Source organism: Artibeus jamaicensis, unplaced genomic scaffold, assembly GCF_021234435.1.
Source record: "Artibeus jamaicensis isolate MK-2021 breed Jamaican fruit bat unplaced genomic scaffold, CSHL_Jam_final contig_1998, whole genome shotgun sequence".
Lineage (NCBI taxonomy): Eukaryota > Metazoa > Chordata > Mammalia > Chiroptera > Phyllostomidae > Artibeus > Artibeus jamaicensis.
The window spans coordinates 6,763,430-7,051,787 of record NW_026521407.1 but is presented as its reverse complement, the minus strand read 5'-3'; the positions used below and the strand labels follow the sequence as shown (position 1 = coordinate 7,051,787).

At 41.6% G+C, this 288,358-nt stretch overlaps 4 protein-coding genes and 1 pseudogene across 12 annotated transcripts; 3 read left to right on the top strand and 2 right to left on the bottom strand.

Moving 5' to 3' along the window:
• The first annotated feature begins 15,483 nt into the window (after positions 1–15,483).
• On the top strand, positions 15,484–15,560 carry LOC119037462 (uncharacterized; annotated as a pseudogene).
• A 49,939-nt stretch (positions 15,561–65,499) lies between these two features.
• Positions 65,500–220,180, bottom strand: STXBP4 (syntaxin binding protein 4). Of its 5 annotated transcripts, none has more exons than XM_037129656.2 (17): positions 219,966–220,060; positions 209,506–209,625; positions 206,622–206,754; positions 196,877–196,983; positions 196,471–196,690; positions 195,176–195,254; positions 188,809–188,903; positions 179,597–179,693; positions 177,120–177,211; positions 172,682–172,771; positions 169,255–169,320; positions 141,971–142,147; positions 137,363–137,479; positions 136,838–136,887; positions 134,262–134,395; positions 97,457–97,514; positions 65,500–65,633 (listed from the first exon to the last, which is right to left on the bottom strand). In XM_037129656.2, exons 2-17 carry the CDS (start codon positions 209,574–209,576, stop codon positions 65,612–65,614), a joined length of 1,608 nt encoding a protein of 535 aa, XP_036985551.2. In that variant the 5' UTR covers positions 209,577–209,625; positions 219,966–220,060; the 3' UTR covers positions 65,500–65,611. The 5 variants fall into 5 exon arrangements, with proteins under 5 accessions (XP_036985551.2, XP_036985552.2, XP_053529437.1 ...); XM_037129657.2 differs by lacking the exon at positions 65,500–65,633 and adding an exon at positions 69,464–69,580; XM_053673462.1 differs by lacking the exons at positions 65,500–65,633; positions 219,966–220,060 and adding exons at positions 74,549–80,310; positions 220,093–220,180.
• LOC119037447 (Y-box-binding protein 3-like) lies at positions 216,873–217,665 on the top strand. Its single transcript, XM_053656481.1, is given in 3 exon segments — positions 216,873–216,980; positions 217,076–217,438; positions 217,441–217,665. Coding segments are annotated over 3 exon segments (696 nt in total).
• On the top strand, positions 220,083–227,362 carry LOC119037453 (cytochrome c oxidase assembly protein COX11, mitochondrial). 2 transcript variants are annotated; one of them, XM_037129658.2, is made up of 4 exons: positions 220,088–220,491; positions 223,515–223,670; positions 225,879–226,004; positions 226,382–227,362. In XM_037129658.2, exons 1-4 carry the CDS (start codon positions 220,129–220,131, stop codon positions 226,562–226,564), a joined length of 828 nt encoding a protein of 275 aa, XP_036985553.1. In that variant the 5' UTR covers positions 220,088–220,128; the 3' UTR covers positions 226,565–227,362. The 2 variants fall into 2 exon arrangements, with proteins under 2 accessions (XP_053529477.1, XP_036985553.1); XM_053673502.1 differs by lacking the exons at positions 225,879–226,004; positions 226,382–227,362 and adding an exon at positions 224,748–225,349 and having other exon boundaries at positions 220,083–220,491.
• A 75-nt stretch (positions 227,363–227,437) lies between these two features.
• Positions 227,438–276,263, bottom strand: TOM1L1 (target of myb1 like 1 membrane trafficking protein). Of its 4 annotated transcripts, none has more exons than XM_053673488.1 (16): positions 276,058–276,259; positions 273,296–273,380; positions 270,677–270,755; positions 262,815–262,964; positions 262,090–262,215; positions 260,473–260,577; positions 259,226–259,342; positions 246,469–246,602; positions 241,461–241,518; positions 240,952–241,069; positions 239,575–239,671; positions 234,751–234,802; positions 232,283–232,388; positions 231,757–231,838; positions 228,657–228,721; positions 227,438–228,054 (listed from the first exon to the last, which is right to left on the bottom strand). In XM_053673488.1, the coding sequence occupies exons 1-15, from the start codon at positions 276,113–276,115 to the stop codon at positions 228,658–228,660; spliced, it is 1,431 nt and encodes a 476-aa protein (XP_053529463.1). In that variant the 5' UTR covers positions 276,116–276,259; the 3' UTR covers positions 227,438–228,054; position 228,657. The 4 variants fall into 4 exon arrangements, 3 of the variants coding, with proteins under 3 accessions (XP_053529463.1, XP_053529470.1, XP_053529472.1); XM_053673495.1 differs by lacking the exon at positions 276,058–276,259 and adding an exon at positions 275,442–275,551; XM_053673497.1 differs by lacking the exons at positions 270,677–270,755; positions 276,058–276,259 and having other exon boundaries at positions 273,296–273,381.
• Positions 276,264–288,358: the final 12,095 nt, after the last annotated feature.

Genomic DNA, 288,358 nt, shown 5'->3' with positions numbered 1-288,358 from the left:
GTGAGGGACCCTCACCCCTTGGCTTTGATATAACCTGAGTCCTCATTCTGTCTGCAAGAAACCTCCTAATCTCTTGGCTGCCTTACTTGCCCTGCCTGACTTAAGCCTGAAACAATGCTGGTGGTGGGTGCTCCCTGTGCTGGAAAGGGCAGGTTCCCTAGGGCCATCAGGCCTAAGGAAGAATGCATAAAACCCTGTGAAACCTGCTTTGTTTAGCATGCTCTCAATTAAATGATGAGGGTCCAAGCAGGAAGTGAGTTTGTTCCCCAAAGTTTTATAGCCCTTTAGCTATCTGACCCTGACTCAAAATAGGCCCTCAGAATTCTCTGTATGTTATCTGTTGTTTGGTCCTTACTGCCTGACAGTGATTGATAAGTTTTACCTGTATTCCTGTGCTAAACAAATCAATAAAAGCCCATTGAGGAAAAGGCTCTTGGCCCTTCTCCTTTGAGAGATGGGCCACCTTTCCTCCCCAAGCAGATCATGTCTTGGTAGACTTATTCTTATCCATGGCGGCGGGAGGGTGGGGGCCCTGTGGGCAGAGCTCCCCCTACATTCCCATCTCCAGATCATCACCGCCAAAATCATTGTTCAGAAGTACTCATTTGGTTTTATTTTTTCTAGCTTACGAGCCTTCAGTGTCTCCACACCATCTGTAGAATACAACCCATGCTCTTATGCAGGAGATGACCCAGCCCAGCTGAGCACCTACCTCCAGGCGCATTTCCAGCTCAGTGCAGCCCCCTCCATCCCTGCCTTTTGCCCTCCACCTGTACCCCACCCCCAACAGCAGGAGGCAGCATGCTGTGTTCAGGTGGCAGCTCTGGAACAACGCCCCCTAGAGCTCGCATCTTTGCTCCACCATCTATTAGCCTGTTGACTTTGGGCAAGTCATTGAGCTTCTTGGCGAATCAGCTTCCTCAACTGTAAGATGAGAATAGCGACTATATGGACCTCATGGGTGAGGATTAAGTGCATTAATGTACATAAAGAACTTACACTAGTGCCTGGCACAAAGCAGGGACTCAATAAATATGAGTTTTCATACTATCACGTTTCACACTCGCTTCCTTTCCTCATCTGACAAATGCCCGTCACAACCTTCGGGACTTGGGTCCGTGGCCACTCCTCGGTGAAGCACTCCTCCAAAAGCCAGCCCTCCTTTGTGCTCCTGGAACTTGCTCATACACGCTTTGCTCTGTCCCCACTGCTGCTCTGGATATTCCTCTCCATGCCTGCCATGCTACTCATTGCACAGAAGACACCCAGTAACTATTCAAAGGTGTGACGTACTGGATTTCATGGGGGCAACATCAACATTTAGAACCACCTGCCTGGGTCATCCACAGGTACTGATCTGTTCGCTGAGCATCATTTTCTCTCACTCTCACATTTCAACAGGTCCTACTTGCCTGCCTTTGGAAGGGTGAACAATGTCCTTTACAGAGTTCAGCGGCTTGCTTCTTCCTCCTCCGCCCGTCAGCTTTCATCCGAATCTGAACGTTAATCGTGTTTGGTATCAATGCTTCCCAGATTCTTCATTACCTCTCCAGCTTGGGTTTCTGTTTACCTGCCGAGACTAAACCTTGGTCATGCAGCTCGCCTTCCTTGTTAGTTTTCGCACATGCAGAATCAGAAAGGTTTCCTGTCCAGTCAGACCTGTCACCTTGTCTCCAGTTGCTATACAGTCAGTGCTTAAGTAATTACAAGTCTCCAATAACCAGTAATCTGGGTATCTCATATCCTTGCTTCACAAGCCTGGGTTTTTGTTTTTGTTTTTTTTTTTTTATTGCTAAGAAAATGAATGGCAGGTAGACTATGGGATTTCCTTATTTATTTATTTATTTATTTTAAATCTTGAAATAGGGGGCCATTTCCGTCCATAAAGACAGAAGCCACATTCAGCTTTTTTTTTTTTTTAATCAGTAGTTGTCAAAGTTTAGCAAAGTTTAGAGGAGTTCATTTAGATGCAGATTCCTGCGTCTGTTGCTAAAAATTTCCACGCAGTAGCCTGGGGTGGGTCTATGTTTCTGCTTTCTTAACAAATGTGCAGTTTCCTGGGGCCACCCTCACAAATGACCCCGAATGCAGTGTCTGACAACCGAAACCCTTCTCTCACAGCTCTGGAGGCCAGAGGTCTGAAATCAAGGTGTCAGCAGGGCCACCTGCTCCCAAAGGTTTAGAGGACGATCTTTCCTCGCCTCTCCCAGCTCCTGGTGGCAGCAGGCAACCCTTGGCTTGTGGCTGCATCACTCCAAGTTCTGCTTCCACCTTCCTGTGGCCTTTGCCTCTGTGCCTGTGGATTTCAAATATCCCTCTTCTTCCTCTTATGAGGACACAAGTCATTGGATTTATAACCCCTCTGGAGATCCTTCATGTCACCTGTAAACATCCTACGTCCAAATGAGGTCACATTCACCAGTAGTAAGGGTTAAGATTTGGACATATCTTTTGGGGGGTACAAAATTGAACTCGTGTGTGAGGTTATTCTGATTTATGGGATTCTGAGGCCATCTGTAAAAAAAAAAAAAAATGTGCTGCCCTAGATTCGAGTTCAGTTTTAGAACTTATCTTGATACTAGATTTGTGATAGCTCGATGGTTCTGCTCTAGGATACTAGTAAGTTAAAAATAAGAAAAAGGAGAATGAGCTCCACCCCGGCAGTACACCTCTTCCTTCTCACATCCCCGTGGGGGAGGGAGGGGGAGGGAGGCGGAAGGGCTGGTTTTATTCTTCTGCTCTTATTGTGCAATCCCCCCAAACCCGCTCCACCGCCTCCTGAATGCCTAATCTTTTCCTTTCCAGCCACCAAAATAAGACTCTGACTGTAAAAATCTAAGTAAGTTCTAGGCTCAGACCTTGCCTCTTCATCAAATGCATGGAGCCGGCTGCTTGAAACCTACACATTAAATGCGTGAATGAATAAACACACAAAAGAATGGAAGTATTTCCTCTTCTTTCCACTCGTGCAGAATTTTGTTGAATGTTGAATGTTGGAGAATAAAAAAATCGACCCCTCCTCCCTCTGATCCCTTCCAGGTTTTCTCCGCCCTGTCTTATCAGTGTAATTTTACCATCGAGATAAGACAACTCCTAAACTTTCTCTTCCCCTGTGTGAGTCACCTTCCCCATCCTGATTCAAACCAAGCAAATCTCTGAAACCAGGGATCTGCAATAATACCTGCTTTTTCTGCAAAAATATGGGTGTCTTAATCTCATGGCTTTGATCTGCCTCGTCTCCTTTACCTCCCGGTCACTTCCTGAACACCTAATCCTCTAACTATAGGCTAAAAATCTTTTAGACGTTGCCCTCTCCTTAGACATTTTTATCTTTTTTTCAGTTCTCAAGCCCTCCTTCTTCCAAGCAGCTCAGGTCCTAGAACCTCTCCAGAACCGGGCCAGCGTCGCAAAGCTCTGCCTCCCCCTCTAACTCCATTCTCAGATCTTATCCCAAGAGCAAAATCTGGCCACAAGTGCTGCGTCTTCACGGGTGTCCACCTCGCCCACCCTCACACCCCGCCATCCACTCTCCCCTCCGAGAACTCGCTCCACACGAAGCCGTGGACCAGTCGCACACCTGCAGGGTGGTTGGGGCCGAAGAGATGGGCTCCGAAAAGATCCGCGCTGCCCACAAACTTCCTATGGGTTAGGAAGCCAGCTTAGTAGTGGTTACTCTGGGGAGCAGGGGCTTTCCAAAAAAAGAAAGTCGTGATTTGTAGTATTGACTGATTTCCCCAGGGTAAACACTCCTATCTTGGCCAATTTCAAGCTACGGCTGTGATGTCACAAGGCAGAGTCCAGAGAAGCTGCGCTGTAGCGGAGCACGTGGGGTTTCCACGAGACAGACACGAGAAACGTAAATACTGTCAAGAGCAAACATACTAGTAAAACGCAGTCAAATATTTACCTTTCTCTGTGGGCCTAACGGCCTTCCCAGCACCTCACTCACGTACAAGTTTGAAAGCCCCACCAGCTGCCGTCCCCTGAGAATACAGGACTAAAATGATGTCACGCGTTCCACGACACTTTGGATTTCCACCACCCTTGGGCCTTCCCAATCTAGTCCGTATCTATTTAGCTTCTCCGCAAATACCCAGGGAGCGGTGTTCTCCGCACGTTTTCTTTTCCGCCACTTCGGTTGAGGTATAATTGACATACAATAAACAACCTACACGTGTAAATAGACAATCTGCTAAGTGCTCACATCTGGATACACGCACAAAACCATCACCGCAAACAAGGTAAGGCGCGCAGCCGCTGCCCCTCTAATTTCCTCAGGCCCCTTGGGGCCCCTCCCACTGCCCCTTCGGGTCTCAGGGCCACCCGGTCTGCTATCTGTTACTCTACTTTTGCTTTTTCTAGTTCTTACCTTTGCTTTTAATATACCTTATTTACTTGGAAGTTTATATAGACTTATTCTTAACAGTGGCTGTGTTTAACAACCAGTTCATAAACTCCTGCAAATTTGACCAGGCTCCCTGGCAAGCCGCCAGGGCTCCGCTTCCGCATGGCCTGGGGGTGGAGAAGTGAATGGAGCTGAGATGTGTGGGGCGCGGGAGATTCTGGGCTTGGAGCCTTGTTTTACCTCTTGACCTGGATGCTGGTTAAATAGAAATCTCCATATTGTTAAAATTTATTGAGCTGAACATTTAAAATATGCAGGCTTTTCTGAATATACGTTTTACTTCAAAAAATTTTACCTTTGAAAGGCACTAGGATTAAGAAGGGAGGAGGTGTTGGATGGCTTTTCTTGGTTATTTAAAGTCCTCGTCTGGCTTTCGGTGGCATATCAGTTGAAATCGAAGCTCCTGACCATAGTGTTGCCGCCCTGAGTCGGAGATGCAAGGTGGCTGCTCCCTCCGCTGCCATTGTGCTTGTATCCCAAGAGCAAGGTCAGAAAAAGGTGCGGTGATCTTTTCCTTGAAGGGCATGACCCAGAAGTGCCACTCATCATTTCAGCTCACATCCCCGCACAGCAGTGACTTCATTTCTATAAAGTTTATTTCTCTCTCACATCCCAGGCTGAGGGTAAGCAGTCCAAGGGCATCCACGGTGACAGGAAGTACATTTTGTGTCATCTCACCCTCCCCCAGAGTTTGCCATCTTCTCCTCGGAGGAAGATCACTCACCACTGTGTAGGTCCACATGCCTGCCAATGGAACTATGGGGAAGGAGAAGGCAAGGACAACCCTTTTCTTCTTAAGGGCACAGCCTAGAAACTGTTCACGTCACTTCTGCTCATATCCTATTGGGCAGATTTGGTCACATGGCCAAAACTAGCTGCAAGAGAAGCTGGGAAATAGGCCCAGCTAAATCTGAGCACTTCCATTTGGAGAGGAAAAAAATAAGTGTTTTCTGATAGAAAATAACCCTCTTTGTCATAAGAAGCCAGTGTAGGGACTTGTGCAAGAGAACGAGACACTTTGGCTAATTTTTCAGAAGTTATTACAGATGCTGAAGGAAACGGCTCTGGAGGGCATGTGTAAGATTGGAAACAGAGAGACAAGATGAGAGATGAAGGTAGCTTGGTCTAGAGTGGTAGCAGCCGAGGTGGTGAAAGTGGTCTGATTCAAGATATATTTAGAAATCTACTTTCAAAAACTCCCAGAAGGATTTCCTGAGGGTTTGGATGTAAAGTCCAAAGAAAGAGGAGATGAGGAGCTTTGGATGAATACCTCCGTCAAACCATTCAGGATTTAGGTCAAACACTGAACTTGTCTTTGACCCACTGTGTTGTGGCAGTCATGCGGCACATCATCCTGGTGTTTCTTTCTAAAAACGTATGTATCTGAAATGATCTTGTTGAGTTTTTCATCTGCTAAGTTATTTTCTGCCTCCTCACTCTAAAATACATGCTCCATGAGGTGGAAACTTTGTCCATCCTCTTCATTACTCCACTGTTGGCATCTAGAACAATGTCTGGCACACAGGAACATTCACTAGCGCTGTAAGTGGAACCTAACCAATCAAACAAACAAGCAAGCAAAATATAACCAGAGACATGGAAATAAAGAACAAACTGACAGTGACCAGAGGGGAGAGGGTGGATAGCGGGGGGAAGACGAGGGAGGATCGTCAAGGAATATGTATAAAGGACCCATGGAAAAGCCAAAGGCGGGTAGAATTGAGGGTGGGAGGTGGGGAGTGGGAGCATGATGGGGAGAAAATTGGGACAACTGTCGCTGAACAACAATAAAAAATAAATCGTGTTTTACAAAAAAATAAAGTAAAATATAAAATAAGTTAAAAAATGATTGAATAAAAAAGTGGTAGTCAACATTTATTTAATATTTGTTGAATAGATGAATAAGTTAGGATAGACAGTTGGTGTTTCTTAAGATGATAATAGAATAAAAAGAAAACTCAAATGATATAAGAAGAAAACTGAATGAGGAAAGTCAGAAATCTATACATTGAAGGGTTTACAGTTAAAATGATTAAATATCGGCTGGTGCTGTCATATAATCTTTGTGAAGCTGTTATTCTAAGGGGCCCTAGCAGAGAGAGTCGAGTTTTAAAGGAAGAGACAATCAGGCTGATATCAAACTTCCCATCAGCCTGTAAGACAATGACTAGACAACCACAGCTACCACTGAAAGCAATTGGAGAGACTTCAGGGAAACAGGGTGTTCTGGAAACAACTCAGTTGCCATTCCAGTATGAAGAACTGTAGGAATATGAGACTGTTATTGGCATGTCCCTTCTGGAATAAAAACATAGCATCAGGGCCACTGAGCATAATTAGAATAAAACAGTTATGAAAGTTGTCATGTTGAAGGCCTATAAGGCTTATTATGGGTGAGCACTGAAATATAGTAAACACAATTAAAATACAATTTTGTGGTTATAAAACAATGTAAATATTACCACTCTTGAAAGAAAAGCTACACAACGTAAAATAATAATAGAATATTCATCCGGCAGCTTTAACAGATAGGAAAGTAACAGTGATTTCAACAAGACAGAAATTTCTCTCTCTCTCTCCCAGTAGTCAGTTGCCTCCAATCCAAGGCTGGCCCGGGTGCATGGCATCAGGAACCTGGGGCTTTACTTTCCTTCCTCCCCAGCCCCTACAGGGTGGCCCTCGCTGGCCTGGCGGTGGCTCACCACCTGTCCACTGAGCCCACCATGCAGCAGCCGGAGAGATCAGAAGGGAGAAGAGGAGCAGGTGTTGCATCTGTCTCATCCAATTAGTCGACTGCCTAGTTGCATTGCAATGGAAGCTGGGAGATGCCTCTAGATGAGTGGTACCTGTTTACCTAAAACTTAGTTTATTAGGGAACAGGGAAAAGAGGTGTGAGGGGATGGGAGAAAGCATGCTTCAGGGGTTGTCCTGAGGATGAAACCAAATGTCAGGACACGTGCTTAATACTTATACTCGCCACACAGTAAGTATTGAGTAATTCTCAGATATTCTTTTCTAACGAAAAAAAACCCTTATTTTTCTAATAAATAGGATATATGTTGGTTATAAAATATTCAAATACTTTCTACAAAAGACCACAAAAATTTCAGGCCAGTCTGAACCCTACCTTCAGAGTTAACCACCGCTAATATTATGTGCGTATCTGATAATTTACCAGGTGTACGACTCCTAGTATGTAGTTAGTGTTGAAAATGTTTCAACACAGAAAAGAATGTGAACTCTTTATTCACGGGGTGGCTAAATTGTTGATACGTATATGTTATTTCAACCATATTATGTTTTACATTTTTATGTTATTTGGTGCAAAAAGATTTGTGGTGGTTATATTTCATGGTAGTTATACTTCTGCTTGATTTTGAATGTCTGATGTTAACATCCTCCCTCCCTCCCTCCCTTCCTTCCTGTCTCCACTTTCCTGGACACTCAAATTGATGCAAGAATGCACCCCAAGCAAGTTCAGGACTTAAATGGGTTAACATGTTTTAAAGGGCTCAATTTTCTTCTTCCCTCCCCTCATAATAACTAAGGTACAGTTTCCAGCCACCTGCTTTGGACCCACTCATCTCAGGCCCTGTGAGAAAATGAGATCTTGTAAATACTCCATACCCTATTGGAATCCACCTTCCCCGTAATGACGAAGACGGTGCCCAACTGTAGCAGGACCTCAGCTTAGGAGGGTTTGAGTCGGCACAGATTGCAAGTGAAGCTACCGATTCACGGCTACCGTGAGGTTCAGAGGGAGCGGAAGGAAGTATCACGCGGGCCTGCTTCTGTGCACATCGTGCGTTCCGTCTGCAGAGAGGCCGCCGCTGAGGGGCTGGCACCTGTTTACCAACGAGCAAATTCAAGAGAACCATGAAGAAAAAGTAAATTCTTGCTTATAGGCCCCTATTTTTTTTTCCTTAAGAAAAATAATAACGGTGGTGCCAGGAACCACTCCAGGGTGCCTATCCTGGGCTGAGCACTGTACAGACGTCCTCTTTGCTCTGATCCTCATAGCAACCCCGCCCGGGAGGAGCGTGGCTGGGGCCACAGCGCAGGGAAAGCAGGCAAAGCGCGCTGAGGCTCAGAAGGCGAGGTGATGGTCCAAGTCCCACAGGTCGACCGGATGTGGCAAGAAGGGAGCTGGGGGGTCGAGTCAGCTCTGTTAGACTCCAAAATGCCTGCTTATTACGCCCCTGCTCCAAGAGCTGGAAACTTCTGGAGCAAACAGGAAATTCTTTGTTCTTCTATGTTTTGCGTAACGTTTCTCTCTCCTTGAATGCTCTTCACTGGAGTGCAGTGAGAACAAACGCCACGGGCAGCCATGGCGACGCGGGTCTGAATGTGTGGGGAGGCTGGCCCCTTGCTTCATTTGTAGTTCAGCAAACAATTTCCTTACACAAACCCTCCGGGAGAGCCGATGGTATTAAGTCTGTTGTTTTTTAGGGCTGTAATACGAGACTCTGCCTGGGTGATTTCACAAAGAAGGTTGATACCAAATACTGCTGTCCATCCATGGCAGACGCCACAGCAGGTTTTGTGGTTGCTCAGCGTACTTTAGCTCCAAAGAACAACATTACACCTGATGCCAGAAGTGATAACTGCATTTAGAGTGGTGAGATAGGTAAAGTTTTACGAGTTATTTAGGTATCTTTTTTCTTTCAACCAACTAAAACTCCAAACACGTGGGTTTGGAGAAGAGTTGTCTCTCTTGACTGCAGGTGTGTTTCTATCCGAGGAAGCTGTACTTGTGACATGAGCTGTTTCAGTATCACTGGGCCTGGGGACGGCGGATGGGAAGGAGGGAGCGGCTGGGAGCAAACGCACAGCTCAGAATCGGTGGTGCGTCACACCCGCGGACCTTTCCACAGATTCAGGCCCTTCCACGGACTCGCTGACTGAGCCCTTTGAGACGCGCAGCCCCGGGCATATGCATTTTCACAAATCTCACAGGGGACTTTGCCGCACATCCCTGGTTCAGAACCACTGGGCGGGAGCGCCCTTTCCCGGGACGGCGCACTGGGCAGCAATAACAAAATCGTTTCCTTCAGATATTGGCTTCTCCCCCTCCTCTTCCTCACTCCAGGAAAAATTAAAATAAAATAATTGTACAACGAAATCAACACCGCTAGATGGTCAAAGGTGGCTGACCCGCATCATGTTATTCTCAGAAAAATGCACCCTCTCTGTCTGTGTGAGTACCTGATATGGGCGGGGTGTAATAGCCACTTGCATGGGGGTGGGGGGCGGTAGCGGGGGAGTGTTTTGGAGAGGAATAGCAGATTTTACTCGCAAAGCCCAACAAAGAAACCAAAGTACTTTCTTTTCATCCCCTTATATGATGAGCAAAAGGAAACAGGAGGAATTTTGGAATCCATGTGCTGGGTTTTACATTTGGAAAAACTGAGGCCAAAGGGGAAAGCGACTTCCTCTGTCTCCCAGCTTTTCCCTGTGGGGCAAACGAGGCCGTTCAATGGCCGGCCTAGGAATGCAAACCATGCTCTGTTCTGGTTTGAAACCGTGCCTTCCAGAAATTAGGAGGAACTCAGAAATGTCCAGCAATGAGGCTCCATACCTCAATAAAGAGCTAATGGGCTAGCCAAGAAGTGTTAAGAAAGAAAAAAGGGGAGAGAGGGAGATTAGCCTGGAATATGTTCTTTAGAAAAGTTGCCCATCTTCATAAAGGGCAACGTGACCAAAGCTACCTTTGCGTTTGCTTTCCCGTCATCAGTGCAAATTGCTATTTGAGGACGGATATTTAAGAGCAGACTTATCTGCAGCTTCTTTGCATGTTGTTTGGCTGGATGTGTATTCGGAGGGATGATCATCCAATCTCACTTTCTGCCCCTTCCTCAGCCTCTAACACACACACCCCTAAACAAAAACCTTGGAGAGAACTAGAATAAGAGTAAAGATCTCATTTTAAATAATACCTATTGTATAGCATTAATGTCTTGTTGGATGTTATGGACTGAATTGTATGCCCCTACCCCCAACTTATATTATAAAGTCCTGGCCCACAGTATCTCAGAATTTGACTGTATTTGCAAATAGGGTCTTAAAAAGTTATTTTAGGTAAAACAAGGTCATTAGGGAGGTCCCTACCCCATTATGAAAGGGGTCCTTAAGGAAGAGGAAATTAAGACCGACACGCAGAGAGAAGACCATGTGAAAACTTAGAGGGAAGATGGACACCTACAAGCCAAGGAGAGAGGTCTTAGAAGAAACAAACCTTGCTCACACCTTGACCTCACACTTCCAGCCCCCAGAGCTGTGGGAAAACAACAAGCCACCCAGTGTTACCACCCAGTGGTGCTTTATTGTGGCAATCCTGGAAAACAAACACACGGGATCACTGTATTGGGACGTTTGCTTCTGTGGGCAAATAACAGAAAACCAAAACCCAGTTCCAGTGACTGAAGTAAAAGGTACGATGCGTTTAGCGCAAGCAACAGAAATGTCAAGCAGTAGTGCAGGCTGCAAGTCCAGTTTGATCAGGGTGTGACCTCCTTCGCCCCTTCTTGTTTATCAGGTGTGTGGTTGGCTTGGCTCCCCTCAGGGTGGAAAGGCGGTATCAATGGTTACGCAGGCTTCTTCATCCCATCCAAGGAGAAAGAATGGCATCAGGTAACCATTGAAACAAGCCCAGGCTTCCTCTCACTGAACCACTCACTGTTACACTAATAAAAATAATGACAAATGTTCATTGAGCACTAAATATGTACCAGATACTCTTCCAGGTGCTTTTGCTGAATTAGCTCTTTTAATCCTCATAAAAAGACAATGAAACTACTCTGATTTGTTAGTTCAATTAAGGACAACCCCTGAAATCGAGGGGTAGTAAACCCCATCCCCATTGTAAAACATAAAGTCATTTATTATACAGTGTGACAATAGATGTTAGAAAAACAACCACAGCATGAAGTACAGTCATGTCAATACAAAATTATAATTGCACCATGCTGCAGGTTTCCTTAATGAACTAGCTTAATCCAGGCAAAAAGCTACATGCATTCTGCTTTTGCTGTGCACATAAATTACTTAAATTACCATTTTCCTAAATGTCCTTTTGAATGTCACATTATTGTTTTCTCCTTGCAGGTACAGATGCCAGCAGAAACTGAACTGGGAAACTTGTAAGTTATTGGAAATCTGTTCCCAAACACGTGACGACCTTCCTCTTGCAAGTTATAGTGGCCTCTTGGGTCAAACTCTGGGCCTCTGATTCTGCTGCTGTCCTGGCAACTTTAGAGAAGTGTGGGAATGTCTGGGCTTGTTCTGGCTCGTGTGGGGTTACTTCCTCTGTTGCAGTTGATTCACAAAGAGAAAGGGGCAATCGGAGACAGGCATTTGGCACCACTTTGGATCATCTCGCTCCTGTTCCCTGCCTCCCTCCCCACACCACCGTCCACACAAGTACATGCCAGGTGGTTCCCTGTAAGCGTTAAACACATTGATCTGATAGTTTCCATTTCTTGAACTTGAATTCAATTAGAATTTTATCATGAATCACACAAAATGAAAATGCTGCATTTGAATTTATGGCATTTCTAGTATCAAGTATTAATCTTACAGGGCTTCACTGATTTGAAATAAATAATGGACTACTTACTACCTAAATGCTAATTTTTTAAATGCCTCCTTGGTACAAATTAGAACAAATTTTTTGGAGACCAATTTACAATGTTTTATCATAAGTTACAAAACATCCGTGTCTTTTACATAGCAATCCCACTCTTGGGATTCATTTAAAAGTGGAAGGGAGAAAAGCATTATGCACAACTATGTTCACTAAAGACTGTCTTAGAAGAGCACAAATGGAAACAATATACATTCCAACTGTATGTACTGCTAAAACAATTATAGTAAAGAACTCCTTGAGGGAAATATTATGTAACTGTTAGCAGTTCCCTTTGTTTGGAACACTTTTCCTCCCCCTCGGCCTTACTTTTCTGCCAGCTAACTCCCACTTAGCCTTCAAGACTCAGGGTACCCACCCCTGCCTGCTCCTGGCTGTCCCACCTCCACCGTGCTTATGTAACACTCAGGCGCACCTCTATTAAAGGGTTTGTAGCCCATTGCATGGTAACCCATTGATTTTGCTCATCAGTCTCCCCCATTGGACTGCAACTCACTGCGGCACGGCCTGTCCCGTGTGCAACAAGTTAAAAAGCAGAAGGGGAGGAGCAAGAAATAAAAATGTTCCTGATCTATAAAACTCAGGCTTCGGTACCTTCGGAGCTGCCTTCAGCTCCCCCCACCGCACCCCGCCCCATCAACACCACCAGCATCTCTGGAATCTCTTGTGGAAGGTGAGAAATCTACTTAAAATCCTATTAGGGGGAGTGTCTCGATGGGGGGAATGGGTGGAAGGAGATTAGAAATGGAGCCTATGCAATATCCCTGTAAAGCTCCAGGAACCATTAACATTCTTTTTCATTTCCTTTAACAAGTTTCCATGAATGTCTGAGTTACACCACATACAAACGGGACTGCAAACGATTGGTGTGGTTCAGTTTGCACTGAAACGGGACGCGCGCTGCCTTCTTCCAGGCGGCACTGCTTCAAACAGCAGGAAGGTGGACTCAGTCCGGTGCCAGAGCTGGGGACTTGAGCTGCTTTCCTGGCCCATTCATTTCCAGCCACACTCCTGGAGGATCACCGGCACAGCGCTCCCTTTTGCCCGCCCGACTTTGGAGCGGAGCGGTCCGTAGGGAGGAGAACCGACAAATCCTCACGGGCACCAGGCGCTTGCGGACCGGGCCCGCCCTTACCCGCGCCCGGCCCCATCACGTTGGCTGCAGAGCGCATCCCGACTGCGCCCAGGAGAGGAGGCGCCGGGGTAGCTAAGGGGAGCAGGTCACGTGAGAGGAGGAGTCTGACCTACTTTGGAAGGCGCATGCGTACTTCCCATCAGTGAGCCAGCGGAGAGGCTCACGTGGAATCGCACGTGCTGGCTCCTAGGGCTGGGCTCTGGCGGGGCGTGCGCTAGTCCAGGCCAGACGGAAAGGTGAGTTTAGTGCTGCAGCCTGGGCCTGCGGGCCCAGCGAGTTAGGGGGTCGGAGGGCGCAGCTGCCTCCCTTACCCTGACCAATACCTCGCTTTACGGATCCCGAAATCCTCGTGCCAATAACCCTCAGCTTTGAGAGCTGCTTTGGCGCTCCACAGGGCTTCCCATGAATTCACCGAAGTTAACAGTCATGAATTCAAAAATTAAAACAAAGTTACTCTACATATGCCCTTTGAATCAGCAATTCCACGATTCGGAATTTATTCCACAGATGGGCCCCTGCTTATGTGAAATGTCTTAGAAGGGCACTCGTTACATCACTGACTTGCCAACGATGGGAAACTCTCTAAACGTCCAGCAAACATTAAGTCCGGTCAAGTCCAGAGAAATATAAATTATGATTGCGCAATGTTTGGAATAGTTTGCAGTTAAATGGGCAGACAGCTCCATAGACCTCGATATGAAGAGACCGCTAAGATTCACTGTGACATAAATAAATGGATAAGTAAATAAATAAAATGGAGCAGGATAGTGTGTGTTTGGGCGGTGCGAATACTTATGTGATAGATATGTTTGTAACTATACATAAAAATGTAAATATATCATTGTGAACGTATCTATACAAAGTATACATGTGTCTTTGCAAATGTATCTAGACAAAATATAAACATATATATTTGTGAATGTATAGAATAGCTCTAGAAAAATGCAACAAGAGCATACCAGAAGCTGTACTGGATGCTTGAGAGGGCAGAGGAAGGAAAAAGTCTGGCTCTTACACGCTTTTGTAACTTAAATTTTGGATGCTATATGATTAATGTATTTACAAAAATAAAAAGTTAAAAACGAAGAGTTATTTAGCATTTACTCTGTGCTGAGCACCAGGTTTTATGAAAATCATTTCCCTCTAAAAACTTTGTCATGTATGACATCCACCACATTTCTTATTCTGTTCAGCTTGTATTGTAAAACTGCAAGTTTTCTGATGAACTCTGTTAAGAAAAGTTTTTAGATAACAACAAGTCCTCTACATCTTTAAGATCCTGTCAAAATTCTATCTTGCAAAAGGAAGGACGCTCAGTAACCCATTTGCATCATAAAGTGTACAAAGAAAGTTTGCATCTGCAGTTAAGCTTCACTCTCCCGATTACTCTGAATTTGTAATGCAGCTCTAACTGTCATTCAGGATGCCAGGTATATTTGGTTGCAGTTAACAGAAACTCCAACTCTAAGTGGCTTGGATGGAAGGTTCATTTAGCTGACCCAGGATGGGACCGACTTCAGGGATAGTTTGTTGCAGCATTTAAACAACGTCACCAGGACCTGGTGGCTTTTCATCCCTCTGCCATGCTTCCCACTGTATCGGTATCATCTAAAGCTGTAGGCAGGTCTCACTTCATGAAAATGCTTCTTTCCCAGAAGCAGCAAGCAAACATCTTCCCCAAACTCACTGGTCTGATTTGGGGCAACTGCCCACAGCACAGCAGGAGATGGGATCATGCCAGTTCATTTGGGGAGTCCGTTAACCCATGTGCTTTGAAGGGAGCCAGAGAAAACAAACAAATGGGTATGAACGCTGAGACAATCGTGCCCCTCACATCCCTTCTATTTGCTAATATTACTACTATTGCTATTATTTTCCCCCTTTCCAGGTGTGGATGAGGTGATAGATCTCAGCTTGCCCCAAAGTATGCTGTCTGGGTGTCTGCATTTTTCCCTGTACTGTGTGCTCTCTCAGTGAGGGAGTAAGAACATGACCGTATCAGGGGAAAAAATCGACCTCCACTACTAGAAAAACAGCTTGGGTTATGGTGAGAGATCAAGGGGGGCAAAACCTCCCTTGGCATGAACCATGCAAAGGAAATATACAAATACCATATTTATGTGCTGTTTCTTCACCCATCCGTAGTATAAGTATTAGACTCCTACTGTACGTAGAAGCGTGAAGGCTTTTAGAGAAAAATGGAAGACATTCATGACCAAGACCCTGAATTTAAAGGAAATGTAGTCAAATTAGACCACATTTCCAAGACAGACCCTTGGAAGACATTAAAATAATGCTATGAGCTTTGCTCAGTGGCAGTATCTTAGCCAATGAGGTTTATCTGAGGCATGATTATTGCTAATTGAAAATAATGCTATGAGACAGGATGCAATTTAGAGCCTGGGTTATGGGGGTGGGGGGCAACTCACCCCTGGAGACCCAGCTCAAGTGTCATGCCCTGCATGAAGGCCACGCCCCTTGATGTCCCACCTTCTACTCACTGCCAGCTGTGACAGAGAGCCACCCCTCTCTGTGTCTCTGCAGCCCTCAACAAACTTATGCTTGCTCACTGCTCTCATTTGTTCATGAGCTTGCCTCCTTCTTGTCCCCAGGTAGGCTGGGATTTCCTGGAAAGCAAAACTTTCATTGATTTTTTAAAATTTTCTTCATAGACACAACAACTAACACATCCCTGTCTTAATGCATGTTTGTTCAATTATCAGGTGAATAAACAGCTTATATATCCATGTAAATTCTCACACCAAGTTAATAATTTAAAGTGTAGAGTATGATTTGAGCTGAAGGAAAAAGTGATGGGTAAGAATGACTTACAGCTCTAGCTGGTGTGGCTCAGTAGATTGAGTGCTGGCCTGCAAACCAAAGGGTTGCCAGTTTGATTCCCAGTCAGGGTACATGCTTGGGTTGCCGGCCAGGTCCTCAGTAGGGGGCATGTAAGAGGCAACCACACATTGATGTTTCTTTCCCTCTCTTTCTCCCTCCTTCCCCATCTCTTTAAAGATAAAAGAAATAAATAAAAATTTTAAAAGACTTTCAAATAAAACAAATAAAAAGATAAAAACAGACAAATAAATATGGGCAGAAGTCAAAACCCAAATCTATTGTTGACAACTATTAAGACTTCCTTGATGTTTCTGAGTCATAGAGTCTCAAATGGACATTTTTAGGTTTCTAGTTTGGGCCTGTCCAGCCCACATGACAATGACATTGACAGCTTCCTGAACTATTTCCCTTGCAAGACTCCAAGAGGGAGTGCCTGTTGGGAACCGCCCTGCCTACTTTCAGGAGCTGTAACCCCCCATGGCTAAGGCTGAGTAAGTGCCTTCAGACCATAAGCCACTAAGAGAAAGCTTATCTCCCTGGCAGAGGCGCAACTTCTGCTCCTTTTACTTCATCCATAACTGGCCCCCAATGCTCAATTGGTTAGCCAATGACGAGTAAGATTCCCCAAGGGGAGAACTAAGACAGGCATAATCACAGGGAGGCCCCAGGGAAGGACTTGGGGGCTATAGCAAAAGGGGGTGATGGACCCTCACCGCTCAGCTTTGACATAGCCTGAGTCCTCATTCTGTCTGCAAGGAGTCTCCTAATCTCTTGTCTGTCATACTGCCCCTGCCTGACTTCAGCCTGAAACAATGCTGGTGGTGGGTGCCGCCCTGTGCTGGAAAGGGCAGGTTCCCTAGGGCCATCAGGCCTAAGGAAGAATGCATAAAACCCTGTGAAACCTGCTTTGTTTAGAATGCTCTCAATTAAATGATGAGGGTCCAAGCAGGAAGTGAGTTTGTCCCCAAAGTTTTATAGCCCTTTAGCTATCTGACCCTGACTCCAAATAGGCCCTCAGAATTTTTCATATGTTATCTATTGTTTGATCCTTACTGCCTGACAGTGATTGATGAGCTTTACCTGTATTCCTGTGCAAAACAAATCAATAAAAGCCCATTGAGGAAAAGGCTCTTGGTTCTTCTCCTTTGAGAGATGGGCCACCTTTCCTCTCCAAGCAGATCACGTCTCAGTAGACTTATTCTTATCCATGGCGACCAGGGGGGCCCTGTGGGCAGAGCCCCCCACAAGTGCCTCCTTAAATTTTGCACCCTACCAGCTTCATCTGCCTCCCTTTAGTCCTGCTTATGCCCTTGAGTGTACACCTTGATCTTGAATTGATAGTTGTTGAGTTTGACAGTGTGCTAGAGCTTTCCCCTTATAGTATGAACACACTGACACTGGGCGTGCTCCATGTGCATGTGTACCATGATGACACCGTACGCCACGAACATGATGCGTGAATGGATTTGCAATCATTCTCGACTCCACCCTCTCCTTTCCATATAGCCAAATGGTGGTGAGACATCGTTCATCCTGCATCCCGGGGAAGGATGGTAGGAGGAGGTCCAGGGCAGCACAGGAAGACCATGGCAGGTGCTGTGAGGTGACCATAATTGGGTGGCTGACCTGTGAGCCCATGTGAAAGACTCTTGGGTACTTGCTAATATAACTAGAAATGATGAGCAGGTGGGAGGGAGCCAGTGCAATTCAAATAATTACTGTGCATCTATAACCACAGGCGATAGAAACCTGGGGAACCTGGTTTTTTACATTTCCAACATCACCTTTTCGTTTTCTTCAACACAACTCCTCCTCACCCCTGCCAATAGGTCTGGTCTCTATTCTTCAGAATACTAGACCCATTTCTACCTCCGCTCCTTTGCTCATAGCGTACCCAACCACCTACACAGCCCTTCCCTTCTCCCATAGCTGTCTGACTCTGAGCAATCCTCCAAGGCCCTCTCCTCTTTGTTATCTTTTCCAACCCATCTCCATGGGCCCCTCTGCTGTGACAATCTGCCATGCTGCATCCATGTTGGCTCTTAACTACACACTGTCTCACATCAGTTTAGTGTTTTCCGAGTGTCTATCTCCTCTGCCTAACTTAACTAGATTCCCTTTGAGTTCAGGGTCTTGGTCATGGATGTCCTCCATTTTTCCCTAAGAGCCATTGTTCTTCCACATAGAATGCATAGGGAACAATAAGTTTTAGAGATGGGTCAGGGCTAGAGCACAGTGCCACACTCAGGTGGGCAGAGGGAAGGCTCAAGAAGGCAGGGCGATGCCAAAGGTCCTAAGTGTGGGCTCCGGTGTCAGGAAGCCATTGGCTCTGATGAACAGCAGTATAATTTCTCTGTGCCTCAATCCATCCTTTGCCAACCTGAGAGGATAATATTCCTCACTTCGTAGGATTCTTTTGAGGATGAACAACCAAATGCATGTAAGAGTTGTTAGCATGATGCTTGGCACATAATAAGCTCTCAGATGTTAGCTATTATTATTTCATAATTTTTGTGTGCAGTTCCTAAAACATTTTCCTAAATCAGTGGCAATTTCTCAGAAATATTTGGTGGATCATTCCCTTTGAGGCCTATGAAAATAGCTATAGTCTTTGTTCAGGCTGCTATATAACAAAATACTGGCTAGCTTATAATCAATGGAAATTTATTGGTCATAGTTATGGACACTGGGAAGTCCAAGATCAAGGTGACAACAAGGTAGCCTTTTGGTGAGGGTGCCCGTCCAACATACTAACAGCCCAGCGTATCCTCAGCATGGTGGAAGGGGGCTAGGGTGCTTTGTGGAGTCTTTTTTGTAAGAACAGTAATCCCATCCATGAGAATTCCACCCTCATCACCTCAGCACCTCCCAAAGGTGCTTCTCCTAATAGCATCATCTTGGAAGGTAGAATTTCAACATCTGAATTTTAGGGGGACACAAACATTATGACTAGAGCAGGCAAGGTGTGCAGACATCAAAACACTTAGGGATACACAGGGATGACTGATTTCACACACACACACACACACACACACACACACACACACACACACACACTCCTCTTCCATTTCCAAGTGTCCCTCAGAGAAAATTCTGCACACAATACATCATAGCAAGCACTCCCGCCCATGTTCCTCCAGGGACGATCCCAGGGCTGAGGTGGGAGAGGCGTTCTAATCGCTGATTCCCTTGAGAAGCCTGTGGTTGCTGAGGATGAGAGAAGCCTGTCATAAAATGCCACGCATGAACTGATAAAGTGACCATTATTCCTGTGGACAATGGACTACAAGCAACAATGTCCTAGTTCATTTACTCATGAACTTGAAGTTATACCTCCCTGCTTTTGGTAGGCTGCATCCATCCTTTACCAAGTGAAAGTGGGTATGTATGTGAAATTGATGTCCCACTTCATAAACCCGGTTTATAAAATCAGTTCATTTTTCTGTTAATAAAATCGACAGGACTGTAAGACTAGACTCATGCTGAGAGACTGTTCCTCCTTGCCCTAAGATCACCTTCACTGTGATCCAGGTTGTTGGGAGAAACAGGGGAAGTGCTTAGACAAGTATCCAGCTCTATTCTAATAGAATAGCAAGCCCTCAATAAATGCTACTTGTTATTATTTTTTCTACCATCGATGTCATTACTGGTATTCCAGTTTTCCCACTGCAGTCTGAATTTGGTGAGGCAGCTTAAGCAAAAGGATGTCATATGTACAGTAGTTGTTAAAAGCTGTTCACAAGCCTTCCAGCTCCCTTACCTTCCTGGCACCAGGTAGAATTGCAATGCATGCCATGTCTAGACTGGAGAGTTTGATTGTTGGTGCGGGACCCACCAGGGCTCTATTCTCACTCTGCCAAGGAGACCACCTGTGCTTCAGGTAATGGCTGCTCCTTCTGTCTCGGTCCCCAACTGAGAACAATGACAAGATGAAGCAGAGTTCCTGCCAACCTACCATGGATATAGAGTATGAGCAAGAAATAAATCTTTACTTTCTCCAGCCACAGGGATTTGGTGGGTTTGTTACTGTGACCCACCCTAGCCTATTCTGACTGACACAGACCAGCAACTTGATTATCTAAAAACAAGCTTTTGTGTCATGAGGGTGTTGCCAAAGATAACCCAGAAAGGCTCTTTAGCAGTCAGTGGCTGTTTCTGCCATAACATTTCCAAGAGAAAACACAGGGAAAGGGAAAAATAAGGGTCTCCTTCCAAGCATTCTGCTCATCTCTGAGCTCCCAATGTTATGGTCCCTGCTAATAGCCATTGGTGTTAAGATGGCCAGGCTGGAACACACGCTTTATCCTCAATTTGACAATCAGAGTCACCAGCGACACAGCCTCTGCTTCACTGTGACATGTGGGTATCCTGTTCTGTCTAGTGGTTTCAGTCAGTACCATCACAGCCATCAGAAATTTTCAAACAATATTGAACATCAAAGGGGAAAGAAAAAGGGAGTTTCCAGCCATTTAAAAACTTGGCTCCTTATGCAAATTTGCTCAACCCCACCCAACCACCTGGAAGCTCCCTATATCAGGGGAATGGGTAGCTTTGTCAAGCTACCAAAACGTGCCTCCCGGTTCCCACACATCAGGTGCCTGGCCCTTTCTGCTGTATTTCCACAGCCCTGGGCAGCAACCTCGGTTGACCACTTTCCAATTTTCTGCGTTCAGGCCTGATCCTGGAAGGACTGTGAGTTTTTGTTTGTTTGTTTGTTTTTAATAGCTGAGATTTAAATGCTCCTCTTTTCCCTACCTTTAAAACATATTGTCCTCTACCCACTTCAACTTCCTGCTGCTGGCTTTCCAGCTGTTTTCCGAATACCACTAGGTTGACTCTCCCAACTTTCCACCCATGGCTCATTCTGTACTCTTTGTGTGGATGGGGTACAGTGATGAGTAAGATGCTATCCGTGCCCTCCAGTATCCTGCAGCATGGTAGCAAGACAGGTACACTAACAACTAATTTAGATGTCAAGCAGGGCAGAACTAAATGCTTTATCGGAGGAGGCAGGGGAAGCAGCTCAGACTGACTGAGACTCATTAAAGGTGAGAAAGAAATGACAGCTTTGATCTAGCCACAGCGAGAAGTGCTGAGAAGGCAGGGATGAATGAAGAGCAGTGCCTGCCTCGAAGCAGCCCTGCAACGGGTAACACCTGGGATGTTGGCATGTGGTCCAGCTGTATACATGGGCCACCATCCTTGGGCAAAACTCAGGATCTTCTTGATGGTAATGACCCTGTGCTGCCCTCATCTCCCCTCAAGGCTGGGCAGTCAGTGACGGCCACGTTACGGGACCAGAAACTCAGATGAGGACGACCCCTTTGTGACCATCGATTCTACCTTCAAACTTTGTCCTGTAGGGCAAGTAGAGGTTCCAAGGGGCTCTCGCAGGGGCAGCTGGAGGTGAGGAAATGGGGCAAAGGGAAATTGAATAAGATTAAGCCCTATCCTTTGTAATTTCAATCAGGACAGCTCTGTTTTTATTTATTTTATTTGTTTTCATTTTCATGTAAGACTGCACTACAACAAAGGGCTATGAGGCTGGAAGAGATTTGGAAGGCACTGATCGAATTTCACAGAGAAGAAATCTGGAAGACAAATGGCTCTTCAAGAGGTCAGAGTCGGAGAAAGGCAAGAGGAGACCTGGGTTTTCAACCCCTGGGCTGCTGCGCTTCCCAGGACACCACTCTGCCTCGCTGTGAAGCCGGCTCAGGCACGTCCGCAGGGGGAGGAGTCCTTAAGTTTCCCCCTGCAGTGATTGCTTGGATGGTGGCCATGTGGTGCATTACGCTGGAGGGGGAATGGGGGAACTTGGAGGAGCTGTTGCATATGGCCAATGCTTAGCACCTCTCCCTGCCTGCAGGTCAACGCGGTGTTAGGTGAGCTTGTAGAAAGACAAGCTCGAAAGAACCCAGAACCTTTTCCCTGATTCTGAGGAACAGGGCTCAGTCAGGAGCTCCGGGGAGCAAGAAGACGGCAGGAACTAAGCCTGTTTGGAAAGAGATCACTTAGAAAGTGTCCCAGAAGACACCGAAGTGAACTGCTTGTCCCTGGGCACCAGGAAATCGGCAGCTTTTAGGATGATGCATCCTTCATTCGTCTGTTGAGTGCCTATGGGGGAAATCAGGGTGAACCAGCCATTGTCCATGCCGTAAGTAAGCCAAGAGTCCAGTGGAGGAATTAAGGCACATACGTTTGTGAGTGCAATGGAAGAGGAAGAGATAACAGAATGGCTGCCAAGTGAGTGTGACCCGTGTGTGAAGGGGAGATCACTGACACTGGTACGGGCTGCTTTGAACTGGCGCTGGCAGCAAGATAAGCCATCAAGAGACAGGAAGTGCGCTCTACGGAGGGGACATTATAGGGGCAAGGTAGTGAGGCAGGTCCTCATCGGGTCTGAACGGGCAGTGGGAGTTCTTTATTGTGCTGTGTGTGCACACACTGAAAGTGTGTTTGGAGCTTCATCGCTTTCCAGAGTCCAAGGGGTGTCTTCAGGTGGCCTGTTCCCTGGAACAGTAAGTGGCCGTAACTGGCATGGGAGATCCAGTGAGAGGAAGCCAGAGTCAGACAGAGACAGAGGTTCCAAATGATCCAATGGTGAACCTCTTCTTCTGTTCCTTCCCCGAGAGAGAGGCCGAGAGGCTGCGTGGGGCCCAGTGGTGAGTCTGGGAGTCGGGGTGCAGATGGCACTCACTAAGAACTCTGTCCCCCTCCTGACTGCAGCAGACAGCTTGGCATCCAGCCTGAAATCACCAGGAATTACCAGCCTTCCCGAGCCAGTTTGAAAACAGTGTTTATTATTCCTTTGGCACCTCCCCAAACCCGCCACCTGACATAACTCAGAGAGAGGGATGAAGCGTGGGGAACAGAGGGCACTTCCTGTCCTATGAAGGGGGGGTGGGCCGGTGCCAAAGGGGGGGAGTGGGAAGGACACGTCAGGGCAGAGACCTCCAGTAACGTGGCTGAATCCTGATGCATTTCCATTCTTAGAAAACTAAGTTGTTATCAAAGAAAACTTGGGGTCAGGGAAATGCTTTCCAAGGTATTGACTGCCCTTGACAAAACAAACACACAAAGTCCCTTCATGTCCCACTATGAGTGTGTCACCATGTGGACAAGGGTCACCAGTCAGAGAACCTTGAGCTAGGGAACCAGCTAAGTAGACTTCCTTTTGAGCCAATTTTGATCATTTATATTTTCCTTTAAAAAATCTTCAAATTAGCATGACATTATACATGATATTTTCTTAAGAGTTGAAAAACAAAAATCCCCTCTCTATGCTTTGGAAAGTTCCAATGTACATTCTTCAATAAACCTGCCATAGAATAATATTTATTTCATTAATAAAACATCCTACTATTTGCAAAGTACAAAAAGGTGTGAATCAATAAAGTGTGAATCAGTTTTTTAAACATATATATGTAGAGAATAAAAGAGTGTAAGAAGAAGAATGAAGATACATACTGCTTTGTGCTTATCTGTCTTCTGCTTTGACCACCTCAAGTTTACCTTTGTAATTAGTTAAGTTTGTTTCATGGGGGTTTTTTAAAAAATAAAGAATTACGGCAACTCCTCGCCTCCTTCTTCACTGGGAATAAAGGGGGAACATTCATTCATAGGCTGTGGTTTCAAGCCCCTCACCTTCATTTCTTGAGATACACAAGCATGTGCAATGCACGGAAGCGGGTCCTACCTTAAGATGCGGCCTGACTCCCACACAATGGACAGAGAGAGGCAACAGCCCCTCTAGTTCTGGGCATCATGAGTTCAGCAATATGACTCCAGTCAAACATAGCCTGGCCCCTGGTTGGGCCATCTGCACTACACTTCCCGCAAGCTAAGGGCCTGCATTTTGTTTGTGTGTGCCAGCATCAGTCAGTACTTGAAACATTCTGTCCTGAGGCTTTCTATGGTCAGAGAAGGAGCTGGTATGGGTCCCGGAGACCAGGCTCAGAGGGGCTGGGGTGTGAACCTGAAGAGTTGAAGCAGGGGAAATGAGATCATAGTGGCAGAGAGAAGCCCGTGGTCAAAACCAAAGGACAAATGTTCGGCGAGAACACAGGAACAAGGCAAGAGCTCCAGAGAGGAGGTAACACACTGGATTGAGCCAGGAATTAGCTGTGTCCTTGGGCAAGAGGATGCTAGACGTGGGCCATGTAAGTTGGCAGGGACTTTGTTTTTCAGGATATTGACGGTGCAGTTTGAGAATGATTTGGAGGGTTTAAAAGAACTTAGCTGGTGAGATGAGTGATTGATTTGTTGAAGTCAAGTGTATGCCTTGATATGTATCTCTATTAAATTTGGTCTTGCTATATGCAGTCCATTGTCACAGCTCAATGAGACATTTAGGGGACATGATTCTGTCACTATGTATTAGTTCTTAGTGTTAGCTCTGTCTGTGATGCACAGATTTGATCAGAGTGTATTCCAGGTTTTCATACCAAATCCACCACCAAATACCTGGTACATTCTCCACTGCTGACCATTCAGTCACATGCCAAGTCACCCACCATTTGCCTTCTTGTCTGTGAGGATAATCTGAGAGATCCCACAAAACCCTTCATCACAGAGCATTCCCCAAGGTCCGTCAGTTCAACGGCCCTAACCAAAACAGACATGAGACACACTTGATAAGATTTGTCTCAGTGAGCAGGTTATGTCTCATTTCAGTGTTTCTGCTCTCAGCTAAGAAATCCCCAAAGCTCTCATCTTCTCCTGACACCAGAAGTGGAAATAGTGAATTAGGACATGACAGAGCTAGACTCATCTCCACAGAGGTGAGGCCGAAACCTCCACACTGAAGTGCTTTTTTGGTTGTGTGGACTAGAGTCACTTTGCCTCCAGACTCCAGCTGTCTGGAGGTCTAGACAGGCACCCACAAAGTTACCTGATCTTGGTACCAGATCTGGTCTGGGGCCTGGTGATTAGATTTTTTTTTTTGGGGGGGGGCCCTAGAAATTCTTTGATCAGAATTGAAGAGATCCAGGAAAACCATCCTACAACAAACATCCATTCATTCAACAAATTCATTTATTTATTTGGAAAAAAATGCTTCTTTGCATCTACTTTCTGACTGATGCTGTTCTGGATGCTAGGTTATCACAGCAAACAACATAAAGTCTGTTCTCAGAGAGCTCACATCAGTGGGAAGAGGTAAATAATAACCAAGCAAATAAAAAATAAAATTTCAGATATTTGTAAGTGCCACTAAAGAAAAAATGCAGGATTGGGGTAAAGAGTCATTAGTACATGGCTGATGGATAAATATTTCAACATATTCATTTGTAAAGTGGATTTCCTTTCTTGTGCCCAATGCGTGTGCCCTCCCTCCTGGGCTTTAGTTTTCCATTGCAGAGGGCAAGAGAGCTGCATTGGAACCCATGCTGGTTTGGAGAGTGAGGAATTTGTGTGAACGGAGAAAGACAGTAGAGTGGGGTAGGTTGTTTGTAGCCTGTCCTCATGCATTGAAATCTCTGGTAGACTCAGTGGAATGGTATGAAATAAAATGTATAACTAAGAACATTACATAACTGTGGTTCGGCAAGCAAATACAAAACCTCATTTCAAATGACATCTTAGACAAATGATCTGATGTGGCCCTTCCCTCCTTGTCGCCTCCTCACCAAGCTAAAGAGTAGGAAGACAGTGAATGTGCAGGTCTGTGCTCTTTTGACTTCCCAATCCTGTCTCTCTGTGCGGGCCGCCAAGCTCACCCAACCTTGGATGCATCAGTGGAGAAGTGGAAGAGGAATTAGATGCCTGTGAATTCACGCCAGCACACTGGCACCATTTCCTTCTACAGCAGATGGAGTGTTTATTGCTAATATGACAATTAAAAAACAATAGAAGAAATAACAGGTGCACCTGACTTTTCAATTTTGCTACCTTCAAACCTGCACCAGCCTCAAAGAAGTGTGGTCTAGCTCAACATAAAAATAGGGGCCTCGAATTTTAAGCACATTCCCTGTGCCCAGCACTATCCTATGTTTTATGGACCCATCTCTTCTACTTCTTGCAACAAAACAATTACTCATTTATTAATGAAGGTGCATAATGGTTTACCCAATAGAATTTAATTTTTTAGAAATGAAAGAAGTAATGGGTGACCAAATGGAATTTAATTTTTTCTCATGCTACAAGGCTAAGGTGATTCCAGGTTGGTAAATGGATCCACACAGTCACCCAGGGACCCAGGGTGTTGGAAGCTCGGTCACGCCCAGCCAGTGGGAAAGTAAAGAGCATCAAAGACTGCACGTTGGGAGTTTTTATGGGTTGGGCCTGGAAGAGCTGCACACCACTTCTGCTTACAGTCCATTGGCTAGACATTGGTCCTATGGCCACTCCCAAAACTTGGGGAGAGGTTGGAAAATGTATTCTCACTGTGCACCCATAAAGAAAGGAGAGCAAAACTTGCTATTATTATCATGATTTTACGTATGAAGAAGCCTCAGAGAATTTAAGTATCTTGTTCAAGAAAGGAAGTATGTAAGTGAGTAAGTCAGTGAATAAGTAGGTGGGTGAGCTATGGTCCCGGTTAATCTGACTCTACAGGTGTCTGAACCAATGCACTGTGTGGCCCCTTGAAGGATGTGTGGACTGCGGCAAACGTTCCAGATTTACAGTCTCCCTCCCTGGGTGGCACCGAGAACACAATGCCAAATTTTCTTTCTGTGATCCCCATTTTCTTACACTTCCTTGGCTAACCAATCCTGTTCTGTCGCCATAGTCTCCCTTTAGGTGGGTTAGCATCTATTAGGCTGGGGTCAGCTGGCCTTTTCTTTAGCCTGGGAAAATTTTTCGTATCGTATTTCTGCATTGCTTTTGCTGACAAACTCAGAATTCCTGAGTTTCTTCCACTTAGGCAATTCTGCCTGTAGTCAACGGTCACTGCAGAGAGTCAGGATACTTTCTAGGGATTGGTTTTTATGCCGGTGCCTTCAAGACAGTCAAGCCAGCACCCTTCTTTGTTGTCATTACCGGGACGTCCTAATGTCCAATCTGAAGCTGTTACTCCTCTGAGGTCTCTGGATTCCATGGTTCTGTCTGTCTGTCTTTAGTCGATTTTACTGACTTCACAAGCTCACTCTCACCATAGGAGTAAGCAAGTCAATCCGGCCCAGATTATAACTGTCTAATGTAATGTAATAAAGGTTTGTGGTTGTTCGGGCCCTGCCCTGCCCATACTGCAACATCTTTCTCAGTGTCTTCCATTTCTGCACACACACTCCCCCCACCTACAGGCCATCATGTGTAAGAGGTAATTTTGAGACAGACGGAACAGATGGGCCTGACCTTGACCCCAGTTCAGAGGTGTTTGTTATCCGGTCTCAGTTGGTGACACGGTGCTGCGATACGGGCTGGAGGGTCAGTGACTGAAAATGTGCTCTTTCATCAGCCCGAGATCAGACGTTCCAGCCTCCCCATCCCAGAGAAAATGTCTTTTCCAGTGAGAACAGAGTGAGCAACTATGCACAAGGTAACACTATAGCTCGGACTATATTTTGACCAGAAAGCTCCTTAAGAAAAACGGGAATGCTGGTTGTTCCTGCAATGCGGGATGTTTGGGAACGAAAAAGCACTACCCTAAAGGGAAAAGGTGAAGCAATTAATTGGATACCTTTTCCTTTTCAGCTGGAGACCCATTAGAGCTCACCCCAATTCTGTTCAAGTATTCCTGTTTCCAAAGTTCCCCAAATAGTACATACATTGTGTAGGATGGGAGGTAGAAAACTGGTTTTATCACACTTTTCTAACACTGCTCCTGAGTTCCTTACTATTTAGCCATGAGGGAAAGTGTGTAAATGTGTGAAATGCATCCTTTATTACTTTAACCATGAACTTCAAGCACCCATTGCCTGTAAAATTTTTCATCGTAGAAACTGTTCAGCTCTGAAGGTTGAATACTCGTTCATACCCTGCCACAATCAATGGAACGCTGGCTCACGAGGGCTGACGGCACTCTGTTTTCATACTGACCCTCAACCATTCTTGGGAAAACGCTAAGTGATGGAGTGCAGGGTGGGTTTCTGGGACATGGTCATTGATGCATTCGAGAAAGGTAAGCAGGAGAAGGTATGGGGGCAGCAGAAAGCACCTGAGTAACAGGAAATGCATTCCAAGGTAAAGAGAAAAGAGGGTTCTGAGAGGTTGGGTAATTGATGATGGCAATGAGTATGTGTTTTTTATTTGTATTGATGCTAGAGAGAAGGGAAGGGAGGGAGGAAGAGAGAGAGAGAGAGACATCAATGTGAGAGAGAAACATTGATTAGTTGCCTCTTGCATGTTCCCCGACTGGGGACCAAAGATGCAACCCAGGCCTGTGCTCTGAGTGGGAATCAAACCTGTGACCTCTAGGTCTGGAGGACAATGCCCAACCAACTGAGCCACATGAGCCAGGGCAGGGATCAATGCTTTGAGCACTAGCCTAGAAAGTGCCAGTCAGATGATTCTTTGAACCTGAGGAGATGCCCTGATGTTTATTGGAAAAGGAAGACAATGACAACACGAGATGTGCTCCACAGAGTCAGGGAGCATCACTGTCTTGTTCTTCACTGTGCCCCCAGTTCTAACCCCAGAGTCTGGCATGTGGTAGATATTAATTCAACATTTGTTGAATGCATGTTGAATGAATGGATGAAAATGACAAGAGCCAGGTTACTTGTTGGGTTTGCTTGCAAAGAAGTTATCATAATGCTGGGAAGAACCTTCCCCTCTTCCACAGTCATCGGGAGATCCAGCTAGCACAGTATGGTAGCCCTGAAGTTAAGAATGAAGCAGAGGTAGGAAAGAAGAAGATCTAAAGGTCAAGGCCACCATGTGGCAAACTGAGGTCACAGCACGAGAGGCTGGCAAGCCCAAAGCAAGAAGCAGATAAATGCACCCCCAGGAGACAAGAGAATTTAGGGGCCAGTGAGTCTACTGTGGATGTGAATTCAATCCGAACCACTAGGTCATTGCCCGTACCCTCAGCAGTGGCTTGACCGCTCTCAGTTCACTACCTCTGGTTCCCTCCCGGCCCCTTTCATGCTGGTGTGATTTGGGAGGAAGGAGGAAAAATTTATACCTTTAAAAACCTTCCTTCCTAAAACTTAAGTCTAGTTCTGCCTTGTGGAACAAGAACCCAGAATAAGTTTAATTATTTTTCCACGTGTTAGTCCTTCAAACAGCACATGTATGGTACAAGAGAATTCCATTTTCCTTTTATCTTGGAAAGGTCCAGAGATCATTTCCCCTACTTATATTGTAAGTAGTTGGAGAATTTTGTTCAAGTTTGTACTACTTACATTGTAGTAGTTGGAGAATTTTGTTCAAGTTATGCCTTATGGTCTCAGCTCACCTTCTTGGCGCTCAAAGGACAATTTAATTAAGACACCTCAAGTTGATTAATGAATAGAAACAGGACCTTGTACTTCCCAGTTCACTTTTTTGACAAGTCCAAAGTTATTGCAGGTTGGAGGCATATTAATTTCTTTTACCCTCACTCGAGGACAGTTCTTCATTGCTTTTAGAGAGAGGGAAGGAGAGAAAGACAGAGAGAAAGACAGAGACATAAAAATCCATGTGGGAGAGGAACATGGACTGGTTGCCTCCAGTACGCACCTCAACTGGGATGGAACCCAAACCTGAAACCTGAGCATGCGCCCTGACCGACGGTGGAACCCAAGACCCTTCCTGCGGAAGCTCCCACCAGCTGAGCCACACAGGCCGGGGTGGAGGCGTATTAGTTTGGCTTTGCTCACTGCAAAGTTCAAGTGTGTTCACTGTCCATTACCTAGGGCCCATGGGGACAGAACTGTCTTTGTCATTCATTTTACATTATCAAATTTATCAGATTAAAACTACATGTAAACAAATAATTTTCTGAATGCTTAACGCTGGTTCCGATTCCACCAGTAATTCCATTTGCCTTTACTTGTTCCCCCTGTTTCCAGAGGTACTTCTGATGGAGGACAGCGAAGGTCTGGAAGAAATCTCTCCTGGGTGACTTGCATCAACTCACTCTCTTTGAAGTGCAACTTTTCGGTAATTCACAAACACGTATACGTCTCTCTGCTGCAGGGTCTCCTTCCCCAGCCTCAGGCCTGGAAACAGTAAACCACTGGCTTCCTTTCTGTTGGCTGAGAGTTGGGGAGGAGATCAGTGGACACGTGGTCACTTTTGTGAGGTTACTGAAGGTTTGAAACACATGTATGGAAGTCTGGTTCCTTCCTTCATACCATGACCCAGTCTCCACCAACTCTACAGCATTAATGGCCTCTGACAGCACTCATTAAAGGGAGACACAAAGAACTTAGAAGAGAGACAAGTTATATTTTTCTTTCCTTTTTTACAAAAATATTCCAGATAGACTCTTTAGACTTAGGGCAGAGGAATTTTGTCTTGAAATCTAGGGCCTTTTATTTCGCAGGGAAAGCAAGGTAGAGGTTTTATTTATGTAGTTTTTATTCTTTATTTTTTATTCTTTATCTTTGGAAGAAGATAAAGAATAAATAATAAAGAATATGAAGAAATTGGATGTTTTATTATTAAACATTCTTGTTTTTCTGCAAGGTTGCTACTTCACTGTTTTAAAATAGCACCAGCAAACTCAATATATTGCAAAATGAAGATAGTATTGTTTGTCATTTGACACTGTAACAACTAACAAAAACTATTCTCCACTACCAGTTATTTCCAATGGAAAGTCTCTGTATTTTGACCCAAATCCAGAGACTGATGTAAGCAAGTTACACTATTACATAAGGCCTAAAATAACAATGCTATCCTTGAGCTACATAATTTTTACAACTAGATTTTACCACAGATAATTTCAGAAATTCAGAATATTATAACTGTCGTTAAGCCTAAAAATCATAGGCAAATGGGTTCTCCAGTTTGTCTTACCCATTTCAATTTTGCTCTGGGCGTTGGTGGTAAACTCCTTACATTTTTAGGTAGTCAGATATAAAAAACCTTCCTTTTAATGAGCTCTTCTGTGGTTTTTAGACTTTAAGTCGCATTGATCCTTAATTAGTTTACTATCTGCCGATGCTTTCTTCCTGTTTTTAAATTTAAAAAAATATTTAAACCACATGAAAGCTATCTTCTGGAAAATATAAAGTCAGAATCTAACTGGGATTTTAAAATGAATTTAATTACCCTAGTTAAGTTCTCTATGTCCGTGGGCTTGGAGTCCAGAGGAGGAAATGCATAGAAGGGGGTGTGGTCATCTGCCCAGGGTCACACAACTGGTAAGTAGCAAAGGGCAGATTTGCGCTTGCGCGTGGGAAGCACGTGCTCCCGAGAACCGGGGTCTGGAAGACAGGCGCTCCCCCAGTAACGCGTCAGCTTGGCGGGATCTCAGCGACACGCTAAATTGGTGGGGAAGCTTTTTAAACTGATTCTGAATTTCATCTGAAAGAATAAACACAAAGACACAGTGAATAAACATGTAGATAAAAGCACTAAGCTGTTTGCGATCTGTCAGATGTCAAAACAAATTACTCAACTCCCTTAATTTCCAGGTAAGCTGCAAACAGCAGAAGGGGAATCAGTGAACCGGAATTGAGAGCTTTGGAAGAGTGAATAAATTCAATGCCTGGTGAAGGAAAATTTGCAAACAAACATAATGAAGGGCAAATAGTCTTAAATTAAAAAGAGAACTATCTAATCACACAGACACTATCACTGATATGAAACCGTGTGAAGGGCACCTCACGTGGCGTGGCTGAAATGATGGACCCTCAAGGCTGGTGAACGTGGGGTGCCCCTGGGCCCTCGGCCCCTCAGAGGGGAGTCCCACAGGACATGGGAGAAATGTTGTGGGGGACGTTTCACAAGACTCCCGAAACCTTTGAAGTTGGCCCTTCTTTGAATAGCTGAAGAGATATTGGACTCCCCACATATGTTTACACATGATGAATTTTCACACATTCCTGAAAATGGTGGTAATCAGAAAACAGGGGGGCTTTCAGTGAACGATGGTTTATGCCTAATCTATGATAGAGAGTGTGCAGCCATTTCAGTTTTACAAATCTTGTTTTCAAATAACACTCGATGACTGGAGAACTGGTAATGATATAAGACTAAGTGGAAAAGAGCAGGATACACATTTATGCACAAGGTGTGATACCATTTTTACAGCACACGCACGTGTTCATGGGTTTGCGTGTGTGCATCTGCACAGAAAAATACATGCAATGCCTCCATGTCTTAAGTTGGGGACATCTGCCTATTTGGGATTAATCTCTTCTTTACCTTTCTAGTTTTATAATTTTCTAATCTTTAAGTGGGGGAACCAGCCTCCCTATTAAAAATTAATGCTTTGCTTCTTTACCTTCCTAATTTTATGATTTTTGTAATTTGATGAAAACATTATAAATTGACACATCAAGCAAAACCGTAATCTTATATTTGACATTTGTTATTTCTCTTTGAACCCTGTTGCAGGAAGTAATACGGGCCTTTCGGATGGCAACTTGCCAACACCACTGATCAGGATTTAATGACATTCCTCCTTCTGAGGCCTAATGCAAACCCAATTTAAAGCAAACAAAACATATGAGTCCATAAAGGAGAATGAGCACTTCTTCTCTGTTGTGCAGGCTTTGAATATGAATCTCTTTATGAAATGACAAATAGAGCAAAAAATGAGCTTAATAAGCTAGACTTCTCCTCTGCTCAGGCTTTTCTCATTAAGGTTTAATAACATAAAGTGCCCTTAGAAAAGTTAGATTTATACAGTGTGTCAGCGACTGGTTTTTTCTTTCGCTCACTAAATGTGGAGAACAAGTGAACATTCCAGATGCAGGGGTCAGGGTGTGGGGGGCAATTTGTGGTTCATCAAGGGTCTTGCTCCTTTTCACCTCACTTCGTCCCCTCCCACTAAATGCGCGCACACACACACACACACACACACACACACACACTCCCCTTGTTTTCTGGACCTGCCCACCACCGTAGGTGCTGCACCTCAACATTCAAGTACCCCTCTTGATGGTGCTTCGAATCCCACAGAATGAAAAGCCCATGACTGACCCCAAGGTGGGAACCCTCCCAGTGGTGGGGCAGGGGGAATGAGTGGTAGGGAGGGTCACGCCCCGTGACATAATAGTGCTCATTTTGACATGTTCTCAGCGAGCCCAAGCTGTTTTTCAGCCCAGGATGTGCTCTGCAGGGCAACGCTAATGCAATGTGCTCCCCCTGTCTTGTCCATTTGGGCTGTTGTAACAAAAAAAACTGTAACTACTAGGTAACTTACAGACAACAAGCACTTATATGTCACAGTTCTGGAGACTGGAAGGTCCAAGATCATGGAGGTGGCAGGTCCAGTGTCTGGCAACGACCTGCTTCCTCACAATGGCTGTCTTTTGACTATAACTCCAGGGCATCGAAGGGGCTAGGGAGCTCTCGTGGTTTCTGTTACAAGGGCACCAATCCCTTCCTGAGGGCCCTCCCTCATGACCTGAGCACCTGCCTAAGGCCCCACCTCTTAAAACTCCAATGCTGGGAGGTTAGGATTTCAGCATGCACATTTCTTGGGGAACACTCGGATTGTCCAGAGCATCAGCAGTTGTGGAAGAGCAGAGCAGTGACTGGGCCCCTGGCTTCTCAGCCTTCACTCAGAACAAATGGACCGCTGTTTAGAAGCAATTGCCCCACAAGGGAGGTGCGTACCTGCCTCGTCCATTTCCTTGCGTTTTCACCCTGTCAGGTGAGTGTGGTCATCCCAGCTGGGCAGACGAGGAAGGTGCGGATCGCAGAGGCTTACACCATTTGCCCAAGCAGTTTGTGCAAGTCTTTTACTGCCCAGCTCAGGCCTGTCCTCTGTGCTGGTCCTCCCTCAGCAGCCATCCCCGCCCCTGGCTAGCTGAGCAGCTCCCAGCACAGCCACAGCTCTTCCCTGCCCAGACCGTTAGAGAGGACTTTGTTCCTGGGCATTTGCTCTCTGCTGGATCGTGGGGACTCCTCACAGTCGCTACTGGTCTGTCAGGAGTTAAAAATAAACAGGATAATGTCCCCTCAAACCTTCATCCTTCTCGCCCTTCTGGATAGCTCTCTAACCCTCCCCTTTATTAACACTTGACATCACTAGTTTAGAATAACTTAACTGCATTTACACAGATATACTACCTCTCCTGGGTTTATTCTACTTTTCAAGGTTCATGCCATTAATTGCGGGGGAATAAGCTTTAATCACTACTCAGAAATGTGTGGGATCATAAAATACCATAGACACAGTAGTATTCCCCCTTTTCTCTCCCCTCCTATTCTCTCAGCCTGCCATCCCTCCCTCCCTCCCTCCCTCCCTCCCTCCCTCCCTCCCTCCCTCCCTCCCTCCCTCCCTCCCTCCCTCCCTCCCTTCCTTTGTTGCTGGAAACCACCCTGCCTGGTTTCAGAAGCCGTAACCCCCCACCCACCCTCAGCTAAGGCTGAGTGAGTGACCTTCTGACCATAAGCCACTAAGGAGACAAAGCTTATCTTCCTGGCAGGAGCGCCCCTTCTGCTCCTTTTACTTCATCCATAACTGGCCCCCAATGCTTGGTTGGTTAGCCAATGACGAGTAAGATTTCCCAAGTGAGGAACGACCTAAGACAGGCATGATCACAGGGAGGCCCCAGGGAAGGACTTGGGGGCTATAGCAAAAGGGGGTAATGGACCCTCGCCGCTTGGCTTTGACACAGCCTGAGTCCTCATTCTGTCTGCAAGGAGTCTTCTAATCTCTTGTCTGCCTTACTGCCCCTGCCTGACTTCAGCCTGAAACAATGCTGGTGGTGGGTGCTGCCCTGTGCTGGAAAGGGCAGGTTCCCTAGGGCCATCAGGCCTAAGGAAGAATGCATAAAATCCTATGAAACCTGCTTTGTTTCAAATGCTCTCAATTAAATGATGAGGGTCCAAGCAGGAAGTGAGTTTGTCCCCAAAGTTTTATAGCCCTTTAGCTATTTGACCCTGACTCAAAATAGGCCCTCAGAATTCTCTGTATGTTATCTGTTGTTTGGTCCTTACTGCCTGACAGTGATTGATAAGTTTTACCTGTATTCCTGTGCAAAACAAGTCAATAAAAGCCCATTGAGGAAAAGGCTCCTGGCCCTTTTCCTTTGAGAGATGGGCCACCTTTCTTCCCCAAGCAGGTCATGTCTTGGTAGACTTATTCTCATCTGTGGCAGCTGGGAGGGGGCCCTGCAGGCAGAGCCCCCTCCTCCCTCCTTCCCTTCCCTTCCCTTCCCTTCCCTTTCCTTCCTTCCTTCCTTCCTTCCTTCCTTCCTTCCTTCCTTCCTTCCTTCCTTCCTTCCTTCCTTCCTTCCTTCCTTCCTTCCTTCCTCTATCCTTTCCTCTCTTCCTTCCACCAACAGGGTGACTGTTCAGCCTCCCCCCACAGAATAGTGCTCATTTTCACCTGTGGTACCTGTGTAACCATGAATAACACTCACATTCACTACTAGAAGTGTCCTAGTTTGAAGGATAAATCAGATGACCTCTCAGTGCATTCAGTAAGCATGTGCTGAGCATCTCCCATACACCCACAGTAGGCAGGACACTGTGCTGGGTGGCACAGCAGCAAAGGGACAGATCCTGGCCTGCAGACAAGTCAACCAACACTGAGTGTTTCACTCCCTGCTGCTCTGCTACATGCTACAATGGATTAGGACACACAAGAATTGGCATGGACTTCTGGAGGCAGACTACACTGGTTTCTCAGCCCAGCACGGTTTGGAACTTTGGCCAAGTTGGCCTCAAAGACTCTCAATTTCTTTATCACTTCCTATTAAAACAGCCTCCTCATGGGGTTGGTGAGAGGAGTGAAACAGATAATGTTCATAAAGCATCTAGAGCAGAGCCTGGCACTTTGAGACTTAAAAATGCTGGATATTATCAATATTTTATTATCATTATCATTACTATTTTATTGTTTTCTTAATTATAAAAGAACTGCATGTATTGTAAGCAAATCCAATGATGCAGAAATATAGAATGAAAGTCAAAGTCAGCCCTCACCCTGCTGGCTAATCCCACTGCAGGGGTGGTCAGCGTTCCCAGGGTGTGGGCACTCATAAATGTATGTGGATGTACATGTGTGCACCTGTGTGCACTGGAGAGTGTGTGTGGTGTAAGCGCGACAGGGGGGCAAAGCGGGTATTTCCTATTATTCTGGATTTGCAGCTAAGGCACCAAATCTGAATATAATAGATGATAAGCAGCTACCCTTATTCTAAAGAGACGCATGATACAAACTCACACAGGATTTACTAAAACAAAGCAAAATGAGACCAGTCACATCACCACTAACAGCTGATGTAATGCAGCTAGAAATTAACATGAAATACAGTTTTTGGAGGAGGAATTTGCAGCAGTGGAGAGAGCTATCTGGCTTTTCTCCTCCTCTATTTCAGACCCTGTAAAGGGAGGGGGGTCCCTACATGAATGGCTCAAGCCCATGAGAAAGAAAACAGAGGTTCTTCCCCCAGCTGAACAGCTGCTGGGATGAACATTGATTGGCAAGGGTGCTGACATCGAGTGGGGCCGGAGGGTTCTAAAGAGAACCCGAGGGGTGTCTGCAGGAGTGGGGATGTGTGTGCAGTCAGTGATGGGTGACCGCCTTCCTCCAGGACAAGCCTGAAGACAAGGGACTGTCTGGGATGGCAGTGCCCCATGAGGGTCTGAAGTTTGGCAAGTCATACATGGTGGGAGAGACTGTGTGAGCTAAGCACACAGAGTATCACTGACCTTGACTCCTGCTGAGGAGAGCCTGCCCCAAAGGGTGGTCTGTTAGGGTGCAGGGACCCCAGAAGTAATGCACTGCAGGGTGAACTACTTTGGGAAGTTTCAGGAGGCCAAATGAGTCCCTTCTGTCATTTTGAAGCTTCTACTAAGAATTCCCAAAGGACTCACATGACAATGTGTGCCTCCAGGACAGAGCTAGAATTTGGATGCCCCCCGAGACGGAGGTCATTAACAGGGCGCCCACATTTCACAGCAGTGGTCAGATTTGGTTCTTCTTTCTTTAAAACTTCCTTTTCCATCACTTAACCCTGTCGGTCAAAGGTGGAAGAAGAGGAAGAAAGTGTGAAAGAATCGGTATTTTCCCCTACCCCGCTGTTGATTCCATATTACACAGGCCTGTGCTGGGAAGGAGAGAGAAGTTTTAAGTTTGGAGGTAGAACTGAAGTTCTGACCTGGACTGGCTGTGTTTTTCTTATCTGCAAGTGGTCAGAAAAGGGGCTGTGGGGTCTGTCTCTAGAGTGTCATACGCCTGGGAAGGGGGAACATGGAAATAATCACACAGCTACTTTCTGTTGGTTACTGAGTTCAACTCATTTAAGGGGCCACGTACACACAGACACATACAAATAGTATGTATGACATCACAGTTTAAAATTTTTATAACTAGCTTTTCTCACTAATCAATATGTAGTCTATGAAAGTAAGTATAGAACTGCCTTGTACATTTAAATAGATTATTATAGGCTATTTACTGTATGCACAACCATTTAATTAACCTTTCCTTTACAGAAGGGATATTGGACAGCTTCTAATTTTATACGGTTAGAAATAATGCTTCAGTACATTTCTTTTTACCCAAGTGCCAATATTTCTTTTTTTGCCAATATTTCTGTACAAGTGAGTTGTATAAGTGACATGCATGTTTTACAGTTGGATAAATATCGACAAGTTGCCCTCCATAAAATTTGCATTGAGTTATCCTCCCACTAATGGTATACATTAGCTCCTACCTCTTCACACCTTGTCAAGAGTGTATATAAGTTCACACCTGTCAAGAATGTATATAAGTTTTTAAAATTTGAAATATTAAAAACTCTCTTATTGTTATTTTGTTTTTCAGGTTTTTTAATGCAGTATGGTTGAGCTCCTTCAAATAGGTTTTTAAAGTTTCCTTTTAATGTAAAATTGTTTATTCAGTTTGGTCACTTTTCTATTGGACAATTTGTCTTTTAATCTTTTTATTGATCTGTGCTAGAGTTCTTTCTTGGTCCCCCTGTTTCCATCTCTCTCCGCCTCCATCTCTCTGTCTCTTTCTATCGCTGTCATCTGTCTCTCTATATATACACTCATATGTATATATGTATATAAATTAAATGAATATATACATATCATCTCTATATATATAAAGATGTCTTTTACTTTGTGTCTCATGCAGGAAGAATTTCTCTACTCCAATATTATGGTTACTTGAATCTTTAGATCTTTAATTCATCTGAAATCTATTTTATATGAGGTGAAATGCCTTTTTATATATAGTATATAATAAATTTATAGTATAACCAACATTTCTTTAATTTTTTTGTTATATGGATCTATTTTTCTATTCTTATCTCAGCATCATACAGGTTTATTACTAAAACTGTACAGTATAAAGACAAATTTCTATAATTTTAAACATTTCCTTGGCTATTACCTCGCATCTACTTTTCCAAACAAAGTTTAAGATTTATCCAGTCAAATCCAAGCCTGTCATACCAATACTTTTGTAGGATTTTACTTCTGGTGGTGGTAGACTAACTTATTTGAAATGAATCCCCCATTAAGAACTACTAGAAGGCTGGACAACATTATTTTGTCTCTTTGAAGGGATTGAAGAACTACTAAAATAGAGATAAACATATATGTAGATGTAGGTATAGATATACATATACATGTATTTATATTTGTGTGTGTGTATAACATTTTTGAAGGAATTGGACAGCTACCAATGTGGCAAGCACTTGAAGGGGAAGAACTCATAGCAAATGAAGTCTTTGGAGTTGAGATCGATCGATTGGTGTCAGTTGGTGGCTGAGAGGCTGGAACGAATGAGAGATTTCTTTTGATTCGTATGGAGGAGTCTCTGCCAGAAATTGAGTGCAGGGCCTGCCAAGACGGACTAGCCCAAGGATTCCATCGAAATCTTCGAAGAGCTACCCTTTAGAAGTGGAAGTATCCAGAAATAAACGAACTCCAGCCCTCACAAAGACTGATGCTCAGCAAAACACAAGCAAAATAAAATCTTTTCTGATGAACATCTTTCATAGCCTTGAATGATCTCTGCAATTCTTCATACACAATATTTAGAATGCAATAAAAAAACAATGAGTCAGGCAAAGAGATATAGATTAACATAAAATATCAAATTAAAAAAAGAGAAAGTAGAAATAGACCCACAGATGATCAAGATGGTGCAGTTACTGGGTACAAATTTTGAGTTAACCATGATTTATATGTGCAAGAAATCAGATGACTAAATGGAGCATTTTGGCAGAAAACTAGAGCTTATAAAACAAAGCAAATAAAAACTGTGGAGATGAACAATGTGGTAACTGAAATTAAGAGCTGAATGGTTTAGCACCCCATTAGCCAGAGCTGGAGAGAGAATTAGTGAACTGGAGGTAGGTCAGAAGGAAATATCCAGATAACACAAAAACAGGAGGATAGAGGAACATGGTGAAAAGGTCCAGCATACATGTGGTTGGAGTCCTAGAAATAAAGGAAAGAAAAAATGGGGCCGAAGCATATTTGAAGACATACTGAGTGAGATTTTCCAAAAAATGACTGAGAAATCAAATCACATTTTCAAGAAGTACTGTCACATCATAATAAGTAACAAACAAAATCACATCTATGTAGAACATAGTAAAAAACTGATTATAAACCAAAGACAAAGAAAAGTATTAAAATCACGTGACTGACTAGAATTCCTTTCCCATATTGTGCCTAAAATATATCTGTCTATCATGTTCACTGGTTCTAGTTTTAACCATGAGAATTTTCAGAGAATTTGGAATTGCAGAATTTGCCAGATAATTCTTCCTCTATTTCTTTGTGGAGGATAATTCTCAACAGCTTCTGGAGTTTGAGAAACAGTTTGCAAACTAAGATGCCACTACCATCTATCTTTTCTACAAACAATGAGCATTTATTATGTACCTGTTACTTTCCTAAGTGACGTGGATGCAACAATAACCACAACATACTCACTCTCTGTAAGGAGAGCACCGTGTGGGGGGCGGGGAACACAACAGGCAGTGATCGCAATGCTGTGTGATCATTTTAATTAGAGGTGTACGCAAGCATAGATGTTATGAGAGTACAGAGCAGGAGCGTCTAATGCGACATGGAGAATGAGGACACGGTTCCTTAAGGAACTAATAGCCGAGATGAGGTAGGAGTTAGCTATATATTTTCCTTTTTGAATAGAAAAGGAGAACAGGTGTTCTAGAGGTGGAGAACCATATATGTGCAAAAGCATAAAGAAGTGAAAGAGCATGCCATCTGGTCTTTCTGCCTTATTCTCAACTACAGCAGATGAGCTCCTTCCTGCAGCCAGGAAGTACAACATCCAGCAGCTCCAGAATCGCATTGTTCAGCTTAGCACACTCAGTGGAAAAAGAAGGCTTTCCCCTCTATTCCATTTATCACTTTCCAGAGATGGGTGTTGATAGACCTTGCTTGGCTCTTACACCCACTCATTGGGCCACTGAGTTTAGTGAAGGAACGCAGTTCCAGGATTGGGCATCCTTGAAGCATGTACCCAGCCTTTGGAGGAGGAGAGGATGTGATTAGAGAAGAATCATTACTGTCCATCTCCAAAGAAATCTCAGGGAGTAAGGGGGTAGTAGGACCCCAAGGGATAAGATGTTGGTCAGATATAAGCAATGCCTATTCTATTCTCTCAGCCTAAATGGCAGGCGACAGCTGCAATCCAAGCCTTGAGAGTTTGTCTGTGTTGCTATGAAAAGAGCATGGAGTTTGGAGTTTGAATGCTTGGCCAGTTTCATCACCTACTGCTTTTGTTACCTTGAGCAAGTCATTCTTTAAACTTCAGCTTCTATGTTGATTAGAAAATGTGCAGTGTTAGACTTGCTAGATTCTTGAAAAATGTAAATGTTATCATTCATATATAAGCACCCACCACAAGCCACTAAATAGGTAAATTCAATACTTATTTAGATTTCCTTGGATTCTCAGACAGCTAAGATTAGGCCTGCGGGTAAGAATTGTACATATATATATGTTTGAATCAGGTATTCCTGAGATCGAAGGACCACAGGAGCAGACTGTGGAAAAGGCTGAGTTGGTGAAAGAGAAGCAAAAATTTGGGTCATGGTGAAGAGGAATTGAGGCACAGGCATAATTTGAATTGGCTTTTGAGTGGGCTCTGTCACCATTCATGTGTGTGTGGGGGTGTGTTTGCGCCCACATCTATGTGTCTTGATTATATTAATCAAGTTAAAGATAAATTACTGACACTATTACAGATGATACTGAAGAATGAAGGACAAGATGAAAAGAAGCATCTTGATTTGACCATGTAAACGTAACCCTGCCCTTTGTGGGACTTGTTTACCATTTATGCTAGCTGCTGTGCCACACAATGAGACCTCTAAACATTATGAACTGTGCTCCAGATAACATTTTTTGCAAGTTGCATTTGATGACAACAGTCCACTTTGTTCACACATGCTCAGCCTTGCAGCTTGTCTCTCTGCTCAGAGTTCTGAACGAGACAGGCAAACTGCGGAGGAAACAAATACAGAGAGAGCAGGTCTCCTCGTGAGGCTTCGCTCGGTCTTCCCTGTCTTTTCTGTGAACAGTTCCTTCTCTATGACCTTAGCAGCTGCAACTTGACTGGACTTTTTCCCTGGAATACAGTCAAATGTCCTAGGCGTGCTGAGAAAGGAATTGGAAGTTGATGGGAATGAGAAATGCCGTAATTACAAAGCATCTTAATATTGAAAAAGTAATTGAATCTTTAAATTTATTTTCATTAATAACACGAGACACTGGCATCCTGGAACGTAGCCCTCTTCCTCCTCTCCTCTCTCCCTCCCCCGCCTCTTTTACACTTTTATCTTCCTTTCCCTTTCTTAATTTTGATCTTCATTGTTTGAACAAAACATAGTCAGTGATAATAAATAATTAAAAAAATAACATGTATTTAAGTAAAAATATTACAGTCATTATGTAAAGATTAAAAAAAAAAACTTGGCTGACTTTAGATTTTGCTCTTGTAATGACTGCTTCACATGCCAGTGTGACTGTGGAGGGAAGCTGACTTCTGCAGCAGCAGCCTGCATGCTGCCATGGAAACATCTGGGCTGCAACGTTCACAGGGAAGCTTGTCATAAAAATTAACTTTGGCATGGGGAAATGACAGGGGACGGAACAATTCTGACGATGGGGGGTACTTCCATTAAGCAAAGTGTGTGTACACCTGTCTCCAGAGAGAAAAAAAAAATATGGCTGACTCTCCTCCTTGTTACCATTCTTAATTGGCTAGCAGTGGCCTTCGCACTGGGTTAGAGAGAGTGGTCTCTGTTACTTTGCTTCTCCCATTGTCTTGGTTTTTTTCCCCTATGGTTTTGCTTTTGTTTTTTAACATATGCATTGTATTTGGTAATTGTTGAAAATATATACTGAAACCGCTCCTAGAAAATGGATTTTCTCCAGCATGTTAATTTAGCTGTACATTCAATCAAATTTTAAATCAAACTATATTTCTCCTTCAGGGTAAATTCCTCCAAAAATCATCTCCAGATTTTGGCAGGAGTAAGCTGACTGCAAGACAGAGAGAATAATAAGCCTTGGAGGAGGCAGGGGGAGGGAAGAGCTGTAAATCAAGTGCCTGTCCACCTGGGTTTGAATCCCAGTTTTGTGCTTCATAAATTTGGGGACATGGGCAACTAAGAAAGTACAGAAACTCTGTACTTTTTTTCCCCTATAGTATAGGGAAGATAAACATAAAAATACAAGAAAGTGCTTTGTGAGTTATAATGTGTCACACAAATGGAGGGTGTTATTAAGGAATTTAAGTCTGTTTAAAAATTTTCACTTCCCCTTTACACAGAAAGGTCCTTATTTAGAGACTTTATAAAATAGGTTCATTACTAGGTACAGGGGAAAAAAAGAAATATGTCTGCCCCAGTGTAAAGCATGGTTAGGTCACACTATGAATTAAAATACTAATTCACATTCCTTCATTCATTCTTGTAGATATCTGAAATTTCTTGAGATGCTAGTAAGTAAAAGGCAACTGTGCTAGGCAGTGGAAAGAGATACTGACATAAGCTCTGCTTTTTCTGGAGTTTTCCTTTCACTGGGAAACAAAGGCAAAAAAATCTACACAAATGAAAACTAAATTACCAACTGTGATTAAATGGTACAAAGAAACAAAGAAGGGAATTGGAAATGCTTCACAACAGGAGGAATACAGAGATATGGTCAAAGAAAGACTATCAGAGGAGGTAAAACTCTAAAAGATGGAAGCGAGGAAAGTATTCAGGAGAAGCAGCATGTGCAACGGCCCTGGGGCAGAGGAGGCTTACTGGGCGAGAGAACTAAAATTAGGCCAGTGTGTCTGTGGCATATGGGTCAAGGGAAGAGGGGCCCAAGTTGAAAGTGGAGAAACAGCTGAAGGCTAAGTCATGCTGGGCCTTGGTAATTGTATTTCGTGTAAAGTTGAAAACCACCAAAAAACCTTTAACCAATGGAGGAAATAGCTTCTTGGGCTATTCTACTGTGAGTCTTTAAGAGTTGCTATTCTGAGTACCTTAGCATACTTGAACATAGAAGTACAAAACAAATCCTGGTTACCACCTCTAAGGGAAATCTGAAGATTAGGCTGAGTTCATTTTCCTATCACCATAGAAGTTTGAACGGGAAACAAGAGATGGTTTTATTAGTGGAAGGTCACACCCCCTTCCATTTCTAGTGAATAGGAAGCTTATGATGCTGATGGTCTTTTGGGATTGAGCAATAGGGAAGAGCAGATCAAGCCTTTTCATCAGGAAAGCATGCATATACTGAAGAGAAATTCTTTGAACTCAAGTGCATCTAGGAAGAAAATATACTGTGAGAAGACTTTGTGAGCTTTCTATAGTTTTTCCTCCTAAGACATTTAAGAATTCAGAGCAGTGTTTTCAGCAAGAACATGAATAAAAGTTTCTGTTCTGGTGTGCTTTCTGTTTTAAAATTTTTCTTCTGGGCAGAATCCTGTCACTGAGCAAGAAATGCTAATTGGACATTTGATTCATCTGGACAGCTGTGAATGGAATTTTTGCTAACCAGCAGCAGATGCAGACCTCAAACAGCATGGCAAATGGCCATTGGCATGGATGTGATGTTAGCTGCATGTGCCCATGCTCCGATCCTTGAAAAGTTTTATTACATATTTCTATAAATTAATCTTAGTGATTGTATATGGCCAACCCAATCCACTGGCATGGACGGAGAGAATCTGTCATAGCATTTATAATACTCCAAAGAGTGAATCGGTGGAATTAGCTGGGAAATACTTGCTTTCCAGTTGAAAACACAGAACAGATGCTGGCATTATTAACAGAACATTGCCTACTTGCAGTTCATGTCCTGGATGAAGCTGTATGCCACTTGGTCTCCAAGCAATGGTCTTTAGTTTATTTAGGAATAAATGCCTTTTGAAATGAACTTCCCTGAAGCAGGAATTTGGTACATTCAGAAGATGATACTGATCTTTCTTATTTCCTTTTAAGTTTGATAAATTGGGGAACTGATTTTTTACCAGATGCTGGTTCATTTAAAGTGTAGTTATATTTAACTAGGATTGAAACTTGAAAATCACTCATGGAATTCATAACGAACAAACAAATTCAGGGTTTTTTTTTATCTCCAGAGACTTTTATTTAAAAATTCTTCTTTGATGACTTGGATGTATACCGCTCATGGAGAATCCCTCATCAAAACAAGACTTTAAAGAAATTGCTTGAGCTCCCCTGTCCTTAGCATGTGAACAGTCACAACAGCCATGCGTGATGCAGTTCCCACACCAAAGAAAGGCTGAGAGGACATTGGAGGGTTTGGCACTTCCACATCCACTGTCCCGGGAGCCTCCCCGCAATGACCCTCCCTGTCGCAGTAAGAAATCAGGTCAGATTTTCCACTGTGGGTTCCCTGGTGGAAGTGATGGCCTTGGTTCCCACTGTGTGAAAGAGTGCCCCATTCTCCCTCCCATGCTATGTAAAGTAGGACATTTTCCATTGGTCATACTTATTCTGAGAGGAACCACATTTTCCTGTGAGTGCTTCAGTCTCTGGAGTGTTTTCTTCTGTGCAGCGCTTCGGAAGACCTGCAGGGCAGTTCACTGTCTGATATGCACATTAGAATTACCTCGGGGGTTGGGTTTTTGTTTTTTTATTTATTTTACTTTTAAAATCATGTCTATCCACCCTGCCATCCAGTATGTTCTGATTCCAATGGTCGGACTTGAGGTGTCTCACTGTTTTAGTGTCGTAACAGTGTTCCAGGTGATTTTAACATGCAGCTAGATTTAAGAACCTCTGGTCTACAGCATTCTGGTTTACCATTCACAGGACTAAGGATCTGGGTTATTATATTAAGAATAATCAATGAAGGGAACTGTTGGCTGGATTTATCATAAACACACTGGAATATGCATATTCTTCATCATAACGTTATAATGACTTAGCTATTGTCATCTGCAGATCCAAGTGACTTGTCCGACATCTGTGGGTTTACACCTTAAACCTCAAACAGGGCTATTCTAGCACATTCATCCTTTGTTGACTGGCTGACTGATTGATTCATTTATGTATCAACCAACTACTGGGTAGCTCCCCTTTACCAGGAATGGAGACTGGAGACAGGTGCTAGTGACATTATACATATCTTAAAGGATCTCAGTTCAGCTGGAAGGGACGGACGTGCAAACACATAGTCATCATATAATGTCATAACAATTCTCTGTAGAAGCAATGAACCCAAGAGGAAATCACAGAAGGATGCCTGGTCAGTTCTCTGTGGTGAATAAGGGGACACATAAAAGTAAAACAGACAAGATGACTGGGTGAACGGGAGCTCAAAAGAACGTATGTTATAGGGTTGGACAGAAAACTCTAGGCAAAGGAAAGATGTTTTACAAAGCCATGAGAACTCTAAACAGCAGTGTATGTATTGTAAGCTGAATATAATTTGGTGAGGGTAGCTGGAGTAGGGGGTGTGTGGTGGTGGGTGGTGCATGGTGGGCACAGAGGGCCTTGTCTGCCATCCTTAGGAGTATGCATTTTGATCTACCATCAATAGAGCACCGTGGAAGGGGAGAAAGAAGCAGACAGATCAAGTGCCATCTTACAAAGTGCAGGTCACTGTGACTGACCTTCCATCCAGAGACAATCACATCATCCCTGAGCCAACCCACACGTAGGGGATTCAGGCAAGAGATAAGCTCCTTAAGAACATACAAACCATCCATTCATCTTCAGTCACTGAGCAAACATTTATCGGATACCTACTATGTGCCGGACACTAAGGGTACAGCAGGATTTCCCAATGTTGGCACTGTTGCTATACAGACTACATTGCAGGGAGCTGTCCTGTGCACTGTAGGACACTTAACAGTACCCTTAGCCTCTACCCCCTAGATAACACTCTCTCCTTCCTCCACTCTCATGCCAAGTTGTGACAATCAAAAATCACCACTGGGATAGAGGCATGAATAAGGCATATCCCCTACCCTTAAGGAGATTACAGTTGAATCCAGCAAAGAGATGCACATATAAAAAGCATAGGTTAGGGTAAAATTACATAAAATATATAAACGACTATGAGGGCTTATAAGGGATTGGCAAAAATAGGTTTATAGTTGTGACTACACAAAACACAGTTTCTTGTATTATTGCTTTTTGATTATTGTATTATTTTTCATACAACTGTAAACCTACTTTCTCCAACTCCTTTAAAGAAGGGAAATAATGTTTCCATTATGGTAAACAGGGAATCTTTATGCAGATGAGAGGCCTCTCTAGACAATGGTCAGAGGGGGACATGTTGCCTTCACCCCCTCAGTCACAAATGGGGAAAAATGCTAAATGGCAAAATCAAACAAGTGTACTAACTAATCTCTACCATCAATAAATATGGGTGCAATTATTCTCACCATCAATTTCCCAACAGATTTAAAGCATCCTAGAGAGACATAACTATGTCTTACATTTTTCCCTATAACTTTGTATGGGAAGGAATAACTTCTCATACTTTCTTTCCATTATTACTTTACTCGAAATATCTTCTTCTTTGATGCCATGTTTGTCTGGTCTAAGTCATCTTGTGCCTCTTTTCTAGGCAGGCCGTACTGAAGTATAGTGCCTCCCGAGCCCACTGGAGCAGTTAGTGAGTGTGTATCAATGGACTGATTATGAAGATGAGCTGTCGTGGCCTATTACGTATGTTGAAAGGCAGCATGGGAAAACGGCCTGAGCTCGGGAGGCAGAACACCATGGACAGCGCAAAATGTGAACCACCACTTCTTGTAATTCCAGGGCATCATCAGATGATCAAGCATGAAAGAGAGGGTAACAGAGTCAGAGAGTCAGAAACTGAGATAGAACCAGAAAAAAGATGAGCGGGAAGACCAAGACAGATAACTACAATAAGTCTTCCAGTGGCCCCAGACCCATGCATGGGGAATAGGTATTACTCAGGTAAAAGTTGCCAAGGGACTACTATCTTGTATTTTGAAAAAGTGAAAAAGATCATTCACTGTCCTAACTCACTGAAATAATTTCTTCTGGGAAATAGAGATTATGTATTATAAGTATATTATGTATATAAACACACACAGGTACAACTGGACCCCCTTTTCATTGTGAAGTGCCCTTTCTGCAGCAGCCTGGGCATCTCAGAGCCAGGTGGAAATACAGAATCTTGGCTCCCACTCCATACTTACAAATTTGATTCTGTGGCTCACATGCGCATTATAGTTTGACAGGCACTGCCCTTGGGTATTCAGAGATCATTACAGGGAAAATCAGAAGACTTGGATTCTAATATTCCCCTCATCACTCTCAGCCATGGGAAGACTCTACACGTGGCTTGTTCCCTTAGAGGTTCAGCATCCCTGACCCTCTAAGCATTCAGAGTGGGTATGATGTATCTACACTCATTGTTTTTAGGACTTAATGGGCAGGATCAATGACAGTTGAATACAAAAGTACTTGGAAAACTGGAAAGGGCCCCGCAGAAATGGAAGATCTTCAGTCACTTATACAGGAGGCTGGAGAGGAGATGGATCTGGCCATTGCTTGTGAGTTTTTTTTACTGCTCTATTCATTCTTCCTTGCTCTGAGTAAACTTCATTGTGTGTGAACAAGTCAGCAGAGGATGCATTTATTTTTGAACACGTTAATTTTTTTTTTATCGGCTCTATTTATTTTCCAAGGGCATCACTGTATTACATTAATGCTTCCAGTTATTAACAATACCAGCTGGCACTGCAGGATCACTTTAGAGTCACAGGGCAAAAGCTCAGGGGAACAGCATGGAAACCACCATCCGAACCCCAAAGCTGGATCTCTCCAACCCAGAGAGGTGCGTTTTTGTCTCCACTGTTCCCTCCTCTGTTTCCAAAGCTTTTAATTCATGATATAACGTGGCATTGTGCACTTCATTTTGTTCTTCTCCAGTGGATTTTGAGGTCTTAGGGGGCTGAGACTTTTCATAGTTTCTTTATTATCTCTGTCTCCTCAGTGCTTAGCACATAGTAGGAATGCAAGAGATACCTGTGTAATGGAGGAAAATATAGAATCTACCATCTCATCCCTATTCATTTATTTTCAGCATCAATGGAACTTTCAGGTTAGCAATCTGATAGGACACACTGGACCCGGCGTTCCCTTACTCTCCCATAGCGCCCACCCTTCAAAATGTTCCTTACACAAGTATGTGAGTGTCTTTTTAGTGAATGTCTTTTCTGATGGCTTGTGAGCTCTCTGACAGCACGGATTGTCTCTCTTACTCCTCCCGACAGGTTCAGAGCTCAGCACAATGTCTGTCACATAGTAGGTGTTTAGTAAATATCTGCAGAATCAAAGTGAGTGATTTCACACAGATTCCAAGTTTTGAGTGTTCTGACTGCTATACTATGATTTACAAGAAATATATACTTGGTCATTCAGGTGATTATACATATATAATTCATTCAGGTGATTATATATATATATAAAGACATATATATATATGTCTTTACCCATAGTTCCCGCTTCATATAGCCCCTAAAACCCTCGGAATTTCCTACCTAGTGAGAGCCATAAAGGTGTCTGTTATGTTAATGAAGTGACTTTTGGAAAGTACCTAATGTTGGGGGGCCGGTTGCTGCTGGGGCCAACCATGTGGTGAGAGGATTGTAACTTTCAGTCCCAGCTTCCAGGGAGGGGACAGGGGCTGGAAGTTGAATCAATCACCAGTGGCCAAGGAGTTTATCAATCATGCCTGTGTGAGGAAGCCGCCATACAAACCCAAAAGGATAGAGTTTGGACAAGTGCTGGGTTGGTGAGCACGTGGAGCTGTGGGCAGAGTGGCATGCGGTGAGAGGCAAGGAAGCCCTGCACCCACATACTTTGCCCAACCCATCTCTTCCCGTGGCTGTCCTAAGTTATTTCCTGTTATAACAGACTGGTGATCTACTAAGCGAAATGTTTCCCTGAGTCCTGTGAGCCATCCTAGCAAATTAATCAAACCTGAGAAGAGGGTCGTGGGAGCCTACCGTTTACAGCCAGTTAGTGAGAAGTACAAAGAACGACCAGGACTCGACTCAGGACTGGTGTCTGGAGTCCAGCGAAGGGGCCATCAGGACCGCCAATCTACAGCTGGTCAGTCAGAAGCACAGCTAACACCCCGGCCTTGTGGCTGGTGTGTGAAGTGGGGTGGGGGTGGGGCGGTGCCCAAAAGAGTCTTGAAGGACGGAGCCTTCAGTCTGCAGATCTGCTGCTGTCTCTGAGCGTCAGGATTGAGCTGAAGTAAAGGACACACAGCTGGTGTCCAGAGAATGACTTGGTGCTTTGTGGGAACACCCTCCCCCCCCACACGCACTTGGCAGTTGAGTCTGGAACCCTAATTAATTTACCCATCTTTGCTATTTCTTTCCACAACCAATTTATTTCAACAGGAAACCTTCCCCAGTTGGAAGTTTGGCCAATTTCCTCCCAGTTTAGGAAGTTTCCTATCAGTTCTTTTCCCCTAGTGGCCTACTGCCTGGAGCAAAGGAAAGAAACCCTTATTACTGCCTACTTTCAAAAATATGTGATAACTTACTATCTCTGGTGACAGAAATGATGCCCATTCTCCCCTCTCCCCCTCCCTACTGAATAAGAAGCATAATAGGTAGGCACAAAGTAGATGGGGGGTTAAGAAGAGTATTAGAAATGGAGAAGCCAAAGAACTTACACGTACAACCCACGGACATGAACTAAGCAGGGGGGCACTGCTGGAGGGAAGGGGGTACCAGGCAAAGCGGTCACAGGGGAAGAATGGGACAACTGTAACAGCATAATCAATAACATATACTTAATAAAAAAATGGTGCCCAGAAGGGCCAGTGGCATGACTGAGGTCACAGAGCTACTAAGAGGCAGAATGTCGGCTCAGAACAAACTGAATTTACAGTCATTCTCTCCACAGATTAACATTGCCTGTCCAGTGAGAGGAAGCCTTATGTTTTCTCTCTGCGTCTGTTCTTTAAAGGAGGCGCTCTGTCTGAATGGGAGCCGCAGTGTTTGAAATGAGTGATATTCCCAACTTCTTTCCTTGGAGACATTCATTTTCAACAAAAATCACTTCACAACCCAACCTTCCCTCTTCCGCACGAAGGCAACTCCTTCCAACTGGGGCGTGTAACTTAACCGTGGCCTCATTCCATCTTCCTCAGATCTAGGGCACTGATGGTCAGCCTTTTTCTCACAGGTGCCTGCTGGCTGACCCATTCACCTGGTGGCAGGAGCTCGGGTAAGGCTCAGAGGAAGCTCTGAGGAAAATGTACTTGGGTTTTCAAGAAACGCATCTTCCTCTCTCTCAGATAAACTACCTCTCATTGGCTTCTACTCACCCAGGACCTAGTCGACTCACGTATTTCATAAAGTCTGAAGAGGAAAATGGTCATCAGCATACTTATTGTCTGACTGTCTGTTCACGGATAAGCATTGTTTAAAATATGATTTTTTATTATTTACCTTTTATTTACTCTCTTAAGTTTTTAATTGCATTTTTGAAGCATCCCTCCAGCATTCATTCACCAGATATGTGTACATTCGATGCCCACCTTGCATCAGGCACTTTGGTGGCGCTGGGAAGGCCAAGGGGAGAAACCGCAGGCCTTGGCTTCGAGTCTAATTCATTCCTACAAAACGTGCCCACGTCTGCCTGATGGCGTCGAGGAAGGCTCTCCAGAGAAGGGGGCTGTGATGGAGACCGGATAGAGAAGAATGAGCAAGTCCAGAAGCAGTCAGGAAAAGTGAGAACAAACATAAGAACAACCGATTCTACAGTCCAGTAAGTTCTGCCCATGCACTATTATTTAGTGCCTTTAAGAAAAAAAAAAGGAATTTTTTAAAGGACAGAAAAGGTATGTCTGGAAACATTCAAGGTCATAGTTTTGCTCTGAGCAGATTCGGGTAGGTTTTTTTTTTTCCTGATGAAGTCATTTTGTAGAAAAGAACTCTGCACTTCAATTGCCAGCAAAAAGGCATCAGGCTGCGCAAAGACAGAAGCCTTTCGTGGGGTCCTCTAAAGTCAGGAGTGGTTGCGGTGCTTTTGACTGAGACAAATGGGACAGTCTGGTCTCTGAGAATGGAGTGGCCACCGTGCTGTAGGTCCTTTCTGCTAATGGCAGTGTCCTCTCCAACCAAGCCACATGGAGCGGTAGAGAGGTGTGTGTGTGTGTTTCTAGACTCCATTCATTTTTTTTTTTTCTCTTGGGATTTGGGTCAAAGTTACACTGGCACTCTGGTCAAACCAGACAGATAGCTTATTTTGAATGTGGCTTCCCCATATGATTCATTCGTTGCCTCATCTAACACAGTATCTATTCTAAACTCTTTTTAGAAGAGGAAAATGTGACCCAGAGGAGTCGAGAAATTTATCCAAAGTCACACAGCTGATTAGTGCCCAGACTCTATTAAACCAGTGAGTTTTTCATTAATAATTATTTACTGAAGGCTCATGGTATGCTAAGGACCTCGTTAGGCTATGGCTTATTTTTGGTGGGAGACAGTGTCCGGTTGTGACTTTAACGGCCACGGCTGTGGGGTCTTGGGCTAGTTGCATGACCTCTCTCAGCCTCAGTTTTCCCATCTGTAAAGTGGAGGGGAGGCTAGTCCCTGTCATAGGGGCATCTCTAACATGAAATGAGTTAAGGCCTACTTATCGCTAGTTCACTATGATGGTTGAGTCCTGCTGGCCTTTCCTGTCTGAGCAAACATGTCTGTCTGCCCTACAGGTGGTCTTGAAAGGTTTATACCCTCCGAGGGCTTTCGTTCTAAGTCCCTTTATCCCTGACAGCTCCGCAGAGCTGGAGCTTTTCCCCTCATGGCCACCCCCTTCTCCAGATCCTCCACCCTCCAGGCCTTGGCAGCTTCCTGTGGAGGGAATCTGTTCGTGTTCTCCTCACAGCTGCATAACCCCGGGAGGGAGCTTTGTCAATGGTAGGCCCTCATTTCCTGAATTCATGCAGAGAGGAACAGGGGCCAGCTCCCGGATAGCAAACCATCCATCTCTGAGCCCAGCCAGGTTTGGGTTGGCTTGCAAGATCTGGGACTTGTCATAGCATGTCTGGCATTCTAAAAATGGGTTCCATACAACCCTGGAGTCAAAGAAAAAAAAGCCACACAGCGCATCAGCCCTTTGGCAAGAACCAAGGGAGGAGTTTAGTTCGGCACATACTTGGCTGTGCAAGTTCCTAACAACAACAAGAATTTTCTTGGTTCCTTCTGAAGCTTGATCACCTCTAATATAGTAAGTCATCTTCTGGGCAAGGGTTTTGCACATGCATGAACATGCTGCTTCTCTGGTTTCCTTTTGCAAATCATACCCTATGAGTACGGGTGCAAGCTACTCTTGTGCACAACCAGCTGGAAGGAAAACAGGCCATTTGGTGTGCGTGAATGATGGCACCCCCTGCCCGGAAGGGAGGCAGCCACTTCAGCAGAGGTCCGGAACAGACGTGCAAAATACTGTCTGTGTAAGGTGGCTCCAGCCACCAGTGAGTTCCTTAGCTTCACGGCCTTCGAGACTGGTTTGAATGGCTACCTTTGTGGTTTCTTTGTCATTTGAGCAATGGGCTCCTTTTATTTTGGATCTCTTACAGAAATTCCAAAGGATCTTATTTTCTGGTTTTTTGGGTTGTTGTTTTTGTCACCGATTAAATGAGAATGTAGCTTTGAAGAGAAGGAAGAGAATGAACACAGAGAAAGACGTTTGTGGTGGGGACTTACATGAGAGAGCAGTAATTCCCTCTTACCATGCTTTCAGTTGTCATGGTCTCAGTTAACTGCAGGCAACCATGGTCCAAAAATGCTGAACAAAGAATTCCAGAGATAAATAACAAACCATTCATAAGTTTTAAATTGTATGCTGCTCTGTGTTGTGTGATGAAATCTTGAGTGATGAGGCATCATAGGATGTTTCACCTCTAAGTATGATTTTTGTTGTGGATTTTTAAAATAGGTGCCCTTTGTAAGGTTAAGAAAGTTCCTTCCTATTTTGAGTTTGCTATGAGATTTTGAAATCATAAAATGGAGATGATTTCCATTAAATGCTTTTTTCTGCATAGATAAAAATATGACAATTAGCCTTTATTTTGTTAATGTGGTGAGTTAACTGTTCAATTTTTTGAATATTAAGATAATTTTGTTTCTTGGGATAAGCTTCCCTTGGTCATAATGTATTAATCTTTTTAAACATTGCTAAATTTGGTTTGTTAATATATTGTGTATTATTTTTGCACCTTCATGACTAAGATCTCCTGCGATTTTTTTTTTTTCATTTCTTGCAGTGTTCTTGTCAGACTTTGGCGTAAAGGTTTTGCTGGCCTCACGGTAAGTTTGGGAGTGTTCCACTTTACGCTGGTCTCTGAAACAGTATGTGTGTAACTGGCTATGAGTTCTGCGTGTGTTTGGAAGAACATTGGTGAAGCTATTTGGTCTTGAGTTTTCTTTGGGAAAGTTTACAAATATAGATTTAATTTCTTTGATGCTGTAGGAGGATTCAAATGTTCCATTTTTCTTGTACTAGTTTTAACAAATTGTATTTTTAATGTCAATGTTTGTATCTTATCAAAATTTTAATTTTAATAACCTAAAATTGGTATATCTTTTTTTGCTCTTTTAATAGTTGTAAGGTCTTTAATGATTTTCCTTTTCTTACCTAACTTTGATTCTTTCTTTTTTTGACTTTTTTCTCGATTAGTCTGGGTAGACAGTTATCAATCTCATTACTCTTTCCAAAGAATCAACTTTAGTTTTTGTTGACTCTATTGTTAAGTTTGTTCTCTGTACCCTTAATTTGCCTTTTACTATATTCTTTTTCATTCTATTTTCTTTGATTACAATTTCTAATTTCTATTTCTAATTTCTTGAGATGATTTCTTAGCTCATCATTTTAAGTCCTTTTTTTACAATGCACACATTTAAAAGTAGAGATTTTCTATAACATTTGTCCCATAAATATTTTTATATCAAGTATTTTTATATCAAATTTTCTTGATCTTTCAGTTTAAAATATTTTCTATTTTTAAATTTAAAACTTTTTCTTTCAAGTGTTATTTAGAAGGATATTTCTTTTTAAAATTAATTTTATTTATTTATCTTTAGAAAGGAAGGGAAGGAGAGAAGGAGAGAAATATCAATGTATGGTTGCTTCCGGTGCATCCCCTGCTGGGAACTGGCCTGCAACCCAGGCATGTGCCCTGACGGGTAATCAAGATATTTCTTAATTTTCAAACACATTGATTCTTAGTTTAATTGCCTTGACATTAATTTAGCTACATTCACTTTTTTCAGTTATTCTTTGCATGGTACATCTTTTTTCATTCTTTTACTTATAACATATTTTTACAACATATTATGCTATAAAATTTACAACAAAATGATTCCTATGAACAGTTAACAGGCTTTGTTATAAAGCCAATCTTTGCTCTTAGTTGGAACATTTAGTTCATTAACATTTATCACTGATGTATTTGGTTTGAATCTATCACTTTACTGTTATGTTTCTATTTATTGCAATTAATGTATATTCCTATTTTTCTTGTTTCTTATCCTCTTTTATAGTGATTGAATTTTTCCATTATTTTATCTTCTCTCTTCTGTTGGCTTTTACTTTTACTAGTGTTTTGGTGACATCTTAGACAGTTTGGGATGCTGTAACAAAATATTGTAAACGGGGTGGTTTAGGAACAATAGAAATTTACCTTGTGCAGTTCCAGAGGTTGGAAGTCCAAGGTCATGGTGCAGCACAGGTGGACTCCGGGGAGAGCCCTCTCCTGAGCACAGATGGGAGACATCTTCCTGCACCCTTACCCAGTGGGAAGACAGAGACAAGACAGGCTCTCTCATGACTCTCACAAGGGCGCTAATCTTAACCATGAGGGCTGTGCCCTCATGACCTCATCTAACCTTAGTGACCTCCCTAAGGCCCTAATTCTTACTGTCATTGCATCAGAGAAAGAGGATTTTAACATAAGAATTTTAGAGGCCACAAACATTCAGTCTATGAGAAGGTATTACCCTAGAGTTTACGGCATGCGTCCATTACCTGTCCGTGGCTAGTGTTCTTCAGTGCCTTTTACCCTCTTTCTAAACAGTGCACAGACCTCACAATATTTAAACTCTACCCTTCCTTTAACTCATACACTATTATTGCTGCATATTAGTAAGTTCACAGATACTTTGAACCCTATGAGACATAACTATAATTGTTTTATACAGTCAATATCCATTGAGCTCTAAGCATATATTTACTCTTTGATTGATATTTCCTTCCTTTACCTCTCAGCTTCCATCTGGGATAATTTCCTTTGTCCTAAAAACTTTAATATGGATATGCTGAGGTTTGCCAATTTTTGTTTGTCTGAATATATTTTTCTGAAAGATATGTTGCTGGGTATAGAATTCTAAGATGGAAGAGCCCCCTCTCATCAAGTACTCTGTAGAAATCATTCTATTATCTCCTGTCTTTCATTATTTCTGTTGAGATAGTTATCAGTCCCTTTTTTCTGTTTTAAATGGTTTCCTTTTGTTTTTGGTTATGAGTTTTATGGTGATATGTTTAAATATGAATTTCTTTGTACTTATTTTGCCTAAGAATTCTTGCATTTATGACACTGTATTTCATGAGTTTTGGAAAGAATTCAGCCAATGTATCTTTGAATATTTCTTCTTCTCCATTCTTTCTATAGTCTCATTTAGAGACACTAATAACACATATGTTAGCCATTTTCAATATCTTTCACATGCCATTAAGTCTTGTCTATATTTTTATCCTTTTGTTCAATTTTTCGTGATTCGAGATATTTTCTTCTGTCTTCCTGTTTTAGGCTGTGTTTAGATGCTATTAAACACAACCTTGGGGTTCTTAATTTTGCTTACTGTATTTTTTCAGTTCTAAGATTTCCATGTCACTATTTTTGTAGTTCCCATATATCTGCCATAATTATGAATCTCACCTTTTATCTCCTTTATAAGCATTGTTATTCTGAAGGCTTTGACTAAGAAGTACTTTTATTATTTAGAACTCCTTGGATCTTCTGTTTTCTGTGTTTTGTCTTGGTTCTTATGTTTCTTGACTTATCTTCTCATTGTGCCTTGTTCCTTTTAATTCTGTGCTGGATATTGTATGACAAAAATTAGGGGGAAAGTCTCATGATGATGTTCTCCTTCTTCAAAGAGGGTTTATATTTGCTTATGAAAGACAGCTATGGGTCATATTAATGCAACTTCACGGATTGAAATTATTTGACTCTTGGCTTCAACTTTTTAAAAGATTAATCTTCTCCCCTATTGCCCTTACTCATAGGATATCAAGACGCTTGACTTCCAAAAGTTTGCCAGTGCCTCTTTGGTAGACTCGGGACTCCAATTTTGTCTTTCTAACTCTAATTAATTTGTTAAAATTTCTGTTCAGTAACTCGGATTATCATCTACCTCTTCTTGAATCAGCAGCTATTCTCAGGGTAAAGGAGGTCTAACTGTGGACCTTCCCTCTGATGGTTTCCACCTCCTTTGAGGTATCAGTCTCATAAGTTCTGCTTTTTTTAAGGTCTCTAGTAACTTGAAGAAGGTGAAAATAAAATGTGGTCCAGATTTCCTAGTTCTCAGTGAGATTGTTGGGTGAACTACTTAGTTCACCATTTCTAAAGCTATTTAATGATCTTAAAATGAAGCTGCCCCTCTCTGTGCTGCCTAAGGGAACCAAGTTGGAGAACTGGGTCCAAGCTTGGGCTGTGGGCTTTAAGGTGAATATAACAGTCTCCAGGGTAGGAGCATGTTAGTGGCAAAAACAGTTGTGAGAACACTCCAAAAAGCAAGGTGAAATTTAGGTAGAAAAAAAACCTCTCAACTTATCATAGATGCTTCTATTTTCTTACAATAGAATGTTATAATAATATTCAGTTTCTACAGCAATTATTTTCTACCTGGGACCACAACCATATTCTAAAAAGGGTGGTTATTGATGGTGTGAATAGTTTTTCAAAGCTGCCGAGCATCATCGGATATTCAAGAATGGAAGAAAAACTGAGTAATCTTACAAAGTGGGAGAAGAGTGTGGAGTTTTATGGGGTGGTTATAGAAAAAGGAGGTGAGGGGAAACGAAGGGAAGAGTTAAGAAAGACGGAGGCCAGTGTGATAGAGGGTATGAGCTTAACGATGTAACTCCTGCACCTATATCATTTACCTGCCTCTCTAACCCCAATCTTCAATAAAATAAAATACACTCCCACTTTACAGTAGAAAGCAGAAGGTGAATTATTGTGTCCACTGACATGATGTAGGATGAAGGCTTGGGATGGAAACCTAGAAGAGGGGTTTGGACTTCCCTGGGCTGCATGGGCAGCCTATGTACCTATTACGGCCTCTGGGCTACCACTGAAATGGCCTCTCCTCCTGCCTAGAGTGTCTTCAGGGGAAGCGCCCCTCAGTGTAAACCTGGGCTAACGCTATGATTCCACGTTACCATCCCCACCCGCGTCACAGTGAGGCGTTACTACTGGAAGTGACAGGAAGCGCACAGTGATCAGGAGTCTTAAGAACCCGCATTCTAGTTCCGATTCTGTCTCAGATGGTTGTAGAGTTGCCTGCCTTACCTTTCGAGTGCCTGTTTCCTCGTCTCTACAATGGGGCTGGATGAGACCGGCGCTTTGCAATCACTCTCTGAAGAACCCTTTGTAAAGTGAAATCTTACATGGAAGCACACATAGGTAAAGAAAGGAGAATGGACTCCATTAGAACGGAGGGGCGGGCAGGTGGCGATCTCACCTGAGCTCACTCCCTCACTCCACTGTTCCTAAGGAGGCTCCGGAGAGGGTGGTTTGATAACCAGTGGACTTGATGGTTCCTTTAGTTCTAGCTGCCCCCGTACACAGAGAAGAAGGAATGCCATCGTTTAGTCGCCAGAAGAGGGTAGTAATTTCAGGAAAGATTATTTTCCCCTGCCAAGGTGGGGGGTGGAGAGTGGGAAGGAAGCTGACCTTTATGGAGGCCTTACTAAGTGCCAGACACAGAACTAGGAATTTTCTTTAACCTCCCTAAGACCTATGTGGAATTGGCGTCACGCCCAACGGAGGGAGCAGCTGAAGCTCAGAGGTGAGTGTTTGGCTCCAGGTTACGTGTGGAATACATGGCAGGGCTGCTTTTCAGCCTCAGCTGTTGCCAACTCCACCATCACACATGGGGCTGGTGGGGAGAACATCAGGCACCTTAGGAAAAGAGAAGTAAGTTTGGGTCCAGGAAAATGCCTTGGAACATTTTTTAGTGTGTGTGTGTGTATATATATATAATCTCATATATCTCTTTTTGCCTTCCGATTTAAACATGTTTATTTTCTTGTTCTTTAGTGTGATATGGGAGAGACTAACGAGATGTCTCAACCCAAGGATGTGGCTTCTTTAATGTATAGTCTAAGCCCTCCTTCGCCTGGTCACCCGCACTCGTGGCCCGAGCCTAGAGGGCTGGAAAGAAGCTGTTCATGGCGGGGGGGGGGGGGTGGGTGTGAGCTCTCGGGCTCAATGCGTGGCACCCCCCTGTTTCTGGATTACTGACACAGATTCCTGTTTTTCTCAGGAGTTTTAGGAATCGGATGTGTAAGATGTAGAATATTTTTCTATGGGAAGAAAAAATTGTTTGTGGCTTTTGCTGTCTTTAGCATTACAGTGACGACTGTTTCCGGTTCTGGAGTGCTGTTAGACAGACACAGACTGCCGAGCGCACAGCAATAACCGCAGTAGCAACGATCGCGCTAACAGAGCACCGAACGGTAAGCACAGGGGTTAGTTTGACTGGTCACCTTGACTAGGCCATGGGGCACCCCGGCGTTTGGTCAAACATTATTTCTGGCTGTGTTGTGAGGGTGTTTCTGGGTAAGGGTAACACTCGAATCGCTAGACTGAGTAAAACGGACTGTATCCACGCCACAGAAGGCCTGGCTGGAATACATGGCTGAGGAAGAAGGAGTGCTTTGTTGTTACCTGCTTTTGAGCCGGGGCGTCAGTTTTCTCCTGCTCTCAGACTGCAGCGTGGCTCCCCTGGTTCTCGGGCCTTTGGACTTGGACTGAAATGGCAGCTCCGGCTGTCCTGGGTCTCCAGCAGCTCCGGCTGTCCTGGGTCTCCAGCTTGCAGGTGGTGGGCTTCCCAGGTGCCATGGCTGCACGAGCCTCTGGGCTTCACGTACTCACACCAGTTCATCTACCTCCTCCCCACCTGTGCATATCCCAGACTGGTTCTCTTTCTCTGAGAACTTCCCCTTCAATGTGATCGATCCTTCGCAATGTTACAAATTCGGTCTTCCTGTTCTATCCATTCTGCAGATGAGGCTTAGAGCAGTTAAGGAACTCGCCAAGGCCACAGCTTGCGTTGGGGGCCAGGCACACGTCCACAGTCATGTGGCTGTGAGTAGGTCAGTGAACTGATCAGGATGCATGTGTGCAGTGGAGATGATGGTGCTGGCCCTGAAGGGCTGTGAGTGGAATTAAACGAGGCCATCGGTGTGAATGACTTGAAACAGGGTGGGGCACACCCTAGAGACTCAGAAAGAGCAGCCTCTGCTGTTAGTGAGCTATGAAACTCAGAGGCTTTGACTTGCAGCTTGTGGAGAAGAATAGATGTGCATGCCCCAACACATTACACCGCTAACATCTGAATGTGCTCATTGGTTCACCTCTATTAAGCTCCAGTGATATTTCACATTACCTTGGGGGGAAGACGTGATTACTGTGACATTTAAATTCTGCACAACTGGGGGACAGGGCAGAGGCGCGCTCCTAGAACGAAGGCAATGAGCCTGGTCAGGCCGCGGTGCAACAAGGCCAGGCGGCCGCACAGGAGGAAGCCCAACAACAGCTGCCAAGGTCCCCGGGAGGCGGTTTGTTCCCAAAAGGTGTTTGGCGTTTACTTCCACTCAAGCGCGCTCCTTCTGCTCTGATAACCGTTGCGCCTTCCATCGCAACAAGAGATGCGGAGGGATTTTTGCGGGCATAGGGCCGTCAATTCAGTCTTCCCTCTGGGGTTACAGAGAGTGTGTGAAAATGAGAACCGACCGAAAGCCCTGCTCAGCCATTTGTCGATTCATCGTCACTGCCCAGTGGCCATGTGCCGGCAGTGGAAGGGCAGGATCCCCGCTCGGAAGGCCGTGGGTGCCGGCTCGGGGCTGCTTCGTTCTCGATTCCCCTCCGTTCTTTGGGAAGCCGGTCAGAGCACCGCGCAGATTTCCCTGGGAAATGTTTTCTTTCCATCGCGACATCGCTCGGAATCACAGGGGTGCTCCTCGGCTGCCAGAGGCCGTTGACGTCCACCCACTGCTGGCCACAGTCCTGGGAGGGAGGCTGGGCAGCCTGCAGATCTGTCAGATGGGCGACAGGCAGAGGCTCGGGGATGTTCAGACTCTCGGTCTTAGTCACAGGAGGGGCCGCTCTGAGGAAACGCCCTCCACGTTTGCTCGCTGCCCATCCATCCATCCATCCATCCATCCATCCATCATCCATCCATCATCCATCCATCCATCCATCCACCCATCCATCCATCCATCATCCATCCATCCATCCATCCATCCATCCATCATCCATCCATCCATCCATCCATCCATCTACCCATCCATCCATCCATCATCCATCCATCCATCTATCCATCTATCATCCATCCATCCATCCATCCATCCACCCATCCATCCATCCCATGTTGGAGAGCCTTCAGAAAATTATGCCATCATCCTGCTTCAGACCTTTTCCATTCCTCAAACTTGTTCTTGGAGTAGTGCCACTCTTATGTGGCTTACAAGTTCTTTCCGGATCCGGCCCGCTCCCTTCTCCAGACCTGTTTCAGGCTGTTCCCTCACCTCCCTCACACTGCCCACCCCCAAAGCGATGCTCTGGCTCGACCCGACCCCACTGAATCACACCCCCTCTCAGCTCCCTGCCATTGCTCAGCAGGTTCTCTCGCCTTCTCACTCCCCCGCTTACCTGGCTGATGCTAATTATTTAAATATCCTTCTAGACACAACTTTCTCCAAGAAGCCCTTCCTGATCTGTCAAGTCTGGGTTAGGTTCCTCCACTCTGTGCTTCCGTCGCAACCTCTTCCACCCCCTGCTGGGTCTCTCCGGCTCTCCTGCCGGGCTGGAGGCTTTGCGGTGGTGAAACTGTGTGCATCTCATCCACAGGCAGCACCTGTGCCCCTGGAAGGCAGGCGGGAACTATCCACCAAGCCCTGAATGTTCATGAACTCACTCTGAAGGTATTTCTCAGATAGCAGATCTCGCTTACATCCTAATCAGGAATCTCTGGATGACTCCTTTTGCCGCTGGCCTCCGTCTGCTCCTGCAGCCCCGGGGGGAAGTGGACCGCTGTGGGCTGCCTCCCTTGGGCTCTCTTGCTGGGTGTTTTGGGCCGGCTTCCTTCCAGAAATGGAAGCACCCCAGGGGCAGGGACAGTGGGAGGAGAGTGAGGTCAGGACAAAGCCCCTGACTTTCCGCCCCTTCCAGCTTCAATGCAGTGTTCTGAGAGCAGCTGTGATCCCCACAACCGTAGGCTCCAGCAGGGGCCTCCTCCCCCAGGGCCCGGTTCCCACGACATCTTCCTGTAGCCCTCAGTCCTTCAAGCAGAAACGGTCTAAGTATTGTCAGTTTCTGGGCCACTCACTTGTGAACCCTCACCACCCATCTAGAAGTCGTGTCTTCCTGTGGACCACCTGTGGCAGCTTCTAGCTCCTGCCAGGTTTCTGACTGGTCAAGTCCTCTACTTGGTACAGGTAAAATTTTGAATTTCAAATGCTCTGGGATGGTTTCTGGAAACTTTATTCTTGGAGGTAATTCTTAAGACAGCTCCCTATTACTGCCTTATCACGAAGGTGTAGACAAGAGTTTCCAGAAGGCTTTGCACTAAAATTTCTGTTCTCAGCTTACAGTCTAGCATTTCCTTCTTGAGCACCAGCAGGTGTCTTCAGCTCCCCAAAGTCACGCTGTTCCAAGCAGGCCTGGTGTTCACACAGCCCTGTGACACAATGGTGGTGGAAATCCCACCCCCATGCTTAGCGACCTCTCTCCAGAGTCCTCAAAATTCCCCCATTCCCTCCGACTTCCTGTCATTTGCTTCCCAGAATGGTTGCCATGCCAAGGTCACAGCCACAGTCACACGGAGTCTGTTGGACTTGAAGGGATGTTGGTGTGAGAGAGGTTGTAGGTGCCATGCGTTTAGGCATCTGTGCTTCCCTTTAAGATCCTACGGTCTTATGACAGTTGTTTTACTAGAACAAAAGTTACGTTCTCTGAGTGTCCCCTGTGGGACGTCTGGGACCCACCATGAGGAGGCTCTGAGACGGGAAACGCCCTGGCTTAGGGTCTGGAACTGAATCACCCTGTAGTGTAGGCCGACCCTAACAGAGCCCCAGGCAGGGGGAAATCCTACGTGTGCGACTGTTGTCTAGGTAAAATGTGAAAAGATTAGATTTAATACAAGAAAATTTTTGAAAATCACAATCTGACGAAGGAGTTGTATCCGGAATTTACAAAGAACTCTCAAAAGTCAGTTGCAACCCCCCCCCCAAACCCCATTTAAAAATTGGCAAAAGATCTGAATGGCCATTTCAGCAAAGAGGATATACGGATGGAAAATAAGCAGGTGAAATGTTCAACATCATTAGCCACAAGGGGAGTACAAACTTAAACCATGATGAGATACCACCACACATCTATGAGAAGGGCTAAAATGAAAAATACTGACAATACCAAGTGCTCACAACGACATGGAACTATGGGAACTGTCTTACCCTGCTGATGGGAATGTAGCATGGTACAGCCACTCTAGAAGCCAGCTTGAGAGTTGCTGGAGAAGAGAGGCAGAGTAAAGTCCCCCCAGAGGTGCTCAGGCAGGCCCTAAGCCCCAGAGCCCGTGATACAACCCCTGCAAAGGCAAAGTGAGTTTGAACATATGATGAAGGGTATGGACTTCGAAATGGCGACACTGTCCTGGGTTATCTGGGTGGGCCCGACCTAATCCTGTGGACCCTTAAAAGCAGATCTTTCCTGGCTGGGTTAGAGATGTGACAATGAAAGAGGGTGACAGAGAGGTGCGGTGTGAAAGGGGCTTGACTGGTCATTGCTGACTCTGAAGGGGAGGAAGGGAACCACAAACCAAGGGAGGAAGCAGGGGCTTCAGTTCTACAGCTGCCAGGGCCTGAATTCTGAATGTGCTCGGGAGAACCGAGTGAGCAAGGAAACGGGGTCCTTTCTACCGCCTCCAGGAAGGAACACAGCCCTGTGGACGGCCCGGGTTGAGCCCGTGAGGACCCAGGGGCTTCTGGCCCGTCAAACTGTGAGATAATCAATCTGTGTTGTTTGAGCCACTGAATTTGTGGTGATTCATGATGATATCAATAGAAAACGAATATAGCCCATAATCAAGCCACCCTGTTTTGGGGTATTTGCCCCAGAGAGGTGGGATGTTCACACACAAACCAATAAACAAATTTCACTTTTCAAAAACTACAATCGAAATACAAACAAACACCAACACGTGAATGTTTACAGCAGCTATGTTCAGAATCACCAAACCCTGGAGACAACCCAAATGTCTTTCAGTGGGTCAGTGAACAAGTTAACCGCGGTTCATCTGCACAACAGAAAACTACTTAGTAACAAAACGAATGCACGACTGATACGTGTTACAACCTGGGTGAATTTCCGAGGCATTCTACTGGGTGAAAGAAACCAGTCTCAGAAGGTTACACATTATATAGTTACCTCTATATTCTCCAAACAATGACAACTACAGTTACGGAAAACAAAGAAGTGATTGTGAAGATCTGGGGAAATTTGGGAGGGGGGGGAGACACAGCAGGAGGAAGCTTGTGGGGTGATAAATCCGTTCTGTATCTTCATTATGGTGGTGCTCAAATGTATCTAAGTCTGGGTGAAAAATCCATAGAATTATACAGCTCCTCCCACTCCCCCACCAAGTCGATTTCCTACATGATTAGTTAAAAAATATAAAGTAAGCAAACCTAGACGGTAACAACTCAACAACAACAAACTGAAACAGATCTCACGTGGCTTCTGCGCTGTAGCCTGGGAATCTCCGGGCCTAGGGAACTTACTCCAAACAGGCTTTGGTGGGGGTGGGGGGAGGAGACAGCGACTTGCCTTTCTTTGTGCCTGGCAGCTCCTCAACGTTCTTCTAAGCGCATAAGGAGTTACATCAGGGTTCTGGAGACTTACCCGAGTTTTCCCTTCTCCTTGGGAAAGGAGGGGCTGGCTAACACGAGCTTTACGGTCCTTCAGAGCAGGTAACTGGGACTGAATTCGACCTCCTGCCGTGGGTGCGGGGTCCCAGCCACCCTGCCTTGCCCAGGACGGAGGGGGTTTCCAGGAAGTGGGACCTCCAACTTCAAAACAGGAAAGTCCCAGGAAAACTGCGACAAACTAGTAACCCTGACATGACCTGAGTCACATGACTAATCAGCGCCTCAGTGCTCTCATATGCAAAACTTCTTGGGTTACCGTGAGATGCCAATGTTAAATTATACATTCTGTAAAATGTGATTTGGTGGCATTATCAAAATTTTTTTAAAAATTGAGATTTAGAGTCAATCTTAAAAGTGCCAGAAGTGGAAGTCATCCAAGGAAACCATGCAGTTGGGGTGTGTGCACGTGTGTGCGTCACTGCGAGCGCCGCTGAGGTCACGGTTTCAGTTCTGTGACCATAAGAATATAGGGACCCGAGAATGTTAGCTTTCGTGCTGGGTGACCTGCTCCCCGGGGAGGTTTAGTCACCTGGGTGCCCCCGCAGTCCAGAGCCCGATTCTGGCCCTCAGCCGCACACCGGACTGCTGTACGCTGCGGGTGTTTGGGGCCTATTCACAGGGATTGGGATGGTTGGGCAAGGCTTTGTGAGTTTAGAAGTCTTTCCAGTTGATTCTGCTGTTCAACTGGATCAGCTGTGGGTCCCTTCACACAGCCAGCCTGGGCATCACCCATGTGGGACACTTGGAGGCTTGTTCTTACTATGGACCAGATGGCCAAATGGTACTCACAGTCCAGAGAGCTCACTCCATGAGAGGAGTCTGACGGGCGTTTCCAGGGCTGGCTTCTGACCTCAGCAGGACCAGGACGCACATCTACAAAGAATGGCCAACGGCAATACCAGTCACTCAGGAGTGTTACTACTATAATTATTACTTTTTTTTTTATGTAAAGAGGGCCGTTCTGGATTTGGCGGGGCGGGGCATATTAATTTGCTAGGACTGCTGGAACCGAGTGGCCGAGACAATACATTTTTTTGTCTTACAGTTCGGGAGGCCACAGCCAAGAGATGGAGGTGTCGGCGGGGCCCTGCTCCCCTGCAGGCACTAGTGAGGGCTCCATCCCGACCTCTCTCCTAGCCTCAGGTGGCTCCCTGGCTTGGCTTGTGCCAGCACCGCTCCAGTCCTCCTGAGCTCTTCTCCCCATGTGTGTGTCTGTCTCCAACCCCCCTCCCCCCAACGCCTTTTATAAGGACAGGAGTGAGTTGGGTTAAGGCCCACCCCGCTGACCCCATTTTAACTTGATTTCCTTTGTAAAGAGCCTATCTCCACATAAGGTCACATTCTGACGTACTGAGAGTTAGGAGGCAACACACGACTTTTGAGGGGACACCATTCAGTCCAGAACAGGAGTTAGTTTCCATGTGGATGGCACCATGTATCTTATGATGTGTATTCGGATGGATCGTTAACGCACCACGATGGGACATGGTCCAAGGGGCCTGGGGAGGCTTCCCTGGTCAGCAAGGAAAACTCACCGGGGAGGCCAAGTCCCAGGTTATTTCTTAATAAAGCAATCATCTTAGTCGAATGTTCTAAGAGTAATAAGATTTTTTTTTTGAGGGATTTAGCAATTTCCTTCTCAATAGGAATATCCAAGCAAAGCCTTGAATAGCTACCAGCCAGGAATGCTTTAAAAGGATACTTTCATTTGAAAGGGGGTCGGACTAGAGAAACTTACAAGTCCATATCCACGCTAAGATTTTGTGCTTCCTGCAAAGATGTTATTCAGAGGCTCACATACTGTTTGGGGGGGCAGAGTCTGTATCAGATACAATGTCCAAAGGAAGAATACTTGTACCTGGCACTAAGAGTTAATATAAAAATTCCCAATGATGCATCAACTCTGCTGGAATCTATTGCTATTTTTACCACACAAATGTTTTCAATGGAGAGAAAATGGGTCTCGGATCTTTGAAATGACAAGATATCAGCGGCAAACTTAGGTGCCTTGCAGGATGGTTCCCTCAGTGATATGGCCGGAGAATATTTACATTGACGACCATAATAGCAGCAAAGGCCCCAGTGTTTATTCTGCCATAAAACCTGGCTGTCCCCAGAGAATGAACAAGGAAATATCATATCTGTAGCATCTCTAGCATTTCTAGCAAGGAAAAAAAAATCCCGAGTAAGCATCAGAGGCAGTGACTCCGACCACGCAAGGGGCAGACACACATGGTCAGTGCAAATCTGCTTTTCGTTGTTGCTTCCACAAGGATCGATTTAATTACTGAGAGATCAGGCCTCGTTTCATCTTTCCAGCTTCTATAATGTAGATAACAAGCTTTCACTCAATTGTATACAGAGTTCTAAAGCAAAATTCTAAAAAAAAATGAGGAATATAATTTTTAATAGTGCATACTCACTGTAGAGAATTTAAAATGCAGAAAATATAATGAATACAGCAAATATCACTAATAATATTATCTCCTATTTTCTTCAGATCTTCAATGGTATTTATATATAGAATATTGTTGGTATCACATTGTTTCCACTTGATGTCATATTGGGATGCTTTCCCTGAGTCATTAAATATTTTTAAACATTTTCTATCCTGTTGAATAAGGATTTTAGTTAGATATTCCCCTGGTTTAAGGCATATACATACTGGGGTGGTCAAAAAGTTCATTTGGTTTTTTTATGTGAGGTGGCTCTAGAAGCACTTAGCTGTCTTTACTTCATTTGAAACAATTTTGTTAGATTGTATTGTGACAGCTGTCATACCAGTGTGCATTAAAAAAAAACACACACAAAAAAAAGTACCAGAGGACTTCCACCAAGATGGAGGCATAGGTGTAAACATTGTGCCTTCTCACACAACCAAGTTTAAAGACAACAAAGTTTTAGTAACAAAAACGCAGTCAAAACACAGAAAATTGAACTGCATGGAAGTCCGACAACAATGAAACACTCAGCCAGACCAGTAAGAGAGGTGGAGCCAGCAGCCGATTGGGGTCGAGCAGGAAAGATCCCCTCACTCAGGTGCGCAGGCAGCCATGGGCGGATCCTGGGCGTGGGGTAGCAATGGGCAGACCCAGTGAGGGCACAAGGCGGCAGGCTGACCGGGGTCACACATTCGCACACAGATAAACCAGAAAAGGAGCAAGCAGTGAGACAGACCATACAGGCCCCAGTGGCGGGAAGCAGCAGAGGGGACCACTATTGCTCCCTCTCTGACCCTGCCCCCACATACAGAGTCATAAATCAACAACCTGGGTGGCCCTGCCTTGGTGAACATCTAAGGCTCCGCTCCTCATATGTAACAGGTGCAAACAGACCAAAACATGGCTCAAGAAGAACTCAAAGCCCCCGAGCCAATAACTCTAAGTGACGAGGAAATAGCCAGACTTTCAGATGTACAGTTCAAAACACTGGTGATCAGGATGCTCACAGAACTGATTGATTCCGGTCACAAATTAGAGGAACATATGAAGGCTAAACTGATTGAAATGAAGGGAAATGCACAGAAAACCAATAGTGATGGAAAGGAAACTGGGACTCAAATCAATGGAGTGGACCAGAAGGAAGAAAAAAATGACCAAACAGAAAAGGATGAAGAAACAAGAATTCAAAACCATGAGGAGATGCTCAGGAACCTCCAGGACATCTTTAAATGCTCCAATGTCTGAATTATAGGGGTACCAGAAGGGGAAGAGGAAAAGCAAGTGGAAAAATTATTTGAACAAATAATAAAGGAGAACTTCCCCAATCTGGCAAAGGAAATAGACTTCCAGTAAGTCCAGGGAGCTCAGAGAGTCCCAAAGAAGTTGGACCCAAGAAGGAACACACCAAGGCACATCATCATTACATTAGCCAAAATTAAAATGAAGCAGAGAATCCTAGAAGTAGCAAGAGATAAGGGGACAGTCACCTACAAAGGAGTTTCCATCAGACTGTCAGCAGATTTCTCAAAAGAGACCTTACAGGCAAGAAGGGGCTGGAAAGAAGTATTCCAAGTCATGAAATCCAAAGACCTACATCCGAGATTGCTGTATCCAGCAAAGTTTTCATTTAGAATGGAAGGGCAGATAAAGTGCTTCTCAGACAAGATCAAATTCAAGGAGTTCATCATCACCAAGCCCTTATTATATGAAATGTTAAAGGGACTTATCTAAGAAAAAGAAGATAAAAAATATGAACAGTGAAAGGACAGCAAACTCACAGTTATTAAGAATCACACCTAAAACAAAAGCAAACTAAGAGGACAGCTAGATCAGGAGCAGAACCATAGAAATGAAGATCACATGGAGGGTTAGCAACAGGGGAGTGGGAGGAGGAGAAGGGGGGAGAAGGTACAGAGAATAAGTAGCATAGACAGTAGATAGAAAATAGGGGGGAGGGCAAGAATAGTAGGGGAAATATAGAATCTAAAGAACTTGAGACACGCGGTCATAAACTAAAGGGGGGAATGGTGGGGGAGGGGTGTGCAGGGTGGAGAGGAATGAAGGGGGGAAATAGAACAACTGTAATGGCATAATCAATAAAATATATTAAAAATGTACCAAATTGGTGAATTCTTGTATAGCCATTTGAATGCTGAAGATGGAAGAAATTAAGCAACATTTTCGGCATATATGCTTTATTATTTCAAGAAAGGTAAAAATGCAACTGAAACACAAAAAGAGATCTGCGCAGTGTATGGAGAAGGTGCTGTGACTGATGGAAGGTGTCAAAAGTGGTTTGTGGAGTTTCGTGCTGGAGAGTTCTCGCTGGACGATGCTCCACGGTTGGGCAGATCCGGTGAAGTTGACAGCAGTCAAATCCTAGCAATAACAGAACGATCAACACTGTGCCACGTGGGAGGCAGCTGACACACTCAAAATATCCAAATCAATGAAGTTAGTGGTGAAATTGAAAAATGTGTCCTCTATCTTACAGAAAAAATGAACCGGCTTTTTTGGGCCAACCCCTAATTTACTTACTTCAGAAAACCTTTTCCGTACAATTTTTTTTTGGCCTAATGTGGTGACTATTTGTGAGGGTAAATTCACAGAAGTAGAACTATAGGGTCAAAAAGTTTGAACATTTTCAAGGTTCCTGATGTTTCAAGATTGCTTTCTGAAAACTCTGTGGTGGTTTCTAGGTGCCCTGCGAACACTGGAGAATGTCTGTCATCGATGTAGCACAGGGCATTATTGTGTTTTAAAAATACCTGGCTTTTATCTTGTCTTAGCAATCCACAAACCCTAGGGAAGGCTCGCCACAGGTGGAAAGGTTTGTTTTTAATTTCTTTGAAATTGGCAAAGCATGGGCTCTGGAATAGGTGACTGAGGGGGTTTGAATCGTCCAGCTTTTGAGGTTCTTGTCACAGAGTAAATAACACAGAGGTGTCTGCTTCTAAAGCTTAGACGTTCAAGTCCCAGTGCGGAGGGACGGGTCACTTGATCTCTTCCAAGCATTTTCTGTTAGGATTTTTAGGAAGAGCTTTTAAAATCATCCTGATTGAACTAAATAACGTTTCAGAAAGGCCATTCTGTTTTCATTTGTTAAAGCGTTTCACCTTTGCCTCTCTTCTAAGGATGCGGCAGGGTGAACAATGAACAAGAAAATTTGATCCTCAGTACCATATTTCATCGATTGTAAGCCATGCGTTTTTCAAGTTTTATTGTCTTTGACATTCGGATGTGTCACAGACACTGTCAGTCCTCTGGGACCCCTCTGCCACTCTCAGGAGCATCAGCTCTCGGCACCTAGCACCCAGCACCTTCACGCCCAGCACCTGCCTGTTTGCTGGTGGGCTGCAGGCACCCGCTTTGGGCTCTCCCTCCCAGGCCTGCCCTGTGCAGCCAGGGACAGAAGAAGGTGCAGGGGCACAAAGACTCCAGCTCCCAGCCCCCGACTGGGACACCTGCAGTCTCCAGGGCTCCCCTGTGCGACTGAGCCACAGTTACCCCCCTCCAGTGGACTTTGCCTGACATCATACGCTTGTCTGTCTCGTTGTCTCCCTCCCTTCACGCTGGTCCGATTTCTCCATTTCCATACTGTTCTTCACTCCTAGCCTCCACAAACACTCATGTCAGGGGGGCAAACATGTTACCAGACGTGTCTTTACAGTCTGTGATGCTGGCCAGGCAGCATGAAGACACAGCTCTTTGCCTGTGCACACTCGAGCCTGGCTGTTTTCCCATTTTTGGGAATGCTCTGTTACTCCTTCAGTGTCCGGTGGGTAAAGCACGTAAGGACTATCTGCAGAGGGAATATGAACCCTGACTGTTGTCTAAAAATCTTCCATTATGTCTTTTTGAGAAGAATGAAGAAAATGCTAGTGTTACAACTACAGGATAGCTGCAAAGCCTTGGGAAGTGCCCACAGACGCCAGTGGGGCTCCTTTAAGAAAGGCTTTGTTTTGATGGTGGAGGATGTTACTGCACTAAACGTGAGCAGTGACTCAGAAAGAGATCGAGAAGAGTTTCATTCTGATATGTGGAAGTGTTAGGAATATCACACTTTATTTGTATTTAATTTTCCTTTATACATACACATGATGAAAATATATCTTCAAAGAGCTCTTACATTTACTGAAAGGGCCATAACACAAAAATCCAAAGTACTACGTCATATTTTAAATGCCTTTCTTTTCATTTTGGGATATATAAAATAGTGGTGAGTCATAATTGGTGGAGTCTTCAATTTGGTGAAATGCTAACCATAAATATGATACTTAAAGGGACAGAAGGAATATAATCAATGAGCAACCTTAGCAATACTGAAAAACCTGAGATAAGCTTTGTGAGTTCTCACTGTACATGATTCTCACTAGGAGTCCCGTCAGTGTATAAGGAACCACTGCTTTGGTCGTGTTTCTGAAATTTTAGCCTTTAGTCTATTAGCTATTTCTCATTCCTTTAAAGTATATATATGTGTATATGTGTGATTATATATAATATACAATATGTAATATATATTCGATCACACATATTATATAATATATATCACACGTATACATATATACACACGATATTTCTTTCATGTTTTCCTTATATTTGGCACTTTTACCATTTGGAGATGTGCTGTATACATTTAATTTGGTGCAAGCTTTAAAAAATTTTTTTTGTGGTAATCAAAAAACTCTATGTAACCCATGGGATCAGGTGCAAAGATAAAAAGCTAGCATTAGATTAAATGCATGGGTTGCTTCCCTGAGTGATCCAACTACTCAGTCCACAGAGACAGTATCTGCCCACGAACACCTTTCATATTCGGCCCCAGAGGAACACCTGAGCTGTCTGTCTGTCTACCAGGATCACTTCATTATCCACCCTGTTTGCCTTCTCTTCCTGTCTCCCCTTCCCACATTCTCCTGGTAAAAAAATGAGTTTCCCCGTTGTCACACAGCAACAGCCGAGCAAATCCAGCGGGCTCAGTTATGGATGGGATCATTTCTGCACTTGCGAAATACTGTGGCAAAACACAGCTCCCTGGTGCCCAATCCATTCTTCAGCAAGATGATTAATTAACCTACAAGGACGGAAGTGTGAACACTGCTGCCTTGAAAGGCACCAACCTTGTATTTTGCTTTTCGGCTTTATCTACCCTCGTGCACCAAAATCACCCTGTTGTACTTTTCAAAAGCCGGGGCAAATGGACAATGTTGGAGCAGGTCCTAGCCCCACCCACGTCCCCCATTGCATTCACACGGTTTTATGGCCACACTCACGCAGCACACACTTCTTCCTCCAGCAAAATCCATTCTGTTGTTCCAGAATTAGAACTAGTTAGTGCAGACAGGCTTCAACTCCCGGCCCATTTTCCTTTTCATTCACTTTGTCTTTTCCCTGCTAGAAGCAGGAAACAGCTAAGAGTGTTTGAAAACAATACATCACTTTTTAAAATTTATTCTGTAAACATTTATTGAATATTCCTATGCTGTGTCTTATGCAAGGGATAGAAAATACACAGACTCTGATTTAAAGGGCTCAGAGTCTAGCAGGAGAGACTCACATGTCCCTTTCCCATCCAAATTAGTTGCACATACAGTATGATAGAGGCTTTACTGGAAAGTGAGCAGTGACGAGGGCTGGGGAAGGGTTTCAGAGCGTGGCTGCTCCTAGTTAATCCTCTCACCTCCCAGTGATCTGGGCAAAATGCACCAACGCACAAAATAAGAAACAAGAGAGTGTCGCAGCCACGGCCCCCGCCCCGGCCCCACCAGATTTACTCGCTAAGCCGCTGATGTCCCGTGGGACAGCCACAGTGCCAGAGACTAGCAGTTGCCTTTAACCAGAGTTCCAAGTTTTGCTACCATGTGAAGAGCTTTTAAGACTCGGTAACCCAGCTCTCTAGATTAAAAATATTATATTAGCAAATAAATGTGTGTGTCTGGACAGGCAGGTCAGTAGCTCCTCCTGGGGTGGAAGTTCTTACGCTGCCATCCCCAAGTGGGAGGTGGGGCTGGACATGTAGGGAAAATGCAGAAGTGGCATCTACTGTGCGAATGCCGGGCATGGGGAAGGCGGCACGTGCGAAGATCTTTACGGAAGACATGAATCAAGGGTGGTGTCTTGCAGGATGAGGAGCGGTGTCTTGGATCTGATGAGGACATGAGGCAGGAGGAGTTTCCAAGGCAGAGAGGAGTCTATTTGAGTGATTGTTGAGCATGAAAAATGACGCCAGAGAGAAAGCAGAAGGGGTAGACCATGGCGGGTGCTAGAGACTACCGAAGGGTGATTGAATCGAATCTGTGTTTCGGAAAGACGGTTCTGATGGAAACGTGGTAGGCAGATTGATGAAGACGGGGCGGGGGAGAGGGAAGAAGGTATATTGCCTGCATTGCAATCATCCGGGTAATAAAGTAGAAAGATCTGGAAAGCAAATGGGCACTGTTGGCATGGAAGAGAGAAAAAGGAACATAGTTCAGAAATGTTCTGGAAAAAGCACGCATCTTGCTCTTTATTCCAAACTCACTGAGCAGGTAAGTGGTGCCAGAGAGTGCAGAGGCGGAGAGGGGGCCGCAGGGTCACTGCAGGAGCTCCCTCTGTGAGGAGGGAGGCATCGGCACCTGACCCACGCCAGCCTCGGCCCGCTTGCAGTCCCCTCCACTCCCTGGAGTCACTGCTGAGCTCTGGGAGGCTTACCGAGTGCTAAAGGCTGTGGGTTTGGACGGTCTGGTGTCACTGTCCAAACTCAGATTCACGAGAGGCCATGGGGATCGAATGGACATCCTCACTCGAGACCAGTCTTCCTGCTACTCCTGTGATCCTTTTGGGTTCATGGACTTCAACCTGATTTCCTCCTTTGAACACGGGTTTGGAGGAAGCTCAAGGAGGTCGTCCAAGGCCCCATCTCCTTAGACACACCCTGCAGTCATTTCCATTGGAGGGAACAATGAGGAATGGGTCCCCTCTGCTCTCGGCACAAACACAATGGGGGTTTTGCTGCTCCAAGACGGTGGCCACTGGAGGTGGGGCCTGGGCCCCCTTCTCTGAGCCCCACCAGCGTTTTGGGCTCCCCATCCAACAGCCAGGGGAATCACTTCCTGCGCAGGGAGTAGGAAGCCTTGCTCTTCCTGTGTGTGCTCTCCTGTCTTGGGTTCAAATCTCGGATCCTCTCCAGGACCTTGAGGAGCTAGACCTTTAAAACTCAGAGTATGTATTCCTCTGCTTTCTGATGTCATACCTTTTAATTTAATTTTATTTTATTTTTTATTGAATCCTTAGGGGTGACACTGGTTCACAAAATGGTACAGGTTTCAAGTGGGCAAGTCAACAAAGCACTATTTGCACACTGTATCATGCAACCATCACCTCAAGAAAAGTCTCTTTCTTGAAGCAACATTGAATGGCCTAGAACTTCAAATATGGGAGAAAGAGAATAAGTGGAAAGGCTCTGGTTAATTGAAGTTGAATGTTCTTTCCCTAAACCATAGATTACATGGGGGCTAGGATCACGACGTCTGTTCTGCATTGTATCCCTGGCACTTAGCAAGGTGCCTGGCTCCCAAGAGCACTTTGGTAAGTGTTGAAGGGACTAAGTAAACACCAAGGCAGGAGAGTTAAGCTGGAACTGAGTCTTAGTTTTGCAGCACACCACATATTCAATCCCACGAGTGTGCACTCGACACCTGTTGTGTGACAGGCACTGTGGGGAGATCCGGAGGACGCAATGGTGCCAAGGACAGAGAAATACCTACCTTCGCGGAGCTTACTGCGATTATTGCTCCTATTGTTAAGAAAGGCAATAAACAAAAAATCACGACCAAACTGACACACAATGTAAAAACTAGACAGGGTAACATGGTAAAAAATAATCTGGTGATGGGAAATCACTTTCCCTCAGATCCATGCCCCACCAACCCGAGAGTAAAAATGGAACAAGAAAGTTAACAGAAGTAGTATTATTTAAATGTAAAAATCATATGAAGCAAACAAATACAGAACTGCATTTAGCGTTTACGTAATCAGTATGCAGGCAACGATATCACATGTGGTTAAGACATTTTGGGTGTTTTGTTTCTAAAGTGAAGCTCCACAGGCACGTTCTGCTTGAAGTTCTTCCCACCTTCTCAAAAGTAACAGGCAATAGAGCATGTGAGTTGTTTGAATGTTAGTTCAGTTCTTTCTGCTCTGCATATTGTTCAAACTCCAGTCTGTTGAGCCTTGAAAATGTTGCATTTCATTTAGCAGAGAAAACAAAAATGTCCATTTCCCCCTAAAGAATAATATTTTCTAATTTTGCAAACACTTTATGAAAGTATCATTTGACTCTGTATTTTTACAGCTGCTTTGCATTTATTATTAGAGAGGCTCTTCATACAGTATGTTTCTTTTCTCCCATTTCAACTCAAGGGGTGTTATTATTTTGGAATTATTCAAATTTAAGAGTGTTTCTTCAGGGGTTCTTACTAAACAAACCCTTAACTTCTTACTCCTTTAAGGAAGAATAAAAGGTTTCTGGGGAAAAAAAGAAATAAAGGAAAAAGACGGTAGAGTTATGAGCTTCTTGATTTAGGAATCAGTACAATTCACCATGGTAACTTCAAGACCTTACATCTTGCCTGGCATTCAGCAGGTGTGTGGGAAATGGTTGCAGAGTTGAAGTGGTTTGGGAAGAGGCAGGGAATCATTACCATCCTTTTACAGATGAGGAAACTGAGGCTCAAAGAACTTATAGATGTGTTTGTGCTGTGCTTTGCACTTCACCGAGGGCTCTTGCCCAAGTGAGTTCATTTAAAAATTGGCTCTCACAACCATTATATGTAAAGTAGGAAAGGTAAGTATTTTCAGGTAAAAAGCTAAGAGTAACGATGTGTTTGACACACAGTGAATTGGTCACTACTAGATGCCCCTCTATGGAGAGATTTGGTCTCTGCTGCTAAAAAAAAAAAAACAACTAAAACCCCCCAATGAAAAAGTTCTGGTCTTCTGGCAACAATGCAAGGAAAAGCTACCCTTTCCAAGCACACAAATAATCAGAAAAGTTACTTCCAATCTCAAGACCCGAGAAAGTCCTGTGATACAGCAAAAAGCAGGTCTCATATGCTATTGGTGGTCGTGTAAATTGATCCTATTTTTAGGGGGGAAAATTTATGAACACCTAACAAAATCAAAATGAGCCCATTTTGACATGACAATGTACTTTTATCGTTATAACCCTACTGTAGGTAGGTATTGGCACCAGAGGGCACAGACACACGAGGAAAAGGACTGAAGAAGTACAGGAATACGAATATAAGAATGTTCACTGTGACACCCATTGCTAGTGACAGAAGACCTCAAACAGCCTGAGCGTTCATCGATAGCTTGCTGACTGCACATGAGTTACCCGGGTGCAGATCATTTATGTGGACATTTGAAATGTGACAATAATCTATGTATTGATATGAAAAAATGACCACGATGTATGAAGTCAGAAGAAAGCTACTTTACAGTATGATGTCCTTGAGTAAAAATACTCATCCAACATTAGTGATGGCTACCTCTGGGGAGATGGGCTATTTTTTTTCTTTGACTTTATTCAACTTTATACTGTCTGATTGTTCATGGAAATAGGTTGTTTTTAAAATTCAAAAGCTTCAGAGAAGCTGTCCAATTCTGGCCACCTGAGCAGCTTTTTACTTTTTTACCTGCCTGCAGACAGAACCTAGGAAGTAGCTGACCCTCACCCTACTTCACCTTGGTCGTGCCCTTGCTCGACCCATTGTGGGTGCTCGGGAAATATTTTGAGAGTGAGTAAGGATGGCTCATTTCCGTCACTCTCGGTAAAATGAGATGGAAGGACATCAGAACACGGAGACAGCCCAGCCCTAAAAGTCTGAGTCAGTGGGTCAGCGGAGAGGGGTTTACGATGACTATGTTGCTAGGGTTGATTTATATAAAAGAAAGCCTGGCTATGTAAATGTCAACTCACCAAGCAATAGTTTGGGGGTTCTACTTGCAATGGAAAAAGCCAGTCAAGGAGTCGTTAGCATGTGTTTCCTTGAGTGTGTCTTAGGGCAGTGATCTGCTGGTCCAGAGTCACAGCAGCATGGAGAAGAGTGGACTCTGGGAGACTGCTCACATGATGCAGTCAGTTCTGATCCCGACCCTTCCTGCTACTACTAAGGTGCTCAGATGGACGGGATGCCTCCTGGGACAGTGCTCCCTCCCACTTTCTCCTGGGGAATCCCTTCCCAGGGCTAACCACCAGGAAGCTCTTACTGTGCCGAACTGGAACCTGCTTTTTTGTAAAACGGACCTGCAGACCCCAGCTCTGCCCCGAGCATCCTGCACGGTGACCCAGAGAAGGCTGTGTGAGAGACCTGCCTGAAACGTCAGCTCCTGTACGCGGGCACTGTGTGACTCTAAGGCCAAGACTGGAATTCTCTCTAAAGCTATGTTTCTTCTGCACAACGGGGGCAGTTCGGGGTTCTACCTCATGGACTGTTTTAAGGAGATAATGAAATAATATATACAAACTGCCAATCAGCATGTATGGCACCGAAATGCTTAATAAGTAACAATAAAATTCTATAGGCCTTTCCCATTAGGTATTTGTCAGAAGCAGGGAGGGAAGTGGCTCAAAACAGTAAAGTTAACACATGAGGTGTCTGTCAGTGAAACAGGCGCCCGAGACCTTGACCTCAAGTGACTCTGGCATCTCCTCTGTGTCTCCTCACTAGAAACAAATTAGGAAAACCCTTCCAGCAGGGGGGAGGGAAATATCATACCATTAATTTGACAACAACAAAAAGTCTGTACTTTTATGACTACGGATACTAACTTAAAGTAACTTCAGGTTTTTGAGAATCTCGTGCATGGATGGGGGGCACACAGAAAGAGGCCCCTCTCTCAAAACTTGTCTCCCTGAAGCTTCCTAATATTCAAACAGCTGTCAGGTGAAACTCAAGTCCTTTCCAGCCATTCAGAAACTTTTCTCTGGTCTAATGACTGACTTACCTATCAGCCTAGATTTGACCTTATGTTATTATTATTCAAGACATAAATTATAAATCCTACATCCATTCAGGAATGTATGGGTGAACACATCATACACATGTATTTACAATACACGTCTGTGTTACATGCCATAGGAGATCTGGTAGACTGCAAGGCTTAGGATCTAGGTCTGATGTTGACCTGGTGACAGCCTCTGTGTGACCTTGGGACTGACGATCCTCACCCTAGGCTCCCACGGAGCTCTGGGTTTGCACGGCAGTGACAGGGAGCTGCTTGCACCTGGCTCCAGGCCTTTGTCTTGTTTTAGGCAGAGTAGCAATATTTTAAAAATTCTTTTATATATATATTGTGATTCTGTACAAGAATTCATTTGAAAAATGAGTCTGTTTCCCCAGAAAGTATTTGAAAAATCACTGAATCAGATGATGTTCAAGGTTTGAGTTCTGTTTCCCTACTTGTATTTCAGAGGAGGGGAGGCAGAGAGGAAGAACGAGAGAAGGGGGGGAGGAGGAGAGGAGGGGGAGGGCTGGGGAGAGGGGAAGAGAAAAAAAATGGCCAGAGCGATCACCAGTAGCCTCTCTGTGTTATTAGGTATGGTTTGGGAACAGGTATTCTGAGTAACTGATTCTTACTCACTTTCTAAGTACATTACCTAAAAATACAACATTGGATAAGAATAAGTGCCTTTTTATTTTTCAGTTGGTACCTAATGCCCTGGACATTTGAAATGACTTCCTCCCTACTCCACAAGCCCCTCCATTTTCTAGCCTTGGGTTTAAATGATTAAACTGAAAGAAAATCTTTAGCGTTCCAAGTCAATGGCTCATTCCCGCTAGAAATTGTCTAGCATCCTTACAATAAAATAAAATAAGATCAAAAGCATAATTAGTTTGGTGGGTGGTATCAGCAATAACAGTGTCAGTCTTGAACTTGGAGAAAAAGGGTTCAAGGACATCTCTTTCGAGAGCAGAGGAGACTCTGGATGCCCCTCTTCTCATCAACGCTCCTCAAGTGCTCCGCCTGGCGAGGACAACCTAAGCAAGGCAGATCCTTGATATGAGCCAGCCCCGAGAAGCCTGCTCAAACATCACAAAACCATGCTCCTACCTGGTGAGGGTTTGGGGAGGCAGAAGGGGGAAGGGTTTCTGGGACCACAGTGGAGTTATGTGGGGGTGTGTTTAACTGAAGGGGTGCCTGCTGCATCTTGGCAGCCACTGGAGTGCACGGCGTGGAGCTCAGCTGCGTCAACAGAGCCACGTGCCCTGTGCATTGGGCTGGGACCTGCCTCTGATGGGACAGCAGGGCACAGTGGAAAGGGGGCGGGACAGAGGGTCAGAAGGCCTAGGATAAGGCGCCTCGCTTCTCTGAACCACTATTTCCACAAACAAAAAACAGGGTAAAAATCACCCACTGGATCTGCCTCACGGTGTGTTGGAGGGTGTGAATAAAACCGGGCCAGGAAAGCATTATGTAAATGGGAAAGCCCCATAAAACGCAGGCTATATTCAGTAGCCTGGGAGATCGTGGTCCACCTGGGATCATCAGGAAAAATCCCCAAAGCTTGCTTAATTGCTTTCCTAAGATACAAATGTACAAGGTTAGTGAGTTTCCAAATAAATGAAGTGTTTCACTATATTCACATAATTTTCCAACCTAAGTATTAATCCTAGAAATCAATGTATTAGACACTCCATAAAGAACTGTAAATAAAATTGCAAAGTTCTGATTATATATAAAAAGTATACATCCTATAAAGTCTAATTATATATGACTTCAAAAAAATAGGACTAGATTATTCTTAAAGAACTACTGTCATGGCGATTGATCCTGTAAATGTACACAGTTGTACAAAAAAGTTTTATAAAATGAGCCTTTGGTGCGGAGTCTCTGTTTCAGAGCGTCGACAGGTCCTGCTTACTCCTGGTTCAGACCATTGCGTCTCTGAGTCCTCCGGGGAGACCAAGGTGCTGCAAGGCCACGGAGCTCAGCTTCCCACAGAAAACCACTAGCTCTTCCGGTCGGGAAGTTCTCTGGAGCAATCCTCTTCATTCTCCTCTGAGCAAGACAGGGTCAGCGCACTCATCACGGGATGGATCCAGGACGTGGTCTGTGTTACGTGACTTGAGAAGAACAAGGAACGCAGTTACAATCTGGAAGCTGGTCCTACCCATCCATGCAAGTACTTACCCTAGAGACATCACTTCTACCCTACTGCAAAAAAAATTTGATTTTAGAAAGAGAGAGGAGGGGAAAACAGGGGGCAGAGAGAGAGAGAAAGAGAGAGAGAGAGAGAGAAAAAGAGAGAGGTACTGATTTGTTGTTATACTTACTAATGCATTTATTGGTTGATTCTTGTATGTGCTCTGACTGGGGATTGAACCCGAAACCTTGGTGTATTGGGGCAATGCTCTAAGCAACTGAGCTGCCCAATCAGGGCCTGGATCCAGTGTTTTAATAAGTTTTAGATGTGTTTTAAGGTTCACCAAAAACCACTTCTTTTTTTCTTCTTTGGTGACAAGAAACGCAGGACAGTGGTTCATCTCGATTCCTCGCTTTTCCTTATCTGACATTCATTCGGTCAGCAAGTCCTGTGACTGTCCCGCTGTAGCATCTCTGGGATCTCTTCCTTCCTCTCCTTTCTGAGGCTACTGCCTGGGTCGCTGGAATTTCTCGCCTCTCTGTCTCTGGTCTAGTTCTTCTCTAATTCATGCTCCACTCTAGCCAAGAGATCTTTCTGATGACATACACTGCTGGTGCTCACTTGCTAAAAATCTAGTGCCGACCAATGCCTTCTGGATCAAATATATACTCCATAATAAGGAATACTTTCGAGTTTTCTTTTTTTTAACCTGTTTCAGCAGTGCTTTCTTCTCTGCTACAATCTTCCTTTCTCCCATTCTGTTAATTGAGTTTACTAATTCTAAAGAACCAACTCTTCCTCTAGATTCCTCCAATCTGTGTCCAGGGTCTTATTTCCTATTATGCTATATGATAAATGCCTGATTATTTTTAGGTCCTCTTAATGCATATGAAGCTCCTTGAGGGCAAGAACTGATTCTTCTCTTTGAGTTCAAGGTGCCTACCATGTTCTCAGAACAAATGACTAGGCATTTTGGGGGAAACACAGAAGCAGAGGAAGGGAAGGATATGAACAAGGTAGAGGGCATATTCGGGCAGTGGTGAAACATCACAAAGCATGCCCTTGCAGGGTGAGGCGGGGCAGCGGTTCTCAGAATGAGGACCCAACACCCAGCCTGCAGCTGGATGGATCTCCAAAATCCGCCACTATCTGCCCAGCACCTGCGTGCTGGACAGACAGCTTCTGGAACTGGGATGATTTGTTTCTTTTCCTTGGATATTCTTCCCAGCCCTGGTTTATCCCAATGCCCTCATCCTTCCTACCACAGTCTCCCCCACCCCTATTCTATCCAAACTCCACCCCAGAAGCAGGTTTCAGAGCAAGTTGTGAGTGCTGGTGCTTTTGAGGATCAAATATGATTGTGGATCTGAAAGTATCTCCCACATTACATGGATACCATTTCCCAAAGTGTGTCCCAAGGGTCTTTAACAAATGTTATGTGAAGAAGAGAATTGTATGGTCAAATAAATTTGAGATATACTAGGTTAAACCTATAGGTAGGTAGGTTTCTTTACTCTAGGACTCCCCATAATTCTGAATACACTACTGTGTTCTCTGACTTTCCAAGTAGGTGATATTTTTCAAACTAGTGTGTCCCTATTAGCACACACGTGGGGTTAGCATTCTATAGAACACAGCTGGGAAATTACCCCAACATGGCGCTTGGTGGCGGTTGATGGCAATAGCTGAAAATGTTAGACTAGTACAAACGGTCACTGTCACTGTCTTTACTGCATTTGGTTTGTCTCCAATTCGATACTCTAAATTCTATCTATATCCCTCTATACAAACTGTTAAACTTGTCTGTTTAAATATTAAAAAATGCATCTTTCCATGGAAGAAAATAACTGATAGGTTCATGACTGGGTAAGAGTTCAAGTTGTTTAAGAATCAAGGTGAAGGTCATAAGGCCCAGACACCTTCACGGTTTCAAAACCTTTCGAGTGTGGTTAAGTGGTACAAAGAATCGTTATTCTCTTGACAGTAATCCACATTACTATTATCTCTAAAATGGTTTAATGGAATTTCTAATTATGGAGGCTGAACTTACTAAAGCATTTGATGCTGCACAGGTTAACTTCATTTCAAGGCCTTTGTAAAACTGGAAGGCTGCCTAAGAGGAAAGTGATTTTAAATAAATATTAATGAGTATAACAGAAGCGGTCTAGAGTGCCACCCAAGGTGAAATGAGGACCCACCAAACTGCACAAAGTACATGTTTAGGATACAGAGGAAAAAGCCTGATGAAACAGATTTAAAACCTTGAGATATATATATACACACATATGTATGCGCACTTTAATATTAATCAGCACATTTACAATATGCAAATCCAAAGAAGAGACTTGAAACTAGTGTGAGTCCTCCCTCCCCTACAATATGCTTTAGTTGGGGAGGGTGGGAACTACCTGACTTAAAAAAAATAATGTTCTCATGCCTGAAACATTATAAATACCCCCACATGAACATTCCATTAAATTGATCATTTAAAATAACCAAAAGCAAAATGCCTAGGAAAGAAATGTAGTGATTGGACTCTGAACATAAATATTAGAAAGTTCCACCAGAAAGTCGTCCTCACCAGTAAACTTCAAGTACTTTTTAGTGATAAATCAACATCGGATATTATACCAGCCACAAAAATAATGCCACGAAGTATTCACTGATTAATCTTAGGTTCACAATATGCTTTTCTGTATGTTTTAAAAACACACTCCTAAATACCAAGAAATGCAATTACAGCAGCTACTCATTTGGGAAAACCAATAAAACTTCAGCAGCAGCAGCAGCAGCGAGAGTGTTCTATGCTTCAAGCATGCATTTCGCCCCTGGGTCTATGGTGAAGGCAGGCAGAGCCAATGCTGCTAAGACTCAGGCGATGCATGCAAAGTGCCTGGCCATGAGTATGTAGTCAGTACATGATTGCGGCTGCTTTCACTGGTAATTAGGGCCTTCAGGTTACTGGAGGATAAACTTGGAATTCTTCCTATAATGTCATATTGGGTGTTCGGTTTTGTGTCCTGGTGAGCACTGCAATGGAAGAGCTTTGACATAATCAGTGTGATGAGATAATCCCCAGATTTACTGGCTTGGAGAACATTCTAGCACTAGAAATATTTCCTTCCTGATTTATGTGCTTGGTAATTCAACTGAGAAGGGAGCAAATAAATCAGTCCTGTTGACTCTGTTTAATTAATAAAGATCCTATGGTTCATAAAGGGAGAGGCTGCTATTTAGAATGAAAAATTTAGAGGTCTGGAAAATAAATGAGGCTGACTATGCGATGTGAAAATTTCCCCCTTGAACAGACAGCACCTCTGGCGAATGTTCCTGCAGAGAGTGTATCTGATATGACTTGGTGAGCAATTAACAGCGGCTCAGATATATTTGAAGGGATTATCCAAAGAACGTGTATGCATAATCCACAGACCCAGACGAGGGTGTGGTGATGGCCTGAGGGAAGGGGTGGAGGTGGGCAAAGGGGGTGGGAAATGGGGACCTGTGAAATAGTGTCAACAGTACAAATAAAGATTAAAAACACAGAAAATATGAAAAGCCTAATTCTGCTTGCCTTTGAATGACTGCCAAATCTGTTGTTTACAAACATCAATATTTGATTTGGGAGGATGACAGTGTTGAGTTTTTTTCTTTGATAATAATAGTACAATACATTGAAAGACATATTTTAGAACTTATTAGAAAAACCTAACAGAACATGATTTATTTCATTGGCAAAGAAATATAAGTGAATTATTTAAGTTTCATTATAACTACCCTCCTTAGGCACCATGTTTTCTTTCAAAATAAAAATTTAGGACAGTATGTTAAGAGAAAAAAAGTTTAAAGATAAAAAGGACAATAGTTTTGTAGAAATTCATTCCTGTAACTTTCATCAGTGATGATGAAAGACCCACTTGTCAATCTTCCATTGTGGATGGCACTGTTTGTATAGCACTGTGAACTACCAAGCTTACAAGTATCATTTAATCATGCTTAAGATCAAGCTGCAGAATAATGAGCCAAAGCAATTAAATTCCAATGGTTTCTTGGGGGGGAGGGCAATCTTTATATATAACATTCATATGAACTAGAAAACAAGAACAAATCAGTGAATATATGTTAATTCCATCTGTTTCTGGCACCAGTTAACGTTGAAACAGTAGAAAATTTTACAGCTGGCCATAAACTGCAAACACAAATGTTGATAAAAGATGTATATTTAAAAAATAATTCCAGTGGAAAACAAGTGAGATGTAAGAACAAAAAGTGAATCACGTCCGTGAAATGACAAAAAAGCTGCCAGACGGCGAGGCAGCAGGGAGCCCTGTCGGGTGCTGGGCTACGAGAGTGGCGAGGTCAGTAACAGGTCGTGTCCGTTCCGAACACGTTTGGGAGAAAGCTGCAGGCATTTGATCCCACCGCTGTATAAGGACTTTCCTCATACATGAGTTGGGAAATACACTGCTAAAACAAACATGAGTACTTCTCAGAGCACTGTGAGCATTTTGTAATTAGGAATTTGAAAATCCAGCCAGGCAATGATCAAATATTAGCAGGATCCCATTCAAATCTTTACAGTTTTGAAGATAAATTTTATTTTTGTTGTATGTTTACGGCACTTTGTATAAAAAATACATAAGGTATCTTTTGAAAATTTAAAAATCCCATCACAGCCACGCGCGGCCTGACTGTGGGGATATATTCTGAGAAGTGCGGCATTCGGCGATTCTGTCGCTGGGCAAGCACCACAGGGCACACTCACACACGCCTGGGCGGTGCAGCCTCCTGCAGGCCCAGGCGTGTGTTACAGATGATGAGCCTGTGCAGCCCGTTACTGCACAAAACAACGCGAGATGAAAACAAGCACAAGAGAAAGTGAGGCCCTCAGGGGACACGGTGAACAGGGGATGCGTGAGGCTGCTGCTGGTGTGTACAGCATTGTTCTACAGCAAACTTATCTTCTGTGAGTGGAAACGATAAACTCTAAAACAACGATAAGTAGTGTATTATAGTACATACATCAACCAGCAGCACTTTTTTACGCTGGCATCACAACCAGCGTGGGAGCACCGTGTTGTGCCACGACATTACAACGGCTACATCACTAGGTGACAGGAAATTTTTTAGCTCCATTGTAATCTTGCGGGACCACCACCACATATGTGGTTCATCGTTGACCAAAATGTTGTCATGCGGCACGTGACCTTAATTTAAAAACCTGAAGACTTCCGCCAAGATGGAGGCGTAGATGGAAGCACTGCACCTTCTTGCACAACTAAGTTTAAAAAAAACCAAAGTTTTAGCAAAAAAAACACAGCCAAACCACAGAAAAACTACACAGAAGTCTGACAACAAGGAACCCTTCAACCAAACCAGTAAGAGGGGCAGAGCCAGCAGCAGAGCAGGGTCAGGCAGGAAAGATCCACGGGACGACTCGGGCGCACAACCAAGGTGCACCAGCAGCTGTGGGTGGATCCCAGGGGTGGAGAAGTGGGCGGACCCACTGAGGACGGACCGTGGTCACACATTTGCCCGCAGATAAACTGGTGAAGGAGCGAGCAGTGAGACTGACGGTGCAGGGCCCAGTGGCAGGAAGTGCCAGAGGGAACCACTATTGTCCCTCTCTGACCCCGCCCCCACATACAGCTTCACAAACCAGGGACCTGGGTGGCCCCACCCTGGTGAACAACTAAGGCTCTGCTTCTCATATGTAACAGGCACAAACAGATCAAAACATGGCTCAAGAACAACTCAGACCCCCAGAGCCGATAAATCTAAGCGATGAAAAAATAGCCAGACTTTCAGATGCACAGTTCAAAATACTGGTGATCAGGATGCTCACAGAACTGGTTGATTTTAGTCACAAATTAGAGGAACATATGAAGGCTAAACTAATTGAAATGAATAGAAATACACAGGAAACCAATAGTAATGGAAAGGAAACTGGGACTCACATCAAAGAAGTGGACCAGAAGGAGGAAAAAAATGACCAAACAGAAAAGGATGAAAAAACAAGAATTCAAAAAAAATGAGGAGAGGCTTAGGAACCTTCAGGACATCTTTAAACGTTCCAACATCTGAATTATAGGGGTACCAGAAGGGGAAGAGGAACAGCCATGAGTAGAAAACTTATTGAACAAATAATAAAGGAGAACTTCCCCAATCTGTCAAAGGAAATAGACTTCCAGGAAATCCAGGAAGCTCAGAGAGTCGCAAAGAAGCTGGACCCAAGAAGGAACACACCAAGGCACATCATCATTACATTAGCCAAGATTAAAATGAAGGAGAGAATCCTAGAAGCAGCAAGAGATAAGGGGACAGTCACCTACAAAGGAGTTTCCATCAGACTGTCAGCGGATTTCTCAAAAGTGACCTTACAGGCAAGAAGGGGCTGGAAAGAAGTATTCCAAGTCATGAAATCCAAAGACCTACATCCAAGATTGCTCTATCCAGCAAAGCTTTCATTTAGAATGGAAGGGCAGATAAAGTGCTTCTCAGACAAGATCAAATTCAAGAAGTTCACCATCAGCAAGCCCTTATTATGTGAAATATTAAGGAGACTTACCTAAGAAAAAGAAGATAAAAAAGATGAACAATGAAAGGACAGCAAACTCACAGTTATTAACAACCACATCTAAAACAAAAGCAAACTAAGAGGACAGCTAGATCAGGAGCAGAACCATAGAAATGAAGATCACATGGAGGGTTAGCAACAGGGGAATGGGAGAAGGAGAAGGGAAAAGAAAGTACAGAAAATAAGTAGCATAGACAGTAGATAGAAAATAGATAGGGGGGAGGGCAAGAATAGTATGGGAAATATAGAATCTAAAGAACTTGAGACACATGGTCATAAACTAAAGGGGGGAATGGTAGGAGAGGGGGTGTGCAGGGTGGAAGGGAATGAAGGGGGGAAATAGAACAAGTGTAATGGCATAATGAATAAAATATATTTAAAAAAAGAATTAAAAAAAACCCTGAAGACCTCAGGTATCAAATTATATTACAAGAATCTAAAGGCATATAGTAAAATACTAGTTATGCATAATAATGTAAAAATTGCTATCTCACTAGACTTGCAAAACAAGAATGCCAAAAATAAAACTTCTGAAAAAATACGGAAATATCAATTATATTGTTTCAAATAATACAGAGGCTTAGACTGCTGGCAAATTTGTATCGGGCCAAAATATCCCAGGTCCAAAGCTGATGCAATTCAGTTTTCAAAGAAAGTATGTTATAGCCACAGATTATAGCTCTGGATAACTCTTAAAAAGTGTTCCTACTTTCTATCATAATAGGATAAAAAAAGACAGAAGAACTGAAAGAATGTGGCCTGCTGACACTGATACCCCCACCCGGGGCTGTTAGTTACTAATAAGCAGTCCCACAGAATTCTGTAGTTGGTACATCTGCTACACACTGGAGAGTTGTTACCAGGAGGCAGTGGCCCAGACAGAGACTACACTTCCCAGCTCCCACTACATCCTTATGTGGGCATGTGACTAGTTTCCACCAATGTGAAGTAAGACAACTGATGTTTGTGTCTTGTGGACCGGGGGTTTTTAAGAAGCCAGAGTCCACTAAACTGAGTGCACAGCTCACTGAGGCCTCGGAAATGGTATAGCCATGAGCTAGAAGGTGCTGGGGTCTCAAAAGCACAGTCCAAAGGAAAAACAAGCCGTTCACCAACCAGGAATCCTGGCACCGACTGGTAGGTGAGCTCTAAGACACTGAAAGGCAGAGATTTGTTACAGTAGATGTCACTGTAAGTCGCTGTCAGGCAAGAGTGTGTTTCAAGACGCAGCCACGACTATTACTTCCCCAGTAAACATATGTACAACTGCTACAAACCAAAGAGTTCTTCCTGTCTAAAATTCAAAAACCATGCAATAAATGTATATTTTCACACTACTTTAAATATATATCAGTAATGAAAATACTGTCAGTGTATAGATCGGTGAAACTAAATTTAATTAGGAACAAGCTGAGCAAGACCATCGCCAAAGTGTTTGTGTTAAATTCCCACTTCTGAGTAGCAGTGCACAGAACACTGACGCTACTTTAAATTTTAATGTTCTTATTTAAAAAATAAGAATTATAATACAAACCAGAAGGCTTTCCCTTAACTTATCCAATAAAATAAGTTTGCTAAACATCTGACTAAATGTATTTTTCTTAATTACCAAATTTGAAATTTTAGAAACACGAAAATTATGTGGAACATACAATCTCGACTAATATTATCTTTGTTCTAATATTGTTTTTCTGCCACAGTTAAAAGGACACGCTGACGACACAAGTGTATGAACGTACGTGCTGTGGGAGAAGGGTGTGCAGCCTAAAACCCGTGGGCCTGGGAGGGCTGGGAGCGCCCCGTGTAAGGCCATCTCTAACGTGAAAGGCAGTTTATGGTTATGACAGTCCCCGCAGTGGGTGAGTGCAGATGCCACCTGACAGTGAGCGCTATGAAGCAGAAACCTTCAATCACAGTTAAAACTTATGGGATGAAAACCAAATGTGTCATTAGGTTTTATAGTTCTCCCAGGAACATTACATGCTGATTGTTTTCAGCAGTGCCACCTTGGACTTGTGAATGCGTGGACTTACCTGTCTTTTACAACCTTAGTAGACGTTAAGGGAGAGAAAGAGTTATAGTTACTATCCTCGTTTTCTACATGAGGAAACTAATACGGAGAGAGATGCATTAACTTACTCCAGGCCATAAAACTAGTATGAGAGCCAAATGTGACTTCTGGGAATTTAACTGTCATGTGACATCTGCTCTGGAGAGTATACAGAGGTTCTGGGGTGGATTAAATGACCAGCTGACAAGTGTCTTTGGCTTTACAAGATGAAAAAATTAACGATGTGCTGACTGATTAATTCAATGACCATAGATTATATGTCGAAAGCATTTTTTAGAGCACTTGCCACAAAACTGATAAAACAGTTGATTAAGTATGAATGAAAAGCACTTGTGAGAAGCCTGCTTTCTCGGGGTCTTCCAATGTCCAGCCCACGTGGCTATGAATTCCTACCACGTCTTTGCTCCGCCCACTAGGCTGTTGGCTCTGGGCAGCAGGAGACTGAGCCACCCACTCTGTGGTGCTCCGTACGGCAGCCCTAGCAGACTCGCACGGCAACCAAACTTTTAAGGGGAAGTGTTTGGCAAAAACTTAGTATTTGTTGAGAAATTGAAATAAAGGATCTGGGAGGCCGAGAAAATTACACATCTGGCTAAATAAAACACATAACCCAGAAAGGAGATGAACTTCCAAGGTACTTCTGCAGTTCCATAAGATTTGCTTCTATCCCAACACGACGCTTCCATCACACTTCCTGTCTCAGTTATACCTGTCGCTGGTTCGATGGGGAAAAAAAGAGTTTGCTGTTGGCTCCCTGGATCGGGATGTTTTATTCATTTCAGTGCGCTCTGCCATTCTGAGTAACCTCAGCCAGCTGGCTGGCCTTTCGTCTAAATGACAGTTGCTCGCACAGCACCACACACTGCTACACCCCTTCCTAGGCATTTATAGAAAGTCCAGAGCAAGCTGTCTCAGGCTCCTGAGCCAGGCAACCTCTCTGCTCCTGTCACGGGGCTTCCGACTGGCCAGGAAGTGGCGTAACCGTAGGTTGTGGCTACTGGTTTCTATGTGCGGATGTGCCGATATTGTCATGTAAAGCCTCTTCGTTGGCAAGTAGCTATAGTGTAAAATACATGAGCCATGTATTTTGCCAGGGTTTCATACCTACTGTTTTGTTAAATTATCAAAACAATCCTGAGAGATACAGTTAGCCAATATCCTCCCTTTTAAACATCCCAACTTAATCACCGTCCTTGCTTTTAGATGAGAAAAGGAAGCACCAACGATTGAAATAATACCATTCGTACCACGGTTGCTCTCAAAGGTGGTGGCATAGACATCAGAATCCTGTCTGTCTGATTCTAGAGCCCACATGCTTTCTCTCCCCAATGGCTTCTCCCAATTGCCAATGACAGCATTCGCTCCTTAATAAATATTGATCCAGCCCCCACACATACAAAGCACTGTACCAGTTACTGGATATTCTAAACCGGTTGACACATAGATGCTCACATCCAAGCTAATGGTTTCAATACCTTACAATTTCTTCATAGCTAATAAGTGTTTGGGGACAAAACATTGAAAAGGTCCATATTTCTTCCTTCAAGTCCCCTTTTGGTTTGTTCATCACAGTCTTGTTAACGAAATGCTCAGGATTCTCGTACATGCAAAAGACAGCGAGGGGCCTACACATATGCTCCTTCTCTAGGCAAAAGTTGGGTGCACAGAAATCGCCCAGGCACCTCGTCACGTGTGCCCGAGGTTTCAGTAGTTTGTCGGCGGGTATTGCTTAACTCCTCAAAAACCAAAGCAGCCCCATTAATGAGGTCCTCGGTAGGAGGGCTCCTGACTGTGTCCACTCAGGTGGAGTTACAATAGTCTGCCACAGATCGAGGCAAAGTCCAAAATAGTAGGTTTTCTTCCAACCCAGAAACTGTCCCTTCCTCTCCATTCTCCCTTCTCACATCTCCTTAATTTCTAATTACGTTAGAATTACCTAAAATAGGCTCTACTTGCAAAATAAAGTTAGGGGGTGAGAAAATATAACCTCCAATTCTTTTGTCTGTGTATTCTAATTTATTTTTGAAATGAGGTAACACTGTAACTTAAGTCTTTGATTAATACAGGCTGACAATGACAACTTTATTCACCTATAGGTTATGACCTCCATCCTTTCCTACCTGGGAACAACCTAATGAGATGCCCTGCTCCAGTTCAGACAATCATTTGAGTCATTACTGAGCTCTGACTGGAGAGAAATAAGAAAAACCATGCCAACTAGAAAGCAATTCTCCTTTAGGGTCTGCAAAGCAAAGCTGTGGAATACTGAATATTTCATAGGGACTCTGCAGGGGAGAGGGTGCTGCCATTGTTTATTTTGTCATTCCAGCCTACTGTCTGCATCATTACTGCTCATCCTGGCAGAGTCCGGTGTCAGCAGTGTGCTCCAGAAGCCCAAGGACTGCAAAACCGTGGCAGGTGTCCTGCATGCCCAGTCACCTCCCCTCTGTCACACAGCAGACATCTCTATTCGATCCACACATCAGTGACATTGACTATGGCCTCACAACTCTTAACAACTACGCTTGAGAGAGCGGGTTGAAACCCATTTGCCTTCTCTGCTTTAGACAGAAGCCTGTCTTATGGAGAAATCACAGACCCCCTGCCTGGATTACACTGGTACTTATGTCAACGTTGTAAGTGCAATACTTCCTATGCAATGAAGAACAGGACTTAACCTAAGGAACGATGTCTCAGATTTGGGGATCTGATATAAAGGCGCATCAACACAAAGGAATGGATGGAGAATTATGAAGCAAGCTTAAGTAACTTTTAAAAACAAGTGATTATACCTACTTGAAAAGTCACTGAAGTATAATACAATGTTTGAAGCCAGCGTCTGATATTGAGAACTTTGTATTGTTTATACAGATGTATAGATGATTATAAAAACAACGGGTTTTATAAACATTACATTATGAAACAGTGCCGTCGTAGGCATCCGCTAGGACCGTTCCCAGTGAGCTCATTCACACCCTTGTGTATGCAGTTGCCACCCACACCGCACCAGGGTTGGTCTGTGTGACCAACAGCATATGGCAGAAGTGGCGGTATGTCACTCACTTCTGAGATTGGTTATAAAAGGCACTGCAGCTTAATGTTTTTCTTGCTGTCACTTTTTCTCCCGTCCCTTGCTTTTGGGGGAAGTGAGCTGTCATGTTGTGAGCAGCCCTGTGGCCCTACGGAGAAGGGTCCATGTTGTGGTGAGGAAATGAAGCCTCCTGCCAACAGCCACGTGTGTGAGCTGGAACACATTTCCCAGCCCCGCTGAGCCATGCTGCAGCTCCCAGCCCCGCCTCACAGCTTGACTCTGACTTCATGAGGAACCCAGAGAGAGACCGTGATGATCCAGCAAAACCACACCTGGGGTTCCGGCTTTCTGCAACTGGGTGAGAAAATAAATGTCTGTTGTGTTAAGCTGCAGAATCTGGGGAAATTTTATCAGGCAGCAATAGAGAATTAATAAATCATGATCACCAATCATAGTAAGTCTGAATCTTTCAATAAAAAATAGAAGTGCAATGGAAGCAAGGTAGCAGCTGTCTGATCTGTAATAACTAAATTCACTTTCACCATCAAACACAACTCACATAATGATCTTGTTGAATTATATAACATACATATAAAGTACATGAACTTTTGATGTGGAATCATACTAAAGAGTACCATTAATCTGGAAGAGTATACAACTTCAAAGGGAAGATAAGAAGTTGGGTAGACAAATGGTCAAGTTAATCAGATAACTTCATTATAGCACCATCAAGATAAATGACATTTTGCCATTAAATTTAAGAATGCTGCAACTTTCTCTCTAAGGAGAAAATAAGAACATTTTCCTTTGAATGTATGTGTGTATATATATATTTCAAGCGAGCAAGCCTGGCCTATATGTATATGTGCACACGTATATTGGTGTGTATATATATATATATATATATATATATATACACACACATATAGAGATAGGCGTGTTTTTAGCTTTACGGAACACTACAGCAATGCCAACCCTTGAAATAAATTTGTTTACACCAGGCAAAATGCTCTCCTCTCCTGTGTCAGAACTTCGGGGGATGAGTACAAAGTATTTATAGCTGTGCAACAGACATGTGGCTGATAGGACCCTGTGTGGCAGGGCATTCTTGGGACAGTGCTGACAGTTATTCCTTCCCCTGAGGCTTGGCTTCCATCAGCTGCAACAATTCGCTTTCTTGGAAGACAGTGACAGATGTCAATCTCAGGGAAAAGGCTGTCTGTATACAGGCCATCATCCCCTCCAGTGTTCTGGAGGGGTGACTTCAGTCATTGTGCTAAGTAAAGGTGAGAAAGGCAACAATCTGAGTTCATTATTTGTTATTTCTTGCCTCCAAAGTACATTTACCTGGTAAATGAGCCACTCCCACCTTGAAAACTAACACGGAGAGACACTGTGTCTCCAAGAGAGACACAGAGTGGATGCGGATGTTTGCTATGCAGGCACTACTTCTCTGGCGACATTGAATGTCTGAATGCAGCCGAGAGCCATGAAGTAATCCCCACCGAAATGCTAGAGTGAGGGGAGGGAGCGAGAACGGCTCACCTTGCTGGAAATGTCTGTTTGGGGTCAGGTGCTGTGAGAGGCTCTTTTCATATACAAGCTCATTCATTCTGGATGGGAGCCCTTGCCTAGGAAGCATGGATAATTATTTCCATTCTAGAAATGTGGAAGTTAAAGCTCGACGAGGTTAAGTACACACGTCCAAGGGTCCAAGGTCATTCAACTATTCTATGGAGACACCATCATTTGAATCCAGTTTCTCCGCCTGGAGGGCACAAGGCCCGTACTCTTCTTTCCCCTAATATGACCTTCCTGATCGAATCCACCTGTACCAGAACTTAGGCAGGACTTAGTGGTTTGTGTGGGAGTCAAGAACTCAACACACATACTCAAGGGCTATTTACAAGCAATCCAAATTAAGTTGGATTATCTGGCATCCTGTCCGGTTCCAATAAGAAGCTCCCAGGGAAACGGGGGGAGTGTGTAAAGAAGAAAGAAGGACGGGATGAGGGGATGGACAGGCACGCTGAGGGCGAAGAGATGAGAGCTGGGTCTGTTCTACCTTATACAGCTTAATATCCCCCTGCAGAACTCACTGTGTTCTGTGTAAGACTGACAACCGTAATAATTTGCTTGTGTTCAGCAGCCTTAGGAAGAAGGTAGAGAAACACGTAACACTTACTGAGTACGACTTTCATCAAGAAAAGTTGAGCAGAAATAAGAACAGGTGCTTGAACAGGGTTAACTTCTGGCAGAAAGACAACCAGCCCGTGGTGAGCACCTGGTCCCTCCAGGAGGCCGGGTAAAGGAAGCACCGGTGTAGTGTTAGATTTTCTTATCTGTACTATTTGACCTTTCTGATCTCCGGGAGATAGTCGCTCATTCTTAGAACTAGGTTTCTAATCTACTATTGTTTTCCTTTAAAAAAAAAATGGTTTTCGTTGTTCAATAGCAGTTGTCCCCATTTCCTCCCAATTACTCTCCCCTGCCCTGCCCACGCCACCGCCCGCCGTTGTACAGAGCTCTTCCTACATGAAGGTCTGTTTACGATCTCTGGTCTTGTAACCTGTGAAGACGGCATGTTAAAATAGGAGATGGAGGTGGCGTGACGCGTGTGTGCGCGAGCTCGTGTGCATGCGTGCGTGGTGGTGGGCGATGGCCTTGCAGCCAGACAGCCCTGGGTCTGCACTTGGCTCCCCAGTTTCGCTGTGTGGCCTCGACAGGCTCAGCCTCTTTGCCACAGAGGTTCTGCAACTGCAATGCTGAGACAAGGACATCCACCGCTGTCCTTTGGGGAACAGATCTAACAGATCTATCTTACCACCTCTTTGCTGCTTTTCTTTTTTTTTTTTTAAGATTTTATTTTATATTTAGAGAGAGGGAAGGGAGAGAGAAAGAGAGGGAGAGAAACATCAAGGTGTGGTTGCCTCTCATGCACTCCCCACCACGGGCCTGGCCCACAACCCAGACATGTGCCCTGAGTGGGAATCGAACCTGGGACCCTTTGGTTCACAGGCCAGTACTCAATCCACTCAGCCACACCAGCCAGGGCTCTTTTCTGCTTTTCTTATGAGTCAAACCTAGGATCAAAGAAAACAACTGATGGTCTCCCAAAACACCCTGAGGGGTAGATTCTCTAGACTGGTGTGCACTACCTAGATATAGGGTCCCTTTCTGTCCTTCCACAGGGACTGTGAGATCTCAGGGCAGGCAGTCAAAAGGTTTCTTTATTCCTTCTCTCCTCCCCTTGGATGCTCTTCTCTCTTGGGGTAGGAGCCCGGCCCAAGGCTACTGGTGCAGCCTGCAAAGGGCAGCAGCTTAAGCAGCTGGGTACCAGGCAGTGGGGACACACTCACTCTTCGGCTGGCCACCTCCTGCTCCCTCCCTCTCCTTGGTGGTTGGTGATGATGCTTTAGTATCCTTTCCTCACAGGACACTAGTCAGGCTCTGCCACTCACCTTTTGGTTAGAGTATACTGACAGACGGCTAAGGCTAAACTTAGGGAAGAGCTCTCTCCACAGGGTCCAGACTTATTTACTGCCATTTTTCAAATGCCTTGGAATTCAGAACCCCAGTTAACAGTGAATACTAGTCTGCCTTTCTTTGGTCGGGTGTTTCTTGTGGGGACCTTCAAGGAGACAGGCATGGAAGAGGTCGGAATACAGCTCACTCCATCAGAGCACCATCCGCGTAGGGGCTGAGCGATGTCCATTCTCCACAATGTTAGGAGGACTTAATGATAGGGTGCATAGAAAAACACACCTCACCTATGCCTGGCTATTCAACACCAGCTCATGCTCAATAAGTACTTATTTCCTCCCCCGCCCCCTTATCTTGTCCCTTACTCATTACAAAGTTAGTGTGAGAAAGAAACCTAGTGCGAACTTGAACATGGTTTTTCGTTTTCCTGCGGCACCGACAGCACAGTGATCCGATCACAGTGCAACTTCCCTGCTGGAAGAGTGACGCTTCTGCGAATGACTAGTAGGTGCTACCTGTCACCCATGCGTGGAAGTCCTGGGTCCTCTGCTCCAATGTCCCTTTCTCCTTCACAGGTAATAAACTATGCCTTTGCTGTATTAGTTAGTTTTTGTTTGAGACCACAAGAAAGAAACCATCAGGACAACATTTTGACAGGTTTACTGCTAGTTTTGTCTTAAATCTTTTCAAAGATGAGGCTTCTGTGTTCTCAATGTTGTTCATGGTCAAATGATTTTCCATTTTTTTCCCTCACCGAGATGGTTTCTCCATGTTGTAAATTTGTGAGTACTCATGGGGCATCTACTGTGTTCAAAGTTCCATGCTGGGGGCTTATCACTCAACGACTTTATAAAGGGCATAACAGATCCCTACTTCTGGATGAGAAAGCCGAGGTGAAGAGGGATAGAACGTCCCAGAGCTTGAGGATCCACAGCCTGGATGTTGCTTTGAAAAATACTTGCATATCACAAAGGACAGCAAGTACACGTCTCCCTCCTCCGCCCAAATACACAGTGAGTGTCATGTGTTACATCTAAGAGATCTCTTGGGGTCTCAGGAGTCTGTCTGCAGTCCCCTTTTTGCCCTTATACCCCAACTCTGCCATGAAAGGAGTTACCCCGAACACAGTGGAAGTGTACCCGAGTGCTCTGTTCAGGGTAAAACCACCCAGCTCAGTGGCTAGAAAGCGTATTCCTGTCAAAGACAGACTCTGTCAGCGACACTCTAGGGCTGTGGAGAGAATCGTGGGGTCGGAACACTGGTTCTGCTCTGGGTCGGTCCTCTAGAGGCTGTGGATTTTTTGGCATCTCCTCTAGACTCTTATTGCTTCATCAGACAGGGAAAATAAGGGACACATACCTAAAAGGGTGTTCTGAGAACCCACTAAGGTGTGGTCTGTTTGCAGACTGTCTCACTGACCTCTTCAGTTACTTGTTCCCTGGCTTTCCTCACTGTTCCGTAAATTCCACGCTATCAGGGAGCCAGTCTGTGTACTTCACTGTGGGATCTGCAAAGGCAGGCACACAGCACTGCCTGGCACACAGCAAATGTTCAAAAATATCTGTGGATAAATGAACTGTGTACTTCGCAAAGCACTGAAAACGGTCCTTCTTTGTAGTATTATTAAGAAATTTTAACTGGAGTTTGCATTAGATTAACCTTTCATAAATAGTAGTACTTTAAACCAGAAGTGAATCCAGGCAGTCAATATTTAAGTTCAAATGATGATCCTGCTCCTATTTTTTGATGTTTCCCTTGAAATTATTACTAGTTTTTTTTTCTTTCTCCAAATGATATCTGATATGAGCATTTAAATCACATGAAATGAAAATGGTGAGCCTACATTTCTTGTTTCTAATTTTTGTAACCTCCAAGAGGGTTTCTGGGTTTTGCTGATTATTCTGCAATTTCCAGGTTCTCTCCAGATGTGAAAAAATCGCTTACTTGGTTGAGATGCTCGTACTTACTTGATGAAGTACTTGATACCATCTGCTGTGTAAGCTTCCTCCCACCCGTAAGGTAGACCTAGAGTAAAAGGAAACCAAAAATACATTTAATAAGATGATAAAGATAATCACATTTCCTAGACACTGACTTCCCACATCTTCACAATGCTTTGAGTACATTTCTCATACAAAATGACTTTCCAGAAAAGAGGAATTAAAACAATTCAGATGAGCTTTCATACTTAGCTTCTTCAGAACATAATAAATAAGCCCCGAACAGTTCATCTGCTTTAGTTACATTAACTGGATTATGACTTGTCCTTTACATGTGGTGAGAGTGTTTTGGTCAGCAGGATTCAAGTAACAATTTTTGGTGCAGGGGATGATTTTTGCCTGGAGGCAGAAGGATGGACAAGATGGCCTCTGCTTGTTTCTTCTGGCTCAAAGGTTCTTTAATTGGCTCCTTTTACATCACTGAACTCGGTGGAACCAGGAATGAATAGTGTGCATGAATGCCGGGTCAGCACGGGTTTGAAAGTAGCTTTTGGCCAAGAGAGAATTCCTTATGAAGTTTACAAGTTTAGCAAAGTGATTTACAATGGATTATGGTGTTATATTTTATTTAAGCATTTTGTGTGCTAAACATAAGCGACCAAATGTTTTGCTAAACTTACCTCCTGTTTCTGTAATGGGATTAATAGTTAGCTATTAAGAGATGCACATTGAAGCAGGAAATTATTTGGCCATATTTCTGCAAATGAATACACTTTTGTCCTCATTACCCCATGAAAACAGGCCCAGGCTGAGGTGGCCACATTTTCTTATATTCCAATCTGAACCCTCTAGAACACAATGGCTTCTATCCCTGCACTCCATCCCTGAGTACTGCTAAGGATTTTCATTGACCTTTTGGATCAGTCCTTGATGCGGGCTTATCAAGGCTCCTTTGCCGGGTATAAGACAGATGAACGCACCAAAGAAAGAACTCCGAGCTCAGGGAGCCTCCTGTTTGGAGAGGAACGGGGCTGTACCAACAAATCGCCGACTCCCATTCACCCGAGTCTCAGCAAGAGGCAGACCAAAGGTGCAGAACAGTGACTATGTGAATGAAAGAAAACCTTACACTACACCACCATTTGCTTTGTAAAGAATATTCTTTGACAGCAGTTCTCAGAATGTTGTTTCTGTAATGAAGGAAAGCCAAACAAGATTTATTTTATATTTACCTCCAGTCTAAAATAAGTTGTATAAAATCAGACCCTGGTTAAAAAAAAATCCATAACTATTTCCTTCCTAGGTAAACACAGGCCACCTAGGAATTTCTTTTCTCTCTTAATGAATGCATGTTCCTATTTTAAGTAGAAAATGAGCACTTATGGGAATTCAGCATAAGCAATTGACTGGCTTCTTGAAAAGTCCCGAAGTGACACTTCCCACATCTCCTCCAGTGTCCGGGGCCGGCACGTGCTCAGCCGGCCAGACCGGGAGAAACCTGCGGCTGCGCCCGGGGGAGCAGAGGCGTTTTCTCTTGCCGCATCCTCGGATCCTTGGTTACAGAGCACTTCATTCACCACTGACGAGCCCCTCGCCTGCAGTCAAGAATCTGACAGCTGTACATAACGACCCTGCCTTCAGGACAAAAATGCCCAGAAATAACAGGGTTTCTGACCAATAAGGCAGTAAGGCAAACGCAGGTGAATGTTAAGTTGAAAGACACCCTCATGTGATTAAGACTTTTTAAAAAGATTTTATGTATCTATCTTCAGAGGGGAAGGGAAGGTGAAAGGGAGAGAAATATCAATGTGTGGGTGCCCCTTGTGGGTCCCCTGCTGGGAACTGGCCTGCAACCCAGGCATGTGCCCTGACTGGGAATCAAACCGCGGTTGTTTGGTCCGCAGGCCTGCACTCAATCCACTGAGCTACACCAGCCAGGGTGTGTGATTAAGACTTTTGTCTGAATGATCTATTTGTCTGTCCAGCACAATTATATCCATACTTTTCATTTCTTAATTTATAGATTTTTAATGAACAGGAGAAAAAATGTATACTTTAAAGATAGTAACTTTTAACCCACAGGCTCACTTGAAAATCGAGATTGACAGTGAGATACCACCTCACCTGTGCCTCCAGAAGAGAATTCCTCCCCAGTTCATTTTCTTACAATTATTGAACAGGGACTATAACTTCACAACAGACTATTCAGGGTGCAAATTCATATCTATTTAAGTCAAATTGTTATTTGACGACCTTAGCCATCAAGATATTACAGTACATTAAGTCATATGCATAGCTTACTTTAGGATAAATTCTCTGTTCTGAAAAAAATAATCGTTTCTTTTTAGAAGACTGAATGGTTTCTTCTTTTTCAAGCAGTGAATATATTGTAAAAAACAGACTTGGAGACTAAATTGGTAGTAACTATCTCTCAGTCATGTTTCAGTAACAGAAAACACAATGTCCAATTATAAGCTGGAAAATGGAATATACTAATAAGCCAAATAGCCTACTTAATATTAAAAAGCACAGTGATTTCCACAAGCTTATATGATTATGATGAACTCAGTTTTCCATTAGTAAAGGTTTTCTTTTCTTCACAGTATGTATTTGGGGCATAATTATAACATATTATCTAAATATTTTTCAATAATAATCATTGTTCCCAGGCATTAAAAATTGTCTACATTCCTCATATCATTATACTTACAAATACATAATGCTCCTATTTTTCCTTTTTCTTTTCATATTTTTAAAACTTGTTATAACAAGTTACTACGATCCCTTGAAATCGTTTCTGATTGGAATTATTTACCCAGGAACCTCACATAACCTTCCACCCCTCAGAGACCATCTGTTTCCAATCACACACGTCACGGTGATGACGCTAAAATCTCTGTGAGGATCTCGCCAATTAAGAGTACTGTACAATAGTCAACTTAGAATACTAGCTGCCACCTGAATATCACACATCCAAAAACAAATTCATCACCTTTCCATACAAAATAGTTCCCTTCCAATTTCCCAGGCTACTTAAGTGCCAAGATTCTCTTTGTCACACTGGCCCCTTTATTAAATATTTACTGATCACTTATTATGTGTTCAGCATTTTATTTGGTGCTCAATATACAATGATGAACAATTAACATGGACCTTGATCTTATGGAGCTTTAAGAAATAATCATAAATAAAGACATCATTAAAAGTAGGAATAAGTACTGTGAAGCAAAATTATTGAATACTATGAAAGACTAACTCCTAGCACAAAGGCACAACTCCCTAATACATAAAGAACTCCTACAATCAATCAGTAAGGAAAAAAAATCATTGATAATTAGGAGTCTGTGAAACCTGTGGAATGTTTAGGACACAGGACGAGAAAATGCACTTAAACCCATGAACTTATGCTTAACTTTGCGCTGAATAAGAGAAATACTCCCATGAGAGATCTCTATGTGCCACCGAATCCAGAAACTCTTCTAGGAATGTATCCTACAGATATACTTCACATACAAGATTATTAACTATAAAAGCAAAAGACCAAACAATCTAAATATCTACCAAGAGGACTGATTAGAGCAAGGCAGTATACCCAGATAATGGGCTACTGTCGAGCTGTGAAGAGGAACGAGGAAGTGATTTGTGCTCGGATCTGGACACAGGGTTCAGACCTCCGGGAAGGATCTTCGGAGGAGCTGGGGTTATCCAGGCACAGACGCGGGGAAGGACTGCGGGCTGAGTGGACAGCGTGTGCGAAGGCTCTGCAGTGGGGAAGCGCTTGGCACAACCGAGTAAGTGAGCCCATTGTTCTGGGAGCGCAGGGAGGGAGGGAGGGGAGCGGTGCAGACATGACTATGCATGGGTTCTGCAGGCCGTGTTAAACTTGTTTGAAAGTTTCTTAAAAAGGAAGCAGATCTGCTCCTGTTTAAGACCAAGAAAACTGCAAGAGAGAGTTGCTTCCACCATATGTGGGAAAAGATGCACAACTTTAAAAAAAAACAATGTATTTTGAGCTCCTCGGAAACTGAGTTCCTCACCTGAGCTGACTCTTGGGTGAGCTAAATTCCAAAGGGGTGACAAGCTTCTCTGAGGAAAGACGGGGCAAATGAACTCCTTCCGTGGTGACAGAGCACAGGAAGATGAGGTGTAGCCATAAAAATGGGTCAGAAGAAAACATCCAGTAAGTTAACAGATTCATAGAGTTTGACTATGGACTAGGATTCCCAAGAGTCCGAGGCACAAGGAGGGCCTGCTCTCCCCAAAGAGCTCTTGGCTCAGGGGAGAGATGGGGGGATGGGCGGGAGACCTGAAAGTCCCCTGGGTGGTGCAGGCTCAGAAGCACCTGCAAAGGCTCCTGGGTGGAGCAAGCGTGCCATCTGCGCTGGCCCTGCAGGAGCTCAAGCTGGTGACCCACAGCTATAGGCGGGACAGTGGCATAACCTGCAGATGCTCGGACCCTCCTCTGAGGGAAAGTAATAGCCCGCTGCTGCTGGGGAGAGGAGAAAGTGGCTCCCACACCCTGGGGAGAAGTCTGAGTGACATGAGGCAAAAGCCATCTGTTCCTGGGAGAGAGGCAAAAAGTTGTCACATCCCCCGAGGGTAGGTGGGGAGGGCATGGACACCTGATGTCTTCATCATGCACTGACACTAAGGCACCACAGGGGCCAGAGCAGGAAACCTTCCAAATCTAGAATCCTGTGCTGGTGCAAAGCAGACTCCGCCGTCCAAAAGGAGAAGGGCAGGAAGCCCACCTAGGCACCGAGCAGGAGGCGGGGTTGTTTGTCACCCCTGAGACGCAGGCAACACAGGGTCTGCCTAAACCAGAGAATGGAGCAGGGAAACCAGGAGCCTCTCCTCAACCCTCCTCTCCCCTCACCCACCAGCAACCTGGCCCTGTGGCAAAAGCAACAGCTGTGCACCTGGAGGTGAGGGCGAGAGAGCGGACACCGAGCATCCACAGAAGCAGGAGTGGTACTGGGGAAGGCGCAGGAGTACCGAGAAAAACCCTCCCGCACTTCAGACCCCACGTAAGCACAAACAGAGCCGCACACGACTGCTGCAGGAAGCTGAAGTCTGCGGTGAACTCTAGAAACAAAACGCGAGCCCAGCCCGTCTGCAGATGAGACTGAGTAACCCCCACGCACGAATGGCCTGCCGGAGAAGAGAAGGGCCCATTTCTGAGTTTAAATAGTATTTGTCTCAGTCTCTACAGTTTGGTAGCTTCACTGTCTGACATTCAGTCAAAACGATGAGACACAGAGAAATGAGGGGAAAAAATCCTTCGCCAAAAGATAAAACCACTAACAGAAACAGATCCAAAGGTAGATAAGACATTGAACTCTAAAATGATGAAGATTATACATTAGAAGATCTAGTGGAATCTGGTGAATTATGGCTGTATAACTGTAGCAACACTCATTACTTGTTGTGCAGAGGTGGGTGACTGTGCTGGTGAAGGCCTGGAGTCTTGTTAAATGCTATGGGGGAAGAAGAGAGGGCCTCTGGAATTGAGGGAATCTGTCAGAAGTTCACTTAGACTTTAAGGTGAAGGAGAAGACCGGTAAAAACAAGAGCAGAGGACAGCAACAGAAGATCTTACTGAGGATAAGTTTGCAGTGAGCTGGAAAAATGGGAGGTCTGCGTGGGAGATTCAGAAGTTCGAACCCGTCCTGTTGATGCCAGGTCCTGGTAGGAACGATAGGGTGGGAAAAATGGTCACTGGATGAAAAGAACTGAAGAGTAAGTGTTCACATGAGTGGAGGCAGGCGTTGGGGTAAGGAGAAATCTCGAGAGCGAAAGTCCTAACAATAAAACACAGAAAGATAATGCCATCAGTTGCAGACACAGCTCAAACAGAGTCAAATTTATTTGAAAAGCACTGACTAGTGTGGTGGTTATAAAAGCTCAAGTACATTTAACTTCTACCACCTGATATCTCGGGTGTAAGAAAAAGAGGAGAGGGAGAGAGAGATCTAACTCAACAATTTCAAAACCCTCAAGATTATAAAATTCATCACATAGCAGAATTTCCCCTTTATTTGCAGTCGGAAAATCTAAATCGAATCTAAATCAGAAGCATTCCTCGAGTTGAACAACCCTGGGAGAGCAATAGTCTTCCGGAGTCTCAACTTTCTCTTCTGTATAGTGGTGGCAATAGCAGTTGTACTGCCTTGCTTCCAGGGTTATCATGAGACTCTTACTAGATAATAGAATGCTTCTACAATGGTATACAGGAGACCCTCATTCACAGTAATGAAAAGAACTGTTACTTCGTTACCACTCATGATTCTTGAGCTAGAGAGTAATTTGGATGCTTCATACAGCAGAAGTATCTACAGGAACAACCTCTGTTAAAGCGTGGGTATATATATTTCACGGTGTTCTCCTCCATACAGGAAATTAGACTCTGGTTCATGCATGACAACCTTCCGCAAAGAACAGAAGCTAATGGGACCCTCTGAGCCTCGCTGAGGATGAAGGTCAAAGTTAACAACTGGCTCCTGGCTCGGGGAGCCCTAATTTGTATTGTTTGCTGACTTCATGGTGTCAGTACTCCCGATTTCAAGCTACTAATGTGATCCCACTGACTATGGAATTGGAAAGAAATGCACAGTCGTGCACCATGATACAGTCTTCCCAGAAAGACTAGACATAAATACCCTCAAGACAAAGACAATGGAAAATAAATAGTATGTGGTGCATTTTGAATACTTATTTTTTAATATAGTTTAACTTTCACCTTAAACATTTCAATTTGTAATGATGACGAGGTTCGACAATCAGCTCACAACATTACTGCCAGGCACTGCCAACACGGCTGCTCTGGAACCGCATTCTGGCTTCCCAGTCCTCACGGACGGACAGTCCCAAACACCGAGAGACCAAACACCACTTTGTCCATTCTGTCCAGTGGGTGATGACACGAAACGGGTACCAGCTTTTCAGGGTGTGGAGCACATCACCCTAACAGCAAGGTATGTATTTCTCGAATCCTTACGTAGAGTGTTCCATGTGCCTGACATTCTTCTAGGTGTTTACAAACACCAAGTCACTGTGTCCTCTTAACAACTGCTGGGTCCGGCACAAATAACACCCCCTTTTTATTACAAAATCTTCTATTACGAAGTCATAAACATGAAATTCCGTGAGAACAGTATCACACTCAAGCCTCAAGCACACCACATGGCATTTTAGATGAAATGTTCAACTTACATCTATAAATTGTGACCCCCGTGCGTGTTATCACCCTACCAGCTGCACTGAATGAAGCAGGCGTTACTTCTGCCGGACCCTGTCGTGGTGATAGGTGCTGTTAGCCTCATTTTACCAAGAGGAATAAAACGGTTAGGAAATGTGCCCATCGTCACGCTGCTGATGAACGGCGTGGTCACCATTTGGTCCCACGCCATCCCTGCCGCAGCCCATGCTTTTTTCCACTTCTGTCACGCTGCTTCCATTCCCCTCAATGCCGCCTGCTTTGCCAGCAGTCAGTATTTTAAAATGGCCAGACAATGCTTTTGCCTAACGTTTGAAGAGCAATGACAAAACCAGAAAAGAAAACTCCCAACACCCCAATTTCTGCATTGCCCAGGGAAACACTCCGAACTGAAATGATTTGGGGGCTTGAACACAAAGCAGTCTATTTTAGAAACATCTTATGTTAGATCGACGACCATACGAGTTAATGTGTAGGTCTGAATTTCCCTGCCAGTTGTAAAGGCACTAGCTCATTTTCCTCTGAAAAAAGAATCTACTGTACTGAGAGATGGTTGTCACCTATGCATAACCAAACAATGCAGTATTTTAAATATTAAAAATAACTGCTAAGGAAGCAATTTTTAAAAAACTATTCAGCTTTCCTGAATTGTGCTTTAAATACTTATTAAAATTGGACTTGGGTAAACACTTTATTAACAAACATAATTTTAGATCTATGACTTGATTTTTTTAAACTTTTTTTTATTCCTCACTGGAGGACATTTTTCTTCATTGCTTTTTTTAGAGAGAGAAGAAGGTAGAGAAGGGGGAGGAGAGAGAAACGTCAATGTGAGAGAAGCACTGACTGGCTGCCTCCGGCACAGGGGGTGTGCCCGAAGCCGGGTGTGCGCCCTGGCCAGGAATTTGCAACCTTTCAGTTCAATGATGCCACAGCCAATGGAACCACACGAGCCAGAGCTCCATGACTTGAATATTTACCACATAGTTACCTACATAATTTGAACCGAGAAAAAAAAAAGCAAATGACATGCATAATGTAGAAAGATTTTATATTTATGTCTCAAATTCAGAAGTTAAAATGGTGCCATAATTAGATATGTTATTTCTAGTTAGAAGTCACTCACTAAGTTACAAGCTGTAATATATTAAAGGAACAACATGGTTAAAAATATTCCTGGAGGTCATTTGGTGGTTCATAGTCGTTTTTACCTAGGTGTCAATATTTTAGGGCAAATAAATACTAATACCCACTTATGAAGAGGAGAAGGCTAACATTCCTTTTCTACAGTTCTCTTCCCAACAGATACAAAACTCAGTATTTTACAGTTGGGGTTGTTTTGTTCCCATTTAAAATCACGGGGTCATTTCCTTGAACTACGGTGTCCAGACATCTGAGAAGCTTCAATGCTCCTTCTTACACACCACTCTCATCTCAGGGCCCAGACCGAAAGGAGAACATAGGGTTTCCTTGCCAGTTGTGACTACGTATTTATACAATGCTGGGGTAACAATATGTCAGAGTTTGCTTTGCTTAATATTTATCACACAATGGACTTCATCCTGTGCATGAATATAACTCAGCATAAAACCTCAGAAGCTTTCCTCACGAGAGAGTGAGCTCTCTTGGCATGATGGGCCTGAAGGGATGACTGGGTGTGTGTGTGTTTCCTAACTCCTTTCAGTGCACAAAGATAAACGGGATTTCTGGAAAGCACCACTGTTGTTGCAAGGACAACGATAAGGAGCCAGTGGCTGCTCAACACAAACTGAAGGACATAGCAGAGCTCACTCAGTGGTCAGAGTTGGTCCAGCTGCCGCCAGGCTTGCTTGATTTCCAGTGGTTAGAGGAACAGCTACGTGATGGGCAGTCCACAGCGGACACTGCTGTGTGTCCGCAACTCCCAGGGTGTCCGCATGGAGTGTGTGGTCAGACTGGAGCTCAGAGACAGGAACAGCAGCTCACTGACCAGGTCAAAATGGATTCAGGCCGACAGAGCAGTCAGGAGATGTCTGAAGGTGACTTCACAACTACCTCTGCCGAATGTCACTAGCTTTTTCAGCTCCAGTCTGACTTCTCTGTCTTTGATTTGCAGACTCAGATTTGAAGGGATGTGTGATTATGCCCAATGAGATGATCTCCCTGGCTCACAGTCAAGTACATGCACATGCAAACCTCTTCACAGCAGCACCTAGATTAGTGTTGGGTTGAATGAAGAACTGGCAAAAGGGGAGGGTGCACCAGGTGCCTGGAATCTGGGGGCTGTCTCAGAACTCTGCCTACCACAACACTCAGGTTACTTATTTCGTGTGTTGCCTAACCCAGTGGTGGGGCACTTTTGTTTTGTCCCTAGGAAGAGAAATGTCACTGATGAAAATATGTCAAAGGCCACATACAAATAAGAACTTCATAACTAACTTCAGTGTTTTTGAAGGAGCTACATAAAATATCAACATAATCTGCAATTATAAGCTTCCCCCCCACTTTAGTTAAATCCAGAAAACTAAAAAAGCAGTTTTGTATTTCATCCTGTGGTAAAGAAAGGAGTAATAAAAAGTGGAAAAAGAGAAAAAAGCAAGCAAGCCAATAAGAGGCCAGGAGGAAGGAAAAGATGATAAAGAGATAAAAAAAATGCTTACTGCTCTTAGGTAAATGGGGCTAGGAAATCTTAAAGTTGTGTGTATCATTATAGACCATGTAAAAAAGAGAGAGTACGTACAAAGGATGACGGTAAGTTAATCTTAGGCATGGTGAAGTTGGGAAGGCAGTTGAGGTTTGGAGATGGTGGACTCAAGTCTCCAGATCCCACACCTCCTTCCGATTGGGAATCTCATCCAAGCTGTCCCTGGCAGAGCTGCTCAAAACCTCCCTCGCTTGGTCCAGCGCCATGACTTTCTCATGGGTGCCTCCAGCTCCTTACCTGCCTAGAGCCTGGTTCTGTCAGAAACATCACTCAGCACTTTTTCTGCTCACCTCTGCTGAGTGCCTACCACCCAAGGCCTGGTCAGAAGAGCGCCAGGTCCAAACAGCCCCTGCCGCACACACATGCACCGGGCACTCGGGACGTTGTTGCTGACTGCAGAAATCTGCCTCCCTGGAGGCTGATGGCTCAGTGAGTCCTGCACATAATCCGAAACTTTGTTGTTGTTATAGGGTCTTTGTACTCACCAGGAGAACTTTCTCACAAATATTTGTACAACTGTTGCTTGTGGATTTTGACGACAGGGTAGTGGAGGACCAACAGACATGCAACTTTAGAAACACTGTCACAGACCAGATGAAATTAAATCAAGATCATGTATGTTTCCTACCTGGAGGGTAAACAATGCAACTTTAAACATCACTGGTTCCTAATTACGTCGTATTTTGCTGTGAACATTCTTGCCTTTATATTTATTGAAAAGTGTGGTTATCTGAAGATCTATTAAGGATCTCACATTACTTTCAGGTAAAACTTGAAAAATATCATAAAAATAAAACTTCCTCTGGATATTTGTCTTTAAGAAGATTTGTTTACACTTTTGTTAAATTCTTTGTTTCTTTTTTCTTTTCTTCATTCATTCATTCATTTTTCCATGACCACTTATACCCTCTTCCGCCCTCCCCCTGGCAATTCCCACACTATTGTCCATGTTCACGAGTTCTTTCCCGTCCCCCCACTTTTTTGCTCAATCCCTCCACTCTCCCACCCCTGCCCGGAGCTGTCAGCAGAGTTCATCTTCCCCTGCCCTGTGGTACTTCTGTGGTTGGCATCAGCTTCTATCACAGTGCTTAATCACTCTTTCATGTAAAACACAGGTTCCGTGAGGTTTATGACTATATCTTATTTATCTTTGTATCTGGTACACAGTATGGTCTTTGCTGAGTAATGCATGTTCAATAATGGTGTGTTAAGCATTCACATCCCAAGAAGTAAAAACCCAGCTACATATTTCTTTAAAAAGTGATACTGCCTGGGGAAATTTAGAAAAAAAATGTGGCATAACAAGAGAGCTTTCAGGTGAAAGTGACAGACTACCCAGCTGGGGGGCAAACACACACCGGTTTATTTTTAAGGAGCCTGGAGCTTGCTCGACAATCACATCAAGGACCCAGGTTCTTTTGAACTTTCCACTCTGGCATCCTTCGTGAAACCTTGTATTTGCAGAAAGGCCTCCAGGGCTACAGACATCCTATCCATATTGAAGGCAGGAAGAAAGAAAAAAAGAAGTGGTCCCAGCACTATGTGTCCTTATCCAATCCTTAGAAGTTTCCCCGAGCACTTCCTAAGGAGACCGTCCTTTGTATCTCGTTGACCAGAAGTGGGGGTGTGTGTGCCAGAGGCAGAAACAGCAAATGTCTTACTTTACAGCTTCTAATGTGATGGACCTGGTGAGGCAAATATGGAGTCTGCCATAGATGACAGAACAATGGGACAGACTAGAGGAGAGTGAATTGGCTTAATTAACATATTAAGGTACCAGGTTTGTCAGAACAAGTGGGTCTGAGATCTTGGGGACTCCGGGACATCAGTGCAAATGAGTATCCCAGTTAATAATCCATGTTAAGATACTTCCTCGAGATGGTGCTTTCTAGTCAGATAAATAATGAGATATCTGTTAGGACCCTGCATCTCATAATTCTTCGAGTGCTTTTAAAATTATGAAAATCTACCTTTATCTCCCACACACCCCAACTTCCTTTTGGTTCCATCACTGCCATTCAAAATTTCTCAGGGGCAAATCATAAATGATTTGTTCTCTATAAATGCTTTCCTGATTTAAAAAAATCTCCCTCTACTAGTACTCTGTACTATTCTTAAAATATTTAATATATTTGATATCACTTTGTGATAATTTACACGATTATTTTATTCCCCTCTTCCCGTAGACGAATTCCTTGAGGGTAGTGAGTCTTCCTGAGACAAACTTGGTTCCAAAATATTATTTTCTGAATCGAATACATAATTCATATCCTTTCACTTGCTTTACTCAAACTTCTAGTGTTGGAAGGAAGGAGACAGAAGGGAAGACTGACCTGTAGGAAGACAGAGCCACTGCCTGCCTGCGGTGATGGTAAAAACTAGATAAAAAGTTTCCATTCTGGGTTGAAAATGGCAGTCCCCCTGTGTGCAGCGGTGAGGAAATGCTGCCTCCTTTGAGCTGATGCAACTCTGAGGGCATGGAGTTTACAAGGCTAGAGGCCCCTCTGCAACACAGAAAAAGGTGCGCCTTACTCTAGGAAACACGGTCCTGTACCAGAGCGTCAGGCTGGCTGCATCTCAGCCTCATGTATCCCTGGACCATTGCTCACTGCACAAAATGCTCATGCTCTGCAGCAGCCATATACAAGGGATTTCAGAAATACTATTTTCATCTAATACATCTACAACTCTTTCATGATTTGTCCAAGCCTTATAGTAATGGGAAAATAGGACTTTGTGTTTTTGGATAGGTCTAATTGTCCAAGGTTTTCTTGCTCATAATTTTTGCTCCTAATTGAGCCAAAAATGCCCTCCTGTTGTCTCTAGTGGCCTAAAGACTTAACTTATGATGCGTCAAAGCGCTGTCCGGGCACAGAAGCTGCCTCGTAGGCAACACACAAGTAACGGAATGGTGTGCAACTACTGACAGGCAGAGACTGTGAGCGTGCATTTGGTTAGCAGACATTTGTGTGTCCATGCAAATGTACATATTTAGAACCCAATAAATCAAAATTTACCTTAGGAATGTAACTTACAAACCCTGGGAACCTTAAATTTCGTTCCTGTTGCCCCCACTGGTTTTCACTCCTCTGTTCCACTCTGCTTTATGATCTGCCTACTTCAACCACTTGCCATCCCCCACTCATTGCTGATGCTGAGTATTAAATGTGAAATTTTAACTTGAAAATATTATTGATAAAAAACAAAATGCTTCCAGGTATATTTATAGAATAGTAAGAACTGATATTTAAAATGTAGTGGCATCAAATTTTCTTTCCCATGTCCTCTAATTATCTTGGGAAAGAACTAAAATTAATTGAAAAGAGAATTTCACAAAATAAGGAAGAAAACCCTTTTAATTTATAATATTTTTACTTGAGAGGTATGCTTTAGTAACCTTGACCATGGTTACGAGTGAAGAATAAAAGTGAGTTTATACTGTTGGTTTGATTTCATGAGTAATCAAATATAGTACATTCTTAAAAGTCCTCAGTATGATTGATGCGGAGAAATACAAAGGTTAGGTGCATTTGCTTACAAAGTTCAAAATATCCAAAGACTCATTTTCCCTGTTTGCAGTACTTAAATATCAAAACCATGAAAGAAAAGGATCCTACTTGGTTCCATTTATTCAATAACTCACTAATACATTTTAGTAATGAACACAGGCTGAGTTAAAGTTCATCTTTGTTTCACCAGACATTTGCCAGAACTGGACAGAGAGATACTGGTTACAGGAGAAGACTGACCATCAGCTCAGGGGGCATGTATATTGTGGATGTAAGATAGTGGACATGTTTTTATTTTATATACTTGTATTTATTTATTTTAAGTCATAACATAAGCATATTTATTTGTCAGCCTTTATTGGCTCAAGTCTTTTCTTTGTTGATGAGTCCTCTGATTAGACTCTGTATTGTTCTTTTTGCAGAAACCATGCTCAGAATGTACCAGCTATCATTTCCAGTTTCGGTTTCTTTAAGGTAGATTGAGAATAAAAAACAGTTATGAGACAATCCAAGAGCAGAATTCTTCTAGACTTCTGAATTTCCCAGAATATTTTACAGATAATTCCCTTACATCTAATCCATAGTGTTCTTAGTTTACCTTTACCTCTTAAGGCATTCAACTTAGTTTTTATAAAAACAAGTTTTTTCCTACGTTCGTGTTTCATGAAACTACAAATTATATAATTAATTTATACTAGAGAGTACAAGAGGCATCAATCATTTGCAAACAAATACAACCAGCTCTGCTAATGCATGTTAGCTGGTAGCAGTGGAGATAAAGTGCGCACGGCCGCACCAGAGAGAGGTCCGCTAGGAGCCGACATCACCCACGCCCTGCAGTTTGCTTTGCAGAGAGAACCAAGTGAGTAGGTTAGTCTGGTTAAGACAGTTTCTACTTTTTGGGAAAAAGGTATGGAGTCTTTTATAATCCTGAGAATCATTTTCTAAAATTTTACTATCTACTATGACAATTACCTATTCAAAAGCATGCTTTCAAAACCATTCAGTTTTTCTTGGTTTTCACAATACTCCACTTGCCTTATATTCCTATATCTTTCTGGTCACTCCCTTTAGTCTGGTTTCTTCTTTGTCTATGGGACTCTATGCCGTTCTTCTACGGGGTGTCATGACTTTCAGAGCTTTAAAAGCCCTGTGTATGTTAACGACTCTCAAATTTGGCCAGTCCAGCTCTCTGTTCTGACTCTGGACTAATATAAGCAACTTTCCAATAACATCTTTACTGACATATTGCACAGGTAAATTATACTTAACTTTTCCAAAAGTAGGTTTTGATTTGTTTCTCAAAAGTTGATCCTCCCTGAAATCTTCCCCGTCTCACCAAATGCATCTATTCCTCCCTCCTTTCGTTTCTTGGGGCGGGCAGCGCTTTGCCGCAGCCTGGAATGCTCTCTCCTTCCTCCGTGGCTGGCTGGCTCCTAGTCATCTGTCAAGTCTTAAAGCTCACCACGCACACAGACAATCCTTATGGTCCCTCCATTTCCACCAGAGCAACATGTGCCCTACAGTCACTGCACTTGCTAAGTGTGACATTGCATGTTTATTGGTTTTCCAGTTACTGCCTTCCCCAGCTAAATCATAAGCTCTTTGAGAATGGAATCGTGTTGCATTCATCCCCATTTACTATGAACCTAGCAAAATGCCTGACATGTAGTAAGCCCTCAAAAATGTTTGCTGAATAAATGAGTAACACTTTATTCTCGTTCTTTAGAACACTCACCATAATTTACGAGTATATAATTAAACTTTGAAAAAACTCCAAATACTCGCCGCCAAGTGTATCCTCCAGAGGAGCCATGTCTGTTTAACCCCCGACTCAGCATACATTGTCTGACACACAGTTGGTACCAATCGACAGTTGATGAAGATAGAAGAGAGGAGAGGGAGGAATAGAAGTGGCAACATGATGAAGAGACAGCACAGACCTTAATTCTTTACAGTGTTACTCTGAGACTGTGATAACCTTTTGAGTGCATTCAATTAATCATTTAGTGGTTTCATCCACATGCTGTAAACATCTATACTTTTGGAAACAAAAAGATTAATGGATGAGTCAGTATTTCACTTGTAATATAGATGTTCGAAGTTATTCAGATACAGCTGAAAGTATAATTTTATTTTTTGACTACTAGTACAGCCAATTTGGATAGAGCAGTTTCTTTAAGATGTGCAATTCTTAAATAACTGCTGTGCTATTTAGTCAAGGCCAAGGTGTTGGTTGGGAAGCCTTGACCATGTGATGTGTGTTCAGTAAAGTAACCTGGAATTTGTCCAATCTTCTGGCACTACATTATAGTGTAGTGGTTGCCTTAAGACCTTTGGTCATCATCGAAATATAAATGACTACAAAGAATAAAGTTCATAGCTAGTCTTTTTTCTACTAAGAGCTGAGCCAAGAGAAATCATTTGTTATATGACAGAATTGGATAGTTGTTTGCTTTCCAGAGCGTAAACAGTTGTTTTAAAAAAAAGAATGAGGTTATAATAGCAGAAAAATGGCAACAACAGAAAAATTCTTTGAAGAAAATAGATAAAAACCATTTGTTTAGTACATCAAATTATATAGTCACAATTTCTTTCTACAAAGAATTCTAAGATTACCTTGGACATAGAAATAAATTTCTTTATTTACACGAAAAAGCATATTATTCAAAAAATACTTAAGAGTAAATCTTTAAATATTTACCTCCTGAGAAATTTCCCTCTAGAAAGATTCTTAATTATAGTTAGCTTATTAGCTCATCTGCATTATAATAACACTATGTATTTGTTTTTCATTAAGAAAAGGTTTGGATTAGAAACTTTACACAGCAAGTGCCTCTATACAGCTGACTCACATCCCATTATTAGTGGTCGGTGTGCAGAGAGCGAACACTCTGGTTTTGTGCAGGAAACACTACAGAGACTCGAAATCTAGGTCACATAACAGAGCACTGTCATAACAGAAGAGCACAAAAGCCCAGTGTTTTTTTGCCTTCCACTCAAATAAGAAAATCACATTTAAACCAAAGTTAACAATTAACTGCTTTGTAATTACACTTGGTTAACTTACATTATAATTTGCTATAACCGTAATTATGCTTTTAACCTCTTTGCAGTTTTAACATGTTACCTTCCTATTCAAATAAGGTTATATTCAGTGTGTACTAAGAGCAACCACTAGACAGAAAGTCAGATAATAAAAGTTGTGCTTCCGTGAGACCTTTTATCTAGAAATCTGAAAACTGTTTTGAACACCAATTAAGTTTCTGAAGCATCATTAGGCCATAGAGTTGGGATGGGGAAATGTGACGTGTGACAGGGCCGGCAAGGCAACGGCTAAGAGCAGAGAGAGCAGACTTGCAGCCTGGCCCAGCCTAACGAGTTTTCGTGCCTCTGCACTTTTTTTTTCTTTGTTTTCTTTTTGATATATTTTATTGATTATGCCATTACAGTTATTCTATTTCCCCTTCATTCCCCTCCACCCTGCACACCCCCTCCCCCACCATTCCCCCCCTTTAGTTTATGACCACATGTCTCAAGTTCTTTAGATTCTATATTTCCCATACTGTTCTTGCCCTCCCCCTATCTATTTTCTACCTACCGTCTATGCTACTTGTTTTCTGTACCTTCTCCCTCCTTCTCCTCCTCCCACTCCCCTGTTGCTAACCCTCCATGTGATCTTCATTTCTATGGTTCTGCTCCTGATCTAGCTGTCCTCTTAGTTTGCTTTTGTTTTAGGTGTGGTTCTTAATAACTGTGAGTTTGCTGTCCTTTCACTGTTCATCTTTTATATCTTCTTTTTCTTAGGTAAGTCCCTTTAACATTTCATATAATAAGGGCTTGGTGATGATGAACTCCTTGAATTTGGTCTCATCTGAGAAGCACTTTATCTGCCCTTCCATTCTAAAGGGCAGCTTTGCTGGACTTTGACTGTGTTTCGTGGTCAGCATGTATCTGTGTGCCATCGGCATGGAGGCCCTGATGGTCTCTGGAAAGAACACAAGCACCATGAAGCACTTTGCTGATGAAATATTTAAGCTATGTTCTCAAATGCAAATATGCTTCCCAGCAATGTTTTGAGAACATTTATCAGGTCTTTGGAAAATGGCAGTATTTATTTCGAGCATTTAAAAAATTATGTTTATAAATGTGTATGTTTCACTAAGCTTTTGGCCCTTGAGACATAAGAGAGTAGGTCAGATGTTTCCATTTAAATATAAACAATCAGACGAGGCATTATGTTCTAGAACCTGTCTTTACTCCTGCCACCTGGGCTGAGGAGACCTAAACTACACAAAACTTCATTAACAATTCAGAATAGGATTGAGGAGGTCTTCGTCATTTCTCACCGCCATTAAAGCTAGCACGTAAATTCTTTCTGATTAGTTCGAATTTCACTCCTTAATTGTAAATTTGAAAAATATAATCCATGCCGAAAGATGACATCTCTACATCCTAACAAATGTTCTCGTTATTTAGGTCTGCTTCCTTTTGCAATTGCTTTTGAACTCTGAGCTTCAAACCTGCTGCTGGCAGAGCTCTGCTGAGGAATTAAACTATTTTAAAATGTGACTGACAGGGTACAGGGGATCACTTCCTAAGTTATACAAACGTCTAACCACAATGCTGAACGCCTGAAACTAATATTATATTAAATGTCAACTCTAATTAAAAAAAATAAATAAGCCCTGGCTGGCGTAGCTCAGTGGATTGAGCGCGGGCCTGCGAACCAGAGTATCGCGGTTCGATTCCCAGTCAGGGCACATGCCTGGGTTGCAGGCCAGTTCCCAGCAGGGGACGCATGAGAGGCAACCACACATTGATGTTTCTCTCCCACTCTTTCTCTTTCCCTTCCCCTCTCTCGAAAAATAAATAAAGAATATATTAAAAAATAAATAAATAAATAAATAAACATTTTAAATAAAAGTAAGTAAATAAGTAAATAATGTAAACAAGTGTGGTTGGGGTACAAATATTCTAGCGAACAGCTTATTTCAATATAATGGTACCACGGCATTAAAGAAAAAACAAAGGATGGTTTCTACTCCAAAGGATAAAAAAGGGTATAATTAAAAATTCAGAAAATGCAGAGAATTTTCACTTGTACTTGTGAAGAAGAGTGACATAATTAGTCACTCTCTAAAAAGAAAACTTCAAGATGACGAGCTGAGTCAAGGAGCCACACAAATGCGAACTCACTCCGAAGCCCACTCCCAACACGGGAAAACACACCAAGGCCGCAGCGGGCAGCCCTGCTGGGCTGCGAACATCCACACGTTTCGTGGTTCAGATCTTCAGGAAGTCATATTACACACTGACATATTCTCCTTATCTTTGGATTAGAAAAAAGAGTGAGATGATTTAAGAACTACGTTTAATGAGTTGCATTTATATTTTTAAAAAGAGCCAATGTGTTTCCTAAGGAAGTCTTTGAAGGCTGATTTACGGCAAGATACTTAGAAAAACCTGCAGCCGTCTGTTTCCTGAAGTTAATGTCAATTTGCCATCTTTTCAAGCAATGAAACAATAGCATGCTGATGTTTATAAAAACGCTCCAGCCCAAAGCACAGCAATGCACCTCACAGAACCGCATCAGTCCCTTATGGATACGGACAAGTCCACTTTCAGATAACAGCCTGTGTTACAGATAGTACAGCACCAGGACAGAGCAAAGATGTTTTTAATAGAGGCTGGGGGTGGTGAAAACCTTGCTCACAAAGAAAGAATGTTATAGATACTTCACCAATTTTTGTGGGAGCCCCAAATGTGGAGAGTAATAAAGAGGGTGCTAGAACACTCAAAATCAAGGTTGCCTCTGGGAAACATGAGAATTATGACTGTCATACCCAAGGGACCCATTGAGTTCAATGGGGAGAACGCTGGGCTTAGTTTTGTTTTCAATTATGGATCCAAGAGAGAAGCGCTGCATCTTTTACGACCATGTTCTGTCTTAATGCTATTGGAGCAATTATTTTAACCAGGAGGCTAACAAGGCCATCATTCTTAATCTCCCTTCTCTTGAAAGATACTGAAAATAAAAGACCATCCTTTCCTGAGGTAAACAAAGGGAGACCACTTTCCCTTGGGTCCTCTATTATTTAAATAATTCGCATGTAGCCTAGCCTTAGAAACGTTTCCATCACAACACTCTGCACACAGCGCAGTTGTACCGTGGTTACCCGAAGGGACGTATTACTGTTAACAGCTCATCCAGTGATTTGATTATCATTGCATGGTTAATGGCTTTTTAGGATAATAACTCTGATACAGCCGATCAAACACTTTACTTACTTTGTTCTCCTTTCTCATTTCAGAACAGACCGTATTCAACTGGGGGGGGGGCACAGTGCGATACAACTTTAAGGCCATTACGGACAAGCACGATCCTTAACTGGGCTCCTCAGTTGCTCATCTTAGCCCAATCTCCAGGAGCAGAGGTAGCTCCCAACCTAGATGACACTTTAAAGCAGTATTAGCATGTCAAGACCAATGAAACAAGTGCAGAACATCAGGCAAATGACAGGGGCAATGGCAGGTGCAATGAGAAGTCTTCCAAGGAAGTGCCAGTGGAGGGGGAAATGGAACGGGTAAGACTGGAAAGGTGGAAAGGGTATGGGGTAAACTCTAAGTCATATACCAGGTACCAGGAGGAATAAGCTTATAAAAGGACTAGTTGTTCCTACATCTTACAGGGGAGGAGACTCAGGCCCAGAGGCTACAGAACTCGAGTTCGTGTTGCTTACGGGAGGCAGAGGTACGAACCCAGGCCATCTGATTCTTGCGCCCACGCTGCGTTCCTTCTCAGTTTTATACATGAAGATAAAGGACTGAAAGTGATTAACTCAAAAAGTAAAAAATCACGGCTCTCAGTAGTGGATTAAAAACAGTTTTTCCTGCTTATTCGTTCTATTCGGACCTTTTCAAAATAACAAAAATAAAGCTCAACACATTTTTATGTCAGCAGACAATAAAATAAAAATATTGCTGGCCTAAGTAACATTTCCCCTTTTATCTCAGCACTTCTCAATTTAGAAAAAGCCGCGAGCACACTTAAAGGACGCTTTGTTGATGGTTATCAGAGCACATTGCTTCCCTCGCTAGAAAGTCACAGAAACCTGGGCACAGGCAGGAATTTGTTCAAAATAAGTAACTTCTACCATATGTTGTAGGATCAGTATAAATTCAGTTCATTTTCCTATATCTTTTTCCTTAATCCCACACCTTTTAATCTACAGTTACATAACTGATATTTACAAAATGACCACAGGCCCTGAGATACTGTCATGCCTTTTGAATCACAGAAGAAACATCAAATTGGCATTCAAGACAGTGCTGGTGCAGAATGTGTTTCTGCTTCCACCACTCTACGGAGGCTTCTCTCTTAAAGGTCACCAATGCTTGCAATCACAGCGAATTCATTTCTCACATGTTGTCCTCTTGTTATCAGCACTTAGCCCTGCTCACCACCCCCCCACGAAACTCTCTTCTCTCCGAGCTTCTTTTTTTTTTTTTTTTAAACTTCCCAAGAATCTATCTTCATTCTTACTCCTGGCATCCCGACTTCTCTCCATCTGGCCCCTCTTCCTCTGAGCTGTCCCCAAAGGACTTTTCCTGTTACACCCTTTCCAATGTTTGGGTTTCAACTATCAGAACAATAGGACTCATCCTCTAAACCTCTCCAATCCTGATCTCTCTCCCAATTTCCTTCTAAATGTCTATGAGTATTTCCATAGAGCTTGTCTGTCTGCTCTCGCAAATCTGTCTGTCTTTCTTTCTGACTTACTTGTGACTTTTAATGGTTCTATCTACCACCTTGCATTATTCTGGCTCAAAAAATCAATGCCATTTTTACTTCTTTTCTTTGTTTCTCTCTTCAACTGTTGTTTAGCCCTCTACAAGGTACCCCTATGAACTTACTCATTTAGTTATCCAATTAACATGTACTGAATAACTGCATTAACGGATTCTGGGGCTACACTTATGAACAGGACAAGTGAGAACCTTGCCTTCCTATATCTTACATTCTAGTGGGGCAGACACAGTCTCAGGCAGCAATCAGTGCTCCTAGAAAAACAAATGAGAGAAATCATGACTGATATTCACAGATGATAGGGGCTAGCATTTTAGACTGGCCAGGAAAAGCCTCTTTGAAAAGACGACATTGGAGCAAAGGCCTGAATGAAGTGAAAGAGCAACTCTCATGAAGATCCGAAGGAACACCATTGTGAGGAGGTGAAGATCAAGTGCAAAGGCAGTTAGCGGGGAATGAGCCTGGTATGTTTGAATGACTACAGAGAGCCTGAGGTGGCTGGAGCCGTGTAAGTATCGGAGAGAGGTGGACAATCAGATCAGACAGCCAACCGGGGCCAGAAACGAAGAACCTCGCACGCCACGGTACAGAGTTTGCATCCTACTCTGAGTGTGATGTGATTGGAAAGTTTTGATTTGGGCAGTATATGCTCTGGTTTATGCATTAAAGACCGCAGGAGAATAGGCTTTTGGGGAGACGTAATATAGTACTTGTTAAATTTTCAAAAATTATCCACGTTCTTAGGTGATGGAGATGGCCATTGAGCATCCCTTCACTTATCACAATTCACTTTTAAAAAATGACGGTTTTCAATTCAACAGGTACGTAATTTCCTAATTCATAAATAATGACATTATGAGCTAAAATATTGTCCTTTGCTTAGTTTAGATGAAAACAATACCATGTAATGAATGAAATGAATAATAAAAGCAACCGAGCATATATTGTTGCCCATTTTCTACTTACATGTTATATAAACTAAACCCAATCTTTCAGGCATTTTGTCATCAGTATGCCCAACAAGGCAATCAGGAATAAATTAACAGAAGTTTTTATAAAGAATTCACGAATAGCTAGAAATGAGGCACAGTGTCCCAGGTATTCGATGTACCAAACGGGAATGAGCAATGTTAAGGCGGTTTCCACTAGGGGTCTACAAAGAAGGAAGTTGGAAATAGAATGAATAAAAGATAAAGGCATTTCAACTATTGTCAGGTTATGAAATGTCTGCACTTCTATGTGATACGCCGATAGAGAAGGGAGACATAACAAGTGCGTCCATCACGTCAGCCTCATTTGGAATCAGACAGCTGCGTGTTTAGCATCTGCCAATACTGAACATGTCTCATATAAAACTAAAGAGCTCTGTAGATTAAGAAGAAAACAAGAGAGTTATGAAGTAATCAGTGTTCACATTAGGTTTTTAAGACCTCTTTTATTTACAAAAAGTAAGTCAATCCTCCCTGTATCCTCTGGATTCATTTCCTCGCTTTCCTGAGCACAAATAAATGTCATGCTTGTCTTTTCAGTCCCAAAAGTCTAAGAAGGAAAAGCACCACAGTAGAGAAAAGTGACTTTCTTTCTTTCTTATTGAATTCATGGTTGAGGCAACTTAATAAATTCGTTCATCAAACAGTCACTGAGCATCAACTGACTATGTGTCAAGCACTGTGATAGGTACTGGGAATGTTCAGCTGCATGAGACAACATCTCATGGTGAGGAGAGACTGCTTCTCCCAGGAAGATTCATGACGGCGTTTCTAATATAATCTTAATTAAGCTTGTAAAGGAGTATCCTTCTATTTGCCCTGAACTTCCTCTGATTGGAGAGAGGAGAGTTAAAGAGAAGGGCAAGACAGAAAGGAGTCACCTCACACACAGGGTGAAGCTGATTCACAAAGCTCATCAAAGTTGTAAGGACGTAATTTGTATCTCTTCTTCTAGTAGAGGAAAAATTTTTCACCCAGGGAAAATGTCATTTTTCTTTCAATAGAAAAGACATAAAGCATGGTGGCAGTTTATGCCATCAATTTTCTGTTGCTGTGTAATGAGCTACAACACTCTTGGCAGCTTAAAATAACACATTATTTCACAGTTTCTATGGGTCAGGAGTCTGGCCAAGGCTTAGCTGAGTCCTCTGCTTAGGGTCTCATAGGCTGTGGTCTCAACTGAGACTAGGCTGGGAAAGGTTTTACTATTGCCAACACAATTCAATTCCTTGTGGTTCCAGGATCAAAGGCTTCAGATTCCCTGGCGGTCAGCCCAAGGTTGCTCTTAGCTCCTTGCCATGTGGATCTCCAACACAGTATTTCAGTTTTTGAAGCCAGGAAGAAGAGAATCCAGGAAAAAAAAGCACTGAAACCTTACACGAGGTTACCATGTATACCAAGTCACCTCTGCTGGGATCTACTGGGGAGGAGTAAATCCCAGGCTGTGCACAGACTCGGGGGGGGGGGGGCGTCATGCAAGGGCATGCACGCTGGGAAGCAAGGACCATGAAGAGAGCCTGTACAGCCCATGACTTAGGCGCTTTTCCTCTCGTTTATTTAACAAATCTTTGTTCTCTTTATTAGTGCTTCAAACATACCTCTTCTCATCATTAATGTTTATAAAAAGTTAAGTTAGTCCTGGCTTTACCATTCCTGCTGCCATTATGAGTTCTTGTGAGTTCTGGGTTGCTTCTTTCTCCAGCTTTTGGGTACTTGCTTAAACATCTAAGCTCATCAAAAGGCTCTGTGAAACTTCCCTGGATTTATCTGTATACTTCTACCTTTTCTTCCTACTGAGACTGTAAGTAACTGTATAGACTTTTAGGATTTCTTACCCCACAGGCTGCATTTCCATCCGTGGTCTCTAAACATGAGAACAAACTCATTCGACCCAACTTTAAAACAAAACAAGACAAAACTCCTTTCATGGAGTCCGTGGTATATGTCCAGATATATACATAATTAAACAATCACATCTTCTTTAGGTTCTTTTGGTAGAACTACAATTCCGGCAGACAGCTTAGCCTGCACCAGTTAATGATCTCCTCTGAGACAGCATCATTCATATTCTTTTTCTGCCCGAGCTGTTTCAGGTCCACTGTTTCAGATCTACTTTGATTTCTTTCATTTCTTCATCTCTAATGCTCTTCGTGGTGCATCGCCCTCACTCACACTGATGGCTTTCTGGACAGGAAACTGCCTGTAGTCTTACTCCCCCTTCAGTTAGACCTGTTGCTTTGAAAAAAAGCGTGGCTGTTCATGAAACTCTATTGGTCAGAAATTCTCAGCGGGTACCCCATGTAGGGTCATTATGTAGAAAAAGATGTTATTCTGTTCTGCTTCAAGTCTCACCCACTGAGCTTCACTACCGGCTTTCCCCTACAGGGATATCTTCAATGTGAGCAGAGTGAGCATCTCTTCTTAGTATCTGATGCACAGGTATTAGAGACATTTATTGAAGATACAAGACACAAGAAACATTGTATATATCACAATGATGCCTCAGTCCCCTTCAAAGTAGGCACCTTGGGACCTCACGCAGTTCTCCTAATCGCCATCAGCTGCTCCGTCATATTTTTCTGAATCTCAACAGTCTAAAATCTCTTCCCTTTCAAAGGCGATTTCAGTTTTGGGAAAAGCGAGAAGTCTCAGTGAGCCAAATCTGGGCTGTAGAGGAGCTGAGTCACCTGGGTGATTTGATATTTCACCAAAAAAAAAAAAAAAAGCAAGAGACACGATGCATGAGCAGGCATGTTGTTGTGACGAAGCTGCCAATCACCAGTTGCCCATAGCTGTGGCCTTCTGAGTCACCTGAGTAGGTTCCATGGAGGGATGTTCAAGCTTAACACATTTGATGCAGATTCCTTTCTCTACTCACTCAGTTATTTTGAAAACGATAGCTACACAATACACATGCTCACTCAACAGCACCTACCATCCCCACTGACTAGTACAGTGAAGCCATCATTGTTCACACATGCGCATTCCAGTCCACTCTCCTTGGCTGCCAGGTTACATGGATGTCGTGCAAACTGTTTTCATTATATTAACAATGGCTGGACTTTTTCCAGACAGACCTTGTATATTATATTTGTTAACTAGATATTAATCACAATTATAAAATATGAACATGTCATGGACACCTACTATGTGCCAGGACTGTTTTAGATGTTACCTAAAATGTGATGAGCAAGACTTTTCAAGATCCCCGTTCTCAAGGGACTCATATTTTAATAAAGGAGACAGACAATAAAGAAGTAAACAAATAAAAAAATGCATATTCTCTTGGTTTAAGAAGAGAATAGAGAGGGGAGTAAAACAGAGTATCTGGCAGTAGAGAGAAAAGCACCATTCGGCAGGTGATAATGAACGGCCGTTCTGAAGGCAAACGATGAGACCGAGAAGACGGAACGATACAGTGAGCTGGGCCTCTCCATCCACGCCTTCCTTTCCCTTTTGCACAAACGTACCAGGCAGGCTCCTGCTGCACAGCCTTTGTCTGCACCGGTTGCTGGAACACTCCTCTAGCAGTTACCTGCTCTTTCCTCATCTGGGTGAAATGCCTGTGAAAGTCTAGTTAAAAGGTTTGCAATGAACTGGTGGCTACTTGTACCTACTCCTGGACAACTTCAGTATCTCTCCCTTCTATACAAGTTCAGCAAGGCCTTTCTCTCCACATACAAAACTGAAATATGAAGAGCCCTTGAGGCTGCCAGTTAGACACAAACTTCTTTATTATTTGAACTTCCTATCCACGAAATAAGTTTGGGTTGAAGCTGGGTTTCCTATACATATTTTACTGCTACTTTAAACAGTGAAATGTTATTTTGCCATTGTTTTCAAGGTTTCAGCACATGGTTTCTTATGCATTTTCAGTGGAGTGATTTAACAATGATAGGTTATGTAAATAAATCTACATTAGAAATCTTTCACCACCTTCCAAGTTTTCCGACTCTCCCCTCCCCCAATAAAGAGAGGGGGAGGTGAAGAGAGTAGTTTACCATATTGAAATAGGTTGCAAGGACAAAATACTCCTACTACATAATGACAATGAATGATCAAAATTATAACAATAATATGTATTAAGTGCCTCCCAGATATAAGTCACCCTATAAACATTATCTTTAATAAGCTAGCCTCTTTGGATACATTCTTTTTATCCTCACAACAACCCTATGAATTGGTGATATCTCCATTTTCATAGATGAAGAAAATGAAACTCAGAGATTTTAGAGAAGTCCCAAAACACAATCTATTAGGTGGTAGAGCTGTATTTGAACCTGGTGGTATGTGGTTGGCTCACTATATTATTCTGCCTCTCCATGAGTAAAAAATGGATCTGTCTTTTTGATAAAGAGAACATCTAGGGTACAGAAAACTAATTTTTATGTAAAATCTAAAGACAATTTCACAAATGTTACTTCGTTTTATCCTGAAATGTAATGAGCTATCATGCTCATTCTTTCCATTGTTATAAATGTAGCAAAAGTGAGGATGAGGAATTAAGTCACGGTTTCCAAGATCTTGTGTAAGAAGCAGGTTTTCTCGCTCCCAACGCTCTGTCCACTTTAACTTTTCACCCGCGCACTTCGGAGTTATGATAAGAGGGATGAGTGACACCAGTAGCGTCGTGTGGTCCCAAGGCCTAGTCGTTTTGAATCTAATTGGCACTGTTGGTTGGATAAATTCATATGGTCACAAGTTTTTGAATAATGTTATAATTAAAGATTCAGTTCTTGATTCTGTATTCTAGGGACATTTATTATTCTCTCTTTATGCAGAGTTTTATAAATGATTCCAAAGAGACCTTTTATTTCTTAGCATGAGGTTTCAGTGATGCTTAACTTTTTTTTTTTACTTTTAAGAGATGGTTTAAATATCAGAAGTAACAAATGTTCCCTCTAAAAGAAATTCAAACTATATAGAGGTTTCAAATAAAAAGTAGATACTCTTAAAAAATAAGCAAAATGCAAACAAACAAAAAAAAAACAAATACACTCCCAATCTGACTCCCTGGGAAACTAATGTATCAGAGAGTTAGGTAGCCTCTATACTGATCGAGAATTATTAAAGCTTCACAAACCAATGCGATCTGTTGCTTTATTCTGAATATTTATAAGTCATGAAAATTAGTTTAGATGAGGTAAATCTTGATCAATGATTTTCATTAAAATAAGAAATGAGCTCTAAACATAATCTTATGTTTACATAGGACTTGATATTTTACAAGGCACTTTAATACTAGTTCCTGTAATCCTTGAAACAACTTCATGAAGACTGTATTCCCAATTTGGAGACAGGGAACTAAGTCTCTGAGAGCTCACCATATTTAATCAAATCTAAGATACCACTGCATGAAGACACCCCACCATTTTATATACTCTAAAGAAAAAAATTCCAATTCACCTGTGACGTAATGACAACTATACAACCCTGAGAGACACACAGGACTTAGCAGAAGGTCTGAGGTGCGGTTCGGATATTGTCCTTTTCAAGCTGGTGACCAAAGTACATCATGAGTTCTCTGTGCCTTGCTCTTTTTGTATCTTTTAATTTAGACATAATAATGCCTATCTTATAGGATTGCTGTGCAGACATATTGATGTAAAATAGTTCTTTTCAACTGTAAAACTGATAACATTGAAAACTTTCTCCATCTATGGCATTATGATGTGAAAATATATTATCTGTAGTAGTGATAGTAATATTCTGTTGTTGAAGGTAGGAAGCTCTGGACCTAAATTGAACTAGTTCATCATATGAAGTCATCACTACAGCCCTTACTGCACATAACTGTTACTGCTGCTGTCTTTTCTGGGATGCTTGTGGACACTTTGCCCTCATATGACCTCTGGAGGACACCTATTCCATTAACCACCCCCACCCCCCCAAATGCACTGTCTTTGGATGAGGATATTCTCAGGCCTTGAGGGAAAAAAATCTTTCTGGCATCACTGACATTGTGTGTGTCATTATAGGACTGAACCGTTACCTACACTTTAGATTTTCTATTATTACAGTCAGTTCTCATTGTGGAAGGAATCGGAGCCCTGGTTTTTGGAAGGCAGATAATTTACTATACTTTACCATCAACACCTTCTGTGGTGTTGAAGCAGTCCATGCATTTTTTCTGCTTTTGTGTTAGAAATCGTTTCATGTTACACTCTGTTCACCATGTCAGTCCTAAGGTATATAGGCTTTCACTGATTAAATCCCAGATATTGCACACCCCACAATCCCCCCACAACTTTATTCCTGCCTTGTGGAAGAATTGCTCACTGAGCCTTGTCTTCATACATCGTGGCTGCGGGCAGTACATGTGATTAAAGTTTGCATCTGAAATACTTCCCTGGTAATGATCTTCTGTGAAAGTGCGTCCCACGTAGTAGATGGGGGATTAATTCGCACTGGAAATTTGTGTATGCTAAATACTGGAAACACGGTGGCTTTCTGATTTTATGACTGATAGACTGTATTATGTTTGCTTCTTGCATACCAAGAGAAAGTAGTAGAGGGTTACTACGGATTTGGTATTATTAAATAATTCCCTCAGTTCTCAGGAATTTGTTTAATGGAAAAGGCAAGCACCAGTAGTTAGCTGATGTGTCGAAGGAGCAATCAGGAAACATGAGGCAGTCTAAGACCAGCAATGAGATCGGCTTTGTGCATCTGGACTTGTGGCCCCAGCCTGTGCACGTGAAAATCAAGTCTAGACATCAGTACCGAATTTCACGTGTTCCAAATGTTAGACACACCAACACACTGCTAATCTCTTTTCGAAAAAACGAGTATTTGTTCCTCGTTGCTCCAAATCTAGCCCAAGCTACTACCATCTCCCATGTCAGTTACTCACTGCAGTAGCCAGGCAGTCTTCTGCTTTCTTCATTCTTGCTATGCTCAGGGTTCATTTTCAGAGAGACACCTGAATGATCTTTTAACATGTAGATCAGGTCATGTTATTCCTCCTGCTTAAAACTGTCAATGGCTCCTATGGCACAAAATAAAATCCAAACTCCTGAGGGGGGTGTTCAAAGCTCTGCACGATCTGGCTCCTTTCTGCACTGCCACGCTCTCTCGTGTAACTGTCCACTGGCTCAGGTGTATCAGATACCCAGGCCTGTTTCTGACCCTCAGCTCTGTTCAGATAGTTCCTACCTTGGGATTGTGTACTTGGTGTGAGCAGCTCTCCTCTCAGACTTTCTCCAGGCTGGATCTTTGCTCAAACGTCACCCCTTTAAAGAGCAGTAACATCCCTGCTTATACTCCCTTAACACACCATCTGGTTTTATTCTATTTGTAAGAGCCATCATTGTCTGGAATTGTTATTTACTTATTTGCTAACTTGTTCGTCCATCTCTGCCCTTAAGCAACTGGAAAGCAAGGACTTTGTTTATGCTCTTAGCTTAGTGCCTAGATTCGGGTCTGGCCCGCTGCACCTGCTCAATAAACAGTTCATGAAAGAATAAAGCAGTGAATCTAAATGATCACAGTTTCTTAAGTGATATATTTTTCTCTCATTTTTTCCTCTGGAAGTAAAATTGTACCAGGAAAGTAATTACTTATCTTTCTTGAAGCTAATAATAATTTTCCCATTTAAAACAAAATTAAATAACTTATGCATTGTTTCTTTTGCAGAAATCACCCAAGATTAAATGTGATATATTTTCTTAATGGAACATTACAGCACTGACCTACTTTTAATTTGCAACAATCCAAGACGACACACAAGTTTGCCATTTTCCTTGAAGGGTAAGAGACCACCAATAGGTAGTTATTATCTGGCTCCGAACAATCAACTCACCAGAGAACAGGGCTGCCTTATAAAAACAGGTGGACTGTCTCTCTAATGGCATCGGAATCACACGAGCGATTCCCTTACGTGTGGAACATTTCCCCAAATTCCAGGAGAAGAAAGACATATAAATATGCATGATTACTTTATGAAGAAGTAAATACCAGAATGCTCATTCTGAATAGTACAGCTGACTTTCACCAAAGATATATGGCTCTTCGGGGAAATAAGAAAAGCAATAATGATAGTTTGAGACCTAGACTAAGTATAATGGGAAGATGCTATGTCGACTCTGAGTTTTGGACCTAAAAGAAAAATGACAAAGGCCTTCAAATGTTGCAGTACTGCATTTCCCCTTCTTCTCATAAAGCCTTTTCCCATCTGTCTAAATGACTTCTAATTAGACTATCAAGACAAAAAGCAGCTATTACTGACATTCTAACTTTAAAAGTGAAAATATTGCTAATTTCAGACAAGACACCTGAATTGATGCAGGAGGCTTGCGTAGACAAACATATGCAATCAGATGGTCACTTCTTGGTAGGAGAAAAGTTCATCCTTCTTTTCAAATGGCTGAATAAGAATTATATAATTTTGTAACTAATTTGTAACAGTTGAACATCCACAGTTCTATTATAAAACATGCTCTGATGAAAATACTTATATATACATTTTTATGCACATCTCTCATTATTTTCTTTGCAAAAAATACCAATGGGTGGAATTATTAAGTTAAAACATATGATCATGACAATATGTTTTTTAAATTTCAAAGAAACTTTTTAAAAGCTTGTGATGTACTGCAAAACTGATTCCCAAAAATGTGCCAAATTATCTTCTCACCTTTCATAGATGAGAATATTTACTTTGTACTTTAATTAGGGGCCAGGCCCAGGGGGGTCTAAATTGAAGGGATTTTGTGTGTGTGTGGGCCTTCTGTATAAGTAACTTATCGAGTGTATTCTCCAGGGGAAGAATCCTTGCTTCCTTTGCTCAGGCCTCATTTGGGCCCTTGTGGGTGTAGAAACCTTTGCTCCAGCTGCTCATCTAAATTCTGTGCATCTCTGAAGCTTAAGAGCCCACTTATCATTATAGTTTTACCCTCTGTTGTGGTGCAAGGAGACGTTCCTTTCTTGGTTTTAATCTTTTAAACACACAAACACAATTTCAAATGTCATCTCTAAGTATAAGAGCAGAATGAGGAGGCTTTGGCATGAGATCACTATCATCTTGTTCTCAAACTCTATTCTCAATCTAGACAGCTATATTTTCTAGCTCTAATACTGTGGACTTTTTCATAATCATATATTGGTACATTTATGTGTGTGCTAGCTTTTAAGAGCCTGGATGAAATGTGTGTGTGTGTATGTGTGATATATTTCTCTTTATAAAAAGCTTGGGGGTTGAGAACTCTCAACTCAGAATGGGTTTTTGACCTTTGAGAGGAGGTATGGACCCCCAGTTGCTGGAGTTACCGGCTCCAAGCTCGGGCTGGGGGCTGGCCGATGTGCACTTCCACGGTGTGCACAAGGAGGATGCAGCAGTCTGCGGCTGTGACAAGCAAGCCCGGACCAGAGCTGCTGTGCAGAGCGGCGTGGCATTTGGTGCAGGAGCCACTGGGTCAGCTCTCTTTACATCGAAAGCTTCCTGGATGCCCCAGTGCATGTCAGATCTGAAGCGTGGCTCTGCTGTCTCAAGCCCCAAGCCCCAGTGGGCCTTCTGCTCGACACAGAATCTGTGCGCACCCCGAGAATTTAAAAAATGCCATTGACTCACCAAGATAAAAGAGTAAGAAAGAGTCTATCTACCTCCAGGCAGTCTCTGAGGTTATTACCTGTGCACATTAGAATGCAGCAGGGGTGCCCTAACGCCAGGGGTGCCTCATAATTGCTACTGTTGTTCAGCAGAGGAAGGAACAAATTGGCGCTTGTGTCTTTTTTCTTTTTTTAAAAAATTTAATTAATTTATTTTTAGAGAGGGAGAAGAGGGGAGAAAAAGAGGGAGATGAAACATTGAATGTGTAGGAGAAACATCAATCAGTTCTCTCCCGCACAACGCCAACTGGGAACCTGGCCTGAAACCCAGGCATGTGCCCTGACTGGGAATTGAATCACTGACCTTTTGGTTTTCAGGGCCAGCACTCAGTCCATGAATCCACATCAGCCAGGGCTTGTGCTTTCTTCCTATGAGGTCCTACCCACCCTGTATTGAAATGTTCTGGGGGTCTGCCTGTAACTGCTAGTGCTTTTGAAGATTTTCTCTTATTTTTATATTGCACTAATCATTTCCATGGGAATCTTGAAGGAGGGTAGATGCCTATATTTATGCTACCAATTAATCAGGAAATCCATACCTTCTCTTTATTAAAGACCTCCTAGGGGATTATCTACCAGGATTCCTGTATTATGCACTTTGAAAACAGAACTGCTTCTCTATGCTTTTGTTACAGAATTATTTTGTCAATCAAAAAAGATTACTGTCCAGCCCTGGCTGGCGTAGCTCAGTGGATTGAGCGCGGGCCTGAGAACCAGAGTATCACAGTTCGATTCCCAGTCAGGGCAACCCAGTCCCATGCCTGGGTTGCAGGCCAGTTCCCAGCAGGGGATGCATGAGAGGCAACCATACATAGATATTTCTCTCCCACTCTTTCTCCTTCCCTTCCCCTCTCTCGAAAAATAAATAAATAAAAAAATTAATTAAAAAAAAGATTACTGTCCAAAACAAGTAGTTATATTAAAGCATTATAATATTGATCATGTAAATATTGATCAAGAACAATGTAAGTACCCCCAAGGGTTCCAAAAATGACTAAGAAGGCCTATTCTGTTTATAAACTAGTTCAGTGGAAGCAATGTAATAGAACAGACCAAAGCTGTCTTACAATTAGCAGTGAACAATTGAAAGATAAGATGCTGATTCTGAAATTTAGTCACAGTTTCCTGTGATGATAATATTCTAACTCAAAAGTCATAATAACTTTAAATGCTAAATATTAAGAAAAGTTCTTATCTACCATCTTCAAAAGTATCAAAACTGAAAGAAGCTTTAGGCAATACTTATTTAGTACTTACCACAGAGAAAAAGTACATTTAAATTAATTTAAATAATGATGACAACGTGGTACCAGCTCAGCAGCTACGGTTATGTCCATTTAAGGAACCTCTTACATTACCAAGGGCTCTGTGAGCTACTTGACATGTATCTCATTTAATGCTCCACTCCTGCCCCACCAATATAATCTCCCCTTTTCATATGAGGAAACAGGCCCAGAGGTTAGGGAATTTGCCCAAGAGTTGAATGGCTAGTGGAGATGCTCTGTGGAGTGCCTATTTCTAGAGAACATCAGAGATTCTGAGAAGCATTATTTACATGGATTCCAACTCTACTGCAGGCTGCCCTATGATAAGGAACTTCCCCAGTGCTGACGGTGTTCTGCTGAGGGCTGGGTGGCCATGTTTGCAATGCATTCGTATTATCTGTTATTCTACATCAGGTTTCTTCAATTGGGGTTCACACACGTCTGAAAACGAATGCAAATTTGTATAGGTGCACAATTCTGGGCGGAGGGCTTTCTCTAGATTCGAGTGTAGCCCATGGTGCAAAAAAGGTTCAGAATTGTCTTGTACATATTCCTCAGGAGCTGATTTTTAATCTCTAAAACCCATGAAACCTTATTCTAATTTCTGAGAAAATCGTGTAGTATAACACCTTACAGTGTACTTATACTTTGAAGAAAGAGGAGGCAATTGCCGAAGAGAAAATTTCGAATTGTAACTCGAAATAACCAGACAGCTATGGTCGAGGGAGTGCGGTAAAGGCTGAGACTGAATTACCTACATCATGGCAGCAACTTTCCGTTTTTCATTACAAACGTAGAAAACGCTACTGCATAAAAGAAAGAAGAGTGAGCTGAGATGATCTGAATCATTAAACTTAAAAAGATATGTCATATGCCATTATAAAAGCATGGGAAAATATGCCAACATTGGCAATTACATTTCTAAATAAAAAGAAAACACAGAAACTACTTTCTAGTTTTAAACAACAAAGTATGTATAATCTTGCAGTGAATAAAAAATGTGGATGGAATTTTTCACTTTTTTTTCAAAGTAGTTCTGCTAAATTTCAAATTTTTTTTGGGGGGGGGAGATGATCATGCTGCACAAATATAAAGGTACATATTAGCAAAGTAATTGAAATAAATGATGGCGATGTCCACTGGGCCATGTCTGGGGAGGAGTCTCCCTCCCCTGTTCCCGCTCTTAATGTAAAAATGTCTGACATGTAAAATTCTGCACTTACACATAACGCATTAGGAGAGGTTATTTTTCATCCCCTCCTTAAAACCTACAGGATGTATTTATTTATTTTTTATTATTTATTTACTTATTTATCTTTAGAGGGGAAGAGAAGGAGAGAGGGAGAGAAATATCAATATATGGTTGCCTCTCATGCGTCCCGTGCTGGGACCTGGCCTGCAACCCAGGCATGTGCCCTGACTGGGAATCAAACTGTGATCCTTTGGTTCGCAGGCCGGTGCTCAATCCACTGAGCTACACCAGCCAGGGCCACAGGATGTCTTTACAGAGTTCTTACAGGGTTTTTAAAATGTAATTTGATTTTTTAAAAAAGGTAATAGGTTATACCCGCGCCCCCCCCCCCACCGGCCCCAGAAAATTCCACTGCCAATGCTATTAAGGCATGATTTTCAATCCTGCATAATATAGTATTGAAGTAAAAAGTTACCCCAAAGGATTTTTGACTATTACTATATACCAAGTCAAGCCATGTACTACCTAGGACTTCATCCAAAACTTACTATTTTTATACATAATTAACATAGAACTTTATGTATATCTCTAAATATTTGATATCTGATCTCCAGTACAGAAAAGTTAAGAATGGCAAACCAGAGAAATAGTGAAATGTCCGAGGCCAGCACAGCAACAAGCAGCAGACTGACAGAGAGGGAAGAGACAGGAAGACAGACAAGAAGGGGTCCGCATCCCCGAAGAGGCCAAAGTGCCTGGAGATGGCAGGAGGGAAGGGAGGGGATGTCAGTCACTGAAGCTGTTACCCAAGATCTTCCTGCCTTTGAGATGCAGGAAGCTTCTTAGAGCACTGTCCTGCTTCTCCCTCTAGCTTAATGGTGCCTCTGCAGTGTCCAGGGACGGATCAGGAGTTTCCTGAAGAAAGGTGTCCTCTGGGCCCTAGAGGTCAATGCCTGAGCAAGCAGCCCTGAAGAGAAGGGAACCGATTCAGCTCTGCCACAGCCCTTTAATTAATTACCTTGCTGCCTGCCCCAGGGTCTGTTCCCAATTTCCCCCGCCTGTGATGTGATCCTGGGGATTTTTCCATGTTTCTGCTGAACTCACCATTTCAGCAGTGTTGTTTTTCATATTTACTGCATTTTGGGGTCTTTTGCTCAGTTGGGCTATCCTTCAATCTTATTCCATCTGTTGTATATTATTAAAAAATTCCTCAATGTTGATTCCACCCTCCAGGTTTCCAGTGCTGCTGGGGATTTACTTTTATGCTTATTATCCCATTTTAAAGAGATTTTGAATGGAAATAAAGGCATGTCTCAATCAGCTATCTTCTTTTGGAAGCCATTTGGGACACTTTATTTATTTATTTTTTTATGGTAAGCCACTTATATTTGATATTTTCACATTTGCTCTAACAAGATCTTTTTCTTTTTTAAATTTTATTTAGTTACTTTTCAAGTACATTTTTTTTATCCCTCCCCCCCCCCGCCCGGTCTCCCCCTCCCTCCCATTCCCCCCCCCCCCCCAGTCCTCATCTCTGTGTCTTTCATACTTGTTCCTCAAAATCCCTCCCCCTTTTTCCCCTTAAGTTCCCTTCCCTCTCCCCTCTGGTCGCTGCCCACTTGTTCTCTATTTCAGCGTCTTTGTTTTTATTCTGTTTGCTTGTTTGTTTTATTCTTTAGCTTCCTGTCAAAGGTGAGATCATATGGTATTTGTCCTTCAATGCCTGGCCTATTTCACTCAGCATAATGCTTTCCAGTTCCATCCATGTTGTTGCAAAAGGTAGTAGCTCCTTCTTTCTCTCTGCTGCATAAAATTCCATGGTGTATATGTACCACAATTTTTGGATCCATTCATTTACTGATGGGCACCTAGGTTGCTTCCAACTCTTGGCTATTGTAAATTGTGCTGCTATGAACATTGTGGTGCATAGGTTCTTTGAAATTGATGTTTTAGGATTCTTGGGGTATAATCCTAGCAGTGGAATTGCTGGGTCAAAAGGCAGGTCGATTTTTATTTTTCTGAGAAAATTCCATACTGTTTTCCATAATGGTTGTACCAGTCTACAATCCCACCAACAGTGAACTAAGGACCCCTTTTCCCCACAACCTCTCCAACATTTGTTGTTTGTTGCTTTGTTTATGATAGCCATCCTGACTGGTGTAAAGTGGTATCTCATTGTGGTTTTAATTTGCATCTCTCTGATAGCTAACGATATTGAGCATCTCTTCATGTGTCTCTGAATGTTCTGTATGTCCTCCTTGGAGAAGTGTTTGTTCAAGTCCTTTTCCCATTTTTTAATTGGGTTGGGTGTCTTCTTAGAGTGGAGTCGTGTAAGTTCTTTGTATATTTTGGAGATTAAACCTTTGTCTGAGGGACACTTTAAATAAAACAAATATTCTTCCCCTACAATTAGTGCATTAAGATTGTTATCGCTTAGCTCTCAATTTTACTGTAGTCAAATGAATATTTGAACACCATTAAACTGTGAAACTTGAAATTTTCTTGTTTTTGTTTTGTTAAATGAAGTACTATAAAAAGTGGAAACAAGTTCAGAAAACTCACAGTCCATGTCCAGTGTGGTACGGACAGATCTGACGAGCTCCTTCGATTCCAGAGCCAGCGTGGCGGCCACGCTGCGGCCGTTCCTTCCCAGTGGGGTAAGGGACGTCTGGGAGGCGAACAGGGCTCTTCTTTCACTGCGAGGGCAACAGAGCAAAGCTGAACTTACCACTCAGTAGATAACATCTATCTTTGACAAACATGAATTCTTATTAGTTATAAAGTTGGACAAAAATATTTCTGTGTCTGGGAATGTTGTATTCTTATAGCCATAAATGAAGTCGTTCACAGAAACCATTATTTCTGTTTTCAATTTTTTTACTGTATAACAATAAGGCACATTTTAAAAATTAGATTGACACCATACATAAGAAGGAAGGGATGGGGGATGGTCCACCTCCTACATCATCTGTTGGGCTTATTTTGTAAGTACTTATATTATGCTCATATCATGGAGCCTTTTATTCAGTTTTGTAAAAATTCAAGTTAAGCACATAAACATAAATCTATAAACACACATCTACTATTACCCCTAATAATATTAACTATGACTTCAACATGTGTATTTACTCATGAAATTATCCCCTGAGCACTCCCATGTGTTGCCCCAAATCTGACAGCCTAGGTCATTCACATTACTTTTAAAAATGCAAATGTCACCTGAAATGACTGCGATCAGATATAATTAAAATGCAAAGTTTCACTGTAAAAAGTCATATGCTAAAACTTTTACTTGAAAAGAGACAATTTTTTAAAATCCTCACCTGAGGACACAGTGATTTTAGGGAGACAGGAAGGAAGGGAGAGAGAGAGGGAGGGAACCACTGATGAGAGAGAGAAACATGGACCCGCCGCCTCTTGTACGTGCCCCAGATGGGGACAAAACCCGCAACAAGGGTGTATGTGCCCTGACTGGGAATCAAACTGGCAAACTTTCAGTTTAAGGGAAGAGGCTCCAATCAACTGAGCTACACCAGCCGGGGAGACAAGAGACTACTTTAAACTGATAACAAAGCCATCATTACTTACTTCCCATCTTCTTAAGCATGATGGGATTAATTCACAGAGAGAAATTAAAGTGTCAGTTCTTAAATGCAAATACCCAGCCTTTTTATTCTGTGTTGAATGACCAAGACAAAATATACAGTACAGAAGACATACTAAAGACAATATACTAAAGACTGAACCAAATTTTGCTAGCATTTAACTTTTCAAGACAGGGTAAAAATTTGCTTAATGTCACTTCTTAAAGTTATCTCCCCCCCGCCCCCACCCCCATGAACTAGTTTAAGGAAAGGGCAGACTCTGGCTTTTAAGTAGTCATTTTAACATTCGTTTTTAATAACAGAACTTTTGAATTATTTTTTGAGGTCACAAAGAGACCTTGGGATTGGAGGCAGGGAACATACCTAACTTATACAAGGGGGATCTGATTGCTGGGTGTTTTAACAGCCTTACTAAAAATAATCATTATGGAACTCACATAATTATCTTACATCATAAGTAGCACGCGTACCAATGAAAAATGTCAAATTCCTTCATTAGAATAAAGCATTACAATTAAATGAGTTTAGAAGTGTACTACTGTAGGAATTCTTCTAAATTCAAAAACGCTGTGGAAACCTAAAATATATAAGAATGTAATATATCATCTTCACTTATTAAATTGCTGTTCTCATAGCGAAAGGAAGAATTTTCCTAGGTTTCTTGCTAGAAGTAGAATGCTAATGTCAGCTGCTATGAGATGAGGGAAAAGTGGCTTTGAAAATGTACAAACAGAAATTGTTCTTTTGTATCATACATCAAAATGACCATACTCTTGCAGTTTGAAATCAATAAATGTTATTAGTATGATTGTAGTGCCCGGTAAGAAACTTTAAATCAGAAACAAACTGTGAATAATAACAAAATTAAGGGGTAGTCTCCAAGTATATTTTTAATTTATGTCTATTGAGTGCTGAAAATGCAAGAAATTGATCGCCTGAGCACGTTTTACAAACTGCTGTTTGCCACAACCACTCATATGCTAGCTTGCCACTCACCTTCAGTGCTAAGCCTGTGACAAGCAGAGTGACCTTTACTCATACACAGAATGCTTAAGGAACTCGGAGCTCATCTCATCTTCAAGTTCGCCTCATCTTTATAGAATTACTGACAAAGGCAAGATAGGTGATTCCTACTTCCACTTTAGAGTACTAGGTTACAATGATCTGCCAAACACCTTGAGGAAATTTCTTTCACAGAGATGAGGTCGAAAAAATATGTCCTTGTATCTATTTCCACAAGACATTAAAGAACAGTATTGAGTAGGAGTTATGTAGCATCTTTTTTTTTAAAAGATGGTTGCCTCTTGTGTGTCCCCTGCTGGGAACTGGCCTGCAACCCAGGCATGTGCCCTGACTGGGAATCAAACTGCGATCCTTTGGTTTGCAGGCCTGTGCTCAATCCACTGAGCTACACCAGTCAGGGCTATGTAGCATCTTAAAACTAAGAGATTTTACTATTTTAGTCCCAGATGAATACCAGATGAAACTATAATCAGTGGGCATATTCTGTAGAAAGTATTCCAATATTCTTACCTTAAAGTTGTTAAAGAAGCAGAATTATCAGAAAACACTTCTTGAATAGCCTAGCAACAAACAAAATAGTGAGATTTCTAAGTTTGATAGTCTTTTAAAATGTCTTTTCTTAATTAATATTTATAACCTCCTCCTTCATGCTACTCCCTTAATTGATTAAAAAGTGTTTCTGTTATTGGTGGGGAGATGAATTCATTAACATGCAATTCTACTCATAAATAGATTATAGAAACTTTTCTTTGTAACAGGTAAATGCTTATCAAATAATGTCTATAGATATGGAGAGTTTCATTAATAAATTATTCACTGAAGCATAGCATATATTTGGGATCATATGACCTGTCTCAATTCTTTCTCTTAATGATATATATGTTAGCCAGGCTTTTCATTATCTGGGCAATTTTTAATCTGACTGTAAATTATTATTGATGTTTTGAGCCCACCTAATACTGACATTTATTTATATGTTAGTTGCTTGTACACTGCTTAAAAAGGGATGGTAAGTAATATAATGGGAAAATTTACCTCCACAAAATGAAGAAGCTTTTCAGTGGATGCCTCAAAAGATTTCCGAGCCATTTCCGATTTTCGCAATTGGCAGTCAAGAACTGTGATTCTCTTCCTTAACTCCTGAATGCTTTCCTGGAGACAGCAAAAAGATGGCCTCGCACACTTCTTCTAGTCAATACGACTGGCTCCTGCTTCCAGTTTTTGTTGACTAGTACGCTACACTGCCATATCGTTTACTTTCTCTTTATTATGTATACCTTCTGATGTGGGGGCAAGCGCTCAAAAATAATGGCCCATTTAACAGTTAAACTGCACACGGGTGCTGCAAATTTTATGAGACAAGCTTCATATAACTTTATTGATTTCTACAATAAAGTACATTTAAATTAGTTTCAGTGGATTTTTTTGTTTGTTTTTTGTTTTTTTGGCAACATGGCTTACCAGCTGCTGACAAAAACCCCTAGCAGTGTGTGGCAGAGCCAAAAGTGCTGAAGATGTACACACGTATTTAAAATAACACAATGCAGCGAAGAGTCGAGCTGGCGAGGGAAGGAAGGGATTCATCCCACGGGCAGCGGAGGAATTCCACCGAGACAAGCAAGAGCAATGCGGAGTGCCGGCTGGAGTAAGTTCACGGCAGCATAATGTGTTGCGAGGGAGCGTGCTGAGCACTGGTGGCCTACAGTTTACCGTTTCATCAGGCACAAGTGGCCAATGGGAGAGCTTTAAAGGATGAACTAGAAAGAAACAAACTGATAAAGTGCACCAAGTTTTGACTTTGGCTCTCTGGTGAGCAGATTAAGAACAGTATCCGCTGAGTAAGCGGTAACCACAAGCCTCCAGGCAAGTAGGTTTAAAGTCAGAATTTATACTACTGTGTAATCTGTAAATTCCTAAGATGAAAATTTAGTTTAAATTGGTCCCAGGCTGATAGAAGAAAACACAAAGCTTCTTTGGAGGGATATTTTCTACACTCAAATCGTAAATAATTTCTCACGTGTATTGTACCAAAAGGCTGTGGCCTCAGCAAATTAGCCACCGTAAATGAAAGTCCATTGAAGGAAATAAATGACAGCGTCAGTCCCGTAAGAACAGCAGATACTGGAGTGATCAGGGGCGGTATACATGGCAATATTTAATATACCGTTCGAAATTCAGAAGGAACTGAAAGCATAATGAAAGGGATAAGACACTATCAAAACAGGCCCGATGACAGAAAAAAATCAACCTTAAAAATAAGAAAATGCAACTATAATTAAATTAGAAACTCAATTTATAAGCTTGCTTTCTATCCGATTAGATACGGTTGAAAAGAGAATGAGTAAACTGAAAGACGGAGGTAGAGAATCTTAAAATGAAGCAGACAAAATGGAAAATATAAAGAAGGAGATGAGGTAAGGAGAAAAAAATCAGAAGATCTTTCATAGATCCAATCTGAATTATGCAGGAAAGACCAAGAAAAGTAAAATAAAGTTAGCTAAAAATAACTGCTTGTGGTTTTTCAAAAAAAAAAACAACAACAAAAAAACCCTGCAAAAGACATTTTTCCCCAGAAAAGATGTCAGGAAGTTCAAGGAATCTAAATAATTAAGTTAGCATATGACTCTTTATAGTCAAACTGCTGAACATTGAGAATAAAGAAATCTTAAGATCATCCAGAAAGAAACACTAGAACGCAAATAAATGACAGATTGATGACTACTGCGACCAGGGAGTCAAAACACTGAAAAAAATTTAATGTTAACAATGTTAACAATTCTAAAGGGAGCAAAAATACATCTCAAAAGCAAGAGTTCAATAAAGATGTCTGCAAAGAAACAAAAATGGAAAGAGTTTATTATCAATAGATCCTCACCGAATACATTTCTAAGAGCAGCACTTCTCAGAGCAGAAAGAAAACAAATAATTCTAGAAAGAAGGTCTGAGAAGCAAGAAATTATGTGAAACACAGAACATGGGAAACACGGTGGTCTAGCTAAACAAAGGCTGACCGCACAAAATAAACTGTAATAGTGCCTAATTTATGGTGTTGAAAGTTAAGAAAGAACTAAAATAGTGACAAATATAGAAATTGAGAAGGAAGAAATGATTGCATTTATATTCTAAAGTACTTTTGGAAGAAGGGGAAAAGCTAGTGATTCGTTTTATAATTTAAGTTACAAAAGAATGTTAAATTTCTAAGATAACCATTAAAAATTAGAAAAAGGGTATATAACTTGTGAACCTGAAGAGGGAAATAAATGGAATAGGAGTGGGAGAACACAGGAGAAATCTGAACCAACTCAAAAAGGGGGAGGAGGCTGTGGAGGAGGAGGAGGAGGAGGAGGAGAGGAAGCCGGTGGCAAGAAAAAAATCAAGATGAAAACACGAGACAAATAAAATGTACAAATTAAGAGGGTAGAAATGAAGCCGAGTGCATTAGCAGATAAAAGAATGTAATTGAAACAATGTCCTTAAAGGTAAGAAAATTATGAAAATGGGGCAGGAGGAATTCTGCTACATGTTATTTACCATATAGATGCAATTAAAACACAGGGTCATTGACAAGTTGAAAGTAAAAGGATGTAAAAAAATACATAGGTAAACATGAATCAAAAGAAAGCCAGTGTAGCTATTTTAATATTAACCAAAAACAGGCATTAAGGGAAAAGAATATTACTAGAATGAAGAATTACAACATTTTCATAGAAGGATGTAACATAATTTCAATCTTGTGTGCAGCTAAAAGCATTACTTCAAAATACATAAAGAACATTAATCACAAGCCCCCGTGTGTGTGATTTTAACACACTTCCCTGACAAATTAATGACTAGAGAGCAACTGAACAGCACAATTAATGACTCCGATCTGGCGATCTGAAGTAAAACAACTACATGAAACAACTGCAGCATTCTTTTCAAGCTGACTTCAAACATTTGTAGACATCGGCCATAGAGTAAAATGGCCATCAACAAATTGTATCGTTACTCTACACACTAATAATTCAGTTCCTCTAACAAGGCACTCCACTTTTCTGTGACTCAGTGTTTATAAATCAAGACTCAATAATAAATATGTAAATGATTCCCAAATGAATCTATGTGCTTAATGCATTTTCAGTAAAAAGGCTAAGTTTTTGGTGGAATTTATAAACTGAGTCTAAAAACACAAAAGATCAAATGGCCACGAAGCCAACACACTTTGTGCGCTCTCTCCCCACGGGTACTGGGTTTTGAAAATGTTGAGATGCCCAGGCCTGAAACCACTTCTTTAAAAAAAAAAAAAAAGGATTGTTTTCAGAGACAGCTTAATGGCTAGTGAAGGGTTTTGCTAAGAGAAATGGCATAAGACCCCATTATGCTAAAAAAGAATTGAATTAATTTCACTACCAGACAGCTTAGAACAAGTCTTCCTCAACTAGGACATGGAAGAAAGAATTTCAAATAATCTACACCTTTAAAAACAAACTTAAATAAATTCATTTGAACTCCTTAAGTGTTGTATTTTTTTAAGACTAATTTTCCTTCCAAAGAGTACTTTCAATAGTTTGATCATTCCCCCAATTTTTTTAAGAATCATTTTGAAGTTACCCACATAAAATAAGCACCTATCTCCATTTTTAAAATGCAAATACTGAGACAAAGGTAAAAAAAATCTACGTGATATTTCTTAGGTTTTGCTGCTTTTGCAAGCAGTCTGTTTGCCTTGCGGTGTTATTGGAACATCAGACTTCTTGTGGGACTGGTTTAAACTGACGGACGTGAGGAACATATCGGTAACGCTGAAGAGTTAACCTAAGGAAATTTCAGATTTTCTTCTGTATTTTGCTTGTCTAAAACTAGTCTCATTGGTATAGTTAAAGTATTTAACTCGTTTATGTTTAAATAAATAGATGTAAATAATTCAAAGTCACTATGTTCTCTTGAAAGGTGACTGGATTAGATACATAAACAGTTATTATGTTTATAAACAAACTCGATGAAGTTGTAAAATATCTATTTCAATTTATTTAATTTTCTATCTTGCATCTGTGGAGTAAATGTGTGTGTCTTTTACAGTTTTTGAACATCATTCAATGAATAGAGTATGGACTCTAGGAAAAAAATCGTATAAACATACCCATAAAAAGATTGCCATTGCCTTCTGAACAGCATTTGGTGTCTTGCTATAGAAATCTGAGCCTGCTACATTTAAACTCAGTTTCTTCTACTAATTATCTTGGGCCTAGGGCAAAATTATTTAACTTTCACACTTCCTTGAGTGTTTTAATCAAAAAGCAAAACCCATCTCTAGACTCTCCTGCTCCCATCCCCACAAGACAAATTAGCAAGTGCAGAAACAAGAGAGAAAAACAATGTAATCAATGACAGGCTAAAGAATTCCAGGATTTCATGCCTGAGGGGTATCGTGTTGACCAGTGACCCACGTATGCTTGGGCCACCAGCTTTCCCTCCCAAAGCCATCTGAGCAAAGGGAGGCTCGAAGCTTCCACATGGCCCTCCTCGCTACACACCATCCTGCCATTGAATAACAAGAAAAACACTGACCTAGTTTAGAAGTGCAGATGAAAAGAAAATGAAAACAGGATACATGACAACGGCAAGGAAACCATGGTAACTAGGAGAGGGGACTGTTTTGCTCACTTTATTTTGGTCAGAATAATCAGCAAGCTGGGCCTTCAGCTCTGTGATCTCGGCCTCCAGCAGACGGATCACTTCTTCGTAGTCCATTTCCATCCCATGCGCCTGTCTCTGCACGGCTTCGGCAAGATGAATCCGGCTTCGCAGGGCTTTGGTTTCTTCAATGACAGCTTTGGCTTCCTAAAGATTTCAAAATTGGTGCCAAGGGGGAAAAAGAAACACGTAAAAATAGTTCAGTGGTTTAAACAAAATATTTCCTCCCTCAAGATGTTATAACTCCAAAACTTAGTATGTGCTTGTTCCTCGCATCTCAATGGAAAATTAATATGCATGTACTTTATTAGAGAGTAGCTGCCCGATCTTACTTTTCCTTTGTTGATTTTTTAAGATTATTTCCAGTATGGAATCTCCAACTTCACTCCCCTAGCATAACATTTTGAAAATAAGGGAAGTGGAAGAGAACTGGAAACAGAAGATAAAAGAGTAAGAATTGGTTCAAAAGATTAGAAGAGTAAGCTTCCACAAAACTCAAGTAGGTGGTAAGGCTCAGGTTCCAGGAAGGCTCTGGAAGCTTCCTTGTTACCACTGAGAGATCTTCAGGGACGTGGAGCTTTTCCAGGGCCCATGCCCAGGAGCCAAAACGTACTCCCAGACATCAGTCTCACCACTACTTCTCTTTTTCAATTTAAGCCAAAAAGTAGGACTCAGTGGCAAAATATATGGCTCTTCCTACAGGATGCACTGCTCCTAAAACATTTATCAAACATGTGTTATGTTTCAGGTGATTCATGTGTCTTTTCTCATTTAACTTTTATAACACCACCAAGAGAAAGGACTTATTTAAAAATCATTTTATACATAACCAGAGGCTCACGTTAGGTATAAGCCTGAGCCTTTTTATACATCATCCAAGACCAGAGAGTAAGGCCAGAATTTAAACCCAGGTCTATCTGACTCCAACTTCAATGCTCGGTTCACCATTTTACTCTGTCACCAGATGATAAGTACAAACAAACAAACAAACAATGAATTGACCCTGTGTATTTTAGCTACATTCTCCACGTGAGGAAGAGGATGGGGTGACAACCACTTGCTCTCTCCAAATGTGCCTCGGTGCGGGGTGGACTGCAGCCCCCAGGACGCTGACATAATTTAACATGGCAGTTACTATACTGTTAAGCAGTTCTTTCCTTGATGCAGAATCTCTTTTCTCCGCAATGGAACTTTCTGCTCCAATTGCCATGGCTAATATTCAACTACCGCTATTTTAATATTCTCGAAGCTATTGTAGGATGCTTGATTTTTTGAGCCTAAGTATGGTTGAAGTGAGGGGAGGTTTGGGAATATGGACATATTTTTAAGGATCAAATTTTCATTCATACATGCAAGACTATTTATTAAAAACTTATTTTGCATCAAGTTCTGTTTTAGATACTGAGGGTAGAAAAGATCTATATATCCTCTAAACAAAACAAAAATATCCTCTAAACAAAATAGGCAAAAAGTCCTCCCATCTGCCCCCAGAATCTGGACTCCAGTTTGGAGAGATAGTAAATTAGAGATTATCAATGAAGATTTCATTGAGAAAACATTGGACCAGAGACCTGCAGGAAGGATGGAGCCATGAAGATTTTCCAAGGAGGAGCTTTCTGGGCGGAGGGAACAGTTCGTGCAAAGGCCTTGGGGCAGGATTGTGCCTTGTATCTTCCGGGAACAGCAAGGAAGCCAGTGTGGCAGCAGTAGAGAGGAATGGGACAGGAAGGGGGCAGCAGGGCATGGGGCAGAGTGGTAACTGCAGGGAGGGCAAGGGTGGGATTGGGGTGCAGAGGCCAATCTTAAGGGGCTTTGTAGGCCATTGTAAGGACTTTGGTTTTACTCTGGGTGAGATGCGAAGGCAATGGAGGGTTTTGAGCAGAAAAGTGATACAATCTACTTAAATTTTAAGTGGGTATCTTTTGCTGCTGTGTTGAGAGTAGACTGTATGGGGTGGGCAAAGGTGTAGCAGGGACAAAGGGAAGGGAACAAAGGAAAACATAATTGTGGCTTGGATAAGGGTGACAGTGGCGGACACAGTGTTAAGTGGTTAGATTCCACATGTAGTCTGAAAGAACAGGACAGCACATCATCGTTAACCATTTTTACTTAGCAGATACTCTCTCCAGACAAACATGCTATATCATAGAAAATACATCTGAGTTTTATAAGCTTTTTACTTTCCCTTTTCTGGCTCAGCTTAGAATGTTAAGTACGACTTAGAGAAGTGGTGGAAGAGGGCAGAGCACGTTAGACAAAGCAAAGAGTGCAAACAGAAGCAGAGAAGAAGAAGAAATGTGGTACATTTGTGAAAGGGCACCGGAGATTAGTTTTGACTGAAGTCTATGCTTCCTATAGGGGAGTGAGGAATAAAAAAGTTCAAGGAGAGGGAGAGACAGGACTGGGCTGTGGTGGAAATAGCGTGACAGGCAAAATAAACTTTCAACTCTCCTCTTTCAACATTTAGTCCATTACCCTCTTCTACCTCCACCCATCCCCTTTCTCTCTGGCAATCACCATACTGTTGTCTGTGCTTATGAGTTGTGGGTTTTTTCCCTTAATTCTTCCACATTTTTCACCCAACGCCCTAACCCCTCTGCCCTCTGACAACTGTCATTCTGTTCTCTGTACCTATGAGTCTGGTCCGTTTTGGTTTGTTTATTTTGTTCGTTAGCCTCCACATACATGTGAAATCATATGGTATTTGTTTTTCTCTGACTGGCTTCTTTCACTTAGCACAATACTCTTCAGGTCCATCCATGCTGTCCCGAAAGGCAAGAGTTCCTTCTTTTTTTATGGCCGACTAGTATTCACTGTGTAAATGTACCAAATCTTGACTATTTAAAATAATGCTGCAATGGACATAGGGGTGTATATATTCTTTCAGATTAGTGTGTTGCATTTTTTTTTAAATAAATTCCCAGAAGTAAAATAACTGGGTCACAAGGCAGGTCCATTTTTAATTTTCTGGGGTGAACCCACACTGCTGGCTGCAATAGTCTGTACTCCCACCACCACTGCCAAAGGTTCCCCTTTCTCCATATCCTCACTCACACTTTTTTTTGTTGATTTACTGATGACAGCCCTTCTGACAGATGTGAAGTGATACTGTGGTTTTCATTTGCATCTCTCTGATGAGTAGTGATGTTGAGCATCTTCTCACATGTCTATCGGCCATCTGTATGTTCTCTTTGAAGAAGTGTCTACTCAGGTCCTTTGCCCATTTTATAATTGGATGGTTTGGGGGTTTTTGGTGTTGAGTTTTATAAGCTTTTTATAAATTTTGGATATTAATCCCTTATCAAATGTATCACTGGAAAAATATGTACTCCCATTTAGTGTTGATGGTTTCCTTTGCTCTGCAAAAACTTCTTAGTTTGATGTAGCCCCTTTGTTTATGTTTCTTTTGTTTCCCTTGTCTGAGGTGATATACCAGAAAAAAAAATTTTATTGATTATGCCATTACAGTTGTCCCATTCCCCCCTTCATTCTCCTCCACCCTGTACACCCCTCCCCCCACATTCCCCCCTTTAGTTCATGTCCGTGTTGTAAGTTCTTTAGCAACTACATTTCCTACACTACTCTTGCCTTCCCCCTGTGTATTTTCTGCCCACCATCTATGCTACTTATTCTCTGTACCTTCTCCCCCCTTCTCCTTCTCCCACTCCCCTGTTGCTAACCCTCCATGTGATCTCCATTTCTGTGGCTCTGCTTTTGATCTAACTGTGCACTTAGTTTGCTTTTGTTTTAGGTGTGGTTGTTAATAACTGAGTTTGCTGTCCTTTCATTGTTCATATTTTTTATCTTTTTTTCTTAGATAAGTCCCTTTAACATTTCATATAATAAGGGCTTGGTGATGATGAACTCCTTGAATTTGATCTTATCTGAGAAGCACTTTATCTGCCCTTCCATTCTAAATGAAAGCTTTGCTGGATAGATCAATCTTGGTTGTAGGTCTTTGGTTTTCATGACTTGGAATACTTCTTTCCAGCCCCTTCTTGCCTGTAAGGTCTCTTTTGAGAAATCAGCTGACGGTCTGATGGGAACTCCTTTGTAGGTGACTGTCCCCTTATCTCTTGCTGCTTCTAGGATTCTCTCCTTCATTTTAATCTTGGCTAATGTAATGATGATGTGCCTTGGTGTGTTCCTCCTTGGGTCGAACTTCTTTGGGACTCTCTGAGTTTCCTGGACTTCCTGGAAGTCTATTTCCTTTGCCAGAGTGAGGAAGTTCTCCTTTATTATTTGTTCAAATAAGTTTTCCACTTGTTGCTCTTCCTCTTCCCCTTCTGGTACCCCTATAATTCCGATGTTGGAACGTTTAAAAATGTCCTGGAGGTTCCTAAGTCTCTCCTCATTTTTTTTGAATTCTTGTTTCTTCATTCTTTTCTGTTTGGTCATTTTTTTCTTCCTTCTGGTCTACTCCACTGATCTGAGTCCCAGTTTTCTTTCCATCACTATTGGTTCCCTGTGCATTTTTCTTCATTTCACTTAGTGTAGCCTTCATTTTTTCATCTAATTTGCAACCAAAATCAACCAGTTCTGTGAGCATCCTGAACACCAGTGTTTTGAACTGTGCATCTGATAGGTTGGCTACCTCTTGGTTGCTTAAAAGCATTGGCTCTGGGGCTTTGATTTGTTCTTCTGATTGAGATGTTTTTGGTTAGTTTGTACCTGTTATGTATGAGGCGTGGAGCCTTAGGTGTATACCAGGGCAGGGCAACCCAGTTGCTGGGTTCCAATACTGTCTGTGGGGACGGGGTCAGAGAGGGGAATAATGGTGTTTGCTCCACTCTCTTTTGAATTTTGGTCCCCTCTCCGCTTCCCACATGCAAATGGGGCCCTTCTGGTGCTGGTTCCTGGGTAGGTGGGCTTGTGTACATTCTAGGACCCTGCAGGTCTCTCCCTTGAACTCTCCTATGAGGCTGCGAGCCACTCCTGGCACCTCAACCCCCACAAGTTTTTTCAACTAGTGCTTTTAGGCTTTATTTCCCCTCCCTGGGGCCCTGGGTTGGGCAGTCTGTCTCACTGCCTGGTTTATCTGCATGCAAATGTGTGTCTGCAGTCAGCCAGCCACCTTGTGCATCTCACTGGGTTTGCTTGTTTTCTCCTGGTGCTGCCTGTGCTCCCGGGTCCACTAATCACCGCCTTTTCCTACTGGGGACCCCTCTCTGCTGGCTACTGACTCTGCCCCTCTTACCTGTCTGAATGAATGGTTCATTGTTGTTGGACTTCGGTACAGTTCAATTTTGTCAGTTTTGGTTTTTGTTTATAAATCTTTGTTGTCCTTAAACTTGGTTGTGCGAGGAGGTACAGTATTTCTACCTACACCTCCATCTTGGCTGGAAGTCCCAGAAAAAATATTGCTATGAGAAATGTTAGAGATTTTACTGCTTATACATTTTTGTAAAAATTGTATGGTTTCGAGTCCAACATTTAAGTCTTTAATCCATTTTGAATTTATTCTCATGTATGATGTAAGAAGGTGATCTAGTTTTTTCCACTTATCTGTATAATTACCCCAACACTACTTATTGAATAGACTATTTTTACTTCTCTATTATGTTCTTGTTACCTTTGTCAAATATCAATTGACCATAAAGGCATGGGGTTATTTCTGGGCTTTCTATTCTGTTCCATTGATCTATATGTCTATTTTTTTAAATGCTAGTACCATGTTGTATTGACAACTATGGTCTTGTAGTATAGTTTGATATCAGGTAGCATGATTTCTTAAACTTTGTTCTTCCTCTTTGCTGTGGCTTTTCAGGGTCTTTTACGGTTCCATATAAATTTTTAAAATATTTGCTCTAGTTTTGTGAAATATGCCATTAGTATCTTAATAGAAATTACATCAAATCTATAGATTGCTTTGAGTAACATGGTCATTTTAATGATGTTAATTCTTTCTATCCATGAACACGGTATATATTTCCACTTATTTGTATCTTCTTCAATGTCTTATAATTCTAAGTATAGCTCTTTTACATAATTGGTTAAATTCATCAATAGGGTTTTTTAAATGTAATTGTAAATGGGATTGTTTTCTTAATTTCCCTTTTTGATCATTTATTTTTGGTGTATAAAAACGCAACTGATTTCAGGATATTTATTTTGTCTTCTATCTGGAGAAGTCTTGACACCTCTGAGCAGAGAGGAGAACACAGTGCCTCGAAAGCTAAATCTGGCAGCAGGGTGCAGGATGGGAAGGCGTGCCCAACCAACCACCTACTGCCCTTAATTCACAGAACTTTATTTTCTTATTTTGTAAAATAATTGTCTTGTAATAAAAAGGTACTTATAAAAAGAAATAACCATGGAAATAAAAGGACACTTATCTAGCCACATCAGTCGCATTTAGTTCAGCAGAGGTGGCCAGGAGTCACCTCATCGCACCTGAATCAGCTTCACATCAGCGTGTCGCTGTGCGTACAGGAGGTAACGGTGTGTTGGGCTGGCAGCTCTCTGAGTGTTTCACATGGACCACCTCCACTAATCTGCATACCTTTGTGTGAGGTATGTCCATTACTACCTTCATTTAAGGGACGGGAAGTTGAAGCACAGAAAGGTTAAGTAACTTGCTCAGAATCACAAACTTGGCCAGTGGCTGAGCTAGTATCTGAACCAGGCAGTCTAGTTACAAAGTTCATGTTCTTGGCTACTATGCCATGCTACCTCTCCAACTATAAAAAGTGCTAAAAAATCACTTGGAGATGACAATATCATCATGGCTCGGTCCTACATGAGCTTAAGATGTGGCCATTACAATCTACTTAGAAACATTCAAGGAGGCTATGTTGTTCTCCATTTCCCATTCAATCGAGCTAGAAAACAAAATTATACTGTCGCCAAAGAGAAAGAGGAGGGGCAGAGAGTTCTCCATAGCTGCAGTGAAGAACAACTAATTCGATGACTTCTCTCCTTCACACTCACTTCATACAGCTTTTATTCCTCTATAAAAACAGCGCTTTTATTTTTGCCCAAAGAATGCTGGCTAATTAAATGAAGAATCAGGATGGAATTTATACAGTCATTATAGTGCGCTAATGGTAATACAGTGTGAAATGCAGTTGGGTGGTAAAAGGTTTTGGTGCTGGATACATTCATGCTATCTCTTTTGTAAAGGTGTAACTGTCAGTTTGGTAGATGTGGCCCCTTGGCCAAGTTCTAGCCCAGTTCCCACTGAATGGGTTTTTAAAAGATTAGTGCATGAAATGATGACTCTTCGACTAAGGAGCAGAAACGAAAAGACAGCAGCAGTATTCTGTACTTAGCAATACAGAATCACATAAATCCATTTTTTCTTTTCCTCCCAGGTGTCTTCTGAAAACTAACTAACTGTAAAGCCTCCCACGTCAGTAACAATTGAGGCAGAGCTTTCCCAGGACCTCACCATAAGCCTGAAATCCCTTTGGGGTAAATACAGCAGCCAGTTCATGCATTTACTTTGTATGAGGTAAAGAGTAATTCAATTTAGAAAGTTAAAAAGTAAATGAGAAACTAAGGTGTAATAGTAAATCAGAAAAATCAACATATTATTCTTTTCAATACTAAATGGTATGAGCAAATACACTAAAAGAGACTTGGATTATGAAGTCAGATTTCTGAATTATTCTTTTTTGGTGAGACAGGAAATGTTTTCAACTCATACTGTCCCATTGTAAAATGAGAATTTTTCCACCTCACAATTTCACAATGAATCTTCAAAGAAGATCAGATCAAATTGTTCTTTGAAAATAAAATTCACACTAATGAAAATCGTCATAGGCTACACATACTTTGACCGTAGCTGTGTGATTGTGTTGAGACAAAGGGCATTTATAAATGCACACAAAGGGCAGTATGAACCCAGAAGAAAGACAGCATGGTGTGTGTTTTTCCACCTATAGCAAGTGGTTCTTCCCCATGCGGCAATATGATATAGAACTCAAAAACATGGGCATGAGATGAGCTATACCAAGGTCAGAGTCTTAGATAGGTTTTTTTTTTCCACTTTCTAGTGGTATAATTCTCTAAGACTGTTTGCTCATCTGTACCATGGGAGATAACAATATCTTCTTTATAAGGTCAAAACAACTCTCACAAGAGGGTTAAAGAAACTATTATGGTTCTTGTTACAATTTTTTCCCCATTCCTGTTTACTGCTTTTGAAAAACATACATAATTACCTATGCGGTTAGAGAGCTAAACTGGATGATTTACTAAGGACTCTCCTGAGGCACTCAATCGGTAATATCAGTTATTGAAAGTTAGAGAAGTTGCTTGCCCAGATAATGCACACACATCTTTTTTAATGTTAGCAACAATCACGTACAATCTTTGCTTCTCTAATTATAAGTCCTGATAGCTCCCCAAAGTAAAAGGAAAAAGCACCAACGGCAGCTGCACATTTATAATTTGGCTAGTACGTCCACATCACTAACCTCAGCAGTTCTGTAATTTTAAGCTGATCACTAAATCTTTCAAATGTCAATGGCTGACAGGAGAAAAAGGAGACTTCGAAGAGATATATGTTTTAGTGGAATGTAACTTATGCTACCAAGCCCAAAAGAATACTTCTCTTATCAGCTTCCTACAGTCACTCACTGGAAAACCTTTCTTGGTCTAGGTCCCATTACATCTTGTGAAAAAAGATTAGGGCGACTCCAGGAAGAGGGCTGTTGGAGGAAAAGGGTTTAGAAGCAAGTTATATCTAGTTTCCTTAACCTATGTATCAGATTTAGTAAAAGAGGTATGATACTTTTCTCAAGGGATGATCTCAAAGTCATCTAAAGACATTCATAAACAAATCTGCAATGCATATCTTAAGCATGGGCACGTTTGGGGGGAAAGTAATCCAAAGTAATCCACTGTGCTTTATACTTGCCTCTGGTATGTGCTCTCTCGCTTTCCTTCCCTCTCCCCTCCCCCATGCATGGATCAGGCCCACGACTCCACCTCCTTACCCAACCAGCTGTTAAGCACGGTGAGGTCTTCATTTATGGTACATGTGCAGCCATTCCTTACTTCCCATTCTCACCACCACATTACTGACTCCTGCCGTTACCAGCTCACACATAGGTACTGTGAAATCATGTAAGCGATCACCCTGCCTACTGTTTTCTTCAATGTGGTGTGTTCTGCACGTCACTTCGAAAGGACCACTTTTCCTAACATATTGCTCACTTCCACCTTAGGTTCCGAGCCTAAGTACATCAGACATGATACAATACATGCTCACTGTCCATAGTTCAAGGTTCTCTACTGCTTGTTCCAAGCCGATCTTCCCAGCCTTAGCACATTCAGCTTTCTCGCACGACTACCATATCCAAGGACATCCACTTCCAATTTCCCCAGATCAAATGCTCCACCTCACAGATGCTTTTGAGCACGTTATTCCTTCCACTAGGTGTACACCTTTTCCCTTTTCTTCTTTATCCGGTTCTCATCTATCCTTCAAAATCTCCTTCATCTTACCTTCTCTGCTCTTTCTGGCCCACTTCAGCTTACAATGATTTTCCCTTCCTTTTGTCTTTTACCTGTTATCTGTGATTAGTCACATACTACTTAGTAGCTCCTACTTCTGTCTTGAACTGTCTTTAAAATGCAAATATGTGACTACTTAAATTTCTAAAATGAAAGGGTCTTGACAGCCCCAGTGAGAACATAAGCTGTCTGAGAGTAGATGCCCCACCTGACACACAATGGCGCTCTACCTAACAGCAATTGGAGAGGTACCAGAGCTGGCAACAAGGCCAGTGACTATTTGGTTTTTCATGTCCTACATTGATTGCCCTAGAGAACTACATTAGGTAAGAAGTTTTCATAGGTAAGTTCTCCATAAAAGGTTTCAATTTTATGGGAAGAGTAATAGAACTATATTTCATTTAAATAAAGAATTATAATAACAATAAAAAAGCATGCTATGAAAAAATCAAATAAAAAGCAAATCATTTCATTAGATTCCTTTTATATCTAAATTAAACAAAAATCCTTTTGTAGTACTAATCAAGCAAATGAGATTATATCAAAATCAAGTGAAATGAAGAAAATATCAAGGTTGAAAAAAGACAGTTATACTTTACTGTTTGATAATTTTACTTCTTCATTTTCCATTAAATACATCTAAAAATTTTTTAAATACATTTTAAAGATATTTATTTATTTTTAGAGAGAAGGGAAGGAAAGGAGAATGAAAGAGAAACATCGATGTGTGGTTGCCTCTCACGTGCCTCCCACTGGGGACCTGCCTGCAACCCAGGCACGTGCCCTGACTGGGAATCAAACCAGTGACCCTTTGATTTATATGCCTGTGCTCAATCCACTGAGCTATACAGGCTAGGGCACATCTAAAAAGTTTAAAGATCAAAAAATTATGCACACTAGTTTATATTTCCCTAGAAATTACATTTTCCCATCATAAGTTAATATAGTACATGCTCTCAAAAGGACTATGTATCTTGAAGGTCCTTTCCAACCCCATCTGCCCATAACCCTGATTCAATGACTTATGCTATGACACTTCTCTCTAAAGTGTGTAAAAATAATAGATATTTGCCAATCCAAGCAACAAAGATTTTCTTTAGTTAGTATGAAAAAAGCAAAGTGCTTGCTTTGCTAAGGAAGATTTGGTTAAGCTTTTTGGAAGAAAAGGTCAGTCAAATCATAATGAGCTCTGATTAACCTTCCCAAGAGCTGTCAACTTCTGCACCTGATGCTACTCCATTCTCCAAAAAGTGCAAAATTGAGTCCTGCTTCTGACCATCAGAGACTATCAAAAGAAACAATTTTCAATCTCTGTTTATAGAAAGAAGCCCCTAATCAAAGACAGACACATAAGCACATCTATCCGGTTAATTTTATCATGTGAGCTTATACACAATATAAATATTAGTCAAAATAACATATTTAATCCAAAACATGTATTTTCCAGTTTAGTGAAGAATGACATATAAGAAAAACCTATTTTCCTATTTCTCTAATTCTGGTAATAAATGCATCAAAAGGGAACATTTATGGTATTGTAAATTTCTTTTCGTAATCATAATTTAAGCCTTGTTCATCCAAACCTGGTACAGTTCAAAGCCTATTTTTCTCCTAGTAAACATTTAGAATTAATCTGAAGTTTGGAGTTTCGGTGAGATCTCACTTAATGATAGAAATGCGTTCTTTCTACACTAACCTTGGGTTTAATCCAATCAGAATCAGAATTTATCAAATTTTGTTTGTTTTGAAGGAATGGACCAAGAGTTCTAAATTTAAATCCAGATGTAATAAGATCTAAATAATCAATAAGATTCTTAAGTTGATTTGGAAGAAAAGAATCAGTGAGAACTGGTAAGCAAATTTTGAAAATCAGCAACAGCAACAACAAAAAAAGGAGGAAGACGGGACAGGCCCAAGGACGTAAGGCATATATAAAGCTACAAGAGTTGGTAAGGATCAAGGAAGAGTTAGATAGAACATTCATTCACCCAGTAAATAATTACTGACAAAGCAACTGAAGCGACCAGATGCCCCAAACAGACCCTAGATTATATAAGCATGCAATTTATGATAATAGAGATATCACAAAACAGTAAGTGGTTGTGACAACAAACTATTTGGAAAAAAGTGTAAAGTGTAGACCTTCACCTCATACCATTCACCAAATGAAATGATTTTTTAAATGGGTTAAATAACAATAGATATGGAAGGAAGACTGGGTAAATATGTATGTGAAAAACTGATTTAATAGCTGTGCTTAACGCAAAAATACCTGTGTTTAAAAAACTCTGAAAAATATTATAAAGGCGATTTGCACGTAGGTGAAAATATTTATGACAGATTTGGTAGAAATAGAGTTAATAACTACAATAAAGATAGCTTATAAAATGAGGTGAGGAAGAAGGGGAACACAGTTACTAGTTAATGCGAGAGAAGTGACGAAGAAATAGCAGGAGCGGTAAGCGGACACAAATAACATAAGGGACATATGGTCAGAGGCCCAGAATGTCACTAGTGGTCACATCAGGACAACAGCTGCCTTCCGTACTGAAGAATCGTGATGGAATCCACAGTTTAATTTGAAAACCATGGTCACAGATGATTCTTGGCAACTAACATGGATGACAACAAATCAAAGTATATTTTCCAATAGGGTGATTTATTTATGCTGGGTTAGGTATGCCTAGAGAAGTCTTGTTTTTAATTCTAAAATAGTTTGTGAATATAAATCATGTAACACAATGTCACGAGTCCCGTACTGAAGGAAGAATACCAAAAGTGTTTCTCACCTAGTAAGCTGCCAAGATAAGAATTTTATAGTATCAACTGCCTTATCACTACTTCCTCCTTGGGTAAAATTTACTAGTTTGTCAGCCAAATTTATATTGCTTTAACCCAGAGATGTTTACCATACAGCCTGAAGGTGCTCTCTTAGCAACTGACTACTGCAGTTTTAGAGATTTGTATTTGTTTTTAGTTAAGTAAGTGCAGTTATAGGGAGGAATGCCTACTCTGGAATACGGTCATGCCTGCGACAGCTCGCCAGCTACAGGGCACCTGTTCCAAAGTGCTTTGTAGAAAGTGAAGGTTTGCTCTATTTTTCTTACTAGATTGAGAGCCCCTTGTAGAGAGTATGTCTGGCTTTCACAGTGCATCCATACGAAATAAGCAGTAAATAAATGTCTCTTGAATTCCCTTGCCCAGTCTCCCTTACAAGTTACTGCAGGCATGTGTGAAACAATTTATTAAAGACTGTTGAATATCTCCTTCCATCAGCATTTATCCCCCACATACCCTCCTTCACCACCCTCCACCCTCTTCCCGCTGACAGTGACCACATTACTGTCCCTGTTTATGAGTTTTTTCCTCTTTTTTGCTCAATCCCTCCACCCCACTCCACCCATCCCCCAAAGCCCCCACCGCCTAGACAGCTGTCAGCCTGCTATCTATGAGTCTGTCTCTCTTTTGCTTGTTAGTTCATTTTAATCATTAGATTCCACATGTAAGTGAAATCATATGGTTCTTGTTTTTCTCTGACTGGCTTATTTCACTTAACATAATGCTCTCCAGGTCCATCTAGGCGGTTGCAAACGGTGAGATTTCTTTGTTTTTTTACAGCTGGGAAATAGAGTGTACAGATGATGTCTCATGGAATTGTGCACCTGAAAATTTTGTTAACCAATGTCACCCCAATAAATGCAATAAAAAGGAAAGAAAGAAAGAAAGAAAAAAAGAAAGAAAGCAAGCTAGTTGCATGTTGTCCCTGAACAGCCAGAAAATAAGTGGCTTATTGTAGGGAACACAGAACATTAATATCATTTCCAACCAAGCCAACCAACTACGGAAAATAGTGTCATTGAATGAACTGCAAGGTTTCTGTAAAGAGTAAGATCACCTCCTTTCCAAATTCTTCCAGTACTGAAAATTCTGCAATTCTAATTAATCTGACACAATTAAAATGGGTTCTATGGTATGAATGGAATAATAAAATTTCCCTCAGAATTCTCAAAATGGTAAGAGAAACACTATTTGGAAATGGGGATTCTGAAAAAGACATCTGTGTGTGCCAATGCTTGCTTAGAATGCTGCATTCACCTCCACTGAATCACTAGCTATGGCTGGTGTCTGCGCAAACAGGAATGCCAGCTGGCTGTCCTCGAGTTCCGTCCCAAGCATGCCATCTTCAACTCAGGCAGTTTCTTGGGCAAAGTCTAATGGTGGAGAATACAGTGATCATTTTTTTTTGTTCTACATAAAGGGAATTAATGTTGAAAAATAAATCCAACCAGGTTTGTTTAATAAGTTTCTCCACTCGAGTTGCTGTCTAGCATTATAAAAGCTTTGTAATTTCTCTTCTCAAAGAGATTCTTTTCCTTTTAAAAATCATTGTAAGATTATTGCAGATTAAACACAGTTGTAAGAAATAATACAGAGGTTCCCTATACTCTACTCAGTCTCCTGCGATAGTTATATCTTGCATTACTGTAGCAGAATATCACAACCAGGAAACTTCACTGATACAATCCACAGACCTTAATCAGATTCCACCACTTTTATAGATGCACTTGGCACTGAAAAGAATCAACCTATAGATGCATGTAACAACCTGGATGGATCCCAAGGGGACTGTGTGGAGTGAAGCAAGCCAACACCCAGAGTGACATATTGTCTGATAACATTTATAAGACATTCTTAAAAAACAAAATTACAGAGGTAGAGAAAAGATTAGTGGTTGCCAGGTGTTAGGGAAAGGGGATGGAAGGAGGCCATAAAAAAGCATCATGCGGGCCACTTTTAAAAAGGGTTTTTCATAGAACACAAGAACTGATATACTGAGGTCACCATCTGGAATGGCATCACAAGGACATTTTACCATAGCAACCTTTTACAAGAGGAGACTGGCATCTTAGAATATTTACTATACTAATATACTATAAAAAGTTCAGATCACTAAAGAAGAATAAAAGGAGTGTGGGAACTCATCAATTCTGGAAATCAGAGATTTTACTGTTTCTTTAGTAAGTGTACAAAGAAACACAATCTCTGAATGTGTAAAAACATGAATACATCTTCAGCAATCACATTTTACTGGTCCTTTTACAGACAGTATATTTATTCTGTCCTTAAAGTTTCCTTGGCTGCTTACTCCATAAACCACAAGAGCCCACAGGCCTGTTGCACCAGCTGCAACTAAGTTCATGCTCAACCTTCATGATCAACCGCAACCATCCAGAGAGAATCCTGTGCTGATCTGACCTTACTTTTCTGACGGAGGACTCAAGCATTCAACCCAACTTTTGCGCAAGTGAGGCCAGCTACAACCGGGCTCATTTGAATCAGGAGAAGTTGCCAAATGAACAATTTCCTGTGTTTCTTTAGGGCAAAGACTGGTTCAGACAAGCTAACTATTTTGGTTTGGGACTTTTCACCAATTCGCTGCTGCCTTAGGTCATAACACTATGCTGAAAGGAACTTTAAAAACAACTTAAGTGTGAGAGCAGGATTTGGAAAGTTGTTGATCAAAGGAAGTTGCTAGAAGACGGCCCATGCCTGTTAAAAGTTGTTAAAACTTGAAGAAAAAATAACAAGAAGTGTGATTTTATGGGAAATTGCGCTCATGATTTGAAATGGTAAAGTTGGTTTATTCTGTAAGGCATAAGAACTCACCAAAAATACTTAGATTTTAGGGAACAGAACTGCCAATTCTTGACAAAATAGTAAAGTATTCTGGTAGTCATGCTCGGTTTAATAAAGTAAGTTTCCTCATACATCTGATGAAAATGGATGCCCCCTAGGACTATGTTCTTTCATTTTAGATTTCTTTCTTCCTTCCCTCTCCTTTTCTTTTCCCATTTGCCCCTTTCTCCCTTTTTTGTTCTTCACTGCTTTCTTTTGAGTCAATACATTAAAAAAAAAGATAAATTAATTTCCATAGTTTAAAATAGGTAATATACCTTCAAAAAGAAGAGATTATTCTGTCCTTATGATCAGGCCACTATCTCAAAATAATTCAATTAGAAGTTTACAAGTGAGTAAGCAAAGGATATCAAATTGTATTCTCTTCTCCCTTTAGAAGTAACTGGAAACCATTGTTATAAAATAAATTGAAAATCAATCTAGTAGTATTTTAATAACTAGGTTACCTATGTACTAAAGATATATATATATATATATATATATATATATATATATATATATATATATATATAGAGAGAGAGAGAGAGAGAGAGAGAGAGAGAGAGAGAGAGAGAGATTATTAGTATTATAGTAATTTCATGTAAAGATCCTCAAAAAGATATCATCAAACAAAGGGGAAGAAATTTTGCCAAATTTTGTACAACTCAAGTTTCTGGTTTTAAAAGTTTTTAAGAGAAAAGGTATACGTGCTCTCCACCTGTAATTTTTAAAGACTCTTTCGCTAATTGTGAAAAAGATACTAATCCTTAAAAAAATGGACAGGTAGTTATTCTCACTAAAGTACAGGAGCTCTTTTATTAACGATACCCATAGCACTGAAATAATGGCATTGTCTATTCATAAGAGAAGGTGATTAAATATACTTAAAAATTGACAGTATTAAGTTGATCTTGGTAGCATATCTTTTACAGCAATGTTTGTTTCTGAAATGAATAGCTGTATTAGTATGCATGCATGTTGGTTTGTAAACACAAATATATATACTTTTTAGTATTTTTGCTAAAACTGGAAAATATACACTAAATAACATTAATTAAAACTTCTTAGGACTTCCGCCAAGATGGAGGCATAGGTGGAGACGCCGTGCTTTCTCACACAACCAAGTTTAGAGACAACTGAATATTAGCAACAGAAAACACAGCCAGAACACAGAAAATTGAACTTTTCGGAAGTCTGTTAACAACAAATTCTTCAGCCTGACCGGTAAGGGGTGAAACCAGCAGCTGGCGGAGCAGGGTAGCACAGGAAAACTCGGTCAGACGGACTCAGGCATGTGGAATCCAGGCCCAGGGTTAGACCTAGTGAGAGAGTGAACGACCAACCTCGGGGAAACAGCGAGGGAGCAGGGTTGCGGGTTGATTGTGGTCGCGCATTCGTGCGCGAATAGACAAGCGAGGGAGTGGGCGATTGGACCGGGACCCAGCAGGTCCATGTGGCAGCAGAGGGCGCCGCCATTTCCCCGCTCTGACCCCACCTCCACATAGCGCGTCATAACCCAGCGACTCTGAATGGCCCGGCCCTGGTGAACCACCTGAGGCTCTGCTCCTCACCCAGCAGCGCAAAACAACAGAGGGGGCCACCATTTCCCCGCTCTGACCACGCCTCCACATACAGCATCACCACCCAGTGACCTGGGAGTCCAAGGCTCCACTCCTCATACTTAACAGGCGTAAACAGATCAAAAATGGCTCAAGAAGATCTCAAAGCCCCAGAGCCTATAAATCTAAGAGATGAAGAAATAGCAAAACTCTCAGACGCACAGTGTAAAACACTGGTGATCAGGGTCCTCACAGAACTGGTTGATTATAGCCACAAATTAGAGGAACATATGAAGGCAAAACTAATTGAAATGAATGGAATTGCACAGGAAACCAATAGCGATGAAAAGGAAACTGGGACTCAAATCGATGGAGTGGACCAGAAGAAAGCAAATAATGGCCAAACAGAAAAGAGTGAAGAAGCAAGAATTCAAAAAAATGAGGAGAGTCTTAGGAACCTCCAGGACATCTTTAAACGCTCCAACATCCAAATTATAGGGGTACCAGAAGGGGGAAAGGAACAGCCACCAGTGGAAAACTTATTTGAACAAATAATAAAGGAGAATTTCCGCAATCTGGCAAAGGAAATAGACTTCCAGGAAATCTAGGAAGCTCAGAGAGTACCAAAGAAGTTGGACCCAAGAAGGAACACGCCAAGGCACATACATCATCATTACATTAGCCAAGATTAAAATGAAGGAGAGAATCCTAGAAGCAGCAAGAGATAAGGGGACAGTCACCTACAAAGGAGTTCCCATCAGACTGTCAGCTGATTTCTCAAAAGAGACCTTACAGGCAAGAAGAGGCTGGAAAGAGGTATTCCAAGTCATGAAATCTAAAGACCTACAACCAAGATTGCTCTATCCAGCAAAACTTTCATTTAGAATGGAAGGGCAGATAAAGTGCTTCTCAGATAAGATCAAATTCAAGGAGTTCATCATCACCAAGCCCTTATTATATGAAATGTTAAAGGGACTTACCTAAGAAAAAGAAGTTAAAAAAACATGAACACTGAAAGGATAGCAAACTCACAGTTATTAACAACCACACCTAAAACAAAAGCAAACTAAAAGGACAGCTAGAGCAGGAGTGGAAACATAGAAATGAAGATCTCAAGGAGGGTTAGCAACAGGAAAGTGGGAGGAGGAGAAGGGGGGAGAAGGTACAGAAAACAAGTAGCATAGACAGTAGATTGAAAATAGATGGGGGGGCAAGAATAGTATGGGAAATATAGAATCTAAAGAACTTGAGACACATGGTCATAAACTAAAGGGGGGGTAATGGTGGGGACAGGGGGTAGGGTGGAGGGGAATGAAGGGGGGAATAGAACAACTGTAATGGCATAATCAATAAAAAAATAAATTAAAGAAAAAAAAACCTTCTTTACTCTCAGTCTCATTTCTCCTATTTGTTAATGGCATCACTACAGCCTCTCAGTCACCAAATTACAAAGCCTTGACTGCCCCCTCTGACTGTTGCTATATATTCTATCGCTGTTAAGTCTGGGTGACTTTGCCCTCATAGTATCTTTCACACAGACCCCTGTAATATATCTGATATAATTGCACACCCACTACCCAGTCAAGTCTGCCATTGCCTATTACCTGCACAGGTGCTACTCAAATTTGAAGGTGCATGTAAATCACCCAAGCTCTTGTTCAGTGCAGATTCTGATTCAGTGGGCCTTGGGTAAGACAAAAAGGCATTTCTAACTACACATTCCAGGTATTGCTGACTGCCGGTCCTGAACCAGAACTTGATTAGCAAGAAGGCAGACTTCTAAATCCGCATTATCCAATGTGCTAGCCACTAGCTATACACAGCTACTGAGCACTTGAAATATAATTAGCCGAATAAAAAAGTCAAGTTTTAACTTGAATTAGTTTGTACTTAAATTTAAAAAAAACTTAAGAAGTGTACACTATTTTCCCATTACACAGAACTTTATTGTTTTGGTATAATTACCTTTCATTTTAATTACTGTACCACTTAAGATCACTGTGGCACTGCAGTATTTGTGCCAGGAATGCAAGTCATTGGAATATACACAAACACATCACTGATTGGGTTACTGTTAAATGAGTGAATTAATTTCACAATTTTTATATATCAGTTTAATCGTGTGCTTATCTGGATATTTTATGCATGCAGCATGGGTTACAGTAATACATATGTAAGTCATGATTGGTAATTACATTGATATACTCATTTCTATTAGAATTAAATTTTTTGTATTTAAAAGAGTAGGTATGGGAAAATTTTTTAATATAAAGTTAAGGAATATTGTATGGTATTGTATAATATTATATAATAAAGTAGAAATGAATTAGCTGGTAATATAACCAGAATGATAAAAGGAGACGAAAAGAAGGTATGTTGCAAATTTCAAGATGAGTGCAATGGCAATTTACAATGCTGTTTGTTGTATAAAATATTTTTTTTTAAAGATTTATTTATTTATCTTTTAGAGGGGAAGGAGAGAGGGAGAGAAACATCAATGTGTGGTTGCCTTTCATGCTTCCCCTGCTGGGAACTGGCCTGCAGGGAATCGGCCTGCAACCCAGACATATGCCCTGACTGGGAATTGAACTGCGATCCTCTGGTTCGCAGGCCTGTGCTCAATCCACTGAGCTACACCAGCCAGGTAAAATATTTTTTAAACATATAAAAAGTGAGCAATATAAAGAGGTTTCTGAAAGGCCTGGTAAATTTGTTAAGTTTTCTCTTAACAGTCAAATAAGAAGCAATGAAATTAGTCACCTGAAATCATAAGTAAATGTTCAACACCGGTAACTTTGGCCAGCTATAAAATGGCTTGGGATTTTTTGCATAAAAGAGTAAGCCATTTTTATTTAGACTATATGGTAATTTTAGCTATGATAAAAAATCAGGAGAAATATTTTATAGAAGGTTAAAGATCTTTAATGACGGTACAAAATAAATGCTCAAGAACTTTTCTCACCAATATCAATGATCAAATGATTCAAAATTTGACTGAGTTGTGAAAGAGCTTCATAAAGATTTTCAGCATTTTGAATTTCAATTCAAGATTTTCTTAGAATAGAAATCAAAGACAAAACATGGCAGTGTGACTTCTTCACCATCAATGTCACACTGTATAGGCACGTGACTGCCATTGGAGGCGGATGTGGATGGGAAAGCAGATCAAGGAGGCTCTTGAAGGCTTTGACTCTTTCTCTTAGGCTTCCTTCCACTCTTAGGCTTTCACTCTGAGTGAGATGGAAAGTCCTGGAGAGTTCTACTTAAGTTTTAAAAGGATGTTCCCAGCTGCCCTGTTCTGATTAGACCTCATGGGGGTGGGGCAAGGGTAAAAGCAGGGTGATCTGGAAGGAAGCTGTAATTGCAATACAGGCAGGTGATGATGAAGGGGAGGGTGAAAAGTAGAAAGACTCTGCACAGTTTTAAAAGCAGGACCAAGTTAGATGTGGAAAGTGACAGAAACAGACAGGTCAGATCATACATGGCACAAGTGAACCATTTTCCCCCTTTGAAATATCTTTAATGGCAGTCCATTGTCTAAAATGTTAGATTGGTATTCAAGTGCCTACAGGGTTTGCCCCCAGCAAACCTGCATCCCCTGCCAAATGTTATTTCTGACACTTCCATGATCCCCTGGTGTCCCAGGACCTTTAAATAATGATGGTAAAAGAACACAAATAAAAACTATTATTTTTAGGAGCCTACTATATTCCTGACTCAAATTCTATGAACAAATGACAAGACTGTTATTATCATCCCATTTTAGAAATGAAGACACAGACACATTAATAAATAATAGTAGAGTTAGCAACAAAGAGAGCCTATTTTGACTCCGAAGACAAGACTTTTCCTTTCACACCAGAATTTTCTTGCTGTCTCCTCTGCCTGGAATGATCTTCCCTCTCCACATCTGGTCCAGTTCATGTGTTACCTTCTCTATAGAAAGTTTCCTTATCCCTCAGCCAGAATTAAGTTTTCTTCCTCTAAATGAAATAATTAAAACAAATCATTTCCATCTCCTTGTCAGCACCTAGTATTTCTTCTCCTGTTATTCATAATAATGACCATAATAGTTAATATTTGTTGAGTGCTTACTATGCTATATACATTTATAATATGCATATAACCTTACTTAATGCTTCTTACACTCTTGTGAGTGACTCTGTTATCAAACCAATTTTACAGATGAGGAGAGTGAGGCTTAGAAAGGTGACTTTGACTGACCAAAGTCAAAAGCAAGTAAGAGGCAGGGTCAAAGTATAAATGTACACGGTCTCATCCAAAGCTCATTATTTATTGGGTTGGCCAAAAAGTCTGTTTAGATCTTTCCATAAAATAAAAGACATATTTTTTCATTTTCACCAATAACCTTATTGATTTGGATATTTTGAGTATGTCATCAGCTATCTCCCACAGGGTATCACATGAACTATTCTCAATCAATGTCTGGATGTGATCACTAACAACTTTAACTGGTCTACCTGACCGTGGAGAATCGTCCAGCACGAAATCTCCAGTGTGAAACTTCTCAAGACACTTTTGACACATTCAATTAGCCGCAGTACTTTCTCCATATACCGCATAAATCTTTTCTTGTGTTTCATTGTGTTCTTACCTTTCTTGAAATAATAAAGCATAGTATGCCAAAAATGTGTGTTTTCTTCCATCTTCAATATTAAAATGGCTATATAAAAATCCTCCAATTTCAATAAGTTATTTGTAAAGGCATGCTATATGACAGCTGTCACAACACAATCTAACAAAATTGTTTCGAATGAAGTTAAAGACAACTAAGAGCTACTAGAGCCATCACACAGGAAAAACCAAACGAACTTTCTGGCCAACCCAGTACTATACTCTTCCTTATGCCAATTCCCTTTTCATCGTATGAGATTCTTTTTCTTGTTTATTTTTTTAATCTATGTCCCATTTTTTTCTATGGAATCTTATTAAATTCTGATAACAAATTTTGATTAACTAATGCAGAACTACCTTCCTTAAGAACAGAAACTAATCCACTCAGAGAAATAAATACTGAAGGGCCCCATGTGGAAAAAGTAGGTATTGCTGGAGAAAGAAGAAAAATGCTATTTTTCTTTAGATTCATGTCTTAATCAGGTCACAATGTAATTATTGTTTTATCAAGTATGCTTATGTCAAGTATATTTTAAAGCTTTTAAGTTTCAAGCACTTAGGAGACAAAATTGTAATTAAATCTAAGAGAAAACTCTACCTTCTAATTTATTCTACACATAAAAATTAAGAAAGAAGATTTATAAATGTCCACTTTCAGGAGGCAAAGAAACACTACAATGTAAAAAGGCCTGGCCATTGAAACTAAGGAAGGTATTAAAAATATAGAATTAAAGAAATAAAAATGCATACCAACCTAAGTACAAAAATACTTAATAAGACGGGGGTCTGAAAACTGGCCAACAAAATACAGGGCTATCTAAAAACTTTTTATTTGGAAATAATTTCAGAAGTGCACAAGAGTTGCAAAAACAGAAACAGTACAAAGAACATCTTCATACCCATCGATTGGATTTACCTAATTCACCAGATTCACCCTTTGCCAATGTGTTCATAAGTGAGAAAGAATTCCTGTAAGCCACCGACATGCAGAGGCTGTTGTTGCTGAGATTTTACATATTCTCAATCTCTCTCATATATATATGGTGTGTATATAATACACATAAGTAAACTCACCTAACTTTTTTCTTAACCATTTGAGGGTAAGTTACATACATTATGGCTCTTTAATCTTCAACCCTTCAGTCACAGTACTTTCTCCGCATACTGCGTACTTAGTATTTCCTAAGTAGGACACTGTCTTACATACCACACTCCAATTACCAAAGTTAGGACATTTAACATTGATTCAAAACTCTAATCTATCACTGTATTCCAGTTTTGTCTATGGATGCAATTTTATCCTCTATGGTATTTTCCTCATTCCAGTGCACGATCTAGTCTAGGGTCAAGACTGTATTTAGTTTTCACAGCTGTTTAGCCTTTTAATCTGGAACTTTTTATCCCCTTTCTTCTCTGTTTTCAGAGCACTGACATTTCTGAAGAATACAATCACACACACACACACACACACACACACCCCACACCTTAAAAAAAAAATAAAACTGTCCTTCATTTCAGGTGTGCCTAATGTTTCCTTGCGGCCAGATTCAGGTTATTCATTCTCTGCCACGACGCTACAAGGTGCTGTTCTGTCCTTTTCAAGGCCGTACATTTGGAGCCGCACGTGCCCATCTGATATCAGTTTTTAGCACCTGTGATAGAGTTGTCTGATCTCACTATTGTGTATTTACTACTATTTTCCCTCTTACGATTAATAAGCAGTTTCTAGGCAGCCACTTTAAAACCATGTTAATATGTAAATATTCTGCTCTTCATCAAAATTTCCCCTAGATTTAGCATGATGATTCTAGTCTGATTCAGTCTGGTAATCATTCTGTTTAGTAAAAGACAGATGCAAACTGCTGATTTCCCAAATCCAGCAGCCCCTCTGTAGTTCACCAGTCAGCACTCAACCAACTACGACAAGCAAAGAGCCCTCCTTTCTTCTGATTAATAATTATCTATGTACTGCACTAATGATATGACCTCATGAATGACTTTTTTTTCAATGGTTTGCAATTCATTACTGTATTTAACTATCTTGGTCTCAAGTACTCCCAGGTTTGGCCAGTGGGAGCCCCTTCAGGCTGGTTTCTGGTAACACGCTCCCTTCATTTTGAACACTTCCTTATTTTCTACACATGCCAGGTTCATCCTGTACTTTTGAAACAGCAGCAGTACAACATCAGGCTTTCGAATTTCTGCTAATCTGATGGCATAGTTGTTTTTTAAAAAACAGATGTGTTGAGGAAGAATTTACTTACGGTGAAAGTTACTCATCTTAGGTATATAGTTTGATAACTTTGCTTCACCCGAGGTCACAAAAGCTTCTTCTATAATTTAATCATTTTAGTTCCTATGTTTAAATCAACAATCCATTCAGAGTTAGCTTTTGAGCATGATATGAGGTAGGGGTTGAGATTCAGTTTTTTCTCACATTAACTATTCTCTACTTACATCATCATGCGTTGTAACTAGCATCTTTCCCCACTGAACTGTGTATGAACTTTTTCCAAATATCAAGTGACCATAAGCATGAGGCAATTTCCACTGGTGTAGAATGCTATTAGCTCCAGGCAATTATTGGTGTATATCTTGCTAGCTTGTAAATTTTTCATGAGCTTAGTTTTATCATTGATTCTCTTGGGTGTTATGAATTACTATTATATCATCTACAAACTGATAGTTTTATTTTTCTTTTCTAATTCATGTGCCCTTCCCTTGTTTTTCTAGTCTAACTGCATTTTTTTGGTGCTATTTTTATCAGGCTTAGGCATCAAAAATTAAATTTGCTTCCAGACAAGAATTTGGAAATTTTCTTTCATTATTTTGTACTCTGTGGCCATTTATACACTTTGCAGATTGATTGTCATGGGTTTGGTTAAATTCCCCTTGAAACCATCTGGCCTGGTCCTTTTCTGGGGGGTAGTTTCGTGCTAGCTTTTCTTAGTCTATGGATATAGGTCTGTTGAGCTTTCTATCTCTACTGAGGTCAGTTCTGGGAAAGTACATGTTCCTAAGAAAACCTTTTTCATTTAATAAGTGTGTTCATCCCATACATATTATTTAGGATGACTACTGTGCTTTGTCTCAATGGTCATAATGTTCTTTTTTGTTGTTGAAATTATTGAGTACCTTATATTTACAGGATTTCTTTATTTCGTGTGTTCCTTTTGTTTTTTTTTAATATTCTTTTGGTATTTTGGGAGGTTTGTATTTTCATTCTATAGGTTAGTTACATTTATATTATTATGTTTTTAAATTACTTAAACATTGCTTTTCATGGTGACTGAAATCCTCTCTACTTTTACCTAATCTACTCGATGTTTCATGTGGTATCCGCTGACCACTACCTTTTACTAAAGAAGATAATGATCATATTCTATTCTCCCCCCTTTTCTCCATCACCCTCTCATTTTTTAAATAAATTACATCTTTTGATTTCTGCCAGACATGTAATGTTTTCACATTGTTCTTTTACCCATGAACTTACCCTCACTTTAGTCTAAGCTAAAATAACATCTGTAAAACGCTCACTGTTTGAAAGTTCTTGCCAAAGGTAGCACAGTTATTTTTTGGTCCGATGAAACTCATCTTCTCCTGGAGTCCTCAGGAACACCATGTGGATGTGATCAGTGTTCCAAATTGCTTTTCCATTGCCTTGACATCTGAGTGTCGGCTTGGTCGTATACAATATATTTGGCTCACACTTTTTTCTTTTAGTTTCTCAAAAATGTTGCTCTACTACTGCCTTACTTTACATGTTTGTAAAGTTGAGAAGACTGATGCTGACCTTTGTAAGTTATTTGATCTTTCGACTTGGAGACCAGTGCGTATTTTCCTCTATTTTTAAAGTCTAAGAGTTTTACTGAGTATGTCCCAGAGTTGATCTGTCCAGGTCAAATTTCCCCAGTACCCAAAACAGATTCTGGTCTTCTCTTAGTTCTGAAAAGTTTTCTTAGTCCTAAATATTAGTACTGTTAAGGTGCTTTTATTTTCTTCAGAGAAACTCTTTTTTTTTTTTTCTTTCATTCTCATTTTTCCTGGTATTTTTTTCTGGTTTTCTTCAATGCCTTTTCATTTGACTACATTCTCTCTTGGGCAATTTGTAATTTAGTTTTCTTTTCTAATTTGATTTTGTCTTTTCCTTCTCTCTTTTCTAAGTTTTATCAAGTCTCTTCCAGTTTTTGGTCAATTTCTCTTCTTAGTCTTTTAATTTCTAATTTTTAATGTCCAATGCTTGCTTGAAGACACTTAATTGAGTTTGGAGTGTGGTAGTACATTTTTTTGACAACTTTATTGTTAAAATGTTTTGAAGAGGAACACATGTAATTCATATTGTCTGATTTTTACAGCTGTTCTGTAGTGATGGGGACAGATTTTTTTTTTCCTATTCCTTTTTCTTTCACAGAAAGAGTTCTCAGTTCAACAGCACCCTCTTCTGTGCAACTTCTTTTATGGATCTAGTGGATGGTTATGGAGTGGATAGAGGGAGGAGGTTTGGTCAATATTGTTTCTCTGCATTTACGCCAGATCCTTAATTTTCCCCTCTTATGCCCTCCTTTCTCTTCTACTCTCTGTCTCTCTTCAATTTTTATAAAGGTTTATTTGAGCCAAACATTGCCAAGAAGTGAGATATCAAATCTGGAGGGACACACACACACACACAAATGTTTTTTAAAGATTCCTCTCTGTATTTCAAGTCATTTCTTCCCCTGCTGATGCAACTGACCAGATGTCCAGTGTAATGTGTTCACACAGGCCAGTACTGGTGAGGGTTATTCAATGTCCTTCTTTCTCTTCATGTCCTAATCTCCAAGGGATACCACCCCTTCTCCATTTATTCGATTCTCCCCCAGAAGCAGTGACCCTCAAGGCTGCCGCCTCTGGGTGCACACACCTTCTCTCAAGTCCCAGGAACCACCAAGTCTCATGACTGTGTTCAGTATTTTGGCATTCATTGTTCCATTTTCTTCTGGTGGTGAGTTTATTTGTGCTTCATCTAGTTGCTGTGCTTCTCCTGATTCTTGCTCAGTTTTGAAGCCTTACCTCCTCTGCTCTTTGTATCCCAGGTTTTTTTAAACTGCAGGACTTAAAAAATTTTTTTATATGTACTTTGAAGGCTGTGGTCTTCTCTGTCACAGTCATACTGAAGGTATGGGGCCTGTATGATTTTATTTACGCTATTGGTTTTATGTTTTCTGGGAGGATTATGTTGGGGAGATGCAAAACCAAGTGACTGCCACTGATCTCTAACAATGTTCTCCTAACTTTCTCATTATTCTATTCTTTGCCTGTTACCTGTATATCTATTTTATGGTATCATTGTATCTGTTGTAAGCTACCAAAAATTCTTTGAAGAATTTTTTACTTTAAAGTAAAATACCTTTTATTTTAGTAAAACACCTTTAAAGTAATAGCTTTTATTATTTTTGTTTTTATTGTTATTCTATTACAGCTGTCCCGATTTTCCCCCTTTTGCCCTCCTCCACCCAGCCCATCCCCCCCTCTCCCAGAGTCAGTCCCCACACAGTTGTCCAAGTCCGTGGGTCATTCACAAATGTTCTATAAAAGTAAAAAATGCTCTATCTTACAGGGCCATTTATTCTATTGCTTATTTTGCTTTTACCTTTAATAATATAAGGTGTGAATAACAGCAGGAAAAAATAAAAGAGAAAGAAGAAGAACAGAGAAGCAGTAAGAATGATTTTTGCTCTCAATGGATATCTGGCTTTGAAAGCAACTTCAAAGAGGAGTTTTAATCTTTCTTTGAGCAGTAGCAGCAATACTCCAGGACCGATGGCCTCTGTTACTCACATGTACATGTTCAAGGATATTGTACAGCATCATTGCTTTATAATTATACCCTGTACAGTTTTGCACACATGTACAACAAAACACATACACAATGCATGCACTTACCTGTTTCACATTGTGGAGTTCTTCTGTCAATTGTTTCCTTTGTCTTTCTGATTCAAGTAATTTTTCCTGTATTTAAAAACCACTGAATTAATAACTTGTTACGAATATCAATGAGTGTCACTTTTAGGGCTTTGTTTCAAAGCTTATAAATGCCCCAAATACCCAACTGCTACAATCTGAAAATTTAGTTCCATCCCTTTTCTGGTTTTCCATATATCGTTTAAAAGTAATTAGCTATTTACAATATAATTGTGATGAAAATGGGTTTTCTGTTACTTTAATTAGCTGTTTTGTAAAGTCTCAAAATCTCAGGTCCAACAAAAGTCAACAAGGATCAAAATGTATAAAAATTAACTAAATTTTGGGTAATAAATATCATTGCCAAAGAGCTTCCAAACTGAAGAGCATTATTATTACAACTTGGAAGTCCCTCTTGCTACACTGAAGAAGACACATGAAACTGAGCTGAATATCATTTGCCTAATTTAATGTATTCTTGGAAGATCATCCATAAAAATGGAGATATGACTGGTGTAATTGAAATATGAAATGATAGTTCTTAAGGTAGAATAATATACATGCTAATCAAATATTATCACATTTGAATTTAAAGTTAAGCATAGACCCTAAAATGTTTACTTTTAAATATATTATAAATAAATGTACATGTTCTTGATCAAATCAGAAAAATTAAGTATAATTTAAGAACCGTTACTATATACTTGAACAGAGGCATTGCTTGAAGATTAAACTGAGTAGTAAGTACTCATGGCAACACTGTCATGTTGTGAGAAGTAATCTGCTTTCTGGTGTCTTTCAGCTCATTCGTGTCTATGATACAGTGAAGGTATATGGAGATGAACATGCTACGGGCAGCTAATGAATCTGCCACCGACCAGGAGCCAAGAAACTGCTGGCTTCCAGGCTTTCGTGCTCTGGCAAGTCACCTTCACTCGTGTCCTACTTTTTTGCATCTGTACATGGAAAACATATCTATTTTCATTCAGCTTTGCAAAACAGGAGCAATGTGAACTCTGCAGAAAGGCTTTAAGTTAAAGCAAGCTGACAGCACTCTTAAAAATCATTCTTGCCAAATAATATCAGACACTAGCATCGAATTACCTTGGCTTCATTTTTATTTGTACCTTAAGTCGGACATAAAGATTAGAGAGGTAGAGGATAATGGTAAGCAATGAGAGATCACCTATATACTCTGTGAACAACTTCACTTAACAATGTCTGTTTTGTTTGTGTTTATAATCCCAGTAGGAAAACTAAAAGTACAAACATTATCTCAAATAAAATATTTATTGCTTTGTATGCTCTATTATATAGCTAAACAAGTGGTTCTCAGACAATAGATAGGTTTTGAGGTAAAGGAAATTTCAGATTATGTTACTTTAGATATGTTCAGTTACATTTTATAAACTTTAAATGTGAATGTAAAGCTTCTTTAGGAAAGTTTGTTTAAATGTTACATGAATACAGTATTAAGTTATAATTCTAATAATTAATGTTCATATTCACACAAAAAATGGAAATATATCATTAAATTTAGCAATGATAAACATTAAGGGAATGAAAAAGATCTGAGAGCCTTTACAAATTCTGATGAACCATAACATTTAATGGTTTATGCAGAGATAAATTATGTAAGAATGCTATTTTAGCAAGATAACTAACAGTGGAGATATTTCCTAAGAGGATATGAGGAAACTATTATCAATCTATTTTTAAAACTGAATTTATTTATTTTTAAAACTAAATGTATAACTCTTAATTGTTATACTAGAAATGTGGAAAGTAGTGGTTTCGAAGTTGTAATAAAAAGTATATAAGCCCTAGCTGGTGTGGCTCAGTGGATTGAGTGCTGGGCTGTGAACGGCAAGGTCACCAGTTTGATTCCCAGTCAGGGCACATCCCTGGGTTGTGGGCCAGGTCCTTAGTTGGGGGAGTGAAAGAGGCAAGCAATCAATGTTGTCCTCCCCCACTCCCTTCCTCTCTAAAAATAAAATATTTTTAAATAAAGAAGAAGAAAAACTGAAGCTTAAAAAAACAAGTATGTAAGATACACCCTTAGTAATGGAATGATGCTCACATATATTCAGAAGAAATATGAATTGGTAAACCCTTCTGAAAGAGAATTTGGTAATACAGATGTAATTTTATATGTCCTTATCCTTTGAAAAAAACAATTCGCTTTCAGAAATTCATTCAATTTGTACTTTTATAATTGTAAATCATGCAAAGATACATCTACAAAATTATGTATGGTGGAATTATTTTTAATAATGGAAAACTGGAAATATACTAACTATTCATCCTTAAGAAACTGGGTAAAAAACCTAGGGCAGGTCCATGTGATTGCTGGTAGGAGAGCCATGCAAGAGAATCTGGCACATCTGTGTATAGTAACTGGAAAAGTAGCTCAAGATATAATACTAACAAAGAGGGGAAAAAACACAAGTTGTAAGAAAGTGTGCAATGTGTTAAATGATTTTGTCCTGGTTAAAAGTAGATACATATTTCATATTTTATATATATGCATACATATGCATTTATTTAAAAATATGATTGGCTATCTAGAGAAAGTCTATGAAGAATAAATGAGATAGGTTTAACAATGGTTGCTTCCAGAGACTGGAATTTAAAAACTAAAGTAGCAAGGAAGTTTCTTTTTATGGATGTAATGATTTTGCTTTAGGAAAAATTAAATTAACAATAGAATCTCACTTATTTATGCAAACAGTTAAAAATAAAAATAAAATACATTCCTATGTTGAATTCATGCTAAATCAGGTGTTTATATTGCTTTTCTCAGAGATTTAAGAAGTATAATGGCCTTTTATAAAAATTAGGATGTAATTTAAATTTAATATTTTACTAAACCCAGAATGAAAACATATAAAGAAAATCAAAATCTAAAAGTATGTTTGAGATATATTATGTGCTTTCTCTTCCCTTAAATCACACTGTCTTAATTCCAAATGATGTCAGCAAAAGAAGGTGCTCCTGAAGCACATCTGTGAGCACGGGAAAGAGTGCATTTCCCAGTGAACGTCTGAGGACCCGGCATCTTCAGGGTTTGCTTTGCTGCCTCCTCATCCTTGCTTCCAATGTGAGAGAAAAAAGGGGTGAGCAGTAGCCAAATCAGAAGGTCTGAGTAAAAACCACTGCTCACACTGAATCTTATGCAGATCTGATGAAATATAAAGTGTGTGAACTGAAAAATTAACTCTGAAGATCAACTGAAGAAATAAAGTCTTTGATACTAATATTCAATATTGGCCAATATTAATATTAAGGTATTTGATACTAACACTCTTTAGTTAAAAAAAACACTAAGCCCCAATACTTCTGAATTCAACGCGATAATTTTTTCTTTTTTTCTAAGAAAAATGTGAGGAAGCAGAAAATTGCAGGTTACCTTAAGTGCATTCACTTCTTTCAAAGCATCATTTCTTTCACGTTGAAGCCTTTCCATTTCATCTGCTTTTAAGGAACCACGGCTGATAAGCTGTCAACGTGAAAACATAACAGAAAAATTATGCATTAGATGCTAACTATGAAAACATAAAAATCCTTTTTAACAAGGCTTAGGAGTCACTTATTGGGTAAAGGAGACTCCTTTAAAGGAGTAAAGGAGTTTGTTGAAGTAATCTAGGGGATTACTTCAGTCATTTATGCTTAATCTTACATTGTTGTCACTTGTAACAGAATTTATGTGATTATCAGGTATACATACTCTGTTGGCATCTTTATGATTCTTATGTAGCAATACAATTTTTCTTAAAAGTCCCAATCCCAAGACTGTTTATAATGTTAAAAAAGACTTCATGAGCTATCGGCATAACTATTCCCTGAAGATATATCCACTTTCCAAGTACATGGCCTCTAAAGCTAGCAAAATGCTGGGCACTATAAACCAAGACTGTTTCCATAAACCCAGTAAAGGAAATCAATTAATCATGTGTCTCATTTTAATAAACACAATGTGATATAACAGTCAAGTAAGTGGCTTAAAGAGATTCCTGCACAGAAACTGTCTTGAAGATATTAATAATTCATGCACAAGTGAATAACAACAACAAAAAATAGCAGAGCTGACAATCTCTTTTACTTTTAACATGATCCCTTTGACAGTTAATTGCAAGGTAAAAAACAACGACAATCTCATCGGAGATAAAAATCCAAGTTTAATTATAGTCATCTTCTATGTAGAAGTTATAACAACTAAAAATACAGAAAATATGATTTAAAGGATTAAGTAGGGAAAGTGACTGAAGGCAGAGTAAAAAATGATAATACAAATAATGTCAACCATTGACTGGGAAGAGACTATGTGCAGAGACCTTGCTAAGGACTAGATGTGTTCAATGTTAAACCTGTATTCTAGCATTGCTTCCATCTGCAGATGCAGAGAAGGGCTCAGAAGGGTAGCAGTTTACCTAAGGTTCCACAGCTAATAAATGATCATTCCAAGATTCTCACACAGGTCTAACATTAGTTTGTGATTTTTACTAACTACTCAACAAAAATCACGGTGAATTAATGAACTCAGATTTGCTTTCCAAATCCTAGAGGGAGGGCCATCCTTCAAATGTGAGAAGAAATATCCTTCCTAAACATTATGGGTTCCTTTTGTTCTGACACAGTTGCTTTTGTGTATCTATAAGGCCACTGTCTATAATTACATGATCTCATATTCTTCATCTGTCTCTACTCTTGTTCAGTACTCACTACGCACACTCAGAGAATCCCTTCTTATACTATTTTAGATTAGTCTCAAATAGATTAGATTTTCAAATGTTAAAATATTTCCTAAAGTGAGTCCAAAGGATATTAACTAGCTTTGTGCAAAAGCAAAGCTGGGAGGGGGTGATGTTGGTGGCAGAGGTATCTGATCGTACTACAATCCACCCCCCTTTATATATTTGTTATTCTATATAGGGACTCTGCTTTGTCCCCTCCCTAGACTCCCCACCACCAGTTTTACCCCCTCCCAAGATAACCAACACTATTATAAGATTCTTATTTCCATAACATCACTTTGATCATGGCATTGTCTAACAGACTATTAATAAAGTACAACTTTTTAGTTTAATATTTACCCTTTCAGGACCAACACTCTTCACTGACTTGCATGTACCAGATTATCTTTTTTACCAAGTAGATCATTCTCTGCTCACCATCACATAAATTTTGTTGTCGTTCATGCAGGTACCCATCACGCTCTGTTCGCCCCCTGAGCAGATATAATTCTATTTATCGTTCCAAACTCCCTGAAATGCCAAGTCTGCCACAAGTCCTCTCTGAATGTTCTAAGCTCTCCCATTATTGTGGCCTTATCACACAATACCTTTTTAAACTAAAATTATTTGTATACATCACTTTCCTTACACTATACCCTCAGTTCCTTGAGGGACAGGCTGGAGTTTTACTGACCCCTTTTCAATCAATTGCAGTTGACGTTCAACCTTGTTTTGTGTTAGTTTCATGTGCACAGTATGGTGGTTGGAGTTTCACCTACTTAACAACAAGCACCAAAGCACCGCGCACAACGCCATGCACATCACCGCTGTCTGACATCCACTTACTAGTCTACAGAGGAGTGTCCAGTCAAACAGCCAAGAAGTACTTACTGCTCCACACACTGAGAATATCGTTTATATCATGCCCCAGCCTAAGTGAAACACTGCTCACTCGTGACATGTGTGGTTCACTTTGGTGCCATTCTACTGTGCTTCCTATGTTGAAACGGTGGCTGCAATCTACTCGATTGGTTAAGCAAGAACCCAGATTGTGGAAAGTCTGCATCAGGGAATTTAGAGCGTTGTCTCTATGATTTTAGGATAGTCCATTTATGGTACTTCCCTGCGGTTGGCCCATCATGTTAAGGTGAACTAGAGCCTGCCATTCTAAGGTTAGAAGACAGTTAAATGTAGGCTCTAACTTTGCTTTTCCTCTGTGTAACCTATGCCACCAGCGAGTGTAGCAATATGTAAGTGTTATATAGCAATCATGATTAGAATCACAGTAAGAGAATTATCTTTTTGATTCTAAATGCCGTATTATTCCAAAATCAAAAGTTTTTTGTCTGCTAAACAAAAGTAGGACTGACTTAGAATGACTTAGCAAGTCTTCCTTCCTAAAAGATAGCATCTCAAGAAATCTTTTGAGTCTGACAAAATGGTAAACAAAGGAAGCTAGTTACAAGAACACGCACTGGATAATTCTATTTATTATGAAGTTCAAGAACAGGCGAAAGTAGTCTATGCTGATAAAAATCAGAACAGTGGTTCCCTGGAAAGGTGGGGAGACACAGCCGACTAGAAAGTTGACTCGAAGGAGCCTTCTGAGTGGCGGTTTCACAAGAGACACATATAGAAACTCCTCAAGTTGTACATTTGAGACTTTGCACTTTACTGTGTGTCCACTATGCATCGGTAACAGTATTTTTAAAAAATAAATTAAGAAAAAGATAAGCCACCCCCCAAAGAAACATGAGGAAACGAAGGAAGGAAGGAAGGAAGGAAGGAAAGAAAGAAAACAAGAAAGGAGGGAAGGAAGGGAGAGAGAAAGAGAGAGAGAAAGAAAGAAAAAGGAAAGAAAGAAAAAAAAGAAAGAAAGAAATGAAAAGAAAATAGAAAAGAAAAGAGAAAAGAAAAGCAAGCCCGCCCGCCCCAACACACGGATTATTGAGTCTGACTGTTGTTTGTGCCGGGAGGCCGGGGGGTAACCGGAGTGGAATTTCCCCACCTGCACAGACTATCAACATCCTCAACCACAGATCAATTGATAAACTTCAGATGAGGCATTAGGTCGTTTTTAACTCAAAAAACAACTGGGAATTTATACTACAAAGAACAAAATAGTTCTTGCTTCTGGTGAGCTGCTTGACAAACAGTGATTTTTATAGAATTTTCCAAATTGTGGCCCATGACCCTTTAGTGACTTATTAGACCAAATACTTCATGAAAAAGAAATAGTAGTGAGTATTAAGTAAGAATGCCATGATGTAGAAAAGGTAAGTAATGCTTTGAGACTTCAGTTTCAATTCTACATTTGAGTGTGGGGAAGAAAAATGTATTCTTACTGTGGATGCCTGTGGGAAAAATAAAGGAGAGCCAACATTTTATGGGGATATCATCTATGGGCTGAAAAGCATAATACAAAGAAGGAAATTTCTAAACTCGCACAGCGTCCAGTATTCCGACCCGCGTGACACACAGTGTGCCCTGGCACGCAGAAGCCCTGGCACGAGCACCGGCAGCACTTGGCTTTTGCTGCCGAACTACCACAGGCTGAATGTGTTCTTATCGGTCCTAAAATCACATTGGTAAGGACACAGATTACTAATTTGGAGCGTGAGCATTTCTTTGCTGCTGCTAAGCAAGCTTTGCGTGCTCACACAAAGTGCTCTGAGCTCCCCCCTCACATATGTTCTGAGCCACACAGCTGTCTTAGCCTCTCCTCAGCACACGTGGGCACGGGAGCTCTGAGAACGGTTGGCAATAAGAAAACGATGCTCCGCTGCCAATGCCAAGTAGACAAGCACACACCATCCACATCAGTGGGAGACACACTGTGCTCTTACACCTTCGGTTTTCCCACCCTCCATGCTACAGAATCAGTTCTGATCAATCGGTGGCTCAGTTCTGGGGGGTCTGGGTGACCTGAGGTTCCAGACAACCAGGTCCTTGGGAACTTGCGTTCACTGCCGGTGGGAGGGTGATACTGTACAGCTGCTTTGGGAGACAGCTACAAAAACCAGTGAAAAGTGACAAAAACCCTCACACTGTCACCTAACATTCATGATGTATGATTTAAGTACAGCCAAGACCATTCTTCAGGGCCCACTCTACCTGTGAGTCTAGAAGGTTGGAAATTTCAGGTGCACCAACGTTGACTTCATCCAATTGCAAGTGAAACAGCTTTCTGGTGACCTGGACAAAATCTACAATGGAGCACACATTTCGGTAAGAACATATTTAACTTCATCTAAATAAATCTTACCTTTTTCTATATGAAGTTGAAGCTATGTGTTATAATGAAAGCTTAGAATTCAACTTACTCAGATAAGTTGACTTAAAATAGTATTAACTGAAATGACAGATAAATATAAGTTCAAATAAGAAGAGATACACTGGTTTTAATTTCATCTAACTTTGCTGAGGTGAATAGTTAAGGTGACAATAAAGCAAATATATATCACAGGCATAACTATTCCTCCAACTTGTAACTTATGAGTAGAACTTTTTCTGTAACATGTGATGATATTAAGACTTACAGTTTTTCTAGCTGAAAGAACCCAAGATTTAGTAATAATGACAGTAGCAGCTAAAGTTTCTGTAAGGCCTCTGTACGGGAGGCACAGTGCTTTGCAAGCTCATCCTCAGAATTGTATGAGGCAGGTCCTCTTATCGTCTCCACTTTGCAGTTTGGGGCTAAGACCAGGAAACTGTCCACACCACTCAAGGCCACGTGGCAAGTAAGTAGCGGAACAGGATTCCACTTAAGGTCTGATCAGAGACACACACTCTCGACTGCTAATACCACCACCTCCGGGCAGTCAGAGCAAAGGATAAGCTTCTTCAGACACGGAGCGTGACCTAGTCACCCGTCTGCCCCCACATGTTTTTGTTTTGACTACTCTATTTTTGATTTCCAAGGATTCTTTTAATGATCTCTGATTGTCCCTATTTTATGGTATGCTACTCGTATTTCATGGATGCCTTATCTTTGCTTATCTTATTAAAGGTGTTATTTATGGTTTATCATGAAGTTCTCTTCTGCTTTCACAATATTTCCCTTTTTTGAGTTCCTTCTATTCTATTTGCCTGACAGTTTAGGGCTCTTTGTATGTTATGTTGAAGGATGTCTCCAAACATCTAATGACTCTTGGCTGTGGGTTCATACTTAAGAAGGGTTAGGCACTACAGTGTTGATTGAAAATTTTGTGTGGATAACTTCCCTCGTCAAGTGGCATTTCCACTACAGAGCAATTGGGTGGCCAAGTTGATGTTTTTGGTCAGCTTCTCCTGAGACCCCCACGACCTCTTGCCCATAGAATGTAAACATGGCTGCCCATTTCTCTGAGCGATTGGGGTGTGTGTTGACTTACCACACTCAGTGGTAAGTCACCATACACTCTCCCCAAATATCTGAGCTGCAACTATAGGTCCAAACCTCTCTGGTTTAACTTCTCAGGAACATACTTATTTTCCTCTGCAGGTATAAAGGAGTGGTAGTTGCTGGATTGCTTGAGAGGGGGCACAGAACAGCATATATAATTGCTCCCTATACAAACTTCCAACTCTTGGTTTTAAACGTCCTGCCTGCACCCAGCTTTCAGGAGTACCTGATGCTCTCAGTCCTTTTCAGGGACAAACCAGCTGCTCCCCATTGTGATTCCCTTATCTCTTCAGGCTTTACCTGCCTCTGCTCACTAATTCACTTATTTTCTGTTCTTATATATTGTTTTTAGTACACATGCAATTCTGTTTCTTGGGTCTTGTTATTTTGAGGTGACTTTCAAGAGGAAAGGGGAGCAAACATATCTTTTGTTTCATAACTTCAAAACCAAGAGACGAATTTCTTTTTTTAGCAACAGAGATGCTTTTTAAAATTATACAATGTTACATCTACTCCATAAGAAAAAAATTAAATATGTAAGGCTGTCAAGGATACAAAAATTATTATATTCCAATATTACTAGTGGCAGAACAAATAATGTAAAAAAAATCTCTGGAAAACAACTTATCAATACATAGCAAAAGTCTAAACCACTTTTGGGAATTCATCTTAAGAAAAAAGAAAAATAAATGCTATGATGTTAAATATAGAGTTATTTATAACTATATTTCTCAGTATCAGCTACTGAGAAACCATCAAAATTCCCCAAAATGAAACAGCTTAATATTAGTGTATGAACATTATGCTACCTTTAATAGGAATAATTATACAGCATCATAAAAATATTTACCATATCACGTTAGCTAAAAAAAAAAACACATTAAAATTTCACCATAATTAAATTAGCACTTCTATATTTTGTACTCTTGTGTTGCTACTAAAACACTGCTCATGTAATAAGTAAAAAATAAGAAATATGATAGAATTACAGTATTTCAGAGACAAAAGATTCTGAGAAAGTTCTCCTTTCTGCTGACCTACTGTAATTCTAGCTGCATTTTTAGAGTACTCATTGAGGAGTCAGAAATAGATGTGGTCTTGTTTGTTTTCTCACTCCTTCTAGGAAGAGGAACTTTTCATGAAAATGAGTCACAATAACTCTCCAAACAAGTTTCTGCGATGACATAACACATGTGCCTAGTGTTACCTCCGAAAGACACTGTCCCCTTTGGGTCTGCTTGCACTTGCTGTCTCAGGGCTTGGTGCTGTTCCTCTGTGGGCTGGATACCAAGGTAATTTAGGGCCTGGAAGGAAAACGACTCACGTAAAGCAATTTTCCAAATTCCAAAAGAATAAAACTTTTCACTAGAACTCCATTTTACAACCCCAGTGAAAAGAATCAATATCAGGAACAGTGGTCAGAATTAGATGCCCAAAGAAAATCTGCTATGTATGGATTGATTTTTAATAAAATATTAGCTTTCTCATTCCACCACCACCTCAGTTTTTTTCTTCCCAAGGCTAGCGCTCCAGCAGATTATAAATTTATAAGCATGGCCCTAGAACCAAAACTCAAACTATTTCCTGGTTTAAAATATGTGAAATAGCAAAAGAAAAAGAGCAAAAGAAAATCCTATTAAATCCAATTTAACATTAAGTTCTATAAGTGACACGTATAGTAGCGTGTATATCTTGTTAATATCTTGTACTTGAGATGAAAAATAGAGTCAATGGAAAGTGAATTAAATACAAAGTATCCTAATTTTTGGCTTGTTTATGAGCAGGCTTACATAAATAGTAAGCTAAATGCTTTCTCTGGAAATCTTCTCTCTACCTTCTCCTATTAGCAACCATTGCCGATTAAAAAAAAAAAATTTGGAGACTGCTCATTGCATTCCAGTGTCCATTCTCTCCTTGTTCTTCTGTAACAGAACCACAATATTTAGCTAGAAACACTGTCATCCAGCTAAAAGATATGCCCCAGCCCCTGTGTAGCCTGGTGAGGGCATGTGACTAAGTGCTGGCCAAGGGGATACAAGGCCAAGTGCTGCAAGGAACTTCAGGGAAGTCTTTCAAAAGTAGCCGTTGGCACTTGTCTTTTTTCCATCTCTCTTTGGGCTTTGTTAAAAGAAAACAAAAAGGAAGATGAATGGAAGGAAGGGAGGGAGAGAAAAGAAAAGAGAGGGTGAGAGGGAAGCTGGTTGCTGGAATTCAAGTAGCCATCCTGATTCCTGAGCGCCCTCAGTAAAGATGGCGGAGCAGAAAGATGGTTGGAACATGGGACTCCGTCTCCATGCCAGCCCTGGATTACCTGCCTTACTTAGGGTTTCTTTTTGGTGTGAGAGAAATAAATTTCTAATGGAAACCACTGTTATTTTAGATTCTACATATATACATATATATATCAAAACCTAATCTTAACTAATGCATAGGGCCTGTTTGGATGCCCTGTATTATTGAATTCTCACAAGAACATATTCTGTGTCAATCATATCAAAACTAAAACACAAAGTTTAATATTGGTAAGTGTCCTTTATACATTTCTTCTTCCTTCGGAATCTGCTCAGTTATTCATCATTTCATTTATCAAATGTTTATTTAGTGCTTACTATTTGTCAGGCAAAGGGACAACCAAACAAGATACGGCTACTACTATGGTCTTTAGATGGAGGGTAACATGTAAATAAATGTAATCAGTGCAATAAGTGGTTTAATGGAAGTGTGCACAGGATACACTGTGGCCAAAACAAACTGGTTGATGTATAGGTGGCGGGGCACAGCGAGAGAAGGAAGGAGGAGGAAGGGAGAACCTCGGGAGAGATTCCTTCAAAAGCGACTCTGGAGCTTCGTCTAGTACCATTCACCTATCCTGTCCACACCAGAGTCAGAAACACAGTATTTGCCCTGAATGACACAGAACAATGGTTCTTAACTTTTGCTGTTCTTTGCCTTTAGTCATAAAAATGTTCCAGATTTTCCAAAAAAATAAAAGTAAAGAGAATGATACGAAGAATACCCATGTACTCACTATCATCAAATAATCATATTTGTTTGAAATTTATATATTTTAAAGAAATGAATATTAATGACTTAGTTGACTGCTCGCTCCATTGTTCCTCAACAGGAACCGCTCGCTACCCTAAGGTTGGTGCATCCTTCCCGTCCCTGATGTGATGTCAGTACTACAGGTAATACCCATAATAATACGTACTCTTGTGCAATTAAAGTCTTCCACAAATAGCACAGTACAAGAGGATAACCTTACAAATTATTTTTATCTCAATGTTCTGATTTCACAATGGCTCAATATAATCTGTAAAACCAGTTCAATTATTTTAACTTGAAATCGTATTCGACTGTCTGAATATATAATTTATTATCCATTCCTTGATTGATGGGCTTTTATAATTACTCCAATATGGTTTTCATCAAGATATTATGTACATCTCCTTGTAGAGATGTGTGAGAATTTCTCTACAGTGCATCCTTAGAAGAGGAAATGAGGGATCATAGGGCTAACAAAGTCCATTTTATTGGACACTGTAAAATAACTCTCCAAATCCGTGGTACCAAGCAATTTATGCACACTACCAGTATAAAAGCACTCCTGTTTTCTAATCTTAGTAGCATTTGGGGTTTTTGCACTTTAATTTTTGTCAATGCGTTGCATAGGAAAAAGCACATTGCGTGTTCATTGGAATTCCCCTAACTACAAGTGAGATTGAACTCCTTTTCCATGCGGATTAGCAATATGTTTGACTTATAAATTGTTGCGATTTGTTTTACATTCTCACACGCAGTTGTAAGACGTCGTTTTTGTTGGTGACTCCTAAAACCCACAGGCTCTCCCAGCGCTGCCAAAGGCCCCTGAAGCAGCGGCCCACAGCCCCGCCCTGGAGGGCCGCTGTTCCCAGAGCACACACTCTCAGTGGTTGGGGCACGACTTTTCTGACTTTCTACGAGGGTGGCATTTTGTATATATAAAATATATATAAAATGTGCATACATGTATTAAATGCATTAAATAGATATAATACATATGAAATAAATGCATATATATTTAAATAAATGCATATATATTTAAAAATAAATGCATATATATTTAAAATATATATGCATTTTATATTTTTTACAAAAATTAAATTGTACTATATACAGTGTTCTATGTTTTTAAAAACTATCAATATATCACAGCTTTCTATTCTGTACATTTTAGATCTGTGGCATGCTTTTTAAAATGGTTCTAATAGTATATTACAGCTTAGCATTTCATTACGTTCATACTAAATTTTGAATTTAACAAAACATTGCAAAAGGCCCTTCTGAATTTCCCCCCAGAGGTAACGACAGTCGTACATTTGATTTAACACTCCCAAACATTTTATTGTAGTATTTGATGTGTACTAAAAACACACACTGTATGGAACAAGCCTATATATTTTAAAGCAGGACAATACAATGAAACATCCGTGAATCCATTTGAGAATCACAAAACTGCCAATACTAAACTTTCAACACTATTCATCACATACATATATGTACACCTCTAACCTATTACTTTGTTTTGCTGTCTATTAGCTTCATGAAAATGCTGCAGATCATCTTCAGAAACTCGCTTTTTCCATCTTGCAATACGGTTTCATCATCCACTCATGTGGTTATATGCTACTGTAACGGTAATGAATTCGCTTGGACAAATATACTGTTTAAGTAGGTTAACAGGCCACAGTGTATTCATCCCTGCTCCTGTAGATGGGCACTGGGTTTCCCGCTTCCCGGCACTGCAGCAATTAACATTCCTGTGCCTATCTACTCCAGCACAGGGGTAAAAATTCCTTCAGGGTGGATACCTGGGAGTAGCATTGGTGGGTCTTTTTCCTGATCGATTTGTAGACTTGTTCATGTATTTAGATTTTATTGTTATGTGTATTACAAATGTTTCTCCCCATTGGTGGCATAATTTTTCACTTTTTAATATTCTCTTCTTACATAGTTTCTTTTTAAACATTTTTTATAGTTTATTTCACATCTCATATTTTGTAAACTTTTTTATTGATTGACTTTTAGAGAGAGGGAGGAAGGGGGAAAGAGCGAGAGGAGGAGGGAGAGAGAAGCATCAGTTTGCTGCTCCACTTATTTAGCCATTCTTCAGTTGATCATTGTATGTGCCCTGTCCTGGGATCGAACCCGCAACCTTTGCATAGTGGGATGATGTTCCAACCAACTGAGCTACCTGGCCAGAGTATGGGGTTTCTTATGGACAATTCCCATGCATGTTTTTATATTATTTCATATTTTTATAAATATATATAATGAATGGAATTGAAAATATTTTAAGTTTTGATTTTTGTATAAATGGTACAATAGTGTACATATCAATATATGACTTTATTTAATGAACAGATGTACCGATGTATAATTCAGATCTCATAAAATTCACCATTTTTGTACATATCTAAATGACTTTTAATATATTCACAGTCATGCATCAATCACCACTAACTCTAGAAAATTTTTATCACCTCCCGAAAGAAACCCCATACTTATGAGCAGGCACCGCCTATTTCCCTGTGCCCCCAGCACCAGGCAAACACTGATCTATTTTCTGTATGTACACATTTGCCTATCGTGGGCATTCATACAAATAGAATCATACGCTTTGTGTGTGTGTGTGTGTGTGTCTAGCTTCTTTCACTTAGCTTAATGTTTCAAGGTTTATCTATGTTGTAGCATGTACAGAATTTCATTTTATGGCCCCAAAATAATTCACTGCATATATAATATATACACATATATTGCATTTTAGTTATCCTTTTTTTAAGTTATAAAAGAGGAATCAAGAATAAAAGAAACAAGATATTATTAAAAAGTACTAGGTAGATGATAACAAATTAGAAACTCAGTGGCTATGTGGAATAGATGACTACAAAGAAAGAGAACCAGAGAAATAATGTCTCACTAAAGCTAAAATACATGGCAGTAAGCATACAAATTGGAAAGGGGCTAATTCCAGTTAAAGTATTGTAAGTGTCTGATATGTTTAAAAGAAAGATAAAGATTCTGAATAACTTTATACTGATTAAGTTAAACATGCATGTTAAAAATGTATGTTAATCACTGAAAGAATAACAAGAGAAGGCATAACTTTTGAACAAGTTGGAGAAGAAAAATAAAATGCAAAGTAACCAAATAATTAAACATAAACCAAACAATATAATACAGAGGGGTTAAAAACTAATAAAAAACAAAGAAAAATTTAACAATATGATAAAAATAAACCAAAATGCATTATAATTAGACTAAATGTAAACCATGTGGAACAAGGGGAACTCTTAGATAACAGCAGTGGGAATGAAAACTGATAAAACTACTGCAGAAAACAATTTACCAAAATTGTTTTCTGCAGTAGTTTTATCAGTTTTCTTACCAATCCGACAATTATTCTGAGCACAGACTATGAGCCAACAACCATTTTTCTAAGAACTGGAGGAACAGAAGCAAAAATTTGGCAATACCTCAAGTAAAGCTGGAGGTAAACTCCCAGACTTCATAACATTTTAGTAATTAATTTTTTTAAGCATATAAATGGTAAACTCAAAGTTTAGAATATAGTTACCTCCTGGGGGAGAAGAAAGGAATATATGATCAAGAAGAGACATGGGCAATTTCAAAAGTTCTCCTTTTTAGTTCTCCAAAGGTGGTGGGTAACCTATGTTTATTAGCCTTTAAACTGTACATGTTAATATAACCATTTCTGTACATAACTGATATTTTCATGAAACGATATAAAAACAACTTTATAAAATTAATGCAAGTAAAACACCTATTACAGAAGGTACTCAATATATGATTCTTATTATATTAAGTAATGATAAAGTTGCAAAATTCAATGAACTACAATGTAAATTGATCTAGAACTAAACTTTACAATAGGTGAAAGTTCTGTTGAATGTAAAATATTCAAGATACAGCAGTACATAAGGTCAGTGAGAAAAGCTCATAAATTTAAATTGGAAGTAATTTATTTTTTATCAAAAAGTAGGTTCTAATAATTTATTGAATAATGTCATGTTTTAGACTTAAAAATGCAAATGTATTAATTGGACAATAATTGTCCTTCACATTTTCTGGTGTCCAAATGATGACTTTAAAAAATGTCACTGCTGTGCAGTATTAGTCACACACTTCCCAACCTAATAACAAAGAACATCTCATTAACTATATCAGACTTCGGACATGCATTGCTCACTACAGCTTTTTTCAAATGTTACAGAAATGGCAAGAGGTAAAGTAAATACCAGCAAAATGGCATCTGTGTCCCAGAGCATCTTTCCCAGGTACAAAGATATAGATGTTGACAGTACAGAAGTGTCTTCAAACCAACTAATAAACTGTATCTCTACTTGCTCTCTACCATTCCTACTTCAAAGTTTAATGTTAAGATCAAGCGAGACACAAAAATACTCTGTGTCAAGTACTTTGGATCAAGCACTTACAAAAATACTTTGAAAAATATATTGCTAAGTAGCTATGGTGAAATTATTTGAAAATATCAGTATATAAAAATAATTCTCAGTGTATTCATGGAAAGAGGTGATCTCTTTCACACAATAAATTTAAAAATAACTAGTTCAGTGTTAGAAATCACTTGCCCGGAGATTCTGATACAAAATATTCTACGTAGAAAAAACAGAAAGGATTTCACGCAGACAATGCTACTCATACACACGCTGTAGTGGGTATTATCCTTCACCAAATTCTAACCCCTCCACCCTTCTTAAAATCGGTGCTGAGCAGGGTAATTAGTTAATAACCACATAATCAGTCAACACCTTTTCCTTGTGAAATCTTATGACAGCACCAGTTTTCTAGATTCTATATGCAATATATTATAGAACATAAAGAAATAGAGATATAACTTCATTACATTTTAAATACTCGATCACACTGTCCTTACCTATGAATGAATAGAAAATATATAGAAAGTGCAATGGGTGATAAAGTTGAATTTGTCTACAAAGTAGCAACTATAATAGAAGGACTTATTTCAAATTAAAGTGATACAGATATTGTTATAATAATAATTTGCTTTCTGAAAAGGAAAGGCAATATCTGATACAGGTAACATCTGATACAGATATTATTATAATAATTATTGACTTTCTGCTCTTTCTGAAAGAGCAGCTCAGGAGATATTTAGGTGGATAGACAGTAATTTGGATTTTAGGGAAAAAAGTATTCAGTGAAATGGTTTCAGACTCTGAAAACAAGGAATGCTCTACTAAGTACAGTCACTAAAAATATTTTGAATAACAGCCAGGAAACTGAATCTACACAGAATGTTTCAAGGTTTACCTGATATATGTTGTAACATATATCAGAACTTCGTTCATTTTATGGCCCAATAATTCTTTTTGTATCTGTATATCTATCTATCTATCTATCTATCTATCTACACACAGACACATACACATACAAACATACACATACATGCCTACTGCACTTTGGCTATCCTTTAAGTTATAAAAGATGAATCAAAAATAAAAGGAACAAGATATTATTAAAGTACTAGGTAGATAATAACAAATTAGAAACGAAGCGGCTATGTGAAATAGCAGATGGCTACAAAGAAAGAGAACCAGAGAAACAATGTGTCACCAAAGCTAAAATACTGGGCAATAATAAGCATACAAACTGGGAAGGGGCTAATTCCAGTTAAAGTATTGTAAGTGTCTGATATGTTTAAAAGAAAGATAAAGATTCTGAATAACTTTATACTGATTAAATTAAACATGCATGTTAAAAATGTATGGTAGACACTCAAAGAATAGCAAGAGAAGGTATAATTTCTAAAGGAGTTGGAGAATAAAAATAAAACACAAAGTACCCAAATAATTACTTCTTTTGCTGTAAAACTGCTATTTTATTTTTCTACAAAAGTAATTAGTTTGCTTAGGCTAAAAGGAAAACCACAACTGGAATTCTGATTCAGTAATCAAGTAACATACCTCTCAGAATCAATACAAATTTAGATGCTTTTCATAGCACTAAGAAAATTACAAATAAAAGACTTATATATCATGCACTAGAAAATTTAAACCAAGCAAAACAATAAGTAAAGGCTGCCAGACAGTCTTTAGCTGAATAATTTTCTGCTTATCCAGATGAACGGTTAGCAATCTTGAATGTCCAGAAATGGATATTAAACCAACATCATTAAAAAACAATAATTATTCACTTTCAGATATGGATAAGTACGTTTTTAAACCTCAAATATTTCATTTTTAGAAAATATTAACATTAACTAATTATAAACTTTGCCATGAGCCAGAACTTACATTTTAACCAAAAATAAAAAAGAGAGTACAAGTCAGCAAAAGACAGTCAGGATTTTGAAAATATCAAAAAGACATTTCAAGTATCTAATTAATCACCAAGTTTCACTCTGTGTTTAAACAATGGTAGGTACACTAGGCACTCTTTCGAAGAAGCTTTATCTAGTTGATAGAACAAGATACAGAAAAGATTATAGGCAACTATGAAGTGATTTATAGTAGTGCAGAATAGGGCAGTATTGGCCCTAACTAATAATAATTAGCAAGGTCTGGACAAGGGAGTTGGAACTGAGTCAGAATCTGAATAATGGGTAAGATTCAAATTGGCAATGAAAAGTGTTCCCTTATAGGACCATGCAAAAGTATGAATATGGAAATAAACACAATATGTTTATTCTAACTATGCATTTTCATACTCTTCCTAACATGTAAAACATTATTATCCATGAAATTTTCCAGGAATGTAGAGGCTGTGGACCTTGAACATGATATCCACGTTTATAGCACATTCTTGCTGTCAGCTTCCAAATAACCTGACAAGAGCAAGTTTTAAAATGCTTTCCTACTTTTTTTATCTCTTTAGTCATCTTAAGTTTCTTTTACATACAGAAGCTCTCAGTGTTTTACTCTCCCCAGGACAATAATTTTGTGCCTAAGTACACTGCTACCATCTTCTTCTTAGTGAGCATCTGACTACTTCATTCTTTAGAGTGTAGTTTCCCTTAACTTTTTAAAAAATTGGACAAATGGAGTATTACTTGCACTCACTGCTATTGTATACGAAGCCTACTACACCTTGTCCTAATTTATCCCATGTTCCCTTTGACGCTACCTTTTAATACCCCCCATCTGTCTTATTTACACACAGGAGGAGACAGATTCATTTACATGTCAATTCAGTGAACAACATGAACTGCCCGACTCAAACATGAATGAATCAATTTGAATCTAAGCTGCCATTCAATTCACTGCAAATATATAACTCCTTGAGATACTCATGGCTCCGGCCCTTTACCCTCTCCAAGAACAAGACTCCTTCCTTGCTTTACATTATGGAAGAAGAATGGAAATTTAACGTAGTTACCATTTCCAGTTTCTCTGCCTTAAGGCGGACGGAGGGATTTAGGGAAATCTTCTTCCCATGGGGTCCATGATGACCAGTCTGGGCGGGAGCAGTATCTACGAGACAACAGGGTACACATTCATTGGAGATTTAATTGGAATAGAAATTTTCATTTGACCGGATGCGCTCTGGGGTCCTGCTGTTCAAAACTCTTTCTGGTTAATCAGCTAGCAGTTTTCACTTTTCTTTTCATGGCTTTTTCGTGAAATTTTAAATGCATCATATGAACCAACCTCACTTGAGCCCTAACAGGTACATAAAAAGCATGGCCAATTAGGTGTTAAATACCACATAAATATTCATGTAAAAGACAAACATACACCCTACCGCCATTATCCTGTCATCATAATTCCTTACTAATTGTACAATGGAAAGTCTTTTTAAAAAGGAAGTAAAATCATACAAGGAATTTAAAAGTTTCATGATATTTCTTTGGCTGGCAAAAGTAGTTTTGTTACATGAATTCTGGAAATACCATAGAAAAACTTGAAAATGCAAATTGTTTCAAGTTTACACATAAACTATAATAATAGACTTGCAATTTCTTGAACTAAAAAAATCCTATTTCTTATTTTACAGAAGGGTTATATTTCAAGTAGTATAAATGGGCTTTCGAGAGCACCTTCTCAATCTGCCGATTATTTAGATAAGCCTTTGTCCCTGCTGCATGAGTAAGACACCAGGTGCCATCGGGACTAGAACTTGAAAAACATAATTTGTTTTAATATGCCAAAGTTGTAAAACACATTCCTATCATTCATGTCAATCCTTACAGCGAAATTGTCACTATTCTAAATACACTTTTAAATGATATTTTACTAGTTCTGCATAGAAACAAGAGGAAGAGAAACTTTTTAAAATGTCACATCTTTATGCAGTTTTAATTTTTTAAAATTTCTCAGAGCATCTGTCTCTAAGTACAAAATGATTTGCATTCTCTTAAGAACATAAGAAGCGCATATGAAAATAAATAGTCTTCCTCTAAACCTTTAACACATCGCTAACATTCTATGTAAGATCTTGAACATAGCTTCTATGTGTCAAGATTAAAAAAATGGCTACTGACTTTTAGATTCAAATGGAGTCAAACATTAAGACAGACTGATTTCGGTATAAAAAAATTTTTACAATTCTGATAAAAGCAACAAAGTTCCCTTTGTTAATGTGATACCTAATTGTTGACCATAGCATTAAAAATACTGCATGTACTTTGTTTTCTCTTAATGTAACTGCAGAACCAGCTTCCCGTTCTCCTTGCTTGGTGCCCTGCCAATAAAATGGCTCTAATTTCTCCATTGCAAACCTTGACGGTCAGTGTTTGGCTTCACTGTGGACGAAACTTGTCCGATTCAGTTCAGTTCGGTTACATTAAGAGAACTCCTCTGCCAAACCTAATGTGCGGCACAAAAGAGGAGCATGGAGTGGTGTGGTATGAAAGACCAAGTGGCAGAGAAGTCAGACCTCATTTCGCATTTTCAAGGTTTAGACTTGCGAGGCTTGACAATGACCCAGCCTAGTGCGTGACCCACCTACTGTGAAGGCACACTACCACTAGGTAGACCCAAGCTGAGCTAATTATGGTGTCAGACCAAGACAAACCCTGGGTGTGAATACTCAGTTCAAGTTCAAGTACACACTTGGAGCGGGGTTGAGAGCGAGAGAGAGCACAGGGACACACACACCATCCACACACACTTAGGCATGAGTCCTCACTTATGTTTTCCTATAGCTAAGCTTAAACCGTTTCTGTGTAACAGTAGCAATGACACAAGATTAGCTCTTTGTTACACTTACTTTCAGCCAGGCAGTACATTAAGTACTTTAAATCAAGTACTCATTAATCTTTAAAATAATCACAATGACCATTGTGGTTACCATTCCCATTCTAAAGAAGAAGAGACCAATTAAGGTCCAAAAAGTAAGGAAACAAACTCAAGATCACATAGCTAGTAGGTGACCACGTTAGGGTTCTCCTTTCTACTGACTCCCCAAGCCAATGTTCTCAAATGTGTCAATATCCTTCATTGTCAGTGTTCTCTTCTGTATGGTAGGAAGAATCAAACAGACCCATTCACAGGAATTGTAAAGGTAAAATCAAAACCACAGAAAACTACTATGGATATTAACACAGAGACACTGTATTTAAATAGGAGACTTAATGTAAAATTATACTGACCCTCTATATAATAACATGCATCATGGCTTAACACAACCTCACTTTGTTTTTGCCAACCTTCCTCTACCCATTTACTTTTGAGGCAAAACCCGAGGCGGATCTGCACAGAGTCCAGCGTGCTTTGGGAATTCACAGCCCGACTTGAAAAGCCCCTGTGGACAGCTTTCCTCATTTGCCTGCGCCAGGTCTCAATTTCAGCCGCAAACCATTTGCTGTTCTCTGAGGGAGTGAGACTTTTCAAAGGATTGCTGATTATTCTCTTAGATCTCTTCTTCCTATTTCTCTTTTCAGGAGCAGAAGAAAGGGAATGTTTTATATGGCTAGGATCAATAGCATTTGGTTAACACTATGAACACACCCCCCAGAGTTTTCTTCCCTATCATTACTTTGTTTCAATTACAAAAAGCCTTAGAGTAGGAGAATTAAGGCTTGTTATGTTAAAGTTAAAGTCATAATAGTATTTTTCTTTTTTTTTTTTACTTGCAATTTTGTTGTTTGTTTTTAATCTAATTTATTGGGATGACACTGGCTAATACAATTATATAGGTTCCAGAGGTATAATTCTATAACATATCATCTGTATGTTGTATTTGTGTTCACCACCTAAAGTCAAGTTTCCTTCCATCGCTATTTATCTCTATTTTACCCCCTCCTACCTCCCCCACCCCTGTTTCTCTCTGGCAATCCCCATACTGTTGTGTACGAGGGTTGTTTGTTTGTTTTTTTACTTAGTCTGTTTCTATTTTGTTAGTTTATTTTGCTCATTAGATTCTATATATAAGTGAAATCACGTGGTATTCCTCTTTCTCTGACTGGTTTATTTCACTTAGCATAAAATACTCCACGTCTATCCATGCTGTGACAAAAAGTAAGACTCCCTTCCTTTTCATGGCTGTGTAGTATTCCAGTGTGTAAGTAAATGTACCACAGCCTTTTTATCCAGTCTACTGATTGATGGGCACCTGGGCTGCTTCCAAATCTTGGCTACTGTAAATAACACTGCAGTGAACACAGAGGATGGATAGTATCTCTCTCTGCAATGATTCTTTACTACTTTCCTTAGTAATGTCTTTAGTATACTTTTAACTCACAAGGTCACGTGTTATTTAGCTGATGGCAACAGTGAATGACTCTGGATTCCGAAATGAAAAGTTTATATAATAAAACAGTTTTAAAAACAAATTCAAGTATTATGTGGACTCAAAGAATCCTAACCAGTTTTATACTTTGGAATGGCTTTGAGATGGGAACTGGGATAGACTTGCCTCATTAAGTTTAATTTTGTTGAGGTTAACATTAAAACTCATTGACATTTTTTGAATAAATACCAACTGGCTGAATGAGGCAAGGTGTCATGGTTAAGGATCTAATTTGTGAACAATCTATAATTAAGCACTGACAACAGACACATCACAATGCATGTAAGTTACCTACAGATAATTTAGGGTTGACTTTGCTTTGTTCCCCTGGAAACATCTGGCCTACTATCCATGTGGAAGTAAGACAGTGGGACTCAGTCGGTGCTCCTTCTGCCCCAGGAAAATGTTCTATTTTAATGGCATTTTAATACTTCATATACAGCTCAGTCACTCAAATATACTTTCCACTGAATTATTTTTCCATCACAAAACCTAGTGCTGTTCCTTGTAGTCACTGATGTAAACTTGTTTTCCATTATTACTCCAGGATCCCTCTGCTCAATTCAGATCTGCTTCACAGGCTCACCTGACCTCCATCTCGCCCTTGGGTCCTTGCTTTTGCTCACGGTGCTTCCTTTACTCAGGATGACTCCCTACCTCCATCTGTCAACTGAGGTTTACCACCTCCCTCAACATCTGAATTTTATGTGACTTTTGCCAAAAAATTCCGTCTACTGTGACAAATTCCCTAGTTTTAGGGCTAGAAGGGAATAGCAAAACTGACATAAAGGATAAAAACTTCCACTCCTGCTCTAAAAACAGGCCCTGGGATATTACCTGAGCTACATTCTAGTCTGCAGATTCTGTAGTATTAATAATAACAGCAAAATTTGCTGGGCTTGTACTGTGTACCAATTACAATGCTAAATGGTTGACAGGTATGATCTTGTTTAATACTCATAACAACCCCATGAGGCAATGATTTCAAGGTTACATAGCTAGTAAGTCGGGAGCAAAGATTTGAACCTCTAAGTGAGACAGGGTAAGGTAACACTGGATTCCACCTGGACCTGTGAGAGGCCTGACCATGCCTCCTTGCCTTCCATAATATTCTGTAGTTGAAATTAACCTAACCGCATCCTTAAAAGAATGTATGATAACATCCTTTCTTATCCTCACATTCTGCAAAATAGCTGTTTTGTCCATTAAACTATAACTCGAATAGTTGTGTGAGAATTATTTTACAGGCCCTCTGAGTGGTCCACTGACCATGGAAAACATCTTGTGACGACCCTGGACCACCCGCCACTAGACGATGGTCACGTGCAGCTGGACCCACCCTCCTCCCCAAGCCCTGCACCCACGCCAAGTGCCCGGCATAAGCCGTCCACAAGAACCCTCCAGGGAGCTCAGCTACTGGTTTCCGGTCAGCTCCCTTGTGCACAAGCTCTATTTAATAAACTCTATCTGCTTGATGTTGTACTGAGTTCAGCACTCCGTTCTGTGACATTGAGACTCAAGCACCTGGCATTCGAAGCCTGGTAACACGCTTGCATCCAGAGCCTGGTGATTAACCCCGGTGCCCGTCCTGCGTCACTCAGGCCACTGATGATTACTTTCTTTCCTTAGGCCGCTTTGTTCGTGGCTTTACGCTATTTGCTCAAGTGTGTGATTCATCCGAAAGAGAGTTCAGTATGCTCCTTGGAGTCCTAAAACCGCCCGAACCCTCTCTAACACAGAACACTGCAAACAGTAGTTATTCGATACGATAAGCACACACACACATTTATTTCTCTAACCTGAATAATGAAGGCTTATAATCCCATGTTTTGTTTCACAATATACTATTGAAGAGTATCTCACAGAAAATATCCTAATTCGTTCATGATTCCTACTTTACTATGTTTTCTACACATGACATACTCAGTAAGGGCTTACTGAATGAATAAAAGGTCAAAATGGGCATTGAGTAGTTCAATTACTTTCACAATTCAAAACATGTTATATAAATGTCTCTACACCATTGTTTGGCTCTTTATCTTTTTTTTTCTCACATGAAGTCACAGTTTAATATAAAAACAATACATTAAGAGAATGAAAATTAATTTTATAAAGGGAATAAACTAATAAAATTTCAAGAGTCAACAAATCCCAGTAAGTAAAAAGAAGGTCTATATTTGTGAGTATGCAAAACAGAATTTATCCTTGTATAATTATTATTAATTATTGTATAACTATACAAACAACTATAAACTTACTTTTGTCCCACCTTGTATAGTTTTTGACTGCTGTGTTTAACTTTTGGAGATAGTTTAAGGGGAGGGATTTTTCTTCATATTTGAGCCAATATACACTTCACGGCTTGACAAAAATCCTTTTTTTATGGGTGGTTTACGCAATTTTTTATTATTTAAACAGTCAATAAATCATTTCATGGTACTTAAAAACCAACTATATTGAATTCACAATACTGTTCTTTTAAATTTATATCTATATAATCACTTCTAAAAATTTTTTTTTTCTTTGGGTGATATTTCTTTTTTTTTTTTTTTAGGGGGGAGGGTCTTGCGGCGGCGGGATTGCCTGCCGTTGTTTAAGCGTATCGACCGTATATTTCTTTTCTTAAACTATAATCCATTCTATAATTTCTCTAAAAAGTGCATGTAATACACCTTACCAGCATTTCACTTAAAGGCCAAGGCAACCCATCTTGATTTGTAAATGAGTTTTCATTACTTGGTTTCAATAGTTCATCGGTTATTACAATTTCATAGACCCTGTTATGACAATATATCTTTGAAAATTTAAACCCTTTGTTGAGGGAAATTTTCAATAAAAGTCATACTCTGACAGGGACCACTACACAAGGCATTCATTTTGCTCTTTTATCCTTTAAAGGAAAAAAGACTTAATGCATCTTTCTTTAAAGTCTATTGGGTCACATTATATACTCCTCATTGAGAGAAAGTAATTTAAAAAAATAACAGGAACGAGGAATGAAATGAGCACTGACCTGTACTGGGTCGGCCCGTAGAGGTGTGGTCCAAAAAAGTAACTGGAGTCTGCTCTGTTTTCTTGTGTCCAGTTTTTAACTATGAAACAAAATGAGGAATATGAAATGTCATTTTCTAAAGCAGGCCAAAGACCAGACTAGAAGCTCATGCTAACGTAAAAAGGACAGTTAAAGTCATTAAAGCAATAGTAAAAAAAAAAAAAAAACCCTCTAAAAATTGCACATATTCATCCTCAAACAAAGCAATTCAAAATCGAAGGTAACGACTGCTTTCAGCTCTACCACACAAGGAAAACAAAATCTAAGGCCATCTACCTTGACTCCCAAAAGGTTAATTATGGTATAACCACAAATAAGAAAGTCTAAGGGGCTGATAGATAATCTTCCACTCGATATCTGATTAGCATATATATATATATAAAATCATTTCTATTTCACTTATTGAAAGCCTACCTGAATATCATATTTTAATTTATAGCTAACAAAAATTTTAAAGAATATATACTCTATTTTATAACTTTGAGTACTATAGCAACTAGTTATTGGCTGTATTTATTTTGATGTAGAAACATCCTCTTCTGCATGGGTCTGTGAGGGAGAACTGAACTCTAGCATACACACATGTGAGGAGCGAAGCCCACCCACACCCGTGACTCAAATGGGCCTCACCACGTAGAGAAGCAGCTAAGGAGCATACGGTATGGAACACTGCCTGTCTTCGGTCAAGCAGAAACAGAAATAATAAAGAACCAAACCATGATGAAGGCTGTCTGAAAATAAAAATGACATTCCTGACATAGTTTGGAGTGATATCTAGGCATATCTTTGTGATGCCATTCCTGATCATGGTTTTCTGGAAAAAAGACACACTGACCTGAAAAAAATTCTATTTATTGGAACCCTGGCTGGCATAGCTCAGTGGATTGAGCACGGGCCTGTGAACCAGAGTATCATGGTTCAATTCCCAGTCAGGGCACATGCCTGGGTTGCAGGCCAGTTCCCAGCAGAGGATACATGAGAGGCAACCATACATTGACATTTCTCTTCCTCTCTCCTTCCCTTCCCCTCTAAAGAGAAATAAATAAAATATTTAAAAAAGAAAAGGAATATAAAATTTAGTATTAAATATTTTTTAAGAATTATATTTATTGGTAGCACAGTATAAAGATCTTTAAAAAAAATCTCTCAAGGAAATACCGGTCTGCTAGCAAGCTGTACTGCTGAAATTATAATTCTATAGGTCTATAACAAATACAAAAACATGACTGTATAAGTAAACAGGAATTTAAGATTACCTGATTCACCTGAAAAGAAGGTAAAACAGCATCAGTAGTTTGGGGAGTGGATGAGGTCTTTGGAGTTGGTATTTCTGGGGAAGAAGAAAGAAGACTAAACGTTGAGGGTTGAAGTCCATATTCTCCTGAAGTTTGTAAGAGGAATGTGCCCGATGGATTTTCTGGATGACTGCTGTCAGAATTCTGTCGTATGAATGCTATCTCCCAAGCAGATTCTGACCTAGCATTAAAAAGAAATCACTTTATGAATATATTATTGATATAGTACAAATGAATTCTAAGATAATGTTTTGTACATTATTTAAAAGTATTTCTTTTATGGCCTAAAGTACTTATGACATCTTAACTTACTAGTTTAAGGGAACATGCTACGTGACTCATTTTATCCTATGGATAGAATGGTTACCTGAACTTGGCTCTGGTAATTATGCTTTTGGCTTCTTCAAATGATACGCCAATCATAGATTCCTTGTTTATTGAGACAAGTTGATCTCCTGGCTTCAAACGTCCATCCTAATAAAAATAATAACACTTGTAAAGGAACTAATGAGAAGTTTAAAAAAATAAATATACGCTGAAAGCAAATTTTTAGTAAAGAACATCTTAAAGAAAGAGTATGAAAAAAAAACCTTGCGCAAAGAATCTCAGTAACAAAATAGTTTTGATTAAAGCCTAGTTTGCTAATACATGTGATGAACAGGAATAGTTCAGGTTGCCTTGCCTTGAGTGAACTTGCACGTTAAGGAACCCTGAACACTTGAAGAAATAACCCGGTACACAGGAGAGGAGACCTGCTGTCAAATCTCGGTACCGTGACACAGGCACAGCTCCGGCTCTGTGGTACAGCGGGCCAACGACCCCAGACTATTTTGGAACACAAGACTCATCCACTTCAGTTTCTGAACAGTCCTGCATCCTTCATCTCACCAAACCATTGGGATTTATCCCACAGAATGAATTTCAAAAATTCAGTCCAGCATCTTAATCATGTTAGTACTGCCCACATTTCAGCTCATGATCGAACATCTCTCCTGGATCTGCTCTCTCTGCTGTGACTCAGGACTGGCTGGTTGTGCACACAGCTTTAGTCACGTTCTACAAAAAGGCCACTTCTAAATGGCTCTCTGGCACTGTCTTTGTTAAGTCTAAGCCCTGCCTCTGACCAACCTAACTGAGTAAGTCGGAGCACAGGAGTTGCAAGATTTAATGTAATTGTTGGGCAAATTTCTCAGTCTCTATCTGTCTTTTCTCCTAATTCAAACTGGAGAAGAAGAATGAGTCCTCTTCGTTTTCAGTTCCTCAGCTACTTCTGAAAGTATCACTTGTACAAGGACAGACAGCATTCTTTAAATAACTAAGGAAGAAGCTTATATGGTTAAAAGGCCAGATTTTCACGCTGATGGCATTTAAGTAAATTCCACAATTTCAAGGAAATGCCTTTCTTCAAAGTCTTATCTAAGATACATTGCTTAGGTAACTGGTCTGTGATCTGAATTACATTACATATACTAATGGTGATTTATGGTTACTTTACTGCTATATAACAAGTTATTTTTGTTCTTTAAAAGGATATTTAATGACACTTCGTACACTGAATGCTGAGTACATACTAAACAATTAAATATAATATATAATTTTTTATCAAAAAATGTTGTGGAAACATGTTATCTCAAATATTGTGTAAAAGATATAAATAAATGCATAAATAGCCTATGATCCTTCTGAATTATAAACATATATAAAATTAAACCATAAAATACAATTTAATTTAACAATATATAAAACTTGAAAACTAGTTTGGATTTTTATAAACATATGATTAATATATGATTAATGCTAACTAGTGAAGCTAAAAATCATAATACACAGTTGCTATACTAACAAATGATTTTTTTTCTCCTTCCATCTGATTGATGTGTGGGGAGTAAAACACAAGGTAATGTTGGAAAGGCTAAGCAATACAGAGAAAGAATTTACTTCCACACATTCAGTAAAATGAAACAGCTGATCTTGTAAGATTTTCCAAACACAGTTCAGTACTTCTGGGCCCAGATCATATTACAGAGTTTGGTTACACATGCATTTGAATTAAGTATACCCAGACACTTATTTACATTAGCATGCAATTGGATATGCTTAATTTGAGTTTGAGGACAGCCATTCACTCACTCAAGGTTAAGGTGAAATGATAACAAGTAAGAAGAGGCACGTTTTGGCCATGGGCAAAAAAAAAAAAAGGCTAATAAAAGTTAGGGGAGAGTAAGAAATCTTGGAGTGCTAATTTCTGGGAGGGAGGGTGGAGGTTGTGATCTGGGGAACACGCAGGAAGCCTCAACAGCGCCCCGACTTTCTGCTCCTTAAGTCAGGGGGTGACCTCTAACTAGAGTCACAGGGGCTCATTTTATTGTCATGCTTTGTAAGTTAGATATATTTTCCAATATCCTTTTGAATGCATCAAATATTACCTTACAAAAAGAACATAAATCCTCCATCCCCCCAAATACACAGAAAGCTCATGTCATTTGCCCAACTCCGTGCCCAACCAGCTATGTTCTATTTTGATTCTATCTCCCAAACCTGGTATCCAAAATAAAGGTCAAATAGAGAAGTTTTCATCTAAGTTTAAAGTAAATTAATTAACTAATAAAATTAAATGAATGTGATTTTTAAATCCATATATAGAGAGGGGATCCAAAAAACACTGGAATTCTCTGGAGGGCAGGCCCCTTGTAGTACAGGCTTTCCCCACTTGGTGAGTGTTCTGGGAACCCATCTGTACCCACTATACCAGCTGGTGTTGTGAGAGGCTGGGTTTAGCTACAGTGCATTTTTTTTAAGCCTCGACACAGTTGTCCATTTCATGATGGGTAACTTACAAGTTACCTGCGCGCATCACACTGAGTGTTCAGCAGTTTGGGATCGAAAACGGCACGACCCCTGTGTCCCACCCTCCCTATTCACCTGCTCTTGCCTTGTGTGACTTTCTTCTGTTGCCTGGGATGAAAATGGTCCTCCAAGGGAAATGTTTTGCTGATGTATAAGTGAAATAACACGTGGCAGAAGCACTAAAAGCCATCAAAACGGATGTATTCAAAAACTGTTCTGAGCAGTGGAAAAATATCTCGATGAGTGTACTGTATCAAATGGAGTGTACTTGGACGGTGACTGAAATTTAAACATGTAGAAATAAATACAATTTTTTATAAGTAAATTACAGGGTTTTTTTGGTCCCTCTTTCTAGACTTCTATCCCAAAAGCCTGGCAACAATTTAGGGGGGAAAGGGAAAATATAAAGAAAGCCCTCCTTCACTGGAGCAAATCATTTAAAAGTCACTGACCAGGAAAGAAAGGTCCTTCTAGAAATGGGTGGTAGGTATTAATTATTAGATTACTTTTGTGTTAATTCTTGGCCTTAACAGTTCCTTCTATTAAGCTTTCTTAAAAAGAGGGAATTCCACAACGATGACTGTACTTCAGATGGCAGCTCAACTGTCTTTCCTTGGGGCAGGAGCTTTCAGAGGCAGTGGGCTCAAGTGGAACGAGCACCGGGTCGGCAAGGAGACGGCCTGCATTCAAATGGGAGCTCTGTGACCTGCTAGCTAGACATTGTTCATCAACAATGAGAGAGAAGGTGGTGGGCGGGGAGGTGCCTGCTCCCCTCCACCAAAAAAAACACATAACTAAATTCTAAAGTGTTTGAGGCAGCTCCTGTATCTATGTATCTTATAGAAATCACAGCTGGTTGTCAGGGTTGCGGAGAAAAAGGCTACAGAAAATAGAAGCAGGCAACAGCGTCTAGGCTGACCTACAACCTCCCACATTCTCCTCGCAGGCTGTATGTATAGTGTTAGCAGCACAGAGAGACGCAGAAAGGCTCTCATAAAGGCTCTCATAAAGGCAATTTAACATATCTTATGGTAAAGTACACTGATGTATTTAAGCAGCATTTTCAAGCAGGACAAGTCAGAGAAGAGAGGAAGGATAATGCCTTCCGACGATGGCTTCTGTGTTTATATATATTCTTTCTAAAAAGTATGCACAGCAGTAGGGTTTTTTCTTTGTTCTCTAGAATAAAATCTTAGCTGATCGTGTGAATTTCTGAACCTGTTTAAAAGTCAGAACCTGCAAGCTAAAACAAAGCTATTTTTGTCAGCGTCTGGCATTCAAAAGCAGTGAATTCTGCCCCAGCTGGATTAATGTATATGTGGAGATACTAACTTCAGAGGCCTCTTCCACGCTGTCTAGATTCTGACTCAGCAGTTACTGAGCAACTACACAACACCATCGGCAAGGTGCCAGGCACTTTCATGTGCCCAGCTCCAGAGTCTAGAATCTTGCTGGCTGACATTTGTAAAGATGTTGAATTGGTAATGTATTCCTGACTATTTTAATGCTCCTGTTATAAACTACCAACACTGTTTGTTTCATATTATAGAGATGATTATATAGTTTTCTAAATCGCGTGTTATCAGAAACCATCTACACTGTCTGACTGTGATTTAATGAACTCATTATTCCTAAATACTAAGGAGTGCTCTTGCAAGCCTTTGGACCCTTTCCCATACTGCCATAAACTGTCACCTGGAGGTGTCCTTCTTTTATCACCAGTTATGTATCTGAATCTCAGTGAGTTGTGTTGAGTCTCCGTGAGACTCCACTTTCTTAGCTGTTCAGTGGGGATAAACATCTACCACACTAGGTTGGTGTCAGGATTAAATAACACACATAAAACCCTAGCACACTGCAGGTGTTAAACACGGGTGAGTAAACCAGAATCCCAAATCCGTTACAGGCAATTTCCACACTGGCAGCAAATTTAATCCTGTTACTCCTAAATTAAGACCTGTGATGACTGCCCAATGGTGGAAAAGGTGAAACTCCTGAACTTCCCAAACCCGGCACCACGGACGAGCCGCGCCCTACTTTTCCCAGCCTCGGCGCCCACCTGCCCTGCTCGGCATGTAAATTCTTCGTTCTATTTTCAGAAAATGTTCTTCAAACACTAGTGCTTTCACACGTGCTAATTTCTGTCTAGAATGACACCACCCACCCTGTCACTTCTCTATCTGATGAACTCACTGAAACTTCACAGCCAAAATCAAGCGTTCTCTCTGCTGTAAGTTTCCCCCAGCTCCCTGGATTTACTTAATCGTTCCTTTCTCTTTGCTCCAGGAGCTGCTTTAATTACCTACATGCTTGCATTTCCCTTATGCTGTCCTTACTTTTTTAGACAGCCTTGAGAGCAGGGGTCCCTAATCTCCCTCCTCCCCCTCCGTCGGTGGAGGCCGGGTCTGAGCTGCGCCTCCTGTCTCCCCACCCCCACACCCAGGTCCATGGAAAAACTCTCTTCCGTGAAACTGGTCCCTGGTGCCAAAAAGTTTGGCGACCGCCGCATGGGAGCATATGAACTCAGCGCCTCTCTGACTAGCAGCACTGGTTCTCGGCTGGCCAGCCCGTGTCCTCTTCATGGCTATTCCCCCAGCATAGTGCCAGGTACATAGTAAGTCCACAGTAAATTAATCAGGTCCAGGAAACAGAGGAAGTTACGGTGGCTTCAGCAGAAATCATCATGGATAAGGAGGACAGAGAGTGTGATATTGCAAAGTGAATCCTCCTGGATGCTACCCCTTCAGCTTCGCCAGTGGGATTGGTCTCTTTCCCCTTTGCCCTCCAGAGGCCGACGGCCTGTCTGTCTAAATAGCCTTGAACCCTGTTCCGGTGACATGCCCAGCATATTCTGAAAATAGACCTCCTCTGAAACTGAACAATGCCCTGCTGCAATCCTCTGTGAATGACAGCTAACCGTTAGTACCTATATTTCTGTGATCTTTGTATGTATCTATGGGGTTTGGCAAAAAGAGTCCTGCCTTCATTGTATCTAAAATGACATTGATTTTTAAGATATGCCATTCTTTTAAGTATCATTAAGAGAAAGCAATGCTGTCAATTACATTATAACATCGAATATAAGACTCATCCCAATTTCAGAGAAAGAGAGGGAGGGAGAGAAAATAATAATAATGTATCAGGTTTGAAGAAAAGCATTTGATTCCTGCCTGCTTTCCTAACATTATTAGCAGAAAAACAAAGAAGCAAACTGAAAACATGAACTTCAGTGTTATCCAGAATCTGACCCAAAGGGCCAGGGAGCAGGTACCTTGGTGTTGAGCCCAGATGGTGGCAGCAAAATGGTAAGCAGATCAGTAAGTCTCTGAAACGTGACAGACTGACAAAGGCGTCACCTACTCACTCATAAATACTAACTGAGTGATAAGCACGTGTCGGGCACCACACTTAGGGCTAAGAAGTGTATTGTGAATAAAGTCAGGGAGGATCCTTGCACTTAGGAGACATACTGTCTTGTGGCTCAGTTACTAAAACAATCACAGACAACACTTTATGATGACAAACTGAGGGAGATGAAGAAAAGCAACAGGACCCAGAAGCACATGTAGGAATAAAAAATCTGTTGTTTTTTTTTAAATTCTCTTAGAAAGTGCTCTTTGAATTGATATCCGGAAGTAATAAGAAAGCATGGGTGGAGGGAGTGGGGGCTGTTCCCAGTCAGAGAGAATGCACGTGAGATGAGAATGAACTTGGGTCCCTCCAGAAACTGAAAGGATGTCACTCTGGAAACACAGAGATGAAGAGCCAGGGAAATCAAGAGCAGAAGTCCCGCTTTATTGAATACAGAGCCTTGTAGGCGACTCAGTATTTGTAAGATCGGTCGGGAGGACAATGGGCGTGGTGCATAGAAACAGACAGAGCCAATTTGAGGTCTAGTGAAAACCGACGGCAGTTTAAGCTACGGTGATGGCAGTGGAGACCAAGAAGACAGGTGGGTCTCCAAGAAACATGGAGAGAGTAAAGTCAACAGTATGTGCGAATGAATCAGATGTTAAGGGAGTCAAAGGAGAAGGAGTAGTTAGAATGCTGTTTATTTATTTATTTATTTTGACTGTGCAGCTAGAAGGTATCACTCACCAAGCCTGGAAGCACTGGAAGAGGGCTTCTCTTGGAAGAGACAGGCAGGTGAGGGTGTGGCATGACTCTGAGTCCTGTTACAAATATGTTGAGTTTGAGATTCTTTAAGAGACCCAGGTGGGAATGTTGATGAGGCAATTGGATACCTTGGTCTGCAGCTTCAAGGAGTAGCTCGGCCAAAAAAGGTCTAAGATCAAACGTCGATGACTCCGGACTGACATGGACCAGGCAGTGAGGTGAAAGGGGACGTGGTGTCCTCATATTTCCTTAACTCAGTACACAGTGCACTTGTTTTTGAACTATAGGCTGCCTGTAGCTCGTAGAGCTGGGATAATCTTGTCTCCTACTTGAGCTGGTAGTATGTTCTCAAGATATCACAAATTCGAACTCTGAATACATTTTTCAAAGAAGCATAATATGTTTGTTACTGAACCAGAACTGCATTTCGTATCTGCCCAGTGGAAAGCACTGGAATGTGCCTATGGGGTGGAGGATGGGGTGGGGGTGGGGGCGGCAGCTAACCGCGGTTCCAGTAATTCCATAACATATGAAGTTTAGGGATATAAATGGAATACAATCCACCTATAATTTTGAGGTTGCCTGTATGGTTAGTTCTGAAACAATATGTTAAAATTAGAGGAAGTCAAAGCACTTACATGCATTTAAAAATATTAACAGTTGCTCAGTTCAACAACTTAACGAGGATAACCTTATAGCCTGTGTTTCCTATTTTGAATACTCCTACTACGCAGAAATTTTGTGCAGGTTAGGAATTTATTAATATTCTAACACAGTATTTAGAACACAGTAAATGCTATTATTGTGAAACTTTAAAAAAATAAAATAGCATCTATTTTGTATTTGCAGAGTAAATATGCCCAGAACTCTCTATCATGAGGAAGTACACAAAAATAAATGTAAGCATCGCACACTTATTTATTCTCTGTCTGCAACTTCATTTTGGCTGTTCTCTCTGGGACAGGACCAGTAAATCAAAGAACATTAATGACTCTCTGCTGCTCTCTAGTGGTAAGTACACACAATACAGTTCACTACAGGGTTTTGCTTTTTAATACCCTTTTAAACAACGGAATTCTAAGAAAACCAGAAACAGAGAGTACATATCATGAGTGTAATTTCTTATTCAGCCACTTATGACGGCTGATTAAGAGCCACTGAGCACACTGCCATCAATTTATTACTTTAATTACAAATATTTTTCATGGGCCTTTTAAAGTACAAATTGATACTTGTCTTAAAAGCAAACTCGTATCACTTGTTAGGTACTGTGATCTATTATTGCATTATATCGAGTGCAGTTTAAGAAACATCCTTAGTTATACTGAACACAAAGGCACACCCCTCAGCTTCAAAACTGAATACGAAACTTTTCAATGCTTACAAGAAAAATTTCACATTTGTTTGAATTTGTTTAAGGTTAGCATTAAATTTGTTAAAGGTAGCATTTAATAATTTAAATTCAATAGCCAAAGATTTATATCATTATAATATTGAAAACATTGTGTATTCTTACAATTCATGTACTTGGAAGATACATGAATTGTATCTCAACAAGATACAACAAGCCTGAAACAAAACCATTTCTATTATTTTGGAAGTTATTACTAAAACCGGTATTTTTTCCTAGCAAAGAAAAAAATCTAGATTAGATAAACTGCTTGCTAAACAAGTGTTTGGGGTAGGAATGGGGGTAAAAGCAGTACTATTTATTCAACCAAAACAACTAGAATAAGAAAACAACATGAACAAAACTAATGATAAGAGAATCCTTTCTCATACTATGCAGCTTGATATTATATTAAGTTCTTTATATCCTGTATATTTCCAGAAAGTAGTGGAGGCAATATTCAATGAAAGACATATATAATCACATTAATAAAACAATCAAAATGGCAATTAAATCCAAGAGATATGAGCATGCAAATAGTAATCAGTGTACTAACTAAATTGCTGGTATTGCACATCAAATTTGGGTCTGAGCCACCTACCAGCCAGAGGAAAAAGGAACTCATGATTTATATATTTCTTACATGGAAAAGCAGAGTAAGACTTTCTACTGGGTTGGCCAAAAAGTCCATATGGTTTTTTTCTATAAAATAAAAGACACATTTTTCATTTTCACCAATAACTTTATTGATTTGCATATTTTATGTCTGCTATCTACTGAGTGGTATAACATTGATTGTTCTCAATTAATATCTCGGTTTGATCACCATCAACTTCAACTGGTCTACCCAACCATGGAGGATTATCCAGCAAGAAGTCTTCAGCATGAAACTTTGCAAACCACTTCTGATACACTGGATCAGTCATAGCACCTTCTCCTCCACACACTGGACATATCTTTTTGTGTGTGTTTCATTGCGTTTTTACCTTTCTTGAAATAATAAAGCATAATATGCCAAAAATGTTGCATATTTTCTTCCATCTTCTATATTAAAATGGCTACACAAAAATTTACCAATTTTGGTTTTTTAAAAAATGCACTATGATATGACACTGTCATGATACAATCTAACAAAATTGTTTCCAATGAAGTTAAAGACAACTAAGCACTACTAGAGTCATCTTATGGGAAAAACCAAACGGACTTTTTGGCCAGCCCAATAATTCCTAAAAAAGGATATTTTCTAGTCTTAATTCTAAATCTAATTTCTCCTGTGAACAACTACTGATACAATCAGCAAACTCAGGAAGAATTACTCTAAATTCAGAAATGAGTGAGTTTTATTTCTGAGTATTTTTATTTTATTTTGTGTTTAGGAGAGGCTAAATAAATACAGTTCAAGTTTAAGTGACCCAACTTAATCCAAACACGGGGCAGTGGATAGAGAACATGTCTCCAAATATAATTTCTCAACCAAAAATAGGGTAAGAGTCGAACAGCTTATAATAATTAAAAAGATATAACCTTTCATTAGAGCCTGAAGTCTATTATATTCACATTTATTTCATATTCACTTTGTCGGTTTAAGGTCCTTGAGGGTAAAAGTCTGTTTTTCAATTCCTTGGTATCTTTCACTGAGAAATGGTCACAGTGGACATTGAGCTAATGCTAAAAATACACTGATGAACTATAAAACAAATCTCATCATTTGTGGTTTTGCTGTTTTGGCTGAGGGGTTTGTTGGTTTGTTCGCTTTTACCTTACAACAGTCTCCGCCAGGAACAATTTCCTGAATGTACACAAAGGGACCTTCATTCCGGTTAATCCCTCCTACGATCTTCAGACCCAGTCCTGTCTCCTTGGCAACTGTAATCATCTGAAAGGCAGGATCCCTAAAATAAAGGAATTAGCATTCACAGGTTAGCCTAGAGATCCTACTTTTCTTTAATCCACATGTTAAATCAGATTCTTAGATCTACATCACTCAAAGTCCTCAGTACATATTAGCAAATACATTTTTCAAAGTCTCTTGAAAGGAAAGCAATCAAACCAATTTTCTTACCTGTATTTTCATTTTCTTTATAAAACAATCAAACCATAGAAGAAATTACAGCAATAGTGCTTACTTCTTTGGGGAACAAAGAAAAATACTCTAAAAATATCACTTAGATAAATTTTTAAATGTATTAGAGGTGACTAAAAAGATTTACTTTTACTGATTTTTTAGACTCCACTGAAGAATTTCAATACTAAATGTTTTCACGAGTTAGGTAAGTGACTTTAAAAAACAAGTGCATGATTGAGTGCGGGCTGCGAACCAAAGGGTCACTGGTTTGATTCCCAGTCAGGGCACATGCCTGGGTTGCAGGCCAAGTCCCCCAGTGGGGGCCGCATGAGAGGCGACCACACATTGATGTTTCCCTCTCTTTCTCCCTCCCTTCCTCTCTCTAAAAATAAAAAGAGTTCTGTTTAAAAACAAATAAAAAAGACAAGTGCATGGCCATTTAAAACAAAATAAATATCATCTCTATTTGACTTGCAAGAAAAAAAGTTTATCCTTTTAATTTGGAAAGAGTATCTTCCTGGTACGAAGCACCTACTCTAGCTGTAATTTCTGCCAGATGTCAAAGCAATGCCATCAGAAAAGATGAACTTGTCAAAAGAATTCTGTGAGAGCTATACTCCCAAGTTAGGGTTTTGAACACTTTGTACAGAGCATTTACTGTTACTGGTTAATCAAGTTTGAAATAAGGCTTAGGGCTGCCTGCTTATTTATTATGTACTGAGTATCGTACTAAATAATAAACATATATTATGCCATTCAATTTAGCATTTATAAAGTTCCTAAGATTATTACCCTCCTTTTTATAAAGGAATGAAAACCTGGAGAGGCTAAGCTGGTGGCCTATGGTTACCACACTGGAGGACGGCAATGTGAACTAGTCCCTCTCACTCCAGAGGCAAAATGTGGCATGAGACCTACTTACTGGCGTGTTGAAGCCACTGTTGAATACAGGACTTCCAGCTATCTTCAAACATATCAATGAACTGAGGCTATTAATAAAACAATTATTTACTTCATATTTTAGAAGTGGTCATAGCTTTCAGAAAAAGCTTTCTTAGTTTCTGCCACAGAAATTTCAACTACAGTTAAGTCCTCACTAAACATCATTGACAGGTTCTGGGACTTGAGTGAAAACAGTATATAATGAAGCCAATCTTACCATAGGCTGGTGGATATAAACAAGAGTCCCTACAGCATCTCATCAACGCCATAACAAAGTCATGCTGAACAAAATGATGTTCTTTGAGGACCTGCTGTATATCTTTAAGAAAACTTGTATTCAAATTTAGATTATAAAAAAATGAAGAAAGAAATCATTTAGGGTTGCATTACACTGCATTCAGCTCTAGTGTCTGAAGGCCTACCTGTCCATAGCTAAAAAAAGAACGGACTGACTCCAAAATGTTCTACTGTCATGGATTTTAGAGCCTCAACCCATTTTTGATGGGATATTAGGTTATAAGGGCATAAAGGAAGGAAGCACATAAGGGGAAGTGATAAAGGAGAGAAACAAGGTATCTCATTAGGCACCTCCAATAATCTCTAACTGTGAATTTCCTTTGATGGGGACCCACAAAATCTCCAGCACATATGATTTTGTCAGTAAAGCATCCCTCTTTTTCTAATCCCAATAGAATATCTGTGAGGATCCTATTTTTAAATTCCCCTAACGTAAAGAATTTATATTACTTTCTTTGCTGTTAAAAATAGTTCTGCTGCTCAGCTTTAATTGTAATAAAAAATTACAAGTTAAAACTAGGCAGAGCTAATGCTATTTGCCTATCGGATTAACATAAATGTGGAAAGTCAACAGCATACTCTGAGGACCAGGCTGGGGGAAAAGAGGTGCTCTCATACACTGTTGGTAGAAATACACAATGGTACAACCACTAAAAAGGGAATTTGCTCATCTCTAAATTTACCCTCTAATTTATACCAAAGATGCTCTGGCAAAAAATATGAAATGGCTTGATGCTAGGTTATTCATTTCAGCATAAATTCAAATGTCCATCGATAAAGTACTGGCTGAATAAACTATGCTACACCCACATGATAAAATACTATACAATTATAACAAGGTATAAGGAAGATCTTTATAATCTGATATGAAGTGATCATCAGGATATAATTTTAAGTAAAAAAAAAAGGCAAGGTCAAAATAGTATATGTGCTGCCTTTTTTTGTGAATGGGGCCACCCTACATCATTTAGTGCAGAAGAATTCAACATAAAATCAGAAGAAAGAATAAAAGCTTGCATTTTTAAGGTACTTTGGGGTGGTTTCTTACTCAGTAAAATTAATACTGTGTTATACTGAAATCATAAGCATTTTCTTGGCATTCGAAAATCAGATCTGTTTTTATAAAGCCATCTCAAAAAATAATTCCGAAAGAGAATGCAGAAGTTGCTCTACACACTGATTTACACCGAGAGGTGATTTTTGCTACACTTCTCATTACTGCTATCCTAACTATCATAGGTCATTAGCTGCATAAAACTGCCCACCAAATATTCATTAATAGTGCACGTATTTCAAACTGTTACAGTTCGGAGCATACTAAATTTGATTTAACACTTACTTTTCGAGTAGACCAGATGGCACTGTAGCAGATGTATTCTTATTCATGGTTTCACTGCAGTAGCCTTGCATTTAACGGTCGTGTAAATAAAAATCTTGATGTAGAGTCTAAATTCTTTTCCTAAGTCAGGGGAAGCAGAAAACAAATAATCACGTCTCTGAACAGTCAAATTTGCTTTAAAATTTGCAGAAAAACATTACATACATTTATATGTAGATGTCAGATATATTTTCAACTATTTTAGGCTATGTCATGTTAGTCACTGCTCATAGTTGTCTGAGAAATGTAAAGATAGTTCTGTAGATAAATAGATATAAGTATAGGAATATAACTACCTCATTACCAACATCTATACCTCTATAAAACCTGCATTTTCTGACAGAAGTGAAGGCTACAGCATTAGAGCTTCTCCCATGAGTAAGCTTAAAAAGCACATAATAACGAAAGACTGAGGGAGATGTCTCTTGTGAGCACACGGCTAGGAAGTTTATAGTCAGATTATCTGCAGAATAATTATACAATACACTGTTGGAGAAAATAGAAAATAGAAATTTCTGTTGTCTCGCCAACTATTTTGAGGGACTTCCTGCAGAACCTAGATTACTCTGACTCATAGTACTCCACAAACTTCAATATTTTCCTACCAAAATAAAAACAATGTTTTAATGACTCATAGCTCCACTGTGAAAATTACAGGGAATAGTGGTTGCATTTAATTTAAAAAGATAATATTTGAATAGAGATTCACCACCTCTGCATAAGAAATATGAGCGCAATATACAAACTTACAGCTAAAAAAGATTTCAGGATTATTTAGCGCAACGCCTGTTACTAAAGGAATCAGCAGCGAGAGTCAGGGAGGTGTGCACTCCCCTCACCGTGGCTGCTTCCCAGTGAGAATTCGGGCCAGGGAACTGGAGCAGGGGCCTCGACATCAGATACCCCTGGGCCCCAAGGGTACCCGCAAGCCTTTCCGAGTCTGTTTCTTCATAAGCATAGTAGGCAATAGCAATGGTTTTACAAACGAATACACATGTCAAAACTTACCAGACTGTTTCACTTTAAATATGTGTTGCTTGTTATAAATCAGTTATACCTTAATAAAGTTAAATTTTTTTTAAAAAATCTGATTTTCTGTTAAAAATGGCAGTGTGACCTTGGCTTATATCTTCTTATTCTTGAAAAAGCCTACTAATTAATATGTGAGCAAAGGGTTTACGGAAAGGATAAACTCACAATGCTAATGAATAAATGGAAGAATTGATTCCAGTATTTCATGTTAATTTCACCTGAAATTATTCTGTTTAAAAAAAACGACAACACTTTGAAATTCTCCTTGCCCCTGGTTTTGCATTTGAGAGCGCACTGTGTGGAGTCCAGTGCCAGGGTGTTGGTGTAGGTGTTCAGAGACCTGCACATCCCTCACCAGGACAACCGTTCGCTGGCTAAGTTCAAAACCCTGCTGTCACCAGGAATGATGAGCACATTCTCTGCGCTGGGAATTTTCACACCAAAGACTTGTTACAACTATCTGAGGACTCTGGCTGGTGAGGTTCCCACTGGGAGAGGAGACTCTGAATGACCTGAGAACCTGAATGACCCAGAACAGGAAGGTGTGGCTGTGAGGCGGTTCCAAACTGCTTTGCTCGGTGGACACTGAGTTATTTCTCGGGGAGATCCGGCCGGCTTAGCCCTGGTGCAGTGGCGGTGTGGTGTGGACCTTCTTGTCTCAGAACACACACACACACAAATGTGAAGCATTTGAGCATGAAAATAGACTCTACATTACCCCAGGTTCTGCCACTGGAGCACAGAACGCCTTGGAAACAAACAGTCCTTCACGTGTGTACAGGGATACCCGGGTTTCTACAGTGGTCACTCACGAGCATCAGCTACTTGGAGATGGTGTGAAAGAATGAACCAGATCCAAAAAAACACCTTAAAGCCAGGCCTGTCTTGATTTTTCTGTTGATTTTTTTAATACACTGATTTTAATACACTAATTGGGGAGTATTTTCTTTTTAAATTTCTCTTTAAAACCTCTGGTCTGGCCCAGGAATGGAATGGGGTAGCCTACAGTCAGGTCTTTGGGGAGGAATTTGAGGGGAGAAAAAAGAGTACCCATGTGGTGAAATTTTACATCACGGTCGTTTCAGGAGAGGAGGAAGGCACCAGGTGCTGCTACTTGATAGATAATCTGTGTGGATCCTGTGACTGACAAGTTAGAAATACAAACTATTTATAGATGCATTGAAACTAATATTAAAAATGTAAATATTGCTTGTGTAGAGTTAGACCTATAGATTCAGAATTACACCTGAAGAGACAAAAAGTAACGGTGTTTAGAAACTGGTCATTTGTGCACTGTCACATCGGAGATGGTTCCAGACAGCATTAGCCATTTAGATAATCCTACAGGTTTTAAGAACATTGGCGACTTCCGCCAAGATGGAGGCATAGGTGGATGTGCCGTGCCTTCTCACACAACCAAGATTAGAGAAAACTAAATATTAGCAACAGAAAACACAGCCAGAACACGGAAAATTGAACTTTTCGGAAGTCCGTTAACAACAAATTCTTCAGCCTGACCGGTAAGGGCGAAACCAGCGGCTGGTGGAGCAGGGTTGCCAAGGACTGACTCAGGCCTGCGGAATACAGGCGCAGGGTCGGACCTAGTGAGCGAGCGACCGAGCGAGCGGACCGCCGGGCGAGACAGCGGGGCAGCGGGACTGCGTGTTGACTGAGGTCGGGCATTTGTGCGCGGGTGGACAGGCGAGGGAGTGGGTGGTTGGACCAGACCGGCAGGTCCCCACGGCAAGCCCCCACGGCAAGCGGCAGTGGAGGGCGCCGCCATTTCCCTGCTCTGACCCCACCTCCACATACAGACCAGCGACTCTGGTGGCCGGCCCAGGTGAACCACCCAAGGCGCTGCTCCTCCGCACCCAGCTGTGAGAAACAGCAGAGGGGGGCCGCCAATTCCCCGCTCTGCCACGCTCACCAGCGACCTGGGACAGCGCCTTAAGGCCCGAACAGACCAAAAATGGCGCAGGAGGATCTCAGAGCCCCAGGGCCAATAGATCTAAGCGATGAAGAAATAGCAAAACTCACAGACACACAGTTTAAAACATTGGTGATCAGGATCCTCACAGAACTGGTTGATTATACCGACAAATTAGACAAATATATGAAGGCGAAACTAATTGAAATGAATGGAATTGCACAGGACACCAATAGCAATGAAAAGGAAACTGGGACTCAAATCAATGGAGTGGACCAGAAGAAAGCAAATAATGGCCAAACAGAAAAGAGTCAAGAAGCAAGAATTCAAAAAAATGAGGAGAGGCTTTGGAACCTCCAGGACATCTTTAAACGCTCCAACATCCGAATTATAGGGGTACCAGAAGGGGGAAAGGCACAGCCACCAGTGGAAAACTTAATTGAACAAATAATAAAGGAGAATTTCCCCAATCTGGCAAAGGAAATAGACTTCCAAGAAATCCAGGAAGCTCAGAGAGTCCCAAAGTGATTGGACCAGGAAACACCCAAGGCACATCATAATTATATTAGCCAAAATTAAAATGAAGGAGAGAATCCTAGAAGCAGCAAGAGCTAAGGGGACAATCACCTATAAAGGAGTCCCCATCAGACTGTCAGCTGATTTCTCAAAAGAGACCTTACAGGCAAGAAGGGGCTGGAAAGAGGTATTCCAAGTCATGAAATCTAAAGACCTACATCCAAGATTGCTCTATCCAGCAAAACTTTCATTTAAAATGGAAGGACAGATAAAGTGCTTCTCAGATAAGATCAAATTCAAGGAGTTCATCATCACCAAGCCCTTATATGAAATGTTAAAGGGACTTATCTAAGAAAAAGAAGTTAAAGAAACATGAACAGTGAAAGGACAGCAAACTCACAGTTATTAAGAACCACACCTAAAACAAAAGCAAATTAAGAGGACAGCTGAACAGGAGCATAACCATAGAATGCAAGACAAGGAGGGGGGGGGGAGAAGGTACAGAAAATAAGTAGCATAGACAGTAGATAGAAAATAGATGGGGGGGCAAGAATAGCATGGAAAATATAGAATCTAAAGGACTTGAGACACATGGTCATAAACTAAAGGGGGGGTAATGGTGGGGATGAGGGGTAGGGTGAGGGGAATAAAGGGGGAATAGAACAACTGTAACAGCATAATCAATAAAAAAATTTAAAAAAGAACATTGGCAAAAATCAGGAATAACTCCCATCATTGGTCTAGACTTAACTGATTTTTTTAAATGACTTTAAGTTTCAAGAAATCAAATTATAAAAGACCAGAGGGCTCTTCTACTATCTCTTTTATTCTGTACCCAAAGGGAATTTTCCAGCCACTACTGTGCTTTTTCCCTTTCAGGAATGTAAACAGTTCAGGAGTGCTGATCATTTGTCCTGGGCTGGACACTGGGCATCTGCCTGTAACACACAGCCCGATCCTGCGGGAAATAGCAGGAAGCTTCAAAGGAGTCCCAGACTTTTTGAAACATGAGCTCTTCATCAGAGCAACAGCTCACTGTCCTCGGAAGTTTCCTTAGACTCTCTGACTCCCTTGCTCTCACCACACTCAGGCACTCACCCACCAGACAATGACTCAGAACGATCATGTGCAGGCCCTGTGCTATGTGCTTGAGTTACTGTGCTGAACGACCCAAGCCCCCTCCTTTTACAGGATTTACATTCTAGTATCGGGGGAAAAACAATGAACAAAGGAAACAGCAAAATGAACCAACTTTCAGATACCAAAATGGGATGTGATCAAATGTGACTGGACAGAGGAGTGCTCACTTGGACTGAGTAGTGGTGTTTCATCCAGGGAGGAAACCGAGGGATAAAGTATTTCCAGCAGAGACAAGGTCTCTGGGCAGCAACGTGAATCTGTGTTTACAGCACAGCCGGAAGCGTGGCTGGAGCGTGGTGAAGGCAGAGATAGATCGGAGGTAACCTTAGAGAAGTGGGCAGGGTCTCGATGAAGTGCGGTCTTAAGGGCCACGGGAAGGAGTTTGGATTTTTGCTTGGTCTTATTTCATACAACCTGACTATTCGCAGAAGACCTGAATTTGCCTTTGGTCTCTTACCTTTAACCTGTGCTATTCAGATAGGCTGATCAGCCTGTGTTATGTCGGAATGCCAGTTGGTGACTGTGTTTGGGACATAATATGTATATTGGGACAGTACAAAATAAAAATTCAAGGCTCCTGTTTAAAAAAAAAAACTATTTTGAGATAGTGACAGCAGAATATCAAAGTACAAGGGCCAACTAAGTTGGGGCCTCTCTGAACAGTTGGCCTGTGCAACTGCACAGATTGCACACCCACGGAGCCGGCCTTGGTCCCGATAAACATCACCTGAAAAAAATAAATGCCTTCTACTGATGAATGGTTTCTGGTTTCATTTCATCTTCTCTATCAGTCATGTAAACTTATCCAAAACCTTTAAAATGGAGTAGCCCCTGAAACATGTGACTTACAGGAAGATGCCAGGAATAAGGAGGGTATCAAGACTTACTGAGGCGACTGTATGCTATTAGTGTGAACTAATCTAATTGGAAAACAGTGATTACCCAGCCTAGTCTCGAGCAAACAAGAATTCACTTGTTCTTACTATTTACTCAAATGCATTACTCTCCCACTTCTAGGTACAAGGAAAATCTTGTAACATATAACTACCAAATAAATAGTTGTTTGTGCTGCTAGATTGTTAGGTATTTCTCATTGCGAAATAAACCCAGTAACTTTATTAGACAAACAGTTAAACACAGTTTAGTGACTAACACATTAAGATTTAAGTTGCAATTTCATTAATTTATATTATCCATTAAAAATGCCAAAAAGTAACTAGAAACCAAATTCTAAACATAACACATCTGGATAATCCTTTAGGTCTTCAGAAAGTCTGAAATCAGATAAGAAAACGTGTGACTATTAAAATTTTTTTTCTTTCTTTTCCACCTTCATCATTTCTCTCACTCCCCAACCCCAAAATGATTTGTATACAAAATAACGACCTATTATACGTACTATATAAAATTAGACACAATCATAGCTAACTACGGTTCATGATTTATGGCTGAAGAAGGACATTGCAAGTTAAAGGCGCCAAGTCTGAAACTGCAGTGTGGCCCCTGACATTTGAAGTCCCTAATCAGCACCCACCTCTCCCTGCAGAACAGGGCTGAGCTAGCCTTCCCTGCCGGGTTCCCACTCCCCTCAGGGCAGATTCCATTATCTAGCACTAGTTAACGTGATGATTTATGCATCATCACAGGCAGACTCTGACTCAGGAGAACTGCAGCCAACACCACTTTATTGCCATCTAGCTTATTGTTCTTTGGAAAGGAAGAGTTTCATTTGCAATTAAATGAAAGCAAGATAAAATAATAGAATCCAAGACAAAGACTCTGACTGACATTTACATGCACTGGTACCTGTTGCTACATGAAGGGGTTGCCTGGGGGATGTTGGAGGGAATGTGCTCTTGCTGTGGGTGACAGTAACATTTGCATGGGGTTATGTGAGTCCATGCTGTAAGAAATTTAAAATGTGACAGATCTTGTCCTGAAAGAGCTGACAATCTGGTATAAGAACTAAGGGAGAGAAGGATGAAAAAGATTTTCAAACATTCACACAAAACAGTACAAACAAATTAGTAGAATCACAGAATCTTGAGATTTTTGTGCCAGAGTAGAAAAGAGTCAGAAGGTGCTTGGGTTTGATTGGCTTTGCAATTTTCTGGCCTTGTGACCACAGGTTTAATCAAATACTCACTCAAGGTGACCATCATCACTCACCTGGACTGTTGCAATTGCCTACTTCCACTTTTGCCCCTCCCTTACCTTTAATCTATTCCGTACAACATAAACAATAAAAATGTGAATCAGATCGGATCACTTGTATGCTTCAAATTCACCCACAGCTTCCTATTAATTTCAGAATAAAATGCAAACCCTTGGGCAGGGTTAACAAGCCTCTGTATTATTTGGCCCCTGTATACCCGCTTTGACCCCCATTTCCTAACCACTGTACTTCCTGCTCACTGCGCTACAAACGCATTGGCCTCTTTTCTGTTCTTCTCTTGCCTTGCCTCCAGGGCCTTGCCAGACTTGGAATTGTCTTTGTATAGGCAGCTCCTTATCATTCAGGACTAGGCTCAAATGTCACATCTTAGGTAAGACTTGACTTTACTACTCTTCCTCCTCATTATTTAAAATCACACTATTATCAAAGAGAGGCAACCGAGAACTCAGGCTGCCTCCATTGAGAGACACCCCCCCCCCCCGCTGCTGCCTGCGCCTCGAGATCACACCAGCCTCCCTGAGAACAAGCCCCACTACCATGACCACCAGCCGCGCTAACCTCCGACCAACAGCCACCGAGGTGCCGAGTGACAGCAAAGGAGGCAGCATGAGTGAGGAGGGCAAGGCCACCGCCATCCTCCCTCAGGCTCCTGCAGTCCCCCCAGGACCCTGCACCTAAGAGCCCGGTGGGTGGTGGCATGTCGCAGGCCGAGGCCCTAGCACCCTGCACCCTTGACCCAGGCAGCCCCTGTGTCCCGTGGCCCCTGCCTCTTCAGCCCCAGGAAAAAAGTTCTTGCCACCAAAGTCCTTGGAACTGTCAACTGGTTCAACATCGGAAATGGATATGGATTTATCGATAATCGGAATGACACCAGAGAAGATGTATTTGTACATCAGACTGCCACCATCAAGGAAAACAACCCACGGAAATACCTGCCAAGTGTGGCACAGGGAGAAACAGTCAAGTTCGAGGCCGTTGAAGGAGAGGGGGGTGCCGAGGCTGGCAGGGACGGGGCTCCCACAGAAGGGAGCCGCTACTCCGCTCACCGGCGCCGTTACAGAAGCTGCTACGGCGGTAGAGGCCACGGACCCGCCCGCAAAGCGAAGCGGGTGAGATTGGCGAGAAGGAGGACGTGGTCCCAGAGGGAGCGTCCAGGTCACCGAAACCTCAGGGGCCAGGTCACCGAAATCCAACTTGTCTCACGAGGCACCACCAGAGGCCTCCTGGCCCACGACCTGCCCCAGCTGTGGGAGAGCCTTGCTCCAGACACCCAGCAGAGCCGCGCTGGGGGCCTCCCGGCTCCCCAAGCACCTTCGCCCTCTGCAGGTGACCTACAGAATTTACGACCATTCTCAATCACCAGCAAATACAACACCAGAAATAGGTTATGGGCTACTTTTAACCTAAATAATATAAAAGTTGCAGTGTGGACCGAAAGAACACACTGTTAGGGTGGTGGTGTTTTTTTTTCCTTTCCTGGGTGGGAACTTTTTCATTTTGTCTTAAGGGGAGAAATCTGTTTACTTAGTAAAAGCTGTGGGAGGGGCTCTGGTGCAACACTAAATAGGTCATGACCGATAAAGTAACTGTTCATGTGTAAGCTGGTTTATAAAGGCCAATTCTGGTATATTAGGTCCACATGTCTCCTACAAAAATTCTGTAGTTAACATCAATATGGAGTACATTTTGTTAATGTCAAATCTAGTTTCCATTTTTCCTGGAAATGTGAAATGTGAATTCATGTTTACAAATGATGAGGGAGTTTAAAGAACTTAAAATGAGGCTTAAGTAATATTGAGCACTGTCTGGCTACAGTTAATTGTATCTAGATTCTAGGAAAAATAAATGATACTGGAAGTTAAAAAAAAAAAGAGTTAATCACCATTAAAAAAAAAAGCAAAAAGCAGACCACCACCTTTCCACACCGAAGAAACATCCAAGCAAGAACGTGGAAGATTAATAACCAAGACACAGACCTTGGAAGGTTTACAATTATTCTTTACAAAGCAAGTATAAAATGAGAATATCAGCTGATTTTTCCAGCAATTTTTCCGGGAATGCCTGCACAGAAGACAAGAGAGTAACTTCCCCGGTTTCAGCAGCCACTAACTACGTGTTATTTTTCCCCTGGTTTTTACTGTTTGGTAATATGAATTGAAAGAAGAAATATTAATACCACATGAGGAGAACTCCAACCAAAGAAATCTGAAATACATAGTAATGATTTTTTTTTACCTCCGTTTCATTCATTTTGGATGCTGGTGTTGTGATTTAAAAAGAAAATAAGTATTATGATTTAAAAAGAAATTTTATCCCTCCTTATTTATTTCTAGGTCGGAAGATAACATTTTGGCTTTCCTATGTGCTTCTCTTTGAAAACGAGCAGCATGAAGTGCCTCAAAAATAAAAGTTTACACTTGAAAAATAAAATCGCGTTATTATCCCATTGCTTCATTGTGCAGATTATGTGAAATTCACTTATTTATGTATTTGTTACTTGATTATCTCCTGAGTCATCAGAAGAAAGAACTCTCCTTAACAGAAGTGATCTTGTTGGACTTTTTCTATGTTGTAGCCTCCAGGAAGTTGAACAGCAAGAGTGAAAATTCTCCGTGTATAATGCGCACCCACGCGTCCGTGCGCATTACACATGGGATTATTATGCCCACCGTATATATAATCATTATACCTATGTATAATGCTTATCCTTATTTTTCCATCAAAATTTTGGGCCAAAAAAAAGTGTGCATCGGACAACGGCAAAACGGTAACTGTTGAATGACAGAGTCATTTCCCTTCTCAGGTGGCTCTGCTCATCAGAAAGAAAGCCTGACATTTACTAGTTTTTTACTGTGCCTCGAGCACTGTGAAAACACTTTGCATGTATACTCACACTGTTATAATTCCCATTTTGCACTAAGGTCACGAATCTTAGGTCAAATAACTGGCCTAAGGACACAAGGCCATAGTAAACACCCCGGGATATATCCAGACTTAACGCCCGAATCTGAGCTCTTAACCGCTACTTTCTAGTTCCTTTGCATTACAGCAAAATCAGCTACGCTGTCTGTCTCCCTCGGGTCCTAGTTTGTCCTGTGGTGTAACTGAAGGCTATCACATCCCACATACATTTCTTTTCCAAGATGACCCCCCCCCTTCTTTCAGTCTTTCTTTAAATGATCCTCATAGCCTGATCATTCTCCTCTAAACAAACTTCAGGTGAACGGCGTTTCTCCCGGTCCACAAGGTAATTACTGAGCCCAAGGTAATTTCACTGGGCAAGAAGTTAAGCAGCGTCGGAGCAGTGGAAGCCGACTCCCGGGGACTGAGAAAATGCACGTGAGTGTCCCAGTGGGCTGTGGTTAGACATCACAGGAAGGCTTCCTAAGACAGGTGATCCTTGAGCCCAGCTCCGGGGCGGGCCGAGTACCCCAGGTAAAAGCACCACGGGACCGCGGCCGCTGGGGGCCGCTAGGCAGAGACAAAGGCTGATGGAGGTCAGGAAGATCAGGAACACAAGCCCGAGTGATGTGCGGGTGCACGCGATGGCGCGGAGGCGTTTTCCTATTAGTGAGGTACTGGAGGGAAGTAAACTGGGTGCAACAGTCATAAAGCAAAACGCGAACTTACCCGTAACCTGGCAACCCGGCCGCCGTAGCTCCACTACGGGCACTGACTCCGGAGGAGCCCGGTAGCCAAGGTAGCGGCAGGCTCAACTCAGATATCGCGGGACAGGGCAGACCTCGCGAGATCTTACCTCGAGCGTGACAGGCGGGCGTTCTTTCCGGGCGCTATGGGAGGGCTCTGGCGTCCAGGATGGAGATGCTTCGCTTGTTGGGGCTGGCGGTGGAGCCCCGGTGGGCCCCCTACCAGCCTTGCGGAGAGGGCGGGGCATTGTCTCAAGGCAGGGGGCAGTGGGACAGAAAGTGCTGAGAGGGGGCTGAGGCGGCTAGGAACATGGAGGCGCCCAAGCCTGGCCCGAGACTTGGCTGTGCAGCCGCCCCGGCGCCCGAAGAGCTCGAACCCTTACACGCGCGCGCAGGAGGAAGAATGGCGGCGGCGGAACAAGACCGTCCTTACGTATGTGGCCGCGACCGCCGTGGGCATGCTAGGGGCGTCCTACGCCGCCGTACCCTTGTATCGGCTCTATTGCCAGGTAGGGGCCGGCACTGCCTGCTGGGCGCTGTCACGTTGGAAGGGACGTCCGAAATGATTTCCCGAAGAGGAGACGGGCTCAGAAAGGTGACTTGTCCAAGGTCACCAAAAAAGTTAGCGGCAAAGCTCCAGATTCCACTCCCCTACAGTGATCGTACTTAGGTACATGGGAAAGCCCGCGATCTCTGACTTACACCTCATTAGAAGGGTCCGCCGCCTATACTCTGAAATCCAGCAAGCTGCCTTACCCTCCTGCTGCTTACACACGCGCCCGATTTTAAAGTGTAATTATATTAATACATTTCATTCTGTGAACCTCATGGTTTGTGCGTGAAGGTTTACCAAGACGCATGAATTGGGCCTTTGAGGATCCCATCCTCGTTAATATATAAACTGTAATGTGCTTGCCCTGGGCTCCCTTTTAGATCAGAAAGTAGATTGTTCTCAAAGTGTGGTCCTGCGTACCAACACCGTCAATGTCACCTGGAAATGATTGCAAAATCTTGGGCCCTACCTCTGAACTACTGAATCAGGAACTTTGGGGTCAGGGCCCAACAATTTGTAATTTAATAAGTCCTCTAGCTGATTTTGGTGCAAACTGAATTTTTGATAACCATTGGTAAAGGCAAACTTCACCTATTTCTGAAGTAGTAATTTGCTTTTTTGGCTGGGCATTAGGATCACCAGTGAAGATGCCAGGACTCTCCTGCCCCCTGGGATTCTGGTTAGATATGGGTAGGGGCCAGGAGTTTGTGTTTAAAAAACATGCTGTAAGTGAGAGCTACATACCAGGCTCATCTGTGTTTGAGAGTCATTCTCAAATTTTGTTGTCCGTGGGCGTCACCTGGGGAACTTTTTAAAACCCTGAAACCCAGATCACGTCCCTGTCCCGTTAAATGAAAATGTTTTGGAGTGGAAATCAGGCATTATTAATATTTTCGAGAGTCCTCAGAATCTTTGATTCTGCTGCTGTTAATGCCTGGCTTACTTTCCCTGAGTTTATGGACATTAAATTGCCTTTATAGAGTATGTTGATTTGGAGAGAGAGAGAGAGAGAGAGAGAGAAACATTGATCTGCTGTCTCCCTTACGTGCACCGCCTGGGGATGGAACCTTCGTCCTTTTCGTGTACAGGACTGCGCTGCAACCAACTTAGCTGCATCCAGCCAGGGCGCATGTTTTATAATGACTGGAACAAGTCAAAAGGACTTTTCAGTCTCCTGATATCAGCGTTTATGTGAGAAAAAGTGCAGTTGCTTGATATCTAGAGGGTGAGTGTAGAATGTGAATCAGTTTTCACCAGTGGCCAACCTGAAACAAGCATGAATCCCCAAAACTACCAGTGGGTGAAATAAATGGAACTGAATCGAAAACAATATACTCCTAGATCTCCACAAACCTCTGGGGAGGGGGGAGGTCAATTTTATTCCTCGGAATGTTTAGCAATGCCTAGAGACATTTTTTGATTGCCACACCTGGAAGGTGAGGGAGGGTGCTACTGGTATCTGGTGGGTAGAGGCTAGGGATACTGCTAAACATCTGACACTGAACAGGACAGTGTCACCCCTCAAAAAAAAGTATCCAACCCAAAATGTCAGTAGTGCCCAGGTTGAGAAATCCTGCCCCAAACTGAGTAAATGACAGTATTTTGTGTAGGCGCAGGGCAAAAAAGTAAGAAGTTGTAACTTGTGATCTTAAACTTAAATCACAGTTTGATGTTACATAGTGACATTTCCAAGAGAGCATCTCTTTCACTTCTGGGATCAGAACATTAGAGAAAGAAATAAGGGATTGTATAAACCACTTAACACAGTAACCTCACTTTATGAAAAGTGTAGCACAAAGAAAGTAAGATGTACTTAGTTCTTGGAACTTGTTAGTAGCAGAACTAGACTAGAGACCAGGACGTATTTTCTTTCCAGTGCCCTTTCCTATCCTTGTTTATCTAATTATTAGACTTATAAATTTAAACAATCTATATTTCAAGACTGCCTGTCAGAGAGAATACATTAAGGGATCTATATTCAAGTGACTCAAACTCCTCAGGAAAAGGAGTTACATTTTAAAACTTAAGTATTATAACCCTCCTGGGCAGAAGGAATATATTTATCTATTAAGGATAAATAAAGGTTTGCCCTCCAAAGCATTATTTCTGGGGTATAATGTAATTTGATAATGTTGCATGGCAGTCAGGTGAAGCTAGCTGACTGGTGTAATAAGCAGAAGGAAGATAGTAATGATTATATTTTGCTGTGAGTCTTCCCCTAGCCTCAAATTTGGTATTTTTTCCCTAGTATAGTAATAGATTAATCTGGAGACCAGAATTCTGGCAACCTCGTGCATCAGAAGAGTGATGGCCCTGAAAGTAAGATTTTCTTAAGCATTTTTGATGATAAAGGCAATAATGACAATGAAGATAGGGAAGAAGTGTCATACAGGATTATTCTGGTGCCTCATGATTAGTTGATTCAGCAGCCAGATGGATCAAGTTCTCTTAACTGTTGGATGACTGTAAAAGCTGAACTATACCAAAAGTACAGGAAAAAATTACTGACACGGGAAAATACTTATGCTACTGAGAAAAGGGGACTACAGAACTGAAGCTACACTAAGGACCACATAGGAATGTGAAAAATGGGCTTAGTTAAATAGTTTTACTGAAGTGACAGGATTGTGGGTTCATTTTATTTCTATTAATAGTAGTTGATATGAAATACTAGCAATAAATGAAAGCAGGTTTCATGAAAAGCTAAATATTCTGAGCTGTATTACCAGTGCAAAGTCTGCTCTCTTCCAAATGACTCATTTTTGATATCACATAACCAAGTGATTAGAGAAAAAAATACGACTGTAACAAATACAGGCTCCTTGACACACCCAAGGTGGTTAAATCATTGACATGTTCATAGTCATGGTTAGTGATATATATAAATTTAGCTTCTAAATAGTTTAAGTGTTTTTATCCAAAAAATAGATCATCAGCACCTAAAAATAATATTTAACATGTTGTACTTTATTTTTCTAGACAACTGGACTCGGAGGATCAGTAACGGCAGGTCATGCATCAGACCAGATTGAACACATGGTGCCCGTTAAAGACCGTATCATTAAAGTCACCTTTAATGCAGATGTGCATGCAAGTCTCCAGTGGAACTTCAGGCCTCAGCAAACAGAAATATATGTAAGTGTTTAAAGCACTTATTAAAAGTTACTTTGTTCAGTGTAAAATGATTTGCAGTGTAGAAATGTCCTCCATTACTTAAACTGTTTCAGTTTAGGAAACAGATCTAAATTATAATTTCAAAATACTGACAGACTACATTACTGTAATTCTTTTATTTCCACAGATTTTTTTTTGACAGTGCCCTACAGGTAATAAATAGAATATACTTTAACTTTTCAGTTACATGGTACTATATAGTAAAAGACAGTTTGGAACAGTGGAAAATGTCGTGTTTTTATGAGAATCATGTTAAGAGTTCACTGAAAAGTTCTCCAGTCTGTACTGATCTTTAGAGGAGTAGCTGTTACATAAACTTTTCCTTAAGTATAAATTATTGGGTAGGGAAAATGTTGAAAATTATTGCTTATAATAGAAAAGTAAGCCCTGGCTGGTATGGCTCAGTGGATTGAGTGCTGGCCTGCGAACCAAAGGGTCATGGATTTGATTCCCAGTCAGGGCAAGTGTCCGGGTTGTGGGGGAGGTCCCCATTGGGGACATGAGAGAGACAACCACACATTGATGTTTCTCTCTGTCCTCCCCATCTTCCCCTCTGTCTAAAAATAAAATTTTTTACAAATCTTTTTAAAAAAAAGTTTACTAATTTACATCAAAAGTCTCCCTGTCCCTTAAAACATAAAATTTGAGGACCTTTGAAGTAACCATACTAGTCAGGTTTTACTGCAGCAAGACTATACATACCTAGAAGGTTCCCTAAAATCTTAATTAACTGGAATTCGGGAGGGTTTACTGAAATTCTCTCGACTTGAGGAAGAGCCAGAAAAGTTTAATTGTAACTCTAACTAGAAAACCTTTATTAGTGCTTTCCCAGGTTAGTAAACATGGTTGAGTCTGTTCATTGGTTGGGGATTATTTAGGTTATGATTTTGAATATTAGTTCCAATCATATAGTAGTAAATAAGGTATCAGTGGCTGAATTAATAACAAATGACAGAAATTGATTTTTAAAACTTGCAACTTTATTTTTTTTCTCAAAAATTATGAGTGCTTTTTGGTTAAATAAAAATTCTGTTGCAGACCGGTGCAACCATTATGGAAACAGTATGGAATTTTCTCAGAAAAATAAAAATCGACCTGCCTTTTGACCCAGCAATTCCACTGCTAGGATTATATCCTAAGAATCCTAAAACATCAATAGCAAAGAACCTATGTACCACAATGTCCATAGCAGCACAATTTACAATAGCCAAGAGCTGGAAGCAACCTAGGTGCCCGTCAGTAAATGAATGGATCAAAAAATTGTGGTACATACACACAATGGAATTCTCTGCAGCAGAGAGAAAGAAGGAGCTACTACCCTTTGCAACAATGTGGACGGAACTGGAAAGCATTATGCTGAATGAAATAGGCCGGAACTGGAAAGCATTATGCTGAGTGAAATAGGCCGGAACTGGAAAGCATTATGCTGAGTGAAATAGGCCAGGCGTTGGAAGACAAATACCATATGATCTCACCTTTAACAGGAAGCTAAACAACAAAACAAACAAGCAAGCAGAATAAAAACCAAAGACACTGAAATAGAGAACAAGTGGGCAGTGACCAGAGGGGAGAGGGAAGGGAATTTAAGGGGGAAAAGGGAGGGATTTTGAGGAACAAGTATGAAGGACACAAGGATGAGGACTAGGGGGGGAGGAAATGGGAGGGAGGGGGGAGACCGGGTGGGGGGGGGGGGTGGGATGGGAGAAATAGGCAAAAAAAAATGTACTTGAAAAATAACTAAATAAAATTTAAAAAATTCTGTTAAGTCACATTTTCTCTGGTTATGAGTTTAATTACTTTGTAAGCTAAGTTTAATGTTGGTAACCCTTTGCAAAGAATTTTTAGTCCATCATAATGATATTTAGGAATAAATGTTAAGAAATTAGGCTTGAATAGTGATGTCCTTGAAAGCATTTTAAATTAATTTGCAGATTATTGCTCAAAGACTTTAGATATGGGAGAGGACAATGCATTACTATGCACAATTGAACCCTGGTTCTTCACTGATATCTGCAAGTTTGAAAAATCAGATGGTCATGGACAGTAATCACTATTTTGCTGACTCTCAGCATTAGTTTACATTAGGTATTATGGTCTGATGGTTAGGAAAAATAATAAGACTAATTGAGACTTTAATTATTGACAGTGTATATGTGTTTTTAAAAACAGGTGGTGCCTGGAGAGACTGCACTGGCATTTTATAAAGCTAAGAATCCTACTGACAAACCAATAATTGGAATTTCTACATACAATGTTGTACCATTTGAAGCTGGACAGTATTTCAATAAAATACAGGTACTAGTAAATGCAAACAGTAGAATATCATAAAAGTACAAAAAACTGTGTAGTGCTAAATTTACTGCAGTGTTTTAGTAGGTACTGATTTCTGAAAACTCTCTTCTTCTAAACCTCATACTGGGTTTTCATTGCTTATAACAGCTGTGTAGAGGTTTAGAGCCAAACCAAATGTAAATCTGCTTTGAGATTGGAATTTGCTGATTCTCAACCCTGAAAGTAGAACTCATTTTGAAATGAAAAGATGCTGTGCTGTTATCCCATCAGAGAACTTAAAGGTTATGTTTAACAGTATGCTTATTAAAGCTAAGAATGTACTGTTTCTATTATAATAGAATGGAAATATTAATAAACAAATACCTTTCTATAACTTCTAGTGCTTCTGTTTCGAAGAACAACGGCTTAATCCACAAGAAGAAGTAGATATGCCAGTGTTTTTCTTCATTGATCCTGAATTTGCTGAAGATCCAAGAATGGTGAATGTTGATCTCATCACCCTTTCTTACACATTTTTTGAAGCAAAGGAGGGTCACACATTGCCACTTCCAGGCTATAAGTGAAGTTAGCAACTAAGTCCTGCTTCATATTTGTGATTTTTGAAAAATCATGTATCTTGTCTTCTCAGAAGAGAAACATTCTATAATAATCCATGATATTTTATGCTATTTTAAATATGTAGTGATTTTTTTCCCCTAATTTTGCCCTGCTTAAGATAGAGAACAGGTTCATCTTTTTATCATAAGGAATCCTTATGTCTAGTTAGAATGTATGACTGTTCAAAACCATACTTCGCTAAGCAGTGTTAAAAGAAACTGCTTTGTTTCATGAATATGCAGGCATGGACTTGATGGTTCAGCTTAATTCATTGGTCCCCTTCCAGATGATCAGAACTTCATACTTGTTAGCAGTAATTTTTTTTTATGCCTAATGTTGTCTGAGGCTGTAGGTCAGAACTTCTGACTGTATTTTTAAAACAGTTGGTTACTACTTTTTTCCCATTGTGCACAGTCACGATTTTAAGAAGTCAAAATGGAAGAGGAATCACTAAGCCCTAACAGTTTGCCCAAAGATTATATTTTGATTTCAGATGCGACTGTTTTTCCTTTAAGATCTAGAGCAATTTACATTCAAAGTACTGAATAATTTGAAATTTTGGTATCATGAAAATACAATATTAGGTTCTTAATATTTCATGTGATAGTTCCAAGTCCCTGAATGCTGAAATGTAAGTGTAAGAAATGTGGAGATTCCTGGCATCACAAGTTCCGTAACAAACAAACTCTGTAAAAAAGATGTATTAATTTGTTTTAATAGTAATTTCTCATTGTAATTTATGACATAAATGAATGTATAATTTATTCTGCATGTTTTTCAGTGGTCTTTGTTCCAAATAGAAATATTGAATTGCAGTAAAAAAGAAAAAAAAGAGAACATTTAGTATTATAGAGAATTGTATTTAAAGGCAACTCGATGTAGCGTTTGGTGACTTCTTCAGGGTACCTGAAATACAAACTACAATATTAAGGGTTTTTTTACAATTCATCATTCTAAACAAGAATATTATTTATAAAGAAGTGCAAATAGACTTTTATATTTAACTTCAGTTAAATGAAGGCACTCACTATTCTTCTTGAATAGTACATTTAGTCTCTCCCATTTCACGCTTACATCTATTCAGAATTATTTTGTAATAAAAAGTGTTCATCTACTCTCATCACAGCCATGAGATGATTTCTAAAGGTGGGAAAGCCTGTGAAACATAAGATGCTCCAGTTAACCTGGTTGGCCTCCATACAGTGAATTTTCCTCCTGTTGAAGTTTTCAGTGAATATGTGAATATGAACAACTGGGTGAAAACCCAGTTGTTTTGAGATAAAACACGAACTGTCACTCTTCTGTTTAAATCTCACTGTTGCAGAGGAGAAATGTTCCACCGTGGTTGTGATGTGTGGGGTCGGTCTTGTCTGCTGGGCCTCAGAGCTGGACAGGGTCTGCCTTTTAGCGAGTTGTTACTCCTAATGCAGTTAGTGGGCTGGTCATTCACTTTTACCTGCAATAAACGGAACGCAGTCAAGCACCCCCATCCTTCCCTTCTCTTTCCCCATTCCTTGATAACGAGATCCACATATTAACAGAGGAAAAACAGCAATGTACTGTTTTCATTGTGGGGGTTGGTGTGAGGGAATAAGTAAGGTTAATAGGTTATAGTGGCCAAGCATTCATTGGTAAGTAAATGGGGTGACTAGCACAGCAAATGGGAATAATCCAGGCCCCTCTGGGGTAACAGTGACCGGTTTCTCCCAGTCCCAGTTTACAGGCGCCAGTTGCACATAAAAGATAAACGTCTGATTCCAGTGTTAGAAAGTTTTTGTTGATCATCTGTTTTTGTTGGCATTAATATTTCTACATATAAATAAACCTGCATTTCCAAAATTTATTACTTTTAGTTAACAAGGTCACAGAGAATGTATTTCATTAGTGAACAAGTTCATTTGGCTGAGTGATTTGGAGGAACTTGTGTAACTATTTCATTCATCACAGTGTCAGAGACTCAGGTGGCCCTTACAAAATGTAAATACTAAATAGAGAAAGTGGTATTTACACTGTAGTCACAGAATGTGGAATGAAGGTTGTGTAAGTGGAAGTCTTTACCTCAACAGTCACTGTGATTTTGAGTGCCTTTTTGGTGACAAACATCAATTTCTTCATATGTAGCTCTGAAACAAACAAACCATCATGGCAAAAGGGTTACATATCAGTTCCAAAGGACTATTTTGGCTTTTCACCCTAACTAAGAATCAGGTGCCTTCAGCTGTTCAGGCTGTATATGTGAATAAAAACACAAAATTCTGCCCTGAATCTTACACTACAGCATTCTTAGATTCTAATGGTGCGATTCCTATGCATCTTAAAAATATGTATGTTATATAATCAATTCATTTTAACTGTAATGTAATGACAAATATGGCTAAAATCTAGACAGTGTGCTTCTGCTTTAAAAAAAAAGGGGGGGGGCTGGTGTATCTCTCTACACAATGCCCCTTTCCACTCTTGGAAAGTGAATAAAAACTCTTCTCTTTGCAAAAAACAAAAAAATGGAAAATTGTCCACCTTTCCTTGGTTTTAAAACATTTTTAAAATATCCTGAATACAGCCTATTTAACCTATGTTTTTACAGTCCAAACTCCTGAGCCATCTTTAGCTTCAGTCATCTTTGTATTTTATATATAATAATTTTTGTATGACATCTTTCATACAATCCTTTATATATGTCTTATGTCTGTGGCTGGAAAATATCTCTATAAATATGACATAGCATAATACAGTAATACACAGCTGAAGAAAACTCATAAAAATCACAGCACTGTGAAGCCTCGCTCATCAACAGCATGAGGCCCTAGCATAATCCAGATAGTATTGTTAAGTTTCCCTATTAAGTTTGGTCTTTATTTTCCACAAAACTGTTTCAACCTCCTTCACTTTTAAGTCTCTGATATCCCTCCTCTCAGTGAGTCAGAAACCCCACTTCTTGATAAATGAAATACCTTGATTATGGAAACTTCCTCATCTTCCCATCACTTGAGTCTTCAAGTTTGTTCTCATCAGCACCATCACCTACTGTGATCCTCTCTAACCCTGGCTTCTCAAACACTTAACGTCCCTTGGTTATGCCCCTTCCCTAACTGAATCTCCAACCTCTCCCTGTCTCCTGGGTCTTACCCCTCAGCATTCACAGGTGCTCCAGCATCAATGGTGTGGTCCTTAATCCCCTGTCAGTAACCCTCTGGCTGCCAAACCACTTCCCAGCATCCCTTCATGTTGACGTTTCTAGTGTCATCTGCACTTACTGTTGCTACTCCACTCTTACTTATCAATGCGCTGAAGTTTGGCCTCTGTCCCCATCCATCCATCAACGTGGCTTTCACTAAAATCACAACTTCACTAAAATCACTTGACTCAAAAAACAATTGCAGCTCTCAACTTTAATGTCACTTCGTTAAACTTTCTCTAACCCTCATGTAAATTAGTTCTTCCTGTTATACATGATTTCGAGACACTATTTCATACCATTGATACATATTGTAAATACATTTGCCTGCCGATTTAATGTCTGCCTCCACAGCACATTTAACCTCCATGAGGACAGGGAGCATGTTTCTTGTTCATTGTGATAAATTAGGCCTTTATTGTCAATGTTCAGTGCATCTGTTGAATGAATTGTGTGTATATGTACGTACAAATCCTCAAATACTTTATTGTTCTGAAATTCTTAACCTGGGGTTCATGGACAACTAGCAATGTGAAAATCTCCAAGCTTCTCAGCAAGATTTTGGGCTTCTCCTGAGAAGTTCCTTGGATTTCATGAAACTTTCAAAGGAATGGAGATACCCTTACCCCTGGAGAAAGGAAGAACTACAATGGTAGAGAATTCCTAAACCTCGCTTCTCCAGCTTTAAACTGTGTCTCACCTTTAATATCTGTTGTACTGCCATACGTACTTACAACAGTTTCCTAAGTAACTAGAATTTAATCTGGTGTCCCAGTTCTTATTTGGGTACAGAAACTGATTTAAAAAAAAAAAAACAGTTTCTGGACAGCATACCTATTTAACCAATTTCTGATTCCTTAAATGCTAATACATTCAGTGATATTTTATCAGGCAGAATGACCCAGAGAAATTTCAAATCCTGTTAGGAAAAAATACTTAATGAGCACCTAAGCCTATTAAGATTTATCCATTAATTATTCCTAAATGGATCGGTGCACTGAGGGCTTAAACCAGGCGCTGAAATCTCAAATGCCTACATGGGGCTGGGAAGTGGAGTAAACGGGTGGAGGGGCCTGGTGGACTGTAGAGCTGGCCTAATCTTAAGGAGGCAGCCACTCTTCAGCCCCAGCCCATGGCTAGCTTGTAAAAATGCAGTCGCGGCATCTAAAAGAATCCAGAGTTCCAAGTTCTGTGTTTTTTTTTTGTTTTGTTTTGTTTTTAAATATCCCAGTGCATAACTGCTGGCAATTAATTTTAAAATGCATTATTTTAAATTCTGCACAGGTTCAACAAAACACAGCTGTGGGCAAAGATCCTGCCTGCAGGCCGCCAGTTTCTGAACAGTGATTTCCATAAACTTGCTTCATTGTCTTTAACAATTGGGGGGTAACCTGCAGTCAATCAAAGTATATTAAAGCGCTAATGAACCTACCATCCCATAACTATGTATATATACTTGAATAATAGGAACTCATAAAATCACAGGGCTTTAAGGATTTCAACTTATTTTTACGCTAGTACTTTATTAATCTATTTTAAGCATGTTATAGTCATATGTAGTAAAAACTAAAAACCAGTTGTTACATGAGATTTGGGGGGATTAGGAGTCAAGAATAGCTGAAACATCCCATCCATGTGGGTACTATGTGGTTAATCACTGACTAGTGCCCTTCTCAGGCTGGGGAGAACCTGACTTTCTGCCAAGGCATCTACGAGGACTCCATTAATTCACATGGTGGTTCCGGTTATTTCTTAATGTGCAACCCCAGCATTTTTATTTTTCACTCACAAGGCCGGGAACGGTAAGACCATTAAGAGCAACAGCTTCCATAAAACCTCATAAGTCATTTTTAATAAGGTCATCAATTTGTGCCAAGAGCCAAACAAAGTTACATGTATAGGCGAGCCCTGCTGGCTCTGCTACCTAGCACAGGGAACCAAGACAAAAAGAAAAATAAATGAATCATTATGTAAATGACTTACTCTGTAGTGACAGCAGGAGCTAAGGGATCAAACTCCATTACCTCGTAGTAATTGGGTGGCTGGAGATCATTCTTTGTCACCGCTGTAGGCAAAAAAGAAAATAAAGGTAGTAAACACCCACTGTGCTTTTTGAGGAAATATGCACAATTAGTATCCTCTTTATGGTTTGGATTTCAAACATAAGATCCCGACAAACACTGAGAACCAAAAACACACTGGTGTTCCAATACTACTCTCGTGCAGCAAACCTCTGTAACAAAATGACTTCAGATTTCAACTAGAGGGTCATTTTCCCTCAGTGATCAAAATTCAATATTCAGCACAACGTGAGCCTTTTTTTTTTTTTTTAGTTTCCTAATGTCATTCATAATGGTATTTTTCCTGAGTTTATTTCATGGACCTGAAAAGCGCAAATAAACTCCTCTAATTTTTCCTCTGTATGTTTACTTTCAATGACCAATAAACCTCTGGCAGACTCATTTATCCTCACAATTTTTCCTTATGCAAACAATAGCTTCTCAGGTACCTGGATGGTTGCCGGGCAAGGCTGGTGGCACCTGGTTAGATGCTGTGGTGGGAGTGGCCAGGAGACTCACTGGGTGTAGTAATGTTGCATTTGAATAGTCTGGAAACTGAAACGAGCAAAGTGCATATTCATCTACACATTCTACACTGATTATTATTATTATTATTATTATTATTATTATTATTTAGATTCTAGGCTTTCAAGTAGCACTACACGAATCATATGCTCTACTGGATGAGAAGTAGTACTTATGAACTATTACTTCAGTTTTTTAGCTAATAACCACTTACAGAATTTACTGCTTTTCTGTCTGGCTTTGTGCCCATTGCACCTCATCCCCATGTAAAATTTTAAAAATAGAGGTTTGCTTAAAAAAAAATAAAAGCAAAATATATAGTTCAATCCAGATTCTGTTGTTTTACACTAAATATAAAATCTCAGCCTTGAACAGGAAAAAAAAATTACCTTGACCCTATGGAAAGGCATAATGTGATGGTATTTAGAAATAATAAAGATGAAAAGTCTTAATTAGAAATAACTTTCTTGCAATTTTCCGTATTTGTTGCATAAATATGTCCTGGGTACTTCCTGGCTGCCAGGCACTACAGGTAGAGCAATAAGTCAAATGGAGCAGACAATCAGCAAACGGAAACAGATGTCAGAAGGCAAGTGCCCTAAGGAGAAAGGGCAATTGGGCAGGAGAGACGGCTGGGTGGGGTGGTTATCACTGTGATCGTCGTGGGTAGGGAATGCCTTCCCACTGCAGACAGTGAGCGCACCCTGACTCTGGAGCTGCCCTGTGACGACCGGAGGGGACCCAGGAGGTCATGTGCCCTGAAGTAGGGGAGGTCAGTGTGCTGGGAGTAGAGTGAGGCAAGGGTGAAAGGTGAGAAGGGAGGCTGGAGAGGTAACGGAGGGGGCATCGGATCAGCATTTCAAGCTTTTACTAAGTAAAGCGGAGTGAGGAAGAAAACCATACGTGGTTTTAGAGCAGGCGACTTTACTTTTTCAGGAAGATTGCTCTGGTTTCTAATTTGAGACTAGATGGTGCGGTGGCAGGTAGGAGTGGAGAGGGGGTGAAGGCTGAAGCAGGGCAACCCTTAGGAGACCACGGCAGGATCCACCTGGTGGCTCAGACTGGGACGTGGGACATGCAGGTAACGTACAGTGTAGGAAATGGAGCAGCCAAAGCACTTACCCTTGTGACCATGGACCTGAGGGAGGGGGTGGTGCCAGGTGGAGACAGGGCAAAGGGGGAAAATTAGGACAACTCTAATAGCATGATCAATAAAATATAATTTAAAAAAAGAGAGAGTAGTGGGGATAAGGGATATACGTTGAAGGTAAAGGGTAAAAATATGGAGGGTTAAGCACTGTTTTCCAAGGTTTTTGACCTGAGCAACTGAAACAGTGGTGTGGTCATTTGCTGAGGAGGGAAAGATGGCGGGAAGGGCGGGTTGGAACCCTGGGCTGGGACAGAAGCAAAGGAGATGAGAGAAGATCCAGAGAGTGGTGCCCGACAGCCACTTATGCAGAAGAGGAGGAAGTAAGTGATGTCATCACGGGCTGCTGACCAATCAGGTAAGAGGAGGACTGAAGACTGCAGTATTAGGTTCAGCAACAAGGTCACTGCTGCCCTGGCTAAGAGGGTGGAGTGCTGACAGCCTGTGACGTTTGTCAAAGGACTGGAACCAAGAAGTGGAGACGGCGAATACGAACACAATAGGAATTCTGGTCCTCTGTCATCTTTCTAACAGCAGGGAGACACAAGTTGTTTATCTTAAAAGATTTAAAAGACTTTCTCTGGCTGACTATTTCACTTAGCATAATACCCTCTAGTTCCACTCATGTTGCAAAGGTGGGATTTCATTCTTTTTTACAGGTATGTAATTTTCCATGGCATAAGTGTACTGCTTTCTCTTTATTCATCTATAAATAAGTCAGACAGAAAAAAGACAAATACCATATGCTTCCACTTATATGTGAAATCTCAATAATAAGCAAAAGAAACAAACTCATAGATTCGGAGAACATTTTGATGGTTGCCAGAAGGAAGGGAGCTAGGGATGGGTGAAAAGGGGGAGGGGGTTAAGAAGTACAAATTGCCAATTGTACAAACAGTCACGAGGATGTAAAGTACAGCATAGGGACTTTGGTCAATAATGCAATAATTACTATGTATGGTGTCAGACCGGTACCAGACTTAATCAGGGTGATTACCCTGTAAGTTAAAGAAATGTCTACTCCCTATGTTGTATGCATGAAACTACTATAATATTGTAAATCAACTGTAATGCAAAAAATTAGAATAAAAGAGTAAACAATAAGGAAAAGCCCTAACGAGCTATATCAATACATTATAAATACAAGGTGACAATGAGAAGAACATTAGAATTAACGACCAGGAGTTCCTCTTTGGCCATGCTAATCTGACTAGGCGCACTGCCAGCGAAGGGTTCATCACTTACGCTCTCGTATGTATGATCTGAGATGAGGTCTGGGCCGGTCCTCTGGGCAGACCTAGGGTAGTGCGATAACACAGCATGATTACCCTACAGTGAGAACACAAATGCAAGAAGTAAGGAGACTCCCCTGGTCTAAAAACGCAAAGTGCAATGTACCTTCAGACTGTACAAAAGTATTAATTTAAAAAAAACAATCCCACTGGGTTTTGTCCACCAGGTCATGATGCCCGAATACCACAGAGAGAAAAGACAGCACCGCCCCTTGGCAGTGGGGGCCCCGGGACACTGGAGTATGCACATACACCAGTAAAAACAGAGCCTTCGGTCTTTCCATCCCAGCAGCCACCACGCCATCCTTCCCCGAAGGGTGGGAGGTGATGCAGAGGAGGGGCTGGGAAGGAAGTAGGGCGTGCTGGTTCTGGGTACGTTGGAGGAGGCACACTTTATCTTGCCTCTCCCACTAAATGCGCCTAGAATACCTGGACAGAATGGATGCGTGGGGCAACTATTCGAGGACAGAAAAGTAAATAGTTCCAGGCTGGCAGGGAAAGAAGACAAGAACTTGAGCAGCACCGGTGAACTTACCGTTTTTTCTCCCCTGACGTCCCCTACCCAGAAACCCGAGACTGGGCAGCGAGGATGGACAGGGCTCTCAGTGCAGCCCTCTCCTTATCACTCACGGAGTCGTGAGCTCAGAGTGGGTGTGGAGACCCCTCCCCCACTGTCACACCCCTAGCACTAGGCAATCCCAAGGTGGCCACGGTGACATCGGGGGCATCAGGGGCCCACAGGGGTTAAAAACTCTGAGTGGGGGAAATCTTCCTCTCCAACAGGTAGAACTGTGACCCCTAGAGGACGGGGCAAACTCCCTTGTCTCTTTTTCCTTCTTGTCCTGCCACTTAGTCCCAGATACAAGCACCATGAAGAAAACGCACAGCATAGGAAAGCTCCTGTTTCTGATGGGAGAATGGAAAGGGCGAGTCCCAGGAAGGCAGAGTACCAGAGAAACTATGAAGAGAGACAAAACTGGGAAACAAACTCATAAAGTTGTTTGTGAAATCCTGGGCTCACCTCCGACCTGTGCCCCGGTGGATCCGTTCCCAGTGAGGATGCCAAAGACAGAACTGAGCACATGGCCAGCCGGCCAGACCCCGGACTGACCACTTAGTGGCACACACATGAGACAGGTCTGGATGGCACTGCAATGACAGGGACGACTTAGCTGCATTAGGACTGCAGCATATGGAAGGCAGATTAAAACCGCAGCACGAGCCTAACAAGGTCGTCTGCCTACTAATGCCGAAATGTCAACATTCTCCACAGGATTTAAGGAAGAAGCAAGTGTGCCATAACATTACAAATGCCCAATATACAATCCAAACTTACTAGGCATTCGAAGAGCCAGGAACATTTCAAATTGCAAGAGAAAAGACAGATCGACAGAGGCTGATATCATGAGGGCATTGATGCTGAAATTATCTGAGATTTTAGAGCAGCTCTTGGACACAAATGCTTCAGTAAAAACAACCGCAAACACTCGATAAAAAATGGAACCATAGATGTCTTAGCAAAGAGACACAGCATCTGAAGAGTCACATGGTAACTTTAGAATTGAAGACTATAGTCAGCAAAACTTAAAAATAATGACAGAATGAACTTAACATCAGATGGGGATGAGAGAGGACGCAGTGAGTGAACTTGAACACAGAGTGACAGAAATTATCGAATCTAAAAAAACAGGGAGGAAAGAAAAGGTGAGAGAAGTAATGAACAGACCCTAGGAATCTATGAGACAATGACAACAGACCTAGCATTTGTGTCAACAAGACTCCCAGAAGGACAGTGGAAAGTATGTAGGGCTAAAAAAAAATACTTGAACAGATAAAGGCTGAATACTTCATGAATTTGGTGAAAGACAACCCCACAGATTAAAGAACTTCAGTGGAGTCAGTTGGATGGTGGCTCCCCCAAAATGGAAGTCCTCGTCCTAATTCCTGGAACCCGTGAATGTCTCCTCATTTGGATAAAGGGTCTTTGCAGATGCATTTAAGTTAAGGATTTTGAGATGACAATATCATTCTGCGTTATTCAAGTGGGCCCCATCCCCAGTGACAAGCAAGCTTGAAAGAGAAAAGCAGTGACAATCTTAGACAGGAGAGGGCAATGTAAAGGTGGAGACAGAGACTGGAGCAGCGTGCAAACAAGCCAGGGATTGCCAATAGTCACCAGAGAATGAAAGGGGCAAAGAACAGCTTTTCCCCTAAAAACCCCGTTGTGTGGCCCTGCTGAATTTCAGAATTTTAGCCTCCAGAACTCGGAAAGTAAATTCCTGTGGTTTTAAACCACCCAGTTTGTGGTAATCTTTTTTTTTTTTTATGGTATCCACAGGAAACTAATACACTCAGTAAACCCCAAACAGAATAAACTGAAATCCATGCCCAGTCGTATCATAATCAAACTGTTCAAAATTAGGGGGGAAAAGGTTCTTGAAAGCACTGAGAGAGAAAACAACACAGGATCTACAAGGAACAACAATTTGAATACATGCAGGCTTCCCATTAGAAACCATTTAGATCAGAAGAGAGTGGAGTTAAACACTGCTGGAAAAAAATGAAGCGTTAACCCAGAATTCTATATCCAGTGAAAATACCCTTCAGGAACAAATATGAAATAAAGCCATACTACGGTGAAGTCAAATGAAAAGATTTCCACTGCTGATTGGCCTGCCGTAAGAGAATGGCTAAAGGAAATTCTTCAGGGAGAAGGGAAATTATACCAGAACGAAATAAAAGAGCAAGAGAAATGGTAAATATTACATAAATACAATAAACTATTTGCCTCTTCTTGAGTGGTTTGAAATACATATTTGTGGGTTGCGAGCGAAAATTATAATATTGTCTAGCAATCGTTTTTTCCAATATATATAGATGAAAATATGTGATAACTATAAGTGAGGGATTTACATGGTGAAAAGTTTCTACCTTTCCCTTCAAGTGGCCAAATACTGGTTCTAAGCAGCTTAAGTTCTGTATATGGAAATCTCTAGAACATCAGGCCCCTGACCCCATACAGAAACTACACCAAGATCATAATAGATAAAATAGAATACTGAAAACATTCACATAACCCAAAAGTATGCAGGAAACAGAGGAAAAAAGGAACACACAGAAAACATTACACAATAGTAGATCTTAATCCAAACATATAATTACATTAAATGGAAAGGGTCTAACCACACCACTTGAAGACAGAAATGATGAGAATACATAAAAATGCATGACACAACTACCTGCTATCTACAAGAAACTCACTCCAAATATCCTGATATAGTTACAAGTACAAAGATGGAACAAGATATCCCGCGCAAACACTAACTGAAAGAATGCCAGAGTGGCCATAGTAATATCAAAGTAGACATCAGGGCCAAGAAATTTACAAGGGACAAAGGGGGACATCACAAAATGATAAAAGGGTCAATTCGCCAAGAAGCTAGAACAATCCTAAATGCTTATTCACTTGTAATAGCTTCAAATACACAAAGCAAATACCATGTCTTAATAACAAGAACTATATACTGTATGATTCCATTTGGAAAGCATTCTCCAAAAGAGAAAACTACAGTGACGAGAACAGACCGGTGATGGCTGAGGTTGGGAAGGGCAGACGACAAAGTAACAATTCAAGGGACTTTTCTGGGCTGATGGAACTAGTCAGTATCCTGACTGTAGTGGTGGTTATATGAGTCTATGTCCATGTCAGAATCCACAGAACTGAACATCCAACAAAAGGGCGGGGTGTCCGTTTTACCATAAGGCTAACCTTTGGCAAGTGACTCGTTGTCCTCAGCCTTGGTTTCTTCACTGGTAATGAGAAAGATGGGGTACCTACCTCAGGCCTATTGGGAGACCTAGCAAGAAATTAGTAGGCTTTTCTTATTCTTCTCAGTCTGTTGCCTGATGGTAAGTGGACTATAAATAAGACCTATGACTTTACCCCATCATCACTGTTTCCCAAGGGTCTTTACTGTTCTGAATAATTTCATCATTCATTTGTTCCGTGATGAACAAATTAAACTGCAAACACAGTGGGGTCGGAAAAGCTCAAGACCAGAAGACATTTGGATGGTTAATTTCGCCTCTACTGCTGAATCAAAATTTCTGAGGGCCAGAAACTTTACCGTTTGATACACACAAGTGATTTTCGTGCACACTAAAGCGTGAGATCCAGGGGATTACTGAGTACAATATGCAACGATTAGCGAGAACTGCTACTTAACGGCTATATGAACTTGGGCAAGTTCGAGTCCCTAAGTTTCAGCCTTTCCTCCTGTAAAATGAGGATGATAGTAACAGCACTGACCCAAGAAATCTTTTGCAAAGATTAAATGAAATAAACCAAAACAGCGTAGCAAAGTCCCTGGCACATGGCAAGTACTTGGTAATCGGTGTGGCCATTACACTGAATGATTTTGAACCTCATTTCTCTTCCCCTTCCTTTGTCATTGTATTTCCTCTACTTTGTGTTCTCACTTTAAAAATAACAGAAACAGAGACAATTTATTGAAGGCTTACTATCCACCAGTGCTGGATTAGGGGGTAGAGCCAGCATCGCACAGGGTCTTTGTAAGAATTCTAGGAAGGAGTCTCCAAAGAAGGCTCAGTCTAGGTAAGTATCTGACCCAAGGTCGCACAGTTAGTAGGAAGCAGCAGTGCGGAGCCCCTGACTCAGGTGAGTCTGATTCTCAAGTCTCTAGTTTTCCTATCATGCTTCCTGAGGCAAGGAGCGGAGGGAGACGGTGTTAGCCCTGGGGTAGGACTGAATACTTACGGGGCTGTTTCTGTATTTCCCAAGGCTAGAAAATCCGCCTGTGGGTGAAGACTGGGTTGCAAGTTGTTCGTTACAAGAGGACGCGGAGAGCTGAAACCTAGGACACAAATTGGACTTGTTTGGATTTGAAACATTTTGTCGGTAACTCTTTCTGTTGCCTTTTCCACAATATTGAGAAAGAGAGAGAGAGAGAATTTCTGTCATCATAAAATGCTCTCAAATAGAAATTGAAGAGCCTCATTTTAGGGTGACTGGAAAGACAGAAATTCCCTGCCACAAAGAGAGGTCGTTGAAAAGGTAACAGATGTTACCATACTGCACTGGGTCTTATAAAATCCCAAGCTGATCAGGAATGAAAGGGATGTTATGTGCCTGGTTCTACCAACTTCAAAAACAAAACTCCGTTGTATACCCAGAGCTCTACCCTCAACTCTTAACTTCCCATCTTAAGTGTGACACCCCAAAGAGAATAATCATCCCCCCAAACCAAAAAAAAAAAAGCCTGATAAAAACTCAAGAAAACTCTTTAATGTATCAGACTCCACATACCCCACTGGTCTACATAACCAGGCAGCCCAACATGTCAGAAATAAAGCAAGTTTTAAGAAAACCACAAACTCAGTGATACCAAATATTTTCACTCTGGAAAAACCTCGTAAAGTAAGAGAAAAAATGAACTGATTTTAGTTTGGCAAAAACTTCTGGACTTCATCACTTTTTTTAATCATCCTTATTTTGTAATTTACCCAAACTTTTTGGGAATAAGGATAGCAGGAGATAACAGATTAGATAATACAAGTAACCCCAAGCCAACAATGCATTTTGTAAACATTCATTTACCTTCACAGAAACCCATTCGAGTGACCGCCATTCTCACTTTATAAGGCAGGAAAGCCTGAGAGGTTAAGTGGTTAAGAGGCGGCAGAACTGGGATTTCAACTCGACTCCTCTGACCAAAAAGCCTGTGTTTTCCCCTCCATTTCACCCCCAGGTGGATAAGGCCTCACAATTCCTGAATGTCTCTACAACCGATATTCCCTTATCTGATGCCACAGTATGGCAGAGACACCCAAAAACAGTAGTGTGTGGGTTCAGAGTACTGGCCAGAGCACCTCTATATATTCACGTGCAGGCCATGTGAATTGCAGGAGTCTAAGCCAATGGGATGGCTTTCAAGGGCTTCCTCCCTTAGTCACATGTCCCTCCTGTACTGAGTATGACCCAACCATTTGCCAAGAAATTACACTTCCTGATGATATAGTTCTGCCATTCAAACTGACTTCGGTCCTTCTCTGGCTGCATTTAATCATGAAACCAAGGAGAAGTATTTCACAGGGAGGTCTTCTGCTGGTGTAAAAGGCTCATGAGCTTGCTTACTTAAGTCTGAAAGCTGAGCATTCATGGCGTTGAGCTCTTCCAGGGAGGCCCTATGACTCGGAGGGCTGGGACTTAGGTCAACGAGCTCACAGGACGGGGCAGAAGGTTCACTGGAAGTCTGCAAATGAAGCACACAAAAACAGAATTTGGAAACACTGGGTTGGGTAGTTTATCACAGCTCTCTCCCCAGAAGACTTCCTTTGGAGAAAAGAGGCTCCTATATGAATGCATCTTGAGGGAGAACTCTCCATTCAATAGGCAACAGGAGTCCCAGTTCGTATCTCACCATCTGCATGGGCTCCAGCTTAGTTACAGCATCTTCTTATGACCTCTTATTAATAACTGAACAACATCAAGTTATCGAGACAATACTCTATACCACCAAAACCATCCCAGTCATTAAGGCATGTTTCCTCTTGTTAAGGCCTTTATTAACATAAATCTTGCTCCACACCATGTAATTTATAAACCGTTCAATTATATATTTTGTAACATTTCTATTTACTTACATTGGCATTTTCCCTCTGATTATTTTGCTCCAAAATCCTTTGTTGGTTTCGAGTAAACCTGTTTGAATTAGCAAAATGTAAATATTTAAAAGCATATGAATATGAAAATACTACAGTACTTAAATTCATTATCCATACATAAATATTTAGGAACAAAGACCATCAGCTTTATTATCATGGAATTCCCAATAAAGTACTTTAGTACCTTTTTTTCTGTTCACAGAGGTAACTATATCCTTAGAGAACACAGCAGGAAAAGGGAAGTTTGGTGTGGTTGGAGGGGGCTGTGGAAATTCCACTTTCCAGCCAGTGGGTCAGCAGCAAAGGGAACAGCCTGGGCTTCCGACATGCATCTGAGGTTGGCTGGGTGGGCACAGTTTTATTGAATGAGCCCTGAACCGGGGGCATCTGCTATTTTGGGTAGACTGTGTCAAAACTGAGTTGAATTTTAGGATGCCCAGCTGGCATTCCATAAACTGCTTGCTGGTGTGGAGTACCACGCCTGAGTGTTGTACAGACAGTGGAACTTTCATGTCCAAGTAATCTGAGGTCCTTGGGTGTCAGGTCTAAAAATGGTTTTGCCCCTCTAGATTTTTCATCTTTTATCTCTGTTCCTTCTCTTTGTTGAATGGATCAGGGGTCTGGAGTTGCTCAAAAATGGAAAACTATTAAAAATACTAATAATTCCATCACCCAGAAAAGGTCCCTAATCATTTTTATCACCTGAGAAACAATCCTTAACATCAGTACTTCCTTCCAGTTTATTTTTCTGTAAGTTAATCTGTTTTAAACTTAGTTAAAACCATTCTTTACATAATTCTGTATCTGAATTCAATTACTATACAAGCATTTTTCTAGTAATTCAGAAATATAATTTTTAGAGGCTGTACATTTTACCTTATGAACATATCACATATTAACTATTCTTATTATACTCAAATATTTAAAGTGTTCTCAATTTTGCCATTATGATTTTCCATAAAAATTCAAATACATTTATTCAATTTTTACCGTTTATCTTCATCTTGATAAGACACTTGATACCTACTAACAATACTAACCTTTTATAACTATTTAAAAGTTTATGCTGCTTGTACACTGCAGGTAAAGGAAGAGCAGTTAAACAAACAAACAAACAAACATAAAATGATGGGTTAGAAAGAATAGTAAAGTTGAAGGTAGAAGTCAAGGTTGAAGTGTCAGCATTGTATCAAGTAGCTGTATGACCATGGATACGACTTCTGATCCTCAGTTCTCCCTCTGCTAACAGAGAACAGCGACATCTGAACCATTTCCTCAGAAAGTTATTCTCAGCTGCAAAGTATCAGCAGATAACAGAGGTGGATGAATGTGGAAATATTTTTTTTGCAAACTAAGACTTGCTTTAGAAACACGGTGTTAATACTATACCACACTGACTCTGTGAACCTAAACACTTTGAAGTCTAAAAGCTTACAGTGAACTGGAATGTGCACTTGGTTTTAAGGATTTTTCTCTTTCTAAAACACATGCTTTTTCCTTCCATCTACATATGACACTGGCCTCTTGTATGCTAGTTAGTTACGTGCTGGGTCTGAACTCCCGTCACAGGTCAAGCCTTAAGGACAAATTTCTATTTCCTTTTATGCACAACTCTTCCCTGGAGGTGATGAGTGGAGACTTCTGGGGATGTTGGAATGGGGTGAATGTATTTTGCATATGGGATGGATATGAATCTTTGGGAACCTGAGGACAAATTATAATAGGCAACATGATGCCCCCCCCACGAAATATACCTGCACCCTAGTCAATAGGACAGTGAATATGTTCAGTTAGGTGGCAAATGGAAAGAAGGTGGCTAGTGAGCTAACTGCAACATGGAGATTATCCTGGAGATTATATGGAGGAGCCTAATGTAGTCACAAAGGTCCTGAAATTTGGAAGAGGGAGGCAGAAGAGGAAGCAAGAGTGATACAATGTGAGAAGGACTCTACTAGACCAGGGTCCCCCACCCCCAGGCCACCAGCACTGGTCTGTGGCCTGTTAGGAACTGGCTGCACATCAGGAGGTGAGCGGCCGGCAAACGAACAAAGCTTCACCTGTATTTACAGTTGCTTCGCAGCACTCACATTACTGCCTGAGCTCCCTTCCTGTCAGATCAGAGGTGCCATTAGCTTCTCGTAGCAGCAAGAAGCCTATTGTGAACTTTGCACGCAAGGGATCTAGGTTGCATGCTCCTTATGAGAATCTAATGATTAAAGATCTGAGTTGGACCTGAGGCGGTGATGCCAGTGCTGAGGAGTGGCTGCAAATACAGATTATCACTGGCAGAGAGGTTGGACTGCACAGAGTCCATAATAAATCAATTGCTTGCACACGCCTATCAAAACCCTGTAAGTGAGTGGCAAGGGACAATTAAGCTGTACCCTGTGGCAGGCTATAAAGATATCCCACAGTCCCTGGTACTAGTAAGGCTGAGCGTTGAACTAGATGATGTTGGCTTCCAAGATGGAGGGAGGGGGTCAGGGGCCAAGGAAAGTGGGAAGCTTCTGGAAGTTGCAAAAGTTTAGGGAACAGAGGAGGGGCCTCCGAAAAGGAAGGTGGCCCTGCTGACACCTTGGTGATACCCCGATGAGACCCATTTCAGATTCTTGCGGAAATGTAAGGTAGTGCGTTCATATTGTTTTAAGCTGAGTTTGTGATCATTTGTTACAGCAGCTATAGGAAACTAATACACCAGATGTATCTTTCCAAGAGGCAGGTTTCACTTTGAATCTTCCAACTTAGCGTTTCTGTCTCACAGTCAACTGCAGTTGCTTTTGGCCCACATGGTTCGAAGAAGCTGAATCAGAATGAGCCATTCATGGACATAATGCAGTCTGACATCTAGACCAAACACACACACATGCCCTTCAGAGGAAGCTTTTAGTCATTGGTCTTATGGGCGGCAACAGAATTCTCCAAAATGAAAACCAGAAGGCAGCACTCTACGGGAAACCATGTGGTCTTCCGTAGATGTTTTTCAGCTTACACAGATTTATGCCACAGGAAACAAAGGGCAAAGGACTGGGTGTGTGTTCTGAGCTGAGAGACCACCAATCACGGGGCCCACGGCCTCAGTCGACACCCTGTCATCTGTTCACATACATGGCTGCTGTCACTGATTCTTTTGGTTCATTCATCATCAGTGGCGGGAGAGAATCTTGTCAATAAGGCTCAGGGAAATGTTAACAGAGAGGAGGAAGAAATTAAATTTAATGAGCAACAATGTGCTAACACTCTACTAGGTGCTTTTAAATATATTATCTCATTTAATTTCCAAAAGAAAACCCTCCAAATAGGTAGTATTATCCTCTTGAACAAACGGGGAAAAAACCCTTCAGTCTTAGAAAATTAAAACAACTTGTCTGAAATCATCAAGATTGGGTCCAGGACTATTCTGCCAGGGCCCTCATTCTTCGTCAGCTGGCTGGACATACAGTCACTGGACATATTCCCAGTGATTCTCAACAGAGACGATCCTCCGAAGGGTGTCTCCAAATGCCTCTTTAGGAGGGGAACGCTGGCATTTAGTGAGGAGGGAGAGAACACTGTCCCCCCCAAAATGCCAATTCCGCTCTTACTAAGCAACATGGATCTGGAAAAGTGTAAGGATCTCAGAGGCAGCAGACTCTCTACAGTAGGAAGGAATAGGTTTGGAAAGAGGTCAGGAGACTCTGGAGCTATGTTTTCAGACTGGGAGAAGGCCACCAGTCCATCAAAGCATGCCGCAGCTCTTCGGGGCTGGGTTCTGGGGGCACACTCCCCCCAGGCCTATGGCACTTTCCCAGAGCTTTGCGACCTCTACCTGCTCTGGCTCTGCTCCCCATTTGATCAACTCCCACTCACCCCATAGTTCTCAGCTTGCATGGCACTTCCTCGGAGCAGCTGCCTTCTCCCCACTTGGACTGGGTCCCACTGCGACTCTCACCAAATAGGCCTCCTGTACTCGTTTCAGGGCATTTATCTCAATTTCCAAGTGTGGGTATGTACGATTTAAGGTGGTTTCCTACTATAAGATTAGAAGAACAGTTTTTGATGAATGAGTACATGAGTTAGAAATAATGTAAATGCCTAATAAGTGAACTGTGAGAGAAACATGGGCCATTATGCAGCATGCAGCTGTTAAAGAGAATGGTTTCCACCCTGAACAGCGTGGCTCAGTTGGCTGGACATCATCTGGCAAAGTGAAAGATCACCAGTTCGACTCCCAGTCCCCAGTCAGGGTGTGTACGAGAGGAAACCGATTAATGTTTCTCTCTCACATTCATTTTTTTCTTCCCTCTCTCCCTTCCTTCCCCTCTCTCACTTTAAAAAAAAAAAAAAGGTTTCCCAAAAGCATTTAGATATACAAGGCTTGTTATGCAGTAAATAAAATCAAGGGAGAAACCAAAGTATGTGTTCTCTATAGAAACATGAGTATAAAAAATTCAGAACTAAAATATTAGCGATAAAGTTATGAGTATTTAAAAATTTTCCTTTTATTCTTTTCTGAATGGAAAAAAATTTTTCTTAAATCTATGTTCCTATAAAAAGTTTCCTCACTGGCTGCTCTGGTTTCTCATAGACTATTTTCCCCATATAAAATTTTCTCTCCTCTTTTCCTATTCTCCATCTCAAACTTAGGGTCAATTTCACTTTCACCAAGATGCTTTGCTTCTAGCATTTTCATCTGTCTGAGAGCCTATGATGTGCTCGGGATGGACAACAGTCAGTGAATAAGATCCAGGTCCCTCTCACAAGCTGGGGGCTCAGGCTGCCCGAGAGTGCCCAACGATGCCCCTAGCGCGGCTCCTTCTTGCAAGCCACATCACCGTTCCCAGAAGGCCAGGACCAAGATACCCTATCTCGGGAGGAGGGCAGCCTTGTTCTGAACTTGTTCTTGATCTTCCTGGGTTCTCACCTTCTAGGCGCTCTAGTAAGAATGCTGAGTGACTGGTGGTGAAACTAGACTTGGGGTAGGGCTGGGAAGGGCGCGCGGTCTGCTCACCTCTCGTATCCAAGGATGGCATTATTCAAATCCTCATTCACCTGAATGAGCTCGACGGTTACATCTTCATTCTCCACCACCACCAGCAGGTCCATGATCCGCTCCTGCATCTCGCGACACGTCTTATAAAGTTTCTGTCCAAGAGAGGGGAGAGGTTTTTTCCCCATGTTTCCATGATTTTTTTTCCATGTTAGGATTGTTGTTCTATAAAGACAACTGATTCACCAATCTGTATATGCCTATGATCACCTTCCTCTACCCTGAGTGACCTACGAGTGATTACCAAGTATTTAACTATGCACAGCTCGTCCTTCTTCCCAGAAGGCAATGAAGCTATAGATGATTAAGAAGGTGTAACCTTCTTAATCAAAAATAGGTGTCATAAGAAGAAATTGGTGCAGGACTAAAAATTAGAACCAGAGTATGGGAATTCAGGGTGAACTGCTTATTAGCTAGCTGTACTGTTAAGGGCAAAAATCACTTGTTTCCTCAATCTCAATTTTCTCATTTGACACATGAAAATTATACTACTTGCCATATCTATCTCAAGGGCTGACGTTAAAATCAAATGAGATGTACATAATGAGGAACTCTATAGCTATGATGTACAACATACAACACAAAATGCACTTGTATTATTAGAGGTAGTGAGGAAAGAAGTAGCTCAAATACATTTATAGCAACATGATTTTCCTATTATGTTTCACTTAGGTAAACATTGAAAATGTGTAGCTACAGCACCGTATTCCAAGATAAGCTGAGCCAGAACTAAGAATGAGTCATGGATAATATCTTTATTTGAAGCACCTAGAATCCCCACAGGAAACCATGACTCCACTCCCCAAACCAACTGTGGCCCGTAAGCCTCAGAAGCACCTACAGCAGATTTGCTGATTCAGGATCTCTTAGGCTGAGGGTCTGGGAATCTACTTTTTTTTTTTTTTAAAGCAAGCATCCCAAGTGTTTCTTATATACACTGACATTTGAAAACTGCTGCCTTACAACTTAACTTTCTCCTAGGACACAGGTAGCAACCACAAGGCCCAAGAGCTGAGCCCGGCCCTCCACCTTGTTTTATCTGGCCCTACACCTTGTTTCTACCCAGTGGCATTGCTGAGCTCTTGCTTAACTACTAAGGAACAGTTATATTTATACAGTCCTAAAATTACATTCGGACCTTGGAAGGCAACTGCGAGGCTGATGTGGCCCCTGGTGAAAATGATTTGGGTACCCCTGTCCTGGGCAAACCTCCAAATAAGCCCAAGGAACATAAACCTGACAGTAATATTTCTTCAAACCCACCTTGGCTGGAGTTTGTCCACGTGATAGTATATTACCATCAGGCACAACCACAGTCCCTTTCACAACAAAAGCATTAGAACTTGTGAAGTCACCCTCCTGTTATATCACCTGATATTTCTCCCCTTAAGAGAGACCCGCTGAAAAACTTACACGTCACAAAACCACTTAAAATCTCAAACAATCTATTCAAGGCTCTGACAGGAAATCTAAATAAATAAATCAAACCATTACCAGCTGGCATTTAGACTTAAAGGTAAAAGCCACTACCCTCCACAAAAATCATAACCAAAATATTTACAAGGTGAAGGGAAAGCAGGGAAAAAGTGAGACAAATAGATCGATGATAGACTCTGGGTTTTACACCTGTAACATGCAGCCAGAAAACTCCCCTATTTGCTAAATAAACACTTGGCCACTATCAGCAATGTTAGCCAACATTTTTCTGCAAGGTCCAGTTATTAAAGTATTTTCTGCTTTGCAGGCCACATGTTCTCTGTCAAAATGACCTCACCGTGCATTATAACATGAAAGCAACCACAGTAAACGAAAGTAAATGAAGGGCTGTGGTCCCATCCTAATAAAACAAAGACAGGTGACAAGCTAAGTTTGGCTCACTTATGGCCCCTGGCACAGAGCAAAGGGAAAAGACTTTAAACTCGGTAGACCAAAGACCTCTCACATACACATACATACCTGACATGGGATTTTAGTTTCAGAGTTTCCCCTCCCTCCCCCTGCATCTATAAAACAAAGGTAACACAACATTCTTGTAGGGCTGTAAGACCAGGAAATGCTGTAGTTGAAACCCCCATCAGGCACACAGTGGGTAGTCAATAAATGTATTATGGTAGTGTCAGGAGATACCACTAGAAGATGAACTAGGTTGCTGTTACTCTCCTGTGATATTCACGCCACCCCCCAGGACCTGATGTACAAAGGAAAGAACTCAGAGGAGTATTTAATACAATCCCCATGATGAATGAGAAGTTTTCCTTTGCTCCTTCATTTGTGAGTATACAGAAATTATTCTTCCTGCTCGCTGGCAGCCTTGCTAGAGCAATGTCAAGATCAAGGAAATGCAATGGCTGTTAGAGGCCTGTGATGAAAAAAATGTAGAAATTAATTTAAAATGAATTTCAAATGAGTTTGCAACCAACATCCATAGCCCCTCGCTCCTCCCTCTCCCACTCCGGGGGTCATATGAAGACCCTCCCTTTGCCCTCTGGGGAGAGGGATGGAATGGAAACATGAAAGAAACCCCTCATCTCCCAGCAGGGTTGCAAAGCAGAATTTGAAAAGCCTCTTCAAAAGCCAGCCGACTCTGATCTTTACAATTGATGTCTGTCTCACAGGAGGGCCAAGCCACCTGGAAACAGTGCAGATCAAGCACCGTGGGCCAGGAGGACAGGCCAGAGGTTTCCCACAGCAGACACCTGCAGGGCTGTGGACGTGGGAAAGCAAGGGGGAGGGAGCAAAACACGCACAGTAAGAGCTGCTGGTAGGCACGTCTGCCCAGGAGCCCTTGGAATTGCCTCCCCTTACACCATATCTAAGCCGAGGCATGCCTCTAAGTTAAAGTGAATTGAACAAACAATTCAAAAGTCTTTGGAGCAAAACAAGAAGCTCATTAACAGCTTCCTCTCGCAGCATCCAGATGGCTTTTACTCCTCCACAGAGTGCTTGGCAATTAAGGAAGGAGATCCCTCTGTACTTTCACCTCCAGCTCTGATTGTGCCACGTTTGCCAACACAGAGCAATTCAACACAGAGAAAACGCAAGGTGCCCGAACATTTCCCTTTAAAAAAAGTAGACAGGAAGAAATGTGTTTACTGGAAAGCCTTTTCTAGAAATAATATCTGCACGGCAATACTCCTATTATCAGCCTATACCATATTTCCTTTCCCCCAGGGCACTGCGCCCAGGTTGCAGGAGACCCAGAGAACGTCTCTGTCGGCTCAAATTAAAAACTGCCCCCAGCCTACAACTGGACATTCCCCAGCCTAACTCATTCAGGCAGTCTCTTTGTGTTATGCAGGCCTCAGTGAATGAATGACAAATTAATTGTCAAGATAATCCTCAAGAAGATCATCAATTCATTAGAACCCTTCTGACTTGGTCCCAATGATAAATATCAACATTTATTTTAATCCTCACCCGAGGATTTTTTTTTCATTGCTTTTAGAGAAAGAGGAAGGGAGAGAAACATTGAGTTGGTTGCCTCCTATATGGGCCCAGACTGGGGACTGAACCGACAACCTAGGTATGAACGCTGACCAGGGATCACACCTGCAACCTTTTAGTTAGGGGACGATGCTCCAACCACACTGGCCAGGGCAAACATTGTCAACTGTTAGCTTACTGAAAGCCTTTGTCTTCAGTAACTCCTTAGCCCTTCTTTTGTCCTCCATCATTAATTCTTCAACGGAAAGCACTGGTCTATTCATGATACATTTAATGAACTCACTCATAAACTCTATAGTACAAAGCACATACTCTGAATATGCATAGTTGTATGGATTTACAAGTATAAGGCTTGGTTACTGCCTTCGAGTTGCTTCTATCCCAGCTAGAGAGCTAACACAAACCCACACAAAAGACAGCAGGTTAGCCATCTACACTAGAAAGCTAATCCTGGGTTCCACGTGAGAAGCGTGGTACCATGGAGAGAACACAGGCTCAGGGGGAGGCGATTCTCACTCCAGCTCCATCGCTGCCCCTGTGTGAGCAAACCAACCCCTTTCCGAATATGCAGTCTCATACAGAGAGAGACAGACTCAATGACAGTGAAGGTCCCTTCCACTCTTAGTACCTTACAAGCTTCTGAATGGTGAAGAAAGTCAGAGTGATCAGGGGGATGACGTTTGATTTTCCTCTCAGTTTTTTCTCAATTGCTTATAAATTAACTGTCACAGGATCAGATTTTACACTCACAGGATTTAATTTTTTTAAATTTTTTAATTTAATTGTTGTTCAAGTACAGTTTTCTGTCTTTTACTCCCATCCCAGCCCACCCCCCCAGTGCTCCCACCTCCCTCCCATTTCCACCCCCCCTTAGTTATTGTTCATGTGTCCTTTATACTAGTTCCTGTAAATCCTTCCCCCTTTTTCTCTGAAATCCCCTCCCTTCTCCCCTCTGGCCACTGTTTGCCTGTTCTCTATTTCAAGGTCTTTGGTTATATTTTACATTCACATGATTTTAAAAGTCTCTAATGAGTTACAGTAAGGCTCTGCCTAGTCATCCTCTCTAAATCTGAGCTCACTTCATTCTACAGAAGAAAACATTCTATTCTTTCACTGTTCTCTTGGGCGAGGCAAAAACAAGATAAGAAAGACTAGAATGGGAGGTACCAGGGAAAGTCAGCTATTCAAGGTCAGAGTAAGGTGGTTCAAAGCCAAGTGCGCAGGGCCAAGAAAGCAAATGCCAAGAACACGTACAGCAATATTTCATTCCTGTGACCACAGCTGACACTCTTAACTCATCACAATACTCCTTAGACTGGATGTAGCCTCAGGATCTTTGTAGTGTACTCCACCTTGGCAAACGGAAAAAAAAAAAAAAAAAAAAAAAGAAATCCAGTCTCTCCCCCTCCCCCAACCCCATGAAGTTCATAGTACACAAGCAACATAGTGGCAGGGAAAAACATTCACTTTGCAAAACAGTTTTGCTGCCTAAGAGCCGAACAAAGAGCAGAAGCCCTGTTAACTAGCAGAGCTTCAGGATACGACTGTTCAGCACGGAGTGGAGAACAGACTGGGGATTGATTCCAAGCGAGCACACTGGACCCTGGGTGGAAGGAAACAAGACGGAATGGGTTCCAAATGAACAGAACAGCTGCTAGGAGGTTAAGTACCAGCAGACGAAACAGGAAGCAGTTCCAAGTTTCGAGGTTGGTTGTGATGTTAACAAATTGCATTAAAACCATAATCAGTGGTAAAGTGTCTATACACGCAGGGCCAAGGAACTTCTGAGTAAAGGTTGCTCCTACGTGCTGAATACCCTTCTTTTGTCCTCCAGATGCACTGTCCCCCCGCTCGGCACAGCTCTGTGCCCTGGAACACATCACCAGGTCCCCTGCCTTCTCCCTTCTGTGTTCAGCAATTGGACACATTGGCAGAAAATGGGAGAAAGGAGAAGAGTGAGTTCTGGATATTTATTCCTTTCATTTTTTCCACCAAAAGTACCACTACCCTCGAGGCTGCGTTCTCCACGTGATTCCTTCTTTTGGGTTCTGGCCAAAGTTCCCTCTTGCCTATTGAGGAATATTAGTTAATAGCCCAGGGTAGTGAACTATCCCCTGTGGTTTCTCTGAATCCTGTGATATCTCACAAAATTGTATGCTGATTAAACTCTTCAAATGACCCAAATTGAGCATGCTATCTGTTTAATAACTGATAAGCCCTAAATGACAGAAAACGCAAAGTATTGTAATTAAAAAAATATAATAGCAATACAGGAACAGACGCATCGATCAAACAAAGAGAACAGCCTCTGGAAAGACATCCTTGTACTGATTCTAATTAGAGAAGACAGTCTGAATTGTTAATAAATGCCATTTAGGCAACCAGCCATCTAACTGAGGAAAAATAAATGAATGTAAAGTCTCTAACTCATACCCATAATAAATATCTTACTTTTATACCCTGGCTGGTGTGGCTCAGTGGATCGAGTACTGGCCTGCAAACCAAAGGGTCCCTGGTTCAATTCCCAGTCAGGGCACATGCCTGGGTTGTGGGCCAGGTTCCCAGTAGGGGACACGCGAGAGGCAACCACACATTGATGTTTCTCTCCCTTCCTGTCTCCCTCCCTTCCCTCTCCAAAATTAAATAAATAAAATCTTTTAAAATATTTTAATTTTAAGCCACATAAAGTCTAGGTACATTCCATCAACATGTTAAAGATAGTTTCATTGACTGATTACATCATGCCAGGTACTTGCTCTGGGAGCCAGGACCGGAGCAGTAGAGAAGCGAAGCCTTGTGGTGCGGCCACCCTAGGAGACAGAGACAGCCGAGCAAAACGTCAAGGAAACAGCTGGAGAATGAAATGTGGATGCGACAAGAAAGTGGCTGACTTCAGACAGGGGAGCCAGACAAGACCTCCTGGCAGATGACAGAGGAAGACAGGACTGAGGAGACAAAGCCGGTCATTAGAAGACAGGGAGACGTCGTGGGGGTCGAGGGTGAAAGTGCTCCCCGGGAAGAATGAACTCAGTGTGTCCGAGAACAGAAGGTGGCCTGTATGGTTAGACCTGGGAGAAGGGCATGGGCTGTGGATAAGAAGAGCAAATATTCAGTAATTACATGTGTTCCCTGCCCTCGAGATAGGTCACGGAACATTGTATCCACTTATGGCTCACTATGGGCCAGACCCCTGATTTATATTTTCTAAGGGAGAGGTAAAAGTTTCCTGTGAGCCTATGAGGTCTTGATTTGCCTTCAAAATAATTCACAGGCCAATGTGGCACATTTTGGGGAGGCCCATTCTGATCCCTTACACCTTCAGAAAAGTACAGAAACTATGGGGTCCCCAGGGCCTCTGGGTTGGCAAACATATCCAGGTGCTAGGAGGCTGGGGTACCCCAACTGCATGGGGTCAGAAGCTCCCATCCTCAGAACCCTTCTGGCCTCTTCCTCTGTCTATGCACTTGCACCCTTTGTAATATATCCTTTATGGTAAACCAGTAAAGTGCTTATCATAGTGCTCCCTTGTGCTCTGTGAGTCGTTCTAGCACATTACCAAACTGCAGGAGGTCTTGCAACCCCTGGTTTATAGCTTATTGGTCAAAAGCATGGAAGGCCCAGCCTTGCAGTGGGCATCTTTGGGGTTGAGACCTGAACCTGTGGAACCTGATGCTAACTCAGGGTAGCCAGTGTCAGAACTGAGCTGTACTGTTGGACACCCAGCTGATGGAGGAGAACTGGTCTGTGTGGGTAGTGCTGGTTTGAACAGTAGGAAAAACAAAGATTCCCTTTCACTATGTAACCGCAAAGGAAAATGGTAAATCTTTTTCCTGAGAACTCCAACAGCCCTATTGCATCACCATCTTTAGGAATGTGACTTCCATGTACAAAACCCCTACTGAGTGCAGGTCCTTTTCCTTTTGACTGATGAGGCTTCTGGTTCCTTGGAAACCCCCAGTTAATCGGAGGACAGTCCTTTTTCTCTGACCTTTACATCATGAACAAAAGAGGGACTAAGTAATAAAGCTGACAAGCTTAGCAGGGCATGCAGCAGGCCTCACAAGCTCAAGGACCAACAGGGACCACACAGGATGGTTTAATCACTCCTAAGTGGGCAGGCACAGTGGGGAGTCACATCCCAGGCCTCTAGCTTCCTTAGCAAAAGTCACTCTTGACCTGAAGTGAGCTCCTTCCCTTGCTCTTCTGCATCTAGGGTAACACACTTTTGAATCATCAGAATAATTTTCTTTTCTAAACCCCGCAAAGGCACAGCTGCAGGTACCAGAGCCACAGACCAAAGAACCCTCCATTGTTGTCTTGTTTCCCAAATACCAGCTCTGTATCCTGTGACTGTTAATTATTAACTACCTGGTACCCACAGACGTAAAAGAATTGTTTCTCTGATTTCCCTGCTGTGCTTTTTTTCCCCACCTCGTTAATCCACCATCAATGCATTTCATGTATCTTCCTTACAATTCTAAATGCAGAGAAGAAACAGGAAAACTGCCATTCTCTGAAGCATTTTCTCATTCTCGATCTGTTCAGGTTTTGTTTCTGGGCATATCTTTAAAATTTTGCCTCAAATAAACTCTTATAAAGCTTTTCTATAGGCCAGACATTCTTTGGCCAACGAGAGCCATACCAGTAACTCCCCACTCCTCAAATTAGCAGCTGTTTTCTTCTCCTCGCGTGTATTCAAAATCCATCCATTTTACTCCGACCTTGAGTTCTGTATGGCTTTCTCTGGGGAAGGTCACTTGGGAAGGGTCCCTTCGGCCTGGGTGAGGCTGTGGGTTCCTCCATTAGTCTGATCCCACCTACGCTATTGGCTACCGAATCTTCTCACTGTTCTGGTCTTCTGATGCTCCTGATGCTCTTCTGCAATCCAGGAGAGTTTATTCTTAATTTTCATGTGTCTTGTATCATTTCAATGGGATGTGGGTAACAAAGAGGAGATAGGTTTACTATTTTACTGAGATTAAAAAAACCACCGTGGAGTTTAACTGGTTTTGGAAAAAGAAATAGATGTCTGTTTCACAACTCACAAGGTTGGTTTCAGATACTTGTATGACTTCTTCATAGGTGCACCCCTACCCTCAGAATATGCCCTTGGGATGCTCACTGCCAGGGATGCCTCACTGCCTTCCACCTTGATGTCCCAGCCAAGCTCAGGCCAAAGCCTCCAAAAGCCCCCTTGGTTACATGTGGGAGGCCAGGCTGGGATGGAGCTTTATCTGGAGGTTCAGACAGGTGTGAGAAGACCCTTGGAAAAGTACTAAAGAACTGCTGTTTCTCCATAGTCTGTCTCTGCTGCCTTCATCTGTAATGCCCTTGTAGGCTCCTTGTCCTCTCTCTCCATAGAAGATTTCACCAATGCTTTCAGACTGACCATAGTGAGATGTGAGAGTGTGATCTAGTAAGAAATACAGATTTGGTCTCCCACTCCAGTTCCTAGCACAGAAAGTCTAAACTTGACATTTCCTGAGTGTTAGGGGTGAGGAGCATCTTTCGTCATTCATAATAAGCTCCGAGCCTACCAGAGTTTATGCTAATGATGCAACTCTTGGAAGATAGGGGCTTGCTGCCAAGAGAGACCAACCCTGTGATTAGAGGAGGGAACTTTCACCCCCTCCCTGACCTCCAGGGAGAGGAGAGGGGCTGGGGGCTGCTTTAACCACCTATGGCAATGACCAAATTGACCGTGCCACCTACATAATGGAATCTCCTCCCCAAAAGTCTAAATGAAGGGGTTCTGAGAGGTTCTGAGTCAGTGAGCACATCCACGTTCCGGGAGGGCGGTAAACCCCAATTCTATGGGGACAGAAGCTCCTGACCATTCTGGACCTACCCCTATGCACTTCTTCATCTGGCTATTCATTTGCCCCCTTTATAACAAACCAGTAATAGCAGGTAAAGTATTTCTCTGGATACTGGGAGCCATTCTAGCGAAGTATTAAGCCAGAGGAGGGGGTTGTGGGAACCCCTGATTTTGTAGCCCAATGAGACAGGTGTGAGTAATCTGGAGGCCTGCTACTTGTGACTGGTATCTGAAGTGGGGGGGCAACCTTGTAGAACTGAGCCCTTAATCTGTGGGGTCTGTGCCAACTCTAGACAGCGTCAGAATTGTTTAAGTGAGGGGAACACACCTCACACAAAGGTGTCCCAGGGGCTGTGAGGAGAGAAATAGTTTTCTCTATAAGGTCATTTAGATTACCAAAAAAAAAAAAAAAATCAAATATCCGTCAAGAGAATTTAAAAATAGCACTCCCCATACCAGATTTCCACGTGTTTTTAACGGAAAGCAAAGAAAAAAAAATAAACTTGCATATTCAATAGGCTGTGTTAAGAAGCTGATCTGATGCCAGAACCCATTCAACTTGAACTGGCCCTGAGTAGTGTTCTGAAGCTGATTTAGAACCCAAGTCTCTTTACTATTCCAGGCAACACACAGCCCTAAGCTCCAGCATCAAAACAGCAACCAACAGATTAGCATTATCTTTGAAAAACTCAATCAAACCTCTGCACCCAAAGGCTGACACAGAGAGGCAGTGCCCTGCACTCCAGGGCGGCCTGAAATATAAAACTGGACTCACATATTTAAATGAAGTGTGGCTATTTTTGAAAATTACGTCACATACCCTTTTACTTGGATATTTAATTTTACATTTTAGCTTAACACGCTTGTTAAACATCCCGAGTCACAAAGCGTTTATATCTGCAAAAGCCTTCCACTGTGGATATTTTTAAAAGGATGTGATAGCACAACTCTAATCATTCGTTTTAACCTATGCAAATAGGATATCATTTTTGTTTATTAAGAATCATCTTAATGCTTCCTTTTACATATATGTAAACGAAGTCCAGTGACTGTAAATGACTTGCCCAAGGCCAAGAACCCCAAGCAAAATTACATACTGTTCCTAAGTAAAATACTCTAAAAGTCATACACTTAATGCCACGGATTTAAAAAAAACACTGATTTGTTTCTCTCAAGGTACATTACTCTGATGTGTTGTTGGATATTAACAAATAGATACTCCACAAATAAGGGTCTTTGGTTAAATCAGTTTGTAAGTGTTGGATTAAACACAGACTCTTAAAGCCTCTACTATACAAATGGGTTTTATGAACCTCCAAGAGGGGGAATACCATTGGCAATTGGTTGTGTAAACTATTTAACCACAGATGTCATTTCCCCATTAGAATAAAGCAGAAGACAAACAGGAAATGCTGTCTTAAACTGGTCCCTAGACAATTTTCTTGTTTCCCCAGCATGTATCATGTCACTGTCACCAGAGGAATCTTTCTAAGACTCTATCTGGCTACACAGTCCTTCGGAATGCTCCCTTCTGCCATGTGGGTTAAGCCCACTCTGGCATGGCCCTCAATGGCCTGCACAGACCAGTCTTAGCACCCTTCACCAGGAACTTCACACTTCCAAGCTGTGCTTTTATATCTTCTTCTCATCCCTGTGTGCTTGGGAGATATCACAAACTCAAATCCATTAATAATGGGAGGAGGTGGTGAGCTGTTCCTTAAGAGGTACAGCTTACTCCCAAGGGGTCTCTGGAGGTCGGTGTGCAAAAATATAGCTTGAGAAATGCCCCCCCATCTATCTCTATCTCTTTAAATAACCCTTTATAAATGCAAAAAGTATTTTGAGTTCACCGACAACACAAAAACAGACAGGCCTGCATGTGGCCCACTGGCCTATTTGCTGATTCCGGGCTAAGAGGACATTCAAGACAGTGCACAATGCTCTCTGCTGCAGAATGTGGAAGGGAAAGGAAGGAAGCTCTGTGCCTGGAGACAGTGGAAGCAGGACAGGACGGCATGAGGGGCAGCTAGTAGAGAGGCAGGGGCAATGCTTGAGATAAAAACATGAGTACTATTTCCAGCATGCTGGAAAAGTAGGAAGCATACGACTCAGAAAAGCAGCTGCCAAGCTAATCCACTCAACATCACCCAACGCCAACCCTACACACTTGGAAAACAGCATCAAACACAAGTTGTAGCAAGTGCATTTTCCTCTCGCTATGCGAGAACTGAGTCACAGAGAATGCAGACCAGCTGCCAGTGAATCTCAAGCAAAAATGAGCTCACAGTCAGCAATATAGCCAGATATTTGAGGAATGCAAGTGAAAGAGGTAATGAACAAACGACTCTGCACCCAAAAGAGGAGAATCCATAGAGAATACGGAAGAGCACCTTTACAAATAATTCCCATCCTTGGAAAGATAAAAGGAGGAAGTATATCCATGAAGAAACTAGAAGCACTGTTCAGTAAGGAAATTTTTTACAATTTGTTTTCTTAAGAAGCAACGATTGAGAAAAATGTTATTTACTAACCATCTAAGAAATTCAAGGAAAGATAACAAAGCAAAATTGAATTGGAATCTGAGAAAAGTAGAAATACAATAAAGTTCTTAACTTACTAGGGAAAAGAGATTTATAAACTGACTTTTTTCTGCTTCTACAATTAGTATGGTAAAAGGTATGTTCAAACTTAAAACTGATAATGAGAACCAACTATGAGAGGGAAAGGTGAAGGGCATGGATTTACAGACACTTTGCAAAAGGTCTGAGAGAGCCGTCACCACAGTAACAATGAACTAAGTGCTATAGTGTCCTTACCTGCTCATACGGGTCAAGTGTACTGGCCACGTTTTCCTCCAGCCTGAGTACTGCCTGCCTCTGAACCTGTCCCAAAACCCCACCTTTCTCCTTCCTGCCAACCCTCATCCCACTTGGGATTTGGGAGCAAATCCTTGCTCCCAATCCTCATCCCACTGTGTGAGAAACATACTTCTATCCCAGCATCTATAACATCTCATCAAACTGTGGCTTATAAAACCACTGTGTTCATTAGCCATAAGTTCCCTGAGGCCTAGGGCAGCCTCCTCATTTCTGAGTCCTTTACCACTGTAGTTACTCAGTGTTTGTTGAATGGCTGAATATAGAAGCAACTTTTACACATTTAACACTATTAGAGACTAATAAGTGGTTGTACATAAGCCAGGCTATTAATGGTTAAATAAGGTAAATTATTTGTTGCAAAAGGGCAAGGAGCATGTCTAAATTACTATTATATTTCTGAAATATAATAGGCAAGGGTGCGTTTTTTTTTTTTTTGCTAAGTTTAGAAATCCATTGAGAATGCAGAAGGATGGATGAGACAGACAGTGTTAAGGTGTCTTCCACCTCTAAGGCGCTAAGTTCAGAGAATGATTTTTAGAAGACACTTGAATCGATGGGCCCTGAACTCATATTGCACCTGCAGAAGCTCGAGATCTTCCCGGTTTTCGGATCCTGGAATAGTCTCCATCAATATGGCGGACATCACCCTCACATTCATCTTCACCATGTCCAACTCGCTGAGCAATTTTCCAATCTGCAGGGAGCAACACAGTCACCAGTCAGTACACGCGACACACCAGGAATGGCTACATTGTTTCCTTCTCTTAGGGGACACTTACTAGAAGAGAACATGTGTTTGTAAAATTTTAACATTTTCAAATGTATATTTTAATGACTAAAAAATATACTTTCACATTTTACAAATGTGTAATCCATCACCTAAAAGGACTTAAAGTTCTCTTGTAATAAATCCAAAAATATGCTTTAGGACATTAAAAATAAAGGTAGGAAAATCAGACTAGGTACCATATGGAGAAGGGGAAGGTGACTATAAAAGGACCGGACAAAACAGAAAGTGTTAACCTGGGTTTCTTGGCAACCGATGGGGGAAAAAATAAATAATCCAAAGTGTTACAGTTCTCATGGTATTAGGGAAGGAATGATCAAGAGAGAAACACTTTTTTTTCTTCCTGGATTAAGTTCTAAGAGAAATTAACTGCATGGATTTTTATATAATGCAGAATAATACTACTACAAAGTTTTCAATGACCGTTTCCTTAAAGGAGGACAGAAAAGACCTTCACAGAAGGTGGAGCAAAAGCAGGCATACAGTTGTGAGTATGTGAATGAAACACAGCGTTCATTGCATTATTATTTATGAATGACTATTATTTTCTATAGGAAGAACCATTGACTTACTTTTGCCCAGCCCTGTATAATAATTGCTCATCTGGACCCATAAATGGATATAGACAGACAAGTAAATGTAGTTCAGTTAGCACAACGAACACTAGTAACAAGGCTACCACTTACTGAGGTTTCTGAAAGAGTGTTTGGACAGTAGTAACAAAAACAATAAATATCAGCTAGTTGACACAAGATCCATTTCCCAGCCCAACCTCCACAAACACACGAAAACCACTAGCCAAGCAGAATTGTTAAGAGCTCAGGCTCTAGGATCAGACAGTATCCGTGGGATTAAGTTCCCTTAGAATTGAACCACTGTAAATCCCACGCTGTCACTAAGCACCAGGCCCCTCCCCTGCAAAATGAGGATAACCGTGCAAACCCCACCTCATAACACCGTTAAAAAGAATAAACTGCATACAAACTGCTTAGAACTCAGAAAAAGTCATCAATAAAGTCAGCTGTTGCTCTTGTTACCTGTTCTGGGACCAATGTAATAGTCATGTTCTTGGGAGCAATCACAGAGGAAAGAGCTGGTGCAGTAGGAACACATGTTGGTGGGTTTGCCAAGATCTGAGTCGTCTATCAGTAGGAAATATGGAAATATTATTTAATATTTATTAACTTTAACACCCCAAACCCAGGTTTTTCCATTCAGATGACTCAATCACTTTCTCCCAACCACAGTCCAGGTGAAAGGGTGTTAGCCCAGAGTACGTCGTCAAGCGTCTAACCTGCCCGGCATTTTGAGAACAGTACTAATAAGCAAATGGTGTGCCCATCATAGAGCATGTAGTCAATAAAAGGTGGCTATTATGATTATTAACCGGTTTATAATTTAATAGAATCCTCTTAGTATTTTTTTTTTTACCAAATGTCTCCAAGACAAACTGCCATGTGAGATTACAGCTGCCCTCTTTCTGGGTTGTTAAAAACAAATAATAAATCAATTTGTGTCCAGCCTCTTTAAGCCACAGCTAGCAAAGCATCTCCTTTTCCACAGTGAACACCTCCCTGAGTAAATGCTCCATTTCCATCCTTCGGCAGAGAGCCCAAGCATACGGCTGGAGGCCAGTGTTTTTCAATGTGAATGTGCAAAAAAACGTCACCTGGAAATCTTGCAAAAGTGAGATTCTGATTTAGTCCAGGAGAGACTAAAGATTCTACCCCAAATCACACTCTGAGTAAGTAGCAAGATTCCATACTATTCCTACACTGTGCCTTGGAAGAAAGACCTATAGGGATAGGGTGAGTGGGCCCATGGGCAGATAAAAGAATGGGGACAGAAGGCAAATGGCCACACAGGTAGAGGCTAGCCCTCAGGACCAAGCCTCCACGAAGACTTCTGGTATTGCTGATGCCACCAGGACTCACCAACTACAGAAGGAAGGACCTACTGCTTTTTCATTATAGAAATCACAGAAAGTTAGGAGGTGAGTTATAATCAGCCACTCAAAGTGTCATAGGTCACAACCTTAAAAATTATTTGCAAATGTGAGAATACATGTGACTATCTAGACACTCTCTCAGACACAATATTAATAATAAACGACAAGTAGATTATATGACTGCCTAAGGAAAACACCCTCGTCTGGCACCAATCTTTTTGAAAGCTTCCCCCTCCTCTACTACAGCCAAATGGTTTCTACGCGGAGTCATTATAACATATTCTTGCATGACTTCAGTTGACATGTGCAGAAATAGAAAATGGACCCAGACCGGTACCGGGAGTTTCATTCTCCCAGGTTTTTTGACTTGGAATCTGAAAATACTAAAGCTATCACATGAAAATTTGGAAGCTCTGTTATTGACTCTGTGGAAGAAGCTGGTCTACAGAGAGAGAGAGGAATGAAACCGATAACCATATATAAGTAGACAAGTAACAAGGCGTTTGAGTGCTTGGTTCCTGGTCGTTCGAAAGATCCAACAGACACCAACGTTCTTGTGGCTTAGTTATTATAGGAGAGACCGCTATATCCTTCTAGTAAATTCATCTTGTTGCTTATGTTGAATAGAGCTAGGACTTTCCCTTTCAATGAGAAAAGATCCATGTACTATACTGACTTTACATGAATCAAGCAAGAGACCTCCTACCTCTTGTTCTGCTGTTTCAGCCTCTGCATCCGAGGGAGGAAAGTAAACACCTTTCTTAAGCAGGTCCAGGTACACTTCTTTCACTTCACTTACATCCACACCTCCTGGGAAACCCTGCGACCAAGTCTGAAAATAACAGCAAAAACAAAACGGTTCTTAAGCTGGTAGACAGGAAATGAGAGATTGACGATTATGGACCTTACTCTGAAAGACAAAGCTCCTTTTGAATGCCAAGGACAAACTGTACATATTCAGAGACTAGAATAATAACAAAATATTTTTAATGATCAGACTCCCATGCCTCAACATTTTAATGAAACCCTGGAATAGAAGATACTATTCATCGTTTTTTGTTGTACCAAATCCAGAATGAATAGACATATTCTAAAACAGCATCAGGAGCTCTTTTGTCAAATAACTTTGAAAGTAGTCAATTATCTACTTTAGATATAATTTCATATCCACAAAATGAATGTACACATCACTGTCTTTCTTATCTGACATGGATAAAATAGAAATGAAGAGAAAGTAGGAAAATGACTACAAATTCTTTAGGGAAAAAAGGCACCACCCAATGACAAAAAATTATTATTATACAGAAAATAAAGCAGTAAAATGCTTTCTGGCTCAATCATAGGTTTATAGAAGATCACTAAATCAACTGGTATGTAATTAAACATCTAATCATAGAATTCTGTACCCCCTAAGGCATATAAGACACTTACCTTAATAAAATTCAAAATTCTATTCTGAATGTTTAATGGCAAGTTGTATTTGGGATTCAGCAGCTTAACGAGGCTATCTTTAATGAACTCCTTCTTCACAATGAGAGACTGGAAGCTTGGACCGCAGTTCTGCACGCACATGTCAATAAGCTAAGTTAGACAGGGAAAAAAAGAAACACTAAATTTCTTTGGGAAAACCTCTTCATAAGGTAAAAATTGCTAAGTAACAATTCCTACCAGCATTCTAATGAATGAACAGAACTTGGTATTTACTAAAACATATGGCAAAATGGTAGGTTCTGGGAACGTGAGGAAGTATGAGAAATAATGTAACTGCTCAGAGCAGTGATTTTCAGCCTTTTTCATCTCATGACACACATAAGCTAATTACTAAAATTCTACAGCACACCCCAAAACATATTTTTGCCAATCTGACAAAAAATAGGTATAATTTCGTTTGATGTACAAAACATAATAATAATAGTAATTACCTATCCTTTTTATTCCAAAGTCCCTTTTAAAAGAATCAGGTGCCTATGTTTATATATAAGGATTGCTGGTACCAAAAATGAACCAATCAGATACAACCTTTTCCTATGATGTGACCAATAAGATGCAACTCCATCATATGACTTATGTATTTATGGTTCAAGACAGGGTATTCACACTGGATGGCTATTGCTGCGTTGGCTGTCGTTATTTTTTTTATTTGACAATCTGATAGAAAAGAAGTCAGTGCCCCTGACGAATCAGGTATTGTACGTTTTAAAATTTCTTGCCACACAGAGACTTCTTACAAGAGCATCAACAATAATACAAGGTACTAAATGGAAAATAGAAACAAAACACATTGGCTATAGACAAGACGATATCTGTCCTAGTTTCCAAGGAAGTCCTGGTATATTCCTGTTGTCCTGGCTTTATTAATGATGATACTCTCTTTCCCTCTCAAAAGTGTCCTGGTCTTCCCCAGTAAATTTCAAAAATATTAACATTAATTAATTAATAGAAAGTGTCCTGGTCTGGATGATACATTACATAGTTACCCTAAGTTATAGACCTCTATGAACCTATGTGATAATTTAGGGCCAGGTGGGTAAGACTTTTGGAAAAGGCTGGTCCCACACTGGGCTCTGAAGAATAGTGAAGAAAAGTGAAAATGAGTGTAGAGCTATATTCTAGACATGTGAATAATATTGTGATGAGAACAATAAGCACTTTGGTCTCTAGAGGTACCTTTGTGAGCCAAGCTGGGGACCCTGTGGAGGCAGGGTGGGTACCGAGCCTGGAGAGGAATCGTCCAGAGTATAGAGAAATGAGTAGGGCAGTGAAGGGTTAAGTCTGTCAGCCTTTACATCTCTATCCTGAACTTGAGAGAAAGGTGAATGGTGCAAAGGAATGCTCAGGAAAGGTTTTCCAGCAGCACTTTACAAAGTGAATCGGAAGGAAGGACGACCTGGGATGCTGGAGAAATCCAGCAGGGAACCAACAACAGCACAGGCCTGAGGCAGAAAGGCCTAAACCAGGACGACGTGGGTGCGAAGAAGGAAAAGACAGGGCAATTATGAAGCAAGAACTTTCAAAAACTGAAGTGTACCCTGCTGTCATTCTGCATGAGACTGTGGCCCTCTGGATGGAATCGGGAAGTGGATGAGATGGTATGACTGGTCTAGGGTGAAAATGTTCGATTTTGAGTTTAAAAGTATTAGGGACTGAGTGTTTTGTCCCTCCCAAACTCAGATGTTGAAGTCCCTAATGCCTGATGTGATGGTACCTGGAGCCAGGGCCCTAGATAGCTAATTGGGTCTTGAGGGCAGAGCTCTCACAAATAAGACTCGTGCCCCTTATAAGATGGGATGAGAGTGGCGATCCCGCTCTGGGCCAAGGCAACCATCCACAAGCCAGAGTGTGGGTACTCACCTGACACCGGATGTGCCAGCACCTCGATTTTGGACTTCAGAGCTTCCAGAACAGTGAAAAATAAGTTGTTTAAGCCACCCAGTCTACGGTATACAGCAGCCCAAGATGACTAAGACAAAAGGGATGGTAGGACATGCAAGCAGAGATGCCCGGCTAGGAGCAGGACATGAACAACTAGAGTTCAGGAGAGTGTTCAGCTAAAAATCAAGGCTGCCTATGCTGAGCAGAGTGGGGAATGGCTGCGGCAATGAGGTTCGCCTGTTAGACTCATTTTACAAGGGCACTAATCTCATTCAAGAGAGCTCTACCCTCATTAACTCATCACCTAGCAGAGGCCCCACCTCCAAAGTAAACTCAACAAAGGCAATCGAAGAGCAACCAACAGAAACAGAAGCATAAAACGAAGAGAACGTCATGTCCCTAAGGTCAAAGGAGAGCAGTCTCCGGGAGCACTGGTGTGTCAAACAGGTAAGGATACAGACTGAGAAAAGGGCAGCTCAGTCTGTTGGTTAGTGGGGTCCTTCGTTTACTGGAGGGAAAAAGAAAATAATATTTAATGAAGAAACATAAGCAGAAGTCAAACTAAGAAAGAATGGGTTGGTACTGAAGAGCTGTATGCAGAAAGCACATTTCTAAAAGTGATGAAACCGAAAGTAACTCTCTGGTTCCCATGCTCCTATCTCTTGGGTTAGAGACGTGTCAGAAACCGTTATGTGACCAGGACAGGCATAATCATCTCTGCAGGAAAAAAGTCCCTGAAAACTGACTTTATACCGCGCTCTGTACACCATCATGTTAATGGCAATACAAAATGAAGAAGGCAGGAAAGCTGTAGTTTCATTTTTATCCTCACCTGAGCATACGTTTATTAATTTTAGCGAGAGAGAAAAAGAGAGGGACATCGACTGACTGCCTCCCATATGCACCCCAACGGGGATGGAACCTGCAAACTTCTGATGTACAGGACGGTGCTCCAACCACTGAACTACCCAGCCAGCCAGGGCTGAAAGCTGTAGTTTCAAGGGCAAGGTAGTAGCTAAGAAAGCAATCAGAAAATACAGAAGCTGAGCACACATAGCCATGTGACACACGGGGAAAACATTTAAGGCAAAGGAAAGTAAAAAGAAAATCCAAACATTAAGATGAATCTATTTTAATGCAAATTACTTAGGGAAAGCTAGGTGGAAATGCTGAATAACAAATGACTCTTTGCCTGATGCATTATGAGTTTTACGAGGTGAAAAGCAGAGCGGAATGCCCCTAGTTCAGTGGGAATTTATAAAACTACTTCATCCTCCAAGTCTCACTTTCCCTCATAGTGAAATGAATAGTGAATTTCTTGTTCAACAGTCGAGAAACCAATTTTTAGCTGAGGAGCACCAAGATTTTATTACAACAGGTAACATTCCCAGGAGGTTACCTGTGCAAAGTCAAAGAGTCAACAGGAGGCACTGGAAATGTTAACATAGGGAGGTCACAAATTACGCCCTTTGTATTTTCTGACTGGAATGTAGAATTTCAGGACTAATTACTTCTACATCCACTCTTATGATGTCACCAGCACTTCCTTCACACACACCCAGCCCAAGTTCAAAAGCAATAAAACCTATTGTGGCCCTGGCTGGTGCGGATCAGTGGATCGAGTGCCGGTCTGCGAATCATGGGTTCGATTCCCAGTCAGGGCACACACCTGGGTTGCAGGCCAGGTCCCCAGTGGGGGACACATGAGATGCAACCACACATTGATGTTTCCCTCCGTCTTTCCCTCCCCTTCCCCTCTTTATAAAAACAAATGAAAAACCTTAAAATTTTCTTTAAATATTAAAAAAAATCCAAAACCTATTGTGGCAAATTGGAAATATCAAATATGTTGAAATTGAGCTTTGGTGCAATATACCTCACGTGAAGACTGTGTTTAAATAACCTATCTTTGGAAATCACACAACCAAGAAACCATAATCTGAGGTGGGATAGAGAACCTAGGAGTCAGGGAGCCAAGAGAAATCACCAAGTACGCCAGCTTCTGCACCTGACTGGGCAAATCACTTATCCCTCCGCTGAGCTTCAGTACTGTCTCCTGCAAAATGAGCGTAACACCTCCCTCTACAGACCTCCTGTAAGTCTGAAATAAAGTATAATGTCATGAAGAGCCTGACACATGGCAGGACCTTAATAAATAGTAACTATTTGAAAAATACTTTTATTAAACTTACTGGGGTGGCATCGGTTAATAAAATGATATAGGTTTAAGGTGCACAGTTCTATAGCACATTCTATGTATACCGTCTTGTGTATTCACCACCCAAACTCTAGCCTCCTTCCATCACCATTTATCCCTGCTTTCCCCTCTCCTCCCTGCCCCCATTCCCCTTTCCCTCTGGAAATCACCATACTGGTGTCTGTGTCTATTAGGAGTCTTTTGTTTTGTTTCATTTTGGCTTAAGCCCTTTCCCTACTTCGCCCAGCCCTCCCTACTTCCCGACAGCTGTCAGTTTGTTCTCTATATAATCTGTTTCTATTTTGTTTGTGTGTTTAAATGGTAACTGTTTTGGTCACGGGTTTCCATGGGTAATTTTCTATCAGGAGAAAAATGTGCTGATAGGCTGAGATACGTATTCTTTTCTGAGAAGCTAGAAGAAAAAGAGCTACTTGGTAGGTTTTGTTCTCAGAGTGCCTAAACCAAGAACAGCAAAGCAGGCTGCAGGCCCAGAGCTGAAGAAGGACCACATTGAGGTGCGGCCACCCTGGGGGCTAAGCTCACTCTAGAACACCCTCATAGAGGAATGAACACATTGTACAGTATTTTACCCTAATGCAGAAGCCCCCAAAGCTCACCACCTAGGGGGCACTCCACAAAGACCTATCGATTAATTGATTCCAAGGAACCTGTTCAACCACTTGCCATCTGACAATAATGGGATCTTGCTGAGACTTACTGATTCATTCAAGAAAAGAGTGGCCTTAGAGTTATAAAGCCTGGTAACAAGATGCTTTTTAAAAAACAAAACTACTGGCTGCTTGACAAAACTGCTCCACCAACTGATGGTAGAAAATCGCAGCCTAGTCATATCCCATGGGACACCCGATCACGGCTAGTAAGGCCAGGGAGAACCCAAATGACAGATGATATAAAGAACATTTGTAATTGACTTAGACACCCTCTCATCCCTTCCCTGTAATAAAATGAAAGTGTCATGTACGGGGATTCATTTTTAAAGAGTTTATTGATAAGCACGTAATTGCCTTTGACACACATCAGATGATGACTTCCGTGACTAATTTCCATCACAGTCAAGTCTGGCTTAATGACATTAAAGTCAATATTGACAATATTAAACGCACCTCTGTAATGCACTGAGTAGTCTGAGGTGAGGTCACTAGCCCACTAAATATACAACTTGGGAAAATCTGAAAGAAGCTATCAAGAGTCAAAGGCTTATTTAAAGGAAATCCAAGAAGCCGGTCCTTTCATGAACCCCACCTGAACAATGAGGGGCTTTTTGGTCCCTCAACCTGTGACGTTCACCCTTATCTTGGCACGGGTTTTAGATTCATGTGTTCTCGCGTGCTGGTGTGGAAATCAGGTTCCAGCTGAGGTGGGAAATGGGAACAGACAGCTTGCTGGTAGGATGGCTTGAAAGATCAGACAACTCTGAAGGAAGAAAGAGTGGGACCCCCAAGCAAAATGAAGGGTCAGAGGGGCCCAAAGAAACAAGGCTCTGGAATAACCCAGCTTCCTCAGGGGAGGGGCCTGGTTCATCCCCAGAAGGAAGGAACCACAATGGAGAAAGATGAGGTGACAGAGATAAAACCCAACCATAGAAATGCTAGGAAGGCTGGGCCCAACAAAGAAGAGACAAACTCTTTATGGAGAAAAAGCCTCCGCAAGGAGGTGAAATAATACCACGTGTTAAAATATAGAACGTGGCATAAATTCATCTTCTGCCCTGATCTTTCTCATTTAAGTCTCCTAACCGTTGGCAGCCTTGAGATAGTCTAGGTCCACTTCATTCCAAAGCTGCATGTGTTTCCACCGAACGCTACTGTACCTTCCATTAACCCTGAGTGTTCTTCAATACCAGGAGAGGTGGTATTGGGAGTGGGGCACTATGAATCCTTAATTCTACATCTGATGCATTGATAGGCAGGCCCTGCACCACGCAGGAAGGACCTTAAGACACAAATGCACCAAAATAGTCACAGGGAGGTAAAGCATAGTAAATACAGTGAGTAACGTTGTAATAACTATGGTTGGACGCAGCTGGGTACTAGAAATATTGAGGAGAACACTATGTAAAGTGTGTGATTGTCTAACCACTAAGCTGTACACCTGAAACCAATACAAAATATTGGAAAATAAAACAACAAAATATCTGAGAACACGATAAAACCAAAAACCACAGTAGCCCGTTCTTTCAAGGGGCATGATTTGTTCTCAGAAATAAGTGGTATGGAGCATGGGCATGGAATTTAGAATCTGAGGACAGTGTCACTTAAACCTTAGGTGGAAAAATATCACTTCATCTCACTAGTCTCAGTGTCTTCATCTGTGAAATGGAGTCAATAATACAACTACTTCACAGGGCTGTCGAGAGCATCACTCAGGTATCAGGGAAAGGGTTAGTTCCAGCATCAGTCCATTGCACACATAAAGTTGCTGAAGGGCCCTACTCCCCTCCAGTGTTCCTTCCATCTGTGACCTCCCTGAGGAGGCTGCTATGGGTAAAGGACAAGGGAGAAGTCAAATGAAAGATGGCGAGAGAAGAAACTGCCTCTAAAACTACACTCAGCTCTCCAGTTGGAGGGTTTCTTTAGTGAAAGCACCATTTTAAAAAATGTTTTATTGTTTATGCTATCACAGTTATCCCAATATTCCCCCCCTTTGCCTGCCTCGACCCAGCTCTCCCAACAGTCAGTCCCCACACCATTGTCCATCACTCGAGTCTGCGTCTTCTCTGGCTCATCCCTTCAACCTCTTTCAACCAGTCTCCACCGCCCCCTGCACCCCTTACACCTCTCAGTCTGTTCCATGTTCCTAAGCCGCTGATTCTATTTTGGTCATTAGGTATTTGGTTCATTAGATTCTACTTATAAATGAGGTCATATGGTATTTGTCTAGTGAAAGCATCATTAAGGCTGCTTCTCATTCAGTGCCTCTCCAAGTAACCGGGAACTAGGAGACAGGAGCTGTGCTTACCTCTGCCCCCTGGCCCTCTTGATAAATACTCCCCAGGGCCCTAGGAGCAGTGTCATGCTGGCTGATTAGTGCCGTACCCAGGAGCTGGCTGAGATCCAAAGGCATGCAGAAAGCCACAGAGCTCACTCTCAGGCAGCAGGCATGGCTTGCAGATCACACCGAAGTAAAAAGGGCAACTCACCACAGTGACTGAAGAGGTCATATGGCCAAGGATGAGGGGAAAATGGTAACAGGTCCAGTAAGTGTCCATGCGCAATTCACAGAAAATATAGCTCGTAGGAGAATTACTTAAATCAACAAAGAATTTTCCCCTCCCCGTTAGAACAAGCAGCAGAACTTGGCTGAAAGTTAATGAGCTGCCTGCACCTCAGAATTCCGCCAAGGTGTTCAAGTGCAATACAAAGCTAGTGGGGAAGCATTTTTAAGATGTCAGTTTCCCTCCTGTGAAACATACACACACACTTTTTGATCAGCTCAGCACCTATAACTTTAACCACCAGCTCCCATTTCCTGACCAGGAAAACCTGATTTTCCAGGGGCACTCTTTCCACAGAATTAAAAGCCATTATTATCAACTAAACACTCTTGATTCTTTAAGGCTTCAATTCTCAATAAACAGTTTTAATTCATATTGTAAATAATGTTCTGCTAACCTATTAGTTATCTCATAATATTTACCCAGAATTAAAATGTGACTATAGCTTGGAAAATCCTAGCATCTTAATTATAACATGAAAGTACTTACTGACAAAGTAAGTTCAATTTCTTTATGATTGTAGTTTTTGGAAATCCTTTTCTTCAAAGCTTTTACTGCATCTTTGGGCCTACAGCAGTAAATACAAGGTAACCATCAATTTAGGAAGAGCTGAAGACAAGGAGTCTCAGCAACCTGCACTGTGAAAGGAGGAATAGCTGAGTGGAAGGCCAAGGTCGTGGCTCCGCTGTGTGACCTTGGGCAGCACCTCTCACACCTGCTTCCTCATACATGCAGGCAGATGAGACCAGCCACCCGCCCTGAGCACCAAATGACATACTTACTGTAGCCCTGTTTATATAAAAACTAGAAATTTATACCCAGCAATGTGAGATTGCACAGATAATTCATCACAAACTATATTCAGAAATACTCTGAGGCTCTTTAAAATGTAGCAACAGGGGAGTGGGAGGAGGAGAAGGGGGGAGAAGGTACAGAGAATAAGTAGCATAGACGGTAGGTAGAAAATAGAAGGGGGGAGGGAAAGAATAGAATGGGAAATATAGAATCTAAAGAACTTGAGTGTTCATAAACTAAAGGAGGGGAACGGTGGGGGAGGGGTATGCAGGGTGGAGGGGAATGAAGGGGGGAATAGAACAACTGTAATGGCATAATCAATAAAATATATTAAAAAAACAAAAAAAAACCAAAATGTCTTATTAAATGGAGTAATAATTAAGACGTGGAAGGAATTTCATCCCATGTTAATAGCAAAACAAGTGTGTTATGAATCAATATGCCAAAATGTTAACTATACTTTTTGTTGGGTGGTGGGGTCATTTGTGATTTTTATTATACATTTATCTGCATTTTACAATTTTTCTCTGAGGTTCATGTATCACTCACGTAAATATAGTTTTGAAAACTGTTTACTTAAAATTAAATTTTAACTATGGACACACATACAAATCTACATAAGAATATTCCTTAGAATACTTGTGAAATGTAGTCACACACCCATGTCCCTGTCAAGGTCCAGGACCAGTATACAGAAAATGCAATTTCCCAAACCAATGAAGGCCACCCATTTTGATGAAGATTATTAGTATTTCCTGAGCATCCTGTAGGCAACATGAGCAATTGGGTCAACTTCCGATATGCCGCAATTTCATGTTACAGAAGGAGCAATTACGTAGTGCTAAGTAGAGGGTCCAAATGTTCCGTGTGACAGTCAAAAAGCACACATTCCCAGTGACAAGAGAAGCGAGCCATGGGGATGTATTCCACAACGTGGAGACTGTCACTACAGCCGACACTGCTGTAGGCAATATTTGAAAGTTGCTGAGAGTAGACTGTAAAAGTTCTCATTACAAGGAAAAAAATTGTTATAGCACCATGAGGTAGGGGCATCAACTAAACTTATTGTGGTAATCATTTTGCAATAGATGTACGTCGGGTCATTATGCTGTGCCCATTAAACTTATACAGTGTTATATGTCATGCATATCTTAATAAAACTGAAAAAAATACCTATCCTTTTTATATATTAACTTTCCAAGTTTGTTATGTTTGCGTGGGCAGATTTCCATTAGATGTTACTAATTACATAATATTACGCAGGCTTATGTGGAATTGCTGCTATTATAACATACAATATTATGTAGATTTTTTTCTATATTTCTAAAACAACCCCATTTAAAATCTAGAATTAAAGTCTTGGAGACATTAAAAAGAATAGAGGTACTGTTTTAAAAGAAAAAATTGACTTTTAGATTCCCCTTTTGCATTATTAGTGAAGAAATTAGTATCATCAATGACAAAAAGATTCACAGAAAAGCCAAATATATTAAATGCAATTACAAAGAAAAACCGTAAACACTTTAGAGTACTAATCATCAGCACCTCCCATTGACAGAGTCAGTAATTAAGTGGAATGTTTTCTTTATCAACATAAACTATACTAAATCTCTTTTGTCATCACTTTATGACTTTAATACACACAAATTAACAGAACGGTATTCCTCGTAACGATCTGTAATTCAGACTAAATGCACCCAACAGTTGGCCTTCTTAACAATTTTTTTTTGAAAAAAACTTCAATTCTCTACCATTTAAAAGTATAACAAAAGACAGTATGCCCTTTAAGAACACAGCATGAACATGGGCAAGTTGGCCTCCAGAGAAAAAATTCTGTCTTGTGACTGGGAGAAAAAGAAGAGATAGCACGATTATTTCCTGGTTACAGTGACCACTGCCTAGAGACCGGTCGCCTCAGGCGTCCACTGGCTCCTTGTTAATATTTCCCAGTTAGAATAACATAAAATACCAGCAATCGGAGCAGGGGAAATTCCTAAAGAAGAAAACATCACTCTTACAAAGTTTTTCTTTTTCTTAAAGAACAAGGAATTGAAGCCAAAATTTGAAACTATTAAGGAAAGGGCCAAGAGGAGAATAATTATAATGGATTCTCAGACACTGCACATGTTGAAACAAGCAGCTCTCCTAATACTTCAACCTGCCTTGTCTTCAAAAGGCAGTGGGGACCTAAGTTGGGGGGTGGGGGTGAAAACACTCTCTCAACAGGAAAACCAAAGGGCTTGAGAGACACAATGCACTGTAGTTCCGGGCTTCTTATCAGAGGCAAATGCAAGAACCACACTCCCCACTCACCCATCACTGGCAGTGTTAATGACGTCACAAATGTGCATGAACTGGCCCCAGTCTTCAGTCTGAACACCAGCAAATGTAGCCTTTTCTGCAAAGAAAAAGCTGGTATGTTGACTCTGAGCTACAGCCGAATGAAAAATGTCTGGTCTTCCTGAAATAACCTGCCTGGGGTTTGCTAGCAAGTACCATTAGGTTTATATTACCAAAGGGCAAAGAGATTTTTTTTTTTCGGAGCAATTCCCGGTAATTCAGGAATCAATCAGAACCCACGTTCCGAAGGCTGTTGTAGCAACAGTAACGAGTGACCTATTAATAAAGACTGCAGGCACACCTGGCTGCAAGGACAGCTAAATCTCCATCTGCCTGCCTGTTTTTCAGAGGACGGACACTTACCGAGCAGGCACCAACAAGGGGAAGTGCATCATCTAAATATTTTAGCTTATGTCATTGCATAAACTCCCACCGTCAGGGATGATGAAGCAGAAGTTTAGAGAAGTTAAGGAAGTTATGCAAGGCTATGCAGCCAGTGCAAGGCATATAACATTCAAATTCAAATCGAAGTACATGATTTGATGTGATACGATTAAGAAACAAAGTTTGATGCCACTTTGTTTCTTAAAATCATTAATTCTCCTGGGGGCGGGGGAGGTGTTAAGAAAAAGAGATCAGAGCCTGGCTGGTGTGGTTCAGTGGAGTGAGTGCCAGCCTGTGAACCAAAGGGTGGCCAGTTCAATTCCCAGGGCACATGCCTGGGATGCAGGCCAGGTCCCCAGTGGGAGGCACTGGAGAGGCAACCACACATTGCTTTCTCTCCCTGTCTTTCTCCTTCCCTTCCCTTCTCTACAAATAAATAAATAAAATCTTTTTAAAAAGAAAAGAAAAAGAAATCAGAACTACTAAAATTGTCTGTGTCCTTTAGCACTAGAGCAAAGTCACTCCTAGCACTTATACTGATTGGCCAGGTTGCACCCGGCCAATGTAAACGTTGAGATATTTTTCCCTCTCCAGAGAGCCACCGTAAGAACACACAATGCCGTCTGGGAAGGGCAAAGGAACACTCAACCGGTATGAGCTTAACATCTTCCTGCAAGAATGGAGAAGATCCCACAATATGAAAATACCAAGGCCTAGGGGGAATGAAGAATAAAATTAAAAAGGAAAGAATACAAGTTTGCTTGGGGAAACTGTTTCCCATCTAGAAAAAGAACTCTCTGAATTTGGCATTTGTTGGTGTTGGACAGACCTGACTAATCTTGTGTTTCTTAGGCACATACTACCATTATTCCTTTTGCCATGTTCCTTGCTGTTCATTCTATGCTTTCTCCCATCTTCCTAGAAAACTTCTACTCACGCTTCAAAAGTAATGGCAGCCCTGGCTGGTAGCTCAGTGGATTGAGCGTGGGCCTGCGAACCATACAATCGCGGTTCGATTCCCAGTCAGGGCACATGTCTGGGTTGCAGGCCAGTTCCCAGCAAGGGACTCATGAGAGGCAACCACACATTGATATTTCTCTCCTTCTCTCCTTCCTTTCCTCTCTATAAAATCTTTAAAAAAAAAAGTAATGGCAGACTTCATTTCTCCCTTTTCATAAGTTTTGGGTGGGCTTTACATTTTCCTTGTATTGTAAAGGTTCCATATTATAGTTACTACAAAATTGTGTCTATCTTTCCTCCAAATTCGTGCATTCTCTGAGGGTTGAGACAGGGTCCTACCTTTGTCTTGTTTAGGTCCGAGCAGTACTTATTTGCAGATTAAAGAATTAATCAGCCTATGAAAATGCAATCTGAATCCATTTCCGCTCAGAGCTTATTTCATATCCAATAGGGATATAGATTTCCAGCAACCGCTCAGAAATCATTCCTCCTCAATGATAGTTACTCCCACCACTTTATTTTAGAAAGATGCGGAAACTAAAGTCCACGGTAAGTGGTGTGTTCCACGGCACCTAACTGAGCTGCTGCCCCAAATCTCCAGATCTGAGCCTCCTCACCCCACTAACTCCCTGACGTTATCATGTTTGCTCAGCATCATAAGCACTGACGCCGCACCTGGGTCCCAAAAGCGGCATCAGGGAGAAGAGGGAGAATGGAGTCACTGGCTTCTATGGACAGTATCCAGATACAGCCACAGGAGAAGGGAGTTGGATACCTGTGTGGTGGTCCCCGGTGTCTCGAGAGGCCTTTGGTGACTCCAGATGGCTTCTCTGCTCCCCACTTCCTGCACTCCAGGTAGGAGCATTTTCAAGCTCTTTGTTTACCCAGAAAAGTAACTCAGGTTGTAAGGGCTTGGCGCCAGAGAGAACTGGTTGAAGAGACCTGCCTCTCACAGTGAGGTGGCATCACTTCACCTCCTTGACCCTCCTCGTCCTCCCCTGTAAACCGGTCATAGCAGCACTGTTCCCTTCGAGTGAACACACTTTAGGACTAACCCTGGCAGAGAAGTTGAAGTTCTCCCCTTGGAGAGGACGGAACACTACACACCTGAATCCCACATGTGGCTCACCTGTTTGATTTCACTTCCCAGGAGGCATAAACAGGGAAGCAGATTTTTGAGAACTGATTCTAGAAAGAGTCAGCAATAAATGCTTCGAAGGGACCGGGCAGAACGCGGGCGCCCTGGGAGTGTTGTAGGGGGAGGGGAAGTATTTCTTCAAACTTGGACCAACTCGGTCCTCTGCAAGGCCTCGAAAGAGTCAAACGGGGAGGGGTCCCCCCACCCCCGTCACTAAAGCTCGCCCAGGCGTCTTCCCCCCGCGCTTCTTTACCTATAAGGTGGCCCACGGAGGTCGCGTAGGGATCCCGGTGACTCTTTCCAAACGCCATGGTAGCCGTGGAGAGCCTGGTGCAGGCAAAACGCCTCCCGGGTTCTCGAGCTCCCGACTCCACCCGCACGGTGTCCCTGGCTCCTCCTCTTCGCCCGAACGCTTCCCAGCCCAGACTCCGGGCGGAGGCTGGGCGATCTGCCCGGCCGCTGCGGGGCGCGCGGTTCCAGGCGGGGGAGCGGAGGCGGGGACTCGAGGGCGTGGCTCCCGGGCGGCCGCGCACCTGCAGCGCGCCCTGCGGGACCTGCGAGGAGGCACTGTCAGGTCCAGGTGGGACCAATGGGAGGTGCTCCCCACGCGCTAGAAAGGACGCGGGGCTCCCGCTCCCGACCCAGATGGGATTCTCGCCCTGGCAGAGCCGGGGGGTGGGCCCAGGAGCCACAGCCTGCGAATTAGAGATCCCAGCTCTGATCCCGCCGCCTACTGGGCAAATTGCTGCTTTTTCTCTGTCCCTTTTGCTCCCCTTTGTAGCTAAAGAAATAGGGGGTTAATTAGACAAACCTCAGGATTATTATTAGAATTAGGGACATAAAACGCTTAGGTCAGTTACTGGCACCCACAAAATACATATTTAATCATGGCATGAATTGAGTAAACTACAAATATTTACTCCCACCCTCGCCCCACACATCATAGATAGGAGGTGTGCCTCTTGCCCTTTAAAGCAGAAGGTGATGGATTGGCTTTGAATTTAGGGGCCTTCCTGCAGCTGGTGTCCTTGGCCTTGCTCTTGTTTCCTGAGGGACCACAAGTCGCAGCCTAGCAAGCTCTCGGTTCCTCACCCTGCCCCCTGGGAGCAGTTGTCTGCCACTGGCTGAGATGAGGAAGGGGCTTTCCTCTTCTCAGGCGTGGACTGTTTGGCCTCCAGACTGCTTTGGAATGTAAATCCTAGCTTAAGCTGTCCAACCCCTTTCCAGCTGCCCTTGCATGAGCGGAATTTATTTCCTTTTTCTGTGCGCAACATCTGATTACCGATGTTAATCTCCAGCGATGCCAGAGCCTGCTAGAGTGGGGTGTCTCCGGGTGACGGCAATTAGCCACAGGATGAGAATCCCCTCCCCCAGCCCCAGCCCCAGCCCCCCACGTCTAAACCTTGCTTTCTGCTGTCAACTTGGCTTCAATTCCACAAGCCCTTCTTTCATCCTGGAAATGGTGACAAGAGAGATCAAAGTGGGCTTAGGCCAATTTATGTCTTTAGTCTTACATATCTTAAAATAGAAGTCAAAGCCAATAGCAATACACACTAAGGGGCTCCCCTCTCTGCCCCTGCCAATATCAAGGATTCTAAAATACACAATAAGATATTTTTGTTGTGATAGTATTTCTCATAATAGGATTGGTCCTACCTATAACTAATATTCTCTCCACCTGTTTATCCAGGGTGAGTAGCTGTTTGATGGTATTATTTTACAGTTTAGAAAAGCCAAAGTATATAATTATTTACCTAGTTACCTGGCTAGTGAGGACTATCTGATTCTGGAAGCGGTGACTTGGACCTTTGTACTGTGCACCTCTCCATGCCGAGGTGTAGATAGTAGGTGGTACCCTTGGTTAGTTCATACTTTGAAATAAGTGGGCTCCAGGGCACATACGTGCCTGGGGAGTGAGGTGACTGAACATGCCAAGTACACATGTCCAGAAGACAAAGTTGACATGTTACCAGTTTTTATGCGGGTCATGCAGTTTTATCCTCTCATTTAATTTTGCTCTTCCTACTAAATCTCCTGGATTTTCAGATCTGGACATGACCTTAGAAATCAAAGTCTCTATCCCCATCACCTTAGAGATGAGAGAGAAGGGGGAAACCAAGATAGGCAGAGCAGGGGAAGCGAGGAGGTCTTCTAGCTCCAGGTTGGAGGAACACAACACAATAGCTTAACCCTGAGACCCAAATTCTTCCCACTCCAGGCACCTCCTCTCTATTTTAATATTTAAATATGCTCCTCCAAACTTCCCCACAATATTTTCTCTAGCCTTCTCATTATCCTTTTTTCAATGGCTCCATGTCCAAATGCCACCCACTCTTTCTCCCCCAGCTGTCCTTCTGTGGAAACCGACTTCCATATCGATGGCGATCATCAAATCTAACAACCGTCCTCAGCCTCACCCTCTGCCTGGGAGGCTAGTGTATGATGCCCCTCCCATTAGCCATTCCTTCCCCCATCATCTCTCAGGGTACTTTATCCTCTTTCTGATTGCTATTTCTGATGATCTTCACCTGGCTGAATTTTCCTCCCTGGCCCACTGACCCTAAGGAAGTGGCTCCATGGTTCCCAGACCTATCGTTTCTTCTTTCACCATTTCCCTCCGGGTGACTTTTCTTGTCCCCTTTTCTATGAAGCCTTTTCTGACCACTCCCAAGGGAACTGAGGCCTCCTTTCTTGTCCTACATACAGATCTCTGTCATAGAGCTCATAACACTTTATTTTGCTTCTTTGTTTAGAAATCTGTTTGCTGCCCCCTGGATATAAGCCCCTCGGGAAATAGAACCCTATCTGCTGACTTGATATCCAGGCACTTAAAGGTCCTTAAGGGATGTTTATTGAATGCATGAATGGCTCTCCAGAATCTTGAGTGGCTCTGTCCTTCCTGAGATCCAGTTCTTAATTCCCTTCTGGATGCTTTGTTGGAACCTTGAGCTTGACATAGCCAAAATCACTATACTCATCCCCTTTGTCCCTCATCTCAATGTGCTACTTGACTTCCTTATTTTGAAGAACAAGGTTACTGGTGTACTGCAATCACATGGGCTGTTGTAAAAAAAAAGTACCAATGCCTGGATTCTGCCCTCAAAGATTCTGATTTAAGGAGCCTAGGATGCTTCAAGTACGTCAAGATTTTTAAACGGCCCCTGATGGGCTAATGCTACCATAGCTTATCAAATAAAAAATCTTGAAGTTATCCATAAGTCTCTCCTTTCAGTCAATTCTCAAATCCCTTGTGTTCTTTGCCTCTCTGTCTCCTTGCCTTTTTTCCTCTATGGACACTACTCAACCCAGCAGTTCTTAAATATTATAAGCCTTAATACTATTTAGGGGTGAAATTGGACTGAAGCTTGAGTTCTCCCAAACATAATCAAGACCCTGTGTCTCTAAAGGCGTATTATCTTTAAAATTGTACCTCTTTTATAGAATGATGTTACCCATTATTTTTTTTAAAAACCATTATATACAGATATATAAGTTGACTTTATTTCCATTTTTAAAATTATATTAAATCTTGGCAACCCGATTCTAGAAATTTGAAGCTCAGCCTTCCTTCCCTTCTTGCTCATGGGATCCCCTTTATCGGCTTCACACGAGAGCACTTCCCTTCCCCGCCCCCTCCCCAGGGACTGTTTTGTTTCATTTCTATGGGCTTTTGCTAAACTCAGAGACTCAAGCTGAGAGAGGACGAGGCACAAGCAGAGAGTCAGGGATTTATGCTGTAGACTTCTCACCGTGTCAGCCACCATACAAAGTGCCCTGGTATCTCCAACGCACCTCATGATAATCTGATAAACTAACACTCTTTTTTTCCCCCTTTTACTAACTGACTCGCCTGGAGTCACTCAGAACTGGGAGATGAGTTTGGGTTTGTTTGCCTCATTTCCAACCTTAGGGCCCTTTTCCAATTACATCTGGCTGCACCCAGCACAAGAATAATGTCACTGATCTTGGGGAGTACCTGTGGCATCTAGCCCCACGCTCTGCTCCCAGCAGTGCCAAATAGAAATTTGATTTATAGGAGGGCCGCTGAACCCTGAGTCAGACCTGAAAAAAGACACATTCCTGGCTGGAACCAGAAAAATGCTAACAAAACAGGTGCCAGGTTAGAGTATGAGGGGGGACCCCCCAAAACCAGAATTATTTCCTGGAGGGCTGGCCCATGGTAGTAGAGGCTTCCCCTACTACGTGAGTGTTCCAGGAACCCATCTGTATCACTGTACCAACTGGCTCTGTCGTGAGAGGCTTCGTTCAGCTTCAGTTTGTTTTGAAGACTCTTTCAGTGAGATTGCCCACTTCATGATGGGTGATTTGTGAATGTACCTGCCCACACTGTGCTGAGCGTTCAGCCGTTTTTGACTCAAAATGTCATGACCTCTCCTCACCTCCCGTGCTCCACCCTCCCTATTCACCTGATTTTGCCCCGAGCAAGTTTTTTTTTTGTTTTCCTGGATGAAAAACACCCTCAAAGAGAAACTTTTTGTTGATGTGGAAGAGGCAAACAAAAACTGGCATGAGCAGTAAAAGCCATAAAAATTGACAAGTTCAAAAACTGTTTTGAGCAATGGTAAAAAAAAGGTCTCAGTGCGTGTATTGCATCATGTGAAGAGCACTTTGAAGGTGACTGAAGTTTAACCGTATAAGAATAGATACACTTTTTTAATAACTAACTTCTGTGCTTCTTTGGGTCCCCTCTTGCACGTAGCTCTCCTATGCCTACAGAGATAAGACCCCACTGGCCATAAGGAACCAAACAAAGAAATACACTCGAAGGCTGTGCAAACCAAGTGCCTGCTCACCATGGGAAACCTGAAGGACAAAGGAATCTGCCCTGCGCTTGCGCAAGTCAAGTCAAGCCCACCAAAGGAGGAGAAGGAAGGCTGAGACCATTTAAGGTAGCCAGACCACAGCGGTAACTAGGGAGCCACGCAGCTTCCCTTCCAGTATGTGCTCATTTGGTGCCCCAGCTTCTTTACTTTGTTTTGAACACACTCTTCCCTTCCGAATCTGCTTTGCCTCCTCCCTGGATTTCTATCCTGAGGAATGGAGGGGTCAGGAATCTTTGAGCTGGTAACAGATCGACTTTAAACATCTGTCCTTCCTCCAGTATTGAACTTTAAACCATGCAAATGCTTTCATTAGCTGCCCTTGTCATCCGCAACTTGAAGAAGCTCCAAAGAGATCTGAGACTAAGGGCATTTGTAGGTTAAAGTTGTTTCGAGTAATTCTTAGGAAGCTTAAAACCAAAGTTTTATCTGGAAAATCAACTAAGGGAACTGATGTTTACGACCTAAGCCAACTAGCTTTCTGTAGGTTTCCTGACTTCATCAGTTCACACTTACCTCACTTGAGATTTGAAATTTAATTCCTGTGTGTCCCTTTGGAAATCTGGCTCAGATTTGCATGTCAGAACACTTGGGTTCAAATGCCAGCTCTCAGGTGGTCAAAGGATTCCAGCCTTGTAGAACTGTTTTGGAAAATAATGAGATGATGTATGTTTAGCACTAAAATGATACTTGGCGTATCATTGAGCCCAGTAAATATTAACTAATTATCATTTTCTCCTTTCAGCCTAGCTTGTGGCTGAATTTTCTACTATTAGAAAATAGTCTTTGAGGCTTGGCAATGTCTCCCTAAAACCTACTATTTAAATATGCAGGTGTTACCTGTTTGGGAAAAGAAGGAGCTATTAGCTTGCACTAGAATTTAATTTCTATTAGCTGTGGAAGGCAGTGAGACAGACATGAGCAGAGCAAGGATGATGGGCCAAGTACAGAAGGTCATCTGGCAGAAAGCCCTGCGTGCACAGCAACAGGCAACCCTGACCTTTTATATCGCTGGCATGTTGCTAGAAATACAGGTTAGACCCCCTCAGAGGGGGGAATGAACAAGGGGACAGGAGAATAGCCCTCTTTAAGCCCCCAGGACAATGAGGGTTATGACGCACAGCAAATACACCTAAGATCTAGTTGTGTTTCAGCTCCGGTCCCAGAAAACTGGAAAAACCAGATGAGCAACACCATGGCTAACATCAGAACCAGCTGCATTGACTAAAACTCCCAACCTTGGTGCTAACCCATCAGTACAAACCGTGACCCTGAATATTCTATTGGGATCTTCCCCTGAGACCTCCAGATAAACACACTTAAGACAGAAGACCCAGTGTGAGGCTCTGTGTAGGAGGCAGGACTGTATGTCTCTCCACCCACTTCCCCCAGCTGCATTTTCCTTGCCTCTCTTTCTCCTAAGCTTCAAGGGCCCTTCTTTTGCCTCTGCAACTTGCTTCCCAAATTCCTTTCTTCTACTGCTCACCCGTTCTACCTGTGTCTTTCTAAATAAACTTTCCCTTATAGTTTGAGTCTTGACTATGAATTCTTTCTTAGCCAGGGTCTGGTCTGACTCCCCCTGTCTAACACCTGGTGCCATTTCACTGCCAACAGCACTTTATGAATAATGTGATTTGTTGAACAATTTACTTGAAAAGGGGTCTTGTGGGGATTGGGACTCTGAAAAAACCGGAGAGAGCTGGGATTTAGGCTGGAGTGGGGGAAGGGCAGCTATTGTAGACTGCTCTGCCTAGTTTTAGGAATTGTATCTCGACCCCTTGTGGCTAAGGGCGAGGGATGACCTCTGGAATGTGAGCCGCAGGAGACAAAGCCTGTCTCTGGTAGCAAATGCTGCCTCAGTTCCTCTCCCTGCCCCCAGAGCTAGGTCGGAAGTCAATGACGGGTAAGACCCCTCACAGTGAGGGGCAACCTAAGACAGACTAGATCACCTGGGAGGACTTCATGGAAGGACTCAGGGGGCTGCAACAGAGAATAATGGACTCTCGCCCCCCAGCTTTGTCAAAGCCCGAGTCCCCAGGTTCTCTGGGAGAAGCACTTCCTGGCTCTAATCCCTTTAAGCCTGAATTCCTGTTGGAGGGGTGCAGCTCCTTGCTTGGTTAGAGCGTGCCCTGGGGAAAAATCTGGCACTACAAAGACTTGCTGATAAACCTGTGAAATCTGCTCTGCTAAGAGTGCTTTCATTCATATGATAAAGGTCCAAGAGGAAATGAGTATGTCTCCCAAAGTTTCTGCAACTCTCTTCCTGACAGACACTCAGACTGAAGCCCTCAAATCTCTTTGTAATGTTATCTACTGTTTGATCCTTGCCGCCCTGTATTCTTGTGTATTACAACCCAATAAAAGGCTATGGAGAAAGGCCCTCGGGGCCTTTTTCTCCTCGGAGAAACTGGCCGCTGCTGGCCTCTTTCTCCCTAGAGAAACTGGCCACAGCCCACTCCTCCTCCCCAAACAGATCTCATCTTGTCTCGGCCATTTATTTATTCATTCACACATGTCCGTGGCCCTGGGGGGGAGGGCGGAAGGGGACGGACGACTCGTGAAGTCGTCACCCCTACAGGCAGCCTCAAGGGGCTGCTGCTTGGGGGTTTGTTCTGCGGGAGGAGTTTTGAAAGAAGGGGTGGGCAGGAGGGGAAGCAGACAATTTAGATATCAAACTTGGTTCTGTGGAGGCTAGAACAAAACACTTCCTCTTACCTTCTACCAGCTGAGCTAATAATCATATTAACAAAGGCAGATCAACAGGAGAAAATGTACAGAGTTTGTTACACGCCTGCAAATTAGGGGGTGCCACGAGAATGAGGGTGGAAACTAAGTGGGCAGTTGAAGTTTATGTACCAAGGTGCCACCATGGATGAGGACAAAAGGGGAGGGGGCTTGAGATTTCTAAGGAAATCAGCAATTTGTAGGCAGCTGAGGAAGACCAGGATACACTTGGCCGCAGGATCGTGCTGAGGAACTGGGAACAATGGGGCGCAGGGTGTGGCTCCAGCCCTGAGGCCCCTCCCTCCCTGGGGCCTTTCCCTCTACTGCTGAGGTACGCATGCTGAGATTCCCTTCCTGGAGCTGGCCTTTCTACCTGAATCACTTAGGCAGGAACAGGGGACGGTGAAAAGTTCTTGCATAGTCTGTTTCTTAATAACCAGTTTAGAATCAATTTCCCAAAAGGCAAGGTTCTGAGATGGCAAAACGTTGGTCCCCTTCGATTCAAACCCCAGACTTACCAACCATTAATTGTGACCTTTGGCAACCCTTCCTTTCAGACCCTGTTGTCTTGTCTCTGACAAGCTTTCCTCCAAAAGTGGGTCTCAGGGTTAAATGACACATTTGAACAACTTTAACAAATACCTTGGCATGGCACTGGTGCTCAATAATGTTTAAGCTCAAAGCCTAAAGTAGGCTCCTATTCTCTAATCCCTATTACATCATCTTGGTTATGTCCTTTATAACACTGATCATAATCTTACATTTGTGTAATTGTTTACTTATTGCCCATTTACAAGATTTAATATTGCACCCCTCCCCCAACCCGCCCTCCCGGTTACCGATTCAAGGTTCATGTGCTCACTGCTTCAAGGACCAATATTCAAACCAGCCAAGTTTAGAGTTAGGAAAGGTTTAGTGATTAAGACGGTGCCAGCTTGAGAAGATGGGGGGCCCAGAAGCTTCTGCAAATTCATCTAAAGAAAGCCTAAAATCCAGGCTTCTTTTCTGTCATGAGAAGGGAAGAATGAGTGGGGCAAGAGGTGTGTGACATTGAGGTGCCAAAAGGGTCCTAGGAAAAGAGCAAAACCTCTAAATCTCTCTGTTGACCGCTGTTGACCTGAATCAAGTCTTCAGGCTCCTGCAAATCTTTGCCAAAGGCTCCAGCCTCAAGCAGAATTCCTCTAATAATTAGCATGTCTGTAACAGAAGCTATTCCTCTGAAGGTCAGGGGGAAAATGCAGGCTGGGATTAAGATAAAGTCAGCAAGCATTTGGCTCTGTAACAACCGCCCTCCCCTCCCCCCCCCAACACACACTCACTGCAAAACATACTCTTGTAACTTTATATTGCCTTCAGGGAGGACCCACCAGGTTGTTTCTCTTGACCCCCAAAGGCAGACTTACCCCAAAAGATGCCTATTTGCTCCCCCACATCCATACCTCTCATTCATCCTCAACCCACTTTACTCCAGCTGTAAGGTCCCTTGCAAAGGATACGGCTTTGCCAATATTGAGGACAGGCCTCTTGACTCAGGATACCAATTTTTACCGTTGACTCTGCCTACTTCCTGAACACCTTCCTCCCCTTTTCTCTTGCAATGGAATGGAACTCTGCACACTCCTGGACTCCAGCTTCTTCCTACAGAGCTGATTTACAGCCTCACCCCCCACCCGACCTCTCCTTATCCTATTACTTTGTCTCCCGGTCTTCATAGCACTCACTACTCCTCGAGATGGTCTCCTCTTTTTATCTGCATGTTTACAGTTGTCACCCCTCATCTGGCTCTGTGAGGGCAGTCACATTACTCAGTGACTGAGACTCTACTAGTACTTCCTGTCGATCACTAAGCCTGAAACTCCATTAGTTGTAGGGCGCACTGTTATCTTAGGGAGTACTAAAAGATAAAAGGTTTCCAATTAAACTATGACATACTGAATTTTTATTTTACATTATTTAAATAACCCTTCCATAGGTGTCCGTTGATAGCTGAACAGATAAAGAAGATTCAGAATATATACATATACATACACACACAATGGAATATTACTCAGCTACAAAAAGAACGAAATCTTGCCATTCGCGACAGCATCGATGGAGCTAGAAATGGTCATGTTAAGTGAAATAAATCAGACAGAGAAAGACAAACCTCATACGATTTCATTTATATATGGAATTTAAAGGAAAAGAAATGAATAAACACGATGAAACAGAAACCAACTCACAGACACAGAGAACGAACTGATGGTTGCCAGACAGGAGGTCAGTGGAGGGCTGCACGGTAAAGGGGAAGGGAATTAAGAAGAACCAACTTCCAGTTGTGAGATAAGTCGTCAGCCACGAGGATACGAAGTGCAGCCCAGGGACCAGTCAGTGATGCTGTGAGAACTGTGCATGGTGTCAGGTGGGCCCTAGACTTATGGTGGTGATCACACTGGAAGGTGTATAAACGTGAGTCACTGTGTTCGTAAACCTGAGACCGATGGAATACTGGATTTTTAATTATAATTTAAAATAAAAATTTAAAAATAAATAAATAACCCTTTGCGACGTACTAGACCTAGATTTTGGGGGCACATATGGTTCTCCTTCGTAGATGAGAGGGGGAATGTAAGCAAAATAAATGAACAAAGACCTTTTTTCTGCCCATACGGAATCACGCTCTCCTGATTCTCGTTCCTTCACTCAGGGATATCTATGTGTTAGCGTGTTCTTCAGCCCTATGTCGTTCTTTGTGCCATCGAGCCCACTGGTGACACAGCCTTTTTTAGAGGGGTTCCCTATCGCCTTCCAATAGTTTCTCCTAAGCTATCGACATCCATTTTGCTAGTATTTTCCTCTTGCTGGGAAGTGTCAATGAATGTTTTTTCAGACCACAGGCAGGACCTAGTTCCTCTCCCCAAATGGTCCTTCAGTATTGGGTTGCCCTAAAAGTTCGTTTGTTTTTTTTTTCTCCATAAGATGGCTCTAGTCTTTAACTTTATTTGAAACAATTTTGTTAGATTGTATTGTGACAACTGCCATATCAGCATGCATTTTTAAAGAACTTATCAAAGTTGGTAAGTTTTTGTGTAGCCATTTTAATATTGAAGATGGAAGAAATGAAGAGACTTTTTTTGGCATATTATGCTTTATTATTTCTAGAAAGGTACTAATGCAACTGAAATGCAAAAAATGATTTGTGCAGTGTATGGAGAGGGTGCTGTGACTGACTGAACATGTCACGAGTGGTTTGCGGAGTTTTGTGCTGGAGATGTCTCTCTGGATGATGCTGCACGGTCAGGTGGACCAGCTGAAGTGGGTAGCGATCAAATCGAGACGCGGAGAACAATCAACGTTATACCACGTGGGAGACAGACGACATACCCAAAATATCCAAATCAATAAAGTTATTGGTGAAAATAAAAAATGTATCTTTTACTTTATGGGAAAACCCATCTGGACTTTTGGGCCAACCCAACAGATATCGGGCTGAACCGGCAAGGAGTGCGGTTGTGCCGTCAGCCTGGTACCAGCAGCAGGTCGCAGACCGCACCAGCGCAGGCATTGACCATGGTATCCCCATCTCTCCGCTTCCAGGAGACAGACTACAGCACAGCACAGGTTGTTCAATGCACCAGCAATGTTAAATATGACAAAAAAGTATCTTAGAATTGTTGGAATTCCCGGGCAAGTACTTTATAGATATTTGCTCAGTGAACGGATACAAGAACGGAACCAGCTGTGTAAGGCAACCACACTCTGCAATAAATGCCCTGCGAAAGATGTCCCACGTACAGGATTAAGCCATCATTTCATCTGCCTTTAAATTCTGGGACCAGTGATGCTTTCTTGATGGTAATTCAACCTAGACGATCATTCATTCAATCTAAAGCAGGTTTTTAAACGGCGAATGTATTTTTTTCTCACTCACGTTTTTACTTATCATTCATTTTTATCTTGCAAGTTGACTGCAGTGTACTTTAAATTATCGGCTTTGAAAAAGACATAATAAGTATTATTCATATTTTCAACAGAGTGCCCCGGATTTCTTGTATTTGGAGAACGCATTTTATACAGGTAGTTTTTTTTTTAACCATGAGAGGGCAGCCTTGATTAACTTATCAAATTTTCCCAGAGGCCTGGCCGGGCAGCCTGGTTCTTGCAGAATGATTCACTGGGCTGGGAGGAAGGCTTCAGAAGCCCCAGTCAGGGTGTTTTACTGCTAAGGACTAGCTGCACTGCAGGAAAGCACGTTGTTGCTGCTCACTGTTTCCTTCCTGGGGTCTCATATTGGCAGGAAACCCTGGTATCCAGTAAGACCCCGTATACTTTATTTAGCAGGCAGATGGGGGCGCCTAGGAGAGGTGGTTATTTAAAAGATAGGCCTGCATCCAGAATTAGGTGGCTGCCGGAGGGGATGGATTAATAACAGTCACGTCTAGGATTTGAACTTCTGAATGACAGATATATACTTACAGTTGTGCAAACTTTGAAACACAGCGAGAGGCCGCCTGGAGAGGCTACACGGTGAAGAATGGTGTGAGGCTGCAAGTGGGTATAGCGAGGAAACTGTGCCATGATCAATGAGCATAGATGGCCAGTGAAAGAGAGGATCGAGCCTTCTCTATTTTGTATCCTTATTAGATCATTTACTCATTCATTCCTTCAGCCATCACACATTATTGAATCTTATCATTCAGAGGCACAATGTGAACTCCTGAGCGAGTGAGAGAAACTAATAAACGACAATCGAGATTCAGTCCAAGTGGTGAATGAATGTGGGCACAGAGTATCATGGGAGCGGAGGGTGGGAACTAAGTTTGCACGGAGGACGGTGCCGGCTGAAGGTGAAAAGAATGGGCAGTGTAAGGTTAGAGACAGGTCTGCGGTGTGGGCCTGCGTGCAGGCAATGAACGCACAGGCCAGGAGGTGTAGGCAGCTGCGGGAGGTCTGGATCTCACAAGCTCTGCACCTGACTCCTTGGTAGGGAGAACTTTTACTTGAAATGCC

Bases quoted from the DNA above. Each gene is read 5' to 3' on its own strand.
- STXBP4 (XM_053673462.1), bottom strand. From the start codon at position 209,576: ATGCAAGGCTACTGCAGTGAAACCATGAATAAGAATACATCTGCTACA. The intron at 169,321-172,681 runs GTAACCTGCAAT...TTTTAAATACAG, and splicing joins AAGAAGTGAATGCACTTAAG to GAAAAATTACTTGAATCAGA. The intron at 137,480-141,970 runs GTGAGCAAAACA...TGCTGTCTCCAG, and splicing joins ATTATTCTGACCAAAATAAA to GAAAGCATTCAGGAGTTAAG.
- LOC119037453 (XM_053673502.1), top strand. From the start codon at position 220,129: ATGGGAGGGCTCTGGCGTCCAGGATGGAGATGCTTCGCTTGTTGGGGC. The intron at 220,492-223,514 runs GTAGGGGCCGGC...TTATTTTTCTAG, and splicing joins TGTATCGGCTCTATTGCCAG to ACAACTGGACTCGGAGGATC. The intron at 223,671-224,747 runs GTAAGTGTTTAA...ATTCTGTTGCAG, and splicing joins CTCAGCAAACAGAAATATAT to ACCGGTGCAACCATTATGGA.
- TOM1L1 (XM_053673488.1), bottom strand. From the start codon at position 276,115: ATGGCGTTTGGAAAGAGTCACCGGGATCCCTACGCGACCTCCGTGGGC. The intron at 234,803-239,574 runs GTAAGTATTCAG...GCACTACCCTAG, and splicing joins GGAAATACAGAAACAGCCCC to GTCTGCCCAGAGGACCGGCC. The intron at 228,722-231,756 runs GTAAGTCATTTA...TGTTTGTTTCAG, and splicing joins GCTCCTGCTGTCACTACAGA to AGCTACATATGAAGAAATTG.